Source organism: Sinohyriopsis cumingii, chromosome 3 (genome assembly GCF_028554795.1).
Source record: "Sinohyriopsis cumingii isolate HCF-2022 chromosome 3, ASM2855479v2, whole genome shotgun sequence".
Classification (NCBI taxonomy): Eukaryota; Metazoa; Mollusca; class Bivalvia; order Unionida; family Unionidae; genus Sinohyriopsis; species Sinohyriopsis cumingii.
The window spans coordinates 126,348,667-126,637,024 of NC_142963.1; the positions used below are offsets into that span (position 1 = coordinate 126,348,667).

Sequence of the window (288,358 nt, forward strand, 5' to 3'; positions counted from 1 at the left end):
AGGGTCTATGTAAATTTAACATGGGGAAAACTAGCCCGGCACTATAGGGTCTATGTAATTTAACATGGGGAATACAGGACCGGCACTATAGGGTCTATGTAAATTTAACATTAACACCCCCTGGGCCTGTACAGGTTCTATGTAAATTTAACATGGACACAAAACCCTGGGACTGTATAGGGTCTATGTAAAATTGAAACAGGGAGGGTCTCTATTTTTTCTTTTTAAAAAAAATAAAAAAATAAAATAAAATAAAAATAAAATAAAGGGGTAGGCAATTGAAAGTCTATCTCTTTTCGAGAGATGTGGGTGGCCCTGAAAAGGGCCTTTGGGTTTATGTTAATGTATCCATTAACATAAGGGGCACCGCATTCGTCTTCTTCTTGTCCTTAGGCTGCGTCTCACTGTAGGACCGTAAATCAGGACTCTTTTGAGGCATCCTTGTCTTTCTACGTAGATCCTACGTAAATCCGTCCGGAACATCATTGAAGACACAAGCGTAGAAGATTGCACATCGGTCCACATCTTGAGGCGCCGAGAACAGGTGAATCAATGCAGTGAACTGCGCTTATTTATAGGTAGAGGTAGGATTGAAACGGATTGAGTTTGTTGACCAATCCAAACACGCGTTGCAAAATTCAGTCAGCCCGCATCCAATCCGAAGAGAGCAGTCTGTGACGTCACGTGGTCTATATAGATTCTCTAGCGCCTGTGTGCAGTCAGTCTATGCGACAGTTATTCAACATGACGGAAACTCAGAAAACGATCAACTGGGGTGCACCAGCAGTGGAGACCGCCCAAGGGAACCCGGACTTACTTTCAGAAGAGGTAAATTGGGATTCTGTGGATTTTCTTACCTCGCAAGAATTTGTTCCGGAACCTTCGTCACCTTTATTACCGCAAGTGGAGAATTTTAGACAGAGACAGAAAGAAGAATTGGAGAAATTTATACAGCGGCAAAAGGAAGCAGAACAAGCTTTTCTCCTACAGCAACAGCAACAAGAAGAAGAGGTAAGAAAAAAAACAACAAGAAAAGGCAGCAAAGAAACAAGAGGGTGAAAGTCAAATTGTCAGGGTACTGTTGGACATTTTAGCGGAGTTAAGAGGTCTGAAACAAATGTATCAGACTTCTTTATCACGACCGAAGAGAATACGACCTTCCCGAGCTAAACACGCCAACCCTGTGACTAAGCCTACCGTACCACCCTTAGTGATTTCAACCAAATCATCATCATCAGAAGTAGGCCTCGGCCGTGGCAAAGGCTTAAGACAGTTAAAGTTGATTACTTAAACTCAACCCTACACCAAAAAAGGTCCTTTTCAGGGCCACCCACGTCTCTCGAAAAGAGATACACTTTCAATTGCCAACATCCATTAAAACTCAAAAAAACAACCCATTTTACCCCTATAGTACATGTGTATGAGTGTGTGTGTGAGTGTACGTTCTTATTTTAAAATCAAAACCCAAAGACACTTACCTTTTATAATTAATTTATTCTTTTATCAATATTTACAATCCAATTCACAATTCACAACAGAGCACTTTAAAAAGTTCATAGACTTCTTCTGTCTCATTGTTTACTCTCTCTGTTCTTTCAATTTCTTCACCGTCACAGTCTTTTCCTCTTCTTCCTCCTCACTTTCTTCCCTTCTTCTTTTTTTCTCCTGTTTCTTTTTCTTCACCTGTCTGCTTTCCTCCTCCTCTTCTTCCTCTTCGTCTTCTTTCTCTAAAGAATCCCTCTCTTCTTCTGACTCCTCTTGTTTCTTTTTTGGACAATCTGGAGACCAATGTCCTTTTTCTTGACAATGATAACAGGTATCTTGACTTTTGTCTCTTTTAACCCCTTTTTTTTTCTTTTTTGACGGTCTGGACACTCTGAAGACCAATGCCCTTTCTTCTGACAGATATAGCAAGTATCTTCACTTTTATCTCGAATGGAAGGAGAGTAGTCCGTCGGCTGATCTGAAGACAATTTTCTAATGACCCCTCGCAAAGCTCTGATGAAACGTTCGATTTGGCTAGTCTCTTCCATCGTTGTGCTCGGTTAGAGAGTGAAATCAATAGTGAAAAGACAAGACACATACCCTTTTATATACGCTGGTCTGCCATGACTATAAAGTAGCCCGTGGTGTTTAAACTTTAGTCATTTGACATTTTGCTTTCAAGATGAAACGATCCAATTCATTTGAGAAGAAAGAAGAAAGTAAGAGGCAGAAACGCGATCTATCGCTTCTTACCAGAGCTGAAGTCTTGGCACAAATTCATGCCAGTGATTTTGAAGAGGACATGAGTGAACCAGAATCCAAACCCTCTAAACAAAGTTCGCCACCCTTAGTCAACCCTGAAAAATAATATTTCATTCGAGAGACGGAAAAGCGCTCCTCTAGAAAATTTAGAACCACGGCTTACAAATACGGTGAAGTTTAAAGATTTCTAGTCCGAAGTACCCTTAGAGAAAGCAGAAGGGTTCATCACCGGGGTGTGGGATTCTTTGCTCACCACACTCAAGCGACAATGTCAACCCAAAGAAGACGATCGCTTGAGACTCTCCATACAACACGACGGTTTGAAATCCCGTTTGGATCGAGTTTAGCACCCCTGCAGAATTGACTGCTTCCAAAGTCATGGACAAGATTCAACACGTGCAACAATATAATGACCAGTTTGACATCACCGATGGAAAAGCCACACTCGACATGACCCACGTCTCTCCTCCTCAAGGGACCGGACAACGCAATAAGGTGTTATTGGTGAACGACCTTCGCAGCACCAAAAAGAGTCTCGTCCAAATTCACAATTCTCAAGACCAGATGTGTTTAGCCCGAGCTATCGTGGTGGGACGAACCTATGCTAACAAGAACGACACGACAGAATGGAAAAGAGCCTGGGAGACTGTTCGACAATCGGACCGAGCCAAACAACGAAGTGAAGCAGAACTCCTGTTACGACAAGCTGGCCTGTCCAAAGACACACTCTGCGGCATTCCTGAAATGCAAAAATTGCAAATGTCCTAGCTCCATTCTATACCTTGAAAGTGCACCCTCAAGAAGTGCGCGGGCCTCTGTTGTTTCGAGGGAAAGACTTTAAGGATGGAAAATACATTCACCTTTATCATCACGATGACCATTTCGATACCATTACCAGTATCACTGGATTTCTGGGATACAGTTATTACTGTGAGAAATGTGACTATGGCTATAAAAATCGAAAGCAACAGACATTGCGGATCGAAATGCTCAGGATGTTTGGCCTCTCCGCCCTGTCTGAGCGAAGGGCAAGAACCATTGCATTGTCCTGCTTGTCTGCGCGCGTTTGTCAGCCCTGCCTGTTACCAACAACATCTGAAGACGCAAGGTTCACAGCAGAAATGTGCTTGTCAACTCCTGAGATTGTGCCCTACTAGTGGACAAGGCATACGTATCACTAATGCCAAGGCACACGTATGTTCAGGAAAGAAAAAATGTCACATTTGTCACCACATCGTGGACTTGGAACACCAATGCTACGTGCAAAAATACCAACCCCAACCAGAGAAAGAGGATGGACACAAGAAGAAAGGCAATTTCATTTTTTTCGATTTCGAATGCATGCAAGAGACCGGCATTCACATTCCTAATTTCTGCGTGGCTCATCGAGCGTGCGAGAAGTGCATTCAAGAACCTATCTTCAGTCATTGCCCTCAATGCAGCAAGATTCCCGGAGGGCGTGAAAAAATCTTTCGGGGACCTAACACGCTAGCCGATTTCGCCCAATGGGTCTTAGACCCCATCGACAAGACGTGGAGCCAAGAGGACATCGAACGTTACGGAGATTGTCATCGTCATGCCACAGTGATGGCTCACAATTTCTCCGGATACGATGGACAGTTTCTTTTGAGATACTATACGGAACAAGGCACCGAACGTCCTAAAGTCACTTTGAACGAAGCCAAAATCATTTTCATACAAGTGGGACAAGTGCAGTTTAAAGATTCGATGAGTTACTTAGCCATGCCTTTCAGTCGAATGCCTAAAACATTTGGAATGACAGAAATAGCTAAAGGGTACTTTCCACACTTTTTCAATACGGAAGCCAATCAACACGCCGTTCTACCCCATTTACCTGAGGCTCACTATTACGACCCTGACAACATGCGTACTGAACAACGAGAAGCTTTCTACGCTTGGTACCAGGCTCACGCCTCGGACCCTTTCGACTTTCAGGAAGAAATGTTAAAGTATTGTCGTTCCGACGTGGACATTTTGCGACGTTGCTGTGGAAAATTTCGAGAACTGTTCATGGAACACGGAGGGGTCGATCCTTTGAAAGAAGCTTGCACCATTGCCAAAGCATGTTCCTTAGTGTACCGGCAACGATTCATGCCTGAAAACACCGTAGCTGTCATCAGTCCTCAAACGACCCACTATGTCAAACGTCAATACTCGGTCAAAGCCCTACGCTGGTTACATTACTTGTGCGACAAGGAAGACAAATGGATTCAGCATGCCCGCAACTGAGCGGGCGAAAAGACCATTGGAACGCATTCGGTCGATGGCTGGGACTTAGAAAACCCCAAGATCGTGTACGAGTTTAACGGTTGCTTATTTCACGGATGTCCTGTCTGTTACCCTGACCGTGGCACTAAAAATCAGTTTTTACAAGGAACCATGGAAGACTTGTACCAGGCCACTTGTCAGCGACGCCTAAAGTTAGAACAGGAAGGATACCAAGTGGTGGAAATGTGGGAATACGAGTACGATCACCGTTTGAAAACCGATCCCGAATTTAAACGCCTCGTGGAAAGTTACCAGTTCATGGACCCGCTGAACCCGAGGGATAGTTTGTACGGAGGAAGGACCAATGCCACCTGTTTGCTGTACCAAGCCGACGAAGAGAAAGGAGAAGAAATCAAATACTTGGACGTGTGTTCGCTGTATCCCTACGTATGCAAATATTGTCGCTTTCCTGCAGGGCACCCACAATTGTTCACCGAACACATCGACCTGAAAAACATTCGACAATACGAAGGCTTGTTCAAGTGCAAAGTTTTGCCTCCCAAGGACTTGTACCATCCCGTCTTACCTCACCATTGCCAAGGCAAACTGATGTTTCCTTTGTGCCGTGCTTGTGCGGAAACGTGCAACTAAGATCAACCTTGTCAGCACACCCAGGAAGAACAGGCTTTGACGGGAACCTGGGTCAGCGTAGAATTGTTCAAAGCTTTGGATGTGGGATACCAACTGTTAGAAGTGTACGAAATTTGTCACTTTCCCAAGACACAACAATACCACAAGGGTGACCCCACTCAGAAAGGCATTTTCGCCGACTACGTGGATGCCTTTTTGAAAGTGAAGCAAGAAGCCAGTGGCTATCCTTCCTGGTGTCACACTCCTGAAGACCAAATAAAATTCAAAGAGAAATACCGGGAACAAGAAGGCATCACTTCAGATCACATCGAGAAAAACGAAGGCAGGCGATCGTTTGCCAAAGTGATGTTAAATTGCTTGTGGGGTAAAATGGCACAACGACCGTGCTTACCTAAGACGGAGTATTTGACAGAACCTTCCCGCTACTTCCAGATGATTCACGACAAAACCAAATTCATCAAACACGTGGACGTCGTTCGTGAGAATTTGATCTTGGTCAATTACGAAGAAGATCTGGACTTTGTACAAGACGACCCCTTTTGAAATGTCATCATTTCGGCTTACGTGACAGCCCATGCTCGCTTAAAATTGTACGAAGCTTTAGAACTGTTAGGGGAACGTGTCCTGTACTTTGACACGGACAGTTGCATTTACATCCATCACCCGAGTCAACATTACCCTGACATCGAAGGAGACCGTTTAGGAGCCTGGACAGACGAGCACCCCGACGACAAGATTCTAAGTTTCGCCAGTGGCGGTCCAAAAAATAACGGTTACGAATACCGGGACAAACAAGGAGAAGTGCACACGACGTGTAAAGTGAAAGGATTGACTCTGAATTATCGTACCAGTCGAGTGGTGAACTTTGGCGTATTGAAAGAAGCTTTGCAGTCTAGAGAAGATGAACACTTTAAAGTGACCACCTATCAACCCAACAAGATTGTACGTTCACTCACTCACCACATCGTCAGTAGACCCTTAGAAAAAGTCTATCAAATCGTGTACCAGAAGCGAGTGCGACTTCCCAATCATTTTACCTTACCGTATGGACACGTCGGTATTGGTCTGTATATAAAAAGGAACCCTAGGCAAGATCGATAGTTCATTGTGACTACCAAGACCAAGCGAACAAGATGAATACTTTCAGAGAAACACAAAACAAGTTCACACAGGCACAATTCAAGTGTGGGACTTCTGAAGTGGAATGCGATTGTGAGCCTTGCGATGGGAACGATGCTGTGCGCTGTGACCTTAGCGATGCCGTAAAGCATCATGGGTACTTTGTTCTCACTACCCCTATCATGGAAAGTGATGCTGTGCGTGCCAAACCTGAAGGATGTGAAAGCGATGCCGCTCGTCCTCTTGGACACTTTACTGGGTTTCATTTTAAAGGTGGATGTTCACCTTCACGTCTACCCCACTACGGATGTCATCCAGCCCTGAGCAAACTCCTGTCCATGTCACCCAACCCTCATCGAAACGAACCTGTGAAAGACGAATATTCGTTTCCTGTGCGTTTGTCGGAATACTGCGACTTTGAAAATCGTCTTCAATCGTTCAAAGGAAAATGGCCTAAGTATCTGGGAGGACCGACCCCTGAAGAATTAGCCAGAGCCGGATTGTTCTACTTGGGCGAAGGAGATAAAGTCAAGTGCTTCAGTTGCGGTGTGTCACTTCATCACTGGGAACCGCAAGATTCGGCCTACGTAGAACATGCTCGATGGTCACCGAATTGTCATTACCTACCCTTAGTGGGACCGAGACACTGAAGTAACTTACCATAATCTGTTTATGGATACTTTACAAGAGAACATTCGTGCTTTGCCTGTGGAGTTGAGAGAACGCATTTACCGAGAGCTGGTCAAAATACAAGTCAAACGTAAAGAACAGTTGCATCCGTTACGTCACCAGTGTTTGAACCACTGGTACCTGAATGCTATACAAGGACTGATTGAGTTAAAAGTGTTCCATTGGACAGACATTGATCAACGACCCCCTGGTTATAAAAAGAATTGGTTTGGTATGGATGATTCTATCTACTACATTGTAAACGTACTGGATCCAATTCCAGAGGAAGAGTTAACGAATTACCAACATCTTTTACGCAATGTCAACTTAGCGAAAGAGGAAACTTCTGAACGAATTTTAATGTGTAGATTAGTGATGAAACGATTTAGATTCGACAATGAATTAAAACCATGTATGTGCAAACGGTACATTTCTTGTGTCAGACAAAAGAGGATTTAGTATGACCTATTCATGGATACTTTACAAAAGAACATTCGTGCTTTGCCTGTGGAGTTGAGAGAACGCATTTGCCGAGAGCTGGTCAAAATACAAGTCAAACGTAAAGAACAGTTGCATCCGTTACGTCACCAGATCTTTAACCACTGGTACCTGAATGGCATAAGAGAACTGATTCGTCAGAAATTGTTTCAGTGGTCAGACCTTGTTCAATACTTCCAGGGCCCCGATGATCCACGTGTTGATCATTTTGGTTACTTCGAGATTCACCTAGTGCAACGCATAGAGGAAGACAAGTTAAAGGATTGCCAACATATTTTACGTGGAATCTACTATGCGGAAGAGGAAACTTCTAAACAAACTCTGACGTCTAGGTTACAGTATGCAAGATTTAGATTCCCTACTGGAGAACGAAGATCTCTGGCTAGAAAGTACGTGTATTGTTTCCGAAACAAAGAGACTATAAAAACAGGCTGCCATGCCACGACTTATGTCACATGTAATTGAACAGATTCCGTGGAAGGAACTCAATGACCATATTCGAACCGTGGATCATTACCATTGATTATTACAAGAACTGTATCCGTTCAATTTGGGTCGACATGTGGTGTGTGTCTTAGTGACTTGTTTTCTGGGATTTCGTTTACCAGCCGATTCCTTGTGGACTCTTTACGAACAGTACTTACCACCCAATGGCCTTAAATGGTCACGAAAGACTACTTTTGCTCAAAGCCTTGCGTTTTCATCTGGATACTTCTCGACCTCTACGGGAAAAAAAAGATTCCTCAACTTTTAGCTACCGAAGACGTGTATGACGATGTGTGTGTAGCTTGTGACTTACACCCCCATTGGACAGATGTCCGTGACTGGAAAAAAGGGGGTTTTGAGGCTTGGACCCAAGAAGTTGCCCAGTATACACGAGAGTTGTTCAAGGAAAAAAGTTACTTTTCAACCTGTGTTAGTGACAGTGCCAGAAGAACCCGTCACCCAGGACAGGACTGTCGTGGACAGGCCTGAAAGACCCTTTCGGGAGGACACTTGTGTGACCTTACCCCCAATAGAACTGGTCAGAACATTACCCAAAACATGTTGTACAGACACTTGTGTTTATTCCACGTTGATGGTTATCATGTGCCTTTTATCGTTGTACTTAAGCCTTTGGCTTTTATGTATTTTTGTCTTTCGTGTTCATGTTTAAAACATTCAATAAACGTGTCCTGAAAAAAGTATATAAACTCTCGTCTTCTCTGTTTTCGTTTCACAAGTGACATTCCTAACACTATGGCTACCTCTGCTGTCTCTGCTCCCTTTTCCTCTACTGTCAAAGTCATCGACGAACACTTAGATCGTGCCAGTTGGGAGGCTTTGTATCTTCGCCATCCCTTTAACATGCTCATTGCTGGACCTAGCGGTTCAGGCAAAACCGAATTCGTCAAACGCTTGATCGAACATAAACATCAATTGATCGATCGACCACATCAGCGCATCGTGTGGTGTTACAAAGAGTGGCAATACAGCCTCTTGCGAGAAAGTCAAGGCGATTCCATCGTGTTTGTGGAAGGCATTCATAAAGAAGACGACGGCATCGTCTCTGACTCCCGTCAAACCCATTTGGTCATTTTCGACGACATGTTAGGAGAAGACGAAGAAGAAATTAAACTGTGGTTCACGCGCAAAGGGCATCATCGTAATGCCAGTGTCGTTTACATCACCCAAAATTTGTTTCAACAAAGTAAAGCCCATCGCACCATCAGCCTCAATGCACATTACGTGGTCTTGTTTAAAAGCTCTCGAGATAAATCGCAAGTGCAAGTCTTAGCCAAACAGTTAGGGACGCCTTGGCTGACTTAGGCGTACGACGATGCCACTCAAACTCCACACGCCTATTTACTCGTCGATTTGAAACCTACGACCCCCGATGATTTGCGATTTCGTACCCACTTGTTTCACCACTGGTGCCAAGACGGAGGGCTTGTCCTGTACACGTCTCCGTCCTCGACTTAATTTCATTCCACAAAAAAGTCTATAAAAACATCAGACACTTTTCGTCTGTCTCACACAACGTCAACATGACGTCCCTTCAGTCGCATCTTCCCGTCAAATTGATTCGTGCCTTGTATGGCATCAGTCGAGAAAAAAATCCACAAATACGGGCTCGTGTCTTAGAAGCTAGTCTCAAAGAAGTCTTACGATGGTTCACGGTGACAGCACGTCAATTACTCCAAGGGATCATTCAGATTCCTCATCAAACCAAACGCTTTTTTGATCGAAACAAAGTCGATTTGACCCAACTGGCCGATCCCCGCATCGACACTCAAACCAAAAAACAAATCGTTTTGAAACCTGGAGGGAGCGGTACTCTAGAAGGGGTCATCATTCGCTCTCTCTTAAGATGGGATCCTAATGCCCCCAAAGTTCTCCCCAAGAAAAAAGTCAAACGAAGCTCCAAGAAGAAGAAAAAGTCCAGGTCCCCAAGAAGAACTTCTCCAGTGGCGGGACCCTCCTCTTACCAGACACCACCCCGGAAAAAGAAAAGAAGCCCCCAGAAAAAGAAACAGAGAAAAAGTCCCCAGAAAAAGAAAAGTCCACAGAAGAAAACTAGTCGCAAGAGAGGCACTTCGGCCAGGACGCAACCTTACACTCGCAAACCACGACCTGCCACGGCGGTGCCTCAAGTTCATCCACTTCTCCGTTGATGACACCAAGAACTGAAGAGTACTTGGAGACGTTGATCACACGAAGAACTTCTCCGTTGATGACCCCAAGAACTTCCCCAGTGGCAGGACCCTCCAATTTAGTGGCAGTGGCTGCTGTTCACAAAGTACCTTCTCCCAAAATCAAAGTCCAAGAGAGATCGGGCATGTTACAAAGTTTACTGGATTTGTCCAAGCAAGAACTGGCTCGATTTAGTCCGTTGCGTACCCCTGCACGACGTGTCATGCCTGTCCTGAAGTTGATACGACGTAAAGGCAATCAGTATAAAAAAGGTGTGTGACCAAGTAGGGGTATCAGTGTTTTTGGTGCTCCTGAAGATGTCACCCTCCAGAAAACATCCCTGTTCTAAACAACCCAAAGGAAAGAAAAGGAAAGGACTGCCTCCGCGTTTAGTCAAACATGGGGACATGTTATCTGTCCTGTCCAAAGCTTCTCCGCCCCTACGAAAAAAACTCATTCAAAGAGCCTCCAAAGAGGTCATCGATACCGTGTGCGAATGTTGTTTGAACGTCTTGAAAGGTACGATCCCTTTGTCCAAACACCAAAAACAATGCTTAGGCAAACATCGTCACGTTCTTCGCCAAATGGTTCAAAAGAAAATCCCCCTTCGTGAAAAGAAGATGTTGGTCCAACGTGGAGGAATTTTACCCCTCTTGTTAGGCCCATTGGTGAAAGGAGTCTTGGGAACCATGTTGGGAGGACTGTTGGGAGCAAGATAAAAAGGCCCTCTGAAGTCCCAAAATCTCAGAATCGACCCTTGACAACCCCATGGAAGGACGAAAACTAGCTTTAGTGCCTTACAAACGATGGATGGAATACCATCGTTGGCAAGAACAACGCACCCCGCATTTACCTCTCAATCCCAATTTGAGCGAAATGTCCCAGTTGCAACACGAATTGCAGTCCTTGATGGATCGCCAAGATTTGTCCGAAACAGAAAAATCGCAAAAGTACGGTCAACTCTTGCAACGACTGCAACTCTTTCACCAGAAAGCTTTAGACGGAACAACTCTACCCACTCTGAAAGATTTTAAGACCTTGATGAAAAGTCCAGCACCATCACCGGTACCATCACCACCACTACTAGTGACTAAGACAGAAAAAGAAGAAGAAGAAGAAGAAGTGTTTCAAACTCCACCAGAAAAAGTACGCAAGTTAACAACACCACCTACCTCCAGAGTTGGATGGATTAAAAAGATGATGACCACCCCTTCTTCATCACAAGAGAAAAAGAAAGTGAAGACAGAAGTGAAGACAGAAGTTAAACAAGAACCGATATCCCCCGCTCAGACATCCTCCTCTTCAACACCTATTGCCGGCCGCACACGCAAAGCATTGCAATCCAAGAAAGTACCCCAAGAGAAAAAGAGTAGCATCTTCCAAGAGTGGGTGCCTTATTAACACACAAACCAAAATGGAAAAAGTCTTAGCCAGCATTTATTACGATCCCTCCCATCCTGCAGGTTACGCAGGAGTTCAAAAATTGTATCGTGCTGCCAAAACGCAACTGAAAAGTCTCCGTTTACCTCAAGTACAACGATGGTTACAAGAACAAGCTACCTACACTTTACACAAACCATTCGACGCAAGTTTTCCAGAAGTCGCACCCGAGTGGAAGGCATCGATCATCAATGGCAAGCCGATTTAGCCGATGTCTCTCATTTGGCCAGCTACAATCGTGGCTACAAATATTTGTTTTGTGTCATCGACGTCTTTTCCAAATTTGCCTGGGTCGTACCCTTGACTTCCAAATCGAGCAGCGAGTTATTGTGAGCCCTGCAACGAGTGTTGAAAGAAAGCGGTCGTCACCCTCTTCGATGGCAAACGGACAAAGGTACCGAATTTCTGAACCAAGCTTTCCAAAAAGAATTAAGAAAACGTGACATTCATTTTTTTACCACCGAGAATCCTGAAACCAAAGCCAGCATCGTGGAACGTTTTCAACGCACTTTGAAAGAACGCATGTGGAAATATTTTAAGCATCACCACACTCTGAAGTACATCGACATCTTACCGCACCTGGTGCAAGCGTACAACCAATCTTACCATCGAAGCATCGGACGTGCCCCGCAAGAAGTGACTCCCGAAAACGAAGTGTTGGTGTTTGAGCACCTGTTTGGTACATCCCCGACGAGGGCTGCCCCCAAGAAAAGTGGAGAGTTGGCCGTAGGAGATTGGGTGCGCATTGGCAAAACCAAACGCACTTTCGACAAAGGTTACTTACCTAACTGGACGACCGAATTGTTTCGCGTCACTGGACGAGTGCATGGTCGTCATCCTGCCGTCTATAAATTGGAAGACATGAACGGAGAAGTGCTCAAAGGAACGTTTTATTTGCCCGAGTTACAACGTGTCACCAAAAAAGAAGACGACGTGTACGACATCGAAAGCATTCTCGAACGCAGAACCCGTAAAGTGGGCAAACGACGTGTCAAAGAAGTCAAAGTACGTTGGAAAGGATATCCACCCAGTTCTGATTCTTGGATCGACGCTTCGCAAGTCATCGACTATAAAAAGAAGTGACCATCATGCCCTTTCACACAGATGCAGCTACGTCGACCACTCCTTCACCTAGTTCTTCTCTGCAAGATTTACAAAAACAACCCTTGTGGGTGTGGTGTGGAGAACGTGTGCCTAAAACGCAAATTGTCTTTTTCTGCCAAATCTTCGTGGTGTATTGTGTCATCGGGGCAGCCATTGCCAATTTGAGTTTTCAACAAGGAGACAAACAATTGTGGACCATTTTATTGAGCAGTTGCATCGGTTACCTGCTTCCCAATCCCTCCCTTAAATTCTCCTCGAACGGGAACAACGGGAACCTTGTGTCCAGTGCCAGTGCCAGTCACCACTCCAATAACAACAACAACAACCCTATTTTGGGCGGAGACACGCCTCTGACGTCCAGTAACCCCTCGGACAGCCATAGAACTCTGGAATTATGAGTCACCAAAACCAATTTTACTTAACCTTACCCAGTGACAGTTCCATGGAGGTGTTTCCCAAGAACACGTTGTGCTGTTACACAACCAAATTACCTCAGGCCATCCCCTTAGATCACGAAGCCCATTGGGAAGTGGCTTTAGTGGAAATCATTCATCCGACCCAAGTCCTCAATGTCCTTCCCAATCAAAATTCTTTTGATGTGGAAGTTTATGACGAGGAAATGCAACAGTACTTGGATACCCATGGCAAATATAACATAAAAACCCCTGGCACACAAAATCAAAAGTACACCATCTATCACTTGTTCATTCCCCCAGGCTACTATTTTAGTGGTCAACATTTGGTCAGCACTATAGCCTCCAGGTTTAATGTCGTGTTTCTGAAAGCTTTGGAAAGTGTCAAAAAAAGTGTCACCCTGGAATACCACAAAGCAGCTCGTCGCTTCTTGATGAAATTTGACGGGAGTAAAATCGTGTCCATTTTATTTTGTCCTGAATTGTTTGACATGTTGGGCGGAGACATGGACATGAGAATGGCCATGATCAAGAAAAACGAATTACCAATCATTTACGACAACGAGTCTTTTAGCAAGTTATTTCGTGACCCAGTAGAACTGAACCAAGGACTGAATTTGATGTTTGTGTACTCTGATGTGGTGGAGTACAACGTGGTGGGACACACCTCTGTGCCGTTATTACGTGTCATTCCTTTCAAAGTGGATTCTGCCATGAACGCTGACGAGGAAGGTGGAAACACTTACCACGTTCACCGCGAATTTGTACATCTTTACTATTTGCCTGTCAGTAAGTCTTATTTGGAGACGGTCAACATTGCTATAAAAGGAGATCTGGGACAAAATATTCCATTCACCAAAGGAAAAGTCATGGTGAAACTCCATTTTCGAAAACGGTTCTCTCACGACTCGTAAGTCATGTATCCAGTGTACCGAGGGGTTGATTGACAGCGAGGACACGGTTTAGGAGGTATGTTAAAATCGGCCTTTCGTTCGGTGGCTCCGGTGTTGAAACCGATGGTGACACGAGGATTGCACGCCTTGAAAGATGCGGCACTGACGCAAGGCAAAGAATTTCTCCAAAATGTCATCATCGACAAACAAAACCCCAAAAAAGCCTTCATGAGGGCAGGCAAAAATGTCTTGCTGAAAACGGGTAAAGACCTTTTAAGCCGACGAGAAACACCTATAAATGCCCTGCACTCTACCGAGTCAGGCATTCAGCAAGGACAAGGCAGAAAGAGACGACGAAGAAAACACCCTTTCACCAGACTTCAAACTTCTAAGCTAGAAAGGCAAAGAAAAGAAGAACCGTTCGAGTCTTAGACATTTTCGATTATTGAGAAAGAGAAAAATGATGCACCGAGAATCTTGCGCTTGTTCCAAGTCGGAACTGGATCTGTTTGCCATGCCCCCCACCATGATGACCATGCAAGAATCCCAGTGGGTGGAATTTCATCCCGTCTCCTCTTTGACAGCCTCAGCTCCCATCGAGTTTGAAATCAAAGGACAGCCCGAAGATTACATCGATCTGAATAGCAGTAACTTGTGCCTGAAAGTCAAAGTTGTCGATGAGGACAATTCGCCCCTAGATGGTGATGAGGTAATAGCTCCCGTCAACAATTTCATGCATTCCTTGTTCAGTGGAGTGGACTTGTACTTGAATAACAAACTAGTCAGTAGCAGCATGAATACATACCCTTATCGAGCGTACCTGTAAAATCTCTTGACGTACGGAATAGACGCCAAGAACACTCATCTCAATGCCTGTGTGGTATGGGAAGCTGACGATGCAGGCCAGTTTGAAGATTTCGAAATTAATGCAAGCAAAGTACACAATGCGGGATTTGTAGAACGAAGAGACAAAATCAAAGACGGACAGAGTTTAGAACTGATGGATCGTTTGCATTTGGACATGTGGTTGCAAGAGAAATATTTGCTGAATGGGGTGAATGTTCGCTTGAGACTAAATCGTAGCAGTGCCGCTTTCCATTTGATAGTTACTACTGCTTGCAAAACTGTCATCGAGGAAGCCAGGCTCTACGTACGACGCGTGGAAGTGTTACCTAAAGTGGGAAACGACATCAGTCAGACGTTGAGAAGAACGACCGCTAAGTATCCGATACGAGGCGTGGAAGTGAAAACCTTCACCATTCCTACAGGGCAACGATCCATGATCGAAGATCATCTGTTCCAAGGACAGTTACCCAAACGTTTGATCCTTGGTATCGTCGAGAATGCAGCCTTCAACGGAGCTTTGGCTAAAAATCCTTTCCACTTTGAACACTTTAATGTGTCCAAGATCGAAGTCAGTCGCGATGGCAAGACCTTGTGTACCCGTCATTTTGAACCTAACTTTGACAAGAAGAATTGCTTGAGATCGTACTTGTCCCTATACGAAGCCACGGGACAATTAGGAACCAACACCAGTCACGGTATTTTGTACGACGTTTATGCAGGAGGCTATGCTTTGTGGGCTTTTGATTTCACTCCAGACCAAGGCAGCGACGAGGGACATTTCCACCCTATAAAATCCAGCCAGATTCGTGTGGAAATTCAGTTTACTACAAATCTACCAGAGACGGTGAACGTCATCCTGTATGCAGAATTTAACAATACGATAGAAATCAACAGTTTGAGAGAAGTCATTCTAGATTATTAGAAGCCATGGAAGACTGTTATCCCTCTTTACCCAGTGGAGAAACTTTGGAGATGGAATGTGAGGAGACCGTGGAAGAAGAATAAGAAGAAGAATCCCAAGACGAAGAAGTTATCATGATGAAGTCTAGATGGCCAGAACAAGAAGCCCTTTTAGTCTCCTGTTTTGCTACATTCCTGACAGATGTAATGAAAGAATTGATCAAGGAAGAGTGCTATGGATGTCAGAATGATCATCCCAGTCAAATTCAACACAACAAATGTCTGATGTTGAGTCAAGAAGAAAAATTGGACGAATATCTGGACAAAGCTTCGGGTGTCATCGAGATAGAATTCGTGTTGAACGAGTGGTATAAAGGCTTGGATAAACATTCTTCTCCTCCATTAACGTCTCTGGAGCGCCGTCGCATCGAATCTCTCTTGGACCAGAATAAGAAGTCGGAGCCAAACACCTTTTACTTGTCAGACATTTTCAAGCAAAAAGTCAGGATCTAATTGATCACTTATCATTACCTGTGAAGAAAAAAAAAACCACAAATCAATGGATACCTGGGAACTTTATTATCTTTTGAACCACAGTTCGCACACGGCTTCTTGGAATCCTGTCGTCTGTGCTAAAGATGAACTCCCTCATTGCAAACCTCAAGACCATCTAGCTTATGTGATCAACACGGACGACAGTCATCTCCCAGGAACCCACTGGGTAGCCGTCTACTTTCCTCAAGAAGGATGTGTGGAATATTTCGATTCGTCCGGATTGCCTCCTTTGGAAGACGATATCATTGACTTTATGAGAAGAAATGCTCAGACCACCCGATTCAATAATGTGAAATTACAAGGCACAGATTCCTTGGTGTGTGGACAATATTGTGTGTATTTTCTGCATCATCGCAGCCTGGGCTATTCCTTAGAACATTTAGTGACTCATTTTGATCCTCGTTCTTCTTCTAGAAACGATGTGAAAGTAGATCGATGGTTTTGTGACCATTATGCTTATCTTTTGTCTCAAGCTAGGAAACGTAGTGTCCATCAATGACCTAATGACTTCCATCAGTGGAAATCACAATTTCATTCATAAGGTTGTCAGCCTTGTCCAAAATAATGTGTTAGTTGAGAAAAAATGTTTGTGATTTGAAAAAATGTTTATTGTTATATTGTTGGATTATTGTTAAAAAATGTTAGAGTTGTTTGTTAGTGTTAAGTGATTTTGAATAAAAACAATGTTGTGTTTTGAAAAAAGAAATGCCTTTGCGGTTTGTTTGGCTATAGGAATCTTGAGTCATTCTCTTTGACTTCTTACTATCCCTCTCATGACACTCATTAAACGTTGCGGCTCAAAAACCATGGAGGGATGTTTTCCTTCACGTCCGCGCTTTGACTTTAAAGCCGGGGTAGTTTACAGTCTAACCATCCATTGTCGACTCATCCTCCTACGAAGATGTGCTCCAAACTAGCTAAGCTAAACGAAGCCTACGTGAATTTGCATAGGGTCAGACACAGTCTGATACCGAAGCCAGAAGAGACTGAGAATGTGAGAATGTTAAAAGTCACTGAAGACCTGATAGAAGAGCTCTTCAGAGAAGAAGTGAACAGGGAGAAAGAAGAATGGACAGAGAAGTACAGACTTCATAAACAGCAGAGAGAGCAGCAACAGCAGCAGCAGCAGCAGCAGGAACCTGAACCTGACAGAGGCTTTGTCGATTGTCGTATCGACACCAAAGAGTTCTTCTTCTCTTTCCGTAGAAGCAGACCTATCGTCAGAAAGTCTATCATCAGAGGACGTCGCATTCTTAGAAACTAAAAGATCGCCCTAGCTTCAACTTCACACAAGCAAAAAAAAAAACAGCCCTTTTCAGGGCTACCCAATTTCTGGTGTAATTGTATGTGTTTGTGTGGATAGTAGATAATGATCATATTTTTTTTTTTTTTTGCTGTTTGACGTGCGTGGAGAGTAGATTTGGGGTTTGATTTGATTGCTTTGCGTATATGAATAGTATATTGAAGTGATTAATGAAAATTTTTAAATTAGTAATGGGTAGTAAAAAAGTGAGTGTTTCTGTTAGGTCCGCGCGTTGTTTGGTTATGATCTAGGTAATATAACTTTTGTCTTAGGGGGATGTTTTCCATCACGTCCGCGTTTTTAGTATAAATTGAAACACGCTTGGCAGTCTAGCTACCTTTGTTGATTGATCAAGAGAATGAACACGAGACTAGCAAAACTGCTTGAACTTCATGTACACCTGGAATATGCCAGGCGTATAGTGAATGAGATTGCTGCAGAGGCCATAGTAGAAGAGGGAAGAATGAAGAGGAGGAGAGAAGAAACAAAGAAGAGGAGGAGAGAAGAAACAAAGAAGAGAAAGAAAAGGAGAGAGGAAATTTCAGAATCCCAGAGACAGAAAATTGGGATTCTGAAGCCACTTATCACGCCTCTGCTCTCCCCCAAAAAGAGTGAAAAGAGACTGGGGAAGAAGATGTGTGTGTGGTGCCAGGCGTGGAAGGTGCCATCATTAACCAGGTGCCATGGAGTTCAAAAACAAACAGCCCTTTTCAGGGCTACCCAAACATTTAGAAAAGAAATAGTAATAGATTTGCCAATGTGTGTGTGTGTGTGTATGTAGAGTAGTGTGAATATAAACACTGACTCTTTTTTCCTAGTGTGAGTGTATGAGTTTATGTATATGATTGTGTGTTTATAAGGGCTCACGTACGTTTGTGTGGATAGTAGATTATTGGGTTTTGTAAGAGCTTAAGTTGGTTAGTGTGGATAGTAGATTTGGGGGTTTGTTTATTGCTGCTTCACTTATGTGGATAGTAGATAATATGAAATGAGAAAAGTAGGGGATGTTTTCCTTCATGTCCGTACGTTTTAAGTGATGATCTAGGTAATATAACTTTTGGGCTTTAGGGGGATGTTTTCCATCACGTCCGCGCTCTTCGTATAAGAACCCACAGTATTCGATGTTCAAACCATTCTACAGAGAATAAAAAAGAAGACGGCTTCAAACCAACTTGATAAAATGAAAACATTGCAAGACGTCCTGGACAATTTGGGTATGATGGAGCAAATGTTAGTTAGGCTAAACGAGGATCACTATTCTTATAGTCCCCGTCGAGTGAAGATGGAGATCAACAATTTAAGAAACGTAAAGGAAATGATAAGTTATCTGATGAAAGAAATAAGGGAGGAGAAGGAGGATGAAGAGGAAAGGATAAGGATGAGAGTATGGAACGAAAAAATTGAAAAGGAAGAAGAAAATGAGAAGAGGAAGAAAGAAGAGGAGGAGAAGAAGAAAGAAGAGAAAAAGAAGGAAGAAAAGAAAGAAAAGAAGAGAAAGAGTGTAGGACAGAAAATAAGAAGCTGGTGGAGAAATACAAGAAATTAAAAGAAGAAGAAGAAGAAGAAGTAGAAACCCAAAGGCCCTTTTCAGGGCCACCCACATCTCTCGAAAAGAGATAGACTTTCAATTGCCTACCCCCTTTTTTCTATTTTTATTTCATTTTTATTTTATTTTATTTTTTTATTTTTTTAAAAAAACAAAAAATAGAGACCCTCCCTGTTTCAATTTGCATAGACCCTATACAGTCCCAGGGCTTTTTGTCCAAGTTAAATTTACATAGACCCTGTACAGGCCCAGGGGGTGTTAATGTTAAATTTACATAGACCCTATAGTGCCGGTCCTGTATTCCCCATGTTAAATTACATAGACCCTATAGTGCCGGGCTAGTTTTCCCCATGTTAAATTTACATAGACCCTATAGTACCGGGACCCTGTTTTTAATGGTAAGTCCAATAGACCCTAAACCGCCCCACTTCACTACTTACGATGTCTTACTGGCTAAATAACGGCATTGTGTAGCGTATTAGTTATGAAGTTGATTAAACAATGGATTAAGGGGCTGTATTAATCAGACAAAAAGAGCGTGGAACGGAAAAAACCCAGACTTTATCTTGATAAAAAAGAACTATTACCTGTACTATCTGAACATGTTAAGGAGTCTGCCAAGAAAGACAAAATATCAACAAAATGGATAAGCAACAATATTAATGTGTGGTGGTCAAACGACAGAAGGGTCCTTCGATCGACAAGGGAAATTTAACGTGGGGTGACGTCATAGCGCTTGGGAGAAAATGGGAACAGTTTTAGAAGTGGCTGACCTCAATGGGGTGTTGACTTAGTAAAAGTGTTCGAGTTGACCATACTACGCTCAACTCTAGGTAGGTATGGAAAATCCTATGTTAAATGAACCCTTAATTTTAACACGGGAATAACACTTGAACGACAAGGGGAATTTAACATGGGAATGACACTTGAGGGTCAAAAGGTTTATAGAGCCAAACGGAATGAGTATTGGGTAAGGGCTTCCAGTCTGAATTGAAAACATAAGCATATACACAGACACAAAGACACACAGACAAATCACAGGGACAGAAACAGATTCCTGACCCCTAGTTCGTTCACCAGCTCCTCGGTTTGTCTATGAGCTTTACCTTCTTCTCTCTATCCTCAGGCATCCAGTCTGGATGCCCCATCTTCCTAAACGTTTCCTGGACCTTGTTCCAGTCGATATTTAAACTTTCAAAATCCCTTCATTTTGTATGTTCTCTTCTCCTTTGTTCTGTTTTGGTTGATTAACCTTAATCTTTCCTATTTCCTCTTCTATCACTGCTTTAATGAGACCAGTGGCTCTTTCTAACGCAGCCACTTCTCTTCTCACTCGGCTTAGAGTATACTATTGAGCCTCAACTTGTTCCAGCAGTTGGTCTAAGTCGACCATAGCATCTACTTCTGACTGACGATGAATGGTACGACTGTCTGTCTGTGACTTGAACAAATGTCGTGTTAGCCCGTTCGGCCATGTACGACAGAACAATATTTGCACGGCAAATTTCGTAATTTCTTGTCGGGTGAAAAGCAACTGGTGCTACCACCCGACACATTATAGCACTCAAAACAGTGTAACTTAGTTGTCGCTAAGTGGAAATAGAGCCACACACCTGACGACATCCTGGTCACTAGAATTTCGTACCTCGGGGACATCAGGATTGCGAGCGGAAAAGGCTTTTATTACAGTTGATTGTAGCAAACATTTTCCTGATGCGGGCTGGAAGGTCCAACTGGCAACGCACGCGGTCCTTCAACTCACCGGAATCTATCATAACTGCTACAGTAACATTGATGTTTCGTCGTCGTAATCTATACCTTCTAAAGAACATGACAGTTCGAAGCGTTCTATTACTATGTTGCAATTTTCGACTGCTAGGACGACTGGACAATCAGCATATGTTTCTTCTATGCGTACGATATAGTTAGCAGCTTTCTTCCGCTGTGAGTGTTTCTTTCGCATTTTAATTCCCCTTCACACCTCCCGATGACCTACAATGAACTGCCTCGCTCTCTTGTTATTTGAGAAGATGTCACTAACACCCATTTTACATGCCTGGTCCCTTGTCTATTTGACTAATTCGTCTTATGTAAATTCTACTTGATTGTGGAGGGAGTTACAGCTCTTTGTGTGGGTAATTTTCTCTCTACCACCGCTTGTTGTTGCTACTTTTCCGGCTTGTTTCTGTTTTCTTCTTTCTTCTTCTCCTCCTTCCTCTCGTGTCTTGTCTCTTGTTGTGTGTTACTCATCGGATGTACTTTTTGTTGCGGGTTCTTCTCAAAGTACAGATATACTTGGTGGAGGAGTCGGAGTTGCAGGTCTACGTGGTGGTGGCGGGTCTAGTACGCTGAGTATCTGCTTGATATTGGTTGAGGTTGCTCCAATTTTGTAGGTTGTTTCTCCCTCTGTTGATTCTGCGCTTTTCCTCCCTGACACGGACTTCTGTGTCCTTGTATTACTTTCTCTTCCTATATCTGGAAAAGAGTCGTCTTCTTTTCCTGGGCTCTTAAGCTCCAACCCGTGGAGACTGAAAGACCTAGGCTCGTCAGTGCGGTCAAGGCGCAAGAGCAAAATATCTCCGTCGCTAGCGTCATACCTTATAGTATTGTGTTGCTTCATCCTATGTTCGCTGCCCACAGAGAGAACTGACATTACGACGGAGAGAGAGAGAGAGAGAGAGAGAGAGAGAGAGAGAGTATTGCCCCAGAAGCAGCAAGGAATTCTCTGTTTCACAAACACACAGATTAAATGTCTTATTAAAAAAAAAAAAAAAAAAAAAAAAAATTCTATTCAACTCCTAAAGGTATCTGTTCCCTATTTAAGATACTTCAAAAAGTGTGGCCAGTAGTCACAAGAACTGTTACGTTTGTTTTGTAATTTTGTTTCAAACACGTGAAACTCAAAAAAAATGTAGAACGATTTTTCTCCTTCAATAGGTAAATATAAATCTTGAGTTGTGTTTGGGCATAAAAGATATTTTACCTTTGTTTATGAGTGTCCCCATCTCATAATTAAAACAGTTAGCATTAGATTTACCTTTTTCCGAAGAAGAAAATAACAGTACACTAAAACAGACCTTCTGCTTTACAGAATAATTTGAGTAGAACCCACTCTACTCCGCACTTTCATTGTAGAGCCAATAATGCTTTGTCCTATTTTTGGCACTACATGTTAAATCCTAAATTTGAGAGTAGGTATAAAGCAAATAATACTGCAGTCAGAGGACAATAAATACATCACTACTCTTTTACAAAATTGATAAAGGACAACAATTGCCCCATACCAGTTCTCACATAGATTGTATCGCTGTCTTCAGAAACTCAAGATAAACTCATGATACTTTCAGTATATGCCTAACCGGCGAACACGTCGATAATTTAAGATTGTCATCTTCGTCGTAGGAGTACCATCAGTCCTCGACTAGTAGAGCAAGAGGAAGCGCTAATCCTTGATAGAGACTTCAGTGCAATAATGGGCTTAGATATATGTGTTGAGAGTGGAGACTTATGGTCCATGCGAAGAGAACGACTTTGTTACTCATCTGGAAACTAAAATATCCAACAACACAAACTGGAGTAATAACCCCAGAAGAACAAACCTAAGAGAGAGAACTTCACTACAACAGAAGGATGACCGAGGCGCCACTCCACTGATTCCTCCAATGACTTCATCTCCAACTTCTGAGACCTACACTTACTCCCACAAATTAAATTGCTGCAGTTGGAAAACAAACCCCATTGCTACAAAGTCTACGTATTAACATGCGAGTGGTGTGGCAAGGGTGTGAGTCATTGTTAGGGACGTCAAAGGAGACAGCAGAGGTGAACAAGAGACAGGCAAAGAAACAGAAATATCCTCCAACAATAGCAACATCAACAACAACAACACTATCATAATCACCATTAACAACAACTATAATATCAGGAGCCAATGCAACGAGAACAAGACAACATGAAAATCAGACGCAGTGACCTTCACAAGCGTCGGCTGCAGCAAGATCAACGACAACATCAACAACTGCCTCTACTGTCACAACTATTACCGCAAAGACAGGACTACAGAAAAAGTGGTCCAAGGGAGTTCTACCTACTCCACCAGATAAAACATGTCTGCAAACACGGCAAAAACATTAACATACTGTCCACCAAAGAGCCGACCTGGCTAATTTCATCTTTGACCAGTTCGAAGAGGCGAACGGAGACTGAGCAAAGCTAACCATCAAACTTTTCGATGATAAATATTTCCATTGGGTTGTCATAATCCGAAGTCCACGCGTGTGCATTATGATCAACGATCTTTATCGAATCTCCTTTTGATGTGTATTTTAGTTCGTACAAAATCTCTCCGGTTAATGTCTTCACCCTTATTGGAAATTTTAATTTCTTTTCCAGCTCAGCAACGTCTCTGATCATAGTTCCATTTTCGAGGACACACTCGGCCCACTCATTAATTTTTTTTTTGCGTTTCAGATACGTTAAACCATTTCCACGTATCGCATTTGTGAAATGTTCTGTAACTCGCTCAGCTACACAATTTCAGCGATAAATTTTCATTGGTTGAAAATTATCAACGCTAGGATTATCATTCAGCGGATATGACATAAATAAATGTCGTCACAGCATATGCTCGCTCATAATATGGTTTGTGTGTGCCAGTCAGTATCTACAGCGTGATTCTCGAACAGGATCGTTTTTGTCACGGATAATTCAGGGTAATTCGGCTGCGTCTACCGCTACGATACATTTTATTCTAAAATAGTATCTTTGTTTGTTGAGATAATTAATAATTGTCCTTGCTTGCTTGTCGTTCATTGTACCATCAATATGGGTTTATCGTCATGCCTAATTCTGAATGTTGACTACACATGAGCCGCGCCATCAATACGAAACTCTCTCTCTCTCTCTCTCTCTCTCTCTCTCTCTCTCTCTCTCTCTCTCTCTCTCTCTCTCTCTCCTTCACGGATACGGTTGATTATAGCATTATTCGTCAAATCTACATCAACAAGACCTCGCCTCGGAAGTCAGGGTTTATTCTGTCAATATAGAAGTTAGCTTGACAAGGCTTGATTGCAGATAATCTCGTAAATTCTTCCATGTTATAATTAAGTATTGCCTTCGGGGCTATCCTTCTGAATTGACCCTGAACAGCATCACCGAGTCCATCTCCGTACGAAACTTTACAAGTTGGTAATCAATTTGGTAATCATGAATTCATCACCCTGACCATTATAGGTCCACGTTGAGCATTTTGTATGATCGTCTTATTTTCTTGTCACTGATCTAATTGTATACCTTCAATCACTGCGGTAATCATCAACGATTTCATCGATGAGAGACCGATAAACATTAATGTCCATGATACCGCCTGTAAATAATCTCTGACAAACATCATTAATGATTTCTGGGGAATTATAACCAGCTCGTTTTCCGCCAATCAGAATTTCTAGTCTATCAACATTAGCAAGGACGTTGGGGCATGAGGTAATAAAGCCACTTCCTGGAGTAGCAGTACCACTTCCAGTTGCTTCTTCCTCCTCCTCTCTTGAGGCTTTATCTGCTTTTTTCTTCCCTGCTCTTAAGGTTGATTTCCTTTCTGCTTTTGCTTTTTCAAGTTGATAATTCATTACTTCGTGTCTTCGTTCCATTTCTTGCCTTGATAGTTTAATATACTCGTCTACTACCTGGTTAAAAATATTAAAATGATTAACATCTTCCTCAGATTTGACCAGCGGAGTATTAACAGCGACGCGATACACATCCCTAACCCAATCGGCAGATTTCAGAGTTTTAACCTATTTGGGTTTTACATACATATCTCTGTCACGATATTCATACGCGGCAATATCAAGTAATTGGTATTGCTTCTTGATAGCGGCAATACCTTCAGACGTAAATTTATCCATAATGTTAATTCTAACTTTTGGCAGTGGCGATGGCTCATCTTCAGGTTGTGGTTGAGGAGGTTGCCCGGGTGGCGGTCGAGTTGCTTGAAGACGACCAGCAAGATCAACAGGCAATCTCCCAAGAGCTTTTGTGCTGTCTTAATTGCTGTAACAATTTCTTGGTTGGTTTGACGATTGGTTTAAATAAGTGTTCTATACCTTCTGCAAATTCCACCTGAGGCTCCTGACGCGCTTGTAGTTGTTTGTTGACAGAATCACGGACGAGGAGATATTTCTTAATTGCATCTAGTCGCTGCCGAGCTAGTTTAGCTGTGGGAGATTCCCTGGTTAGGTAGAATAACTCATTATTATATCAATAATAATGCTTTAATTACGCCACATGACCTGTCACTTTTTTACGCCACCAGCAGCGGGGGAGGTGGAGTGACGACGCATAAAAATTTGACACAAAAACGTCAACATAAAAATAAGAATGATTCTAACCCGATTAGAAGTCTCGGTCGGTTAGAGGTCTCGGTTTAGAATTATTGACGCTTGTTTGTTCATTTTCTTAGGAAGCTTTATTTTCATAAATGGACTTCTCTAAAAAGCGGTCTGTTCACCCCCCCCCCCCCGCTGATTTGCCAGTATGAGCAGAAATGAAAATCAGACAGCTGAGTTTGAGGCACGTCGGAACAGGAAGGAAACTGAATTCCACCAGGCATTCATAGATAGAAGTAACCTCTCAAGCCCATTTAATACAGACTTCACCATTCATAAGCAACTTAGCCAAAAAATCTACATCCTCAGTTAAATATTCATTGGGATATGTGATATCGAAGAATCTCCCAGAAAAATTTTGAGCTAGAAATTTTTTAACAGGCCGAAGAATCCAAGTCAGAGTGGGCGACCAATTATCAGAAATACACGAGCTTGAAAATGGCACTCCACAGGGCAGTGTATTGAGCCCAACACTCTTTAAGATAATTATTAATGACATGGAACAGTCCTTAGGCCGATGACACCTAGACCTGCCACAGTTCGCAGACGACAGTGGAATTAGGAAAGCGGGCGACCCTTCCACTGAAAATGTGGTGGGCGGAATGCAGGCAATTCCGGATGGGATAGGAAAATGGGCTGACACATGGAGATTCAAATTAGCTCCAGGTAAAACTACCGGAGTATCGGAGTATTGTTTACCCCCCACCAACCGCCCCCCCCACCGCCCCAACAAAAGTAGGATAAAACCACCATAATTGGTCTTAAGTAATTTACTAACGAAATTTGAGAAAACAACAAAATCCATGTGAGTGATACTTAATGAGCAACGTACGTGGGGCAAACATATAGCTGACCTAGTGTGATGTGAAAAGGACCTTAATCTCTCGAGGAATCTTAAAGGAACCGATGGGGGGGGGGCCAAGACACACTTCTCACTCTATATAGGACATAAATTCTCTCCAAGATAAACTATGGCTGCTAGGCATATTCTTCGGCCAATCCTACGCCATTAAAATCTCTGGATCAAATCCAATATCAAACTCTTTGTACCGGTTCTCTCAGGAATACCTCAGGGGAAGAACTAAAGATAATAGCAGGAGAGGTACTACATAGGCTAAGGCTGTGCTGTCCAACCTGCGGCCCGCGAACTGATTTGAAATGGTCCGCCAGAGCTCGGGCAGCTATATAGTCGTTGCTTTTCAGTTTTCTGCTGCGGCCCTCTGATTCAAGAAAAAAAAATTTCAGTGATGCCCATGGTGTCAAAAAGGTTGGACAGCACTGGGCTAAGGCGAGAAGAAGCTCTACTTAGGTATGCGGCTAGGATCTCTATCATCGAACTGTCGCATCCTACCGGAGTTGTCATAGAGAGATGCAAAAAGCCATTGAGAAACAAATTAACCAAAACTTTACCAGGCGAAATTAAATCCATAAATTACAAAAAGAGATAAATATAAAGGATCTACAGGCAGAAATGATCAAAAATCCTGATTTTGCGTCATGGATCAGCAAAGCCCCAAAAATAAATTTTACGGCATTAGACTACGGATCAAGAAAAAAGGATCTATCACTTTATATAAGTCTAAAATTCTCTCTGAAATAGAAAACATCCACCAGGGTTATACGGAAATCTTTACAGATGGCTCGAAACTAAAAAAAAAACTCGGGGCGAACTAATATAACTGTGGTGATCCCGAGGAAGAACATCGCGATGGGAGTAGTTAAGGGGGGCACTTTACGGACAATGGGAATTAGCATTACAGACCCCCCTGGGTTAGATTACGGACAATGGAAATTTAACATGGCGAAAAATCGTGGGTCAGATTACGGACAAGGGGAATTAACATGGCGATAAATCGTGGGTCACTCTACGGACAAGGGGAATTTAACATGGCGATAAATCGTGGGTCACTCTACGGACAAGGGGAATTTAACATGGGGAATAGTTTGGGCTTGTTTAGGGACAAGGGGAATGGAACATGGGATGTTTTTCTTTTTTTTAAAAAAAAATTTTTAAAAAAGGGGTAGGCAATTCAAAGACTATCTCTTTTCGAGAAATATGGCTGGCCCTGAAAAGGGCCTTTGGTTTATGTTAATATGCCCTTAACATAAAGGGCATTTGCGACATCTTCTTGTCCTCAAACTTCGTCTTACAGCAGGGCCGTACATCAGAGTCCTCTTGAGGCAACCTTGTCTCTCTATATAGACTCTTCTTATCCACAGGCTGCTGCTGGTCCTGTGGACAACGGTCCACTTGGATCGGACATACATGAGCATGTCCGTCCTGAACATCATTGTTGACACAAGGGTTGAAGATTCAACGTCGGTCCACATGTTGAGGCTCCTACAATAGGTGAATCGATGCAGTGAACTACGCTTATTTATAGGGACAGAAAGGATTGAAACGGATTGAGTTCATTCACCAATCCGAACACGCGTTACAGAATTCAGTCAGCCCGCATCCAATCCGAAGAGAGCAGTCTGTGACGTCACGTAGTCTATATAGATTCGCTAGCGCTTGTGTGCAGTCAATCTATGCGACAGTGATTCAACATGACGGAAACTCAGAAAACGATCCAATGGGGTGCACCAGCAGGGGAGACCGCCCAAGGGAACCCGGACTTACTTTCAGAAGAGGTGAATTGGGATTTTGTCGATTTTCTCTCCTCGCAAGAATTTGTTCCGGAACCTTCGTTACCTTCTTCATTACCGCAAGTGGAGAATTTTAGACAGAGACAGAAAGAAGAATTGGAGAAATTTATGCAACGACAAAAGGAAGCGGAACAGGCTTTTCTCTTACAGCAACAGCAACAAGAAGAAGAGGTAAGAAAAAAACAACAGCAAGAAGAAGTAGCAGCAAAGAAACAAGAGGGTGAAAATCAAACGGTCACGGTACTGTTGGACATTTTAGCGGAGTTAAGAAGTCTGAAACAAATGTATCAGACTTCTTTATCACGACCGAAGAGAATACGACCTTCCCGAGCTAAACACGTCAACCCTGTGACTAAGCCTACCGTACCACCCTTAGTGATTTCAACCCAATCATTATCATCATTACGCAGTCCAGAAGTAGGCCTTGGCCGTGGCAAAGGCTTAAGGCAGTTAAAATTGATTGCTTAAACTCACCCCTGCACCATAAAGAAAAAAGGCCCTTTTCAGGGCCACCCACATTTCTCGAAAAGAAATACAATTTCAATTTGCCAATAACTCACAAATAAACCCCACCCATTTTACCCTTATAGTACGTGTCTGTGTATGAGTACGTGAGTGTAGCTTCTTATTTTAAAATCAAAACTCAAAGACTCTTACCTTATATCATTCATTTATTCTTTTCTTCATTTTTTACAATCCAATTCACAATTCACAACTCAACACTTTAATAAAAAGTTCATTGATTTCTTCTTTTCTCCTTGTTTAGTCTCTCTGTTTTTTGAATTTCTTCACCGTCACACTCTTTTCCTCTTCTTCCTCCTCGCTTTCTTCCCTTCTTCTTTTTTTCTCCTGTTTCTTTTTCTTCACCTGTCTTCTTTCTTCCTCAGAAGAATCCCTCTCTTCCTCTGAAGAATTCCTCTCTTCTTCTGAAGAATCCTTCTTTTCTTCTGACTCCTCTTGTTTCTTTTTTGGGCAATCTGGAGACCAATGTCCTTTTTCTTTACAATAATAACAGGTATCTTGACTTTTGTCTTTTTTAGTCCCTGTTTTTGTTCTTTTTTCACGGTCTGGACACTCTGAAGACCAATGCCCTTTCTTCTGACAGATATAGCAAGTATCTTGACTTTTATCTCTAAAGGAAGGAGAGTAGTCCGTAGGCTGGTCTGAAGAGAATTTTCTAATGACCTCTCGCAAAGCTCTGACGAAACGTTCCATCTGGTTAGTCTCTTCCATCGTTGTGCTCGGCTTGAGAGTGAAATGAATAGTGAAAGGATAAGACACACACCCTTTTATATACGCTGGTCTGCTATGACTATAAAGTAGCTTATGGTGTTTGAACTTGAGTCATTTGACTTTTTGCTTTCAAGATGAAACGATCCCATTCATTCGAGAAGAAAGAAGAAAGAAGTAAGAGGCAGAAACGTGATCTATCGCCTCGTACCAGGGCTGAAATCTTGGCACAAATTCATGCCAGTGATTTTGAAGAGGACATGAGTGAACCAGAATTTGAAACCTCTAAACCAAGTTTACCACCCTTAGTCAACCCTGATAAATACTATTCCATTCGAGAGACGGAAAAGCGCTCCTCTAGAAAATTTAGAACCACGGCTTACAAATACACGGTGAAGTTTAAAGATTTCAAGTCCGAAGTGCCGTTAGAGAAAGCAGAAGGGTTCATCACCGGAGTGTGGGATTCTCTGCTCACTGCACTTAAGCGACAATGTCAACCCAAAGAAGACGATCGCTTGAGACTTTCCATACAACACGACGGTTTGAAATCCCCTGTTTGGATCGAGTTTAGTACCCCTGCAGAATTGACTGCTTCCAAAGTCATGGACAAGATTCAACACGTACAACAATCTAATGATCAGTTTGACATCACCGATGGTAAAGCCACACTGGACATGACCCACGTCTCTCCTCCTCAAGGGACAGGACGCAAAAAGATGTTATTGGTGGACGACCTTCGCAACACCAAAAAGAGTCTCGTCCGAATTGACAACCCTCATGACCAGATGTGCTTAGCCCGTGCCATCGTGGTGGGACGAACCTATGCCAACAAGAACGACACGGTAGAATGGAAAAGAACCTGGGACACTATTCAACGTTCCGACCGAGCCAAACAACGAAATGAAGCAGAACTCCTGTTACAACAAGCCGGACTGCCCAAAGACACACCCTGCGGCATTCCTGAGATGCAAAAATTGCAAGATGTCCTAGCTCCACGATACACCTTGAAAGTGCACCCTCAAGAAGTGCGCGGACCTCTATTGTTTCGAGGGCAAGACTTTAAGGACGGAAAATACATTCATGTCTATTATCACGATGACCATTTCGATACCATTACCACTATCACTGGATTCCTGGGATACAGTTATTACTGTGAGAAATGTGACCATGGTTATAACAATCGAGAGCAACACAAGCATTGCGGATCGAAATGCACAGGATGTTTGGCCTCTTCACCCTGTCTGAGCGAAGAACCAGTGCCTTGTTCAACTTGTCTGCGCACGTTTGTCAGCCCTACCTGTTACCAACAACATTTGAAGACGCAAGGTTCACAGAAGAAATGCGCTTGTCAACTGCTGAGATTGTGCACTACGTGTGAACAAGTCATACGTACCAATAATACCAAGGCACACGTATGTTCAGGAAAGAAAAAATGTCACATTTGTCACCACATCGTGGACTTGGAACACCAATGTTACGTGCAAAAATACCAACCCCCACCAGAGAAAGAGGACGGTCACAAGAAGAAAGGCAATTTCATCTTTTTCGATTTCGAATGCATGCAAGAGACCGGCATTCACATTCCTAATTTCTGCGTGGCTCATCGAGCGTGCGAGAAGTGCATTCAAGAACCTATCTTCAGTCATTGCCCTCACTGCAGCAAGATTCCCGGAGGACGTGAAAAAATCTTTCGGGGGCCAAACACGTTAGCCGATTTTGCCCAATGGGTCTTAGACCCCGTCGACAAGACGTGGAGCCAAGAGGATATCGAACGTTACGGAGATTGTCATCGTCATGCCACGGTGATGGCTCACAATTTCTCCGGATACGATGGACAGTTTCTTTTGAGGTACTATACGGAACAAGGCACCGAGCGTCCTAAAGTGACTTTGAACGGAGCCAAAATCATTTTCATGCAAGTGGGACAAGTACAGTTTAAAGATTCGATGAGTTACTTGGCCATGCCTTTGAGTCGAATGCCTAAAACGTTTGGAATGACAGAAATGGCTAAAGGGTACTTTCCACACTTTTTCAATACGGAAGCCAATCAACACGCCGTTCTACCCCATTTACCTGAGGCTCACTATTACGACCCCGACAACATGCGTACCGAACAACGAGAAGCTTTCTACGCTTGGTACCAGGCTCACGCCTCGGACCCTTTCGACTTTCAGGAAGAAATGCTAAAGTATTGTCGTTCCGACGTGGACATTTTACGGCGTTGCTGTGGAAAATTTCGAGAACTGTTCATGGAACACGGAGGGGTCGATCCTTTGAAAGAAGCTTGCACCATTGCCAAAGCGTGTTCCTTAGTGTACCGCCAACGATTCATGCCTGAAAACACCCTGGCTGTCATCAGCCCTCAAACGACCCACTTTGTCAAACGTCAATACTCGGTCAAAGCCTTACGCTGGTTACATTACTTGTGTGACAAGGAAGACAAGTGGATTCAGCATGCTCGCAATGGAGGGGGCGAAAAGACCATCGGAACGTATTCGGTCGATGGCTGGGACTTAGAAAACCCCAAGATTGTGTACGAGTTTAACGGTTGCTTATTTCACGGATGTCCCGTCTGTTACCCTGACCGTGGCACTAAAAATCAGGTTTTGCAACGAACCATGGAAGACTTGTACCAGGACACTTGTCAGCGGCGCCTAAAGTTAGAACAGCAAGGATACCAAGTGGTGGAAATGTGGGAACACGAATACGATCACCGTTTGAAAACCGATCCCGAGTTTAAACGCCTCGTGGAAAGTTACCAGTTCATGGACCCGCTGAACCCGAGGGATAGTTTGTACGGAGGAAGGACCAATGCCACCTGTTTGCTGTACCAAGCCGACGAAGAGAAAGGAGAAGAAATCAAATACTTGGACGTGTGTTCGCTGTATCCCTACGTGTGCAAATATTGTCGCTTTCCTGTAGGGCACCCGCAATTGCTGACGGAACACATCGACCTGAAAAACATTCGACAATACGAAGGCTTGATCAAGTGCAAAGTTTTGCCTCCCACGAACCTATACCATCCCGTCTTACCTCACCATTGTCAAGGCAAACTGATGTTTCCCTTGTGCCGTACTTGTGCCGAAACGTGCAACCAAGACCAACCTTGTCAGCACAGCCAGAAAGAACGGGCCTTGACGGGAACCTGGGTCAGCGTAGAATTGTTCAAAGCTCTGGACATGGGATACCAACTGTTAGAAGTATACGAAATTTGCCACTTTCCCAAGACACAACATTACCACAAGGGTGACCCTACTCAGAAAGGCATTTTCGCCGACTACGTGGATGCCTTTTTGAAACTGAAGCAAGAAGCCAGCGGCTATCCTTCCTGGTGTCACACTCCCGAAGACCAAATACAATTCAAAGAGAAATACTATGAACAAGAAGGCATCTCTTTAGACCATATCGAGAAAAACGAAGGCAGGCGATCGTTTGCCAAAGTGATGTTAAATTGCTTGTGGGGTAAAATGGCACAACGACCGTGTTTACCCAAGACGGAATATTTGACAGAACCTTCCCGCTACTTTCAGATGATTCACGACAAAACCAAATTCATGAAACACGTGGACGTCGTTCGCGAGGATTTGATCTTAGTCAATTACGAAGAAGATCTGGACTTTGTACAAGACGACCCCTTTGGAAATGTCATCATTGCGGCTTACGTGACAGCCCATGCTCGCTTAAAATTGTACGAAGCTTTAGAACTGTTAGAAGAACGCGTCCTGTACTTTGACACGGACAGTTGCATTTACATCCATCACCCGATTCAACATCACCCTGACATCGAAGGAGACCGTTTAGGAGCCTGGACAGACGAGCATCCCGACGACAAGATTCTAAGTTTCGTCAGTGGCGGTCCCAAAAATTACGGCTACGAATACCGGGACAAACAAGGAGAAGTGCACACGACGTGCAAAGTGAAAGGACTGACTCTGAATCATCGTACCAGTCGAGTGGTCAACTTTGGGGTATTGAAAGAAGCCTTGCAATCGGAAGAGGATGGAAACTTTAAAGTGACCACTTACCAACCGAACAAGATTGTACGTTTACCCACTCACCACATCGTCAGTCGACCCTTGGAAAAAGTTTATCAAATCGTGTACCAGAAGCGAGTGCGACTTCCCAATCATTTCACCTTACCGTACGGTCACGTCGGTATTGGTCTGTATATTAAAAGGAACCCTAGGCAAGATCGATAGTTCATTGGGACTACCAAGACCGAGCGAACAAGATGAATACTTTGAAAGAGACATCGTTCCAGTTTGGGGATTGTAAAAAAGTTGTATCTTCCTCTAGTGTGACTAATACTGGATGGATAAGACCCAGGCATTGCGACGGAAAATGTCCAGAAGGAAACTGCGATTGTCCATGTGGTTACCATTGTAATTGCGTAACGGAGTTTGCAGACGAGTGCGATTGTGAGCCTTGCGATGGATACGATGCTGTACGTTGTGACCTGAGCGATGCCGTAAAGCATCATGGGAACTTTGTTCTCACTGCCCCTGTCATGGAAAGTGATGCTGTGCGTGTCAAACCTGAGGGATGCGAAAGTGATGCCGCTCGTCCTCTTAGACATTTTACCGGGTTTAAAGGGGAATGTTCACCTTCACGTCTACCCCCCTACGGATGTCATCCAGCCTTGAGAAAACTCCTACCCATGTCACTCAACCCTCATCGAAACGAACCTGTGAAAAACGAATATTCGTTTCCTGTGCGTTTGTCGGAATACTGCGACTTTGAAAATCGTCTTCAATCGTTCAAAGGAAAATGGCCAAAGTATCTGGGAGGACCGACCCCCGAAGAATTAGCCAGAGCCGGATTTTTCTACTTGGGCGAAGGAGATAAAGTCAGGTGCTTCAGTTGCGATGTGACACTTCACCACTGGGAACCGCAAGATTCGGCCTACGTAGAACATGCTCGATGGTCACCGAATTGTCATTACTTACCCTTAGTGGGACCGAGACATTGAAGTAACTTCTTACCATAATAATAATCTGTTCATGGATACTTTACAAGAGAACATTCGTGCTTTGCCTGTGGAGTTGAGAGAACGCATTTACCGAGAGCTGGTCAAAATACAAGTGAAACGTAAAGAACAATTGCATCCGTTACCTCACCGGTGTTTGAACCACTGGTACCTGAAGGCTATACAAGGATTGATTCAATTGAAAGTGTTCCATCGGACAGACATTGATCAACGATCCACTAGTTTTAAAAAGGATTGGTTTGGTATGGACGATTCTACCTACATCATTGTAAACGTACTGCATCGAATTCCAGAGGAAGAGTTAACGAATTACCAACATCTTGAACACAATGTCAACTTAGTGAAAGAGGAAACTTCTGAACGAATTGTAATGTGTAGATTAGTGACTCAACGATTTAAATTCGACACTGAAGTGAAACCATGTTTGTGCAAAGAGTACATTTCTTGTGTCAGACCAAAGAGGATTTAGTATGACCTATTCATGGATACTTTGCTAGAGAACATTCGTGCTTTGCCTGTGGAGTTGAGAAAACGCATTTACCGAGAGCTGGTGAAAATACAAGTGAAACGTAAAGAACAATTGCATCCGTTACGTCACCAGATCTTTAACCACTGGTACCTGAATGGTATAAGAGAACTGATTCGTCAGAAATTGTTTCAGTGGTCAGACCTTGTTCAACACTTTGAGTTAGTGAATGATCGAAATGTTCATTATTTTGGTTACTTCGAGATTCACCTACAGCAATACATTGAGGAAGACAAGTTAAAGGATTATCAACATATTTTACGTGGAATCTACTTAGAGGAAGAGGAAACTTCTAAACGAACTCTGAAGTTTCGGTTACAGTATGCAAGATTTAGATTCCCTACTGGAGAACGAAGATCTCTGGCTAGAAAGTACGTGTATTGTTTCCGAAACAAAGAGACTATAAAAACAGGCTGCCATGCCACGACTTATGTCACATGTCATCCAACAGATTCCGTGGAAGGAACTCAATGACCATATTCAAACCGTGGATCATTACCATCGATTATTACAAGAACTGTATCCATTCAATTTGGGACGACAAGTGGTGTGTGTCTTAGTGACTTGTTTTTTGGGATTTCGTTTACCAGCCGATTCTTTGTGGACTCTTTACGATCAGTACTTACCACCTCCATGGCCTTAAATGGTCACGAAAAACTCCTTTTGCTCAAAGCCTTGCGTTTTCATCTGGATACTTCTCGACCTCTACGGGAAAAAAAGATTCGTCAACTTTTAGCTACCCAAGACGTGTATGACGATGTGTGTGTAGCTTGTGACTTACATCCCCATTGGACAGATGTCCGTGCCTGGGAAGAATGGGATTTTGAGGCTTGGACCCAAGAAGTGGCCCAGTATGCACGAGAGTTGTTCAAGGAAAAAAGTTACTTTTCAACCCGTGTTAGTGACGGTGCCAGAAGAACCCGTCACCCAGGACAGGACTGTCGTGGACAGACCTGAAAGACCCTTTCGGGAGGACACTTGTGTGACCTTACCCCCTGTTGAACTGGTTAGAACATTACCCAAAAGATGTGATTGTTGTACAGACACTTGTGTTTATTCCACGTTCATCGTTATCATGTGCCTTTTATCCTTGTACTTAAGCCTTTGGCTTTTATGTATTTTTGTCTTTCGTATTCATGTTTGATAAAAAAACATTCAATAAACGTGTTCTAAAAAAGTATATAAACTCTTGTCTTGTTCGTTTTCGTGTCACAAGTGACATTTCTCACACCATGGCTACCTCTACTGTCTCTGCTCCCTCTTCCTCTACTGTCAAAGTCATCGACGAACACTTAGATCGTGCCAGTTGGGAGGCTTTGTATCTTCGCCATCCCTTTAACATGCTCATTGCTGGACCTAGCGGTTCAGGCAAAACCGAATTCGTCAAACGTTTGATCGAACATAAACATCATTTGATCGATCGGCCACCTCAGCGGATCGTGTGGTGTTACAAAGAGTGGCAATCGGCGTACAGCCTCTTGCGAGAAAGTCAAGGCGATTCCATCGTGTTTGTGGAAGGCATTCCTAAAGAAGACGACGGCATCGTCTCTGACTCCCGTCAAACCCATTTGGTCATTTTCGACGACATGTTAGGAGAAGACGAAGAAGAAATTAAATTGTGGTTCACGCGCAAAGGGCATCACCGTAATGCCAGTGTCATTTACATCACCCAAAATTTGTTTCAACAAAGTAAAGCCCATCGCACCATCAGTCTCAATGCGCATTACGTGGTCTTGTTTAAAAGCCCTCGAGATAAATCGCAAGTACAAGTCTTAGCCAAACAGTTAGGAACGCCTTGGCTGACTCAGGCGTACGACGATGCCACTCAAACGCCACACGCCTATTTACTCGTCGATTTGAAACCTACGACCCCCGAGGATTTGCGATTTCGTACCCACTTGTTTCACCACTGGTGCCAAGACGGAGGGCCTGTCCTGTACACGTCTCCGTCCTCGACTTCATTTCACTCCCCATCAAAAAATCTATAAAAACCTCAGACCCTTTTTCGTCTGTCTCACACAGTGTGAACATGACGTCCCTTCAGTCGCATCTTCCCGTCAAATTGATTCGTGCCTTGTATGGCATCAGTCGAGAAAAAGATCCACAAACACGAGCCCGTGTCTTAGAAGCTAGTCTCAAAGAAGTCTTACGATGGTTCACGGTGACGGCACGTCAATTACTCCAAGGAATCATTCAGATTCCTCATCAAACCAAACGCTTTTTCGATCGAAACAAAGTCGCTTTGGTCCAACTGGCCGATCCCCGCATTGACACTCAAACCAAAAAACAAATCATTTTGAAACCTGGAGGGAGCGGTACTCTAGGAGGGGTCATCATTCGCTCACTCTTAAGATGGGATCCTAATGCCCCCAAAGTTATCCCCAAGACAAAAGTCCAACGAAGCCCTAAGAAGAAAAAGAAAAAGACCAGGTCCCCAAGAAGAATAACTTCTCCAGTGGCAGGACCCTCCTCTTACCAGACACCACCATCCCGGAAAAAGAAAAGAAGCCCCCAGAAAAAGAAACAGAGAAAAAGTCCCCAGAAAAAGAAAAGTCCACAGAAGAAAACTAGTCGCAAGAGAGGCACTTCGGCCAGGACGCAACCTTACACTCGCAAACCACGACCTGCCACGGCAGTGACTGCGTCTCCGGCATCCTCACGTTCATCCACTTCTCCGTTGATGACACCCAGAACTGAAGAGTACTTGGAGACGTTGATCACACCAAGAACATCTCCGTTGATGACCCCCAAAAGAACTTCCCCAGTGGCAGGACCCTCCAATTTAGTGGCAGTGGCTGCTGCTCACAAAGTACCTTCTCCCAAAATCAAAGTCCAAGAAAGATCGGGCATGTTACAAAGTTTACTGGATTTGTCCAAGCAAGAACTGGCTCGATTTAGTCCGTTGCGTACCCCTGCACGACGTGTCATGCCTGTCCTCAAACTGATAAAACGTAAAGACAATCAGTGGCGACGCGTTCCAGTATAAAAAGAGCCTGTGACCAAGTCGGGGTATCAGTGAACTTGTAAAAAAGATGTCACCTCCAAGAAGCCACAAAAGAAAGAGACAAAGGCAGACGCGTCATCCGACAAAGCGCTTAGCCAAGCATCGACATTACCCTAAGAAAAGACACAGTCGTTCCAAGAAAAAGAGGCGTCAACAAAGGGGAGGATTCCTTGGTGATTTTGGGAAAAACATTGTCACCTTTATGACAAAGCGATAGTCCCAAAAAAAAAGATAAAAGGGTGTGCGTTAAGTCATCGACGTTAGTGTCTGTTCGGTGAATGTCCCGGAACCCACAAGCAAAAATGTCACCCTCCAGAAAACCCCAAGGAAAGAAAAGAAAAGGACTGCCACCACGTTTAGCTAAACATGGGGACATGTTATCTGTCCTGTCCAAAGCTTCTTCACCCCTACGAAAAAAACTCATTCAAACGGCCTCCAAAGAGGTCATCGATACCGTGTGCGAATGTTGTTTGAACGTTTTGAAAGGCACGATCCCTTTGTCCAAACACCAGAAACAATGCTTAGGCAAACATCGTCACGTTCTTCGCCAAATGGTTCGAAAGAAAATTCCCATTCGTCAAAAAAAGAAGATGTTGGTCCAACGTGGAGGCATTTTACCTCTCTTGTTAGGCCCCATACTGAAAGGAGTCTTGGGAACCATGTTGGGAGGACTGGTGGGAGCAAGATAAAAAGGCCCTCGGAAGTCCCAAGATCTCAGAATCGACCCCTGACAACCCATGGAAGGACGAAAACTAGCTTTAGTGCCTTACAAACGATGGATGGAATACCATCGGTGGCAAGAACAACGCACCCCGCATTTACCTCCCAATCCCAATTTGAGCGAGATGTCCCAGTTACAACACGAATTGCAATCCTTGATGGATCGCCAAGATTTGTCCGAAACAGAAAAATTGCAAAAGTACGGTCAACTCTTGCAACGACTGCAACTCTTTCACCAGAAAGCTTTAGACGAAACAGCTTTACCCACTCTGAAAGATTTTAAGACCTTGATGAAAAGTCCAGCACCATCATCATCATTACCACCACCACTACCATCCCCAAGGGTCACCAGAGATGCTACCCCACAAAGACCTGAGGAAGAAGAGATGCGCGAAGTGTTTCAAACACCGTCAGCAGCTCCCATTTCGAGTAAGATTGCAGCATCCTTGTTGACCCCGTCCCCCACACCCCAACGAGAAGAAATGAAAGCTTGGGTTAAAAAGATGATGTCCACACCTCCTTCGACAGAAGTGAAAAAGAAAGAAGGGAAACCAGAAGTGAAAAAAGAAAAGAAAACCAAAGCCATTCCATTGCCACCTCCACCACCACCACTACCTTCGACTTCTACTCCCGTAGCCCATCGGACACGTAAATCTGTTTCCAAACCACCCTTTCGTCCCACCCAAAGTAGCATCACCGAAGAGTGGGTGACTTATTAACACACCAACACAAAATAAAAAAATGGAAAAAGTCTTAGCCAGCATTTACTACGATCCCTCGCATCCTGCAGGTTACGCAGGAGTTCAAAAATTGTATCGTGCTGCCAAAACGCGACTGAAAAGTCTCCGTTTACCTCAAGTGCAACGATGGTTACAAGAACAAGCTACCTACACTTTACACAAACCCATTCGACGCAAGTTTGCCAGAAGTCGCACCCGAGTGGAAGGCATCGATCATCAATGGCAAGCCGATTTAGCCGATGTCTCTCATTTGGCCAGCTACAATCGTGGTTACAAATATTTGTTTTGTGTCATCGACGTCTTTTCCAAATTTGCCTGGGTCGTGCCTTTGACTTCCAAATCCAGCAGCGAGTTAGTGCGAGCCCTGCAACGGGTGTTGAAACAAAGCGGTCGTCGCCCTCTTCGATGGCAAACGGACAAAGGCACCGAATTTCTGAACCAAGCTTTCCAAAAAGAATTAAAGAAACGTGACATTCATTTTTTTACCACCGAGAATCCCGAAACCAAAGCCAGCATCGTGGAACGTTTTCAACGCACTTTGAAAGAACGCATGTGGAAATATTTTACGCATCACCACACTCTGAAGTACATCGACATCTTACCGCACCTGGTGCAAGCGTACAACCAATCTTACCATCGAAGCATCGGACGTGCCCCGCAAGACGTGACTCCCGACAACGAAGTGCTGGTGTTCGAGCGTCTGTTCGGTACGTCCCCAACGAGGGCTGTCCCCAAGAAAAGTGGAGAGTTGACCGTAGGAGATTGGGTGCGCATTGGCAAAACCAAACGCACTTTCGACAAAGGTTACTTACCTAACTGGACGACCGAATTGTTTCGCGTCACTGGACGAGTGCATGGCCGTCATCCTGCCGTCTATAAATTGGAAGACATGAACGGATAAGTACTCAAAGGAACGTTTTATTTGCCCGAGTTACAACGTGTCACCAAAAAAGAAGACGACGTGTACGACATCGAAAGCATTCTCGAACGCAGAACCCGTAAAGTGGGCAAACGACGTGTCAAAGAAGTCAAAGTACGTTGGAAAGGATATCCACCCAGTTTCGATTCTTGGATCGACGCTTCGCAAGTCATCGACTATAAAAAGAAGAAGTGACCATCATGCCCTTTCACACAGCAGACGCAGCTACGTCGACCAGTCCTTCTTCCCCTAGTTCTTCTGTGCAAGATTTACAAAAACAACCCTTGTGGGTGTGGTGTGGAGAACGTGTGCCTAAAACGCAAATCGTCTTTTTCTGCCAAATCTTCATAGTGTATTGTGTCATCGGGGCAGCCATCGCCAATTTGAGTTTGCAACAAGGAGACAAACAATTGTGGACCATTTTATTGAGCAGTTGCATCGGTTACCTGCTTCCCAATCCCTCCCTGAAATTCTCCTCGAACGGGAACGTTGTGTCCAGTGCCAGTGCCAGTCACCACTCCAACAACAACCACAACCAGAACCCCATTTTGGGCGGAGACACACCTCTGACATCCAGTAATATCCCCTCGGACAGCCACAGAACTCTGGAATTATGAGTCACCAAAACCAATTTTACTTAACCTTACCCAGTGACAGTTCCATGGAGGTGTTTCCCCACAACACTTTGTGCTGTTACACGGCCAAATTACCTCAAGCCATCCCCTTAGATCACGAAGCCCATTGGGAAGTGGCTTTGGTGGAAATCATTCACCCGACCCAAGTCCTCAATGTCCTTCCCAATCAAAATTATTTTAAGGTGGAAATTCATGACAAACAATTGCAAGATGAGTTGGATAAGATTGGCACATCTACCAATAAAACCTATGATCAAATCACTAAAACGACCACCTACAACTTGTCCATTCTCCCAGGCTATTATTTCAGTGGTCATCATTTGGTCAGCGCCATAGCCTCCAGGTTTAATGGCGTGTTCCATAAAGCTTTGAGTAATGTCCAAAAAAGTGTCACCCTGGAATACCACAAAATAGCTCGTCGCTTTCTGATGAAATTTTCTGAGGGGTCCAAAAAATTCATGTCTTTCTTATTTTGTCCTGAATTGTTTGACATATTGGGCGGTGACACGGAGATGAGAATGGTCATGATGAAGAAAAACGAATTGCCAGTCATTTCCGACAACGATATTTTTGCCAGGTATTTTCGTTTCCCGGTAGAACTGAACCAAGGACTGAATTTGATCTTTGTGTATTCCGATGTGGTGGAATACAACGTGGTGGGACACACCTCCGTACCGTTACTGCGTGTCATTCCTTTCAAAGTGGATTCTGCCACGAACGCTGACGAGGAAGGTGGAAACACTTACCACGTCCACCGCGAATTTGTCCATCCTCACTATTTGCCGGTCAGCAAGTCGTATTTGGACACGGTCAACATTACTATAAAAGGAGATTTGGGACAAAATATTCCATTCACCAAAGGAAAAGTCACGGTGAAACTCCATTTTCGAAAACGGTTCTCTCACGACTCGTAAGCAAGTCATGTATCCAGTGTACCAAGGGGTGGCTCGACAGCGAGGACACGGTTTAGGAGACATGTTAAAATCGGCCTTTCGTTCGGTGGCCCCAGTGTTGAAACCGATGGTGACACGCGGATTGCACGCCTTGAAAGATGCGGCACTGACGCAAGGCAAAGAATTTCTCCAAAATGTCATCATCGACAAACAAAACCCTAAAGAAGCCTTCATGAGGGCTGGCAAAAATGTCTTGCTGCAAACGGGCAAAGACATTTTAGGCCGACGAGAGACACCTATAAATGCCCTGCACGCTACCGAGTCAGGCATTCAGCAAGGACAAGGCAGAAAGAGAGACGAAGAAGAAAACACCCTTTCACCAGACTTCAAGCGAGAAAGGCCAAGAAAAGAAGAACCGTTCGAGACTTAGACGTTTTCGATTATTGAGAAAGAACAGAAAAAATGATGCACCGAGAGTTTTGCTCCTGTTCCAAGACGGAACTGGATCTGTTTGCCATGCCCCCTACCATGATGACCATGCAAGAATCCCAATGGGTGGAATTTAATCCCGTCTCCTCACTGGCCGATTCTGTTCCCATCGAGTTTGACATCAAGGGACAGCCCGAAGATTACATCGATCTGAATAGCAGTTACTTGTACTTGAAAGTCAGAGTTCAAGATAAGGATGGAAATGCTATAGACACTGAGCCAGTAGCTCCCGTCAACAATTTCATGCATTCCTTGTTCAGCTCAGTGGACTTGTACTTGAATAACAAACTAATCAGTAGCAGCATGGATACTTACCCTTATCGTGCCTACCTGGAAAATCTCTTGACGTACGGAATAGATGCCAAGAACACTCATCTCAATGCCTGTGTGGCATGGGAAGCTGACGATGCTCACGAGTTTGAAAATTTCGAAACTATTACAAATGATAAAGATAAAGCATACAATGAGGGATTTACAGAACGAAGAAACAAAATCAAAGATGGACAGAGTTTAGAACTGATGGATCGTTTGCATTTGGACATGTGGTTGCAAGAGAAATATTTGCTGAACGGGGTCAATGTCCGCTTGAGACTGAATCGTAGCAGTGCCTCTTTCCATTTGATGGCTAAGGCTAATGACATCAATCCCAAAAGCACAATCGAAGTGGCCAAACTCTACGTACGACGCGTAGAAGTGTTACCCAAAGTAGGTAACGACATCAGTCAAACGTTGAGCAGAACGACCGCCAAGTATCCCATCCGACGCGTGGAAGTGAAAACGTTCACCATTCCCCGTAACAATCAATCCATAACCGAAGATCATCTGTTCCAAGGACAGTTACCCAAACGTTTGATCCTTGGTATAGTCGAGAATGAAGCCTTCAACGGAGCCTTCGCTAAAAATCCTTTCAACTTTCATCACTTTGACGTGTCCAAGATCGAAGTCAGTCGCGATGGCAAGACCTTGTGTACCCGACCTTTCGAGCCTAAATTTGACCCCGAGAAGAATTACTTGAGATCGTACTTGTCCCTGTACGAAGCCACGGGACAGTTAGGAACCAACGCCAGTCACGGCATTACATACGACGATTATGACGGAGGCTACGCTTTGTGGGCTTTCGATTTCACTCCAGATCAAGGCAGCGACGAGGGGCATTTCCACCCTATAAAATCAAGCCAGATTCATGTGGAACGTCAGTTTAAAAAACCACTGAACGAGACAGTGAACGTCATCCTGTATGCAGAATTTGATAATACCATAGAAATCAACAGTTTGAGAGAAGTCATTCTAGATTATTAGAAAGCCATGGAAGACTGTTATCCCTCTTTACCTAGTGGAGAAACTTTGGAGATGGAATGTAAGGAGACCGTGGAAGGAGAAGAATCTCAAGACAAAGACGAAGAAGTTGTCATGATGAAGTCAAGATGGCCAGAACAAGAAGCCCATTTAGTCTCCTGTTTTGCCAAACACTTGGTCGACAAAATGACGGAATTGATCAAGAAAAATTGCTATGGATGTCAAAACGATCATCCCAGTCAAATTCAACACGATAAATGCCTGATGTTAAGTCAAGAAGAAAAATTGGACGAGTATCTGGACGAAGCTTGGAGCCTCATCTCGAACAAAGACGTGTTGCACCAGTGGTATAAAGACTTGCGTGAACATTCTTGTCCACCATTAACCACTCAAGAGATCCATCGTATCGAAGCTCTCCTGAATCAGAGTGAGGAAACAGAACGAATAACCGTTTATTCGTCAGACATTTTCAAGCAAAAAGTCAGGATCGAATTGACGACTTATTATTACCTGTGAAGAAGAAAACAAACACAAATCAATGGATACCTGGGAACTTTATTACCTTTTGAACCACAGTTCGTATACGGCTTCTTGGAATCCTGTCGTCTGTGCTAAAGATGAACTCCCTCATCGCAAACCTAAAGACCATCAAGCTTACGTGATCAACACGGACGACAGTCATCTCCCAGGAACCCACTGGGTAGCCGTTTACTTTCCTCAAGAAGGATGTGTGGAATATTTCGATTCGTACGGATTGTCCCCTTTGGAAGACGATATCATCGACTTTATGAGAAGAAATGCTCAAACCACCCGATTCAATAACGTGAAATTACAAGGCACAGATTCCTTGGTGTGTGGACAGTACTGTGTGTATTTTCTGCATCATCGCAGCCTGGGCTATTCCTTAGAACATTTAGTGACTCATTTTGATCCTCGTTCTTCTGCTAGAAACGATGTGAAAGTAGATCGATGGTTTTGTGACCATTATGCTTATCTTTTGTCTCAAGCTAGGAAACGTAGTGTCCATCAATGGCCTAATGATTTCCAACAGTGGAAATCACAATTTCATTCACAACGTTGTCAGCCCTGTTTAAAGTAGATGGTTAATTGAGAAAAAAATGTTTGTGATTTGAAAAAATTGTTTGATGTTATAGTGTTGGATTATTGTTAAAAATGTTAGAGTTGTTGTTTAGTGTTAAGTGATTTTTGAATAAAAAATGTTGTGTTTTGAAAAAATGCTTTTGTCTTTTGTTTAGCTATAAGAATGTTGAATTGATGCTCTTTCATTTCTTACTATCCCTCTCATGACACTCATTGAACGTTGCGAATCGAAAACCGTGTGGGGATGTTTTCCTTCACGTCCGCGCTTTCACTTTAAGAACCGGGGTTGTTTCCAGTCTAACCATCCATTGTCGACTCATCCTCCTACGAAGATGTGCTCAAAACTAGCTAAGCTCAACGAAGCCTACGTGAATTTGCATAGGGTCAGACACAGTATGATACCGAAGCCAGAAGAAATAGAGAATGTGAGAATGTTAAAAATCACTGAAGACCTGATAGAAGAGCTCTTCAGAGAAGAAGTGAACAGGGAGAAAGAAGAATGGACAGAGAAGTACAGACTTCAAAAACAGCAACAACAACAACAACAACAACAGCAGCAGCAGCAACCTGAACCTGACAGAGGCTTTGTCGATTGCCGTATCGACACCAAAGAGTTCTTCTTCTCTTTCCGAAGAAGCAGACCTATTGCCAGAAAGTCTATCCTCAGAGGACATCGCATTCTTAGAAACTAAAAAAGAATGCCATAGCAAACAAAAAAAACAGCCCTTTTCAGGGCTACCCAATACTCTAGAAAAGAAATAACTATTAATTTGCCAATGTGTGTAGGTAGAGTAGTGTGAAAATAAACAATAACTCTTTTAAAAAATGTGAGGGTATGTGTTTGTAAGAGCTTAAGTAAGTTGGTGTGGATAGTAGATTAAAATGATGTTTTTTGGTGTTTAAGGTGTATATTTGGAGTTAGATTGAATTGCTTTGAGTATGTGGATAGTTTATTGAAGTGATTTATAAAAAATTTTAAAATAGTGATGGGTAGCATAAAAAGTGAGTGAGTGTTTCTTTTAGGTCCGTGCGTTGTTTTGGGTCATGATCTAGGTAAGATGAATTTTATGTTATATGGGGATGTTTTCCTTCACGTCCGCGCTTTCAGTATAAATTGAAACTCGTTCGGCAGTCCAGCTACCCTTGTTGATTGATCAACACCAAAAAATGAACACGAGACTTGAGAAACTGTTGGAGCTTCATGTGCATCTGGAATATGCCAGGCGCACATTAAATGAACTGGCTGCGGAAGCCATTGTCGAGGAGGGAAGGATAAGAGAGGAGGAAAGAAGAAACAAAGAAGAGGAGGAGAGAAGATATAAAGAAGAAGTAGAAGAAAGAAGATATAAAGAGGAAAGAAGAAACAAAGAAGAGGAGGAGGAAAAGGAGAGAAGAAATTTCAAAATCCCAGAGAGCGAAAATTGGGATTCTGAAGCGACATATCCTGCCTCTGCTCTCTCCCCCCAAAAGGTAAAAAGTAACTGGGGGATAAGATGTGTATGTGGCGCCAGGCCTGGAAGGTGCCACCATTAACCAGGTGTCCATGAAGTTCCAAACAAAACAGCCCTTTTCAGGGCTACCCAATACTCTAGAAAAGAAATAACGATCAATTTGCCAATGTGTGTAGGTAGAGTAGTGTGAAAATAAACACTAACTCTTTATTAATAGTGGAAGTGTATGTGTTTGTATGTTTGTGTTTGTAAGAGATCTGGTATGTTTGTGTGAATAGTAAATTATAGGTTTTTTTATTGTTTCTTAGCGCATGTGGAGAGTATAGTTGTGGTTATATTATATGAAATGAGAAAGTAGGGGGATGTTTTCCTTCACGTCCGCGCTTTCACTATAATAACCCACCACGTTCGTCGTTCGAACCATTCTACGGAATAATAAAAATGAAGATGGTGGTTGCAAGTGACTTGTTCAACAATTTGGTACATATATACAACTGGATAATAGATGGTATCTATGTAGTGGAGAGACTGGAAAAAGAATGGAAGATAGCAGAGTACCTGGACTACGCTAAATGTCTAAACATAGCCAAAGAAGTGATAGCAGGAATGATTGAAGAGGAGGAAAAAAGATTGAGAGGTATAATAAATCCCACCTATGTCAGAGTGGGAAGCCTAAAGGAAGCACTTGACAATGCAAGCAAAGTCAGGTGCTTTCTTGAAAAAATGTCACATGGGACAGAGTGCTCTTATGTGGAGAGAGGCCAGGAAAGACTGAGGAAAGGAGAGGAGTTGATGAGAAAAGTGATGGAGGTAGAAGTCAAGAAGATTAAAGAGAGATGGTATAAAGAAAGAAAAGAAGAAGAAAATAGAAAAAAAGGGATGAATTTGAAAAACTGAACACAAACTGGATGAAAATCCAAGAGAAGTTCAGGGCCATGGGCCACCCGGACTGGCTGCCGGAAACAGAAAAGAAAAAGAAGAAAGGAATGATGGACAAAATAAGAGGATGGTGGAAGAAGTTAAGAAGTTAAAAAGAAGAAGAAAAAAACCCAAAGGCCCTTTTCAGGGCCAGCCATATTTCTCGAAAAGAGATAGTCTTTGAATTGCCTACCCCTTTTTTAAAAAAATTTTTTTAAAAAAAAGAAAAAAATCCCATGTTCCATTCCCCTTGTCCCTAAACAAGCCCAAACTATTCCCCATGTTAAATTCCCCTTGTCCGTAGAGTGACCCACGATTTATCGCCATGTTAAATTCCCCTTGTCCGTAGAGTGACCCACGATTTATCGCCATGTTAATTCCCCTTGTCCATAATCTGACCCACGATTTTTCGCAATGTTAAATTTCCATTGTCCGTAAACTAACCCAGGGGGGTCTGTAATGCTAATTCCCATTGTCCGTAAAGTGCCCCCCTTAACTACTGATGGGGTTGGGAGGGGGGAGACTATCGGATCTTTACTCTATTTACACCGTAGAGTTCTGGGCTGGGTCATAAACCAGGCTCTTAAATGGTTGCATACAACCACAGTATCAAAAGCAGCGATAGTTTTTCCCTCAACTTGCTGCGTTCAGCTGAATTCAGCAACTCGTCTTCAGTACAAAATCTGTTGAAAGAACTGAAAGAACTGAACTTGTCACTTAAAGTATTGGAAAAAAAACACTGTTCATCAAAATTTATGTGGGTACCATCTCATATAAAAATTCCAGGAAATGAAAGGGCAGATCAAGTAGCAAAACAAAATCTAGAACTACCTGACACCAACTCTACACTCAACTAAAGGAACTATATAGCATCATTACAAAGGAAATTAATTGCAAATAGCCACAGGCATGGGGCAACTGCAGCAAAGGCTATATACCATTCAAAAAGAAGTAATTATTAAAATTAGGGCCCCAGTACTTATCAACCAGCAAGACTCCAAAATTATAACAAGACGACGAACTGGAAAACCTCCAGTAGAACTTTTGGAAGATTTCTCCTAAGTACAAGCTCAAACTGTCCCTACTGTCCAGTACCCGAAACGACTGAACATGTAATTAATGCATTTCCATAATACTCAATACAAAGAAGGATGTACCGAAGAAGAAAAATAAAACAGGCCAAACTCAAGGCACCACCATCCTACGTTGAATTCCTAGGACCAAGTAATAAGAACGTAGACAAAACTTACCAAAATGTATTTGTCTACACATAGGACAAAGTTGTTGTTGTTGTTGTTGTAGGGTTTAGCGCCATTTTCAGCACAATATATGCTATACATGGCGGCCAGTATCAATGGTGGAGGAAGAACCCGGGAAAACCCCGGAAATAACCACCGACCCACGAGAAGCTAGTCCAAACCACACTCACACTGGAGCAAAGGTCAGTCCATTTTTTCTGCCTATACCGCCCTCCTCCTAGTAGAAAAAACAAACTGGCTGACTCTCTCTTTTTGGAGCAGTTTCCGAATCTCCTGGACTATGGAGATTCGATAGGTGGCAACCTGATTATTCTTGGAGATTTCAACTTTCACTTTGACTGTCCCGGAAACTCAAATACATCAAAACTCCTAGATTCCATTCATGTTTTCAACCTCAAACAGTCAGTTAACCAACCCACCCATAAACATGGTCACATTTTAGACTGGATTCTTCATAGACCTGATGATATCATTCTACGGTCCTCCCTGGTATCCCATGACCTTGCATCAGATCACCTCTGCATTATATACCATCTTGACGTATCAGTCCCTAACCCTCCACCTTTATCTGCTAATAAGAGAAACATCCGTATGATAAATAGAACTTATTAATGCACGACATCCAAGCTAACCTAACAACCTGCTGACCTCCTACTGCAGAACAACTCGATAACTGTCTGCGTTCATTACTTGACAAACATGCCCCAGCTACCAAGTGCAGAGTATCAATTAAAAAGTGTTCTCCATGGTATAGCAGTGTTAGGGACCAGCTTCGCACTGCTAAAAGAGACCGCCGTAAAGCTGAGAGGCTCTGGCTTTCCACCAGACACACTATTCATAAGCAAATCTATGAAGTCGCTAAGAAGAATGTCACAGATATAGTCCATGCAGCGAAATCAGCCCACTACACTACTAAGATCATGGAAAGTTCCAGCTGCAAAGAGCTCTTCGAGATTACTAACAAGCTAATGTCAAGGAACAAATCAACACCACTTCCATCTACCTTCTCTCCAGTCGACCTTCCGGACATGTTTGCAAATTTTTTCCGTGACAAAGTACAAACCATTAGAGATAAGCTTGACACCACAATTTCAATTGACTCGTCGTCACCGTACAGTTGGGATACAGAATTTGAGCGGCAACCATTAGCAGCATTTGAACCTGTCTCTATGGATTTCGTACGTACAGTCGTGATGAAGAGTGCACCAAAGTCATGTGAACTTGATCCAGTTCCAACATCACTGCTGCTTGAGTGCTTAGATCCAGTATTGCCTTCACTAACTAATGTTATTAATACCTCTCTCTCATCTGGGTAATTCCCATCATTTTTCAAAACTGCCATTGTAAATCCTCTGCTGAAGAAATCAACACTAGACCATAACGATTTAAAGAACTACCGCCCAGTTTCTAATCTCCCATTCATTTCAAAAATCTTAGAAAAGGTTGTTCTATCCCAGCTTCTATCTCATCTAAATTCAAACAGTCTTTTTAGCAATGTACAATCTGCATATCGCCCTTGCCACAGTACTGAAACTACTCTTCTAAAAGTAGTTAATGACATTCTCTCTGCATTGGATAGCGGAAAGATTTGTCTGCAGCATTTGACACAATAGACCATGATATATTACTTCACCGTCTCCAGCATATATTTGGCATTCATGATGCAGCCTTACTGTGGTTCAAGTCCTACTTGGTCAACAGGACAAAAATTGTATCTGCAAATGGAATACACTCCAACCCAGTTGATCTATGTTGTGGTGTTCCACAGGGGTCTGTTCTTGGACCTGTTCTCTTCATTCTGTACACTCAGTCGCTCTCAAGTGTCATAGATCATCATCCAGTGTCTCATCAATTGTACGCTGATGACACGCAAATATACAAGTCTAGCCACCCAACTGAAGTTGATGCTACCATCCAAGGTGTAGAGAGGTGCATTTCTGATTTGAAATCATGGATGACTTGTAACAAGCTGCAGATGAATGATGATTAAACTGAGGCCATTCTGACCACAACACAAAGACTTTCTCATTTACATCCTTTACCTAAAACAATAAATATCAGCAACGCCAACATTAAATTCACACAATCAGTACGAAACCTAGGTGTTACTCTGGACAGTACTCTCACATTGCACCAACATGTCATGAACATATGCAAGGCTGCATATCTTGAGCTGAGACGCATCAGCTCAATTCGCAAATATCTTTCAATTGGTGCCACTAAAACACTTGTGTGTTCATTAGTACTTTCAAGACTGGACTATTGTAACTCAATTCTGTCTGGTTCATCTCACTATCTACTCCAGAAACTTCAAAAAGTTCAAAACACAGCTGCTCGGATCATACTTAGAATACCACGATCAGAGCACACCTCCCCGCTGCTCTGTACCCTACACTGGCTATCCATTCGATCCAGAATCAAACACAAAATTTGTTCTCTGTGCTACATTTCACTGTCGGTCTCGAGTCCAACATACCTATCTGACCTCACCCATGTGTACACACCAGCAAGATAGTTACGCTCCTCTTCTGACAATTGTATACTCATTATTCCAAGCATGAAAACAAAGTCATATGGACAGCGTTCTTTTGCATACCAAGGCCCAGCAACGTGGAATGAATTGCCCACTGAACTTAGACACGAAGACACTGATCACATTCAAGAGGGCTCTCAAAACTCACTTATTTCGACAGCAAGAACAAACTTAAAGACCTAATAATGTTTCCTACCTGAAATATTCTCAGCATGTTTTTTATTTTTTAAAATGTTTTTCTGATTTCATGTTGTTTGTTTTTGTAATAATATTATTATGTTTCTTATCGTATAGGTGTTGTCTAAAGTTGTAAAGCACTTAGAGCTTCTAAAGATTAGGCGCTATACAAAGTCCTCATTATTATTATTATTATTATTATTATTATTATTTCTCACATAACCACATTGGCCGAAACCGGTAAATTACACAAAGAAATAAATAAGAAGGGACCTGGTAGCTACCGATTATGTCGCCATGTGGTCAAATGTGGTGCAGTTATACTGGCGAAATGTTCCTGGAAAGCATACATTGACTGGCATAAGGTGGCGGAGTTCAAATAGTTCCCAGTGTTAGGGGATACTCGTATATTTTATAATGCGTTAACATTTGGCGGTACGGAAACATGATGAAGATAAAACATGCAGATGTGCGGTTGATAAATATTTGACAGTTTGTTTTATTTGTAGTCTTGCATTAATTAGAGTAAAATTTAGGTATAGAATGGACACGTCGGGCTTTCTAATTTACAAATGAAGTTGTATGGAAGTCTTTGGAAAGTCGGGGTAAACTTATGACTTCTAGCGAGAATCGCGCCAGAGTTTGACAACCGCTCGGTCAAGTAAATACCCGTGTGCGTGTAACAGTATTCTATTCAAGGTGTGTGTGTGTGTGTGTGAACACAAAATCATTATCATGTCTTATCCCTATATGTTCATTTGTAATGATTAAGTAATCTGTACAAGTCAATACAATAAATTAGCTAATTCACACAGAATCTGAGTGTATATAATATATGTTTTAATTTTGGGAAATGTTTTAGATGAATATTAGTAGCAAATAAATGTTCTTTTTTATATGTATGTTCGGACTATTTTGTCTTTCAAACCTTTAACAATTCACGTTGCCATTGTCTCTGTAACACAACAGTGTCGGTTATATAAAAGTTTATATACATGCTTTTTTTACATAAATGGTCTCTCGAATGATAAACACGTATCAGGAGATGAACAGTTATCAGCTTGAAACTATAAACTAAAAACATGGAATGTTTTTATGTACCATTTAGCAGTTGGTATTCATCTTTTGCATGTTCAGTATGCAATGACCAACACTTTTGACTGGATCCAAATTTATTTACATAATTTTTATTTGTTATACTGAATTATAAATATCCATGAACATTATTTTTTAATTATCTGCTTTATGAACAATATTTAACGGCTTTTATAAACAATTACAAACGTCCTTTATTTGCAAAATGGAGTCATTTTTGCATATTCCTTTTGTTTCAAACAAAGGTTTATTAACATATATTTTTACATTTCGAATTATAAACATTTATCAACATTGTCCTTTAACATTTATCTGTTTTAAACATTAAAATAAACACCTTGCAGTCGGAAAGTCCTTCTGGTGTACTCGGTATGCCCTAAACAACTATTTGATTAAAATTTAAAGTGTGTCTAAATATTATTTTGTTAAATTTAGATTCCTAAATATTTAAAGACATTGTGTATTGTTGTTGTTGTTTATTTGTGTTGAACTTATCTACTTTAAGTCCTTTGTTTTTAAATAAAAATTCTTGCACGGGTTTTGCAACCAAATTAAAAGCCATTTTGACTAAAAGTCCTTTTCGCATTTTATACCTACCCATTGTTTTGTGATTGATAGAAGCGGTCCAAGGAATGTAAATAATGAATAATGGCATCAATTTGGCAGCAAGTGCTTGCTTTGGACGCCAAATACAACGCTTACAGGACTCCTAACAATCCACAATTCAGTATGACATGTGTCTATACTTAACATTTGTATAGTTTAGACGCGTTCAATATATTTGGCCACTTTTACAACGCCGGTAACCTTCTCGTTATTTTGAGTCGCATACAACGTCAGCATATGGTCGTAGATAAATAAACAGACAAATTGTATTTAGAGTGGGAACCGCAGTTACATAATAAGAAATGTTAGTTCGTTGTAGCTATTTTACTAAGCTAAAAAAATCACTGGAATGTTTGGTGGTGGAAGGGGAACTCTGTGCTAACAATATGACAAGAGAGGAAGCGTGCTAATGTTTGTTCCGCACAGCTTAGTGAATGATATCCGCGTCAGTAGCTCAGTAGACTTTCAGATTAGCGTTATTAAATGTAGCTAGAAGTAATTATAATATTTGCACACCATGCCGTTTGTTTGTACCACCCCCGAATTTCTCTAGTTTTTTTTGTTCAGTTTGTGTTAGAATAGTATTACTTGATATTTAAAATATTGGATGCACATGACACAGTTTTTACTGAAAAGACTATTCTAAAAACCAGAAATGGAGTGAGCAGTTAAACTGCTTGTTTACATCAGGAGCTTTCATTTGTGTTGAAACAGCATTAAATTGACAGTGTTAAGTATCTCTTGGAAACAGGTTAGAAATTATAAATGCATTTTTTATATCCTTGATGCTTTTCTTTTTTAAAATCGGTATGAGTGTATCAACAAACAGAAGGGTCTGTGAATACAATAGTGAAGCTTGGAAGGATAATACATGAGCTTAAGCAACAGCAAATTTGCAACAGACAATAACACTTTTTTCCAGTATATTTGGTAATTAAGTATAGTGACATTTTCTTATTTGTTACAACTGTTTAGTCTACCTTTGAGTGTTTTCATATTAAATTTAACAAATATCTGGCTTCCACGTTTATTTTTGGAAAAATATATTAAACTAGAAATGATTTTTGTCACCATCTGAACAGAGTGGGAAGTGTTACACAGTGTTGTTACACAAAGCAAGGGACCTTTTTATGTGTATCCACATCATACGTTTGTTGATAATAAATAAGTTCCTTGCTGGGATGTGAAATACATGGTAGAAAAAACAAGTTTTTATTGATTCATATATGGTACATACCCAACAAGATCAAATAATGTTAAAGACCATCTTTTAAACTTTGTTTTCACATGGTTAAGTTGCAGTTATATAGAAGATAATTTGCTTGAATGAGTGAATAATGTGTATGTTTCATCAGCTGGTGTTGGACTCAGATGCCATGAGTGAAGATACTTAAGTTTTTCCCCCACAAAATTGAGATATATCCATTATTCACTCATAGCATACAAATTTTATTTTATTTGATGCCTAAATGTATAGGTTTGCAAGATGTACTATATATTAGATTTAAATAGCATATTTCTTACTGGATCCAGAATGATGTCAGTGGTTTACCATTTGTGTTCTGCTTTGTTTTGTGATTATTTGCACAGAAACTATAAACAGTTACATAATACTCTTTCCCAATTCAAAGTTAAAAAGCACAGTAAGAAAATGTTATTTTAAGAAATAATTTATTTCTTCTTGTCATCTTTAATGGGAAGCAACCATATTTACTGCTCAGATATGCAGTCATCTAACAAAAACTTTGAATTTCATGGTTATAATGTTATCTGCACCACTCTCTCGATAACTCGCGCCCTGATGACTCGCAAACCTGCTTATAACGCAGGGTCAGGAGTGGATCTCAATTTTTTTGTACCACAGATACCCCCCCAAATGATCCCTATTTCTTGAACTTGAAGAAAATCGCGGTCAAAATTGGTAACTGAAACGATGATATTTTGTTCATTTTATGGTTGAAAATGGTAGATAGGACCCGAAAATTTTAATCAACATTTTTAAATTAATTTTTAATAAGAAGTCATATAATTGGTTACATTTTCTTTCCAAACGACATTCTCAGCACACCATAATTAAAGATATTCAAGAAATTTCAATCACTGAAAATATCACTTACGCCTAGTGTAGGCTGTACATTAATGTTTAAATGCCAATTAAATAATTTTTATCAAGTGAAATTTGTGTGTTATTTCTATCTTTTAGTTTCTCTTAAGTTTAGTCATCATAAATATGTATTTAAAAGTAAAATGTGTCAATCTACCATAACACCTATGTCCGCAAGTGTTTCTCTGAGAACCTAATTAAGTGCCGAACATGTTTTGATAACTACTTTGCAGAAGTATTTGTTGTGTTGTTGCACTAAATTAAAAGATGGCCTCCTTTGTATTATCACGTTAATTATGTCTTTTGAATCAAATAAAGTAGGTGGAATAAAAGAAAAGTTAAAAGGCATGCAAATCCTACATACTTAAATTCTAGCAGGCCCGGTCATACATCAGGCAAACTCCCTTCAGTTGATCAATTGAACACTTTTATAAATGTTATTGTGTATGTAACTAAATTAAACTACCTTCAGTTAACCGACACATTCATATGTGATCAACAGCAGCAAGGCAACCAAGCAAAACGAATACTTCGTAAAATAAAGAGCTTGGTTTCACATATACAGACCATTATTGGGCAAGTGAGTTTTTTAGAATTGCTGAACTGGTACTAAGATATATCCTCAAGGATGATAAGAAGTTTCACTATTACTTTAAATGAAATCATGACATCAATATTGTACTAATTTATCAATGCAAAAATTGAGTTTCAACATAGACGATTGTCTCATGAAATACATGTTCTTAAAAAAAAAATTTTTAAAAAGGAATCTTGTTTGGCAGTGTATTGACATTTAGTCTAGTTCCATGCTAGCTTTACTCCCAGCTTGGTATTATAGTAACAAATAAACTCCAGGAACCATACTAATCAACAAAACAAAAAGCAGTGACATAATACACAGACGTTTTTGCGAGAAATATCAAGATTGTTTCTCTTGGAAAATATAGTAATTCATAGCCTAGCGTAAAAAATAAACTGTGATTATTGCTAGTTCAGAAAATTGTACCTAACAGATGTTAAATTTACAATCTACTCACAGTACTATCCTACTGCTCAGTTTGGGTACGAGCATCACAAAGTTATAATTTAGACACAAGCAGAACTTGGTACATTGGGTTGAAAATGTTGGAATCAGACAGGCCATGCGCAATTTAGTCATCATAAATTGGAACAAATACATGTGATTCTTTATGTGCCATAAGATGGAGCATGTTATGATATGTCAGACATCTGTCTGTTCAACTGTCTGTTCACTATTTTGTTTTTCCACAGTAACTTGAATTCTCCACCATCAGCCATTTTCAAACTGTATAGATCACTTGCACTTAGGGTAAGGAAGAAGCCTGTTAATTTCAGGATTTAAAGGTCACTGCATGAATGAAGAGAAATTATTTTGGTACATTAACACTAATTCAGCATTATGCACATGGACCAACCTTTGTGGATATCTTGTATTTGTTGTAGAGATGAAGCCAATCAGTTTGGGGATGAACAAGTAAGTGGTCATGGTCACTGAATGAAATAAGAAAACTTGTTTCCATGGCAATAATGTAATGACAGAACTTTGTCATTGGCTTGCACCAGGGGCAAGGAAGAGGCTGAATTTTGGTTCAAAAGTTCAAAAGTCAAAGTCACCAACTGAAAGAAAAAAATCATTTCTACACAAATAACATTAGTTCTGTATTATAGACCTGGACTAAAGTTTGTGGATAGCTTGTGCTTGAGGTACGGAAGAAACCTATTGATTTTAAGGTCAGATGGTCAAAGGTTAAGTCACTGTAATAGAAAGAAAAAATGATTTCTGTACAATAACTTCACTTGTACATAAATGTTGACTAAACTTTATGGATGGCTTGCACTGGAGTGAGGTGTTGGCATCAGGTGACTTTGCTTTCACAATAGCCTTAGGTCACGATGACTCAAAGAAGACAAAATATTTTTTTTCTCATGATAACTTATGGCAGCCTACTCTGACCAATGTATGTTCAGGGCTTGTATGAAAGAGGACAGTTAATCTTGATGTCAAAGGTTAAAGTCATAGTGTCTAAAAATAATGGGTTCTGCAGAATAATGTTTCCTTCAGAGTAAATTCCTTAACCATGCTTTGTGAATGGCTTGCACCTATATAACTTGGGCTTCAGAGGTCAAAAGTGACCATCATGTTAAGTCTTAAAGAGATTAATGATTTCTGGACAGTAAGTTTGTTCAGGACTATATAAATTGTGTAATGGTCAGTGTCACTGAGACTCACATGTCAATAATCTCAAGAGTCAACCATGCCCCACTAGAGTGAGCATGGGAGACTAATCCATCATGGGACAGGTATAAACTTTGGAGTTTGCTGTACTCTTCTTTTTGATCATATTGACATATATGTTTAATTAAGTAATAAATAAGGAATAGATTTATAATATATGCAGTCAGTATTGTAATACTTATTGTAGAAAGGAAATATATAATTGTGAACTACATATAGTTTTTAAAGTTTTTGATCCGTATTTGTGAAGATGGAAGGTTGTAACTGTTTGTGTTTTACTTTTTTTTCAGGAACTTTGTATATTAGACGCCGAAGTCAACTTTTGCGAGAAAAAGCAAAATCAGCTGAGGTTGGTCGTCACTCTCAAATTGTCATGTTTTTCATTAGCATTGAACCTTGCCATGAATGACCAATGTTTAATACAGAAAACAATTTGTCATTTATGGCCAGATTCTTTATGTGCAGATCTTTTTATTATATATGGTAACCACCTCTTTTGCAAGACTGCCTTCTTCAAAGATCATTTTTTTAAATAGAAAAATCTGCAACCTTTTAAAGACATTCTTTACTGTCTTCCTAACAAGTCTAATCAGAACAGCTGCTATGATGATATTGAATCCTTGAGTGTTACCTCATGGATGTTTACCAGACAGAAATACATTGCAGGGTCATATGTCTTTCCCCAAAAATAGCAGATTTCATTATCACTTCATGACATCATATTTTCCAGTGTTTCTTATCTGTGCTAATGTTACACTCCAGAAGATAAACATTAACCTTGTGTAAAAAATGTCACTGGCTGACTGTTATTGTGACTCGTACAAAATTGTAAGAAAAGGAAGGAGCTAACTGTAGAGCATAAATAGGCAGTCACAAGATATCAGAATTCTTGGGCATTAATTATTCCATAATAGCTAAGTTTATTAAGCGGTATCACTCTCTTCACAGCATGTTAAGCAAACACAAGTGTCTGTCAAGCCTGATGGCAGAGAGGAAGCTCATTCACATTGTAAAGATGAATTGCAGGAAGACTTTGATGAACTTCATTTTAATGTTGAAAATCCAATCTAGATGTCAGAGTTAACCATTAAACATTGATTTAAATATTTTGGTCACAAAAGAAGGGTTGTGTAAACAAAACTTGTAACATCTTCAGCAGCCAATATGTTGCCAGTTCAGACAATAGATAAAATTTGAAAGAACATTATTTTCATGGACGAAATGCAGACTGTGCTTGGAAAAGATAATATGATTGATATATGGCATGCTGATGATGAAAACTGGTTGTCAGGATGTCTTGGAGAATATGTTCACCCTAACTCTTCTCGTTATATATTGGGGTTGCATAACGTGTTGATATGTCAGTATTTTGATATCACTGGATGGTAATTTTCATTCCCAAAAATATTTACAAATCCTGGAAGACATCTTGTGGCTGGTAGTAGTAAAGTGCTTTCCAAACCAGTTCTAGACTTTCTAAGATGACATTGCACTATCCCAGCAGTTAAGGTTTATTAGAATTTTATCCCAAGTTCCTTCTCTTATGTTAATGTCTAATGTGACCAGGTGTCTGATTTATGTTCAGTGGTTGGAGTGATCACAAAAACTAAATCTTTGGTTTTACATTTTCATTGGATAGGGTTCAAGTACTTACAAAGATGTTGGGGCGGGGGGTAAAACGTAAATATGTTTACAAATAACTGATACATGACACTTTAGAAACCACTAAAAATCTGGTTAAGCTCAGGAAAAGGGTTGTACAACTCAGATGAAGGCATTAATGGATATTCTTAACTTTTTCACTCCATCATATGTAAAATCCCTATATAGCAGTTGACCCAATAAAATGGGGCAGATTTGGAGAAACAATGGATCCATTACAAAGTTTTGAAATTTTCAGGTAAGTGATCATTAGTATTTATTGGTAATTTAATTGCAGGTATTAATTACAGAAGCAATGTCACAGACAATTTTGGGCCATTTATTGAAAGGCTTCTGACCCTTCCATGTACATACATTACCATTTTTGGATTAATCTTATCTAAGTAACAGGGGGCCCCGAGTGGTCTAAAGCATTCTCCATTATGGATCACTGCCATCTCATCTCTGTCTGCATGGGTTCGAGTCTCGGATTCAGCCAGTGTGGGTATGTGAGAAAGCTTACCAGTAGCTTCTCATGGGTCGGTGGTTCTTTCTGGGGTTTTTCCAGGTTCTTCCTCCACCATTAATACCTGCCGCCATGTATAGCCTATTGTGTGCTGAAAAATGGCGTCAAACCCTACAACAACAACAACAACAACAGTCTAAGTAACAATGGTCCTCAGGACCATATGAGTACCATGCTTTGAAATTACTTGGATTCACCCAGCACCATACATAGCTTAGACCACTCTCTTCATTGTTGAACAAGAAAAGAAACTGAGTGCCCATGTTTATCATATATATTAATAAATAGCATGATGTTGACAGAAGTACAGTACTTCTGAAGATTTTTTTGCATAATCTTTATGGGGATTTTTTTTATTTGCTGTCAAGCCCACATTAGTTTGAAGCAAAATATAGCAAAAACTTTTCCAGTGGTGCATCAAAAGTTGTTAAGTTGGTTAAGTTTGAATAGTAATAACATTCTGTAATACCTAACTCAACAAACCAAAATACTTATCACTATTAAAAACTACATTCCTTTTCCAACAGTAATACTAATAATGATATTGTAAAAACATGAAACAAAGTCAGAAAAACATGTGGCATTTCACTATGTTGTAATACTTTAATGGTATTGTGAATGGAGTTTTGCATGCACAAACATTGTCCAATTAATGTGTGAGGATTTTTTGATGTTAAACATTGAGATGTGAGATGATGTTTGACCTATGAGACTTTGGCATATTTAATCATTTCATTTTTGTCTGTCACTGAAAACATCTACCACGTGTGAATTACTTCTTCCATTCCTGAACGTATGCCACCACCCCCACCATTATTTAGATTGCCATTGGCATCTCTTATAAATGTGCACTATGTTTTATACTAAATGTGAGTATAAATTCTTGCTCAGGTCCTCATAATGTCACGCTGTGGTCATGAGTATTAATGAATTCATCAAGGAATTCATTTAAAGACATCAACAGTTCTACAAGCCCTGGGATATCAATATAAGTTATTGTGCCATATTCAGTTTTATGTTGGACCATGCGTGTGTTATGCTGGAATTTCACATGAATAGTTTAGGAAATGAATTATCTTACCTTCCATGATTTTGGAATATCAATGTCAGAACAATGATGTTAGTCCATAAATTAGAGACTTCAACCATCTGGTGGAGTTTTATTACCGAAACAACAGAGATACAGGATAGTGATGGAATCAAGGTGCCCAGCCAAAGAATCACATTTCTCTTGTCAAACTTTTGTTGAACAATAAGGGAGAACTAATGTTACTCTTCATTATTGTAAGTTCTTGGTCATGTAAAACTTTTGAGCTACAGAAGCTGGTTTCTCACTCACTGATGCCTTAAACGGAATCACTTGTTTGTGTTGTGGTCTTTGTCACAACCCCATGAACCATTGTTTGAAGCTTCTTTTGAGAATATTCCTCTTAAAAATGTTTTCCTGCTCTCTTTTGTGTCTGCAAGATAATGGAGTGAACTTCATGCCTCATCAACAAAAAAAGGTTGTTTACAGTTCGTTGGAAGCTATGAGTCTGTTTTTCTTATTTCTGTTTCTTTTCTTTTTCAGTCAGGTCTTTCTAGTAAACAACCAGCTTCCCTTGGTACCTCCACTCCATATAGAGATCCCCATCCTCTGTGCTGGGGATGCTAAAAATAGACTATTGTGTCCAGTTTCGACTTTACTTTTCTGTTTGGCTTCTTCAGAAGAGAGAAGGAAGAGTAGGAATTGTCTTTTCCTTCCTTTTAAAGTCACTGCTGAGATTTTGGCATCCACACCATCCAGGTTGATTGTCCTTTCAATCAAGAAAGCTTATCAGACCCTTATTGAAAGCTACCTTTCATGAAGATTAAAAGCCAGTGAAGTTTAGGCTGTTGCATCCTCTTGAACCTAGAGGGAGAAGGCTTATTTTCTTTGTGGCCAATAGTTGTGGCACACGTGGTTCAAGCTGATGTCAACTTACAGTATTATGTACTCTTATCTTAATGGCACATAAATTAATTTTATAATAATAATAATAATAATGAGGACTTTGTGTAGCGCCTAGTCTTTAGAAGCTCTAAGCACTTTACAACATTAGACAACACCTATAAGATAAAAAAACATATAATAATATTATTACAATAACAAACACTATGAAATTAGAAAAACATTAAAAAATGAAAAACATGCTGAGAATATTTCAGCTAGGAAATATTATTAGGTCTTTAAGTTTGTTCTTGCAGTCGAAATAAGTGAGTTTTGAGAGCCCTCTTGAATGGGATCACTGTGTCTTTGTGTCTAAGTTCAGTGGGCAATTCATTCCACATTGCTGGGCCTTGGTATGCAAAAAAACGCTGTCCATATGACTGTTTTCATAGTGGGAATAATGAGTATACGATTTTCAGAAGAGGAGCTTAAGTATCTTGCTGGTGTGTACACATGGGTGAGATCGGATAGGTATGTTGGACTAGAGTCCGACAGTGCAACGTAGCACAGAGAACAAATTTTGTGTTTGATTCTGGATCGAATGGATAGCCAGTGTAGGGTACAGAGCAGCGGGGAGGTGTGCTCTGATCGTGGTACTCTAAGTATGATCCGAGCAGCTGTGTTTTGAACTTTTTGAAGTTTCTGGAGTAGATATTGAGATGAACCAGACAGAATTGAGTTACAATAGTCCAGTCTTGAAAGTACTAATGAACACACAAGTGTTTTAGTGGCATCAACTGAAAGATATTTGCGAACTGAGTTGATGTGTTTTATACAAGATTTCACTGGTACATTTAGCAGCAGTTAATGTATTACTGATATTAAATGTAACATTTGTTGATGGGGGGGGGGATAAACTAATTTTAATGATGTAATACCTACCAGTTGCCATTGCCAGATTACCTTCTCACATTTCACTTTGATACCCACAAGTAGTATGTCTCTTACAAAGAAAACAGCTACTGTACATGAGCCACTGATGTTGGGAACAGACTGAATCAGTGTTCTTTCTCATTCTGGAACTTAACATCTAATGGGAAGATAATAGAATATTCTTATGGGGACAAAATAATAGAATATGTGGACAAAGATAATAGAATTTCCTTTTTTGTACAAAGATTAAATTTCCATCCTTGAAAGATTAGCAATGCAGTAGTGACAGGTGAGTATTACATCTTTAAAATTATATTTACCCCTACCCCTTCACTGCAAAAAGCTGCATTTTATTGACCTAATTGTTTTTGCAGTATGATCCAGCAGTCAGAAAAGATTATCTTCATCTTCGAGCCAAGATATTAGCTGACAGATATGGAAGCCCAGCCTTCTCAGATCAAGGGTAAAGATAAAGATTTGCAATACATAAAGGTTCTTGGATGACTGATCATTACAAATGAAATTAATCAAATTAGTCAAATGTTTTATTTGTCTTTTGCAACCCTTAGTAGGCAGAAGATTTTGTTATTTGAGGAGTTTCATTAATTTTGTCAGAATGAGCACATTGTCGAGATTCTATTTATCATATGACAAAAAATTATATTTTCAGTTCTCCACAAAATTTTCTGAATGATTGCTACATTAAGCCAGATGATAAAACATGGTTTGTGACTTCATTCAGATGTTTATAGAGAAGATATTTGCTTGAAATGAGTGAATGACATATGTTTCTCAGGGATAGTCCTGGGCTTCGCCAATGTCGCAAATTGCGATTTTTTTTCCTTATTGGCGACAAAAATGTCCCATCTGGCGATGTTTTGGCAACAGACTTTTTGGTTATTTAATTTGTACATACAATCATGGATTTTGACTGGATAAATTAAAAGGGAGAATGAAAGGAAGCCACAAACTTGACTAAGCAATGCATTGGAATCAATCTGTTACACAAACGATCCTTTGTTCGTATTGACAACCCCATCTTTAGAGTGCATTGTTACATCATAATCTGCTTATGTTGACATCTGGGCTGAGTAATGTATGCTGTGTGATACAGTCAATCATGCTACCGAACTATACCTACAACTGACCGACTTCTGAAGACGCGAATAGAACAGATACAATTAATTGAATGGCTAACCCTTCTATTGTTGTTTTTTTTTTTTTTTTTACATATACCAATACAATAGTTTTGCTGAACCTTCATAGAAAACTAATAACCTTTGAAGTACCGACTATTGCGTATAAATACAAAGCAAATGGAAAAAATCTCAATCACAATTATATCTGTCGCCAGTGCAGCATTTTACTCATTGATCTTTTCCTTTTGCCATCAATCCGTGTTATGGCTGCAGAGACCTAAACTCCGCAACAAGAAATAGCAAAAAAAAAAAAACAGTTTTGCATAATTAATAATAATTATTTATTTCTCAAAATACAGGAGCGAAAGAATCCCTAAAGTGGGTGTGAATTTATGCTTATATATACGGTCCAATATTGCCAGGTGTTGACTCATGTAAGTTTCATTCGTGGGAATGGAGATCCTAGTTTGCTTGTCGAGAAAATTTATACAGCCTTCAGTGATCATTCTTGGGATTTAGGAAGCAATTCACTTCAAGCTTTGTGAAGCTAGCCATAAGGGGGAGAGGGGGGTGGGGGCTGCTGAGAGACTACTGGTGTCACCTGTCAGCACTTTAGACTGTGAACGTGGATTCAGTAAGATGAACCTCATAAAAACTGACATCAGAAATAAACTCTGCATTTCATCTCTTGAGAATTTAATGAGAATCAACATGTACAGATGTGAAAAATTAGACTTTGAAACTGCATTCAACATGTTGGCAGCCCTAAAATCGCGACGGATCTTCATATAACACTTTGTAACATTTTGTTAATGCTTATTGTAATTAGAGTATTAACTAACCCATCTTTTGTAATTTTCATTGCCTCTTACATTAATAGACTAAATTAACACTTCAAAAAATGTACACTACTTGTCCTGGCGACACTTTTTGAAAATTGGCGACAAAATATTGAGGTTGACGATTTTTTTGGCGACATCTTTTTAAAAGCCAGGACCATCCCTGGTTTCTTGAAAATCATATTGATACTTATGCTGAATGGATGGTTGAGTAAAAATGGGTATTTTAGTAAAAGACTTCTTATGATGTTTACTTGGTCCTAAATCAGAAGTTGGTGATCTGACATCCAGAAAGGCCACCACAGCAGCTACCTTGAAAATCTTGGTGTCTCTTCTTGTTTGAAAGGCAAGTCATATTAGCATGGTGTTTTCACCAGAAGTTTAACTGGTCCTAAATGAATTTTTTTTCTGCTCAGGCATCCAATATGGCCACCCAAGCTGGACATCTTGAAAATTTTATTGCTACTACTCCTGGAAGGTCAATTCAACATAAGGTTTTCACTGACATTTTGTTTCTTTGACTGTTTAGTTTGTCCTAATAAAAAAAAAATGGTGCTGATCTAACATCCATTATGGCCACTGCAGTGGCCATCATGGAAATCTTGTTATTGCTACTACTCCAAAAAGTTGTGTCAGCATGGGGTTTTCACCAGAAGGTGTTTGCTTTGTCTTAAATAAAACTTGTGTTGATCTGAAATCCAGTATGGCTACTACTGTAGCCATCTTGAACATTTGATCACTACTACTTTAAGATGGAAAGTCATATCAGCATCGGGTTTTCATCAGAAGACTTCTTATAATGTTTAGTTGTACTTAATAAAAGAGGGTGCTGATCAGACATCCAGTATGGCCAATATGGCAGCCATGTTGAAAATCTTGTTATCACTACTTCTTCTAAATGGGGTTTTTGCCAGAAGACTAGTTATGATATCCAGTTGGTCCTAAATGAAAAGTGCTGGTCTGACCTAAAGTATTGCTACTTCTTTTTGTAGCTACTCCTACTAAATCAATTGTTACATTGGTATTGGGTTCTCAACAGAAGACTTCTTATGGTGTCTTGTTCATTCTGAATAAAAATGACACTGATCAGACATTCAGTATGTCCACCATGGCAGCCATCTTGAAAATCTTGTTATCTCTACTTCTCCTTTATGGTCATATTGACAAAGAATTTTGACCACAGGACTTCTTTTTAATATTTGTTTGTTCCTGAATGAAAATGATGCCAATCTTTCATCCAGTATGACTGCCAGAGTGGCTAATTTAAAAATTGTATTGCCCAACAGTATTAGAGATGATTTCAACACTCAGCATTTGAAAAGAAGAAATGGTCTTATCTTGAATTTAGACAGTAGTGTTGGCCTCTTTGAAGGACTGCTGCTGCTAATGTATCTTGTGTGAATGATTTTACTTATATAATATTTGAAGAAATGATTTGTTAGCATTATTTATTATTATGTTGTTTGTGTGCTAATGAAAGCAAAAGATAATTGGTGTGCAGATGCACAACAATATCCCCACTTCAGTCGGTCTAAGAAGTCCACTTTAAGATCTTTTGTTTAGAGGCTTTGATTAATATTTTTGTTAGACATTTCAAGTAAAGTGTTTTGCTGATTGACACAAAATGGCAGTGAAATAAAACCTAATTTTAGCTGTATTTCAGAATGAATGTTAGTAAATAGTTAAATGGTTTTTTCAGGTTGGAAAAATGTAAATATCATGAGTGTCATCATCTTCCAATAATTGTTTATCCAGATTAATTATTCACACCTTGTTATACATTTTTCAATTACATTGACCTTTGATTAGTATGGTGAGACATTTAGGCAGTTTTGAGTACATAATAAAGGAATTTTTATTTTCAGGAGCATTAAGAGCAGATCCTATAGCTTTGGTACAAGGAGTATTGGAAAGACCAACATGGATGTGCGTACAAATCATGAGGTTTCATTTACTGTGTAGCTAGATATTTTTGCTGGGTGATTTTTTTCCATTAATGGTCAATCAGTCTTAGACAAAAATCCTGTAATGTCTAATGGACTGATGGGCAAAATTAACACACTACACAAATGTGGTGAAATTGGAAGTGGAATGAATGTTGGTGACAAGAAGAAATCCCCACTATACAATACATAAATTGATTCTTGTTTCATGTGTTTCTTAATTTGAGTGAATTTTCTTTAAAATAAAAATCTTCAGAGATTTACAGTAAAGATACACATGATATGTTTGCTGCAAATCTGAAAACAGAATAATTACTAAAACAAAGCAGTATGGTAAACATCCAAATTGAGTCCTTATATATTCATGTATTTTTAGAAATAATGACAAACCATTTGTCACATGACATTCAGCTTAACTTGCACTAATTGGTAGTACGTGCATAATGCTGCTTACGAAAATATAAAATTAAATATTTTAAAACTGATTCTGTATGTTTGAGCTTGTAAAGAATGCCGCATATTTCTTCAGTATGCAGTAATTAAATAAAACTAAGGGAGGGAAGAAATAAATTTATCATGGATTCCTATCGATTCTTTTTTGCCATTAGAATTGCAGACTTCTTCTTCTCCCCTTTTACCATTACTTAAAATGTAAGTAATTTACATTTTGGACAAGGAAGAAACCTATCAATTTTGGGCTGAAAAGGTCAAAAACTGTATCCACACAATAACTTGACTTTGGTATCAGACACTTTAAAGAAACGGTGTAAATAGCTTACATTTGAAATAAGACAGACATTGATTTTGGGGTTAATAGGTCAGAGTTCAAGTTCTCAGTGGGTAATAGATCAAAGTTATTAAGTTTGGATCACCCAGACATATGGCAATGGCATGTTGGGTTGGAGAGCAACAGCTGGACCTTTTGCATTTTTATTACACTTTCATTTAATACTTTTCACATTATTTATTTTTATTGAGTATGCTTTTTTCTTTGTGTGTGTGTGTGTGATAGAGAGGAATTCAAAATTTGTTTATGCAATAACATATATTGGAAAAGTGAAGGAAAAATAGAAAATACTACTGAATTAACTAGTAATGGATAATATTTACTTGTTTCAGTACAAGTGTTGGTGGTAAATAATTTCAATATAGTTTAACTTAACAGTATAAAATAGAGTATGTAAATGTTAATAGAGCCTAAAATAGATTAAGTAAATCTTACTTTTTTATATTAGTATACAATAGAGTATGTAAATTTTAATTTAGTATACAATAGAGTATGTAAATCTTAATGGAGTATAAAATAGAGTATGTAAATCTTAATTTAGTATACAATAGAGTATTTAAACCTTAATGGAGTTTAGAGTATGTAAATATGGAGCAAGTCTTAATATAGTATAAAATGGAGTATGTAAATCTTAAAGAGTATAGAGTATTTGAATTTTGAGTATCAAATAGAGTATGTATATCTTAATAGATTATAAAATGGAGCATGTAAATCTTAATAGAGTATAAATTAAGCATGTAAAGCTTAATAGAGTATAAAATAGAGAATCTATAACTTTACAGAGTATAAAAATAGAGCATGTAAATCTTAATAGAGTATAAAATGGAGCATGTATAAGCTAATCCATTGGTAATTCTACAGTCCTGTTATAGCTTTACTGTAATTATATATTACTAATGAATCTATGTTGAATGAAGAATATCAAATCAACTTCCATCAAGTTATCTCTCACCTGTTACCTATACATAGCCTTGGTAACACAGTTTTTAGAGTGTTGGATTTGTAATACATGAGTTCAGGTTCAGTAATGGCCCAGGCCAGACCAGTCAGCTGCCTCGGTGTGTCATTGGTAGTGGTACTTAGCTCCCATTATATTGGCATGCTACAATCAGTGTGTGTGTGTGATTTGGATTTTTAACATAGCTTTAATAATTTTTCAGTCATATCGCTACGATGTCTGCAGTGTGACAGTTTCTAGTGATGTCTAGCACTGGAGCATCATGCTGCAGACATGTAGCATGATGTCCCACCCAGTCACATTATCCTGACACCAGGCCGACCAGTCCAAACACTAACTTCTTAATGCCGAGCACCAAGCGAGGCAGCTGTTTGAACCATTTTTGTAAGTCTTTGGTATGACTCTGCCGGGGATCAAACCCATGACCTCCCACATCTGAGGCAGACTTTCTAACCACCGGAGCGACAGTAATGTGATATAAGTGCTACTAACCAACACAGAGAAATGAAAATTAAATTTGCAATTACTTGAAAGGTGAGGGGTAGTTCTTAGATTAAAAAGGAAGGATAAAATCCAGATTGTATTATGATATATCTAGCAAATTAATAATAAATTACATTGTCACATAGTCGGTACACTTTGCCTCAAGTGTGTGCAGTTTAATATTTTTGATATTATAACATGTGAACATATCACTTTATGTGATTCTGATTGGTCCAAATAAGCCCATGAAATTATTATGCAGTATTCTGTTGACTGATTGGCTGCAATTGTGGGAAAACTTTTTCAACCCCGCTTACTGGAATGTTTTGTTTTGAATGAACATTTTGGCAGCCATTTATCAACTTGACTTGCAAAAGGATATTGCGGAAAAATTATCTCGGCCATCTGAATATGGACAAGTTACCCCCACGGGTTTGTTATGTCATGTTAAACAATATCAACATAAGAAAAATGGCATAAAGCTACAAGACAAGAATGACAATAAGAAGTAAAACTAAGGGTATTACTCATTTGGTGGGGGTGGGGTATATATGTAACATAGATATAGAATCCACCCTATATACAAGTGTACTTTAAATGTTAACTTACAGAAGTAAATAAACTCACCTCTGTTCACAGAAGAATGCGGACATATATGGGTCTCCCAACTGACAGAACTTTATCCAACCACAGCATATTTATGCAGTATTTTATGGGATGCAAATCTGACTCAAAAAGAAATGTCTTTACATCTTCTGTGCGGTGTATTGTTCCAAATCAAATACTGCAAATATCCGGTCACATATGCATTACAGTAAATATAGGAATCTCTGCATCCATTAATTCCAATTTCACATGAAAATCACAGCAATGATATGCTTAGTTCTGGAAGTGACATTTTAGGGTAAACATGTACTCTCTCCTACTGTGTACGATATCAAACAAAGTGGCATCACATCACATTGATCATTCTGTTTTGAAAAATGATTTTGTCATTATAAAATGTTCTGTTTATGTGGATGGAAGCTTTTTCTTTGATTTATAGTTTGGAAAAAAGTACAATATACTTCTACTAGTTCAGCTTTGTTTGGGACTATATTTTATGCACAACAAATAAAAGGTGCACCCTCTGTCAGAATGAACAAAATTATTCATTCTTCTTTCTATCTAAATAATTTCCACTGAAATAAAAACTATGTGATAAAAAGAATCTCAAATGGGTTGTCATTTAATATTAAATTTATGAAACTCATTGAATAATATCCAGTTTTTTCAATATTAAATCATTACCCATTTGAGATCATCTATGTGTAGATGATTATCGCACTAAGTTATAATATTTATAAACTCTTTATCTATCAATCTATCCACATACCCATCAGAATATTCATCCATCCATCTCTCTATCCATCCATCTGTCACTCAGCTCATTCATTATTTATCTCAAGCATTTGTTCATTCACTCATCAATTCATTTGTATGTTCATTCAGTCAACTTTTTTTTTATCCATGCTGTCAGTCCTGCCTAACCTTCCGTTTATACGAGAGCTATTTAAATATGTTGCATTGAAGTAAATATGTTTATCATGTCAGATACATACTTCACTGACACTCTTTGAAATCAAAGCAGGGTAGACAAACTAAATACATGCAGAAATGTATACTTCCTCTACTGTAAAAGGAACCTCCACAAGGTAGCAGTACAGTGTAAAACTGTTGTGGTATGTACCACTGAATAAAGTACTGTTCTAAACTGATATAAAGGTAATATCTTGCAACTCTAAATTAAATATGTATTCTAAAAAAGTTTTCACTGAACCACTTAAAACCCAGTGATACTTTTTTTAACACCAAGGTATTGATTCCTAATCTTTACATCCTTTCAGACCTCACTTATATTTGCAAAGCCCTGTAAGTTCTATTTTTGGGTTTGCATTATTTTGCAGATTTTCTGCCCAGCTCATCAAGCAGCCTTATAGATTTTGTATTCATGCTTCTAAGAATTCGTTTAATTTAATTACTGCTGCTTCCAGCACCAGCTCTACTGTCATATGCCACAAAATTGTGGCTTAACACATCCACCATATGCAATTGAATAACATGATTGAGTGCACAGTTTGTTTTATTTTCTTTTGTACAGAAGTTTTGGACTTACCTGGACACTGCTTTCAGGATCTAACACCTTTTATATACATATTATGAAAAGAAGACATGTCTTTTTAGATGTTTATGGTCAGCTATCAGTATCTTTATCAGACATGGGGATGGGGGTACCACTGGAAAGTATCATACAGAAAACGAAATCCCTTGTATCAAGGATGACTTGTTGGACACTTTAAATTTGTATCAATAAGATATTTTGATCTTCATGCAATTAGACAGTATATAAATCAATCTGCCAGTTATATCAGACTTGTGTATTCTGCCATTTTCATGCATTTTGTACTGCCTTCCATCGTTGTATCATCTAGGCTTCCATGGATTTTAAATATATTATACTTTTATCCATGGAAATTCAAGCGTGAAGGTTAAAAAGTCAGATTGATTTTCCCAATTATAAGTCCACATTTTCAGCAGCATATTTCTTTGTACAACTTAATTTTTCAATTTAAGTACAACATTCTGTTCAGATGACTGACAATTGAGTTTTTGAAGGTATTTTACAATGGAACTTTAGATCACATCTTAATGCTTGAGTATCAAATCTTTGAGATTTTTAAAATTTTGTACATATCTGAAACAGAGTCTTGATCCACGATCAGCAGTAGATGGTAGAAAATATCACCGTCGTCAAGCCAGTATTGGTAGTCTGAAGCACATTATTGAGGGCCCAATGAAAAGAATCTATGACAGCATAGAGGTCGTGCCCACAAAAGAAGCAGAGGCCAGCAGGTTTGTTGGAGAAAATGGACATATTGTATTATGCAGTATTAATCAGAATATTCCCCCTTCTCTTTAGTTATGTGTCAGTGCAATGGGTTTTGGCTTTCCAAAATGTTAAATATTATTAAGTAGGTTTTCTTTTTCAGGACAAGCCAATTTTTTATAAATATGATGTTTAGGAATATTGGTTGTTGTAACCATATATACTTGCTTATATGTTGAGTCCAACTGCAGAGACCCAGATCTGCCAGAGCATAATGCTTCAGCAGACCTTAGTCTTTGCAGTTTGATAGGAGTGATAGTAGAACAAACAGCATAGACTCTTTTCTGCTGGCATACTGTGCAATGGCAGGTCAGGTCTGTTGTTTGCTGCTGGCATACTTTGCAATGGCAGGTCAGATCTGTTGTTTTCTGCTGGCATACTGTGCAATGGCAGGTCAAGTCTGTTGTTTGCTGCTGGCATACGTTGCAGTGGCAGATCAGGTCTGTTGTTTGCTGATGGCCTGCTGTGCAATGGCAGGTCAGGTCTGTTGTTTGCTGCTGGCATACTGTGCAGTGGCAGGTCAGGTGTTTTTTGCAGCTGGAATCAACTATAAGTGAGTATATACAGTATTTAATGACCTGATTCAGACCATAACGTTTGTTAGGCAAGTTCAGTTAGAATGATACGTTTCATATTCTTTAATTTAACAAACCAGTAATTTTCTGCTGAAAATAATATCTACAGTAAACTGCTTAGTTGCATATTAAGTTAACAAATATTCAATTTCAGAGCTATGGCTGGAGGAAAGAGTATATCTGAGAACTATGCTTTTGCTGGAATGCACCACATTTTTGATCAACATACAGATGCAGGTTGGTTAAAACATCCCTCCATTCCCCTTTTATTTTACCTACAGATTACTACATCATTTATTTGTGCTGTGTATTTTAGAGGATGCATAGTTGAGTATCATGAAGGTAATAAATTTGGGCTGTATCATAAATTTTAAATTATTAAATTATTTCATTGTTTTTCAAATGGTATAACAAATTTAATTGACTACTATATTCAGATTGTCCAGTCCCCTCTGCAATTGAGGCTTCATGCTCTATCATAACCAGATTTAAAAATGGTCATATGGCTAAGCATTCTAATTCTTAATTTTTTATTTATTTATGTATTATTTAGCTAAAATCAGCAGATATATACTTCATTTGTTTTATGATTGCTGTAATATTTCTCTATATTGCTATATATTAACTGAAGAAAATTATTTGTACATATTTTAGTAAATGATGACTTTATGAAAATAAATCTTGACTTTCTCTGCAGTGACATCTGTGAAGTTTGCTAATGATGACAAATCTCGTGTTGCATGTTCCTCCATGGATGGGACCTTATCCATCTGCCAAGTCATACCCCCTCCAGCAACAGTCATTTGTATGCTGAAGGGACACAAGGCAGGAGTGGCTGGTAAATTCCTTCTTCATAGATTCATGCCAATATTCAACAATAATTTATAATTCAAAATTTAGTGAGTCTGAAAAGTAAGCCATCCTTAAAAACAAGTGGCCATTTGACAGAATTTTTTTAAACAAAATAAGGTCAGCATAAAAAACCAAAACTACCTTAATTATTGTATCAAAACCTCATTTCTCTTCAGGTGGAGGTAGTATTGAAAGAGAGAAAAAGGGAAATATTCTTGATGAATAATATATGGGTTAAATAATAAAATCATAAAACAATTGAAAAACAGAAAAAAGATCTCTTTCTAAATGAAAAGATCTGAAATTGTAAGATCCTTTTAAATACTATTAATTTATCATTCATCTCCACCTTGATCTTCTGCTTATACCAACATTCTACAGCTACTAGTACATTTCTCCCACAGACATACTACTATTCCTTTGTAAATAAACCCCTCTCCAATATAGACTGGATTGTTAATTAGCTAGAAATAATACTATGAATGGTTTTCTAAAGAAGCAGATAAAGCAGCATAGAGAAAGGACAAGAAGACTCCATGTAAAATCACAAAGAAGCATAAAGGAGGTTAGGGACATGTTTTAAGTTACTTCAGAAGAGTGCAGGTGAGGACATTGTCTCTAATGAAAGGGAGAAAATAGTGAGCTGGAAGAAACACCTTAAAAGGGTACTGAACAGACCAGACCCACCTGTCACAGCCTTGATTTCAAAAGCCATAGAGGACCTTGATATCAGTATGGAGGACTTCACTGAGACCAAAGTCAGAGAAACCTTCAGAGCCCTCGAAAGTGGGAAAGCTCCTGGTCAGGTATCATTTTCCCAGAAATGCTGTTTCAGAAGAGACAGAAACTTGAAAGACCTCAGAGAAGTATTCCAAAATATTCAAGAAAGTGAAAAAACCTTAGCTTTGTGGGAAACTGGAATCAATGTGAAGTTACCAAAAAAAGGTGACCTTAAGGACAGTAGCAACTTGAGGGAGCGGCATCACCCTGCTATCCCTCACCAAAGTCATCAACAGAATCATTCTCAAGAGGATCACCATCACTGCTAATGACCTCATCAGAAAGGAACAAGCTGGTTTCAGGAAAGGAAAATCATGCATTGAACAGGATGAAATCTTTCAAAACAAGTGTTTCAGGAAGATTCTTGTCATTTTCTGGCAAAACAAAATAAAAACATGAAGATCTTAAAGGACCAAATGAACAACTCATTTTCTAGATTGTGTAGATAGAAGATGGCAGAGGTTTTCATGCTTAATATCACTAGATACCTGCTTGACCCTGGATGGGAGTTGAAAGACGGGTTTGCCCAAAGACACATGGAGGAGATCTATAGAGATCAAGGGATTGTAGCCTGACATAGATCACCATAACACATAGGGCTACAGACTGTCAGCAGTGGCACTTGTTTGTTGAAGCTTTATGTGCCACCTGAGACGCAAAAATGGATGAGAGTGAGAGAATACATGTAGCTTATTATGTTGAATAATACAGTATCTGCTCCAGCAAGTCTTTGAAATGAAGGCAATATCTGTTAAATTAAGAACCAAACTGTGTTATGTAAAAGCTCTTTTAATGGAAAATTTAGTCTCGACATGTAGACACATTCGTTAGAACATGATGTGCAAGAGGCAAAATAAATCAAGTTTAAGGGGCCCCGAGTGGCTGAGTGGTCTAAAGCGCTCTTCGTTACGGATCACTGCAATCTCACCTCTGTCCGCGTGGGTTCGAGTCTCGGATTCAGCTAATGTAGGTATGTGAGAAAGCTTGCCAATAGCTTCTTGTGGGTTGGTGGTTCTTTCCTGGGTTCTTCCTCCACCATTAATACTGGCCGCCATGTATAGCCTATCATGTGCTGAAAAATGGCGTTAAACCCTACAACAACAACAACAAATCAAGTTTAACATTAATTTTTGAACATAATGATAGAACTTTTATTCTACAGCCGTATCTATGAAGATGGCATATAATGTTACTTATGTTCATCTTGTCATGCCATTTTCTGATTAGACTTTATGGAGTTATGGCCTTTGTTTGACTGAGAAATTTGCCAATCCATTGATTTTGTCCTGAATAACTTTTGAAGGACATCATAGATTTTCAAGTAGTCTATTACAGACTTTGGGCACTTATTTGCCTTTTACAGTAATTTTGTTTATAGGGTTTTCTTTCATACAAAAAAGATGAGCATAGAACATTAGCTGTTGTTTTCCCATAAATAGGTACATGATTGATTTATAAATTCACGTGAAAAACTTTTTTAGACCACTATATTGTTTGGTGATTGGATGTTTATGCCAGATGACTGAACAAGCATCTGTTGGTTATTGCTTACCCTAGTAGAGCAGCTGTTGTACACAGGATGCATTGAAGTCAAAACAAAGAATACTTAATAGCTTTATTTGTTGATGTTACAGTGATAATCACTTGAAAGTTTAAAGGAAACCTAACTAAAAATGTATAATACTTACAGCAATTCATGAAATTATTGTGTAATTATGATGGCCATGTCATGACCATCTTGTATCTGAATTAACACTATAATGAAATAGGTTTTATTTTATGTAGCTTTCAATGAAATATGACATTCACTAGGAATAAGAACTCACTTGGTAAGGTGCTGCTTGCCATTAAGGGGAATGTAGTTCAGTTTACACCGCAAAAGCCTTTTTTTCTTCATTTGCATATATTTAATGCAGAAGTTAACTTTGCAATAAATTTTAACCATTTTTTAAGTTGGATATCTTCATTGTTGAATTATAGGAGCAAGTTTGTATCTTTTTATTTTCATTAATCTTAATATACAGTAAACAGCTTTGTGGCGTGCAGATTAAAAAGTATACTTATATCATCATTTTGAATTTATTTAATAATTTATTCATAGACCCCATCAAGTAGTCCCTCATTATAATGCTCTCATAGAAACCATAGAGTATCCTGCCTTATAGTGAAACTGCCTCATAATGAAGTACATGATAAAGTACTCCTTCAGTAGAATTATGTCATGGGAACCATAGAGTATAACACCGTATTGAGTGACTGCCTTATCCCAAAATATATTATACACTTATAGCAGTATCATATTGCCTGTTACTATTACATTGTTTTCACATTTGCTGGTGTTAGTCCCCATTTCAAGTTGAAATCCCTCCTCCTGATAGTAATTGGAGGCCTAGAACAAAACCAAACACAGTCCAAGTCCCTTGCCTCAGTCACTTCCATCATTGGGAATATTGTTGTTCTTATCTTTGAACACAGTGTCGCTGAAACATGTCTCTGGATGGTAGAATATTTTTTGCTATTTCTTGTGACAATTTTTTTCTGCAATCATCTCCATTTCTTTGTTGCATTCTAACTTTTCTCCCATGTCTTTGCATTTTTATAGTTGTGTATCATTTTATTTTTGTGTAGCTTTCTTTTCTTTCAGTCTTTCAGCATACTTCTAGAATTTGTCAAATGTGGCCATAAGAAGGCATAGCAGGACACTCATCCCACCTGCTTTCATCTGCTAAATGCACTCACATGAATATATACTTTCTTTGGCTTGGGACCTGATGAAGCATGGGATCTGGCAGAGTGGCAGGAATAAGGGAGCCTCCTACTCCTCTTCTGTTGTGGACATATTCTAATCCTGGGAGAGATCAATGGCTCTTGAATGTTTATGAATGTTGCCAGAATCAGCAAGCAAATCACATCTTTTTGGTGTAAGGAAAGTGCAGTTACCTTAAACTCACTTATATGGACCTGTACCTAAGTCAATGGGTCAAGTTATTTTAATGAGCTGTGTTCCCTGGATAAGGACTCGCTGAGTAACTTTGGTTTCCTGGCCAGTCATTGACATCAGCTCTGGGCACTGGTTACCAGGTCTATATACTGGTCATTGGTCTCTGTGACCACTCACTGGCAGGGCTACAAATACTGTCACAGGTCACTGGGCACAAGATCTAGGCATAGGATGTATGCACAGGTCACTGGCAAGGCTTACTAGTTCTGATCACTGGGCATCCTTTACCAGTCACCCAACTGGGTACTGGACCTGAATCACATGTAATCTTGTAATGGCAACTGGGCTGATAACCAGTCTTAATCTACCTGTCATAGGGCATCAAACATTAGTACTTGTCCAACCAGACATGTCTCCCTTCTGGGACCATACATCCACAGTCACTGCACATCAGTGGAGACTGCATTCGGATACTGATTGTGACCAGAGAGCAACTTACTTCCTCTTGGGAATAAGACTGAGTTGACACACCCCATTTTCCTATGTTCCCATTAAATTGCTACAGGGCTTGGAAACTCCACTCACCTGGTGGTGAGCCTGGAATGTCTCCTTTTTCCTCCATGGAACCATAGATGAGTTTTCTACAACCCCGTAGTTTTTGTTGGACTGAGCAGACCATAGTTTATCCCGTCACTTCCTCTGGCTTTGCTGTGAAAGGAAAAGGAAGGTTACTGCAACTCTCATGCATCAAGAGGGAATTTTGAATTCCCTTTTCCAAGGAGATAGAAAGAAGAAACAGTTCTGTGTTTCCACATCAGTGCAAACAGAATGTTGAACTCTCCATTCTAGTGAACATTAATGAGTTTGAGGAGTCCCCATTGATACCAGTTTGCTTTATCATCTGAATTTAATGTCCTCATCTCTGTCTCGATCTGCTGGTCAGGTGACAGAAGCTGAAGGAGTTTATACTGCCTTCCTACCATATATCTGATTCCAAAGCTTTCCAGGTCTTCAGATACTAGGATCGGTTTCAGTTTGGAGAAACTTTCAGGGGCAGAGAATAAATCTGATCTTCTGTTGCTTCCCCACTCAGATTTGGTGAAGGGCATAGTGAAGAAGTTAACACATGGCCAAGAGGCACCCAGGCAGTAGATCAGTCAGTTAGGTCAGATTGATATGTTTACCTTTGACTCCTTGTTTCAGTACAAGGTGCATTTGCCTGCTTGGCCACGCTAGCCTTATGCCCAAAATGTGAAAGTGTCACAGGTGGAGATATCAGTGGGAACTTGGACCCCACATCTCTGTAAAGTTTCTTGAAGCTATATAGCTTACAACCTTTCGAGTTACCCACTTAGACTAGTTTCAGATTTCATCATATTTTAAAGCAAAAAGATTTTCTCAGTATCCACATCAAGCGCTTTAGAGCAGCTCTTTCAAATGCCCACAAGTTTTCTGTGAGCTCCACCATAGGACTAGACCCTCATCTTTTAGAACTGATGAAGTTCTTTGAGTTTCATAGACCAGTCTTTAGTTCTTTTTAATGCCTATGTGACATTATGTTCTTTCATCATTATCAAAACTGCCTTATAAATCCTTGAATGAGGAACTTACCTTCAAACCCATGTTTCTTCTCTTTCTTGTGTCATTGAGGTGAAGACCAGAAATATGTGCCTTATCTATGGAAAATGATTGCTTGTGATTCAATAGAAACTACTAGTTTTTGCCAACCTGGATTTCTAGCCAAGAATCAGCTACCTTCATTAGCCTCAGAACCAGTTGAAATTCCTGGTCACAGTCACATCTGTGCCAAAGAAGATCAAGATAGACTCCTCTGCCTGGTTAGAAGTTTGTTTCTATGTGACTAAATGAAAAGAGAAAAGAAATAGATGGAAGTGTCATTCTATCCAACTAGAAGGTTCCTCTTATATTTCAGCATCTAATATCTCACTGTGAATTATTTTTTCAAATAGTTTGTAAATCTCTCTCTGGGAAATCTTTCCTTCATGTGAATTAAAGTCCATGTTTTTAGGGCTATTGTTGCATATTTTGGGCCTTGGTTATTATTCACGGAAATCAAAAAGCTGTATTCTGGCAATCCATATCAGTCCAGCAAGTTGTTAAGCCATCTTCCACAGACTATGTTCATTCAGACAGCTAGTCACTGGGCCATCTGTGCTGGAAAAAGTCAAGTAACAACCAGTAATGGGGAGTAAAAAAAAAAGATTTGGCAGGAAAAGCTAATTTAGTTATGTTATACTTACCCATTATTATTAAAAATTTCCATCCTAGTTTGCTCAGATGTCCTTTCGGTCTAGTTCCAAGTCAAAGAGGGATGATATTCCTAATGACTGAAGTGAGGAAATTCGCTGTTGTGTGGGCACTAGTGCCAGGAAAAGTGAAAGCATTGAAATAATAGCAGTGAAGTGTTACATTATTACTATTAATTTTACCCAAACTACTATAATTTACTGTGACTTAATGAATGATGTCCTTATCCACCTTGTTATGTGAACTTCTTATAATGAATGGCCTTATAACAGGAACTGTGTTATAATGAATGGCCTTATAACAGGAACTGTGTTATAATGAATGGTCTAATGACAGGAATTCTGTTATAATGAATGGCCTTATAACAGGAACTGTGTTATAATTAATGGTCTAATAACATTAATTCTGATATAATGAAGGGTCTTATAACAGGAATTGTGTTGTAATGAAAGGTCTCATTGTAATGGAGTGCTGTATATGGAAATTTTGGAAAATTTTAATGTCTTTTAATTCTTTTCAACATGCTTTTTCCATTGCAGCTAGCATATAAACACAACTATTGTGTCAGAAATGAAATAATACCATTTTATGTGTAATATACATCATATTAAAAAATCATAAGATTAGACAGAAAATTGACCTTATTCAGTATACTGTATATACTCGTATAAACCCGTTCACCCCCCACCCACCCCGCCCCAACTGAATAAGTATGAAAACTAAAGAGTGATTGACCCACGTATAAGCTGACCCATAAATCTGAGACGACATCACAAGATGCATATGGTAAGTTCTAACTGCATTTATTTAGGCAAACTTACATTAGCAAAAATTACCCGTATAACTCTCTTGGGTGTTGGCGTGTATGATTATTACATAGAAATGGTATAAATTTGTTTGAAAAGTCAAGAAATGTATTTAATTATGTTTTCTTATTGTTTTTGCCTAATTCAGAATTGTATAACTTTATCACATAACGACAAGAACTGAGCATTCGCGGTTGCTGTAACACTACCTCCCCCTTTTGACTTGATTATTGTTTGTTTATGTGTTATTGCATTAGACTTTTTATATCAGTGCACCAGTAATTACGTTTCTATTTTGCCTTGAATTGTAACTAACTCATTAAAATATTATCCCAGTATGACAACAATGAACAACAATAAGGTTTGATTCAATGCTTGCAATTAGGCTAGTGATCATATTTACATAATGGCACAACTGCATGTACATTATAGGCTTGGATGCACTGAACGAAGTACATTCTGCTGAATGAAGTACATTCCTTGGATTAGAATCATGGGCACCACGGCGCTAAACTTTAATGATAAATCCAAAATACAATAATGAAGTTTCAGAAATAATGCTTCAAAAATTATGCTAATATCATAAAAGCTGAGTTGTAGATTGTTTTGATATAAGCGACTTTACACCCTGTTTTACAAAACGTTGGTAATCTTGCTAATATTAAGGAGTGAAAGGCAATTACACATCAAAGTACTTGTATAGTTGCAGGTCAAAATTTCCTCTTAACACAAGCCAGTTTCAGGGTTTTAATGATTAACTGGCCTGTATTGCTTTAGGAAAACAAAAGACAGATCCACCAATTGCAAACAAAGGAGACATCAAAACATCCAGCTTTCCATTGTTTGGAAAATTATGATTTTGTTCAGCCAAAACACAAAAGTAAAAAAGATTGATGATGATCTTGGTTGATCTATATTCAGAATTTTAGCCTTTATTATTACCATTCTTTCATGAATATGTAACAGTTATGCTGGTTGTGCCTTGCACAGTTGAACACTTGTACCTTTTCATATAGATGACCTCAGTTTGTAACTTCACTCATATCATTGAAAAAGAGTAACTTGTGAGCGCATGGATCAACATAAACAAAACAGCTATTACCGACTAGCTGAAGTGTTATCTGGAAGAATGGGATATGGTCGAAAAAATGAATAAAGCAAAATCTGCATCTAATCTGTTTGGGAATAAACAAAAGGTTAAAGTGACACTATGCACAATTTGCACTATGTAAGTACTGTAGATTATAGTACAGCCTGGTCTTCGGGTAAACTTTAACTGGCCCGTGAATTGTGAAGTCTTTTTTTTACCTTCATTTAAATAATAACAAAAGCAATCATAGTAGTTTATTACTGTTCAGTAAGTTTTGTGACACTGAGAATGTATTTTTTATCACATGCATAGAGGTCTTAGGACATGGAAAAAATATTTTTTTGTGTCGCAAGATTTACAGCCATTATGGTAGTCAAGAAAAAAATCTTAAAATCTTTCAAGTTTAGACCTTGGCCTGCAGATAAGCCAAGCACCCTTCTTCCAGGCATTTCATTTTTCCTGAATTATTTGGCTTATATGCGAGTATATACAGTAGCCCTTTTATGGAGTTATGGCCCCTTTTTCACTTTGAACTTTCCTCTTTAATTGCTTAATACTGGTGGGGACATTCATGTTGTATGGACTCATGTCTAGTCTTTTTCAGATTTTGTCTGGTCATTATCCAGTGACCTAATACTGTCTGTATCCTATGATGGCACAGCAAGGCTATGGAATGTGGCAGCAGGGAGCTGTATGCGAGTCCTTGAGGATGACATGGGGGGTGAACTGCTGTCCTGTCTCTTCCATCCCTTAAATAATAACATGTTTGTTGTATCCTTTGAATCTGGAATTACCAAAGAAGTCAGTATTTTTGCATCTCTATTGTTTTAGTTTACTAGACTCTCGACAACAAATATAATGGTCCAGATGAGGTATATTTTTGGCAGACACTCTGTGTCCTCACCAGACTCTTCACAGCAAGCGGTTTGTCAGTCTGTATGTCTTTTATCAGGTTTGTGCATTCTGAGGGCATCCAGTGATACACATTTTCGCAATAAAGTGGAATCACAAACTGCCCATCTTTGTCATTCCTCAGTCTTTGACCCAGAAACCTGGATTTTGGACTTTCACTCCTAAGTCAACAACAAGTACCAAAGATAATACAGAAAATATGGGGTCAGAACTCCAAAGTGATTGATACCCTCTCCCTCAGGTGGGACAAGTCCTGGGTGAATAGTATCTCATCTAGTGATAAACATCCCTAAGGGAAAAAGTCCCAACCTACGCAGCCATGGTCACTAGTGTTTCAATCCTGTCCAGACAAGCTTTTCTTTCATACTTAGGTCCAGTCAAAAGAGACATGTGTCGAAAGAATTTTAAACCTTCTATCATAGAGAGAATTTCATGAGATAGAGGGCCATCCACTTTCAAGGCTTGCAAATGAAAGTGGTGGGTTGTCAAGGTCTGATTGCAACATCACTAGCATTGTAACTTTGAGTACCTAAGTATTGCAACTGGCTAAATTTTTTCTCTGGCTTTTTAAGGAGAAAATGTTAATTCCTATTACAAAGAATCACTACTGCTGCATGACCTCCGATATATTCAGGCATCGCAATAGAGTGGATATCATGCACAATAAGGGTCTGTCAGACCTACTATCCAATTTTGACCTGTGTTTCTGAAATATACTCTGTCCTAGGTTCTGACATGAGTCAACTCTCATTGGTATTAGCCTTTAGCCAGGACCTTGCTGCAGCTGGTATTATACAAAATTTGTTTTCTGATAATCCTAGCTTTGGCATGCAGGGTGAGTTGCATACTGAAATTATCCAGTTCAGATTGGGTGGTTTTGTGGTTTTAATGACACAACCAGGCTTTGTAACTTAGAATAGGTTGTGGTAAACATGCAAACAAATTGATTGATTTGTCATGGGAGGCAGTGATAAAAGCCGCAGTATGTGTCTCTCAAGCACTACTTCAGATGCATGTAGAAAGGTCATTGGGATCTGACATCTTTTACATGGAATGCCAGGAAAGATGATGTAAACCCTCTGACCCTAGCATTGTTGTGTAAGTGGATAATATACTTTGTGTACTCAGAGATCTCCAAGAATCAGATATGCCTCATGAGGATCTCAGCTCATGAGATCAGAGTGATATCTGTAAGCCTCGTGTTTGGATATAATGTTTCAATCCAAGAGACAAAAGAATATATTGGTTGGCATGAACAGTGAACCTTCTCATTTTTGTATTTGCATGATCTAGTGACAAGAATATAATCTGGTGGGTCCAGTGGCTGATGCAAAGAAGACCACCAGCCCAGTTTGACATAGCACAATCTCCTTACATGTGTTTGTGCAGCACTTGTGCTAGATTCACCTTGATTTCTTCAATCAATAAGGAATTGTAGCTCTTTATCTGGGTACTGTCGTTGTCAGTTACATGACCATCAGTTGTGCTGCCCTAATATTAGGAGAACAGTTTATCCTTCTTATTGGGAATCCAGCCATTCTTTTTTTGCGTTTGTGTATGATTGTGTTGTCCATTGCGGAACAATGATGCAAGATAGTTCTTTATCCTGACTTATGAACTATTTGACCATCTGACGCATGCATAGTATGTACAAAGTTGTAAACATGTAAAAATATAGTATTCCAGATGTATTGAATATTGTTATTTCTTAGTTTCTTTTATTGTTTTTAACATAATAATATCCTTGACTTCATCTTAGACTGGGAACAATAAGGCCACTGTACACGTTATGAACATGTCAACCGGAAAAGGCTACAAGGTAAATAATATGTCCTGGGTCACATGATCTGTATATCAAATCCTAGTTTCAAATATTTCTTTATCACTCTGTTTATTTGATGTAGTCCTACAAATGTTTTCCCTTTTTTATTATATGTGTGAAATAATTTTGTAATTATCTTGACTGTCACAGAAATTTCCATCAGTGATATGCAGCAGTATTTGTCTCAATGTATCACCAGTATTTTAATGATGTTTGTAGCCATATTATTTGTCTGGTGGCCTTGTGTCTAGTTCTGAAGAAAGCCAAATATGAAACAAACAAAATAAAACCCCAGATGTAACAAAATTACAAATTAAATTTAAAGTCGGCAGATTTAATTATTTTTGAAAAAGAAAACTTAATTTTGCTGGTCATTTTTTGTGTCAAGGGTGGAAGCAGTAAAGTGCTAGGACAAGTGCTCTCCCTTGCATTTGACCCCACAGGGAGGATATTGTGGGCAGGAGATGATAAAGGGTCCATCCATTCCTTCAATGTTGATGTTACAACTGGTCGTCTTGTCAAAACCAGACGGTAAGATAGATTGCATAATTCAATTATGATTGATAGTGGTATTTATTTTCACTAATTTTAACAAGTGCCACTGTCTTCGGCAGAGTGTCAGTTACATTAAAGCCTCTCTTGAAAAACAAGTTTTGGAAGACTGCCTGTCATATAAGACCTGGGCATTACATGCAGAACTTCTAACTGGCATAGTTTACATTTTGCAAAGTGATTTTAAATGTGTCTTAAACTTATGACCAAACAGCTCTTTTGTGCTTAAGGTACAAAAATAATCATCAACATACATCTAGTTCACATTGCACATTTTCATATATGCTTATGTAAAGTTTTATTTATAAATTATGACAGTTAATATCTCACTATATGCAAAGGGTGTATTCATTCTGTTTAGTTACAGCAGACAGGATCAATAATTTTTTTTACATGCTTTGCTAGTTGACTCAAACTATCTACAGTTATGTCAGGATGGTTTGATTTCACTTATGATGGCTTCACTGCCAAGAACAGGCTCCTGTTCATAGCAGTCAGTCTTTTGTGGTGAAAACTCTTTCCATGTTGGACCATTTATGTCGGGGTTGTCCCCAAAATGAAGCCAGTGGAAAGAGGGAGATCTCATCTCTTTTTACCTTTGAAAGAAGGAGAGGTTGATATCTTGGACTCTGTGTTGTGTCGTCCTGGATAAGATGGATTATTCACTCTTCATACAGAGAATTAATCCAAGATCAAATGAAGTTTTTATGCATTTCAGCTCCTAAGGTTAGGGCAGTCACCACTAGCATTGAATTCGAGCACAACTCTTCCATAACTGATTTTATACAAGCTGTGAGATGGAGGTCAGAGAGGACTTCATCTTCTTTTACTTCCAAGATCTTTATTCTCAAAGGGCTTAGTTTGACCTGGTGGGGTTGCAACTCCAGCTTAGTTATATTAGTTATATCAAAGGATTTAAGCAGCCTCACATACTTTAGAGGGCCGGAGATGAGCCTTCTGTTGGGTAAGGGGGTGTAACTCCTTCCACCTCTGACCTACTCTAGGTTATTTTGATTGAGTAACATATTTTTAAAAAAGAAACCAGTTTTAAGATTAAAGTGTTTCTTGAATTATGCTTACCCAGTCATAATATGGATACACCCTCCTATCCTCACCTCCATTACATCCCAGTAGTAGAATGTGCGTTCTGCTCCAGTGGTAACTGAAGTATAAACAGGATTTGGTGCCAGTCCTTCTGTTCAAGGGGAGATCACTCATGTCTGACTGCCACTTATGTGGGCAGACAATTTTTAACTTTTTCATTGCTTAAATTTAACTTGGGAAGGCTGGGTTTGTGAGGTAGTGGTTGCACTCCTAAGTTATTGTGATAGATTTAGCTTGGTTTGGTACTTTATGATGCAGCAAAACAATCAGATTATTTTAATGAGAAGGCAGGTAGGAATAAAGTGCTTTTCCAAGCATTACCATGTTAGCTGATCCAGGTGGTCCGATGGTAGGAATTGAACCCAGACCCTTTCAGTCATAAGTCTGGCATACTAACCACTTAGCCACCAGGGCTCCAATAATGATAGGATAAGTATTATCAAGAAACATTTTGCTCCCAAATTTGGTATTTCTGCAAACTAGTGAGGTTTTCATATTGAGAAAAAAAGGCAATTAATGACCTGTTTGTTTTAAGTATGTTGTGAAAAAATGTCATGAAAATTGAAAGGGAAAGTGTGGATTTATAAGGATCTGAAATTGTATGCTGTGTATAGTTAAAGTTGTCACCCACTTTTGTCTCATCACCAGACACTACAGTAAGAATTCAATAATGAAACATTCACACCTTGGTAAGTGGTGAACTTCAAAAATATACCATTCCACATCTTCCATGCTTAGCCAAATGTTGAATGTAGCTGAATTTAAATGATTTGTTGTAGAACTGGAAGCAAACAAAAGAAAAAACTTTAAAATCAGGTGGTTAACTTATGAAGTGTTGTCACTTAGGTGCATATTGTGTATGTTTTTCTTAGTACATATAAACTGACACAATACATGTATGGTATATACTCCCTTATAAGTTGATTTGACTATAAGTTGACTGTCCCCCATTTTTTTAGGCTACAAAAACACAATTTCTCTTTGAGCCTCCTATAAGTCTTGGTGTATTTTGCAAGTCAGATCCATCTGAAGGGTTGACTTGTTGTCAGAGAGTCAGAGTTGCATTTTGGAAAAGAAACAAGCAGAGATAAATAGATTAGATTAGATAAATAGATTTGGTAGATAGATAAGAAAGGAAACCCACAGAACCAATGTCAAATACAGTTATATTATTAAGTGGAACATTCATAAATGACAACTTAAAATTTGTTCTAATTGAATACATTAAAATCCTTATTGCTTGATATTTTATATCTATTTGTATGATAAATACATGAATTCAGTTATAGGTCACATGCTGGTATAAGCATAATTTAGAATTATCCAAATCACATTCTCCAATAATATTTTAATTCCAGGCCTGTTACAAATAAGCAATGAATGTTATGTCCCTATATTTTAAATTCACAGTATCCTATAAATGTCTGGTGTCACCTGGGAACTCATCCTCAGTGTCTGATAAAGTTCTGAAATCTTCCATCATTGTGGTCTAGTCATTGTAATTAAGGTCTGACTCCATTTCCTTTGCTTCACTGTCATATGCAGATGCTTATGTACAGACTTAGCTTGGTCTCTCCTTTACACTTTGATTATATGGTCTGTGGAATCTATTAAAGGTTGCGACTGAACATGTGTCAGTTGTGTGGCAGATTCATAGGAAGTTTAAATAAGCACTCTCTGTTACTTGCCACTGAGCAAGTATAAAACCCATGGTTTGATCAAAAGATTGTCATATGGGAAAATAAAGTGTGTGCTGCCTTTACAAACTAAAAGGTATTAAGGTCAGACATTCACAGGAAGATGTAGAATCTACTTGGCACTGAACAATACATGTACTAAATTTGCAGCCCCATTAAAAGGATTGTCAACTTCAAAATAAGTGAGTGCTGCCTTCCCAAGCCAAGGGCTTATCAGGTCATGTGCACTGGCAGAAAATGGGGGAAATATTATGGGAATTTTTTAAAATTTAACTTTTGGAAAAGAAAAAAATATAACTTTTTCACAACTTATTGCACCAAATGCAGCGGTTGTACAGTAAGACAGATATTAATACCAATACAGGTTGTCAGGACTTGCATGAAAATGGAAACAATATACTTGCTAGTAAATACCCATGGTAAAAAATATTGACAGACACCAGTATGTGGTGAGTGGTATTTAATTTACCCATAATAGTTTTCAATCCAGATTACTGGAGATAACAAGTTACTGTAATAAATACCATCGTGAAATGAATAAACACAGTACATATCATATACAGGGGCCCTGAGTGGCCAACTGGTCTAAAGCGCTTATCACTGCCATCTCACCTCTGCCTGCTCGGGTTCGAGTCTTGGATTTGGCCAATGGGGGTATGTGAGAAAGTTTGCCAGCAGCTTCTTGTGGGTCGGTGGTTGTTTCCAGGGTCTTCCTCCACCATTTATACTGGCTGTCATGTATAGCCTATCTTGTGCTGAAAAATGGCATTAAACCCTACCACAACAACATATTATATACACATTTCTGAATGGAAATAGTGGCATTGAAATGTAAAAATATTTGAATTTACAGTATGTTTTGTGTACTTTTAACATCTCAAGTTTCCACCATTACCCATAGATTATTGATTTTTTTGTATGTCACACTTATAAGATAACCCCTATTCTGCATGATTCAAATTTTCTGTAAAAAGGGTCTACCTATAAGTTAGTATATACAGTACTGTATACAGGATCTTTTTTATGTGTGGCTAAGTTTTAGTACTATTTTTGTGTAAGTCGTTTGGTAAAAGATTGATACATAAACTACTGTGTGCATCATAATCATTTACACATGTTATATGCGAATCCTTTAGGCCTGGACCACCTGTTTGAGTCTGGTTGTCATCTTTACATGTGTATTCAGCATCTAACACTTTCAAAACTTTCTGACAGCCATTATATTATTGTCATTACTCATTCTTGTTGAGCATGTCTGCTGTGGTGTTTTGGCAGAAATGACTTTTCAGACAATATTGGTACATGCTGTCTTCATCATTGTGCAGGCGCTTACAAGAAACTTGCAGGAAATAATAGCAACATTGATGGACCTCCATTTTGATGTAAACAATTGCAATTTCTACAGTTATTTCATGTCAGGAGTTAGGTGTTGGAAAGACTGTTTTGAAATTCAGGTCTTCCTGCAGGAGGTAGGTGTTGGAAAGTCTATTTTGATCAGTGAAATTCAGATCTTCTGTCAGTGCAAGTTCTCTGAAGTATTTTTATTGGCAAATATTTTCTACTGGAAGTTCACCAGGTAGAAGAACCATAAACCAGGAGCAAATTTGCTGCTTGCTTCAGATTTGTATTTTGAATCCTGGATAGTAGTAAATATAATGAATCTATTTATTAAGGTTTTTTATTATAATTATCCAATCTTTATTGGTTGGTGTGCGTGTCAGATTTTCCCCAAAATAAATGAAGCATTGTTATGGCTTTGTATTTTACATAAATTGATTAACCCAAAGCTAATATAGAATTAGTTTGGATTGCACTTTGTGTACGTATATTTTGGCTATAACTGTTTTTAATTCTTTCAGTCAGAAATTTACAGAAAATACCAATGTTGATATCTGGTTTATTAATAATGTATATTAATAACTGCATTAGACATATGTAATTAATATTGAGATCAAAATAAATATTTCCAGGACAACCATCTGTGAGGGTCATCCTGTGACATGTATTTCATCAAGAATATGGATAAGTCGAGAGGCTCGTGATCCCTCTGTATTGGTCAATTGTTCCATCAATTCTCTCTGCCTTTTTAGGTAAGTTCCTTAACAGAATGCTAATATTTTAAGTACGATTACCAGATTACTAACAGACATGGGATCCTCTTATTTAGTTTTAATTTTGTCCTTACTACAGCTGCACAGTACTTGAAGATAGTATTAGTTCAGTATCTCCAGCTGATCCATATTTTTTTAGTGATCACTGTTACAGTTGTGTGTGTATGTGTGTGTGTATGCATGTGTATGTGTGTGTGTGTGTATGTGTGTGTCTGTGTGTGTGTAAACGTGTGTGTGATTTTAGTATCTTACAACACATCAACACATGAAAGGTTATATTGTGCTGATGCAGTTGCAGTAAAATGCTTTGCCAAAAGACACACTATGGCAGCTGACCTGGCCTGGTTTGGGCAGAATATAGACTCACACCCTTCCTGGTCATGAAAGCAGCACTCTAACCACTCAGCCACACTGGATTGTTCTTGCGTATATGTGTCAAATTACTACTTATTCACTGCTGATGAACATAAATGACACCACACAAAAGAGTCAAATGTCATTTGCTATCTTAAGATCATCTGGAGGAACAATGCTTTAATTATCCCTTCATCACATTAAGTTCGTTTGTTTCTTAATTTCTCCATCTGTTCATTGCCCTCTCAATATTGTCACCCCCTGTTTCTCTGACATTATTTGACCTTCACTTTTTAAAATTAGTATGTGGATGCCACTCAAGAGAGTAACCCAATGTGCCAAAACTGGTTCATTGTGTCCTAATTCGTGCATGTAAGTGACTTTTGTATTGTCAGTGTATAGTCATTACACCCTCAGTATCTTGTACTCTGTTTCATCTACACTCATGAAAATTGGTACGTAGATACACCTGGAAAAAAGTAATTATATCATACCAGGCCAGTGGGACCATTCCAGTGGCCTAAGTGGTTAGAGTGTCCACCTCGAATGTGATAGGCTGTGGGCTTGAACCCCAGCTGAGTCATACCAAAGACTTACAAAAATGGTACCAGCAGCTGCTTCACTTGGCACTCAGCCTTAAGAGGTTAGTGTTAGGACTGGTTTAGTGACTTATTTTCAATTGTTTGTTGCACCATCAGTATCTTGAAATATAATTTACATAGTAAACACTCACAAAAATGGGTATGCAGATATATATGCATGAAAGTAACTTGACCATACCAAACTAGATATTCATGTTTGAGTGACTTTGGTAGTTTCATCTTTCTCTTTATGAGATCATCAATTTTTTAGTCTCTATTTCACCAACACATAAAAACTGATGTAAGATTGCATCTCTGAGAAAGTAACTTAACCATACTCAAACTAGGTCAGTGTGACCTAATATTCATTTTTAATGACTTGAATTTTCATCAGTTCATTTGCTTTATATTAATATCTTGGACTGAGTTTTGCCATGTAACTTAACCGTGCTTGTACAGGTTCAGTATGACCCTACATTCACAATTGAGCGACTTTCATTTTTTAGCTCCTTGTTAAATCTATAATATCTTAGACATTATTTCACTTGCACTTATGAAAATTGTAATGTGAATGTAGCTGTCACTAAAAGGGATCACTTATTGGGTGATGATGTTAAATAAGAGTTAAGGCTGTCCCAGGTTTGAACAGTGGTACTTATTAAACAATTGATGCTGATTGCATCCTCATCTCTCTGAGTATTCTGTATTTTCCTAATGAATTCTGATGTGCCATTCAAACATGGAGGAAGATACTAAAATTAGGAAACCTTGAAACATTTGTTTTTATAACATATGCAGTCAACAGAAATGTAATAAATTGCTATAGAAATTATCTCACCAACCCAGATTTCTTTGCCAACTGCTTTTTATTTGGCAGTTAGACAAATGCTAGTGAGATGAGTGACCTCGTGTCCTCTTAGGCCATTTGTTAGAAGATTTGTGTTATTGTACCAATTTTATTTCAGTAATGTTTATACCATAATAAACTCTTCTCAGATTAATATCTCATGAACCATTTGAGATATCTTCATGAAACTCGTTACACCTATGTATCTTGACAAATGTTTGTGTCTCATATAAAATTCAGCTTTGTTGGTTAGTAATTATAACTATCTCTCCATGTTTGAAAATTGTATTTACACTTTATGTCGCTGTTTGAGATACCATTTTACACTTTGTATGCTCTTGTATCAAAACTAGACAATGTGTCTTGTAAAATAATGGGCTCATTTCAGCATTTTAAGTTGTCCCCATTTTTAAAAAAAATTGTTTCTCCATCACTCCATTGCACCATTGACAGGTAATATCTTCAGAACTGTAGAAGATATCTTCCTGAAAGTTTATGTATCTTGACATGCGTATGTCACACATAAAAAATGGGCCTTGTCAGATTATTACATTTATTGCTGGGAGTCCACATATGCACTTACTAATGATAGCTGTAGTTAGCTTAAATCGTTATGTTAGCCAAGATTTATTTTAGAACTGTTTTATTTTATGAATACTTTATGATTAGTTGATTTGAGGATGTGATACAAGAAATACCAGTAAATATTTTTTTCAGGTACCGTGCAACATTAGTTTCACAACTGTACATTGTTATGAAATTGCAGTAATAATGCATAATTGAATTTTAAACATATATTGTACAGATTAAGGATCAAATAAACACATATAATAATGAATATAAGTTTTAAAGTGTTATTTTTTATAGGATGGCCAGATGCACAGAAATAGGTCAAAATTAGCAGCTCATAAAAAAACTGTATATACTGTATTGTTGTAGTAGTTTGCTCTTGAAGCTGTAATCGTGTCATATCCTGAATCGCTAACAGGTACTAATTCATTTTCTTCAGAATATGCACAGAAGATGGTGGTTTGCAGTTGAAGAGAACATTCCATATCAAGCAGAAATCATACAACATCAAGAGTGCTTTCTGTCCCCTGATGTCCTTTCGACAGGGGGCATGTGTCAGTAAGTGCATGCTTTTGTGACAGGAAATTGTAAAGGACATCAGCTCAGAGAGCTTAGGTGGTAGAGTACCTGTCTAAGAGTTAGGGCTGTCCCAGGTTTGAACCCTGATCTGACTTCAGATTTTCTTATCTATCATTGGTGACAGCAGTAGGATCATGCAGTAGATGCCTGTCATACTCCTAAAGGGTTTGAGTTTCTACATCATTGGTCACAAACATTGGAATATGAGAATTAATACTCCACAAACAGCAGGGAGTATTTTTTAGGAACAGGTTTAGGGAATCAGTTCAGAAACCTCTCATGGTAGCATGCTTGCATGTCTAGATTTTTAATGGCCCCTGGTTCAGAAAGTATGGGTTTTACCTAACACAATATATCATTGTGTCCATGTTTCCTGAATCTTAGTATCTACTTTTTGTATTGTATCTGTACTTCTTTGAAAATGATTCAGAATCTTTGTAGAAAGGTTCATTCTTTGTCTTTATATGCTGTAAAATCTTAAATATTTGTGTTAGATTTAATTTTTCTTTTCATGGGTAAGGGATTTTCACAGTAAATCCACCCTGAAAAAATAATATTGCTGAATAACAGTAAGGTGAACTTGAAATGTTATCCCCTCATTCAAATCTTTTGACCCTCCTCAAGCACAAAATATCATCTCTGTGGTAATTTCTCACTTTACAACAGATTGATACTTTTCTCATTCTATTCCTTCAGTATTTGAATAATAACAATGATAATACTACTACTAAATTTATTGAAAGAATGTGACATGATTAGTTGCATCAAACTATGACCATCTGTTATATTATGCATGCATTTTACATAGCTGCCCACACTGTAATAGTATAAATAATAATAATATAATAATAATGACTTTATTTAAACCGGTGGTCCCAGGCACCAAACACTACTACTTACAAAAACAAACTCTTATATGCCTTTGTGTATGCATAGTGTTGATGTTTCCTTGCGAGTTTATAATCTTAATGTACATTCCATACTTATATTACAGCCTTCATTATTCATTATAACCTCTTCTTTTAGAAATGTATAATTTTGATTACTAAATTTAGGAGCCTAAAACACAGGTACCCAAAAAAAGCTTTGGCAGGCGCCTGCGGGCTCCACATTGGGGACCATGGATTTAAAGAATGTGGCAGACTTAGTTGCATTGAATGATTTCTTGGCGTCCCTCTGTTATTTACATTTTTTCTTACATACATACATTTTACATAGCTGGACACACAGAGAAGAAGGTGCATAGTTCTTTATTCTTTCTTAAGAAAGACACATAAATGACAAAACAATTCAAAAGTTTATGCTGTAAAAAGAAAACTCAGAAATAAAACCAAAACAAAACAACCCATTATTAATAAACCAAATTTACATATAGACATAATAAACAGAAACTTTCATAAGAATATGCACCAAATAGGATATATACTGTATAGAAATAATGAGACAACAAAATGGAAGATTTGAGAATGGATACTTTTAAGTTGTATTTATCAAGTCAAACAGGTTCCACTTTTATCCATTCTATTAGGTCCTAAATTAAAAACTAAAGCTTTTCCTGAAGAGTTGATTATGTGGTTTTGGAATGGAAAGATGGTTACCTGAAATTGATCATTAATTGAGAGCATTTCATTGTTCTGTAGAATGAAATAGTTATATTGTTTGAAACTTTGTACACAAGTTTAACTTTTCTCAAAAATATTTGTTTACTTAGTGTTAACATTTTAATACAATTCATTGAATTTAGGATGGATTCATTATTATCTGGGATAAGTCTGCAAGCTCTTTATGCAAGTGGAATAATTTGCAAATATTCTTCATGGAAATGACTCCTCAAATAACATCAGAGTAGTTTAGTATGGATCAATATCACTTTTGTAACCAATGTTTGGTGGTTGTTGTTGTGGGGTTTAACGCCATTTTTCAGCACATGATAGGCTATACATGGCAGCCAGTATTAATAGTGGAGGAAGAACCCGGGGAAAACCCCGGAAAGAACCACCGACCCACAAGAAGCTACTGGCAGGCTTTCTCACATACCCACATTGGCTGAATCCGAGACTTGAACTGGTGCAGAAAGAGGTGAGATGGCAGTGATCTGTAATGGAAAGCACTTTAGACCACTCGGCCACTCGGGGCCCCCAATGTTTAGTTGATAGATATGGCCATGTCTTGCTTGATAACAACAGACATGAATGACTTTACTATGTTCATTATATTGCAAATTGCTGGCAACCATCACCCCAAGAATTTTGTCATCAGTAACTGTTTGTAGGCAGATTTCATTCATACTGAGATTCAGATTGTTATTTTCCAGTTTTGCCTTCTTTTGTTGGATAGTAATCATTAATACTTTAGTCTTGTCAATTTTCGTCATTTTCCTCCATAGTCCTTAAACTGCAGATATAAGTGAAGGCTATCTGAAAGGACAATTCTAGGTCTGATTTTAGCCATTTGAAGCCGGAGAGTGGTGTTATCTGCACCAAGGTCATCAGATGAAATAAAGTTGCCTATTTTCAGAGGCAGACCGTTTGTAAAAATGAGAAAGAGGAGTGGACCCAGAATTAACCATTGTGGTACTCCATATGTAGTTAGTTCTTCTTTTGAAAAACAGCCATTTATTTTGACCAATTGTTTTCTCTTTGTTAAATAGGATGTAGACCAGTCAGTTGTGAAATTGTCACATTTATAAATGTTCAATTTATTGATGAAAATATCCTGATCAACAAGGTCAGAAACTTTTCTAAGATCATTTAATGTGGATCCAACACAGTTTTCTTGATCTAAGGCAGAAATTCATCTGTCTGTAATGGAGACCAAGACTTTGTCACTGGAATGGTTTTCTCTGAACCCTGATTGGTTTTGGTGAATTAAGTTATAGGTTGATAGGTGAATCACAAGATTGTCTTGAACATGTTTTTTTTCTAGCAGTTTGGGCAGAACTGGTAAGAAAGATATGGGTCTCTAGTTATTAAAATCTTCTTTGCTGTATGACTTATGAATGGGAGTAACTTTAGCCAATTTCCATGACTGGGGAAACACTGAAATATATATGATTAAAGTAAATATCTAAACTGTGCATTCAGACATATTTGCAGCAGGCCTTAGAAGATATAGTCCAATATTATAGAGACCTTTTGCCTTCATTGTTTCAGTAGTTTGCAAGAAATTTAGAACTTTTTCATTTGATATTGCAACAGCTGAACATTTTTGTGTCAGCTGGAACTTTTTCTGAATTGAGATTTCTTAGCTTGATGTGATTGAAATTTATAATGGGTTCCTTTAAAATCAAAGGCTGTACTGATAAAAATTGTATTAAATGTATTTACTATTTCAACGTACATATGTTTAAGCCAATTTGCTATAACAACAGTGTTTTGGACTGAAAAACCTAGCAAGATTCTTAATAACTATAAGTTAATTTGTGATTCACTTCCTTTATCTGAGATAATGGTAAATGTTGAAATGGAAACTACATCCTTTGAAGGTTCAGATTTGTGGTTGGAAGTATCAGAATTAACTGATGATTCTCTTATGTCCAACCCACAAAAAGATAGGTGACTGTTTAAGTAAATTTGATTGCTAGTTGTCCTCTTGATTAAAGTAGGTATAGTGTATGAATTATATTGATGCACAGGCAGTATATGTGAAGAGTGTGTCATTTGTGAACTTCAGAAATGTCAGATTAAAGTTTTCGTAATTATCTTGCCCTCCTTGTGTTATTTTCACAGAGTCTGAATTATTGTTTTAGCTGTTATGACTCATTGGTCACAAACTAAGTAACTGAAAGAAGCAAAACCAACAATTTTTGCAAAACTGAACAAGGAATTTAATTAAAGAATGTAATTTATCAAAGATATAGATGAAAATAATAGATGAACTTACAGTATTATGATATGAATCCAAAATAATCCTGATAAAGTTCATTGAAAGTCTTAAATGAATGAAACGATCTGTGAAAATGTCAAAGCCGGAAATGTACTCGTCTGCTAAGAATCATGATGCTGTCAAGATGGCAGCATCCAGAACTCCTTCAAATAATTCACAACAGTTAAAACATGATATTATAGTCCAAATAATGAGCACTTTCTATTTCCACAGAACATTCAAAACAAATATTTTTCCTCTCATATAAGTAAAACATAAAACATATCTGCTGACTTAAAAAAGGAACACAAGAAATGAGAATGAAATCAAACTCTGAATGAATCTGATTGCTTGGTTCTCTTTTTATACCTAATATTACAACTCTTATTTTACAATATACTCCACAAGACAGATCACACTTGTGTTGCATCAAACTTGCCTATTCATGTGACCTAATCCAACCAATGAGAAGTTACTGAATTATTCTAGAAACATTGAAACCCCATCAGCCATTGAGAAATGAATCCAAATGCACCATTATGATTATTATTAATAATTGTCAACACATACATAAGCATCTGTGTAATATTATGCTATTAACAGACTCAGATCATGTAGGCAAAATTTAAATAAAGTTATTCTGTATAATTTATATCTATTAATAAAAATGATAAAAATTAGATAAAAATCATTATCAGACCAAACAAATATCAATATACATAACAAAACAGAAACAGATACAAAATTATAACCAAAATATAAACACTGAGCACCAGTATTTTGTTTGCACCATGCATCATGCTTTTTGTTTCTTTCCAGTTTCCGGAAGTGAGGACATGTGTGTGTATTTTTTTGACATCACAAAGGAGAAGAAAGCCTGTGTCAACAAACTTTTAGGTCATTCTGCCCCTGTTTTAGATGTGTCCTTCAACTGTGATGAAAGTCTGCTTGCCTCCTGTGATGCCCAGGGCATGGTTATCATATGGAAAAGAGAGGGAAAGCAAGGAGCTTTGTGATTTAGGTTGACAGTCTATTGTATTATATGCATGACATGAGATAATTATCAAGAACAATAAGCAGAATATATGATGAGAGACCCACTGGAAACCCTTCAAAATACTACTCATTTATGAGAGAGAGAGATAGTAAGGGTGGTCCAGTGTTTAATACTTTTTGAGACACCTGGGTAAATTCTTGAAGTTTTGTGTTATGTTTTCTGGTCTTTTATGGTCCTGTAAGGCTCTCTACCTTTTCATATATGGATGAAATCAGTTTTTAAGTGGCAATATCTGTTTTCCTCTTTTTACAATAACAGAGGTACATTGTTCCCTTTCACATGAAACAATGTGTAGAAAGTATGGGTTTCTGTGCCATTCTTGCAACTAGGCATGTTTACCTGAAATGAATGGAAGACAAGGTGTTAATGATGACAGAGTTTCCATGATACCCAAGACATATCATTTGTGAGGAATAATGAAAGCAGAGTTGAATAGTGCAATAGTGTTTTATGTTACCTCCCATGTTTTTCTTCACATAAGTTTTATTTTAAATATGTCATAAGTCGACACTTTACTGCACTTCAGAGTGGCAGAATCATCAAATGTCCATAAACTATTTTGGGGAAGTTTTCATTCATTCTTGTCACTTGATATAAATGATTTTAAGTTGTAAAGGCACAGAGAAACAGTATCTGACAGAAAAAATAGGAGATATTGAAATTCAGAATGTTGAATTATTTTTTTTGATCTTATCATAATTGAAAAAGCTCATAAGACAATCTTGACAGATAATTAAAACTTTGCAAATCCATGAAGGAACAACAAAGAATACCTTCATGACAAAGATACTGGTGTTATTATGCAGTATTTTTGTCTTGACTTTGAATAGTAAGGCATGGGTATTACGCCTATGATACTTGTAACATTGTCTGGAGCCATCAACAGTGTTAAAGTTTTGGAATGTTATATTCTACATCAGTCATGTATCTAAGTGAAACTTTAATATAATGTGTCTGAAGTTTGTAACCAGGCCTGCTTAAGCAGGGAACTGTGTCACCTTTGCAGAGTTAACAGGTGATACACCAAGTTCTGCAGAACTCTTGTTCAAAGTGTTGAAGTGCATTGGTCACATATGTTAAGTTTTGTAACATGAAAGATTTTGTTCAGTTTATCCTGCTTTTGACATGATATTGTTTTTTTTGAAATTTTGATACTATTTTTGTTGTTGGTTTGGAATGACTTTCCTTTAATTTTTCAATTCTTTTTGATACTATCACTGTGACAGAATATTAATTTAATATCAGTTATGCTTAGGTGTTGGATAAAACACTTTCTTTAATAGCAGTAATACATTATCTGCTATTATTATATTGCTATTTCTTTTCCAAGTACTAGCCTCCAGGTCCTGGTGGAAATTTCTTCTTATGGTAACTGGATGCCTATAACAAAAACAATGAAGTCCCATTCTGATGCTTTAGTCACTGCTGTCATTCAAAATATTATCCTTCTATTCCTTAAACTTTGTATGATGATAATATATAATTCTGAGAGGTCAATGTCTTTTGTCACCAGAAAATCACCAACTTGCCAATCCCAGTTGAGATGCATGGCACTTGTGAGTATAAGGAAGTCACCAACTTGCTGATCCTGGGAGGAATCATAAGCAATTCCTGCTGTAATGAAGTGACTTTTATGTTGATGTGAGGAAAATCAACATCACTCCTGGTATAAATAAGTCCTCAACATGCCAGTCACTTATTGATATAAGAACGGATTGGAAAAATTCCCCTAGTGTAAGAAGTCATGAACTAGTCAGCCCTGGGAGGTATCAGAAGTACTGCCCAATGTAAGGAAGTCACTGTTAAGCAAATCTCAGGAGGGATCAGTGGTACCTCTGTGTGCAAGGAAGTTGCCAACACACCAATACCAGGATCAAAGGGTACTTCCTGGTATAAGTATCAGACGAGTTAATTCCAGGATTGATCGGTGATACCTCGCTGTTTAAAGAAGTGATCAATTAGCTGATCCCAGAAGAGATAAATGGCACACATTGATGTAAGGAAGTCACCAACTTGCTGATTCTGGGTTGGATCAGAGGCCCCTTCTGGTATAAGAAGTTGCCTTCTTTGAAGGTGACAATCCTAGGGGGAATCGTTGTTCCCAGTAAAAGTAAGTTGCCAACCTTCTGATTCCAGGAGGGAAAAAAGGCACATCCCTGCGTTAGGAAGTTTCTTTGTGAAACATGTTATCCAATAATAATACCTTAGGAGAACTACTACTAATTCACAAATTTAGCTCTCCCAGTTAAAGCGTTTTTGCTAAAAGAGCTAGAAGTTATCTGCCCACCTAGATGGCATCAGAGTAATCTCCCCTTGATATAGGGATTGGCAGCAAAAACCATGAACTCTCTGATTCTTTGTTAAGGCATTCCATGAGTTTTGTCAGCAGCAGACCTTAAGACTCTTCACCAGCTCCATCTCAGGCAACTGGAGAGATGTCAGCCTCAGCTCGTGCAAGCAGAGATGATGATGCCTGCCCTCAGGTTGCTTCACATCTTGATCTCACTATGTCACAGGAAATCTCATTGATCAGAGCCTCCATTGAAGAAGTTTCTGCCTTTTTACCCCCAGAGTTCTGCCCTCCTCCTACCTAACAATCACCTGGAACTCCAGCATCTGTTGATTTTATAATGAGAAAGGAAGAATCCAACTTCAAATTACTTCCATAGTCGGGCAGAATCACAGACATTTTGAACTGTTTACATAATCAATTACAGGACCTCAGCATCAACCATCTCTTTTTCTCACAAAGTCTCCTTCCATCAACTTTTTGTCAGTGGTTGTACTCTTGTCATACACCAGTTTTTCATTTAGAAACCCAACAGTTGACCGGAACATCACTGCTTTGAGGATGACAAAACCATACTCTATTTGCATGGATCGAACATCTTTCAATGACACTCAACAATTGGTCTGCAATGTGCCAGCTGTGGGCTCTATGTTGGACTTGGTATCAATGGCTATCTTCCAACAGGTGGAACAGACCACATCATCTCTTACTCTGAATTCCACAGTACATGCGTGGGAGTTAGTCTTCAGGATGGCCTGGGTCCTGAACAGAGCTGCTCGACATACTTTAGCCAGTGCCATGACAGCAGCTGCAAATTTACAGTTGGCATTACAGAATACATTACTGCCCACCTCCTCCTTCATTAAGGATCATCCTAAGGTCAAGCTATCGTTTAATATACTTTCTAACAGCCAGATCAATGAAGTACACAAACAAGGAGACAGATGTTCCTGCTCCTCATTTGCTAAACCAAAACAGGGACATTTAGAAAAACAAACAAAAGGGACCAAGGACTCGACTCAAACACAACCTCCTATTCTCACATCGAAAACCATGGTTCTTGTGAACCAAAGTGGACAAAAGACAGAGAAGTAGCGATCACTTATGCTAGAGTTTCTCTACATGATACCCTCTATCTCAAAAAATGACATCATCTCCACACTGTCCTTCACACAGATCCTGCTAAGAGGAAGGCTTCAGTTCTTTGCTGAAAAATGGGACAAAATCATTGGGCTCAACAAGTGGTTTCCAAAGGACTCTGCATCATTTTTAAAACACATCCTTCTCTGTCCAGAGTCTCATCAGCTACAATCATTCCAACAGAACCATTCAAAGCACCACCTTGCAGCAAGAAATAAACAACCTTCTTCAGAAAGGGTGGTAGAAATCATTCAAAACATGAATTCCTCAGGACTTTATTCCAGACTTTTCTTGGTCCTAAAGGCAAATGGCACTCTGCACCATGTCATCATCCTAAGCATCCTCAATCAATTCATTCATACTGCTTGGTTCTCGATGGAAACACCACAGTGCATTTTGAATGGCACTTAAGAGGGAGACTTTGCAATCAGCATGGACTTAAAAGACATGCATCTTCATGTCCCTATTCACAAGGCTTCTTCCTGCATTTCACCTACAACATCGTTTATCAATTACAAACATTCCCATCTATACTCAACATCATTTCCTGGGTCTTCTTGTCTGACAAACTGTGTTATGGCTCATATTCAGACGACTACCAGTGTGGTGACTTCAAGTTACCTGGATGACATACTGTAAAAGTGTCAGGTGAGTTATACATTAAAACACGAAATGATAACCCTTGCCACACTGCTTAAAATTTGGGTTACCTCATCAACAAGGAAAATCCAAGCTAGTGCCATCTCACCAATTTGTTCATCTAGGTATGGATTCAACACACAGGCAATCATGGTATATCTCTCTCAGGAATGGGCATTGAAAATCGGGACTATGGTGGCTTTGTTACTCTCAAGGGATTCTCTCATCACAAGAACACCTTCACCTTCTAGGCTTGTTCAATGCAGCAGTGGACCTCACCATCCTAGGTCGTCCATTATAGATGATTCTCTTATCCCAATGGAGACTTAAAGTTTGTCCACTGGACCAACCTTTCCTAATTTGCACAAATATAATTCTGCAAGTTCAATTGCCAGAGATAACAGTCAGTACGGATGCAAGTACAGATGGCTGCGGGGCACACCTACTATTGTCTTTCTGGGAAGCAAGTGGAGTATAGTCTCCCCAGGACCGGCATCTTCATGTCAATATTCATGAAATGAAGGCCATTTTGAAATCCTTTCACTGGTGGCATAAATTTTTAACTGGAAAGGGTGTCCTCATTATATCTACAGTAGTGACTTATCTCAAATGGCAAGGTGGAACCAAATCCCCAGACCTTTGCATACTGGTGTGGAAATTTCTAAAGTGGTGTTGTCAGCAACAATTCCATGTCCAAGTTCATCATATTCTTGGATGCCTAAATATAACAGCAGATTCTTTGTCCCTAACACTCAGATATGCACCTGATTGGACCAACCATTGTTGGTAATTGGAGCTGTTTGCAACAAGGTGGAATACCAATCTCCCAACCTTTGTCTCACCAGTCCCAGATCCTAAAGCCAAGGCATTCAATGTGCTTTCCATTGATTGGAATGGTCTGGGTGCATACTCCTACCCTCCAACACCTCTGATTCTAGAAGTGATACAGAAAGTAAGAGAAGCGAAGTTTTAGCCTCATTCTCACTGCACCACTCAGTTTGTAGAAATTGTGGATCAACGACCTCCTCGACCTTGCAAAAGAAAGTCCCCAGAAAATTACAAAATTTCCGTCATCTACTCAAACAACCACGATGGCAGTTGTTTCACTCGAATCCATATTCAACAGGCCCTCAGAAATAAACACTTCTCTCAATCAGTCATGGAGACACTTGCTCAAGCAAGAAGGCCCTCCACTCTGAAAGTGTAAGAAGGTGAATAGATAATTTTTACACAGTGGTATACACAAAAACATGTTTTCCCACTACAGGCATCTATACCTGAAATAGCCAAATTCCTCTGACTCTTAGACAAAATAAAGTAACAAGCACAATCAAAGATTACTGCTCCATGATCACTGACAACTTTGTCATCATGGAAGAGAGGACATTGGCCAAAACAAAGATTGATCTGACCTCTTCTCCATCTTTGATTATTCATGGCCAAAAACATTGGCTCTGTGCCCAAAATGGAACTGATCATGGGTACTAACCTGGTTGACCAAAACACAGTTTGAACTGCTTTCAAAGGCGTTTTTGCCTCGGCTTCCATACAAGACCTACTTCCTTATCACATTTGGCATAATCAGCAAAATACATGCCCTATCAGGGACCCAGATTACATGCAGTTCCAATATGATGGGTCAGGTTCTCTTGTGACAGTTCCCTCTTTCATCGCCAAGAACAAGCTTCCATCTATGGGCAACCAGACATTTGTACTGAAATCATTGTCTACTCTGGACACCCCTACTCAAGGCCACCTACAGAATCCAGTACTCATCTTGAAGTGGTATCTTATAAAGATAGAACCATTGTATTGAGAGAGTTTACACCTATTTTAACTTCTCAAACAGGGACAGGATATTATAACAGCACAGACCTTTTTATCCTGGATTAAGTATGTTATTTGCTCTGTACATCGAAAAATAACTCCAGTCGTTACACATCTTGACTCATGAGGTTAGAGCATTTGCCACAAGCATCCCTTTGAATGGAACTGTTCTATGATATTATCCATGCTATAAGATGGAGATTTGAGTTCACATTCTCTAGTTTTTACCCATAGTTGTGGTGCAGCAGGCCACCTCCTTAGGTCATTCCACAGCTTCATGGGACACAGCCTCACATATTCTGCAGGATTTGCAAGAGGAACAATTCCCTTTCTGAAGCATCTGCATACCTTAAGGGAATAGAGATATTTATAGAAGAGACAACAAAATTATAATAAAATATGTTTCTTCATGCATACTTACCCAATCATAATAAACATACACCCTCCCAGCTTCCCCCCAGTTACATCCATATAGAGGCATGCCTTATGCTCCAGTAGTAACTGAGATATTCATGGGTTTTGCCGCCAATCATTATATTAAGGGGAGATCACTCTACCACCTAGGTGGGCAGATAACTTATAGCACTTTTAGCTTAAAAGTTGTATCTGTGAGAGCTTGATTTGTGAGGTAGTAGTAGTTCTCCTAAGGTATTATGATTGGGATAGTGATCACAAAGAAATATATTATACTAGAAAAAATTAGTTTCCCAGGAGGAAATAATGGCCCTTTCTGGCACACAAAAAAGCTTTTAGCATGCCAATTCTGTGAGGGTTTATGGCCAGTTTAGGGTTTTAAGATTTCACGGACACCCCAGAGCAAATTCTGCCTATCCATTGTATTGTAAGTATGGTCTTTGTATTTCTCTCAATTGTCGAAGACCACTCCAGTGACATAAGTGGTTATTGTATCTACCTTGGATGCAGTAGGTCACAGGTTTGAACCCCAGCCAAGTCATACCAGAGACTTATAAAAATGGTACTAGCAGCTATCTTGCTTGGTGCTCAACATAAAGAGGTTAGTGTTAGGACTGGTTGGCCTGGTGTCATGATATTGTGACTGGGTGGAAAATTATGCTACATGTGTGCGGCATGATTTGTCATTGCTGGACATCACTATAAACTGCCACACTGCAGACATCATAGCTATATGACTGAAAACTTGTTAAAGCTATGTTAAAATGCTAATCTTATATACACACTTGTCTGAGGGGTCTTCTTCATTGATCGAGTCTGGTTCACAGAATAGGATCTCATGATGATGTTTGCTGCTTGAATATCATTGACTAGTCACTGTGTAAAGGCACCAAGCACTGGCCACCATTCATCAGACAATGAGCAGATTTAGATACCAGTCACCAGTCATCTGTCACTAGTCACCAGGTCTAAGCACTGAGCACGAGTCTCTGGGCAGGACAAATACATAGTCACAGGGTGTTCATTTTTCACAAGTATCAGACTTCATCGTTCCCCAGCTGGAACCAGGGAAAATGTACCAAGTTGATACTCCCTCCATATGGGGTTTGGGGACCTCCACCACCAGGTGGTGTGTCTGGAATGTCTTATTTTATCCCCATAGCACCATGAATGAGTTTCACATGTGTCCATTGGTCAGCAGATATTGGCAGGTCATAGGTGCTTTTCATTCCCACCTTTGGCTTTGTTACAAGGTGACCCATTATTCTCCTTCTGCATAAAGAGGGTATTGCCAAATCCACTTCCCCAAGGAGAGATAATGAAACAGATTGTTCTGTTTTTCTCTGCCAGTGGAGACAGGATGATGAACTATCAATTCTTGTGAACTCCACTGAGTTCAAGGAGGCCCTAAGTACCTCAATGCCTTTTCTTGATCTATGGCCCACATCTTCATCCTACACTGGCTGGCGATGGAAGATGAAGTTTGAACATTAAACAAGGTTTCAGCTACCTTTGTCTGCCCCTGGATCTGTTTCTTAAATATTCAGGGTCTTCAGATATGAATATTCTCTCCAGTTCAGAGATGCTTGGACACAGAAGCTGGTTGAAAGCCTGGACAACCAGACAGCAGAGGGGTTGGTCAGTCCCCTTTTCAACCCTGAAGCCACTTGTTTCCACCTCCCTCCCTGTTCTGATTGTTTAGTCTTGGCACAAGTGAAAGGACAATATTGCAAATGATGGAAATGACTAAGTCATCTGACTGAGATGGAGGTGGTGTTTTTTTTTTCTGGAGGAGGGATTTTTTACTTTAGACTGTGTACAAGCACCAGGAAAAGAGACAGAAGTGTAATAATAGCAGGTAAGTAGTACACAATTAAAACTTTTAGTTTTATCCCCCCAAAACTATTTATTATATACTTTTTAGAACTAAATTTATGTTATTTTTCATGTACAGTTATGTAGTATAAAAGTCATGATTATTTTTTTGTTGTAAAATTATTAATACATATAAGTTGATTTTATTATTGAAATCTTCTAGTTTTTCATACTTGTGAAATTTAAAATTACTAGATTAATGTATTTTAGAATTAAAGTATACATGCCAATATTGTACAAAATGGCAGAAATAAAGTTGATGTTTTCTGAAAATGTATTACTTATTTATCACCTGTTGTAGTGAACTGAGCTTTGTTTTAGCACAAATATAACTTTGAGTCAGTGTTGGCTTGGAATTTCAGTCACAAAACAGGATTTATTTAAGTTTAAACACTGGCAACAAAAATGATCTGTGGACAGAGAGTGCTTTTTAATAAAGTTCTCAAATGGCATTGATTTTTCACTATATTCAGTTGATTAAATGCTTTTTTACAAAATGGGTCCAAATAAATCCAACAATTTATATTTTCTTTTGATTATTAAAGTTACACATTGAATTCTTCTTAGTTAAGAATAGATATGGCACATGTGTGGCTTAGTCTTAGAAGGTAAGAACAGATAAGAAGATTGTAAATACAGTAAATATATTGATGAAGAAAGCATGCAGACATAAATTGAATTTTACATCATAAAGAATTATGAAGTTACTTGGCTATATTTCCTAATTTATTCAAAATCTAGAAAGCCAATTCTGAAATATCCAGTATCATAAATAAAACTGAATATGGTACATAGAATATAGTACATATTTATCTTAAGAATCCATGAATAATTGAAGAAAATAAATTGTTGCAACATGGATTTCTTTCTGATTGGGAACAAAGGGAATGTACATATAATGAATGCTCCCTGTAAGAAAACTATTCTCCCTTCAGTACACATTTATTTATTATTGTAATAATAGTAAGGACATGATGGAAGTATCAATTTTAAATTTGCACTGTCCAAAATATAGATAATACTGCCTGAAATGCTTGGTTTTCCCAGACATGTCTGAGGTTTTGACTGGCACATGTTCCGAGCTTCAATCATGAGATATTCTAAAATATTATATTAAAATGTCTTTGATTGTTTATCAGTGAAACTGTCAAATAAATATCTTGAACTAAAGTTCAGAGTTCACTATGTCTAGTTGACATTGTTTCCTTCTTGAATAATCAATAAAGATATTGCCAACTAAACTTAGTTAAAATGTGAGTAGGTCTAGTTTACACATTGTTTCTATGTCAGACACTATAGGTGTTACTGACTAAGCTTGTTACAGTATAATTGCCTGAAGGCTATACAGCTCACAGTTAGCTGGTTAAATAGGGGTAGAAAAGGGCAACTTAATTCTTTAGTGAACATGATTGCCATAAGTTTCAAAGAGTGACTTCACTGCAATGATGTTTGTTATTCTAATGGTTTGTTGAGTTTTTGTAATTGATGAGACATAAATAAGTATCAGTCCTAGTTTTACTGTTTGAAAGAGCACTACTCACCGTGTCAAAGCATATGCAGAATAATGATGGAAACTACAAGCTAAGAAATCTAGACCATTTAATAGGAGACAGCTATTTAGCTTCTGTGCTATGTTTTGTGAACTATGTTAAAATCATCAACAAAATCAGCTTTGTATCACATGAATGAACAAACTTTAATAAATCAGCAATTAGTGGAACATGTATGTAATAACAATATAAGATCACTGAAAGCCAAAATTACTGCTATGGATCACTAGTTGATCTTGTTAGATAAAGCACCCATAACTCATTATAAATACCTACACAAACAGAGACATTATGACAAATGTACTTGAACATACCATCATACAAATTCTTGTTTTTACTGCAATTTGCCATTTATTACTATGAAGTAAGATGTTGATGGATTTTTGACATTGCTGATAGGTGAGCACCTCGGAGATAGACCCCACTTGGGGCTCCTCTACAGTGAAGTGTTTTGTCACATGATAATGATTTGCCAGCTAGAGCAGTGTGTACAGATTATTCATGCAAGTGTAAGTGATAGATTCCTGAACCATGAGATTTTTATGCATTCACCATGTTTTAGTCTAATACTTTTCCTGAAACTGTTAGTGTCTTGTCTCATGTTTGTAAAGATCACAAACCTATTATTTGGTGCTACCTACTGGTGAAACCTCTGAAGGGGTTGAAGCAGTTATCTGATAAACATATATTTTATTGCAAAGAGTAGATTCATGTGTGCCTATGAAGTACATCAAAATGTCTGGTTTTACTCAAGGAAAATATAAGGATCCTTAACTCTATGGGAACATCATTGCCTGACACTATGGAATAAAATATATCAGTAAATAGTTTTTAGCACATTTGTCTACAACCATGGTGAATACTCAGTATCATGGAACATTTTATTTCAATTTACTATATTGAAGACATACCTTTCTCATAGCTACTAGTCAACATGGGTCTTCATGGTGAACACTATCCCTGCCAGTCATAATGCATCTGCTACAAAATGGCATATGACCACTGTTAATACCATTGGGACCCACTGGTCTTGTGCTGCAGCTGATGAAAAACTTTTGGTCATAGCGGAGTAAGGGAAACACCTGAGAGGTGTGGATGATACTTGGCAAAAGCTTAGTAATGAAAAATGTATTATAACAAGCAAATTGTGTCATTGTCACCCCACCCTACCACCAAAATACTACATTTTAATATCAGCAAAACCATACCTGTTGCTATTGAATTTGTCAGTTTAGTGGGAGGGTGATGATCCCACAACTGGCGAATAAACAACAAAATGCAAGCAATGCTCATCCTCATTTATGAGCAGGAATCTGCTGCTTAACAGAATCTGCCTGAGCTACTTTCTAATAGACAATTTGACCCTGCAAGAACATAACTTCGCTTTGTTTTTGCTAACAATTGAAGGTTAGAGGAGGAGAAAGTAATCTTAGAGTGCCACAAGGTACTTTTCATCACATCCTGCAAAACTAACTCATAATTCCCACTGAACCTTATACAGAGCTGCTCTACGATATGTCCTGAAGCTCACTCCTTCATCTTGCAAATGCTAAGGTGAGCAAGAACATTTCTCAAAGTAAGTTTCACCCAAAGACTCAAAGGAGGACAGGTATTAAGAGATCACAAAATGCAAGAGACCTAGATGGAATGATGCACTTGACAAGTTTGAATGAAAACATTTTCCTTGACAGAGATCCTTTGAGATAGCCAAGCCTGAAGGAGGAGAATCTGTGGGTTGTTGTGAAAGAGATAACACCTGTGCTGTAATATGAGATCCCTCCTTTAAGAAGATCGAGATCCTCTGAACCGTGATCCCAGGGATGTTAGATAGGTGATCAAAATGAGCCGAGCAGTGGATTATATGACTTTTTGTTGCACTTGTGAGATCATCCTGAAAGGGGAAAAGGTACAAGGGAACAGACTGTACTACTTAAGGCTGCAAGCATCTGCCACCCTCTGGTGGGGAGCTGGAGAAACATAAAAGGGGTGCTTGGTATTTACCTTGGTGGCAAACAACAAAGGACTTCCCCAAAGTCAGAACAATGGGTGTGCTACAGATTGGAGAAGTGACTATTCCTTGAGAACTACGTTCTCTTCCCTTGACAGATGAACTACCAAAATATTATTTTTGACAGGAATATGGCAAACCCAGAGCATAATAATTTCTTCTGAATTATCCCAGCAATGGCAGTTCCAAAACTCCTTGCAGAGAGAAGGTGCATATGTGACTTCTTGTCTCCAGAGGTTTGTCAACACTGATGTGTTGTTAGAGGAGACCCTCACACAGCAAACTCTTCTTTAGTGGACATAACCCTGATGAGCTAAAGAATACTGCCCTCATTTCCAGTTTATTGATATGGAGGGCAGATTCCCAAGAACCCTGAAGTATAAGTCCTTCTGGCTGTAGATAAGCACCCACTCAGAATCTGAACAGATATATGAGTGGGGTCTTTGGGGTGCACGGGGGATCCAGCTAGAAACTGTCAGGAACAGGATCTTGTCTACTCTCTTGTGTGGGACACTAACTAATCCTCTGCTCATGAGGAAATTCATCACCATGTAGATTAAATCTTGAGATAGAGTGAGCTCCAATTTCCCTAAATTTGTCAGAAGGTCCAGCCTGGTCATTATGGACCAACACTGACACAATTCTAGTCAGAGGGACTATAAACAGCCATTAAAATATTGGAAGATTGGGATACATAGTGACCGAGACTAATCTCATTACCTTACTGACTGCTCCAGTGGCCTAGTGGTTAGAGCATCTGCCTCAGATGCAGGTTCAAACCCCAGCCAAGTCATACCAACAACTTTTAAAAATGGTACTAACAGCTGCCTCACTTGGCATTCATCATTAAGAGGTTAGTGTTAGGACTGGTCAGCCTGGTGTCAGAATAATGATATGGGTGGGACATGATGCTACATGTCTGTGGCATGATGCCTGTGCTAGACATCACTATAAACTGCCACACTGCAGACATCATAGTGATATGACTGATTTTTTTTAATTTAAAGCTACATTAAAAATCCAAATCACACACAGCCATGACCCTACTAAATGCTCCAGGCATGGAAGCTAGGTTGAATGGAAGAGTTCTAAATTGCAAGACCTGATAATTCAAGCAAACCATGAGATACTTTCTGTGTGGAGGAAGGATGGGTACGTATCCTGTAGATCGATGGAGACAGCTCGATTATTAGGTCTCATGGATTCCTGACTGAAGCCAGGGTCTTCATCTTGAATGGTTTATCCAGTGGAAGTCTGTTCAGCGAGGAAAGATTGATAATTAGACAAAACTTTTGATTTCTTGCTAGCCTCGCAAATCTGGAATAGAGGCCTGGAAATTGATAGTGTAACACACTCTCTCATTCACCTTCTGAAGAACGGAGTGAGCCTCTTCCATTAAGTGCACCAGATAGAAAGGACCCAGTCACTTACTATTATGCCAAGATCATGCCTCTGAGAAAAGGTTTAGCCTGGTGCCAAGAGGAGCCAACAGAAGTGCACTCTGCATGAGAGGGAGTCCATGAACTTCCTACATAGGTCTTTAGAACCAGAACTGGGGTTGTTACTTTAACTGAGGCTGAGCAGTTTTAGAGTTTAACAGATGAATCCTGAAGACTTCAAGGATGATTTCGCTTCTGTGCCGACTTCAATGAGCCAGAATGGAATACAAGTGTCCTTGGCCAAGTCTTACCAAAGACTTATAAAAATGGATCTAGCAGCTGCCTCACGTGGCTTTCAGCATAAATCGGTTAGTATTAGAGCTGGTCAGCCTGGTGTCAGGATATTGTGACTGAGTGGGATGTGATGCTTCATGTCTGTGGTACAATGCCCCAATGCTTGACATCACAATTAACTTCCACACCGCTGACATCGTAGTGATATGCCTAAAATTGTTAAAGCTATGTGAAAAATCCAAATAACACAGAGCAGAAACAGATCTGCCACTTAATGCCTCAGTACCACAAATAGCTAACTTCCTTCTAGGATTCTTGGAAGAATACAAAACCAGCCCTTATTTTCAAGGCTACCATTCAATATCTAAGATACAGTTTGGTCTCATGGATGAGAGGATAGACCAGAACAAACACTTATCTGATACTTTTTATAAATTTTGTCTTATCTTGGCCAAATGTATTTGCCCTTTGTCCAAAATAAAATATTCTGTAGGTTGTGATGTGGTTGAATAAGACAGCCTCTAAACCATTGTCCATATCCTCCATGGCTCATCTCTGGTACAGGACCTGCTTCTTATTCACTTTATCAGGCAGAATCATTGACTTACATGCACTTTCTGCCGTTCTGCAATTTCTTTCATGATGGCCCCTGCTTTCATTGCCAAGAAATTAAAACCGCTGTGATATTTTAGACCCTTTATCCTACATGCATTCTGCAGGACCCCCTCAGAGTTATAATTTCATACTGAGCTAATCACAATGGGGACAGCCTACTTGTTCTTAACACTCGTAAAGGGAAAGGACAATACTCTGGCCGTTATCATAGATCTGATGGGCTATCCATGCAGCAGAAAAGGAACTAACTCAAGACCAGATGAATTTCTTATGCATATCAGCTCACATGGTAACGGCAGTCGCTGCTAGCATAGTATCTGAGCACAACTGCTCCAAAGCTGACATCCAAGTCATGGATTGGAAGTCAGCAATGATATTCTCAAGGTCTTATTTAAGGACCTAAATCAGTTGCACATCAGGCTGCCTTGCCTTCCCAGGGCATTCAGCAGCTTTGTAACTATGCTGAATTTCTGGGAGATTAAAAATTGTTCTCTAAACTTTGTTCGTGAATAGGATCATGTTGCATCCCTGGTCCGTATCTGATGCAACTTGAAGCTGCTTCACATGCATTAGATCAGAAATGGAGCCAGCTAATGGGTGTGAGGATGTAACTCTTTCTGCCTTTTACCAATTCTGCTGGAATATTATGGTCCTGTAACATATTTGAAGACCCCAAAGTTTAAATAAAATATTTCTTCAATTAGACCAAATCATGATATGGATACACCCTCCCAAACCCTCTCTGGAAAAGCATGTGCATCTGCTTTAAGCAGTAACTGATGATTGATGTTATTGGGTACTATGTTCTCTATCCAAAGGGAGACCATTCTCATTAAACTTCTGTCAAGGTAAGCAGATAACCTTTTTGTATTTTTTAAGCTAAACAAGTCCAGAGATGTGACGATAATTTCTAGCTTTGGCGGGCTGGATTTGTGAGGCAGGATATGTATTCATAATGTTTAATAATAAGGTAAGTATTATTAAAAAAGTACACAATTCTTAAATCTTTGTTTCTTCATTCCATCCTCACAGTCACTAAAAAAGCACTTAAAACCAAATTTCCATTCCAACCAAAATACCAAACAGTACAACTGCCTTCATGACAAAATCAAAAATGTTATTACCTTGGGAACCAAACTTTTGATATGTGATTTTTGGGGGTTTAATGCCAAATTTAGCATATGGTAGCTCGTACAAGGCAGCCAGTATATTTGGTGGGGGAAGTGCCCAGGATTCAACCATGAACCATGGGAAATGTACGCACATGGCTACATTGGTCTAGTCAAGACTTGAACCCATGCAAATGAACATATACGATATTTACCCTGGTACAGTGAGATATTAGAATAAATTTCAGGCAAAGATCCATTTAACTTGGTTTGGTGTTCTATGGCAAAGCACAAACTGGTTTTTTAGTGCTTGAGGCACTTGGAGAAAAGTGCCATGCCTTGCTCAATGTCATATGGGACCTGGTCAACCCATCTGGCTGTTAACAAGCCTGATAAGAAACCCAGTCAAAAACACTGTACAAGGATATCTGTATGAATACAATACAGCAATAAACATACATGTATATTTATTAAAACTTCAACTTTATTTAGCACAACTAAGCACATCATATTCAATATTTTTTACTTTATATTTTATAATTTATTTAGCTCAAGATCTTCCATTGGCTAAGAAAATACAAACAACTTGGCATTTTGTTTTAAATGTTTTATTAAGGTTCCCCACAATGATTACTGCAGTTTACCCACAATACATAGTGTCAAGATTTGCCATGTGACCTGCACATCTGAAATAATGCAAAAACTATTTCAATATGTGACAGCACATGAAGAAGAAGCCTAGATCTAAATCTGACAGTTAAACATCTCATAAATCTGTATATATAGAAACTCAACAATATGAAGCTTTGTCAGTCAAAAGTAAAATGGTGAAATGCTAATTCTCCCATCAGATTCAAAATTACTATTATACACCAGTATGGACTAAATAATGACTATACCAACAACAATTTTTCTGGATTTCACATTTCAAATGGCATGAATGCCATTTTGTTCCTGTGCATAAAGTTTCACCATACATATAATAAGAATCAGATTATTAGGTCTAATACCATATTGTTCCATTTCTAACATGCAACCATCTGCAACCAGTACAAAGCCAGATCTTCTGTGAAAGAATGTCAGCAGATCAGCAGCTTTACAGTTCAATCAAATCTCAATGTTTATGGACAGGCAGATCTGCAACCATACTATTCTTTCAGGATTTCAAGTGATCTAATATCAATGTTGATGAGCAGTCAAAGCTTCATCCATATTGTTCCCTCATGATTTCGAATGATCCAATATCAGTGTTTATGGGCAAGTAGATCTGGTCCTATACTGTTGTTTATAGAGCAAGCAGATCTGTATCTATAATGGTCCTGCCATTCTGATTTCATGTGATCAACAAATTAATATTTATGGGCAGGCAGACCTTGGCCCTCTAGTCAGGATTTGAAGTAATCGGCAGATCAATATCTTTGGATGGACAGATCTGGGGGTATGCTGTTTGCTCTTAGCTGTGTCTTATGCCAGATAAATACAGTCAGTACATTTTGAAATATATCAAATTTATATTGAATAAAATCAAAAATAATGTATCAAGTCAATGAATTTCTCAAATAAATTTTCTGAAACACAAAAAGAAGCAGCATTCATTAAGCTTGTTTGTTTGGTAGTTCATATAACCAAAGCAAAACCCAAGTCAATTAAATTCTGATTATTTGAAATTGTCATTTAACACAATATAATCTATTCCATTTATTAATGAAACATTTAACTAAATTTGAGTGTATCATATTGTCAGCTACACTAATGGACTTTGGGAAAACTTTACGGTCTTACTTTGTAAGATAAAAAGTGACATTTGACAGAAAAGCTAAAGGCTCATTAAAGCCTGATATCATTCACATAGCCGCATCACTTGCTCAATTTAAAAGCTATCTATGCCAGGATGCTTTGTATCAAATTTGGTCAAATTATATTGAGCGGTTTTTCTATTTCTAATAGAGGCCTTATTTGATGGCAGTTCTGCACCATCTTAACAAATCTGAATGAGCTTCATGCCAGGATGCTTTCTGTTGAATTCAGTAAACTTCTGTTGTGCAGTTTCTAAGGAGCAGACTTAGTTTCTTCTACTTCTAGCAATGGTGGCCATATTTTACTGCAGATCAGCATCATCTGTATAAACTTTAAAGCCATTTCTGTCAGGACTCTGTCATATTTGGTCAAATTATGCTGAGGGTTTTTTTCAAGAAGATGCCAATTAGAAGGTTTTTCTGTTTTCAGAAATGGAAGATAAATTGGATGGTGGATCAGCATCAATGGTAAAAATGTGAAAGCGCATCATGCCAGGATGTTTTTCTTTGAATTTTGGAAGTTAAATGTTTGTCCATTTTTAGTAACAGTGGCCGTGTTTAGTGGTTGCTTCTGTCAAATTCTGTCGAGTGGTTCTTGAGAAATTGGTTTTCTATTTTTAGTTATGACAGCCACAGTTGATAATGTATCATTATCATTTGAACAAATTTGAAACAGCATCTTGAGATTATGTTTTATGTTAAATTTGGGCAAATTCTGTTGAGCAGTATTTGTAAGACATTTATACCTTTTGTATTTTTATTAATGATGGCCATATTTGGTTGCGGCTCTTCATCAGTGAAATAAATCAGAAAAATTTCATGTCAAGATACTTTGTCATGTTTGCTCAAAGAACCATACCATACGTTCAATGCATTATGGGTAAGTGAGCCAATAAAGCTGTCATGGAAATAACAACAATAATGTGCAATTTAACCTGTTAGAGTACTTGATAAGAACATAATAAGAAACACACTTGGTTATTTAACAAAAATAACCTCTTTCATCCATAATCACAACAAGGCTTGTTGTCAGATGGCATCATGAATAGTTACTAGAGCTACATCTAGAAATGTATATCTGCAAATGGTTTGAAATTGGTAAAAGAGAGAACTTTTTACGTGAGCTTCATTAATTTTGTACCATTCTTTTCCTTGTTAATGCTGACAGAGTGTATTTGATTGATAGTTTAAGGCTTTTGCAATGTAACGTTTTGGCACTCAGAAAGAGTGGCCGTAAGTTGGTATAATCCTGTGGGCATGACTACCCTTGTTAAACATGTGCTACCGTCATCTGTGGGCATGACTACCCTTGTTAAACATGTGCTACCATCATCTGTGGGCATGACTACCCTTGTTAAACATGTGCTACCATCATCTGTGGGCATGACTACCCTTGTTAGACATGTGCTACTATCATCTGTGTTATGATTTTGATGTCATTTTTTCTGTATAGCCCATTTCATGCAGACTTCGGTGAACTTCGTAATTTGCTCGGAATTTTTATCACGTGGCGGGTGGTCAGCTGACCATAATAGGTGGTGGGCAAAATATGGCTAATGCTTCAGCATCAGCATCAACTTCTGTAACTACTTCCTTCAACATCGTTTATCAAGTTGAAAAATGCATATTCAACAGTGATGCTGCTGCAGATATTGACGAAATTTAATATTGGAACCATCCTGTTTTATTTTCTGGAAACCAGGGTGGATTTCAAACCCATACAAGAGAGTAGCTTTGAGCTGTTTACATCTGGACATGTACATGTAAGTAAGGAAATGGTGTCGAAGTAAACAAATTTAATCCTGACAATCAAAAAGCAAGTTGTTCAAACTATTTCTGTGCATCCGAAATGTCACTATAATAAAATGCGTTTCATATGAGTTTTTTCGATTTGTTTTTGAAAGTCTTTGGATAATTTACATAATTTACATATAAATTTTAATCATTTAATTAATTTTATTTCTGAAATATTTCTAAACAACAATGGACGCCATTTTGTTATGTACATGTGCCCACCAGCGTTTGATTGGCTGGAGTATAAAGTAACTCGGGAGGTTATTCGGATAATTAGGGAGCAACTCGGTTAAATTCGGTATGAAATGGGCTATTAACAAGATAAAAGGTCATTTGAGAGAAGGGAAACTTTTATAAACTAAAATAATAACTGAAGACAAATTACTAAGATATATACTGACTGAAAGTTAACTTGGAGGTTAAGCATGTGCACCTCTACAAGGAAAAACAATTTGGCAACATGGTGATAGCTTTAACATTACGATGACCTTGACCCTTTGAGGGTTAGCTGAATGCATACTTTCTGCTTTAACATGGGTGGGGAGACATAAATTATTTAAGCTTCAAGGAAACCATTCGAAAAGGAACTTTGTTATGAGAGTCATCTGTATTAAGACCTTTGTTCAAGGCAGCACCAGGTACCATTGATGATGCCATCTGATCGAAACTTTAGCAGTATCTTCACAATGTATCACATAAATTTGAGTACATGTAAATTCTTAAGTTTGGATAGATTTAATTTAGGACGGTACCAATTTTATTTTTGGATACTCTACCCAGCTTAGGTCAATATGAGTATTCCAGCATGCACTGTTGCCATGAACCAATGTCATATAACATGACAATAAATCATATGAAATGCTAATGTTTTTATTGCAACCTCCCTTGAAAAATGTTTTTCTACTGCACTGCCTAACAGGGTAGATGAGAACAAGACAGAAGGCAAAAAGAGAGTAGTATTTGTGAATTACACAAATCCAATTCTAAATGGCATAAACCTACATCTTTAGTCACACAATGTACTGGTTTATCAAGGTCCACAATGTTTGGTTTAATAATTAGTACAATTAAAACAATCAAGCACAGAGCTTGATCTATCTGCACAAGATAAAACAACAGATCTGGATCAATACTCTTCAAATCTCAATGCAAATTTTACACCAGCAAATAATGTACATAAATCTAATTTACAAATGATACACACATCTGCAACATGCTCAACCTTCTGGACAAAATGCACATAATTTAGGAAGAATTCTTAAATAATTTCACATAAGACATAACTTAACACAATGCAACTACAAAGTTCTTCCAATATTTACCTGACACAACCATAAGAAAAAAACTATTCTGAGAATGCTCCACCCACTCATTAGCATAACTACTCCTATACAGGATACATTTTCTTATTTGGAAGTGATACTTGTTAAGTCAAAACAGGACTTTTAAGTTTAAGGTGTAATCTCAATGAAAACTGTGCAAAAACTTGTACTTGTCCAACAATCTCAACAATGTCAGTCAGATAACAAACTTGTACTTGTCCAACCAGCTAACCAATACCAGTCAAACCATATAGATAACAAACTTGTATTTGTCCAACCAGCTAAACAATGCTAGTCCAAACACCATTACATCATACTTTCACACAACTACCGTAGCTGGTTATCAGATTTGTCAGTGGTTTGCCAGAATTTCCACTATGTAATATTCAACTGACAGATTCCAGCTGCAACTTCTAGGTCAGTTGGCCTGACTGTTAGGATAAATGAATAAAGTTCAATTGCCAGCATTTGGATTTTACTTCCATTTATTTCAATGTTTACATGAGGGGACTATACTTAACACACTGCATATTAAAAGTAAGGAAAGTTTCAAGAATTTCAAGGTTTCAATGATTTTTTAAAATAATAAATGTATCAAGCAGATGGTACAGTGTGTGATTTAACTAATTTGTTAAATTCTGTCACGTTAACCACTCAAACAATCCTTAAGATCATACAAGTAATTTTCATTACAAATGCAGTGCTAAAATTTATCTACAATGACATGTTTGAGATACATTTAACTGATTAATAGTTCTGAAAGTTGAAGGCCCCACTTAGTGCTGTGAGCAGCCCTACAATAAATCAGGAACTGCAAGAGTTCTGTGGATTGTGATGTCTAGCCACAAATTATAAAATGATATATCACCACTCCATCTAAAATGCAAAATCCATGACACAAGATTATAACACAAAACACACACACACTTAAAACTAACAGTTATCACCACCAGAACAGTGACAACTAAAACTCTCTCCATTTGCTAAAGCAGGAAAGAAAATAAACACAATGGTTTTCTGCTTTGCAAAATGTACACAATGCTCTCCCTCATTTTAATGTGATAGCTGGGATCTATAATTGCTGACCTCACAGTACAGCAATACTGATAAGAGTCCCTCAGAGGGACTAACGCTCTACTGGCTAAATAGAATTTCTAGGAATTCAAGATAAGACCAATGCATCCTTTTAACTGCCAATTGTTTAAACCATCTTTGATCTCCTTCAGTGATAATAAGGTTTTCAAATTAGCTGCTTTGGTGGACAAATGGATATCAACTCAGCACCATTTTAATTTTGGACCATCAAGCCATTACAAGAAATCTTCTGGCTGAAACCTCATGTTGATATGACATCCAATCTTGGACAAGCAATTGTATGATTTGCAAGATGGATGCATTGTTAGCCAACTAGACTTGATAATAAGCCTTTTTGTGAAAACAAACTATCTAGAAAATGTAGTAGTAAGATTTTCAAGATGTCCATTTTGGCAGTCATATTAGAAGTATGATCAGCACCATTTCCATTTTCAGACCAACAAGACATCATTAGAAGTCTTTCAGCAAAAATCCCATGCTGATATGACCTTGCATCCAGCAAACACATAGGTAAAAACATTTTCAAGATGGTCATTGTATATACTGTATATACAGAAATTATAAGAAATTGTTTAGTAAACATCCCACTGGTGACCATACTGAACATAAGATTAACTCCAATTTCATTTTGGAAAAATATACACCATAGGAATGCTTCTGGTGAAAAGATGTGATATCATAAGAAGTCTTTTGGTGAAAACCCCATGTTAATATGACCATCAGGGGAAGTAGCAATAAAATTTATTTCAAGATTTCTGCTGAGGTGGCCGTATTGGATGACAGACTGGCACCATTTCCATCTATGACTAAACATTACAAGAAGTCTTCTGAAGAAAACCCCACATCAATATGACTTTTCATTCAGGAAGAGTAATGATAACAAAATTTTTAAGATGGCCACTGCAACAGCCATAGTGAAAATCAGATTGGCCCCATTTTCATTTAAAACCAAGTAGAAATAATAAAGAAGTCTTGTAGTGAAAATCTAATGTTGATATGACCATCCATTCATGAGCAGTAAACAGGATTTTCATGATAGCCACTCCAGTAGACATAATGGAACTTTGAGCTGCACCATTTTCATTTAGGATAAACTAGACCATGGGAGGAATGTGTAAAGTTTCATGGCAATCCTCCAGGTAGTTTAGGAGAATCAGTGAAAACGAACTTGTGTTAAAGGATGAAAAGACAATGGACAACATACAACGGATGGACCACATACAACATACCATCGCATAAGCTCTTGTCTATAAGGTGGCGCTCACCAGATAATATGTACTTTTGAGAGAGTGACGTATGTAAGGTGAAGTAGTTCGCATTTAAAACATGCACAGTGGAGAGAATGTTGGCATATCTCTATGCTACATTAATGTAATGTAGATGATATTTCTTTTGGATATTGTACTTTTGGAAATTTTACATGATTTAAGTACACTGCTAACTAAAATGACTGCTCCCTTGTGTTAAAAAATCAGTCTGAATTAGTCTAAAGTGCACTATACACAGCAGCTATTAAAATAGGGAAAATGAATTTTGCCAGACTAGACAATACCAGCTTCTGAAAGTGCAATGAATGAATTACCAAATATATAAAATGTAAAAAAAGTTATTGGCTCTTTTTTATACAATTGACCTCTGAAGTTCAGGAAGTGAAAATGACCAAGTAGAGCTAGCACTTTTTTGAAAGGTGCACATTTGAAGTAAGGCCAAGCTGTATACTCTATAACCCATAGTACACCCATCAATCATACACCAAAATAAAGGGAATTAAAGGTTCTTTGCATTATACCTAAGATATACAAGGTCTTTTTCAAACAGCCAGTGTAACCAGTGAGGAGAGCCGGGGAAATTCTTTTTCTTTAAAATCCTAACCCTATGCAAAATGCGAAACTGTATAGCGCCACCTAACCAGTAGAGCAAAAATCATGATTGTAAGTACGAGGGGTATGGTGGGGGGGGGGGGGGGTACAGAAGAAGGAAACCTTCAGTCAGATGTATAGTAATAATCTTGTATTTGGACCCAAATGCCATCACAATTTTGTGTAGTAATCATTTTAGTTTAGGTAAATTAATTATATATTTTCATTTCTTGACAATATTTGTCCAATAATAATGTTTTAAAAACGGAAATAAAGATATAATACTAAGCTTCATGTTGATTCTTATTTCAATCCATACTGTCATACATTTTTATAGATAGTTAAGATGTTTAATTTTAGTCATACAGTCCATAGCGGTACTGCATTATGTCCTGATTTGCATTATATTCAAGGCTATAACGAGGGAGAGCTGTATTTTTTTTCTAATGATTCAATCAGTAAAGTTTTATTAAAATGAGTACAGTGACCTATATACACATACACGAATAAATACAAATGTTTTTGACCACAAGAAAAAGGACTAATAACAATGTTTTATTGACCATTTCATAAATTACAGTAAGATAAATATAGATATAATCTGTTTAACAGAAAATAAAAACAGAGCCATTTAAAAAATGTCATTACATTGAACTGGAAATTATTTCCCAAAATAAATTGATAACTATTATCAATATCCCAGGATAAGGTACACTTATAGCAATTAAATTTTTAAAAAAACACGCACACACAGTTATCATGTTAACTGTTCCTTACAATCCCTCATGACTAATTTGCAGAGTATAATCCAAACACAACTGCAAAAAGTACAGTCACAAATCTACTGCCACAGAATGCTCTGGCAGATCACATTCTATACTTGTAATGACAGGCTGGACAAACATCATCTGGCACACTATGCAATGGCAGATCTGTGTCTATGCTTGTAATGACAGGCTGGACAAACATCATCTGGCACACAATGCAATGGCAGATCTGTGTCTATACTTGTAATGATAAGTAGGACAGGCACCTGCTAGTAGACTATGCAGTGGCAGATTTGGGTCAATATAATGAAAGGTAATGCAAGCACCTGCTGGTGCTCTATGCAATGGCAGATCTGGGTCTATGCTAATAATGACAGATAGGACAGATGTCTGCTGGTGCACTATGCCATGTCAGGTTTGGGTCTATGTTTGAAATGAAAGCATATGGCAAACACCTGCTGGTGCACTGTGCACTGGCAGATCTGGCTCTGTGCTTGTAATAAGTAGCATACACTGATGCATTACGTACGCTGATGCATTATGTAATGGCAGATCTGTCTATGCTTGTAATGACAGAACATCATTTGGTACACAAAGTGATGGTAGATCTGTTTGTAATGATAGGACAAACACCTTCTAGTGCACAGTGCAATGGTAATTCTGAGTCTATGGCTGTAATGACAGATAGGACAAACACCATTTGGTGCACTATGTTGTAGCAGATTTGGGTCTATGCATTTGTAATGACAGAATATACATCTGTTGGTGCATTATGCAAAGACAGATTTGGGGTTTTGCTATTTACAGTTGGGTATAGATTATACTCATATAGTCCACATTCCAACAGTTTTATTTTCAATTGAGCATTTCTTTACCTAACAAAGTGAGTGTGAAGTTGTTAATATACCAAACATTTACTCATAAGTTTACAATGATGAATTGATATCCACAGAAAATTAAACTAATGCTTCAGCATGCTAAGAATTATTATTCCACTGCCAAACTGTCAGCTATTCTCTATTCTGAAGAGAAATTACAATGAAAATGATTTTTTTTAATTTGCAATGTTTGTGCTTTTGCAAGAATTAAGAAAGAGACATTTATATTCATATCTAAAATTGTACATATAATTTATTTTTGTAATTTGTAGTTACCATGATCTTCACACAAACTGGTTTCACATAAATAAAATAAAGCTCACAATAATAAAACCAATCAAAAGCTGAAACATTATTATGAAAGGCTTGTTCTTTCTGATCTGCATGACTACCTTTTCTTTTCATTCATTTACTTAAGAATGTCACAGACTAAAAAGAGAGAACTTTCCCCCCGTTTTCTCTGTTTCATACATACAGCCTTTGCTAACCATTAAAAAGTATATTCTAGTGATTTATCAAGGAATGCAGTTTTCATACCTACAAACCACCTCCTTACTGCAGTCCGTTAATAAGCCTGATATTTATAGATATTGCTTATAACTAAGTTAAATATAAATTGCACCAGATGGTATGTTTGTCTGATCTCACTTATTTCCTGCCTAAGATCCTGATGTATAGAATTATGGATTCCATACAATAATATTGGACCACATGGATTTACTTCAACATATAGTCAATTTCAGGCTGGTGTCATTTGGCCAAGAGATGATCAATCTGAAAGTAAAGTAGGATACAATTTACCATTACCAGTACCTATTCAAGCCGTCATACAATTTACCATTACCAGTACCTATTCAAGCCGTCATACAATTTACCATTACCAGTACCTATTCAAGCCGTCATACAATTTACCATTACCAGTACCTATTCAAGCCGTCATACAATTTACCATTACCAGTACCTATTCAAGCCGTCATACAATTTACCATTACCAGTACCTATTCTAGCTGTCATACAATTTACCATTACCAGTACCTATTCAAGCTGTCATATGAAACTTAGCAGGTCAAAATCCTAAATTGTATTTTAGAGACGAAGAGTGAAAAATGCAAAATATGGTTGTTTGCAACATTTGTGGTACATGTATACAGCCACCTGTGATATTGCCATTAACTAGAAATGTGTTTATAGAACAGTACATGAAAGCTGATATGAATATAAAAACTGAACTGTGTTAAAATTGTATGTATAAACCTATTAACTGACAAGGGTAACATTATATGTTCCTACCATATGGACATAAAAATACTCTTCCATGACATATCTTTTATTCCAGTCTCCCTTGACCTTCTTCCACTATCAAAGAAGAAACCAATGATCTCCTAGCTTGATAATTCCCTTATTATCAGAATGGAAGAGATGAAAGATGTGGGAGATTACTTGGCTGTGGAAAATTCAAATATATTATCTCACCCACAATTAAAATGAGTAGAATTTCAAGGACTGAAGAAAGTCTAGTGCGTACTTTGTTATTCAAATGTAGTATTTGCAATGTAATTTAATAAAGAATATTATGTTCTGTTGGAAGACTTCCTAATTTATCCATTTATTCAGGATTAAAAAATATAAAGCAAACCAACTTTTACTTGAATAGCTTTGCATGTGGTTTCTTATGTGTCAGCAAAATAGAAACTGACTTAGCAGATTTTTCTCCCAAGAACATGTATTCCAAATGCTCCTAATATTAGTTGTACCATAATTAAGAACATGTACTCCAACACCTTACTAATACTACTTGTGTAGAACATGTACTTATTTTAACATTTACTCTACTCCAAGATGGTAGTAATAGTATTTCTACCATTCATAACATGTACTCCAAGATGCTAGTATTATTATTTCGACCATTCATAATGACATGTATTCCAAGATGCTAGTAATATTATTTCTACCATTCATAACATGTACTCCAAGATGCTAGTATTATTATTTCGACCATTCATAATGATATGTACTCCAAGATGCTAGTAATATTACTTGTACCATTTATAACAAAAAGTACTCCAAGATGCTAGTAATATTACTTGTACCATTCATAAGAACATGTACTCCAAGATGCTGGTAATATTACTTCTGCCAATCATAAGAACATGTACTCCAAGATGCTAGTAATATTATTTCTACCATTCATAACATGTACTCCAAGATGCTGGTAATATTATTTCTACCATTCATAACATGTACTCCAAGATGCTAGTAATATTATTTCTACCATTCATAACATGTATTCCAAGATGCTGGTAATATTATTTCTACCATTCATAACATGTACTCCAAGATGCTAGTAATATTACTTGTACCATTCATAACAACATGTACTCCAAGATGCTAGTAATATTATTTCTACCATTCATAACATGTACTCCAAGATGCTAGTAACAGTATTTCTACCATTCATAACATGTACTCCAAGATGCTAGTAATATTATTTCTACCATTCATAACATGTACTCCAAGATGCTAGTAATAGTATATCTACCATTCATAACATGTACTCCAAGATGCTACTAACATTACTTGTACCATTCATAACATGTATTCCAAGATGCTGGTAATATTATTTCCAGCATTCATAAGAACATGTACTCCAAGATGCTAGTAATATTACTTGTACCATTCATAACAACAAGTACTCCAAGATGCTAGTAATATTACTTGTACCATTCATAACAACATGTACTCCAAGATGCTAGTATATTATTTGTACCATTAATAACAAAATGTACTCCAAGATGCTAGTAATATTACTTGTACCATTTATATGAAATTCTAACATTTTAATATCTAAGAACAAACCATTCTTCCAAATTTAAAGTCATCTACACAATAATAAGTAACTTTCAAAAATTTATGCCTTCATTTTATCATTATAAAAAAAGGATTTATTTTATCATATATCGCTGATGTATACCTGTGATTTATACATTTCCTTGATGTCATGTAAATCCATTCTAAGCTCATTTGCCTCCTCCACCTTCTCTCCATACATTAACAGCAGAGCTTCATTCTTTTTATTCTGCTCCTGTAAAATTGACAAGAGATGTTCCTTTTATATTTAAAAAGAAACAAAAAAAGAATTAAGCAAAACAATATTTCCTGCCTGCATAAAACAGAGACTAATGCTCTAATGGGTGAAAAGAATTTCCAGAAATTCAAGACAATGCTATTTCTTCCATTTTATCTGCTATTTGTTCAAGCCATCTCTAACATTTTTTTTAGCAATAACATGATTTTTTTTCAAATTAGCTGCTGTGGTGGACATATTGGCTGTAAGATTTATGCCATTTTCATTTAGGATTAAGTATACATCATTTAAACTCTTTCGGGTGAAAACCAACTGCCAATATTACCATCCATTCATGAAAAGATACAGCACGATTTTCAAGACAGCCATTGTGGCAGTCATATTGGTTGTACGATTCCGTGCAAGTATTGGCCTCATCAGCCACCTGCGCATACAAAGAACAGAACCTGCCCCTCCTACTCTCGATGACTAGAGTGGTCCTTGTTGACTCCATGGATGAACAACATGATTGGCTTCATTTCATTGAGGACCAACTAGATATTATAATAAGTCTATTGTTGAAAACCCCATGTTGATATAGCCATCCATTTCAACAGAATGGAGATAACAATATTGTCAAGATGGAAGCCATGGAGGCTATATGGGGATCAGTGGGTGTCATTTTCATATGACCAAGTAGCTAGAGACCAGAAGACTGGATGTCAAAGCAGCACCATTTTTATTTGGAATCAACTAGATCACAGTATGAATGTATGTGTAAAATTTAATGGCAAATGTCCTCCTATGTGCATACATATAGACAGGCAAACAGTGTCATTTTTTCATACTGGCATCTTCTTAAAGCTGGAGTATTATGGAAAACCTTTACTTCCATAAAGATCTTACAAAAAGATGGACTGTTAATGAAATATTTTGTTTTAAAATAATCCACTGTCATAACTATGTTTCACGCTGTGTGGCATTTGTCCCATGGAAAAATGACAACCATTAGGGGGAAAAATCTGAAATAAAGCCAAAAGAATTTCTTCATTCTGGAATTGACTTTAAAAATGTGCATCATACCTTAAATTTTGCAGTAAGTTCAGGTAGTTCCTCAACCTGCTCCTTCAACTTCTCATTCTCATTACTGAGGTTCACCAGCTCACGAGCCATAGATTCACGTGTCCTCTCCAACTGCTGGATCTCACTCTGAAATAAAAACCTGTTTACTGAGATCGCTCATGGATCTAACAGAACACATGCTTCAATCAGCAAGTGATCTTATAACTGGGTTAACATGCACTGATGTGCACTGTTACTGAAATTACTGAACATGACCTTTATATATGGGTGAAAGCTATCATGAAGTGGGTCATATCCATAGTAAGTTTAACTGTATATAGATGAATGTTCATTATATATAAAGATACCATTTTTTACACCAATGGACAGAGCTATACAAACCTGCTGTAATGGTCTATATAGCATACATCTGTGTATAAAGGTCATGTATAGCAAGTTCAGTTTATATTATAAACATAAAACATTTACCTGTATATAAAGGTCATCTGCTCAATGAGACCAATTTCTGTCACTCCCATGGCTGTCCTTAATAGACAGGTTTGACAGAAACAAATTTTGCCCAGGGTTCAATATTATCTCATCCTAGGGAAGATAAGTTCTAGCCATGTATGATTTCATTCACATGACACCACTGTTGCACGTTTTAGAGTGCAAACTAATAAGAATACCTAAGTATAAAACTATCTGAAAATCCAGATGGAAATATTGATAAAATGTTGTTGTTGTTGTTGTTGTTGGGTTTAACATCATTTTTCAGCACACGATAGGCTATACATGGCGGCCAGTATTAATGGTGGAGGAAGAACCCGGGAAATCCCCGGAAAGAACCACCGACCCTCGAGAAGCTACTGGCAAGCTTTCTCACATATCCACATTGGCCGAATCCGAGACTCGAACCTACGCAGACAGAGGTGAGATGGCAGTGATCCGTAACGGAGAGCGCATTAGACCACTCGGCCACTCGGGGCCCCTTGATAAAATGTAAAAAGTCCAATCCAAATGGAGACATTGATAAAAAGTTCTAGATGGATATACTGATAAAATGATGTAAAACAAAAAGTACAATCCGGATGGAGATACTGACAAAATGTAAAACAAAGTCTAATCCAGATGGTGATATTGATAAAATATTGTATAAAACGAACTCCAATCCAGATGGAGATATTGATAAAATTTTGGAAAAAAGTCAAATGGAGATAATGATAAAATGTTCAAAAAATGTCCAATCTAGATGGAGATATTGATAAAATATTGTTCAAAAAGTCCATTCAAGTTGGAGATACTGATAAAAAGTTTTAAAAAAGTCCAATCCAGACGGAAATATTGATAAAAACCTGTAATAAAAATGTCCAATCCAGACGGAAATATTGATAAAATGCTGTAATAAAAAAGTCCAATCCAGACGGAAATACTGATAAAATGTAAAAATGATAAAAATATTATCAATACTAAATCTCTACTTGTCTTTAATTGGTCAAACAGTGATGATGGAGCTAATAAGCATAATTCATCATGTCTCAATGAGTGGCACAATGCTACCACCTCTTGTACACTCTTAGCTGGTACTAGTGAAAACTGTTTAAGGTGCTGGCTAACCAAAGAAGAAATTCATTCAAAATGAGATAGTGTAACTTCTAGGTGATAGGCATGCAGGTCCTCTCTATCCCATGACCAAAGAATGTTGACCTTGAGTGACAGATGCATGTGATCAAGTTGATTCTGTATCAAGAGGGTACTGAGGCATTAAACTGGGCTTGATGTGCACAGGGTACTTGTGTCACTGAAAAGGTATTTATGGGAGTGCTAGTGTTCTGATGTCAGAATGGCATACAAGGAACTTTCCTCATTGAGCCCATTTGTGATGGAACAGGGCCATCTTATCATCCATAAAGTTGTAAATTTCATTATGGTGGGACAGATTATGTGATATGTGATTCACAAAACTGGTTCCTACTTACATCATTAGAAACAAAATTTGAGCTGGACTGGTATACTCACTATCTGACAAGAATCTAGCAGGAAGAAAAAACTGACCACTGTACGTTTGAAGCATCTGGCTTATCGGTACCACAAAAATTATTCTGGACTAGTTGAGGTGGTGAAGACAGAGCTGGTTCTAAAGGCACAGCTGAAAGGGATTTCCTGATTCATGTATTGGCTGGTAAACCCTCTGCTTGCAAAACTCATCCACAGGAATTTATTGAAAAAGGTGGAGTCAGCATCAAATACCAACGTCCTTGTCTCTCAAAATGCATTTCTCTGCTTTCCCTTGTTTCGACTGTCCACCCAGTACTGTATCTCTCTGACTCTCCATGCACGCAGTGCATATTTGACATTTCCAGAGTGGCAACCCCCACATGCTAAGCATGTATTTATTGTCTACAATTTGCAGGTGTTAACACAAATTGCATTTAGTCCTACCCATATTGCAGACTTTGTAAATACAAATACAATATATTCTATTTATCTAGGTGTAGCTAATTATGCAGTGGATGTTACTTCCCTAATGCACTATATCATCAAAATGTGCCTGTAAGTAAGGTCTCAAACGACAACCTATAAAGTTACCGAAGCATTGCTTTACAAAAAGTGGACACTAATGACTATACACAATCTACAGAAAACTTATCAATATGTATCCTCGCATCAGCAGAATTTTACACTGTAGACATGCATGCATCATCTGTTTAATCTTAGGATGCTGCAAAACAACTAGTTTACTATAGACAAACAATTACCTGCACAACAAAACAAGTCTATATTTTTGTTGCAAAATATAGAAATGTAGAGCACACATTACTAAATACATGTACTAGTGACCTGTGCAGGTAACTACAAAAGGACACCTAATATGTATGTCTTATGACAAAAGAAATAATAGTATCAGATTACCAAAAAAAAAGAAAAAAAGGAAAAACCTGGGTTTGCCATGGGAGAAAATAAAATGTAAAACTAAAGTCCACACAAGTTAAATACTGTAAGGGCTATTCTAGTAAAACATACATGGGATTCAGGGAAGGCACTTTCATTGTGGAATAGTCATCCATAAATGCATTTTAGAATTTTGTATCATTTTCATATGAACTGAGTAATTAGAGTACCCTAGCATATAGTTTTAAAAAGCCGCCTTCCTGGTACCATTTATGTTTATAGAGACCAGCCCTAAATAAACAGAGCCAACAAGTACATTACTGAATATAAACAGGTACACCATGTACCTTCAGGTCTGCATAGCAAACACCATTGGAAAAAAAAACACACAGCTCATAAACTACCCGTAGTCACAAGCTGAGTGCAGTAATACTGTATCTTTACAATTTTTAATTTTGACGGTTTATGAACCTCACATTATTCTTTTAGGACTATACCTGCAACTGAATTATCTCCCCTTCCTTCAATTTTAGCTGGGACTGAAGGTTTTCCAAAAGATTGGCAGCCCCATTCTGCCTGAGGGTTTCATACAAACTTTGCCTGGAGGTTGGCGTTGTTACTAGGAAACTTCTGTCGATATCATCCTGTGAAAATGAATTCAACAAAAAAGAATAATCAAATAAGAATGTTGATTTGTCTTTTGATAAAAACTACTTAAATCTCCAGGCATGAACAGGGTATCATTATTCAAATGTTAAGAATGTCTCACAGTTGGTAATCCATACTGACACTGCTGCATACATACGAGTCTACTTCCTATAGTTGTACTGATGCCTTTTTCTGTACTGAAATAAATCCAGGCATAATCAGGAAAATGAATAGGTCCAACCATATCCTGTTAAATGTAATTAGACATATATGTTTTATTAAGGACAATGTACCCCCCCAGTTTAACCAACTTCAGCATTCCCTGGCTACAATTAACTCTACAACCAATGGAAATGGCTGTCAAGATTTTGAAAAATGCAAAGACTTGACTGTGCCAAGATTTATTTGGTGAGGAAAAAGGCATCAGAGTAAATAATATGACAAAAGCAATTAGACACTTAGCTTTGCAACAGTGTCAATTATTGCTGCCAGCTATGCGAGTAGTTTTTGCAACTTTTATGACATTGATTATTAAAAGAAGAAATGCCAGGAGCCTGCTTATATCACTTAGACTAATGCTACATACCAGCAGAATACTATAATGAAAGCTGTTTTGAAAAATTCCATCTTTGGCTTTGGTAGAATGTAAATTTTGCATCTGACAACCTTAAATTTGAAGTGCTGTCAGCATCTCTTTGGTGAAATATATTGCTTAGGTGGACATGAATGGCTTTTCTGGACACCTTATATATAAATTTGACCTTTCTAAAGAATATTCTTTCATGTATTGACAAAATTATTATATAATTCATTGTGTTCTGAACATAGTCTATATGGTAAATAGAATTAAATGGCATGCCCTCTTTAGGAGTCTTAAATGTTTTGTTTATAATTAGAGGCATTACATTTTAGTCCAAATATGACTGAAAAGAACTGGTATAAAAGATGACCCTATACTGAAAAGGAATGAATGTTCCATTTAAGAAGGACCTTTTTTTGAAACATGTTTAATGTGAATCAACCAGGTAAGATTGTTATCTACATACATGAACTTTATCATGAGAGTTCATATTAGAGTCAACAAAGAATCTGGAGTTTGCCATTATCTAGTCTTGCTCTTTTCTGTTTTGTTGTAACCAGTAGGTTGTTTCTCTGTATTTATAATCATACTGTTTTCCTTGTTCTATGTTTCAAGTCTGTTAAGAGCATCTTATAAGCTATTTTCAAGCTCAGTTTTGGTTTTACTTTACTCTGACAGTATAGTGTTGTCTGCAAGGAGGTCAGTGGAAGAAACTGAATTGTTTATCTTAAGGAATAAGTGGTTAATAAATTAAATGAATAACTGGGCTCCAAAGATAGAGCATTATGGTACTCCACAATTATTAAAGATAAAGCCTTATGGTACTCCACAATTATTAAAGATAGAGCCTTATGGTAATCCACAATTAGTATAGATAGAGCCTTATGGTAATCCACAATTATTAAAGATAGAACCTAATGGTACTCCACAATTATTAAAGACAGAGCCTTATGATACTCCACAATTATTAAAGATAGAGCCTATTGGTAATCCACAATTATTAAAGATAGAGCCTTATGGTACTCCACAATTAATAATTTTACTTCCAGAAAAGTGATCATTTAGAGATACTTTTGCATTCTACCATCAAAGTAAGAATTAAAACAATCTCTGGAGTTTTCATTACGATGATAGGTTTTCAGTTTTAAAATCAGCCATAATAGTGATAGTCAATTTACCTTTATCTAATGCTTGTAGCCACTGATCAATCATAGATAAGAGTGCAGTTTCTCATGAAGGACTTTGTTGAAAGACAGGCTGACTATCAAGAGTGTGATTATATGAGTTCAAGAAGTTTGTAAAAGAATCTTGTACTAATGTCAATTTTACTTCTATCTTAAAAGTGTGAACTGGCATGGTTTGTTTTGTTATGAATTTAACCTAGCTGAATCAACATTCACAGCTCTGTCTAGTACCCCAAAATCTAGGGTGCCTATTTTCATCTTGGGATTTTCCTTCAGGCCCTGGTTTGTCCTTCAGCTGCATAATGATAAAAGTTGAAGTAGATCAGTAACCCAGTGTTTGCAATGTAGTTTTATCTATTAGGACAAAGAAAAGCTAAATGAAACTTAGAAATCTTAAAACAGTTAAAAACTGTAACATCACCAAATGGATCTCACCCTTACATTAATCCTTCAGATAGTCTATGTGTGTATGTTTGTGTATATCCTTTGAAACTTACTATATCCTGTTTCTACAAGTTTGCTCAAAAGCAGAGCCTTCTGAAACAAAGAACCATTAAAGAAATGCCATAGTACACTTGTCCTTTCTAGTGACAAACATGAGCCAGTCTAATTGTAAGGAACATATTCATGCTCTCACCTGTGATATAGCCATGAAAGAGGTTGCAGCTTCACTAAAGCTGCTAACACTGTCATGTCTTGAGATGGAAATTGGCGATGGTGTACCTCGAGACTGTGTTCGCTGTAGCTCTCGTTCCTGGAATGTGTATCAAAACTTATTACCAATTTGCATTTATTCTATCAAAGAAAGCTGCTATAACAACTTCTAACAACTTTTCTCCAAGTCAACATCTATAAAATCTAAGATACTCAATCTCCTGAGTTTTGTGCTGCTACTCAGACAAATGCAAACTTACCATATCAATCACTTCTCATTTTGCCCATTTCAAGAAGTTTAACATATACCATTACTATGTCCTATTTCTGTCTATAATTTGATAACAATTTCGATTTTCTCTGATATCAAGATTACAGGTTTTGCAGTTGTTAATTTGTTCCCTATGAAAGCTGATGCATCACTGTCCTTGATCCTGATTAATAATTTGAAGGTAAACATATGTCACACTGACTCAGCTTGTATACTACCTGCAAGAAATCTAAACATCATTAACATCTCCAACTGTGAGTGAATGAAGGAAAGGGGTGTAGATGGCTTACAAGGGGCAAACCTACCATGTCTCTTATCTGCTCTTGACACATGGTTACTTTCTTCTTCTCCTGTTCAACTTTGGTCTTCTCCATGTCCAACTGTGTCTCCAGAAATACCTACAAACAAAGGAGAAAATGAACAGTGTAATCAACGATTATATAGCTCACCTCTATTAAGCTTTAAGTATTCACCACTAGCCACAGTAAACATTAACTATCATACAAAAAATAAATTCTTATTTTTATCTTTACCTTTTAAGAACTTCTGTTTAAATTGGCACATATATCCAGGTTAGTGCTGTTAAATAGAGCTTAAAAGATGTAAACCAATAAAAATGAACATTCTTTTTGATGATGTGAAAGTAGTGGTACTACAATTAGTTGATAAAGACTTGTGATAATTTTTATATACTTGTTCTTATAATCTTGTTCAGAAGATAATATCATTGCCCACTCCGAGAAGCCTGGTTTTACTGATCTGAATAGCCTTGGCATGACAGTCAGTATTCTAACCATAGTTCATGCATCAATAATTACCTTGATGAGCCACTAGATCTGGGGTCTCACATGAAAAGATTCAAATTATTCCTATAGTCATGATGCACAGTTAACCTGTTAAGAGTAATCAAATACAGTGTACAATGTATAGTCATTAATACAAAAGGTTCACATGTGAAGCAATATAGTTATTCCATCTTCAGGCTGCACTGGTAAGAAATGGCCTTCTTTGTAGGCTAGAATGTATACAACATGGAACAGTCTAGGTGGTCATGTGTGCTAAACACAAATATTTAACCATTGTTTGAATAGCATAAATTATATAGGCCACGCTGACCTTCTTTGGTTGTATGAGCTTAGTACTAACAGAGATGCATCCAAAATATCAAGTATCATGAGTGGAACATAAATGGCACCCAATAAATGAACTTTAAAAACATTTCGAAACAGTCATTCAAGCATCAAATACAGGTCACATACACCTTTTTGCAACAGTGGTGTAATACCTACAATGATACATGCCCTCATCAAGTTTTTATATTCTTGATAGAACAGATTGTTTATAGCATGCCAAAAGTGCATGGTCATGAGCTAAATACAACAAACTTAACAAAAATCAATAAAAGATGAAATACAGGTCATAATGACCTTGTTTTGTTGCAAGGATGTGGTATTAACAATGATGCATATCATCATCATTTTTAAAATTCTAGCAAGAACTGAGACAGAAATGATCAAAAAATCCAACCCATATGGGTCAAAATGATCTACTAATGAAATGAAAAAGTAGTGCTCATCAGGATGCATCCCTTACGTTTGTGACTGTAGAGAGGAAAGTCTGCAAACATAATGCAAAAACCCAAAAGGTCACTAATTAAATGCATAACTAACTTAAGTCAGTAAAAATGTAAAGTGCAGGGAATAGTGATCGTATCTGATTGTTTTTTTTACATATGTAAAGTATTGCAGTCAATGGTAACCATGGAGCCACCACCCCCATACAGACCAGCAAGTACATACAAAAATAATCAATTTACAGTGAATTGATTTATTATTATTATGTTAACATTAATCTTTTTGCAAGAAAATAATATCTTTGTCAGTAATTTAATTCTTGGATTAAGACTTTTTTTGTTGCCACAGAAAAATCATTGTTCTTTGGTTCTTTAAATCTGTGAGTTGTTTAAAAAAGTGGTAACCCATGAAAAATATTAAATTCATCATGTATTATCTCACCTTTTCTCTTTTGACCTCATTCAAATCTTGAAGCAGTTGCTGTTTTGAGGACTGACTTTGTGCGATCTCCCTAAAAAGGCAGAAAGGTTGGAGTCAAAATAAATGAAAATATGTTAAGGACCTGGATGAAAATGTACTCCATGCCATTAAATACTAGAGTCCCTCAATGGAAATGATTCATTACATAATAATAGATTTTTATGAATCCAAGAACAGATTTTTGATATTCTGGAGTGATAACAAGATTTTCAAGATAGTTGTAAAGGTGGCCACATCTGTTGCCAGACTGGCACCATTTTAATTTTGGACCAACTAGATATAGCACTATCCATTTATCTCAACATCCTTGAGCCTGAGGTAATATTGTTCATATAAGCAGATGTTGAGATAAGTATTGGGGTACTGGGATGGGCTCTAAGAAAAATAATCCAATTTCACATATGACAACTTAATTTTGTGTTACCTTTGTATTTACAATCTATAATGTGTTAAGTACTGTACATGCATATGAAAAATTCTTCAATTTGAGCATAGTTCACATGTTAGAAACTTCATTTATAAGTCACATAAGATTAGAAAATACAAATAAACACATATATAAAAAATGGCAGTCCTCATTTTATCTATATCCAATTGTCAACAAACATATGTCACAATCCAATTCACAGTGATATTCATTGTTGCCACTAGTATGTGGCTGTATAGTTGTTGCTGACATGCTACATGTATATGTACTTAAACTGGCCTAGATTTTGATATGCCTGAGACAACAAATGCAATCATCTTGCTCCGGCTACAAAGGGGGCCCCGAGTGGCCAAGTGGTCTAAAGCGCTCTCCATCACGGATTACTGTCATCTCACCTCTGTCTGCGTGGGTTTGAGTCTCGGGCTCGGCCAATGTGGATATGTGAGAAAGCTTGCCGGTAGCTTCTCATGGGTCGGTGGTTCTTTCCGGGGGTTTTCCCGGGTTCTTCCTCCACCATTAATACTGGCCGCCATGTATAGCCTATCTTGTGCTGAAAAGTGTTAAACCCTATAACAACAGCAACAACAACAGGCTACCACGAGGAAGAGGCTTATTCATAGGGGGCAATGAAAACCTGTCAACACATGAACCTTTTCTCATCAACAACTTTGAGAGATGTCCCACTTTTAATTTCCTTGATGACCAGATATCTAGTTTCAATAGATTGTAAATTTAATTTGTGTTTTATACGGTCATTGGTTGTCATTGTAAACATAAAGTTATTTTTTCTGGCAGATAAAGGGAACTTTTACAGCAGAATAAATATGTTCCAGTCACTTTAGAGAATGCAACACTTGACTACATTCCATTGCTTTTATTCAAGTTTAGTTGTATTATTATCAACAATTTTTTTATTGATAAATGTAAAAAATTGTCAAACAACCTCAGGCCTAATTAACTTATAATGCACATTGTAGCGGGAGTTGTTAAGAATTCTGAAGTATGATTGTTCCTGTGAGATATAAGGGACTTTCATAAAATGATATGGGCAGCTAGTATTCCGTACATTCATAACATGCAACAGAAAAAAAAGTAGTGGAGATGGCCAACCTGGTTACTGGGGTTATGATCATACTAATGGAACAGCAGCCAGAAAACAGTTGGATGACTTACTTGTTTTTGGCATCTTCTAATACTTCAATTCTAGCTTTTGCCATTTCTAAATCCACTGTCAGCTGAGATTTCTCCTGGCGTAAGAGACTGTTTTGTGACTCTAGAGCTGTGACCCTTGACTTCATATCCAATACTTGCTCTGTCATGCTTCGCTCTTTCTCCGTTGCTACAGCAAGCTGGTTCTGTGCCTCAGCTGCAAAAGCAACAATATGTCAAAACTTTCTTTAGTATTAGTGATATGTTGCAGTGTGTCATCACTTACAAGACCTTACAAATAGTCTACACCCTAATTAAACACTAAGTGAGTGGCAGAAACTAACCTTTATAAACATCTAAAGATAATATTTTGGAAGCTTGTTTACTGTCCGACTCAAACGTTATACTGTCTGCCAAATATTTTACAATACTATGTATTTCTGAGACCTAACAACTGCTATATGATACATATAAAAATTAGCATTTTTTTAAATCATAAGAAAAGCATAAAAAAATGATGTATGGGTAAGATCCTATGCTAAATATTTGTGAAAGAGAAAAGGTAAAAAAGTTGCAAAGAATATGGTAACTAATAAATGGATAACGTTAAAACAGAAGAAAAACAGTGAACTGGAATGGAAAACCACATTTTCTGTTGCAGCATATAATGAAACATATAAATATTTTATTATCTGTATTTATTAACATCTTCTCTTAAATAACATAATTCATCAGCTATATTATCTGGGTGAAGAAAGAATGTCAGGCATGGAGTAAAAACTTTCAGAAGCCTTGGTGCTAGTGTACTGAAAATGTGATAAAGTTGACATTTAGTTACCACCAAATGACACTCTAATATACAATTACTACAACAATAAAAAAAAAATAGTAATAAAATATTAATTAAATATTATGTCTGACCTGCACTACACTTCTCTATTACACCTCAGACTCTGTAATATGTATCATCAAATGCTAAATACTGCATCCCCTATCAGACTCTTCTGCCATCATGGATTGCACAGAGAGGTCAACTTCATGCAAGGGAGGTAATCCATCTAACAACACTATATTACGGACATTTCTTTTCAGTTCTTTGCAAATAACAAATACTCACGATCTTGTAAAGACATTCTTTCATGATTGGCAGTTGATTGAATACTATTTCAGTGAATAATTAACAATCTTAAGAAAAGGTTTTACTTTGTTTTACAACCTTTTCTATTTAATACATTTAAAAAAATGACATGTTTATTTTATTCAGCCTACCTCATAACATTTCCCACTTCCCATGTCCTAATCAAACTGAAGAAACAATTATACAGCGATTTGTTAGCAATTTTATTAGAGTGATATCTGCCATAGCAGATGCCTCCATATAATAGCTGCCTGCATACTGAGGACAACAATCACCAGCCCATATTCTTAATTTATTGTCACTATATTTATATTTATATGAAAATAACAAGAATATAATTATTTCCAGTAATATAATGAGCATATGACACAATTTACAAATCATGTGACATAATTTGTAACTAAATTGTGTCACTAACATGTCACATAATTTGTAACTAAATTGTGTCACTAACATGTCACATAATTTGTAACTAAATTGTGTCACTAACATGTCACATAATTTGTAACTAAATTGTGTCACTAACATGTCACATGATTTACTAATCATAGCCTTCTTATGCCAAACTTTCAGAAATATATAATGTGTAACAAAGTTAACATTCATGGCCTGAAAAATGCTTGGAGTCACTAGCAACTTGTCCCAAGTATGTAACCTATAAATCATGTATTAAGCAAAATCGGTATAGAGATAACATCATGAACATCTACCACTTACACAGCCTATCTGTTAGGTTTTTCTCTACTCTCTCCCATGTTGATGATTGGGCAGAGTAAGTTGACTGTAGATTTTCTATCTGTCTCAACAGTGGTCTGGTGGCTGGAAAAAAAGTTGCTTCTTAATCAGAGAGAAATGAAAATTCATATAAAAATGTTTGCTATCCAAACCATTTTTATTCAGCTCCTAATTAAGGTAGATTGGTATTTTTTAATGGAATAAACAAGAAGTCCTCAGCGATAGCCCAACTCTATTAACATTAAAAAAAAATCTAATAAGGAAAACAACCATTTTGATTACTACCTACGCTTGAGAAAATTACACTAACTAGCTCAAAATATCTGGGTTTAATTAAAAATGTTGTCCATACCAAATGTAACACTTTGGGTAAGTTCCTGATTCCTGGCTTCATCTTCCTGTAGATGCTGGATGAAAACAAAAGTATTCAGAATGAGATTTTAAGCATAGGAAGTTGTGACCTTTGTAAACTATCTACAACCCAGTCTATGTATTTTTCTCACACTAAGTTCAAATTGATCTATAAAAATACATTTATTGTTATTATTTCACACCAAAAATAAGTATGTATGTGTATATTTATTTAGTAACATTTTATGGTACCTCAGTAGAATTGAGGCTATATGGTGCCACTAAATATAAAGTTAAAAAAATGTAAAATAAATTGCCAAAAAATTTAGGACGATAAATATAAAGATGAAGAAAAGAGAAGATAAATTATAAAGCATAAATATTTTTAAAAAATTTCATTTGTCAAATGCATTTAAAATAAATACACCAAAATACACACCAAAATTAAACCTAAATTCTGATCACAATTTGTTGGACTCACCTCTTTGAAGAACAAATATAACAAAAATTCTATCACAATAACAAAAATTAACAAACACTTTTGTAAATGCTCAAGTACTCTAAAATTTATCAAATTTAAAAATCATTTCAAAATCAACCCAGTGAATATACAGTATATTTACCTACTATTAAAATGGATGTAAAGAAACAAAAGCACTTAAGGCAACTAGTTTTACCTTTTATATTTTTGCTGTAATATTTTATAAAATTGAAGTAAAACTTCATGATTTAATTTTTATGTGTTATTTTTTATTAAGTTAAGGATGATGGGAAAATGTATGCCAAATCATGTTAATGTTTATATACTGGGTTTTACAGAAGGAACTGATGTGTAAAACCTAGTAATAACAAACACTGCCAAATAATATACAGTGTATGATACAGGACTGATCAAATCTCACAGCCCAATACCCAGGGCTTCGAAGTCATACGAGTAAAATTTTCTAAGGCACTAGTCCAGGACAAGTGCTTTTTCTCCTATTATAAAACACGAGCAAAGCACTAACTTTTGCACTTTTATCTGACCATTAATGATCTCTGGGCATCTCATATGACTGAATCTACCTCCATTTATTTATTTACAACCTGTGCTATAATTGGTCAATGATAACTGTCACATCTGTGCAAATTCTACTACTGCCCGACTGCATACTGAGCTAAGCGACCAAATTATCAGCCAATCAAAACATTTCAAACAAATCTGGCATGATTACTTACCAGTGCTTTAAGCGACCTTGTTATATTATTTACTCAACAGATACTCATGAGCATATCACCCTTGGAGTTCAATCCTCTGAATCAATGCAAACAATGAATCTAATGAAAGGAACTTTATCAAAATAAGTGTCCGTTTTCCTTTATGAACTGATTAAATGACAGTAATGAGTCTTGAAGGTTTGTAATTGATTATACTGAGGATCAACTTCAATGTGCAGTACTGTGTTTGAAGCCAAACAATTACACTAAAGGAGCAGTACTGTTTGAAACCAAACAATTACACTCAAGGAGCAGTACTGTGTTTGAAGCCAAACAATTATACTAAAGGAGCAGTACTGTTTGAAGCAAAACAATTACACTTAAGGAGCAGTACTGTGTTTGAAGCCAAACAATTACACTAAAGGAGCAGTACTGTTTGAAGCCAAACAATTACACTAAAGGAGCAGTACTGTGTTTGAAACCAAACAATTACACTAAAGAAGCAGTACTGTGTCTGAAGCCAAACAATTACACTAAAGGAGCAGTACTGTTTGAAGCCAAACAATTACACTAAAGGAGCAGTACTGTGTTTGAAGCCAAACAATTACACTAAAGGAGCAGTCTGTATTTGAATTTAAATTACAAAATGTATCTTAATATCGCTTTAGTAGAAGTAGCCTTCAAATGAGGTTATCTTTTCTATCTGGAAAAAAATGACTTTACTAACTTATTTTCAAAAAGAAATTCACAAGGAATATTCAGTGGAGGAAAATTCACATAAAAGTGGAAGGATAAATGTAAAGAAGCCACTGGGTCTGAGATAACTATGCCTCCAAAGAGACATAAGCCTGGTTCTGTGGCAGCAAAATAGTCAGATATGACACAATTAAGAGACAAAGAAATTTTCAGCCACATTGGGTTAACAATTATCCATGGTTTGAATTTATTCACTCTGAAGGAAAGATGTTTTACAGCTTTTACAGTTACTGCAAATACATTTGTCAAAGGATCTCACAAATTCAGGATTTAATGAAGTGACTCTTGTGACACTTTTGGACCTCAGAGTATATGCATTACAAAAAACAGCATGTGAAGAAAATAACTAAAGTAAAGTTAGAGTCATACTCTACTAAGAAAAGTCATTTCTAATACGAATTAAATGAAAAACAAATAAAATGTGAGTTTTTGTTTTTTAACACAACCTATGTCCTATCCAAATATGGAAAAAACACTTTTTGATATGGAAATGCTGTGTGCACTCCAGGAGAAGAAGAGTTATAAACTTGGTGCTAATTATAAGAATTAACTCAGGACAAGTGACTTTGTTCTGTAAATTGATTTTTGAGAGAAGAAGTTTGGGACGGTCTGAATTTCAGTAAATTCCTTCCATTCTTGCTAATGAAAGCAGTAATGCTACCATATCAGAGCAAGAAATAATGTACATAAGACACCTTGACAGTAACAAAAACTAAAAAAGGAAGCCCTTGGAAGAACTAAATATACTGTGCATTATTTCTTTTGTTTTTAATATTGATTAAAAGACAAACATTTCATCGAACCAATGCAAGAGACTGAAATATCATGACATGTGGCAAATGGGAATGTTCCTAAACCACCTGTCCTGGACAAGTGAATGAGAAAAAATTTGATCAGCCCTGCAACATTTATCGTGGTCGTGGTGTGATAAGTTTCAATAATTACATGCTGTAGATCAGTGATTTCTTGACAAACATTTCATCAAACCAATGCAAGAGATTGAAATATTATGACGTGGCAGATGGGAATGTTCCTCAACCACCTGTCCTGGACAAGTGAATGGGAAAAAATTTGATCAGCCCTGCAACATTTATCGTGGTCATGGTGTGATAAGTTTCAATAATTACATGCTGTAGATCAGTGATTTCTTGTCGGAGCATATCCTCTCTCCTGCTATGTTCCTTTTCTGTGCGAGCAATGCTCATGCGCAAGTCCTCAATCTACAAAGATACAATAATCTCTGTAATGAAAAATCAAACTGATGTACCACCCATTTTTTGTACCATATCCAATTTTCTTTGCAAACATGTTTCATTTTTCTTGTAACAGTCTTTCAAAAAATAATAAAGAACATATTGCAGTTTGCCCTCAAGTGGTAAAAAGAACTTGTTTTACTTGGCAGCAATACTATAAATTGACTATTTTTCACTGAAGATCGAATTTTATGAATTGTATGGATGCTACAAACCATTAATTTAATAATCCATTACATAATTATCATTCTGTGGAAATAACAGGACTTCTTCTACAATCCAAAAGTTTACCTGCAAACAAAACCATCAAAAAACATGAATTAACAGTAATTTCCAAGTATAACAGCTTGTGCATTATTTCTACATATAAAAACTTGTACAATACACATACATAGACACACACACACACACACATTTCAGTAGTTTTCATCCAATGTAACTTCAAAACTAGTACATAAAGGTCATCTAGAAAGACACATAGCTTATTGAAACTTAAAGGTTCAATCCAAACTACATAGACCCAGATTAACTGTAGCATAATTCAACAACATATTTGGGTCTATGCAGTTATTATGTGTAATCAGTAGAACAAAAACCACAGACCCTGATCTGCAGGATCATTATGCAATGGTAGATCTGGGTTTTTATTGTATTTGGTCCACCCTGATCAGCTGGTTCATTTTACAATGGTAGATTTGGGATTTTGTTGTTTGTAGTCCAATAGTATAAGCAAATAAATGCAAGTGCCCCTATGCACAAATGCTTCATCCTAGGAGGTAGATTGAAGGTTGAAACTATTGTATTCCTCTACAGACACTCCAATGATGACCCAAAGTTAGAAACTGTTGTACACCTATAAAGACACTACAATCATAGCCCAATTGTTAGAAACTGTTGTACACCTACACAGACACTCCAATGATAGCCCAATTGTTAGAAATTGTTGTACACCTATAAAGACACTACAATCATAGCCCAATTGTTAGAAACTGTTGTACACCTATAAAGACACTACAATCATAGCCCAATTGTTAGAAACTGTTGTACACCTACACAGACACTCCAATGATAGCCCAATTGTTAGAAATTGTTGTACACCTATAAAGACACTCCAATGATAGCCCAATTGTTAGAAACTGTTGTACACCTACACAGACACTCCAATGATAGCCCAATTGTTAGAAATTGTTGTACACCTATAAAGACACTACAATCATAGCCCAATTGTTAGAAACTGTTGTACACCTTTAAAGACACTCCAATGATAGCCCAATTGTTAGAAACTGTTGTACACCTATAAAGACACTACAATGATAGCCCAATTGTTAGAAACTGTTGTACACCTACACAGACACTCCAATGATAGCCCAATTGTTAGAAACTGTTGTACACCTACACAGACACTCCAATGATAGCCCAATTGTTAGAAACTGTTGTACACCTATAAAGACACTACAATGATAGCCCAATTGTTAGAAACTGTTGTACACCTACACAGACACTCCAATGATAGCCCAATTGTTAGAAACTGTTGTACACCTATAAAGATACTTCAACGATAGCCAAATTTTTACAAACTATTTGTACACCTACACAAACACCCCAATCATAGTCCCAAGTTTGAAAATGTATACTGCTAGCCCAATCATAGCCAAATTTGAAACAGTTGTATACCCCTACAGACGCTCCAGTGATAGCCTATGGTTTTAAACTGTTGTACACCTAAACAGATGATCCAATGATAGTACACTTGTTAGAAACTGTTGTACACCTATACAAACACTCCAATGAAAGCCCAAATTTTAAACTTTACACCTCTAACATAATCTTAGCCAAAAGTTTGAAGTGACTTTCTTAATAAATATAGGGGTAATCTGTATTACATTATCTTGAAACACAGGATAACATGCAAATTCAGTGTTCCCCCCCACACACACACACAGTGGTGAGGTCACAAAAGTTCACAATAATGAAACCTGACTGTGACCTTTTAGACAGAGCTGTTACTAGGCACATATGGACATGTGGTATGTGACACATATTCTAGTGATGATGTCAGGGCATGCCAAGTTTTATCCTTTAACCTGAAAGGACTTTAACGATAACATGTGGAAAGGAAAGTGCTAACAAAATGTTATCAAATACCAATGGTCCAATAGAGACAATTCAAACACTTGTTTAGTAATAACCAATGAGTACATGCATGTTTTAACACTTTTACATTTTTTTTGCTGTGAAATTTTTCAAAGTATTTTATGGAATCATTCCTAATGAAACCTTGTTCAAAACAGTAAAAAATGTAAGTAAGAAGTTGTAGACTTCTTACTCAAAGAAAGGTACAGACAGTATCCTAGAATTAATGTGCCCTTCCTTATTGACAAAACATCTTACTACAAACGGATACTGCTTAAGTCCAAGTCATTACTTACCTCTGTGGCAACAGAAAAGGTTTTGCATTTTATATCGTAACAATGTTTTCCTTCTTTCTTCAAGAAAGTTTGTTTACAATTGCTAAAAATTTACTGCTTGCACAGCTGTATTTAGTGGCTATTTTTTAATCAGGGAATATTTTGACAAGCAACTTGTTTGCATGGTCTGCCACACTTATTTGTAGATTATGCTCCACAATAAATTCACTAAAGATAGTTTCCACATTCATGATGGCAACATCTAAGTCAGAAAATTCCTTTTGGGCTCAAAGAACTATGAAAATTTCTTGTTTCTTGTCAAAACACGTTTTTTACAATCAGCCTTTTCTTCGTATGTGGGGCCTCGAGTGACCTAAAGTGCTCACTGTTCTGGATCACTGCCATCTCACCTCTGTCTGCGTGTGTTTGAATCTAAGGCTCGGCTAATGTGGGTATGTAATAAAGCTTGCCAGTAGCTTCTCGTTTGTCTGTGGTTCTTCCTGGGGTTTTCCAGAGTTCTTCCTCCACCGTTTATACTGGCCACCATGTACAGTCTATCTTGTGCTGAAAATGGCATTAAACCCTAGAACAACCACAATAACAGTTCTCCATATGCAATGATGAAACACTGACTACATGTATTACAAATAAGGCAAAGGTTTCACTTTTTGCCGATCTCTTAATAAAAGGGAAAAGTTGAGTGTATTCTGGTTTGAACTTCTGTGCCCATTGTTTTTGTGTAATCATTCTTGGTAGCTCATCATCAGAGTTAGTTTCATGAGTATTTATTTTCCTGGCTAGTTGGCTACACTAATACTGGCAGATGGATCATCCTCGGTCTTTTCCATTATGTCAAGAAACAAATGCCTTTATTGTCAAGTCAAGAATGAAAGCTCAGATGTAATTCATTACCATCAAGCTCTATATTCTGAACAACTTTCATTTTATCATGGTATAATATGACAGCAGAAGGACAAGGTCATAATCAGAACAATCTCGGTCTTTATTGTTTTAACACATGTGGTGTACTCCACCAGGGGCAAATCACCTAACACATCAAATTGATGTATTTAAACAATGTCTTCTGAGGTTATTTCATGACATCACGGAAGTGGCTGAATGATGTTCCAATATCAATACCAGATCTGAACGAAAACAACTAATTCCAGAATCATAGGGAAAGAATAAAATTTTAATGGCAAAAGTTACCCCTGAATGAGATTTACACCAATATCATAAGGGTAGGCAATTCTGAAGGTGTGACAGATGGTCAAATGTACAAACCATATTGAAAACCACCCCACTCCTCACAATTTTACAAATATTTTGCCAGTATTTATCAAGGATTTCTTTGATAATAAGACTACAACCTACAAATTGACAAATGTTTTAGGATGATCCCTGGTCTTGAGAGAAATATGGTACTGGTATGTATGAACAGACAAGGGCAGCACAATACATCCTACCACTGTCATGATGGGGTATAAAAAAGCTGAATAATCTAATCAAGAATCAAACCTGCATGATAAGGGACTCTTTTTCAAGTGCAGATTGTTGCTGCTGTTTTTCCATGGCAAATTTTAACTCCTCGCGAACCTGTATCTCAGTGCTAAGGGCAGTTTCTTGAAGCTTGCTGTCCTGGACGGCATTTGACTTGTGAAGCTCTGCAATCTCTCTGAAGTTTTTAAATGTAAAAAGCATGTGTAGTTCATTATTTTCATCCCAATTCATTTTACTGTAGGCCACAACAATAGAGTCTATTCAATGTGTGCTGTTAGGATAAGAAAATGAAAGCAAAAGGGAATAAAATTTGTGTAAGAAAAAGGGTTTCTAAAGACTCGGGTGTAAAATCTGGATTATCAAGGTTTCAGTTTACCTATCCAATGAAATTAATATTACAGTTGTATCCATGGTACAAAAAGCAATCAATATCAGTCAGTCAATACTAAAGCTGTAATGTTACACTGATATGCATCAGGAATATCAATATCATTATGCCAATAATAAAATAATGTACTCCCATCTCCCAAAATATGATAAACAAGATAGAACCAAAAAAGTGCTGATACATGTCATTAAATAATATGAAATTTTTCATACTTCCAACAAGATTAAATGATGAATGAATCAATGTTTTTTGTTTTGTATCAAATACTTGATCAATATGTACCATGTTTTGACGATACAATAAATTCAAATTATTGGAGAGGAATGCTAAATTAGTAATGAATTATGATGAGAAAACCAGTTACATTATTGCAATGATTATACAGAAATAGCACAAGGTAGGTATCACAATATATTACGGAAATATGTTTAATATTATGATCTCTGTATCATGAGCTATATTGTCAAATTATGTGTTACACAGCCCAACACAGCATAGATGCTATATTGTCAAATTATGTGTTACACAGCCCAACACAGCATAGAAGCTTTATTGTCAAATTATGTGTTACACAGCCCAACGCAGCATAGATGCTATATTGTCAAATTATATGTGTTACACAGCCCAACACAGCATAGAAGCTTTATTGTCAAATTATGTTACACAGCCCAACACAGCACAGAAGCTATATTGTCAAATTAAATGTGTTGCACAGCCCAACACAGCATAGAAGCTTGCACCTGAAACTGATCAAATTCACATATGACTCTATCTGATCCAGTGATATCACAGAATAATCTAACAAAGATTTCAATTTGAAACAATTCTTTGTAAATGAGAACAATCAACATAAGTTAAAGAAGTATCTAGTATTTGTCGCTATGACGTACATTTATGTTCACTTCACTGATACGATTGCATCCAAAAACAAGTGAATTCGGTGAATTTATTTCCCCTGCCAAACATGTATTATCAATTTATTTCAAACAGCATAAAACTTACAGAATGGAATAGAAAGTGCAATGAACAGACAGATGAGCAAATGAACTAACATACTGACAGATAGGCAAAATAAGGCAGGGACAACAAACTTTACCTGTCTACAGTGTGTTGAGTTTAATGGAAGCATGAGTAAACCAATATAAATCAAGGAATGGTTTCTGATAGAAAATGTACAAGTTAAAATTAAGAGAACTAGCCATACTAGAACATGTACATGTTTTGTTAAAATGGATTCAAACTAAGTTAACATGAACATTTTTCATCATTTATGTATGTTTTTGTTCTGCTTTTACCATGCATGAGGGCTTATGTAATGTAGAATATTTATAAGGCACATTATAAATATATGTATAGATAAGAAATTAAAATGAAAAATAACAACAAAAATACAAAGTTATCATGCACAAAAGCAACCATAAATAAGTTCAAACTACTAAAACTCTGACAGGATTCTGTCATTAACGACACATCATTGAAAAATATTTGAAAATTGTATGCCTTTATAGATGTGAGCCATGCATTAAAAATATATAGGAATTGTTCCAATTCAACTTTCAGATATAACGACTGACCAAGCTAATCTTCTACTCATTTAATTTCCTATAGAAAATGGGAAAGCTACAAGGTGGGGCTTAATGTGGATACTGTAGCAGTAAATTATCTTCAGGGTTTGTTGGGTAGGGTACAGCTGACAGAGTATAAGGGGAAGCTAGCAAGCCAGAAAACACATGTCCATTCAAACTAAAATCTGGTAATTGTGGATGCATTTTAAATATTCAGTGGCAAAATCATGAGTCTCAATGGATGAATGTTTGATATGCAAACACTTGGTTTAATGACATCTGTGAACATTTTACAGACAGATTTAAATTATACTCACTGCGAGTACCAGTTTACCTGTACGAGTTATCCAATGCAACTTGTAGACTGCGCACCTTCTCCTCAGCATCATCCAAATCACTCTGGTGGATAAAAATATAATTTACTTTCAGTTAATGTAGGGTTTTGTAATAGTATACAATAACTGACTGTTGAAGAGGCAAAGATAGAAAGATTTATCAACCCCAGGAAAGTGTTATTTACTCAGGCTTAATATCAACCAAAATCAAAAGTAAAAAATTGTTTGTTTGATATGACATCTAATTTCCTTATTTTTCTTTTGTTTTAGCAGGATTAAAAGAGCATTTAGAGATGTCTGACCTACAAATCAACTCCACAGTTGGAGTTTTGCAGGCAGGCTTCTGAGTTCATTACACAAAGTGTTCATATAAACTATTTAAAATTAAAGCATACAGACAAAAGGACAGTCAAAATATATAGGTAGACAGAATCATTTTTCACACACAGTGGTGCATTTGAAGCTTGTTTGCATGCTCTGAATAGAACACTGGTGGTTATGCCTTGGGTGAGCCATGGAATCCTCTATCATCCTTGTGTGCACACTTGTTTTAGCAGAATCATCATGCACTTTTACAGATCAAAACACAAAGACATAATAAATTACTGCTGTAATTCTTGAAGGTTTTTGAATGATTTTTTTTCAAAGTACAAAAAAATTTATGTGTACAAAAACATAATAACTGTAACAATTTTTGGGTAGAAATCATGTATGAAAAAGTAAGGAACCTGAAATAAACTATATCATGGAAACCCACACCCTGCTGGAAATCAACCGTTGAGATCTTGATCATCTGTGCAACATCAACAGGTGGCAAATGAACAGATTGAGATGGGTCAAAAATTCCATACCTAGACGGACAATATATTGGAGGGCGTAAAATCTGTTTCTCCCAATTGTCTAGAAAGCACAGATGACTGAATAGAAAGAAGACTTTGGTGCCCTTCACTCAAGATGAAGTTACCATGTATGTTCTTTTTATTTTTTTAGCAAAGTCTACGAAATTTCTCAGCTGCATAATTTTCAAGGGCTCAATGTCCTGGCTTTCTAGACATATCAGTTCTTTCTTGAATGCAAATATGGCTTTGGAAACAGAAGGGGGTCTTTCTGGTGGGTCTTCCTGGTTAATGTCATTAGCAGATCCTACTTCCTGTTGATCGAGATCTAAATTTTCTCGTTTGGCTCTTAGGAAGAACTGGAAAATATCAGCTTCATTCTTATATTCAACAGTGGCGCAGTCCACATCAGTTTTGATCCAGTGCTGAACATTATCAAATGACTTAAAATGTTCCTGTAGCACAGCTTTAGCCTCCTCAATATCTCCCTCTGTGAATATCTTAAAATCACAATCCTATTGACAAAGTATGCTTTCTTTTTCTTGGATGTCCCCATTGCAATATTAAATGTCTTAATTCACTTGTAAATACTGAAAAGACCAAACTCACTTTTAAATCTGATTTCACGAGAAAGTGACACTTATTTGTCTGAATATACAATATTTGTACTGTAGCTACATTATGCAAATGAACATCTATCCTTCTGGGCTGCACTGCAACTGATTAAAGAAAGGGAAGCAAGTTCAAACAACATGCTGTTGCTAATCCATTCTGTGATCTGTTTCCATCCAGGTGTTAATAAACAATGGTCGACATAAAGCTGGTCTTCTGTATAATCACTGAGCTATGTTTACAAAATCAAGTCACTGATCTGCTGGGATGGCGTTAGTATTAAAGGCAAATTCAAGTGTCGTGTATATTTTACCAAAATGCGTTAGCTGATATCAACCAATGACAATTATGGTTCAACAGCCTGTTAGGAAAACAATATCGTATCTTGCCTGAATACAACAGTGGCTAATTAGAGTTAAACTGTGACTTTAAAAACACATTCTGGTAATGTCCAAATCAAATACAGTATGTTTTAGCTGATAGATATTGAAGAAATTATTTTTTTATATTATTATAAATTTTATAATTTTGATTTTAGGGTCCAGAATACTATAAATTCAACTGGAAGCAAAATGAATATAAAAAGTGTCACAGTTAATCACTATTAATAGTAAGAAATAATGATTTAATTGTTACCATTTTTTAAAAATATCTTTAATAATATACAAGTACAACCATTTTTAACTTACTTTTTGCCTTGACACCTCTTTTTCTAGTTTCTGCAGAGCTATGTTCAACTGATGGATCGCTTCTGAAATGTGCAAGAAGATAACATTAAAGACTCCAGAACATTGTTTTATACCCACACCTGGTCATCAAGCTTAGGAATGAAGTGATACACACCTGTTCATTACCAAATCTCCTTAACCACTGGGTAGACATAAACATAAGTTGGTCCATATAGTCCTATTACACATATGGCAAACATATGCAGTGACAGATTCATTTTTGACTCCATCCCCTGGGACACCTGAGAGAGTTCCAAGGTGAAATGTACAAAACTGTCAATTACAGTAACAAGCAACATTTGTTCACCAGGCTTTGTCATGCAGGAAGACATATAATATATATATGTTGTAGATTTTGGAGTGTAATCCTTTGTAAAAACAACCCCAAGCCTAATTAGGAAACGGGGTGTGGGAGTTGGCTGGAGCTGGATTTATATACAACAAGCACTTTAAATTGTATCCCCTACCTACCATGGTGAGGTAATCAAAATAAATAATGATAAAAATCTGACTAAAAGACAGAGCTGTACAGTAAGTGAGATGGCATAAAAAGTAACAACATTTCATTGCCCTATATTAAAGAACTTAAGAGGAAGTGTGAAGAAAAGGTTTACCATCTATTTTAATCCTCAACTAAGGTTGCAACAATGTACTATTCACTGGTAGACCACGATATAAAGTGACCATTATCGTATGAGTACTGTAATAATGGTAAATAAGGTTTCTCCTTCAACTACATTTATGCGTCCTGAACTGATCTGTCTTCTGTTAGGCTTAGCGTCTTATAAATCGTTTAGGTTTACTGACTACGAACTCACGAAAAACTCAGGAGGAATGAGCTCAATTTTGGAATCATTTTTAATTCAAAATGAAATTAGGGACCAATAAAATTGACAAAACTGCCCGAGTATGTAATTTCTGTAAAAACCAAAATTAAAACTGCATATATAAAAAATTTTGCACCACATTTACAGCATCACCATCCATCACATTTCATGAACAGTACGTTACAAAAAATCCACAAACTCCATCCCCAGAACAACCATGAAAAATTTATTGCCCAAGGTTCTAGTGAAAGCTTACCAAACATTTAAACCAGCAACCTACAATTACAGGTATGCTCAGTGCACAGAGTAAATACAAACTTTTATTGTCACAAGCCAAATATCAGGCATTTCATTATTCAAGACTTATATCCTAACAGTGTTGTGTCAAACAATTGCTTTACAACCTGGTGTTAAGTGCTTGAACCACAATAAACTATATAATCTAGACAGGTCTTTTCTGAGTGAGTTGACCCAAACCTATACTTAGGCAAAAAGTATGTAAATTCCAGCATGTCCCTTTCTTCATATTTATGAAAACAGAAGACAGTTGTCAGAGAGATACATTTGTTTATTGTTATTATTGTTCCTTCTCATAGTCAAAGACCCTTTTGATCAGGTAGAATAAACTTTTCTTAGCATCTTGTTTCCTGCTGCCATAAGTTTGCATTCATTTTGATGCGTTTATTATTTTTTAAATCAAAGATGTGACTTATTGCATCCAAAAGTTTCTGTTCAGTTATTATTACTTGCAATGAAACTGCTCTTAAGTTAAGCAAACAACATGCAAAATTAACATTTTGAAAAATAAAAGCTACACATGACCAATATGTATTGCAATACAGACATGTCGTACTACAATACAATTTTACCTGGCAATACTCACTCCTATTGGTAGAACTGACCTTAAAGATATAACTTTTTATGAGATGCCATCAAACTGTACCTCCAAGAGCTTTTATAATTTAAGGCAGAACCAAAAGAAAATCTTAAAATACTGACATGTGACCATGACCTGGAGGATAAGACCTCAAATGTGCAATGCAACAAATCTTATAGTGACAATAAATATCTATACCAATCCTATTCATTTATCTTAAACAGCTGTTAAGCTAAAAAACCAAGAGCAAATGTGGCAAAAATATTGGCTTCTGACCTTGACTCTGAATATAGAATTTCATTTGATGTACATGGCATACAATTTCATGATGATATATAATTATACAATGTTTCATCCCTTCATCTCAAATGGCTCTAGAATTATAGAGTAGAAAAGAAAGTGTAATAGAAAAATTCAATATATAACACCATGCCACTGACACTGATAATAAGTTGCCCAATGTGGTACACAATGCACATGCTGATGATAACATGTATAACATGCCGCACCTCTTACACTCAAACATCTCTAAAGTTATAGAGTGGAAAAGAAAGTGTGATGGAAAACATAAAACACTTAGCCCTGACCTTGACTATAGGATCCCCCAGTGTGGTACATGACATACTTTTTGGCAAGGATGTACATGTATACAAAGCTTAATCCCTTAATCTAAAACAAAAAAGTGTGATGAAAATTGTAAAATTTGGAGCCATGACCTTGACCTTGTAGTTCCCATGATGTTTCATCTCTAAGTTTCATATAGCTATTAAATTATAGAGTGGAAAGGAAAGTGTCATAAAAATGTAAAACATTGAGCCAAGACCTTGACCTTTACAACCTGGCTACCAATCTGATATGCAACACACTTTCAAGTGATGCTGAAACAGTATACCAAGTTTCACCCCTTTATCTCAAACTGCTTTAAAATTGTAGAGTAAATGGGACAGAGTGATGGAAACAAAATACTGAGTCATGACCTTGACTCTGAAGATATGACTGCCAAAACTGTACAGAGAACAAATTTTAGTGATAAAGTATAAGTATACCAAGTTTTACCCCATAATTTCAAACAGTTTTAAAGTTACAGTGGGGAACAAACCTGTCGTGAATGGGCAGACAGACAGAAACATGGAGACTATGTCCCACTCTATTCTTTGAAAAGGCTGGAGATATTAAAAAATGTGGATATACATGGAAGTAGTTCAGTTCTAAAGTTGGTTTAGTCAGTAACCTCAGATACAGCAAAGAAATAGCTATGTTCCTATCTGTCATTCAGTTTCCAAATCAGTATGTGAATCTTGAACTGATCCATTTGTTAGGTACATCGATATTTTTTGTAACTCCTGGTATGTGGTTTTATCTAAAAAAATTAAATTTTAATCATGGCTGTAAATAAAATAGAATATCTTAAGTCAGATTTTGCCTATGTGACCTGAGTCTGTTAAGAGCGAAAATTACACAGGATCTATAAATAAATTTTTATGTATGTGTTGACAATTATTAGCAATCATCTTAGTAATAAGGCTTAATGGCACCTTTGGATTAATTTCTCATTGGCTGATGTGGGTTTTGACATTTCTAGAAGAATCTAGTAACTTCCCACTGGTTGAGCTGGGTCACATGAACAGGCAAATTTGAGGCAAAATGAGTAGTAAGATCTGCCACATGGGGTATAATGTGGTCTCCTTATACAGCCACCCCTTCTGCACCAGGAAAGTGGTCTTATAAGATGGATGGCCTTTCCAGAGGGGGACTATATTTGTGAGATGTATATTTGCATTTTGTAGGAAAACTACATACAACTTAAAGCAATTAATATGTTCATTTAAAAATAGCATTAATTATTAAAATGTTATTCTTGCCTCAAGAGTTATTTCAAGTAACATAAATTAATAGTTCCTATTCTTAGGCATGAAATATGAGTGGGATATTGTTGGCACGTGCAATACAAAACCATTGAAAAATGTTATTTAAATCTTGGTACATAAACGTTATTTAAATCTTGGTATATACATTGTTTCATATATAAAATTATTCTCTCTCAATTTACTCCATTTTCCCACTGCTAGAGAATATTCTCCTCATCTTTTATGATCTTATTTATTTGAGTCTTCCCAACATAAAATCTTTCAGCAAGTGAACTCTTCCCATTGTCTTCAAGTCAAATAACTTAAACTTTTTCTTCTAAAGTATTATTTCTTCATTTACATGATGACATGTTAAACTTTTGTAATGATTTATTCCTATGTTGCTAACTGTACAGTACTGCAATTTAATTTTGCAGACAAAACTTTTGTACATGAAAAATCTTCTTATAAAGGAAGTGACACATGTACTGTCATGTGATTTTTCGGTCTTTGTCTGGTACCCTGTTTTGCTCAAAGTTGATTGTTTCTGTGTGAATGTGTTAATCCGTAAAATCTAACTTTAGCCTATCTGACCATGCTATGATTTTTACAATTATGTCAGTCGTAATCGTCAATCTAAAATATAAAATCCACTGTGTAAAGCCCAAATCTCTATCAAAACATTGCTGACTCCATTTCTATCTGACCATGTTATGATCTTGACAATTACGTCTGGTTGTAATCGTCATTTTAAAAAAAAATGTTATGCAAAGCCCAAAGCTCTATCAAAATATTGCTGACCCTATTTCCTGCAAACGTCGGCATTTATGATATAATAATAACCTTAGTGGTTTGTGTAGTTTAACCAAAACTTCTTTCAGTAACAAAAACCTGATATCCAGAAACCGACATCGGGAAAGATAATAGGATTACTTACCTTACCATAATTAAATACTGGTTTTGGACATATATTAATAATAAAATGTGGCTGCTTGTGAGGGGTAAATTTTACATTTCTGCACTAATATGTTGGCTGCTGATCATGTTAGAGGAGTGGCCTTTCTTGAGGGGTACTTTTGAACACAAACTCATCAGTGCCAAGGGATTCTAGCTGTAAACAGTGGGTGGCCACTAGTCAGGGAGGCTGTTAATGAGAGGGACCACTGTATTGTGAAATTTAGTCAAAACAGAACGTGCATATATAAGGCAAGAATTGAGCAATCAGATTCATTCCGTTTTTGGAGTCATCCTTGTGTTGCTGTTTTAAGTCTGCAAATGTGTTTTATGATGTACTTGGACATTATTCGAGACCAAAAACATTTGTTTAGACTGTTCAGTGGAAATAGAAAATGCTCAATATTAGGACTATAATATTATTCTTTAACTGTTGTGAAATATTGATTCAAAGGAGTTCTGGATGAAGCCATCTTGACAAATCACGATTCTTGCAGGACCAGTAAATTTCCGGCTTTTAAATTTATACAGAACTTTCATTTATTTAGGACTTTTGCAGAACTTTATCAGGATTATTCTGGATTCACTTCATAATAATACACATTCCCCTAGGGGCCCCGAGTGGCCGAGTGGTCTAATGCGCTCTCCGTTACAGATCACTGCCATCTCACCTCTGTCTGCGTAGGTTCGAGTCTCGGATTCGACCAATGTGGGTATGTGAGAAAGCTTGCCAGTAGCTTCTCGAGGGTCGGTGGTTCTTTGCGGGGTTTTCCTGGGTTCTTCCTCCACCATTAATACTGGCCGCCATGTATAGCCTATCGTGTGCTGAAAAATGGCGTTAAACCCAACAACAACAACAACAACACATTCCTCTCACATTTTCATTTATAAGTTTGGTAATTAAATTCTTTAAGTTTTACAAAGCCTGTTGGTTTTGCTTCTTCCTGTTACTTAGTTTATAACCACAGAGTCATAACTCATCAAAAACCTTTTCTCTGGACATCTTCTTGTACGTAACAATTGCAACAGAATTGCAAACACTCTTTATACCTGTTTGTTTCTCCTCCAAGTCTTCCTTGGACTTTAAAACTTTATACAGGTGTTCTAGTTCTTCCTTTTGAGACTCTAACTTCTTCCTATCAAGAAAAAAAACAATGCTTAATGTCAAACTTGTGACAAGTATCAGTTCCAGTAAGATTTACCTCCCCTGAAAAAAATGACTACAAGTATATTCATGTAGATACCAATTTTTGTGGGTTTCACTGGTATTTTAATTCAAGGCAATGTCTCTAACAGGGAAGGGGGTAAAACTGTCTTCACTGTTTATTGGTCTTTAAACTCGTGGCTTGCAGCAACAACAAAATCTACAAATACTGTTATCCCCATGAATAAATGTAATTGTCACAATATGTGTCTGCTGTCTTTTGCATCAACCTTTCTTTGTATTATTTTTATTTAAAAAACAGCAATTGATTACTTTTGTAGAGTTCAGCTTTAAAAAAAAAAATTTATCTCACAAATACTATTGGCTAAAAACACAGAAAAATCTATTTCAAAGGCATAAAAACAGCTGGAAATCTTTCATAAAAACATTTCTCTCTTGCATGTGGTATAAATAAAATAATAACGAAAGCCTAAATTATTACAGTTCTTTCAATGGCATCACAAATGGTATTTGTTATTGCATCCAAAAATATTCAGCCAATGTGGGCATGTGAGAAAGCTTGCCAGTAGCTTCTCGTGGGTTGGTGGTTCTTTCCGGGGTTTTCCGGGTTCTTCCTCCACCATTAATACTGGCCGCCATGTATAGCCTATCGTGCTGAAAAATGGCGTTAAACCCCACAACAACAACAACAACAGCATCCAAAAATGTATTAAGTTAAACTGCCAGAAAAATGGATAAAGTGAATTATTTTACACGGACTATAACCGATTCGTATGGATCTTTTCCCTGACACCGTGAACAATGTGCATCTGGTTCACCCTTGAATGTTCAAGACTCGTGTAATGTAAATCTTTGGCACCAAAGAGGAGAGGCCAAAAGTTGGTATGAGCTGAAAGTGGTCATCACCTTTGAAAAATCACATGCTGTTGTTACCAGCTTGTAATTTGCAATCATCATTTGTTTCTAACTGTGAAAAGTTCCTCTGGGAAAAAGGAGAGCTTTTTGTAAAAGAATTCCTTAAATTGACAGTGATCAGAAATAGATATAAAGGAAAAACATCAGACATGGTGTCAGTTAATACATAAAAAGTGCCTTCAATTTTACAGGATGAGTTGAATGCATACTGTTTGCATTAATGGATAAAGAATGATATGGAATTAATAATGCCTTTATTTATCCCTTTCTCTCACTGTTTGCAACAATACAATGTTTTATTCAGCACAAGATATTACTTACAATGTCATTTGAAAACAACACTTGGACTGTCACATTCAGACAGGTAAATTACATTATTTTGTGACACCATGCTGCAGATTCCCCAACTCTTTCAAACAATTTCTCCCATTTTATTCTGTATCTTTGTATCTATGTATTTCAGACACAGATTTTCAATAGAAAAGTCTAGGTGTTCCAAATGCCATCCATCATGACAGCATGTTTTAGATTCCACCACAGAGCTAATCACTAAATATTACAATATTTAAGTAGCTAATTAAGACTGAACTATTTCAATACTGCTGTAAATGACTGACTACTTACTAATCTTCATAGAATTTTTTTAATATAAAAGTAGTTCTTTTATTTAAAAATCATACCATTTTAAAAGAGGGAAATTTCAGCTGATAGACAAAATATTATGAAAATTAAATGAAAACTACTGAAATTACAATGATTTGAATTTGTGCATGTTACAGAGTGAAAACTAGTTAGATGCCTAACAATCAGTAAATGACACTACCTCAGGATAAGATGACCCAGGTAACTAAAGTTTTAACATATAACGATGCATGCAGTTAGACTAGGCTTTTCTAATGTAAAATCACTGACAGACATCTGAAGGTTTTTATTTTGTTTTTGTTTGTCCTAACAGAACTTTTAACATATTATTAACTATATCATGCTCAGGAAATGGGAGCTAAAAGCCTTTCTCAATGACACAACATGGCAGCCATACCATGCTGGTCTGGGCCGGTATCAAAATCATGACCATTTAATCACAAGTCAGATGATCTACCAACTGAGCTACCACACCTCACAAAAAGCTGATCATTCATATATATATATATATATATATATATATATATATATATATATATATATATATATATATATATATATATACACACACATACATACATACATACACACACACACATATGCATAATTTAAAAATGGCTCAGCTTAATAATCAATCTGTTTCAGTAAATTCACGCATTCACACTGTTGCCCTAAGGATCCTTTCCAGTCACTGTACTTTAGACATTACTTTCCCCCCAAAATGTCAACATCTTCTTTAAAACTGACATGAAAAAAATAAAGATTATTTTGTGTTATACAAATTATGCTTACTTTTGACTAGACAGGACAGATTCATTTTCTTTCTCCTTTGTCCTCAGTTTCTTAATAATAGTGCTGTTCTGTAGCTGTTGCTTTGATAGCTTTTCACCTGTCAGTAAGAAGCAAACAACATGAATCACTGCACAAAATACTGTCAAATATGTATGAAAGGTGTTCCTTCTATTATATACAGTTTTATTATACTGTATCACCTTCTTAAATAAATACCATTATCACTGTTATTATTATCAGCAGTTGCTTTACTGAATGCAGCCATATTTTCAGACAAAGAAAAATGCTAGACATCAACAGTCAACTGTAGCCACTGTATAAAAGCTATTATAATTAGCATCATAGCTTTTGCACATACTATGTGCTCAATTCCAATCAATGTCATAAAACTGCAATACAGTGGACTGAAAATAATATCAAAAGCAAGTTTCCAGACAAATTCATCGAAATGTTTAAATGTACCAACATTAAGGTTGAAAACACACAATTTTAAATTTGGATTTAGCACTAACTGTAGTTCCTGGCACTGAAAACAAACAACAATACAGTGCTATAAATAAATTACTTTTAAAGTAATATATCATATGTAGTTATTCAATTTCAGGTATTATGTTACTATTTGAATAGAGATAAAATAACTTTTAAGACATCAGGGGATAATTAAAACACTAAAGTTGTATGTATTCACAAGGATAATATAGAATGCTATGTCTACAGGTCCACAAAGTCTGGGGATACAATTTCAAAGAAACAAAACAAAATACTGACAGATTTTGAACTTTATTAGAGTAATATTATTTTAATACAATCAATATCAAGCACTCAAGTAATCAGTGAGTATTAATAAATCCTGCATATTCCTCATGACTAGTATTTATCAAAAGACTGGTTCATTGTCTTTACTGCTATACAACTGGGAAAAAAGCAGCAGTGTGCCAGTCTATGATCACACATCTCAATCCATATAGACACATAATGAGACAGGGCAACTATGTATTGATATTTCAGGAACTACTGGTAGTAAAAGTTAAGTTCCACTTCCAAGACATTTTACTTTCATCAAGCATGGTAATAATAAGCCACATCGTATTTATATTCATCCTGGCCAACATGAACATTGACAAGTGGAAAATTCAAGCAAGTCGAGTCATCTTGAGGCCAAGTTCTTAATACAAACATACACATAACGGACAAGCAAGAAAAGAATAAACTTCAGGCAGATTTTCAGTTTTTTTCCTAAAGTATAAAAGCAAACAAGATGATGAAAAGTGCACCAAAGTACAAGTCAAGATTTAGGCTACAAATTGTGGGAATCTTGCAATCCTGCGATAAAGATGCAAAACTGAGATTGATCCTAAAATGGTCATTTGATTTGCTGTTGCTATTTATGAACATTACTCCACATGATGCATGTATCCATTAAGTTCATGACTGAACTTGCAGCAATTCCAGACAAACCGACTTTTAGAAACAACTATGTGCTTTTGTTTTCAATAATACTGATCTGATCATAATACATTAGAACATCTACTACCCTGCAAGTCAGTCCTCTCAGCAAAAAGAGTTCTTAACCATGTCTTTTAGTGTTTTAACAATAATAGTGCTACAACATCTACTTGCAGAGACAGAAGTCAGACAAGACTTGTATCCTTTTTGATAGAGGGACTCGTACTAAAACCAGTTATTTGTCAGTTACCATTAAAGTGGAAGTGGGATATAACTGCAGAAAGTGTTTAGGATGAAGTGCCTGCATTATGATTTAACAAGCATTATCAGACTAATGCTCTCATGTTTGAAAAGAATTTCCAGGAATTCAAGATAAGACCATTTGTTCTTTTTAACCACTGAGTACTGAAAACAGCTATGATATTCTTGAGTGACAAGATTTTCAGATCAACCACTGAGGCATCCATATTTGATGAAAGATCAGTACCATTTTCATTAAGGACAAACTTGACACAAACTATCTCTATCTCTAATTGCACTGATTGTTTTAATAGGTGGTTTTGTAAAGACTTTGAACAGAAGACCCTGGCAGAACTGCATCTGCTATGCACTGGAGATAGAAGAGGTTTTGGATTTTAAAGTCTGTAAATCCCAATTACTTTTTTATTAATTTTATTGTGAACCATTTGTATTAATTTTTGAGTCATTCTGAACACTGTGTGTTCATTTTGATTAGGACAGCAATGTTTGCTCATCTGACCTTCAATCCAGAACCAAACACAAAATAACTGTAACGCACAATAACAGCAGATTAATAACCCAATTAATTATAGCAATTCTTTTTTAAACATAAAAAGCATTTCTTACCAGCAATTCACTTATTAACTTATTCTAGATAAAGATCAGTATCAAAATTTCCAAATTTGTCAATAGAAGAATTCTGAAAAATATAACTGCAGCACATTTAAATGCATACTCTCTAATGATTGAAGTCATTTTTTGAGTTAGCAAAAAACTACAAGTTACATCAACTGAAAGTTGCAATGCATAATTTCTCCCTCTCTCATTTTTGCAGATAATGTTACCACTGTACAGTTTGCACAAGGAAAAGATATGAAATTAACACCAACCATGGCTGGGTTGGCACTGGAGTTTCTTCCATTTGTTTGTTTAGTTTGTTCACTTGCGGCTTAAATACAGGGGTGGGTGGGTTTGCCATTAAAACCCACTATGGCTGCAATAAAATCTGTAATGTAGTTCCACTAGATTTAGGGGATGTATAACCTCTATATCCAGCAGAAGACTACTTTCATCTGACTCTCCTTGAATGGAGCAGACAATCTTTTAGCATGATTGTTATTAAACTAAGCCAAGAGGGCCTCTTGATCTAGGAATGGTGGGTTTGCAAGCAACAAGTGTGTTACAGATATATTACGATCAGGTGATTTGCACATATTACAGGTCTACATTCATAATGATGGTCCACCATCTTGTTCTGCACTAATACTGAAATGAGAGAGAGGGAAAAAATACCCCACAAAGGCATAAAACAGCTTCTAAAGTCTGACTATACATACCTGTTTGTTTGTAACCCCTAATGATTTCAATAATGAAAATGTTTAATATGATAAAAAGTGCACAGAACTGAGTCAACTGAATCAATGATTTATAATTTAAAACCTGACTGTGACCAGAATGGCACTAATACTGGCATCCCCTGTACCTTTCATGCTTAACGGACTTTCCATACTAACACGGCACGATATTGCGTACAATATGGGCTAGTTTATTTCCATCAGAGAACATGATGTAGTTCATCCTATTCAGTAACTGCCAGATAATTCCGTAAATTACCATTACGTTGAGAGTTTGGAATTATATCCCTCTGCACACATGAACAAAGAAATTAAACCACTTGTTAAATCCATGTGAAAGGTAAATTTGTTGTTGTCATTCATTTCCTTTGCTTGATTCGACACTGTCCATATCGAAAGCAGATCACATATGAATGTACATCTGTAATCATGCACACCCCCTTTGCTTGAAATGGACTTGTCCAGGAAATGCAAATGGATCTCGGGCATGTCCGTCTATTATACTGAAAATGTCCGTTAAGCGTGAAACGCGCAGACGATCATGGTGTTAGGGACACTCTACTCACAATCAGTTTAGAAATTATAAATCAATGAATGAATTGAATAAGTTCCTTGTGCTTTTTATCATATTAAATATTTCCATTATTGAAATCAGTAAGGGGGGGGGTACAAACAAACGGTTATGTATAGTCAGACTATAGTAGTCTTGCCTATGCAGCTCATTCAAGATTAAATTATTATAATTAATTCCTGTTATAAATATGCTACTACCTTCCTGCATTAGTTCTGCTATCTGCAGGTCTTTCTCTGCAAGCTGTTGGGCAGCACTTGCGTCCTGAGCTCTGAAATTATACAAACTTCTACATACAATGGAATCATAAATAAGAAATGTTTCTGCATGATCTAATTTGGGTTGGCAAATGCAGATCGCATATATGTGAATTACTCTTTCAGCCAATTAATGAAAAAGTGCCTATTAAACCAATGTTTTCTTTTCTCCAAATCCCAAACTTTCAAAACAACTGAGCTAAATGACATGAAAGAGTATCATTGATAATATAAAGCAAAGTAGGATGATATGTGGAACACTGAAGTTTACAGTGTACAAAAATTTGCACACAGCATTCCATACACAAATACTATTCTTGCATCTCCAATAATGATTGCTGCAGCTGATGCATCTAATATGAAATAAACTAAGACAAACCTGTACAGTAAAGTTTTATTGGGTCCAAAAACATTTTTCAACATTTTACGGATGTGGCCAATAAAAAGAAGTTCAGTTAGTATTATATTGGCAATGAATGGAACCATAATATATTTGTCATACAGATTTAATGTGTTAAAGATTACCTTTTTTGAAGTTCTTCTTGAGCCTGTTGAACCTGGCTTTTAAACATTTCTTTTTCCTGTGAATGAAACCATAAAATTTGCAAACATTACCAGACATCTGCTTCCTTTTTTGTGAAGGTGCTCATCTGAGTTTACATTTAGCACTGGACACATCAGAATGGACCATCCATTATTGGTGGACACATCAGAACTGACCATCCATTATTAGTGGACACATCAGAACTGACTGTCCATTATCAGTGGACACATCAGACTGACATTATTAGTTAAATCTTGCAGTCTCAAATACAAGTCTCACTATACTACATCATAAGCATGTGGAATACTTTGGATTTTATGGCAGTGACTCATGTCTCAGTCAGTTGCAATAACTGGCTATGTGTTGAAAAAAATCATTGCAGCTCCGACAAGAAAACCAGCCATGACAGATAGCTACAACTTCTGTATCTTTAAAGCAATATTTTTTGTGTGCAAAGCACTACTCAAAGTATGATAGCCTGTCAAAGGGACTGATGTTCTACTGGCTAAAATTAATTTCTAGGAATCCATGATAGGACTGTACCATTGTTTTAACTAATGAATGTTGAAACCATCTCTGATAATCTTAACTCATTAACCCTTGGTGCCACATTTACATGTCAGGCGGTAGTAGCATACTGCTGAGTGTCAAGGTGATGTATGATACACTAAAGTGGGTGGTGTTATAGAAAGATAGACAGATGTAGCTCTACAATTCTACCAAATAATCTGGACGTTCTAGTTGCACTATAAAATACAGAGGGAAAACTTAAATTTTTGGACTTGATAATTTCCACCCAAAATTCGCCTGTGGTCTGAATCCAATTTTGTGTCCAGATTTTAGACTTTTTGGCCTCAGATCTAAGGCAGACTGGTCTCAAATGCACACAGACAAGTGAACCTTTGCAAAAAAAGTAGGATAAGATGGGCATTTGGAATAAAGAGTGGTCTTGATAAGAAAATGATGGGTCCATTAAGCCAGAAAAAGAAAGAACTCCAACATTTACCCTTCTGCTCATGCGCAAGCAAAATATCCAATGAAAAATGATGTTTCTAACAGAATTAGGCATTAGGTTAATGGGAAATCTCCTGGAAGTCGATGTATTTGGATGATTTTGAAATAGCCCCAAAAATGTTTCCTAATTGCATTTCAGGCAAAAATGACAAAAACCTCCATGGGTTAATGAGTTAAGCAGTAACAAGATTTTCAAATTAGCTAATATGACTATTTTACTAAGTAATCAACAAGATTCTCATTTATGACCAATTAAGATCATTACAAGTCTTTTCATGAACATCTCTCATATCAATATCACATCCATTCATGAGTGGCAATAAGATTTTCAAGCTGGCTGCCATGGCAACCATACTGGCTGTAAGATTGTGAACATTTTCATTTAGGAACAACTAAATATAATATCAAGTCTTTTAGTGAAAACCCTGTGTCAATATTAAGTTCTATTTAGAAGAAGCAGCAATAAGAACATTTTCAAAATAGTTGCCACAGAACATTTGGAACATTGGATATCAGATCAACACCATTTTTATTTAGGACCAAAAAGCCATCCTAAGAAGTCTTTTTTATCAAAAGCTCATGCTGATATGACATTCTATTAAGTAGGTGTCAATAACTAGATTTTCAAGAAAACAACCATGGCAGCCATATCATTTGTCTTATAGTCATCATTTTGATTTATAATTTATTATAATTAATAATAAGTTTTTTAGTGAAAATTCCATGCTGATATGACTATCCATTCTGAAGAAGTATTCAAAAAAAGAATTTTTAAATGGCTGATATGTTGGCCATGTTGCATGTCCAAAAGGCACCATTTTCATTGGGTCCAACTAGACCTTGCAATGAATTTGTCTCTGCTTGGATTGGTATTTTAAGATGTGTCTGGCTCATCATGACTGGTTGATAATAACACTGAAAACTTTAGTAAAAACTAATTTTTCCTGTTTGTAACTGAAAAAATTCAGACAATATTTTATTGATGGAATTTTAGTCCTTTTACAGACCTGACTTTGGACTACACATTACTAATGTTACCATTTAATTCATTATATGAAAAATTTAAAATACATGTTTTAAACTCACATGTATATCAATGCCATAGGACATATGATTGTCTCCAAACTTAAATTTGAATCAAGGATGGGTTTCTAATGAGAACTATGGGTTTGATCATGAGCATTTCAAAATTTTAAGTTATTAAGTTTTTAAAATCATGATATTTCCATGGGTCTGGGTCAATAGGCCTGTTTGAGGTTTGCCTCAATGGTGACCTGTGTGATGTTTGCCTCACTGGTGGCCTGTGTGAGGTTTGCCTCATTGAAGACATGTGTGAGGTTTGCCTCATTGGAGGCCTGTTTTCTGACATCTTCCATCTGACCATTAAAAAGACAGCAGGAAGAAAATGGCTGTGACCTTAGAATGATTTGTGATGTTTCAAGAAAGTGGACATGGACAGAAAAGTATCTATTTCCAAAAGAAGAAAATTAATAGATGCAACTTAGACACTGCTTTGTTAAGCACATACTCCATACAAGAGAATGACTATTGACCAGTAATGTTCTCAACTGAACGAAACAGGCTTAGATCACACTGCTGAGGATAAGGTGAGCATGGATTCTATTGCCACAACATTTCAAAGCAGTTGTTAGGTGTCATGGAAGGATTTCCAACCAAAGCATACAGAGGAAGATTTTAACATATCCATGCCCACAAATTCTCTGCCAATAGCCAGATCAGTGTACAAAACTGGCATCAGCTGAAAAAGGAGTTGAAATCTGATGAGTTACAGATGTGGAAAAAAGGTCTGTTGACACTTGGGTTTTGATGCTGCCTCCCAAAACAATGTGTATCAGAAATTTCAACCAGACTGCTTTAATGGTTCAATTCTTTTAACCAAAAGAATCATGGATGCAGGAACTTTACAAGTAGCCAATGATGAATTAAGCAGAACAGACAAAACATTGGTTGCAAAAATCAGAAATCCTCTTTGATTGATGTGCTGAATCTTCCCTGACACTGTCAGATCAACAAAGGAAGATGCTGTTTGTGAGCATGAATCTTCAGACACAAAAGAGAGGGTTGATGGAGACTACACTGAGTTGTTTCTGACCCCAAAAGTAAAGCCATTAAGACTGGTTCTATTTGTAGCAACGAAGGCAATGATGGGGCTTGGACTGTGAAAAGCTTCTGATTTAGGCAGCATGAACAGAATATTTCTGGTATGATCATCCTTCAGTGTTTGCTTAACTCTCTCATCATTTGTTGAGCAAAGACCATACCCAAATGTCATCAGACAAGCATAATTACACATTACAATCATGGCCCAAAATTGCACCCAATACAATCTTACAGGTTTCATGACTGTCTTTAAGTGGCTTAAACATTTGGTAATCCACACTTAAACCTGTCCATTGTGCTGACATCAGTAAACAGAAGAGCAAAACAATGACATACACAGCTGAAATTAGTAAACTGTCAGGTTGGACGCACTATAAACCACACACAAAAACAAATTAAATTTGCCTATGAAAATAACATGCAAAACCTTAAAACGTGTAATAACAGAACAATTACCTGACAGAATTCATAAAAAAATCATAAAAAGTCAAATAGCTGAGTACTGAGTTGACTTTAAAGTACTACTGACATGCTTACTGTCATTTAAGTTTGACAAGTGAAGAGCACAAATATTTATCTATGATGAAGTCTGAGTGAGAATAGACAGAAATACAGCTTGAGAATACCTCCCTGATATGAGAAGAATTGCTCAACTAATGAAAAGGAACATGTGAGTTTGGTATTTGCCAGGCCTCATGTTACCTAGCATGATTCGAAGTACAACTACTAACTAACAAACTGACGGGATTTGGCATTAACTCCTCTATCAAAGGAGAGATCTTGTTTGATGCCAATCTTCTCATAGACGTACTTCTAATGTAGCATGATCAAATAACGTATCTGAAGATAAAAGGGCTTGAAGAGTGTTAACAAGCTTTATCAATCAGAGGAAAGATCACCTCATTAATGTGTATGGATCTTGCTGAACAAATCGAAGATCTTGGAATCATAATTAAATCAGACTTGTGATCTCCATATCTGTAACACACTCTGCCAATCAGTTGCAAGATCACTCCACCTGCTCTAATCAGAACTCATTCAAAGTTCTGTGTTGGAAGTTCTATCAAAATCAGAGTAGAGCAATGGCCTCCAGAGTAATAACAAGCAAATGCTGACAGAAAATGGATGGAAGAAAGACAGTCAATACCATTAAGCTAACAAGCAAAAATCTCAATGAAAACAAACTGAAAAAACCAGAACACAAGCTTTCCTACCCTAATTGCACCCTGAAGTCTTTTCTCCATCTCTGCCATCCTCTGAGTGAACTCTGTGGTAACCCCATTAATATCGGCCATCTCTGCCTCTCTGACTTCTTCCAAATGCTGAAGCTGACTGCAAGACAAAGTATTGTTAAGTTAGAAGAAAGTTTTGTTATAGGGTTGACTTTAAACAGATTTTTCCATTTGCCAGCAGGGCCAGCTCACATGAAAATCAACTAGGCCTGCTGAAAATCAACAGGACCTCTCAATCAAATTAAGATAATAATTTTGGAAAATTTCAGTGGCCCTATTGGCCTGAGCAGTCAGTATTATCTGACTTTCTGAAAACCCACATGGTTTCTGAAAAATGACATTTTTATCGGTAGATACATTCATGGATTGAGGAGAGAATATCTACTGTTTCCACTGAAAAAAACAATGTTCATGATTTTTTTTTAAATTCACAGTTTTTAGGAATGACAAAAACCACAAAAAAAACTTTTTCATTGCTCACTAATAAATTCTGAAAAAGGCATAACTACCATTACCTTTTAAGGATATTATTGGTCTCCATCAGGTCCATGTTTTCCTTGCTAAGCTGTACCAGTTTTGATTCTCTCACTTCTACAATCTTTGCCATCTCAGCCAACTTCTGTACAGTAAACAAACCCAGAAATATTTACAACATTAAAATCATAATGTTTTAAAATAATGAAACATTTCGAAGTTAAGTAAATTCAGAATTCTATGACTAACATTGTGCCGAAAAATGATTGTCAATGTTTTAACAGTCTCTTCATGAGTAATATTTTGGCATGTATGTATTAGTCTTTACTGGCACTTCTGCACAGTAATGGATATATGGTGCCAATGAAAAAGTTCTAACAACGTAAAAATTAAGAATTGCACAAAACCTAGGAAGCTAAACCCTTCCAAATCAAAGTAAACATGAAGTACAAGATAAAAGATAAATGGGAAAGCTGTTTAAATTCTATATAATTGTATTAAAAAATAAAAATAGATGGTCAAAATTTGTTATATTAGGAAAGCTAATTTTCTTGCTACATTTGTTAAAATGTGACTGATATTACAAACGTTTACAAGATAAATCAAGAGTACTGCCATAACCAAAATCAAGGATTAGGTTCCCTGTGATTTCATCTTTTGTGTGTTATGTTTCCAAGAGTAATAAATAAAAAGGAGTAAAAAAAAATATTTTCATAAATCAAAAATTGTCCTTTCTTTTTATATTTTTGATGAAAGTAAATACTGAGTGACCATTTACAATGGGCAAATGTACAGTCTTTACTGGTGATCTTCTCTGCTTTCCAATAACTTATAAGATTTTCTCCGCTTTCCAATGACTTATAAAGCCTCTAAACAAAAAGATTTTAGCAGATTTTTTCTCTAACTTTGCACGTTAAGAATATAGAGTACAAGGCATAAGTACATACTTAATTAAAGTAAGAAAATTAGGTTGTGAAAACCTTTAACTTCTTCCCACTTACCAACTGCAAAACCTGTGAAACATTTTCTATGAACATGGCATCATGATGCTATATCCCAAATCTGACGGATGGATAAAATGGTAGTGAAATAAAAGGAAGGTAAAACAATGAGCCAAATATAGGCATGACATTGCTCACTTACATTACATAACTTAACATTTGATCATTTTTCTAAGCAGGAAGAACATAACCCTAAGTTAACCATCACAACCTTTGCATCATGTAGATTTTACCCATTTTAGTGTAGTCTGATAAAGCATATTTCCAAAGATAATGCATGTTTATTATGCACAGTCTCTCATCATAATCTATTTATTCCAAGATCCTGATAATATATAGTGTATGCATTATGGAATACAGAAAATACACATTCCCATGCTGAACTTAATCCATCCATGATTCCATCCAAGGATCCAGTGGTTGTGGTGGATTGTCTGGATCATAGATAAATGTTTTACTGCCCCAATTACAAAGTTGCTGTAACACTATTTGGTAATAGTGAATGCCTACAGTTGCATGGAACTTACCTGTTGGACAAGCAACAATAACCAGTATAGAATGCTCTTTTGAAGATGTACATTTAATCCATGTAATACATCCATTTAATATTCAAAGAGTCACCCACTAAATCACATGCATATTGTGACAGATTAAAAAATAAATTTCCATGAAAAGAGTCCTGGGACTAGTTGCTTCACAAAATGTACAAAGTTTAATTACGGTAATTTTAATGAGAGATTATGCTTTCAAACAAAAAGAAAAAGAAAACACACCCATGTATTAGTGGGTTTCAATTGTTATTAAATGAAAGAAATGCTGTGATTTAGTGTTTCAGTCACTTTTAAATTGTATGCGTAACATGTTCCCACAAAAAGAAATATACACAGCAGTATCAAAAATACAACCACTACTAGTCCAGCCTGGTTAGTACTTTAGTACTTCTGACATATATATATATATATATAGACACACACACACATACACATACATATATACATACATACACACATGTATAATGTCCCTGCAACACATTTTCTTAGGAACTAGACAGAGGGTAGGCTGAGAGATGTGTTGGTTTTGTCAGTTTAATGCCCTATTTCAGCACATACAGGTGATACATGCAGCCAGTATATTTGTGGAGGAAGAGCCCAAGACCCATCAATGTGATGTGATGTGATTTGATTTTTAATGTAGCTTTAACAATTTTTCAGTCATATCACCACGATGTCTGCAGTGTGACAGTTTTATAGTGATGTCTAGCACTGGGGCATCATGCCACAGACATGTAGCATGATGTCTCACCCAGTCACATTATCCTGACACCAGGCCGACCAGTCCTAACACTAACCTCTTAATGCTGAGTACCAAGCAAGGCAGCTGTTAGTACCATTTTCATAAGTCTCTGGTATGACTCGGCCAGGGTTCGAACCCACGACCTCCCGCATCCGAGGCAGACACTCTAACCACTAGGCCACCGGAGTGGTCCAAGACCCATCAAAGGCTACTAGTAAGCTTTACACGTACCAACAGGCTGAGCCAAGACATGAACCGATGTGATATCAGGGATCTGCAAAGGCAATGGCGTTAGACCATTCAGCCAACTGGAGACTCCAGGCTTGCAACAAATACTGATTTTTCAAGAAAAGAATGAAGTTTAGACATTAACCAAAGCCATTACACTTTTTGTTGCTGTTGCTGTTGTTGTAGGGTTTAATGCTATTTTTCAGCACAAGATAGGCTATACATGGTGGCCAGTATAAATGGTGGAGGAAGGACCCGGAAAAACCCCAGAAAGAACCACCGATCCATGAGAAGCTACTGGCAAGCTTTGTCACATACCCACACTGGCCGAGCCCGAGACTCAAACCCACACAGACAGAGGTGAGATGGTAATTATCCATGATGGTGAACACTTTAGACCATTCAGGGCCCCACACTTTTTGTAAATATAAATTAAATGGTCTCTAAATGAGAAAATAATTTAGTTTTTCATATAATGCAAGAACCAATCTTACAAATAAGAACTAAACATCAATGTGTTTCTCATTCCAAATTTGCTTTCCACAAAGTAACATCTTTTTAGTTTTAAGGTGGATGGTTTTATGACAACATTTTCATTCAACAATGCAACACTGAGAAGTAGCTGGTAGGAAATGTCCTGTCTGACCATTGCTGACTCAAAGCATAAAACTAAAGTAACAGGTAAAGTGGCTAACTACAAAGTAAGAATGTCACACCTTGGACAGTGCCTAATGATGCATGTAGACTAAAGAAAGTTGTTGTTGTTGTTGTTGTAGGGTTTAACACCATTTTTCAGCACACGATAGGCTATACATGGCGGCCAGTATTAATGGTGGAGGAAGAACCAGGGAAAACCCCGGAAAGAACCATCGATCCTCAAGAAGCTACTGGCAAGCTTTCTCACATACCCACATTGGCCGAATCCGAGACTCGAACCTATGCAAACAGAGGTGAGATGGCAGTGATCCGTAACGGAGAGCGCTTTAGACCTCTCAGCCACTTGGGGCCCCCTTTTTTGTAGCACAGCCATTATCTTTTATCATGCACCTTTATGAAATATTTATTGCAAAACGATATCAAAGTTACTGCTTAGTGCAGAACAGTATGTAAATTTCCACATAACTATAGTGACTGCTCCAGTGGACTCACGGTTAGAGCATCTGCCTCAGATGCGGGAGATCATGGGTTCGTTCCCCAGCCGAGTCATACCAAAGACTTACAAAAATGGTACTAACAGCTGCCTCACTTGGCGTTCAGCATTAAGAGGTTAGTGTTAGGACTGGTCGACCTGGTGTCAGGATAATGTGACTGGGTGGGACATCATGCTACATGTCTGTGACATGATGCCCCAGTGCTAGGCATCACTATAAACTGTCACACTGCAGACATCGTAGCGATATAACTGAAAAACTGTTAAAGCTATGTTAAAAATCCAAATCACACACACACCACACACACACACACATAACTATATGCTAACAGGTACATGTATATACAGTCAATCAACAGGATTGTAGTCTGTAGTTTGGCAGATTTCTGATGTATGATCCATCATGGATAGAGCTGGGAAGATATCCAAGAAATTTAAAAAATCAATTTTTTTTATCTTATAGGTCTTGGTCTGTATGTATCCCTAGCTAGGCCACTGATAAATGCTACAAATGTTACCATTAAATTGTTTTTGCAGGTAAAGGTAAGAAACAGACACCTGCCATGAGTTTATTCCATCAGGGTTTCTTCCATCTGTTTAGTGTGTTGACTAGTGGAGAAAATATAATAAAACTTGCAAGGAGTGCCATAAAATACTGGCTCCAATAAAATCTGTTATGGACTTTCACTAGACTGGGCTATAAAATCCAACAAACAAGTGGACATCATCTATCTGTAGTGGACTCTTACCCAATCCCTTATGATATGTCCACATCTACCGGATTGAGTAGGCAATCCCTATACTATGATGTGTGTATTGTAAATCTACCAGCAATTAACAGTCATAAAAAAAACTGGACGAAAAATATTGTCTCTTTAGATCGAATGATGTAGGCAAGCTCAGTCATGAAGAAGAAAGTGAAATTTGCTTGAAAATATATTTTTTTATATTATAGAGTTTTGCATAAAATAATGTATCTTGATGGAAGGGGGATCCTGATGATCTTATGTTTTCAGTGATATCAATAATGGAAATAAAAACGAATGCAAAATCATCAAGTTCATTGATACTGACCTTGAACTTCTGCAATATGTGTAACAGTAATTTGAATGAAATTAATATCTCCTAATTTGTCTGGTTAAAAAAATCTATTTAAAATGCTAATTTTAGGAGGTACAAACACTAAATAAAAAAGGCTTTACAAAAGAATCCTGGGAAAAATTAATTTCTTTCAGGAGAGAGAACAATAAGGGAAATAAGCAAACTTGAGCCTTTATAATAATACACAAACAAAACGTTAACAATAAATAAATATCAATTTACATATAAGATGAGGATTTATTGTGGTGTGGGTAAAATGCTGGGCAGAAGATACTGTAGGCCTTCTTTATGATTTTGCATGTGTACTAAAAATGTTACAAATCATATATAAATTATGGACTTAACAAAATTTAGGAAGGTAACTCACTTTTATTAGATGTTTAATATATCTCAGCATGTCTTGTATTCATGCTGAATATAATGAAATGTAAAATTTTGTCAATTTCTGTTCATTATTTGAGAAATTATGTAAAGCAATTGTGCAAAATAAAAGGTCTTCATGATAGAATGCTTCATGTCAAATTTTGTCCAATTTTATTGTGCAGTTTTGTAATAAGACTCTAAGTTTATTTATTTTTCATTCTTAGTACTGTAGCTCAAACTGACAACAGCTTGGCATCATCTGTATAAAACTGAAAGGCCTTCATCCCATGCTGGTTTCTTTCAAATCTGGTCAAAGTCTGTTACTGAGAAGTCATTAAATTTAATTTTTAATATTTAGCAAATGCAGCCAAATTTAATGGCACATCAGCATATTTTGTACAGAACTAAAACACCTTCAAGCCAGGTTGCTTACTGTGTAATCTGGTCAAAGTTTCTTCAGCCGTTTTGAGAAGAAGTCTTTCAAACATTTTTCTTTTTTAAGTAATGGTGGCCATATCTGATAATGAATAAACATCATCTGTAAAAATGTGCAAGGATTTAATGCTGGAAGGCTTTCTGCCAAATTTGGTTAAATCTTATTCAGTTGTTGTTGTTGTAGGGATTAACACCATTTTTCAGCACATGATAGGCTATACAAGGCGGCCAGTATTAATGGTGGAGGAAGAACCCGAGAAAACCCCTCGGAAAGAACCACCGACCCACGTGAAGCTACTGGCAGGCTTTCTCACATACCCACATTGGCCAAATCTAAGACTCGAACCCACGCAGACAGAGGTGAGATGGCAGTGATCAGTAACGGAGAGTGCTTTAGACCACTAGGGGCCCCTCTTATTCAGTGGTTTTTAGGGACAAGTTGTTGAAAAGTTTTTCTATTTTTAATTATGGTGGCCATATTTGATGGTGAACTAGCATCATTTTGGACAAATTGTTTGATATAACAGGACCATACCATACGCTCCCTTTGTCCTGTGGCCAGTTGAGCTAAAAGAGAATGTGTCCCAGCAGTTTTGTTAGCTACTTTCCAAAAGACCACAGGAATTATCACAAATTCTGCTTTACTTGCTAAATTTTCTAATGTGAGAGGTGGGAAGCATTACTAGTTTGTTTTTCTGCGATGCACGCCACCACCATCAGCCAGAGATAATTCTGCCCAAGCAATTTCAGAGACAAATGGGATCAACATGGAATGCAATACTGTAAATCACAGTATTTTCAGCTTGCAGTGAATTTAGTCAAATGACACAACATTTTCATGAATGAATGTATACTAATTGTATGAAATGGTAATGTCAATTCCATATTCAGGGGTATTATTTTCTCACTTTTGTTGGCACTAATATCCTTAGTAATGTCTTATATGAGTAAAGGGATTTCTATCATTTTCTCAGATATGTTACTTTGTTTGCTGCTTTTAAATTAGTGTCCTGTAGCAATCATGAAATTTATACAAATTTAAACCCAAAGAAATAAGATTTCACAATATTCAGAATTAATTGCCATGAAAAATTGTTTTGGAAATCTGTTATCCATGTTAAATTTACAAATGTTGCAAAATCATTGAAATTTTGTGACTTACAGTACAAAACCAAGCGTATGGAGGAAAGGCATATAAAAGTGTTGTACTCCCTGTCCCATGTAGGACTTTTAAGGGATAACAAATATCTTACATATTAAAAATTACCTTTTACATGGATTTATAAGTGATTAAACAATCAACTAATAAATGTGTTTAATTTTAACAGTCATTTTTTACTTTTACCATTTTTAACTGCTGGGTCTTAGAAAAGAATGTCATATTCTGAGTACTCTGGGATAATAAAATGAGCTCTTCTAAATAACAAGAACAACAACAGCAACAAAAACAACAACAATAATAATAATAATAATAATAATGTCATATTCTGTGTACTCTAGGATAATAAAATGAGCTCTTCTAAATAACAAGAACAACAACAGCAACAAAAACAAAAACAATAATAATAATAATAATAATAAAAGAATGTCATATTTTTGTGTACTCTGGGATAATAAAATAAGCTCTTCTAACTAATAACAAGTACAACAACACCAACAATAATAATAATAATAATAATAATAATCATAATAATAAAAATAATGACTTTATTTAAAGATAGCAACACAACTGGCTGAAGAAAACTAATCAACCCTCAGGCCTTCATACAAAGGAACATATTTATATAAATGTATAAACAGACACATATACAGTATATAGCAGCTTCCTTTCCTTTCTCTTCTTCACACACTCATTTATAGGTGTGAAACCATAAAGTCAATATACATGTAAAATGTAGTTAGTGCTAAATGATGGGTAATATATATAATTATGCCCAGAGGCATCCATGAATACAAATACAGTTGTTCTTACTCTCATTTTAATTACATCTCTGAAGCTACTGGATATACTGAGTTTGGAAGAAGGAAACATAAAGGGCATAAAACTAAACATAATTTCGTACTAGAAACTTCTTTCTGATAATTCCTTATTTGGTTTTGGAATTTTATATTTGTTTAGTAGACACGGACCACAGGTGCACACTGTTGTGAGATAGCTTATGTTTGATTGTAATATAAAGAAACACTGATACTCAATATCTGATGATTATTAACTTGGCTTCTCTCAAATGCATTCAGTCTTTAATAGGTAATATTTTGAACCTGTCAGCTAAGTTTTTTTCTGTTTTCTGTTTGACCTCATATTAGCATGAATGCTCTTTTGAAGAAGTGCAAGTTTTGAATTACCTCATACTGTATTATAGTAATCAAAGTAGCAATGCATGTAAGTGTTAGTATGATAAAATAGTTTCATGTGCCTTTCTAGGAGAAAATGTCTTATCCTACTGAAAAGCCATGAATGAATAAGCTTTTTTTTTACTGATATATTTTATGTATTTATTCCATCATAGATTATTAGCTACAAAAGCACCAAAAACTCTATCATGGCAGACCATTTGCAAATTTATCTCCTTCCACATACTTTCATAGTTCATCTCATTCATCACTTTCAAGATTTGTTCTTTTTTTTCTTGCTGTGTTAAGATAACTAATATTTTAGTTTTACCAGTATTAACTACTATGACACTGAATGTGCACCAGTTGTTCAGTTTGACTATACAAGAAATTTCAAATTCAAGATTTGCGTTTGGGATATCTAATGTTGTGTCACCTGCATAGAGATCTGTTGATGAAACTGAATCCCTCAATAACACTGGAAGGTCATTAATAAATAATATTAACAGTAATAGACCTAGAATTGAGACTTGTGGGACTCCATATCTAATTGCTCCAGGTTTTGACAGAATATAATTTTTATAAACATGGTGTGCTCTCTTATTTAAGTATGCAGTAAACCGTTGAGCTATGCATCATGACATTGGCAAATTTTCAGTTTGCTAAAAAGGATATCATGATCCACCATGTCAAAAGCTTTCCTGAAATCTACAAGTGCAGATCCTATTATTCTAGCTTGATCAAGAGCTTAAAGCCATTTATCAGAGATCATGGCAGTCTCACATGAATGATTCTGTCTAAAGCCTGATTGGTTAAGTTGCAACAGTGAGTGTCTGGTTAAATAGGACAAGAACAGTTGTGGACTTGTTTTTCAATCAATTATAACAAAATTTGGTAATACTGAAATTGGTCAGAACTTATCTGCATCATCCTTAGAAGCTGATTTTTGAATAGGTATTACTTTTGCAGTTTTCCATATTTTGGGGACAAATGAGGCTGCAATACTTGAATTATGAATGCTATGCTTTCTGAGGCCAATATTTATACGAGTTGTGGATCAATCCGATCTCTGTAGCTTTATTAGTATCAAGTTCAGTGAGACATATTTGAACAAAGTTCTTTGATACACCCATGGGGCTTTGCTGGTGCAGAACCTTTTCAATTAATCCAAGAAGTTTTCTATCAATGGTTCCTTTACCTTTGTGATAATATCGATATAAAACTTATTGAAAACAATTGCAGTATTCATGCCATCAGTGACAACAGTGTCATTTACCAGATATGAGTGAATTTTATTGGTTTGAATTTTGTGTTCCCCCCAATAAGATCACTGAAAACTTTCTAAATACAATTTGAGTTGCTCTATGTGTTTTCAAACATTGATAATATGTTTTCCAGCTTGTTTTTCCCCAAAACTTTATACTGTGTATGGTTTCTCACAGCCTTGAATTGGACTCATCGAATCTAAGCTTTCAGTTTTAAGCCAAGGTTGGATTTCATACTTCACCTGACGTACTTTGTTAGTCCACACCCCCAAAGTTTCATCTACATCATAAAATTTTGGGATTATATTCCATGGAACTTTGTTAAGTTCATCAAGAAACTGTTCTTCATTAAAGGTTTTGAATGATCTATGTCATAATTGTATCAAAAAGTTCATATCAAGAGCAATTTATTAATATTATGACCAAGAAACGTTTCAGTGTGTTTGTTACATGTTAAGGCTAGAATAGACAGCAACACAAGAAAGAGTGAAAACAACAAGCTTTGAAAAATTTAACAAATTATTTATTTTCCTGGACAAATACTGTAAAAATGAAGAAAAAAAAAGAACTTATGGTATTAAGAATCAAATCCAAAAATAATCCAAGAATAATCCACTAATAAAATTTTAGAAGTCCTAATAAAATGTTCTAATGATTTCAAGTTCAAGTCCCGAAGAAGAATCTAAGATGGAAGTCGATGATATTTGCTGTATCCTGCATACAGTTCCTTGCAGAAACACAAGAAATAACAAGAAACACAAGAAATAAACTCCAGTTTTGGAAATTTGAATACAATTTTAAAGAAATGTCTTTGTTCAAGAATTCTGCATGAGCACTCAAAATATTTCCAGAGAAACAAATTGATCTTTTAGAATCCAAATAATTTGAATAAACATTAAAATGTAATTCCCAAAATGACACAACAAAAGAAACACCTTTACGTCCCAGTGTTTAGAAGCCCAACTGAGATTATTTCTCTAAAACAATGGTTTAAAGCTTGAATATTGCACAAAACAAATGCCCGGATAAGGGTCACGTGATCATGTTTACATCACATACTTTCAGCATGGCCCTGACAAGAACCAATCATTTTACCCTGAGAATAAAATGTTTAAAAAGTTGTTTACTTCACTATAAACTATTTACAAGCCTAGGGTCATGTATTCAACACAGCCTTAATCTCAGCCTATTATTCCCACAATAAAAATAAATATATAAAAAAAACTTGTTCAGTGATTGTTACTAATTTTGAATTAAGGTCGAGAAAAAGTATAAAGTTTCTAGTAAACAGAACTATATTATTTTGACATAACGAAATTTTTTAAAAATTTTTTAAAACTTTCAAACAATTAAATCAGATATAAATTAAATCAAATATACATAACAGTCCCTCACTTCTTTAATGAAATATAATCCTTGCATAAACCTTTGCATTTATTTCTAAAAATATTTTCTTTCATAAATTCAGCAAAGAAGTAACATTTATGCATTATTTTAGCAACAACAATCCTGCGACCACAGAGTTTTTACATGAACTTCAATTCTGGAATCTAACTTTTTTTACTTGAAATTTCTTTTAGCAAAATAATTTATATTGGCCATGTGTATAATTTATTATACAGATATTTTTTAATATATTCATATTATGGTGTATGTTCATACAGTATTTATACTGTTAAAATAGTGTTCATACTGTTAAAATGGTGTTCATACTGTTGAAATACTGTGTTCATATTTGAATACTATAAGATTTTGATATAAACATAAGGCTCATTTTCTAAATTAGTTTAGTCATATGCACCCCTGTTTTTTTTAAAAATGCACTTATTGACAGAAATGAATCACACAAAGATTACCTATTGAGCTTTCAAATATTCTTGCTGATAACAAGATTATCTATTAAGCTTTCAATATTTTTGCTGATAACAAGATTATCTATTAAGCTTTCAATATTTCTGCCAATAACAAGATTATCTATTAAGCTTTCAATATTTTTACTATTAACAAGATCTATTAAGTTTTAACATTTTTGCTGTTAACAAGATTATCTATTAAGCTTAATTTTTTGCTTATTAAGAAGATTTTGTATTTACATACAAATGGAAAAAACATCAAGGAAATGGCAAAAAAGAGTGATTCGGAAAACATTTCTTCTGTTCAACAACTAACAGGGTGCAAAATAATAGAGTAAATGTCATGTTATATAAAAATTGTTTTGCGTACTTTTGATAGAAAATTTGGGGAAGGCATGTGTGTGTGTGTGTTTCACATATGCTTGTACTTTGTGCTTATTTTCATAGATGCAATTATTATCCAAACTTTATGGTAACTGTGACCAAATTTAACCTCAATACAATGTACTTAAATATGTATATGGCATACTAAGGCCATACTTATCATTTGACACACTCTACACTAATATGTGATGCTGCATATATAATATAACTACCACCTTTTAAAACTGTATGAATTTGCTTCTTTGATATTTCAGCCAGCATGATAATACAAAGTCCTAAATAGGTAAGATAAAAATACAAATTTAATTTGCAAACAATATTCAACACTGATATAGCGGAACAAACAAAGCTGATATGTTAAGTTCTTGCACAATATGCAGATATGTATGAGCTAGCCATGAATGACAAACTTTTTTATCTTCATCAACTCCAGGTATATTCTGTCAGGCTCATGAATTATTCAGAAGCTGTGGTAGCTCAGGGGGAAGAGTGTCAGACTAATAATCCAAGGATCACAGGTTTGATACCAGCCCAAGTAAGTTACTCAGTGTCTACTAGGGAAAGGCACTTAGTTCCAATTTCCTCAACATAGTACTGAGACAAATGTCTTACATGGGTACGTGGGAAAGCCTGCCAGTAGTTTCTCATGGGTCGGTGGTTCTTCCCTGGGTTTTTCAGGGTTCTTCCTCCACCATTTTTATAGGCCGCCATGTATAGCCTATCTTGTGCTGAGAAATGGCGTTAAACCCTAGAACAACAACAACAAATGTCTTAAAACTGCCACTGAATGCAAGGAAGCAACCAATATTATGAATTATTTTTTAAACTATTCAAGTGATTTGATATGATCAGGTAAACACTTCTCAGAAAATTAAAAATTGCCTTGTTACTACTTGGAGCTGCTATAATGAGATAAGGGAAAAGAACAGCCAATCAGGCTTGTTCCTCCAAAGATACTATGGTTATGTAATATTACCATCTCTGTGTATCCCGACAACCACATTTTATTATCTCTTTAAATAAAGAGCATGTTTGCTATGAACGATCTGATTGGCTAATCAGTTTTATAAATTGTCTTATGATTAATTAGGTAAACTAAGGCTTTGTTGGACAATGTTCCATGTGTAAGTAACATAGAGAACCAGAGTTTGTCAGTTCTGTATTGACGAGATTCAGAAAGAACATAAAAGTGGTTTATAATAAACTCCGTTAAAAGAGCTACCCAGTTACTGGTATACTGTGCTGCATAACTCTTATTTACTCATAAACCTGAACAGGTGCAAATTTAATGTGAGAATCACTATATGAAAGGAAGTAGTTTTAGCGTTCTTAAGTTTTAGCGACAGTGGCCATAATTAATGGCAGATCAGCAGCATCTGAAAATTCATCATGCAAGAGAGCTTGGTGTCAAAGTTTGTTTGAATTCGGTCTTATGACGGTAGAGAAGAAATTGCTTCAAACAAAAATTCTGTAATGGTGGCCATATCTCAGGATATATGTGTATCATTTCTAACCAGAGTGCAATCAACAATTTCACAGCTCACCTCCACAAAGCTTTTAGGTGACTTCAGCTGCCTGTATACATTATCATCCAAAAAATAAATTCAGACTAAAGAACTCTTGACAACAAAGAGTTAACCCCTTTTCTAATTAATCTACATTTAGACTATACCATTTGATCATCACTGTATAACCAGTATTGTGCTGATATACTGTAAACCATATATATATATATATATATATATACACACACACACACAAACACACAGGGATTTGCACATTTTTCTAAAAGGCCAGGCAAGCTGACTGGAAAAGTGAAAACTGAGCTTTCCAAAAAAATGGTCAGGTAGAAAATGGCTTCAAAATGGCTAAATTTTTAAGAGACAGAGAGAAATGAGAGGGAAAAAAAATGTAAATGACCAAAAAACAGAGCTGCATTAATTTAATATTAACAATGTTTTCAAACATAACATTATTCTTTATCTTTACAATTAAAGTTCAAATGATCATGCAGATTTAATTAAGCATCCAGAAGGAAAACAAGGTAAAATTGAAATTGTCAATGATTTCGCTGTCATGTATCCGGGGTGTGGGGTGTGCTATGTCTGCTCACATATCTACCTCCACTTAACACATTAACTCCTAGCAACAACTTTATGGGGCAGGAGGTAGTAGCAAACTGGTATGAACTGCAAACAGACAGATGAGCCTTTGCAAAAAGTAGGATAAGATAGGCATTTGGAATAAAGAGTGGTCTCCATACCAAAATAATGGCTCCGTTTAGCAAAAAAAAATAATCCAACTTTTACCCTTCTGCTCATGCGCGAGTCAAATAGGCAATGAAAAACGATGTTTCTAACACAACTAGGCAGTATGTTATTGAAAGATGACTGGGAATTTGGTGTTCTCGAGTCTATTCAGAAATAGTTTTCAAAATGTGTTTCCGACTTGATTTTCAGTTTGGGGATATTTCCTGAAGTGGCTACAGAACATTAATTCATTTGCTGAGTCATGTTCTAGCCATGGTTACTCATTAATTCACAATGACTGAAACTTTCTTGCAATTTAGTAGTATCATTAGAGCTAAAAACTTCATCAACTTTCTTTTTCTTGCATAAATAAGACAGCAGACTTATTTCATCATCTACATCAAGAATAGTGAAAGCTCAACTCTTTGTAATGATTACTGAGAACACTTATTTTTATCCATTTAATTGCTTACCAAGCAGTATTTACTTATCAGTCTCGTGTTAATTACTTCATAAACAACAGATCATAAACAACACGTGTGGGTGTTACATTTTTGGTTCATCAATCAAGCTTTATATGAAATCCCGGCATTTAATCATTAGTGACAAGTGCCTTTTATTTCACACACACCTGTCAGTGAAATCTGATAAGTTATACTATTAACAATTAATGCCTTACTCACCTAAAGATGGCGAAATGCATCAAAATGATCTTTACACTTGGCCAGCTAATACACTGTCTGAGGCTAGGTTAGGGACCTGAATGTCAGCTAATCATGGTGATGTACAGATATAATTAAAATGAAACTGGTCCGTTTCAATAGTTACTTGAAAAATTTAAGCATGCCTGAGCCGAATTTGAGCCTGTACTAGGAATCGGGCAAGTTGATTTGTAAATCCCTGTGTGCATGGATGTGTATATATATATATATATATATATATATATATATATATATATATATATACACACACACACATATATATATATATATATATATATATATATATATATATATATATATATAATTTTTTAAAATAAATATATATATATATATATAATTTTTTAAAATAAAAATATATATATATACACACACTAGGGGTGAAACGATTCATCGATACATTGATACTTTTGCTGAAACAATACACATATCGATACAAGAGCTGGAGAATCAATACAAAACAATACTTACTGTATACGTTATTTTAGTCTTCACCAGTCAAGAATAATTATTATTAGTTACTTTGTTATTCTGAAATATTATAATCCATCTGAAACAGCAATGACAGTCACAGGCACTCATGTTTATTAATAAAAACGAAAAAGATTATTTGAGAATACCCACTCACTGTCTACAAGGTAACACAAAGTGACATGGTTCATAATCTGTTTCCCCCCCACCATTTTATGCTAATTATCTTAACCCAGAAGTATGTTCAGCATATACTGTACATTCCAAATGCGTTCCCCATGTTTAATGAAGTACTTTACTCCTCATTTAATAACCACTTTCACATGAAGTTTCTAATTTGAATTTTATCTTGACTCCTTTGGTCGATTTGAAAGCTACTCTACCGATGTGTTGCAAGCTGAAAAGTGTTACACTGAATTCTCATTTGTTGTTATTGCTTGTTCTGCTCCAGGTTAAATCATAACAACCAATCAGAAATCAATGTAGCTTATTCTCTGCATGACAAACAGGAAGTATTGGCAGAGCAACTGAGAGTCTTTGCGGGAAAGTCACTAGATATGTCACGCATTTAAGGGGAGATGCTGTCAGGGTGTGCCATTATATGAATCATGCAAAATTTGTATGAATTTGCATGCTTGGAGAACAGTGAAATGCGAAAACTCCTGAAAATCCCACATATGAAAATGTGCTAAGCAAAGAATACAATTTTTATTTAACTGTTCTTGTGGAGACATCTGTTTTTCAAATAGCAAATGTTCCACATCTGGGTTCTCAAGTCGACATGAATGGTTGTGAACCTAAATCTGATTAGAACAACGTGCCCAGGAATAAAAATTACGGCATAGTTTGAACCATTCATGAAGAAAGTTTTACATTTGAGTGTTTAAAATACAGGCTATCTAGAAAACCCAAAATGTCAGAATCCCAGCATGGTTCATTACGATTTTGTTGGTATTCAACCTTATACCCATGCCTGGATTTGTTCTAGATGAGATTTTCTTTGCACAAGGAAAATGCATTATTTCTTCTGTTTTGAAGATAACATCATAATGTCTTCCAAGTGTAACTGAGACACGAAATTGGTAATAATATGTTTTCAAATCATTCATGTTGTACAAAAAAAGGGAGTTAAATTTATCCAAAATTAAATGACCTAAAAATCTGGATAAAACTCACTGCAACCAACAGGTAGTCTATTTGAAAGTATTGTAAATTTCTTCTCATCAGTGAGAATTGCATATAAATATATGATAACTATATGTCTATATATAGTCTGCATACTGGAAATAAAACCAAGAATGTCAACATACATAAAAGGGCACCACCTACCTTCCAAAGATGGAAAGATCATCAAGTTCATATGTGTATCGATAAGTATCATATCAGAGGCTGTGTATCATGAATTGTATTGATACACAGCACAGGTGTATCATTTCACCCCTAATACACACACACACACAGACACTCAAATTATATAAAAGAAAAATGAAAAATAAACAGTAAAAGAATCAGATTTTTTTCTATTATATAGAAGCAGAGGTACTATAATGAGGTCATAAAAACAGGAGTATCATTTTTTAAAATAAAAAAATCATTGTTTCTTAAATCGACTTTAGATGATATTATCACTGTCTACCTCTGGAAGACAGATTGTACTACATGAAAGTCACAGACTTTTTAGCATCCCTGAGTGACAGCCAGCAGTGTCAATATCAGTAGTTATCTTGATAAGCCACTATATATGAGGTATCACATGACAAGTATGCAGCCAATGTGACAGATATATTGGATAAGATCTGGGCCATTTTCATTAGGGCAAACAAGACACCATCAGAAGACTTCTGGTGAAAACCCAATATTCATATGATTCATTCAGGAGAATTAATGACAAGATTTTCCAATCAGCATCATTTTCATTCAGGACCATCTAGATATAATAATTAGCCTTCAGGTGAAAACTCCATCTTAATATAGCTTTGCTTTAGGAGAAGTTGCATTAACAACATTCTCAAGATGGCTGCCATGGTGGCCATACTGGAGGTCAGATCAGCACCTTTTTCATCTAGTATTGGATGTCAGATGAAGACCAATTTCATTTACAATGTAGTATCAACTAGATATCATAAGAAGACTTCTGCTGAAAGCCCAATGTTGATATGACTTTCCATCCAAGAGGCTTAGCTGTAAGACTTTTGAAATGACCACTGTGGTGGCCATACTGGCTATTAATTGGCACAATTTTTATTTCAGATGAACTGGCATCATATGAAGTTTTCCTGTGAAAATCCCATGTGAAAGGTTTTGTCCCTCTATGTCATACACTGCTAATTTTATTGTGTGGAAACTAAATTAGTTCCTTCAGTCACAGTGACCTTGACTTTTGAACTTTTGACCCCAAAATCAGTTAGATTCTTCCTAAAGCAACATGCAAGCCATTCACAAAGTTTAATAACAGCTGATAGTGTGAAACTCAGGTTACTGTGTGACCTTGACCTTTTACCTTTGCCCAAAATTGATAGACTTCTTTAACCAGAGTGCAGGCAATTCAAAATGTCTGGTAACTGTAAAAGGTGGAAAACTCAAGTTATTGTGCAGAAACAATTTTTTTTCTTTCAGTTACAGTGGCTTAAATCTTTGAGCTTTTGACCTAAAAACTGATATACTTTTATCTTAAACCAAATTCAAGCAATCAAGCAATTCACAATTTTTTGTTGCAGATGGTGGAGAACACAATCCTTTCAGTCACACTGACCGTGATCTTTGAGTTTCTTACTCCAAAATTAATTTGTATCATCCTCAGCCAATGTGCAAGCCATCCATAATGTTTGACAACTTCACATGATAGAGAACTTGAGTTACTATGCAGAAAATAAATTGGTAACAGGCTGATGAACAATATAAGATACTCCACCATAAGGTGGGGTATCAAAAGGAAAAATTAACCCAACTGTTCATTTATTTCTTTTCATGATTATTTACAACCTACTCAAGCAAATCGTTTTCTTCCCAGTTACCCTAATCTCAAATAATACAGAATGCATTGGGCTGTCTATTTTTGAATGGTTGTAATGGATGACATATTAATATTATTATTATTATTATTATTATTATTATTATTGCTGCATAACAGTCTCAAGTCCAAATCAAACAAGTGATTAAAAAATTACAGATTTTACAATAACAAAAATATACTGCAAATCAAATTTTTATTAACCTTGACTGTCCTCGTTTGTTGTTAATGACATCAATTTTCATTATATATATATATATATATATATATATATATATATATACATATATACATATATATATATATATATATATATATATATATATATATATATATATATATATATATATATATAACTGTGTGTTTGATAACTGAGAACATAAAACAGCAATTGTGTAATAATTAAGGCAAAAAGCAAATGAAAAGAAGATGATCCCAAACATAAAAAGAGTGCCCACATTTCCAACCTTGAAGTAATTTTGAGATTCATCATTAGTTGGATCAGAATCCGCATTGCTCAATCCACTTTCATCCTGGAAGAACAAACATGCAATACACAGCTAAACACAGAAAGCTCTAGATTTTATACTACTGTATTTCTCTGATGATAAGGCCATGCTAAATGATAAGCCTGTTACCAGCTATTAGAAAATATGTTAACAAAGTTTTGACCTAAAAATGTTTTGGCTAATGTTTAGCCCATACCACAATTTGCATTCCATTGATGAGGCTGTGACTTGTGGGCTTACCATGGGAGATATGAAATGTACATGGTCCATGGTCTCATCATATTTCAAAGGCTGGAACCTGTGGATTTATCATAGGATATGTCCTGTATATGGTCCATGGTCTAAAGATGGACCACATTTACTAGACTGGGCCCTCTAGGAGTATCATGGGAGATGTACTGTACATGGCCCATGGAATCATCACATTTATTAGGCTGGGTCCTGTGGGCATATCATGGGAGATGTACTGTACATGGCACATGGAATCATCACATTTACTAGGCAGGGCCCTCTGGGAGTATCATGGGAGATGTACCGTACATGGCCCATGGAATCATCACATTTACTAGGCTGGGCCCTGTGGGCATATCATGGGGGAAGTACTGCACATGGTCCATGGATTCATCACATTTACTAGACTGGGCCCTGTGGGTATATCATGGGGGAAGTACTGTACATTGTCCATGGAATCATCACATTTACTAGGTTGGGCCTTGTTGGAGTATCATGGGAAATGTACTGTACATATTTTGGACTAAGAGCTAAAAGAATTGTTACAAAGTTTCTCTATTTGGGTCTTTCATCCATATTTCATGGCACATCATTATTTTTCCAATATATTAAAGGCCTCTATGCTAATATGTGATGTGTAAAAACTGCAAGTTTTGCTCATTTGTATATTTTTCAAACAAATGTGTAAATGTTCTCCTAATTGTACTAAATGCAGTCAGATTTGCTGGCAGAACACCATATAAATCTGAAAGGCATTCAAGCTTGCATACTTTCTGTCATATCAAGTCAAAGTCTGTTAAGTTGTGTTTCAGAAGCTGATATTTTTTTGGGGGGGGTTTCTTCTTCATTTTGATTAACAGCTGATTGATGGCAACATGGCATAATTTGTATATACTTATAAGCCCTTTATCCTTTTTGTATAAAAAAAACAAAATCTACAAAGACGTTTTTACCAATAGTGGCCATATCTAATGGTAAATTGGCATCATTTACACAAATCTTAAAGCCCTTATTACCAGTATGCTTTCTGGCAAATCAATTTCTGATGTGCAGTTTCTGTTCGTAATGGCAGCCATATTTGATGCTGGATTGGCAATAACTGTATCAGCCTGAAAGCCCTTTCTGCCAAGATATTTTCAGTGAAATCATCAATTTGATCAATTTCTGTTCAGTATTTCTAGAAAAAAAATCATCTGAATGTTCTTCTATATTAAGTAATGGTGGCCATAATCTGAAAATCTAAATAGGGTCAAATTATGTTAAGTATTTTTGGGTGAAAGTGATTTAAAGATTCTTTCTACTTTTAGTAATGGTAACTCTATTTGATTGTGGACTGCCATCATTTGAACAAATTGAAAAGACTTCTATGTCAGAATGCTTTCTGTCAAAGTTCTGTTGAGACATGTTTTAGAAGAAGGCCCATACCTTAAACTCACTTGGCAAAATGGCAATGGTGAGTTAATAATCAATGTAAGAGTTTACACCAAGACATGGAAATACTACCACATTCTCAGGGTTTTATTAAATATGTATGTGTTCTATTCAGCAAAATCACACAGAAGGTACAACATAACCCCTTCACTGGGATTTCCTTGTCTCTCAATGTGAAACCCCAAACTGATTTTTTTATTCTCCAAACTTTCTGCAAAGGAGACAAAATCATCTTAAATTTTTCTATGAAGCTAAAAGCTGCAGATTTATAAGAACCACATTAACTATAATTAGAATGACAATGGATACGTAGAAGCATCATGCAGCAATGACTAACTCGTGCAAAAGTTCCAGAATATGTCTTAATATGTAAGATGAACATGCAAGCTCTTTTCAGATTTTTTCAAAAGTATGCAAATTAACATGTACTAGTTCTAAAATCAGGAATTATTTGCACCGGCCATATCATTCAGTCAAATATACAACATGTCCAGCTTTCTGATAAAATTTATTAGAGATACTTCCTTTCTTTATTTATATGTACATAATCAAAAGCAAAAACCTTAAAAACTGTTATAACATCTTAAATAACTGCTACTGCTGTAACTGTATAGAACAAAATGGCATGGAAGGAATTATGCATACATAACTTGACATGTCACACTAAAAACAAGTTTCTTTATTTCTGAAACCCCCGACATCTGCCATGTTTTTAAAAACACATTTTTTAATAATGTTCACCAAAAAAAACAAAGGTGACCACCTCATTGTATGCCCTTTACATGGAACATGTATAAACAGTAAACAGTACTACTTTGTGCTCATGTAAAATTATCCTCGAGGCAGTTTATACATTTAATTGTAATAGAGGCATATGAAAGGTTAGATGGTCAGGTATAAACAACACCATTTCACATATTACTTAATGTGTGTGTGTGTGATTTGGATTTTTAACATAGCTTTAACAATTTGTTCAGTCATATCACTACGATGTCTGCAATGTGGCAGCTTATAGTGATGTCTAGCACTGGGGCATCATGCCAACCAGTCACATTATCCTGACACCAGGTCAACCAGTCCTAACACTAACCTCTTAATGCTGAGCACCAAGTGAGGCAGCTGCAAGTACCATTTTTATAAGTCTTTGGTATGACTCAGCCAGGGATTGAACCCATGACCTCCCACATCCGAGGCGGACACTCTAACCTCTAGGCCACCAGAGCGGTACATATTACTTATTTAGCTGACAATAACTAGGGTGATTTGTAAAGTCCTTTGAAGACTGTGATGTGGGAACCCATTTAGCTCATTTGCACAGGGAAAGTTCACAAAGTGGAAGAACCCAATTCAGTTTAAGATAGTTAAATCAAAGCTATGCATGTTCAAAAATAACAGTTATTACACATCACTACCTTGAATGAGAATGTTTACGCCATCTTTATTACAGATTACTTTCAAGTTCATGAACAGTGGCAACATTTCTTTAAAGCTAGATTTTACTCCTCAACTAAAGCAAAACATGATAATTTTGGTAGTCAGAGTGATTCATTCTTGAAGGCATAATGTCAAAATCCAGATATGATTTAGGAAACAATGAGCCATCAGCGAAGCAAGCAAACTTCAATAAAACTAAATTTCAGAAATCCTGGTTGTCTGAATTTGACTTTGTAAAGTACAGCAACAAGGGAGTGCATTTCATTCATTACTCAAAATACTGCAAACATATTATTGACATTAGCCATTCTTGAGTGTACAACATCTGTCAACATGGCAGTACATAACATTTGGACAAGCCAGGACATGCTAGATTTGTTTAATGTCAGTGTGGTGATTATGTGAATGTTTTGTACATATATGGATGTGTGAGCTGGTGATATTTGACAATGCTACGTCTACCAAACTTCTTTTTGTTTGTAAGTGTAAATGCGTTAAAATCAACAGTAATTACTGCTATCTTTCATATACAACTGTACTGTAATGCACATTGTTATATTCTCCTTAAGAGGGCCTCAAAGGAGAACAGTCCTTGAATAAATGAGTCGCCCTCTATATATAAAGTATTATTATTATTATTATTTTTATTATTATTATTATTACTGCAAAATGCTTTAAAGAAAACATGTTACAATATTTTCTTTAATACAGACTGAATTTCTTGTCATTTTCTAAAAGCTTATAAGAGGGTCATGTGCACTGCTCCCCCCCTCGAACTTCAAATCACTTTTTAAGTCTAAAAAAAGAAGAAATAACAACACTGTCTGGGATTATGGCAGGTACGTTCATAAAGTGAATACCGTATAAACTCACTTATAGGAAACTGACAATTGCACAGACCCAGATCTACCATCATATAATTCACTGGCAGATCAGGGTCTGTGCAGTTTGTTAGGAGTAATCAATAGAACAAACAACATAGACCTTGATCTGCAGATGCATTATGCAACAGCAGATCAGGATCTTTTTTGTTTGCATTTCACTTGATTACAATCAAGTAAATATGGTAAGTGGAAAAACAGGCAGAAACAAAAACAGTGTCAAAATGTAAAAATCTGATCATCAAATATAGTTCAAAACAATCATAATCATAATTTCCTCCATGTATGAAATGTGTACTTACTTTAAGCAGCCTTTGAGGATGCAGGGGATTATCATCCTCTTCATCAAGGGCAGGTAACTCTGTCATCCTTTGCCCTGAAAAATGGAATATGGTTCAATCTAATCACATCAACATGAAGATCATTGTGGCTGTGGAACTTTCAATTGTACTGATTTCACCAATTACAAAACAAAATATATGTTCAAATGAAAAATGGTACTATGTACTTTAAGTTGTCATATTCTGGTCTTCGTAAATATCGTCTGACTCCCATTTCTTAGCCTCACTGTCATATGCAGATGCTTATTCAGAGGGTGAGCTTGAGCTTTGTAAGTAATACTTTGATCATACAGCTTGTGAAATCTTTTAATGATTGCAACTGAGCACATGTTAGTTGTGTGGCAAGATGAAATAACCGCCTTTTGTTATTTGCCATTGTACCACGCTCGCGGTACAATCAAAGGGTTGTCATGTGGGAAAATGAGCTATGGGATTATGGTCAATTACTTAATGGAAGAGTCAGACCACTGCTTGGTACTGAAAAAGTACAGTTATTCGCAGCTCAGTCAAAAGGGATTGTCAACTTGATAATAAAGTGAGTGCTGCATTAATAACCACTGGCAGAAAACTTGTCTAAAGTAAATGGGTACCCTATGGTTCATTTTAATACCTGGGTTATTATTAATGAGTAGGTACCCAAGTACCCAGATACCCATTGGCATCTTTATTGACAAGTCTGATATGTCAGGTTTCTAATAATATTTCAGGAAGAGAGAGAGTGTCTGTGTGTGTGTGTGATTTGGATTTTTAATGTAGCTTTAACAATTTTTCAGTCATATCGCTACGATGTCTGCAGTATGGCAGCTTATAGCGATGTCTAGCACTGGGGCATCATGCCACCCAGCCACATTATCCAGACACCAGGCCAACCAGTCCTGACACTAACCTCTTAATGCTCAGTGCCAAGTGAGGCAGCTGTTAGTACCATTTTTATAAGTCTTTGGTATGACCTGGCCGGGGATTGAACCCACGACCTCCCGCATCTGAGGCAGACGCTCTAACAACTAGGCCACCAGCGCGGTCTCAGGAAGAGAGAGTCTTTGCTCCAAATATCTCTTTTGAATGTCGTGGCTTGAGGTACCTTATCTGAAAAAGTAACACCAGTAAACAGTAACAGCCTAAGCAAATGCTGTGCTCACAGGGGGCCCCATGCATTTACATGGGGGGGGGGTATGTGATCACAGCATTTGGAAATAAACTGTCAAACAAGTTTTATATGATACTGAACTTAAAATTTTCTTCCATCACTTTAAAATTACTTTCTCTCTATAGATATATTTTTTAAAATTAATAACGCGCATGGCCCCTTTTAGTGTGGGCCTGGACCAAATTAGCCCAATTAGCCATGCTAGTGAACACCATTTATGTACTGTGTAGCATAAGATATCAGTATTGACGGCAGAAGCTTGCATGGTGGATTTCAGCAATCATGAATAGTGTCCCTGTAAACTGCCCAAAAAGGGGAATAGAAACTAACAAACCAAGAAACCATTTGGTTTCATTATTCTTAATACTGTTTGTCCTATCAAAATATCTAAAAGAGTGAATGTACAAAGATGTCTGTATGATGCACAAGCCGCCAAGTGAATTTCACCCAAATGATTATCTGCACATGATTGCTTAAGATCACACGTTATAAAGATAACTCTGTTCTTATATACATGTAACTTCTTAAGACCTAAGAAATTAAGGGTTTGTTCTCTTTGGTTAAAAGCATGCCGGAAGAAAAACCAATGTGTATGAGGGAAACTTCAAGGAAAGTTTACAAACTGGTGAAAGCACTTTAAGTATCTTAGCACAATATAAACATCTGAGGTGACCACATTCCTGGGTAAGTTAAATCTCTAGTATGTCAGTTGCCAAGTACTACATTAGGACACCTTAAGGCCTGCCACTCATGTTATTTGTGAGAAAAAGGTCCATAACTGGGGATGTGAGGAGAATGAAGATATTGATCATTGTCCCCTAAACTTTTTGCATTTGAATACCAGGAGACCTATTATGGTCTGAAATGTTTAACCCAATTTCTGGATTTACATTCAGCACTATAATACATTTCTTGGATGCATGAACTGCACCTGGCAAATGTACAATCACTGGGGCTGACAGACCGGTGACAACACTGACTAAAATGCATTGAAGAGGTACATCTTTGATGTTTTCTGCAAAGAGACCTTCTAATTCATCCCCCAGTAGCATCCAATTGAGTGGGTAATCATCATTGTTGGGGGAGGGATCCCCCATCACCAATATGAACTTGGGACTTCTGAGATGATACAGTTCTAATGACAATGTCCAACGTCTGGGTAATGAACCATACCTAACTTCAGGTCATGAACCACATCAACACAGACATAGCTGCAAACAAGGGCTCCAATAACATGCTCAACTTTGTGGTCATGAACCATCTCCAATACCGTGCCTGACCTTGGCAACACTATATATAGCTGCAGTGTTTATTACAAGAACAAAACCTTTTGTTCATTTGTAACCCTGCCATGATCAGCCCAAGTTTTGTTGCAAAAAATCAATTTGCAACAGGAGTCAGGTTTTTATGTGTGCATGCAGCACATCATTCCTAGTCCAGTTATCATTTACACAAGTCTTGAAATGTGACTGGACACCCTGAACTAATGAAAAAACCATAAAAACTTTTGTTAGCTAAAACTATGAACTGACCATTACTTTGAACTTGCATAATGACCTGTCACATGAACTATGTTGTTGTTGTATGGTTTAATACCATTTTTCAGCACACAATAGGCTATACATGGCGGCCAGTATTAATGGTGGAGGAAGAACCCGGAAAGAACCACTGACCCACGAGAAGCTATCGGCAAGCTTTCTCACATACCCACATTGGCCAAATCCAAGACTTGAACCCACACAGACTGAGGTGAGGTGGCAGTGATCCATAATAGTGAGTGCTTTAGACCATTCGGCTACTCAGGGCCCCCTCCCACATGAACTGTGCATCACTTCGTGGAGTCTTTGAGGGTACTACAAGTTCAATGAAAATTCCATTAAAACTTAAACAGCCTTGCACAAAGTTTACTCACTGCTCTCGTCAATGCTAAAGAGAACAAGAAAACAGTCTGGAGAATAAAGTTCTGAAAAGAAGCTTCACCAATAGGTTCACAGGAGATTTTAGAAACCAAAAGACTCATAAACCATTCCATTTAGGCATTAGTGAGCAAGACGCCAGCCTTTGCTTCTTGATATATCTGATCAGGTCTACATGTTCACACCAATGGCTAGGTCCTTCTGTGTATGTGTGTGTGTGTGTGTGTGTGTGTGTGTGTGTGTGATAGAGATTTGGATTTTTAACATAGCTTCAACCATTTTTCAGTCATACTGCTACGATGTCTGCAGTGTGGCAGTCTATAGTGATGTCTAGCACTGGGGCATCATACAGCAAACACACAGCATGATGTCCCACCCAGTCACATTATCCAGACACCAGGCTGACCAGTCCTAACACTAACCTCTTAATGCTGAGCACATAGTGAGGCAGCTGTTAGTACCATTTTTCTAAGTCCCTGGTTTGATTTGGCCAGGGTTCAAACTTGTGACCTCTCACATCTGAGATGGATGCTCTAACCACTAAGCCACTAGCTAGATCCTTCTAAAATTTTAGTGTATTGGGTCAGGGCTGCACTGTAGCCCTTGAAAAAAGAAGCCAAGCATTGTCTCTCTTCAGAAAAGGAAGAGAATATATTATCCATTGCACTGATTTCTGAGTTGCTGATGTCAAGAGCAGATTCCTCCCTAGACCACTGAATAATTAGCACTTTCAGCTCCTGATGAGCATCCAACCCAGAATCTGATGTGTCTGCAAACATATATGAGTCGGGTTTTGGGTGCATGTCAAGATGATGTAAGTACATAAATGTGATTGTATCATTCCTATTTTCTACCGATCTTTATCAACCAGAATTTGTATAGTATGTAAAACATGTCTGTGATGAATCCTAACAGAATTTGCCAAAAAGGTCAAATCTTCGTATAATTAAAAGCATTTCTGTGTCTTGTAGGCAAAAGAATGTTTCCTGTTAGCCAGCTACCCCTGATTCTCACTGATGACCCTAGCACCCCACCCCCATTGTAATATTTTTTAAAAAAAATCACATTATATATAAGGTGTATAAAAAAATACCTGCCTACCCTATTTTAAAAGCAGTGCAATGGGAAACACAGATGGGGCCTTGTTGACGTAGTATATTTTGTGTAGTGTTTGGAACGACATACTCAGGGTATGATAACTATGGCATCATTATTTTAATTCCCAAATATAACAAGAAATTTTGAACTGATGTGATTGCAATCAAAATGTAACTGTAAACTGATCAGATTCATTTGGTTCACTCTTCTAGAATTTGTAAACAAAACAACAAAACAAACATTTTATGATTTTGTCTGAAAATATTTTGTTAAATTTATTACTGAGTCAGTTTTAAAATAAACCAGCATATTACTCTAGAAAAGTATACCTAAGCAGAAAAATAAATATCATACTACATGGATAAAATAAACACACAACTTTATTAATTTAACCCAAGAGCATAATGATTACTGACACTAGATATCTACTACATATTTAACAAAATAAAGCAATGAATGAGTCACTACTATGCCTAAAATGGTTTTACATATATATCTACATACAGTAATTATGGACATATATTACGGATATTATTTAATCCAAACAAAGCAGCACTCCCACTCACTTTTGAATCTGGGGTTAGATGCATCCCCTACAGGTCAAAAGTTAGGATAAATCAATACAGTGCATATCAAAGGATTCAGTGGTCTGAACATAAAATTGATACTAAACAACAGTGTAAGATACATGTGTCAATTAACATGTAATATTTATTTCTGACTAGGGCACAGTGGTCTAGAGAACTTGCCATTTACCAATCACTGCCATCTCACCTCTGTCAATATGTAGATTCAAGTCTTGGCCAGTGTGGGTATGTAAGAAAGCTTGCCATTTGCTTCCAGTGAGATGATGGTTCTTCCTGGCTTTTCCCAGGTTCTTCCTCTACCAGCTAAAACTGGCAATTGTGAATAGCCTATCATGTGCCTGAAAAATGACATTAAACCCACAACAACAACAACAACGTCCTCTATGACAGAAAATATATTCCTTAACAGTTACTTAAGATCAAATATTTTTGCTTTATTCCTGACCTTGACCATAATGATAATATGTCAAATCTGGCACTTGAGCCACACCATGAAGCATTCCTATCAAGAATAACCCACATATCCCATTTATCTATACTTGTTTTGAACCATAGTTTCAAAATTTATTTTGGTCATGACCTCAAGGTCAGACCCATCTTGTATATTTTGGTCATGACATCAATGTCAAACCCATCATATATATATTTTGGTTGGGACCTCAATGTCAGACCCATCATCTATGTTTTGGTCTTGAACTCAATGTTAGACTCATCATGTATATTTTGTTCTTGACCTCAATGTCAACCCCATCATGGATAATTTTGCTCTTGACCTTGTGGGGCCCTGAGTGGCCAAGTAATTTAAAGTGCTCACTGTTACAGATCATTGCCATCTGGCCTCTGCCTGCGTGGGTTTGAGTGTCGGGTTCGGCCAATGTTGGTATGTGAGATGGCTTGCCAGTAGTTTCTTGTGGGTGGCCGGTCGGTGGTTCTTTCTGAGGTTTTTCCCAGGTTCTTCCTCCACCATTTATACTGGCCGCCATGTATAGCCTATCTTGTGCTGAAAAATGGCATTAAACCCTACAACAACAACAACAACAACAACAACTCTTGACTTCAGTGTCAACCCCATTATGTTTATTTGGGTCTTAGCCCAAATATCATACCCATCATGCATACTGTGGTCTTGACCTCAGTGTCAGACCTATCATATGTATAATTTGATCTTGAACTCAATGTAAGACCCATTATGTATAGTTTGGTCTTGCCCTCAGTGTCAACCACATCATATGTATAATTTTATCTTGATCTCAATGTCAGACCCATCATATGTATATTTTGGTCTTGATCTCAATGTAAGACCCATCATGTATATTTTGGTCTTGACCTCAATGTGAGCCCTGTCACATGTATAATTTGATCTTGATCTCAATGTCAGACTCATCATATGTATAATTTGATCTTGATCTTAATGTCAGACCCATTCTATGTATAATTTAATCTTGATCTCAATGTCAGTCCCATCATATGTATAATTTGATCTTGATCTCAATGTCAGACCCTTCATATGTATATTTTGTTCTTGATCTCAATATCAAACCCATCATGTATATTTTGGTCTTGACCTCAATGTCAGACCCTTCATATGTATATTTTGTTCTTGATCTCAATATCAAACCCATCATGTATATTTTGGTCTTGACCTCAATATCAGACCCTTCATATGTATATTTTGTTCTTGATCTCAATATCAAACCCATCATGTATATTTTGGTCTTGAACTCAATGGCAGACCCTTCATATGTATACAGTTTTACTTCTACATTTATGTACCATAGATTATTATCTTATTAAATAAGTTCTGTAAAGCACAATACACATACATGAAATAACAAGTCATCATGCCCATTAACATAACATGACAACTCTGTGCTGTAAAGTACAAAGTCATTTGATCATTTTCACTCATTTGTGTAATATCCACTTAAGTACACCCACTACAAAGTGAAATGTAAGCGAAGCCAGGCCTGAGCTGCACTGTACTGCTAGTAAAGTGACTTAACTGATTTACAACCCATAATGTTACCAATTGCTGTTGGTGCTTAGGGATTCAGAGATAAACTGCAAAATGGCCATGTAGAATCTACTCTTAAATCGGAGTTGAATGAAAGTTATATAAGTGAGAGAAGCAAAGCTAAGACTGGAAATTTCATAGACATTGTTTCTAATAACTACACTCAATGGCACCCTTTACCAGCACTAGCGAAAAATAGTACAATTTATCCATAGACCAACATATTAATGAATAAGCAATAATCACTTTATAATGAAATATTGACAGCAGAGTATCTTGGTGACCAACTGCCTGGTACATATTTTAGTGAGACAAACAGCTGGTTGATTAAATCATTTCTCTGCATATACATTATGCACTGGTAGATATGGGTCTGTGCAGTGTGTAGTTGGACACGACCTATATTGAGTGTATATGGTACATGACCATTGATTCCTGTACATGCAAGCACACTATAAACTTTAGAAACATATCTGCAGAGAAGATTTTATACATAAATAAGTACTTGGGCAAAAATGGACTAGATGTTTGAAGCTAACTTGTTTGGTATAATTTTAATGAATTAACAATTTTCGTCATGGGTTTTTGGTCTGTTTCTTTACAGGAAATTATAGATATGCTGCTTTCCTGGACCCCTGTGGCATACCGTGCAGACTGGTCCCAAATTTTTGTCCAAATAAAGCCATAATAATGCTAATAAATCTTTCAACACTTGCCACATAGATGAAGAGGAAAAAGGTGTTGTTCCCAACAGGGTACCAGTTTAGTGAAATTTCACCAAAAATGGAAAGTGTCAAATATAATTACAATTAGTGGAGGGAGGGGAGCATTGCCTCATTTTTTATGTGTTTCAATGTTGCAAGCATAAGTTTTACTGCACTTACTTTGATATTCCTCCGATACTCTGTCTCCAAAGTCCTCCTTTCCATACTCTGCCAATTCATGGTCCCTTCCAGGGCTCATCTGCCCCCCTGAACCATCTTTGCTATTTGTACTAGTGCTTGAAAAGCTATCAGCCCGCCTGTGTGAATGCGTGGGACTGTCTCTTACACCCCGAGATATTGCAATCCGTAATGGTATTGGATCAACAGGGCTAGTCTGTCTGTTTTCTCCATTCGGAGTTGGAATGGAAATTATTTCAATGTCAGAAGATGTGGTAGTGTCTATCTCATCACTGGACTCATGATTACTGTGGATGCTTCGTGAAAATTCTGATTTCTCCGTGTAATTGGAATGCGTATCACTGTTATTATCATTATGCTTGGAATTGTCATCTGCAGAATCTTCTAACATCACAAAAGAACTGCTTGGAGATATTTCAGTGTTATTATTTTCAATATTCTTATTCTGATCACTTTTCACCTCAGAACCTGTCTGAGCAAATTCTGCAACTTCACTTTTTGGAATGTCCATATCCTTTTCCTGAGTTTCACTTCTTTTGGATTCCTCTAAATATGTCTCATCATGAAATAACTCCCTTTCCAACAAGCTCTCCTGTTCTACCAATGTCTCCTCTGATGTTTGGGTTTCCATACTAATGTCAAGTTTACACATGTCTAAATCACTGCCCTGTGAAGGACTCTTTTTATCACCTGACCCCAAGGAAAATAACCCAACCTCTGGTAAAATTACCTCCCCTGAGTGACCTGCTTGACCAATGGCATCTGGATATGCCATAATGTCAATATTATTAGTACTCTCAACCTCTCTTATTATATCTTTTTCATTGTCATCTGCATTATCTACTTCATCTCCCTCAACATTATCCATGTTTTCATCAAATGCTGTTTCACTTAAACTTGATTTTTGTGGAATTTGTAATTTGCTTTCAGATCCGACTATTGTTGCATCTGAACTTTCATTCTTTAACTTTTCCTGTATTAGTGAATAAGTTAATGAATCTCCTTTTTGGGCAGAAATTTCACTTTTTGTCTCAAAAAATGGCATGTCATTTTCCATTTCACTCAAATCTTCCTTGCTTACAATCTCAACTGAACTAAACATTCCAGTATCAAATGCTGTACATAAATTAAACTGCTCTTTATCAGTCAGACTGTCACCCTTACTTGATTCAGACAATTCTGCAACAGAATCACTGGAGTCAGGTTCATATCTGTATGAAGAATCTTCTACCGAAGGTCCCTTAAGTTTTGAATATGACATGTTTGACCCTTCCATTTCATCACCACCAAGTTGCTTGACATTTTCTTGTGACTCATCTCTAACTGTAGTTTCTGATCCAGAAATCAAATTATCTGCTCCTTCAATCTCCTTTACTTTCCTATCATCAACCTGTTTAGAAAAAATACTGTCTTTGTAATCTGAACCTTTTGCCACATTATCTCCTTTCTGTGCTACATTTTCTACACTCTTCTCTGATACAATATATTCTAAGCTACTAGTGGTAGCTATAGCTTGATCCCCATCAGTCGAAAAGGATGAATTTTTGTTCATAACTTCGTCTACACTTTCTTCATCCCCTACCTTCTTTTGTGGACAAGCCTGAGAGGATGCAGTATCACCAGTACCTTGAGATATATTACTGTCTGAATTTTTAGCAACATCACTAATATTTAATACCTCAGATTTTTCTTCAACCTCACAAGTCTTTGATGCACTCTGACATTGTTCACTCCTTTTTAACGTTTTTTCTTCCAATGAACCTGAAAATAAGGTTGTGTCCTTCAATTCAGTTGCAGATGTTTTCTTTTTTTCAAACGTTCCCTGCCCTTGATTACCCTTGGGTGAGCCCTTTGATTTCCCTGCCTCTTCCCCTCCCCAGGGGAATGCCCAGGAAGACCCTGTACCACCCTCAGCTGCTTCATCACCTCTGGATCCAAGCCAGGTGTTCCAGAAATCACCACTACTTGATTCAGTGGAAGTTTTCGAAGATTTTGAGCTTTTTGTATCAGGAACTGAAACGAAAAAAAAAACATACTGATAGATATATTTAAAAGAAAAAACTCTTCCTTGGCCTAAATTTGATTCAGCAAACAGCAAAACTCATGATTAAGTACATCTGCCACTATACTGCCTGGATGAAAGCACTTCATGATAGGAGTATTTTTTATATTATTATCATTATGACAGTAATTGCAGAGACTTTTTATCCAGAATACCTGAAAAATGAAATACTATATTGAAAAGAAAATTCAGGAATTTAAAACAACAATGTCTCTAAGGGATTGATGCTCTACCATCCAAACAATGAACTTCCAGGAATTAAGGATAGAACAAATTCTTCCTTATATTTTGCCAAGTGTTGAAATCATCTCTGATATTTTTGAGTGATAATTTTTTTCAAATAAGCCACTATGGCGCCCATATCAGATGTAAGATTGGCATCATTTTTGTTCTGGACAAACCTGAGAGAACTAGTAGACTTTTGGTGAAAAACCAATGTTGATATGACCATTAATTCAGGAGAACTTGAGGTCAGATTTTCAATATGTTCATTGTGTCACCTTCACTTGAGGTCAGATAAGCAACATTTTCATGCAGGACACCAAAAGATATCTTCTTGTCAAACCACCAGGTTGATATAAATCCCATTCACCAGGAGTTGCCATAACAAGGTATTCAATATGGCTGCCATGGTGGCCATAGTGAATGTCAGACTGGCACCATTTTCCTTTAGTACAAACTATGATATTATAAGAAGACTTCTGGTGAAAACTCAATGTTAGTATGACTTTCCTTCAAGGTGGAATAGCAGTTAAGATTTACAAAATGGCCACCAGTGACCATACTGGATATCAGACTGGCACGTTTTTTTAATTAAAGATGAACTAGTCACCATAATAAGTCCATTAAAACCCAATGCTGATATGACTTCTGTTCAAGAGCAGTAGAAATAACAAGATTCCCATCCATTCAGGTAGAAGAGTTATAACAAGATTTATAAGTTGGCCACTATGCTACCGATATTGAATGTCATTTCAGGGGTTTATCAACAACCTTCTATTCAAGGGGGACGAGATTTTCAAAAATATTTGCACGTAAGCCATACTGGTCATTAGATCAGCAAAATTGCATTCAGGACCAAGTAGACATCAGAAACAGTCTTTCAGAGAAAGTTCCATGTTACTATGACCATCCATTCTGGCAGAGTAGCTATAACAAGACATTCAAGATGGCTACTGCAGTCTGCCAGAGTAGCTATAACAATATTTTCAGGATGGATACTGTGGTGGCAATATTAGATGTTCAAGAGAAACCACTTTCATTTAGAGCCAACTTAGACATCATAAAAAGTCTTCTAGTAAAACCTACATGTTGATATGACTTTCTTTCAGGAGGTGTAGCAAAAATAAGATCCTAAAGATGGCTAAAAGATGGCTACCATGGCAGCCATACCACATGTCAGATTGAAATCATAAGAAGTCTTTATTGAAAACCCCATGCTGATATGACCATATATTCAGAAGGAGCAGCTATAAAATGATTTCCAAGATAGCTGCTGTGCCAGCCATACTGGATGTCTGAGCAGCACCATTTTCATAACAGGATGAACAAGACAATGGGATGAATGTGTATGTAAAACTTCATGGAAACCCTCCAAGTAGTTTAGAAAGAGAAGCAATAATAAACTTATGCTAACAGACAGATGGATGAATATAACAACAACACATCACATAAGCTCTTCTGGTCTATAACAAGTGGAACTAAAAATCACCAAATGTAGGAGTGTCAACTAAGAAAATAAACTGTCAGCTGCTTTTGCTACCACCAGCTTCAACTGTTTCTAATTTACTTTTCTTAACCTTTCACCTTTCTTATCTAATCTGATACAGTCCAAAATTATTAATAATAACCACTCAAAAGACAAGTAGCTGAAATTGTCATTATGTGTGTGTGTGATCCAGGACTTGTGTCATGTACCAATGTGCGTGTTTGTCACGAGTGAGTGATCAATCGCGGTGCATGATTCCCATGCTTCATGAGTATTAAAATCAATTCCCCATATAAACTAACAAAAACTTCTTGCATTCCTACTCTAGTTCTTGTGACGGACAACACCTCGAGCAGTATGAGTTGTGAAGATGATGAGCACTTGTCTTTCACGCAAATGAAAGACCAGGGATTAAATATAATTTGGAAAAATTATACTCCTCGAATCTGGTATGTTATCAGTTATATTTTTCTGTGATAAAATTATAAATGTCAGTGGGTGGGTTGTATACTGTGTATTGTATTTGTGTCAGTTATATTCTGTATTGTATTTGTCTTATATTCTAAGTATGAATTTTGTATTGTTTTGGGTTTATTTCGTACCATTTCATCTCATAATAAATCCCACAATTGACAAGCAAGTGTTATCATTTCAACCCAAAATAAAAGATAGCTCACGTATGTATGACTTAATAATTAAACAGATATCATTACAATAAGAAACAAGGGAAAAGAATATCGCAAAATTTACAAGAACTTTTTAAAATCTATTTTAACTATATTAGAAAGTTTTAAAAAGCTGTATCCTTAACAGGCACAGACCTAGTGCACAAAGATCATTTTCTTATGGACAGTCCAAAGGCATCAGCTTTAAAAATTTACTCACATGGAATTAAATTCCATATTTGTTTTATCCCATAATTATTGACTTGAATATCAATAGTACCCTTGCCACACAGAATCAAATTCCATATTTTATTTTACTCTTTAAGTACAGTCTTGAATGCTGATAGTTCCCTTGCCTGGCAATCTTCATACCATGTTCAACTGTAATTTTTTAAATTTTAAGTCCAAGAACTATATTTCCTACAGTTTTATTAAATTATTTCCATCATCAGTATTTTCATTTTTGAAAGCAATAGCGTAAAGTTTCATTAATGTCAAAATACAGTGGACCCTTAAGAATTTAAAGACGATAGAAACATACCCATGCTGTATTAATGATTTCTGAGGCCAGTAAATAACTGATCCAAACTGATCCAAATAATGATAATTTATGTTAGGATTGTAAAACATGGTCATGGATGCCCTGATAAGTCAGTTATCCCCTTAACTAGCTTAATTGTGACATAGTCAGTATATATATATATATATATATATATATATATATATATATATATATATATATATATATATATATATATTCCATTTTGTGCTTTTCTACTACTTCTTTCAGTTCCCACTTCTCCCTACTCTGTCCAAAAGGAAAGGTCACTATTATCCCCATTTTCCTAGGTCACATAATTGCTTTGCACATGAAATTATGGCTTTGTGTACAGGTGTACAGACAATATGCCTATCAATGAGGGCTCCAGCAGTGGGCTAGATATTAATCAGGTAGGAGAAAGGGAAGTACAGGACACTTGTAGCATAATTTTGGACATGCTCGAGAACAAATCAGGTGTATAATATACCAGGCCATCCATTAACGTATGCTCAGGGAACATCATAATGAATTTCTGGGATTCAGTTTCTCTCAAAACCTTGTCTGTTATCAAGAAAAGCTGTTTTATAAACATAAAGGAAGAAAACATGCCTAAATAGTCTACACAGCAATAATTGCCAATTTTAAACCCAACACTGATTGGATGCTATAGTTTCCTGTACTTCCCTTTCTCCTACCTGGTTAATATCTAGCCCACTGCTGAAGCCCTCATTGATAGACATTGTCTATACACCTGACCATTGGAAATCAGCCAGTGACAGTTGCTATAACCAATGACATATATAACACATCTCTGCAATAACTTACTCAAGAAAGAGTTAATGGTCAATCAGTTATCAAAACACATGCCTGTGAATGTGCAAGAGTTTATTTGTCAGCGCAACTGAAATTGACTCCAGCTATTAGATGACTTGATGCCTACATTTTGTCTTCAGGTAAAACATAACATCGGAAATAATCGGCTAATGGTGAGGTGAACATCTCAGCAGTTACAGTCATGCAAAATGTACATCTAAAAATTCACAGGGCAAAGTAGTTTTTGATTTCTTAACAGAAGAAGGCAAGTTTTCATTTTCTAGGCAAATTAGTTACCCAGTTTGTCTGGTAGCATGACCCTTGATGTGCTGTCAATAGAACAGTGTGCCACCAGCAGATTATATCAATATGAATCGCTTGGAAAAACTGCACATTGATACATGCATATTTAAAGCCTGCAGATGTCATATTTAGTGCTTATTGTTTTTTTCTAAAGTACACAATGATGAATAGCAAAATTCGTGCCTACTTGTGCACTGTTACACTTTGGTTGAACTGTCTAGCAGTTTGGGTTGAGAACAGGCTCACTCAAGAAGCAACACTGCTTGCACATAAAATGGTAAGTTGCAGGTTATTGTGCAAAAACAATGCAATTACATAAGTCCAATCATATTGGACAATGCTATGTTGTTGAATTCTAGAAGCGCTGTAAAGTCAATGCTGATTGTTTTAAAAATAAGGGAAAAAGAAGCAGCAAAGCAAATACTATTTATCCAATGCCTAACATTCTTACACGTATGTAGACAAATAATAAAACCATCATTTGCAATCCTAACACTGGACTGTTGTTATGATGGTAGAATTACTTTAAGAAACCCCTCTTTCTAAAAACAGATTCACTCACATAATGGCTGTTTCAATTCAGCTGGAGAGAAGGTTTTAGTTCAGTCATATACCAACTGTAATGCTTCAGTTTGTTATCTATGAATAGTTACAGTAATGCTGTATCGGCAACAAAGAAATTGAGATGAACAATATGGTGTGAAAACACATGCGCATTTGCTCTCGGATTTCTCCCTGTTCTGTCTAAAAGAAGAAGTCACTTTTCCCTAAAATTTCATTCTATCTTGATCCCTGCACATTGTACAATGTAGCAAGAGTCATGCGTACTGTATATAAATAGAATCTGCATACCCAATGAAGTAATAATAATATTATTATAATGAACTATGGATACAAGCATTTTCAGAAGGTCTCAACAGGTTCATTTTAAATGAATTTTACTGCATATATGATATTAAACAATCTGTACCTGTGGCTGATGTGGACTGTGAGCTACTGCTCTCATCATTTTCTTTGATGTCTAAAACTTTATCAATTTTCTTTTGTGCAGTCTTAAGTGCCTGACTGGCAAGATTTGTGAAGCTACTTGTGTCCCACCAACTCATCTTCCATTTAAAAATTACACCTGAAAAGAAAGGCACTATGTTAAATGTAACTATCTTACACATTAATCTTAGAAACTGCATATGTGTATTTCATATAGGTCTTCTGATTCTGTTTCACAAGTTTCCTTCATTATTAAATGCAGAAAATCAGTCTAGAAATCTCACAAGTTCTTTTGTCAACTTCTTAATATGGACATGTTACAGGTCATTTAGATCTTTCATGTATGACAGAAGAGTAAATTCAATGTTTACTCAAATTCATCAAAAACCTTCATTTTCTTATTCACTCAACAACTGAAACAATGCTAAAACATTAAAATTTGATAACAAATATGTGAAACTTTACTCATGTGACATTATGCTTTAACATAATGGGGTGAAAAAGGAAAAAGAAATCCTGTACACACAATACAAATATGTAGGAAGATGAGATAGAACTAGGATTGGTTAACTGTGATCTTCCATGTAGGTAGAAAAAAAATAATATAGTTACATGTACATTTAATTTCTTTTGTGAATGCTAAAATGATGTACTGCACAAGTTTAGATATGACAGGGTTCTAAGATTTCATCAGAGAATAGAAGATTTCTCCACATGGGTGTTTTCTGCTAACAATTCCTGGTATGAATCTGTTTCTAAGATATGCACATAAAGGGCATTGTAAAACAAAGTGACATTCATCTTCTATTTGACTCTTATCACATACTATACATACACATTGATTAATACATTTTATGGTACTTTTTCTTTTCAGTTTTATACAACCACTGATTTACCTATCCACCTACATAATGAAAGCATACTAATTAACTAGGTTCAAGCAGCTGTAAACAACTGAGTGGGATGACACAAAAATTTGTCCGAGCTGGGGAAAAGGCACCAAATAGTGTATGTTACAAAAATGGAACATCAAGACCTGCAACAAAATGGGCATGCAGCAGTGCATTTTTTAAATGTAAGTAGGGGAAACACTATTACCACCAAGAGGTAAATCAAGTACTTCTAGAATAATGTAGAATTAGCATTACTAAAACCTATTACTTCCAGTGGGAATAGTTGACAGAGTCCTGGTATTGAGATTCTAAAGGTTCATTCTAAATATTTTTATATTTGTACAAATTTAATAATTTTCATGTAAATTTTTAGCAATACTCTTTAATTGGAGAAATCTAGACAGGGACCAGTACTTATATTAATAACCCTATCTCTTTTGTTAATGTGTTGAATGTTTTTGATTCTTTAAATGGCATTTATTCACATTATTTGGTTCCTTACACATCTATATTCCACAAACAAATAGCACATATGGTAAAATCAATGTTAAAGAATGTGGACATTTTTTGATGAGATCAACCTAAAGGTATGTAGAGTCAAATTTTAAAGAATGATACCCATTACTGAAATAATCAGTGTTGAATGCCTATATATCCTGCTTGGCTTTTACTATATATTGTGTTGATTAAATTCAACATGCTCTATTCCCAGTTTAGTACATGGCCACCAATGTAAAAGTCAATGTCAATCAATAATTATTGTCTAGAAGCTTCCTGATGACAGTTAAGGTGTAGTGCATTTATTGATCAGGACTGAACAGACTTTTGTTAAACAAAATTATAGTATTCACATACCCTCTGATTTGTTTGTATCTTCATACCAATTTTAAAACATAAAGCATCATGAATTTAAAAAAATGAAAAAAATAGGTCATTTCAGTCACTGATTTTTAATTTCTAATTTATCTGTCTCCAAGGGTCCCTAACATTGTCAAATTATTGGTATTTCGATGCAAAAGGAAGCTCCTGATGTTAATAAGCAAACAGACTGATTGCTATTTCTGGTTTCTAGAATAGTCTATATCAGTAAAAACTGTGTCATCTGCGTCTAATATCTGCAATGTCTAGTTCTGATATTTCTAAGGCAAAGTGAACAAATAGGATCAACTCTTGTATATATATTTTCAAAGACATAAAAATCCAAAAGTTACGTAATTTTTTAAATTTTCAAAGACAACTAACTACATCACATCTGTTGCTTGATAACAGACTGGCCCAAGCAAATATGGCAACCATATTGCTAAATAAACTCCATTTTGATTTGAAACGCCAACAAGTTTAGCGTTTGGGACCCCTGGCGACAATCAGGTTAGAACTTATATGTCAATGAATGAAATAGTCTATAGTACATGTCACATGGGTCATGTATGCACATTTACTCATTGTAAATTAAATATAAATTTTAAGTTTCTTTAACCAAAGTCTAATCAATCCTGATTATTTAATGCTCTGCACCATAACTGTCACCAAGAAACTTATAGACGAAAATTATCTTTCGCTATGGACTTTTACAATGGTTACCATGTACTAAACTTAAGTCAAAATATAGAGCGCATCAAGTGGAATCATCACAATCAAGGGTAGTACAAATTTGTTTATCAACATGTGTAGCTTTCACTGTGACATCACAGTGCATGACATTCAATCCGGATTAAACTGGATCACACCTTTAGGTTCATTTCATCAAAATATGCCCACATACTTTAATATTGACTCTGTCATATGCTCCTCACGGGGCGTCTAAATAACAACCTTCCAAAGGAAGATGGATGCATATGAATCCAAATGAAGCGAACACTTGCCACTTAAAGGTATGTAGAATCATATTCTAAAAAATAACACCCTTTACTGAAACAGTCGGTGTTGAATGCCTACATGATCCATGACCAACGAGTAGGTATCTGCCTTTTTCTATCAGAAAAAAGAAAAGAAAAGCGGAGACCTACTTGTTGGTCTAACTTGACCCGTGTCACGTGTGACTTGTACTATAGTTTTGTGCCTTTTTTATATCCCTGATGTCTTCCATTTTAAAATCAGTAGGCGGGTACAAACAAACGGGATGGTGTGATAATATTATAGTATTACATTTTAAAACATCATGCATCATTCATTCAACAAAAGAAATAATCAGTCGAAACATTTATAATGTGTCAACTGTTTTGACATGTCATCAAATTTATGTGATGGAACTTACACACTTAACTTTGAAAAACGTCACAACTTGGGTTAATAAACTGAAGCTATTAAAATAAACATAATATTAGGCCCATACATCTGCATTTACAATACTTTATATTGCGTAGTGCCTCAATACTGCCTATTTCTTGTTGAATATTGACCTACCTTACACAGGAGGCATCCATATTTGTTTCGTGACGTATACTACTGACAATTTTCTCTTTAACAAACGAAAGAGAACGAACACAGCCTTAAACAGAGATTATTGAATGTATAATTTCTATGCGAACCGCTAAACCGTCCTGCCCCAGTGGCGCAATCGGTTAGCGCGCCGTACTTATAGACAGTACTTCCCTGTGTATGTCACAGATAGAGATATGCGGAGGCTGTGAGTTCGATCCTCACCTGGGGCAGATATTTTTAAAATTAGCTTTTTTTGTGGCAATTTCATTATCTATGTTCACCACATCCTCAGCAAAACGGTAACAATATGTTACGAAAAATCAACGTCAGTATTTACTGCCTTCAAAACGTATTTAGCGAAAAAAGTCAGCCTGAGAATAAGCATTTTCCGTAGAGTCGTAAACAGAGCATTGTCCTAAAAAAGCAGAATTTTTGTACAATCTATCCTGACAATTATTTCACTGCACAAAGAGATATAGACCTAATTTAGATAGTATAATTTCTAAATAATTAACACAAGCCGCATATATAAAAAATACATAAAATTAAATAGAAATGTTATACACGAGAGAGAGAGAGAGAGAGAGAGAGAGAGAGAGAACATAATTCCTTGACATCAAAAGTTTTATCATATATTTGCTAACAGATCTGGACTACATGTAGCTTCTTATGTAAAGAGGAACATTTTATTAAATCTCAAGTCTTTAGAAATCTGAATTCCTGCTCATCCAACAAAATTCGCAATTTGCGGGAACATTTCATAAGGGGCAAGGTAGATAAAGCTGATCATTGCATACAGCTTTGAAGAGATTTCATCTTGAAGTTTTGAGCGTCTTTTTTGTTGTCGTATTCTTCTTAAAAATACAATAAATTTAAGGCTAATATAGTATTCGGTTACCATCCCATTTGTTTGCACCCGCACCCCCATTTGAGAAACGAAAATCATCAAGGATATATATTAAAAAATGCCCAAAAATAAATAGTTATTTCATTCATCAATTTTTAACCTCTAACTTGATCTTTCTCCAAAAGATTTTTTAACACTGTCATCTAGTGAAAACGTTTGAGACCAAACGGGGAGTTTCTTTACTATTACGGGCTCGTGTTTTCATGGGCGAGTCTTATTTTTTTTTTTTTTTTTTTTGCCAGACAACAGACATGATGCACAGGTGCTCGACGCGAGCGAGATGTTGAGAAAAAATAATAATAATAATCTAAAGGAAAAATCATACTGTGACAAAACTACCTTAGATTACTCCCATGACCCGTTCTGACACAGGACTCTCTCTATCATAATATATAATAGAGCTTATATATTATGATAGAGAGGGTCCTATGTCAGAACGGGTCATGGGGGTAATCTAAACTAGTTTTGTCACTCTGTATGATTTTTTTCCTTTAGATTATTGTGTTGTTGTTTTTTTTTTCAACATCTCGCTCGCGTCGAGCACCTGTGACATGATGTAGTTCGTCTTCGTTGATAAACTGTGAATTAGGAGATTAATCCCTTTTAACACATGTATATATGAGTCACAACTATTTATTTGTTCATGTTTATTTTCAGATATATAAAACTGGACGTTGCAAATATTGAGTGAAGGCGACACATTTTTTTTTTTTTTTTTTTTTTTTACAAAATATTTTTTAATTCAATATAGACTTTCTGGAAATCGGAAAAGGACAGGGAGCTTTTGTCTGGTTGTTCACATGGACAGCTTCCATTTGTTTTGATTTGCGAGCATATCGACAACGTTCTTTTGCGTACTGGAGCCCAGCTTCGTGGAACGAATTGCCATATATCTTAGACACAGGGACAATATGATCTCATTCAAAAGTGCTCTTAACACTTACCTACTTCGACTGCAAGAACAGACGTCAAAATTTAATATGCAAGAACAACGCGCTGAATGGAATGCTACCTTCTAATTAGCCAACTGAAAATAAGTTATAAATAAATACAGGACGTCATTTTCTTTTAACCAATGAGATGACAGTATTCCATTCTCACTTGAATAATAAGCGGGCGCGATCAGGGCCATGTCGAGCGGTAGCGTGGGAAAATGATTTGGCATTCCTTAAAGGTATGATATTAAGTCAAACTTTTTATAGAGTTACACAGTCGAATGCCTGAGCTAACTATCGGCACCAAATTTATTAAGCTACGCAAAGCGTAGTTTGAAATGTCAGCTTTTATTCTTAAATAGGTCGCGCGAGCAAGGAGATAAGTGTTCTCCCTTGTAGTTATTATATAGTACATGTATGACAGGTCAATTGTAAGCAACGATACGAGCCCCTGTGCCCTAATTTGGCTCAGAGTGATTCTTAACGTAATTCCATTATCAAAGATTCGCTTAATAGGCAGACCGTTTGAAAGCCGTCGTGCGATTGGACGTGCAGTTTTCAAGTGAATGAACAATATATAAAAAAGTGAATACCATGTAGTATTCAGTAATTGGTACAGCTGGATACCACGAAATGTTTTGTACCATGGTATTTCTGAAAATACCGCGATACGTAATGAGGTATACTGCAATTCTATTAGGGAACAACACTTTAATGTTCTGGCGCAGGGGACAGATATTTAAAAAAAAAAAAAAAAAAAAAACAAACAAAAAAACAAACGATATGTTGATAGTTCTAAAAATATGTTGTTCTACTTTATCTCTTTTTAGCAAAATAACAACACAATACATCCTAGTCCGAGTTTCCTCTAACCCTTGCCACCCTTTTTTTGACATTTGGACATATATGCTGGGGAGTAGGGTCAGAGTCAATTCCCTATCGAAAAGTTGGAATTCGCCCACACCATTTGGTGTCGGCCATGGGTAAGCCACTTACTACGGTGAAAGTTCGTTAAAGTTTGCTAGGCCGACTAGTAAGGGTCAGAGAAAACTCTAAACACATCCATGAAATAATTGGAAAAATAAACATCTTCTGATGAAAGAAAGTAAACAAACAAACAAAAAATGGTCAGTACCTCACAGTATATGAGTTTGTTATGTGTATGTGTAACTAATTTTGGGACGGTTATGTTTACACGATAGCTGGAACCTAGGCCGATAAATCAGCCCTTCACCCATGAACGGCGTTTGGGGGTAGCGAGTGGGGTGACCGCCACAGGCCACACTCTTGAGGGGGCCCCGCGCTCCAGGCCTAAGGTCGTCCGTATGAGTTTGTCAAGCTATATTCCCCAGTAAATTGAGATAATAATGAAGAAAAAAAAAATTCGTGCGTCAAATCGCGAAAGTTGATCTAGTCTAGATCGATGTTTGCAGTAGCATACCAATCGAGATACCGATACTCTGGACCCGCGCGGTCATGGTCGGCCCTAGGCCCTGCGTACTCCTAGCGCCGCCTCTGCCTTCACCCGTGATGATGTTGATTTTCGTCCATCAGTATCAACACAGATGGGGGGGGGGGGGGTATTTTATCGGACAAGCTGACACCCTGTGAAAGAAATTGTGCTCAAAATTATATCTCTGATACTTCAAAGCTTGTACAAAAGTAGGAAGTTTTGACGCTAAAACCTACAATTTACTAGCTATACTAAGCATGGAAACTTTTAATGGGATCCCAACACCCAGACAATATATTTATTAGAGATGTAGAAAAAAAGCACAATTGCTCCAAAAACTACAAAATATTTAGTGGATTTCAGAAATTACATACAAATCAATTTAAAAAAAAAAAGCTTATCTTTTGAACCTCTTCTAATGATGATTCGCAGTCTTACAAAAGAAGGCATGTACCTGACACATTAGCATACGTTAGTAAACTAAAAATATATAATTGTTAACTCTATAACTTTTTTTATATTTAGAAATTGGATTTGCCACATCTCATATACCGATCACGCTGGCGTACGTGGCAGGTCAGGTGTCACACAGGTGATTGTAAATATAATTGTATTTGTAGTATACAAACATAATTTGTGACAAATACGACTATTTTGTTAAATAATAATAATAATAATAATAATAATAATTATTATTATTATTATTAATTTATGATGGAAGTTAACACGTTGGTAATATTATTCATTTTGTAACAAGATTACTCAAGAATACCCGTACATTCCGACGTGCCCGTAGAGTTAAAGAGTGCCGCGTTAAACTGGTAATACTGCACACCTATAATAACTAGATACTCCGACTGAGAATGTGTGTAGAGGTGCGTGCAAAATGCTTTCAGAGGATGAACATTGACGTACTTTTTATTTACGAAAAAAGAACTTTGTTGTACAGCGCACTAATGAGACGTTTTCAAATATCCCTCGTAAGTTATCAATGTGAATAAACTTACTTATATTATTTATAATATTTTACATCTGATAGTAAATTATGTGCATAAATTGTAGCATATGTGTCAATTGCAAAAATCTCATAAGATTTATTGGTTTGTTTTAAATGGATTTTATACAGCTTGGTATCAGTTAAATGTCTAGCAGTTATTTCCTTGTATGTAACGCTTACAACGCTATTTTCCACGTTCTCTTTGCACATTTAGCATTTGTAATTCAGACCAAAAATCTTGATCAATTTTTAAAAATCAAATTGTTAAAGTTGTTTTTGATCCATTTAAACAGTGGAACATGGCGAAAGGTGTCATCCTTTATATCAGTTGAACCAAAAATGATATCTCTGATACTTCACTTGATAACTAATTCAACGCGTGATTTGAAACCCAATAACAAACACTTGGCAGTGGTACAGGTCCATTGGATCCGTACGGGATGCAATAAGACGCTCCCGCCCCCACGGGTCTCCCAACTATGGGTAAAATGGTGTGATGATAGCACAGCATTGCTAAGCGGAAGGCTTCCTCGATGAAGTCAACGGCCAGGGCGGAATGGCTCCAAGATGAGCTCAACGACCCTGTGCTCAGGGCCAGGGCGTACCACATTATATCAGAGGATTTCGGTTGTGGTCATCTACTCTATAGAAAGATTGTCTTCGCCAGACTGTATCTTACCCCTGACACACCACATGAAGACAACTAATAATTCTTGCATACCGGATCAGTTGCAGCCCGGGTCACCAATGACCGCGCCTTCCACTGCACACCAGGACGGAGGTGACGAGTATGCTACTGGTGACCCCACTACCAAGATCCATGGGAGAGACAACATCATCATCAGCAGCAGAGAGGGTGAGCAGACTCTAATTGGTTCACTCGTATTTCGCCAAAATAAGCCTTCCTGGAAAATCGCAAAAAAACCCACACAAAAAACGCGATATCCAGCGTAAGACAGCCCTATCAACGACGAATTGACTTACCCATCCTATCGCTGATGAGTTTTTCTAATCGCGATACATCGAAGGAAAATATGCGATTGTGTCGGTGCCAATTTGGAGGCAGCACCCTCTCTGCTGCTATAAATTAAATCATCATTATATCAATAATGGCAAATATCGGAGAAGCACATTCCGCTAGATTAGCTAGAGAGCGACCAGAGGCAATCAAAAAAAATTCTTCCTGTTCGTGATTCTGTAAGACAAAAACTTCAAGAACGTCAAGAAGCAAAAGTTGAATTTGCTACGGGTACAGAACAGTTATTTAAACCCATCACAGCGGTTACTGAAAAAGCTATTTGGGGAGATATTAAGGATGAGGAGGAGTGGAAGAAGGGTATTCTTCCAGTATTAAAACAAACCGCCGAGCAGACTGAAAAAATATCAGCGGGAACTGAAAAAATAGCAGCGAGAACTAAAAAAACAAAAAAGATTTTACGAGATCTTCCAACTGATATAGCTGCAGCTCAACCTCTACCCGTCGATGAAGAAATACTTGAAGGCATCAGCAAAATTCGTACTGAAGTCGCCGAATTGAAAAGGGAGGAGCCTGTGCCTAAACCCAAACCAGTAAAGGAAGAAGTTGAACTGATTGAAAATTTAACGAAGGTGTTATTAAGCAACTTAAAGAAATAAATGAAGAAGATTTACCCGCTTCAACATTAGCAAATCTAGATAAAAATAACAAAATTTTAAAACTAAAATATGCTACCGTAAGCAATGACAAATTTATAAGATGGATATATCGCGTGTATTACGACAAAAAAAAAAAACAAGCCAGAAATGATGATCCAAATTTTGCAAGATTTGTGAACGAAATACAAAGACTTTATAAAGAATACACATCACAACCTAAACGGCCACCACCACCTCCCTATTCGCCGCCTGAGCAAGAGTCTTATTAACTTCCTCCATCTCTGCAACAAATAGAACGACAAAAATCTCAACCCGAAGCTCAACCCAAGCTCAAAATACCACCACAACCTGCAGTGATGTTTACCGATAAAGTTCTTGATACTTTTGATAACTGGGATAAATTAATCAATATTGCTGTGTATCATTATGATTCTAGAAAAAAAACTTCTAGAAAAAAAAAATTATGAAACCTGAATACGTTGAAAAAGTAAGACCTGAAACTTGGCCTGCTGTAATATATTTTGCCTCCATGGGATCGCGTGTTAATCCAGAAGATCCCGGGTACATAAAATTTAAACAAAAGGTAGACAGAGCAAGGCAACAACAATCTCAAAGAGAAGAATTTTTAAAAGTACCCGGTGCTACTGGTAGTGGTTTGGGAAGTGGTCTTATTGCCTGTCCTAGCAACATCCTCAATGACGTGCAACGGTTAGAAGTTCTCATAGGAGGAAAACGAGCTGGAAATAACTCACCAGAAATAATTAATGAAGCAGCTGATATCTGTCGACGATTATTTCAAGGCGGTATCATGGACATTAATGTTTATCGGAAAATCATTGGTGAAATCGTTGATGACTATTAACTAGCTGTTATCGCGATTAGATAAATGAATAACAAATCAGATGATTATACACAATGCTCATCGTGGACCGTAGCGGTTAGGGTGATAAACTCTCGATTACCAACCTATAAAGCAACATACGGAGATGAATTCAGTGATGTTGTTCATGGTTTATTCAGAAGGATAGCTCCCAAAGCAGTACCGATCGCAAAACAATTATCAATGAAAGTTATTGACGTTGTTCGTGATAAAGCTCCTGGTGCTATTGGTAATGTTGCAAGTAAAGCGTTCTTGGCAATCAAGGACAGACTAACACGATTAATACGCAGACCGCCACAGCCAGTCAAATTACCAAGCACTGAAGTGATGCCTGCAAATGTCAGTAAAGTAATAAATCAAGCCGCAAATCAAAAACTAGCAGCGCTGATAAATCAAGGAGCTGAACAAATAAATACAAGTGTGATATCAGGAAGTGGTCTTCGTTTTAGAAGATAACAAATTATAGTAAAATGTTTAAACGTACATCTGACCCAGCGTTTGACATGGATGCACCAGTACTCAAGGATGAGTCCGTGCGTGATTATCAATATTATTCTTATGAAGCAGTATCGCCAAATCAACGTGGACGAATTGAATTACGAGTTCAGGATACAAGTAGATATTTCTTGCCCGCTGAAGCATTTACTGAAGTCACAGGTGAACTTGTAACAAACGTCGTCGCTAATACACCATACGGAGCCAATATCAGAGTTGGATTTGTTAATAATGGTATCATGGCGTTATTCAAAAGTGCTATATATATGATTGATGGAAAAGAAATTGAGACAATCCAAGATAATGTTGACATTGCTACAACGATTATAGGCCTAGCAAGATATTCAGATGATTATACTAGATCAGCTGGTCCGACTATGATATTCGCCAAGGATAATTCTGAACATCCCGATAGGAGACCTGATATTTCAAGACGATCAAGAAACTTTGCCGACAACGCTGACGCTGATGTATGGCAGGTGGTTCATAGAAATCTAGATTACAACTTAGGATTTAGAACACGTCAGTTAATGTTAAAAGGTGATCGTAGAAGATTTTCATGTGCAATTCCACTGTCCCACATCTTTAGATTTTGCAGAAATGTCAGAAAGGTTATTTTTGGAGCAAACATACAATTGTTCTTCATCGAAAAGAAGATAATGATGCTATCTGGCGAGAAAATGGCGCTGCTGATGGTAAAGTAATATTATTTAAACTCTCATTGTGGATGCCGGTAATGACTCCATCACTCGCTGAAGAACAGCGGCTACTTTCTTTTATGGATCAAGTCGGTAAATCAATATTATCATGGTTAACAACAACTACCGATAGTAATCAAAATCCTGTCGATGGTGTATTTGCTTGGCATATATCATCACAGCAGGGTGTTTCTGAACCAAGACATATCTTTGTTGCTCTTCAAAATATTGCACGATTGAACAATCAAGAAGGAAATCCAATGGTATTTGATAAACTTGGTGTCTCTGGGGTATCTTTAAGGATAAACGGACATCAAGAACCATCCGAGGATATATTATTGAATTTTGAAGAAAATTATGTGTCACGTGCATATCATCGTTTGATGAAATTTATTGGACGTGATCAGAATATTGATACTGGTTTACAAATATCGCAGTTAGATTTTACATCGTTGTATCCGATTTATTACTTTTCGCTGGAACATCTTGATTTAGTTAAGCAATCTGTCGTTGATATACGTTTTCGAGCTAGCGTAAATTCAGGCGGTGTTAATTACAGAGCAATTGCTCTTATACTCAGCGATAAAACAATGCTACTTGAAGGTGTTGGCGGACGAATGAGAGTCGTTGATGCCCCAGTGGAAAACATGTAGACAATTAGACCAACCGCGTTAATTATAAAAATGTCATATAGTCACGATAATGTCACTCTGACTACGGGTCAGGCGAAAAAATTACAATAAAAAAACCCGAGCGCAACCGGGGCAACGATAACATTGAAGCGAGATCAAATTCCTAACGGTGGCCCAAACAAGTTATCGTTGACTAAAACTCAACTAAGACATTTCAATAAAGCGCATCAAGCAAAAACCGGAGTTCAACTTGATTTCGCTCCAAAAGCCATCAGCGACATGATTAAAACCGGTGGTATATTTCCACTTCTCGCAGCAATACTAGCGCTGATAGCTGCTGCTGCCCCAGCTGTCGCAAAAGCAGATGCGTTATGTGCTGTTGGAACCGCTGCTGGAATGGCATTAAAGAAAGCAACTGGAAAAGGAATTTTACACAAGAAAAGCTTTAAAAGAAAGATCATCACGGACACAAAAACCAACAAGACGTCCAAAAAGGTCCAATATGCCTCAGCCGGTTCGTCTAAAATTACCAGTGGAACAATACGGGGCGGGTCTAAGACTTCCAGGAACTCCGCCTCAATATGCGGCCGCGAAGTAATTAATGTTATTATATGCTCATTTTTTTCCTCGTTAACTTTACATTGTCAGAATCGTTCAATATTCCCCGATACTGAACGCGCGCGACAATACACATATAGCATTCACGTGAATAAAGGAACTACTTTCTATTGTAAACAATGACGCAGACTCCAGCACTTTTGATTTGTAAACAAATCATATACACTCGCTTAAGAGGCTCTTTACGTTGTGGTTGTTTAAATTTGTTTCTGAATGAACTAAAACATGTGGACTGCAACAAACAAAAAAACCCAGCTGTTTTGCCACATTCCGCGTTGATGCAATGTTACGGATTTAGGCTAGCTACATTACATAAATGACGAAGATTAGGTCCTTACAAATAACACACAAGTGACAAGGCATATACTGTTTTCTTTAGCTGGAGATAAGAATGGCAAAATAAAATATACTTACAGTTTTACGTCCTGAATTTCATCAAAATGTATTTTCTTAATTCTGCAAATCCGAATTACATGAGCCATGTCATCGGTTTTCAATCTGGATTACACATTTCGAAATAATGCTGTAATTTCGATGATAAGTGCAATTGCAACATCCTTACTGCACTCAAAATGAAATAAGCATTAAATTCCATAGCGTCTTTTTGATAATTGCAATTGAAAGACTTTATATTTTTCCCACATTATGATTTCAAACATTCAATGACAGAAACAGAAAGACATTTGCAGACGTAAACACGCTGTCCCGCGCCACTTCAATCCGATGTATTTCATGTATAATTTGCACAGATGAATCCAGTCCAAAATCACAAACTTTCGTCGAATCGAAACAAAATACCAAAATATATTCATTCCAAATCAAATGGAACAGTTGTTGCAATGCGCATTCATTCACAATATGACTGCAAATTTCAATTTTAACTAGACACGCCATTTTCTTTCGAAAGTTATGTCGAGCGCGCGACTAAGTTCAAATTTATCTGGGAGGAGTTATGTGCGCATTAATAATGATGTCATTGTGTTAAGACAAATCTGCGCTTGTGTATTTAGTTTGGAATACGGCATTCATTCATTTACGTCGTTTCTTGTAGTGTATTTTGTTTATATAATTAAACCTTAGGTAGAATTTAAAAAATGAGCATATACTAAAAAGGTTACTGCATTTGTATGGGAAAATATGAACTCGTTTTGTCGGAAGGATATACTGCACTCACATCCATTCCATCCGAAAACTCGTTCATATTTTCCCATACAAATGCAGTAACCTATAACTGTTGACGCGTTGTCGAAATCAACCAAACCACCTCACAAAGTCGTGCACGACTATACCGCGGAACGATTTAGCATTTTAAAGAATCCCTAAAGAATAATGGTTGATATTTACGGAAGATCTCTTAGCACGAGTAACTGTAAAGAAACGCGACGACATAGATTTATCAAAATATGCGACTAAGGATGAAATTGATAATCTCTTAACCATCTCCGGAATAGACCCAGATGAGGTTGCATTTTTTTCAAGACCGATATGGCAAGATAAAAACCAGCGATATCAAATGGTATGACATAGTTCGCAGGGTTCTTGGAGCTAACCCGGGTAACATCCCTGTGTTCACTGACAGCGGAAAAATCTGAGACTCAAGTATGTCAGTTGCCGGCATCAAAGATGAAATTGCAAAAAATGTTGCTAATCGCTTAAAAAATACCGGTGACACAATGACAGGTGAACTCAACATGAACGGAAATAAAATAGTGGTTTTAAGAGATCCAACATTCTACGAAGATGCCGCAACAAAAAAATGTTGACGTTAACTACAGCACCGTTGACGGTAAATTATCCACGTTGCCGGCCGAGTATGACGTTCACGTAAACGCGTTTACAAATCTCCGTAGAAACTTTAGAAAAATTAATGAAACCGCAGATGAATTCTTTGGTACCCCGCTCACCGTTGACGTAAAACTCTCTGATATCAAAATTAACATTAACACGATCAAGAAAACACTTGAAGATGTCGTAAGTGGAATTCCTGAGATTGTTAACAAAATTAGTCTGATTAAAATCCCACCCGGAGTTACTCCCGGGCATATTAACAACATAGTATACACAGTATCATCTGGATTCGCAACATGGTCAAAACAGAATAATACTGTCAAACATACCGCAACAGTTACTGGTGTGTATAGGCTGTCTGTGTTTAGTGCTGCAAAGTTCGAGATATTCACAACATATCCCTAGCGACATTCTACCGACACGTTTTCCGGGGTTGTGTCTATCATATTAAATAGCGGAACCGAAGAAACATATTAACTAGAAGCAGCTGATAAAAAATTAACCGCAACATCTTACTGGTGGTGTCTAGAATTTGTAGCTGAAACACCTGAATTGGTTACTGCGTAAAATAATAATGGCATTTACGAAGTCAACGACGAAGTCAATGACAGCGTCAACGACAACATTAGATGCACAACAATATAGACACGATCAAGTGAGCGAATGGCAGTCAGAGTTAAAAAAATATCAACGAGTACACGTTGAAAGTAAAAAAAATACCGGCGGCGTGTAATCGCGCTCTGGATGCGTTAGTTTCTTCGGTATCTGCGGTAGTTGCATCCTCCGGGATAGTATTATCAGCGTTGACACCAGTAACAACTGCAATCGCGGTAACAATATGCGTTTCATCATCGGCTGCGTTCGCTGGTGTTTTTAATATAATCGCGAAAAAGATATCCACGTGCACGAGCACACAATTGCACGATTATGTGACACGATTAAACACAGCCACGAACGCGTATTCGAAATTATCGTCCCTGATATCATCAAGCTTCTACGACACAGCCATAACAGATTCCGAATTCGCGATGATGACAAACACATACAAACAAGTCCACGTTTTGAAGGAAAAGAATATAAATATTGACAGAATTACTTCAGCAAATAGCCGCAAATATAAGTCGGGTAAGGACCACAATGATAACAGTGTGCTCAACCAAGCCTGAGTTGAATATTAATTTTCCAACTGCGATTCCGGTAATCGAGATAGCGCTGGCACAGTTGCGAGTATATCACAGTTGGCCCAATATCAGATCAAAATCATTTGGTGGATTACCAGCGAACAATTCGTTTGTGTTTGCAAATAAAAATAAACAAGATGGTACACCCGACTGGAACGTTGTTGGAATACCAACCGGGAGCTATCAAATCGAAGAAATCAATGAGGAATTACAACGTCGAATAAAAAATATCTCCGGGAGGGAATCCAAAATAGCAATAACAGCTCAAGAACCAACGCTGTCATCTGTAATCGATATAAACTTTCCCGACTACGCCGTGGATATATATCAGAGTTCGATCAGAACAGTGTTAGGATGGCCTGAAATTCCACCGCTGGAGAAACCGATACCACCAGAACCCAAAAAGTCTGACTATGTCACGGACAAACAATCATACCACGATGTTACCCTGTCATACAAACAACAATTACTTGATATAAAAAATGCAACTTTGGGTACTAATTTTACCTTCTATATTAAAGACAATATCTGGTGAGGGGTTATTTATGAACAACCCCTTCAGAGAAGGAACTAAATCTATTGTTGTTCCCCTACGTCAAATTATTGAATATTTTAAAATCATTAATCAAGAACATAAAACACAACTACGGCAAAGTTTCCAAGAACATCTCTTTGATATAACAAGTTCACGCAGCGAAATCATCACGCGAACTGAAATATTAAATCAACTCCTATTCGACATGGAATATTTTCACCAGCGAGTAATCCAGGCAGCAAATGATTACACTGAAAATATATATAATCGCTATAAAGAAAGATTTTTAACTGCATATTCGATAAAGGAAGCTGATCTACCAAATTTTGAATTTTCCGGGTATAACGCAGACGAACTAAAAAAATTCACCACCAAAATCATTGATGAGCTCTTTCCTGATATACTTACACGGTACAAAGAAACATTACCACCGGCAATTATTCTCCGGCACAATAATGATCAAAAAGGGCAAGGACGACATGTATCTCCGGAAATCGTAAATATAACTACTGTGGTCGCGATCAATTTTGTGTGTGATGTAATTGATAACAACTACAGCACGGGCACAACAATGTCAAATCAAGCCCAGCAAGGATTCATTCTTTATTCGTTCACGCCAAAAGACCCAACTGGATTTTTGATTGTGCAAGAGCCGATCAATCCGGTCTATCTACGATGTCATAATCGTCTGTTATCAAGAATAAATTTCAAACTAACAGACCAATCGGGCCACTTGCTGTATTTTGAGAATTGAAACGGTAAATATTAATTTCCTTGCGAAATCGTAAAGATTTTCAGGGATTTTCATCGTAAAAAATAGCACCAAAAAAGAAAATAATTCTCCATTCCCGTTGATGAAATCAAGGATAAGTGAACAAATACTTTTCAGATTTCAGTAAAATGTTGTTTCTTTTTACTGAAATCAGGCTGATTTCTCAACGTTGAAGATATTTATGTGGTCAAAACCATGCAAATCCAACAATTTCCATTGGAAAAAAAACAAAACAAACAAAAACAAAAAAAAATACTGAAGTTTGTTTATTACTGAAAATCTGACATACTATTTTCACTTTCATTTCCACGTACTTGATAAAATCCTTGAAATCAACGAGTTTATCTTCGTTTTCACGATCTGACATAATTTTTCTTTGTTGCCTCACACGAGAATTAATTATTTTCTTTGCTTCATATTCGTGAGATAATTCGGAGCTAATTTTTTCGATAGCACGAGAGAGAGAGTGACAAATTCTCTTATCCGCCTTTCTTCTACTAGTGATTTATAAATCTATATTGAGACGATAAAATCCTTCGTGTTTAGCCTCCTAAAATCAGAAATAATTTTTTTTTCAGGATTTATTTCATCGGATATATTTATACCGTCATATTCTAATTTGTTTATAGCAGAAACTACATATTTTCGTAATTCATTATTATTATTATTATATATATATATATATATATATATATATATATATATATATATATATATATATATATATATATATATATACCGAATGTTATATATTTAAAAGAAAAATGCTTTAGACCAAAAATAAACAGTAGCTATGATGAGCGGTTATCATTCATGGGTTTCTCACTGGCCTGTGTGTCTTTGATAGGGTGACTTTTGTCTTTGTTTGAGACTTTTTTGTCTTTGTTTGAGACCTTCCTTCTTGCACACTATGACCGTTTCTTTTTGGCCACATTCTTTCTGAATGTTTTCTCTGTGGAATACCCATGTGACCTAGAGCTTATATATCCACGCTACTGTTTATTTTGGGAGCGAAATACATTCGTTTACACTCCCCCCAAGATCAAATCCCGGAGTAGTGCAAAAGACGCACTCACGACGTGATGTGATGAGAGATGTACAAGGGCTTGCTGGTACCCCCAGTATATAGAAAAACCCTATTAATCGGTACCTCCGACAATATGCCTTTTACGAGATTCGAACCACTGACCCCCAGAGCGAGAATCAGCCGCGCTAACACTGCGCCATGGCTCTAATCTACTGGTATATGATTTAAAAATTATTATGTAGTTACCTTCATGGGAAGTGTAATACAGACACTTCTGATTAAAATTACCAATTTCTGCACTGATAAAATAACATTAGTCCATACCTCCGACTGTTTCATCAAATAACCGAAAAAATATTTTGTATATTTCTGCAACGGATCTAAAAATAATTCACTGTTGTGCAATGTGTAACTGTAGTTATTTTTTCTGTTTGTAAGTTAGAAACCATAAATATCCTTAATTACGACGTAGATAGTTAATTAATTAATTACGACTACAACTACGGAGAAAGCTTCGTTGCAGAATTATCTCCCTTGTTTCATGTCTAAAAAGAAGTAGTATGTAAATAGGAATTTCTGACCAAAAAAATAAATAAATAGTAAATACTACACGGTTATCACTTTTAATGATATTTGAAATTAATTTTTCGGTTATATTTCTTAGAGAATGCGGATTTATATATATTTTCTGCGACTTTTCATACTGAATGTCAAAATATTTGCCAGCGGAATCCATTGATTGAAATATTCTCTCTTCGGCAGTCTCTAAATTTATGGATACAACTGCTTTGGCGCTCTTATCATTATAGCCAGTATTACCAGACTTACAATTCTTGCTTTGCGTGACAGCTCTCATAATAAAGAATTATCGGTTTTTATTTTGTTGATGTGATCGATCACAAGACCGTCTTTGATCTCTCCAAAGAAGCATTCGAATACAAACCTGTGATTGTGATGCTTCTTTCTCCCAGTGGCAAATCTAAGATAACCAGAATTATTAACTATACCAACTGGTTTTTTCGACCTACAATTTCTAACTACACCATCACGAGACGCTTCATAATTCTTAATGATAGGTTGTCTGACAAATTATTTTTGCTCCATTATATATAATGTATTTGTCTAAATCATAATTTGTCTGAGAACTTATTTAAATAATCATCTTCACGCTTTATAACTCTTTCAATGTCATTATTTTTTTTTATCATAATATCTTTCATGTTCCCTGCATCGGTTACCGCCACACTGCACACATAGCCATGTTTGTCCCCGGACTCCGACACCACATCGCAGACATGGTATTGGTCCTATGCTTCCATTAGGAACGCACTGCAAATGTCCGCAGAATTCTTTTATACAGGATTTGTTACAAGGAGTCAATGAACCCACCAAAAGCCATTTACATTTATTTCTTGTTTGAGACATTATATATATAATATTTTTTATTTAAATGTTTGTCTTAATTATATATAGATGAGTTTGATAGATTATCTGCAATCAAGCCCAGGAAAGCTTCTAGATTCGATCTTGACTGACTAACCACTTACTCGCGGAGATGAGCTCTAACTGATCTGATTGATATTATCAGGGATGCCAAAAAAGAATTTCATGATGATGGAGCATCTCACGTGTGGTCTACATTCAAAATTGTACGCGATGACTCTGTCAAAGACTCTGTCATTGATGCTACAATGAACGATACACGAGCAAAAGCGATTATCGATTACCTTAATCAGAAATATCTTCTCAGAATAAAGTTTATTGTGCAAGCAGATTCCCATACGTGGATTATATGTGACAAACGTGATCCTGTCCTTGTTAATGGAAAAACTGCTGTGTTAAGTAAAGATTCCAAACCAGGAATGTTAGCTGAGATTGACAGACCATATTACGCTCGATCGTATCCTGTGTCCGCCGTTATTTATGGAATTTATCAACTAAATGATAGACCTAACAGTAATGATCTTGCCCCGATGAGATTTTCATCATTGAATTGTGTAGCCGAGCGAGTAATGGAATATTTTATAAATACGAAGCGTGGAAACGGTTTAACTGATGTGCGACCTGAAAAAATAGCGAAGTGGGCAGAGCAGGTCAAAGATACAGGAGCGTCAATAAACGATGTCGCTGAGTTAACAAGTAAATTAAAATTTACAGTGGTAGTAAAAACATTAACCGGAGAGGTTTTATATGACTCGCCGAATAAATCGAGAGGAACACCAATTAAAATTATTGATCATAACGCTCATGCTTAAACCTATACGGTAACAATATTTCCACGAGATCGTGTCGTGAGATTTTACTCCCCATAATATATGTTTGATTTTATTAAACAGATAAGTAAGAACGATCCCGTGTCAGTGTGGTTGTTTAAGAGTTCCGAAGATGAAGAATACGATTAATTTGTAAGACCTATAGGCGATTTATATGGTAAAGAATCTCTCCAACTCGCAATGAGAAAACTGGCGGAAAGATATTCAGAAAATACTGAGCAGTTATTAACTAATTGCTTTACAGTTCCGTCAGTTGCCGCCCACGTTGCGAGAGAGAGAAATTCATGGAGACCAACACGCGCTGAGTTCCTCGAAGATGTTCAGTTAACTTGTATTGAATATGGACATGGAGGTTTGTGGAATACCGGGTATAACCATAAAGATGTCATTTCGGTGGATATGGTCGCGTGTTATCCGGGATGTTTTCTCTGGTTGGGTGAGTGTGCTGGATATTTTACGCAGTTTGGACATCCTACAAACGAGATGACACGAGTGGCGATTAATGGTCCATTACCCGAATTTGACCTGACAGGATTCGCATGTGTAGTGTCGTTTGAATTCGCTAAGAATCTTCATCCGTGTTGTTGTTTGGTTTGGTAGACACTTCTCGGAGCGACGCTGGGCACCAATAGTGTTATTACGATGTATACTTGACAGTAACGTATTAATATCGATGACGGTCAGTGAAGCAATTATATCATATCGGACGCAGACCTCGGTTTGGTTACCAACACCGGAGCGTATCAGTGTAGACGAGGTCATCGAAGAATATAAGCGGGAATATCCAAATACTCCTGTTGATGTCATCGTCGATAATGCTCCTAATATTCTCAGGATTAAACTTAGGAACAGTGAAAAAACCGCAAAAGATCTCGGTAGAAAAATAATTGGTAAATTTACTCAGGGTGGTGCATATGATCATAAACGGCATCACGTACGATATATTATGGATGATGTTGAATTAGATTTTATAATTGCTGATGCCGTTGCGAGAAATATATTTTGTAATCGGGAAGACGCTTACTTGTCTGACGGAACACGGTTGGGCACAATTGTTAGTTACACTGATGGAGAATCTCCTCAGTATACACATCTAAGATCTTCAATGCTGTCTTATGTTTCTATAAATTTATTATCGATGATAAATAGATTTCCTGACACTGCAGTTAGAATTGCAACGGATTCATTTTACTTGAATAAAAAATATTCAGAATTACTGGCTCGTTTCACAAGCACTAATGAATCATGGGGTTCGTGGAGAATAAAAAAAGGAAATGTTATATTGCTATTGGCGATCTGCGGATGTTGCGGTTAAAGATAGTTATCGCAGCGATCAGATATCAGAATTATCGTCGGAGCTATCCGTGTATGATCCAGTATCCAGACACAAAACGGTTTATTTGAACGGAATGGGAGGTTCTGGTTAGACAACTCGGGTAATCGAATTATTTCGACAGAAACGCGATGATTTGATTGTGCTAACACCAACACACAGACTCTCCAGGGAGATGAAACAACGAGGAGTCAATTCAGTTTTTTCAAATATAGCGGTGGCACATGGACTCCAGATCGAATGGGAGAGAAATATATTCCAAAGATCGTCATCTGGGATGAAGTGTGCACAGTGTCGTTGGAAATATTAAAAACGTTTCTCGATTGGTAGTTATTGAAATATACAGCTGTGATAATGTGCGGCGATCACGGTCAACCACCTCCATTTGTTGGGCCATCTCCACACGATTGGTTGAAGAATTTTGTTGATTATTACTCGAAGATAACTGATGATCACAGATCTCTTGATGCAAAATTAAAGGAATTTAATAAATTAATCAGACTAACAAAATTCAATGTGAAATAGCGTGTAAAATAATTTCAGAAACTTCTTTGAACGAATTTCTACAAACGTGGAGACCAAACGATTTAATAGTCGCAAGTAGATAGTCAGAGACACACTTCAACAGCGGATGTTTCAGTTACATAAAGAAAAATTTCCAACATTGCCAGTGCCGCTGTGTTATCGACCAGCTGCTACGCGACGGCAGAATATTGACGTTGATATACCAGAACAGACAGAATCAAGGAAACAGAATCTCGTATTAAATGATATTGTCGCAGTTGATGTCAGTGTTGTTGAGGATGCTCTACACGCTGACCAATCTCCGTGGACTCTAGGATACGCAATGACGGTTCACTCATCTCAAGGATTAACTATTACTGATACAGTTGTTTGGATTGTTGATGATCGTATGGAATGGTCGAACTTAGTTTATCTTGCAGTGTCTCGAGTTAGAAAAATATCTCAACTGCGTAGAATCGTCATTGTCTCGTCAGAAACCATTAATGATGATATTGACAAGGATATAATAAGAAAAAAATTGGCTGGTTATAAACAAAGTGACAAAAAAAAACGCGACTTTGATCTCGACGTTGAATTTATTAACGCGCTGAAACAACGGCAGAATAGTCACTGTGCGAGCTGTAATTGTATAATGTTATGGCAGTACTCGAGTAATAATCCAAGACAATTTACCGTAGATAGAAAAGATAACAGCCGCGGTCATACACGAGAAAATACGATGTTGACCTGTCCTGAATGTAATCGACGTAGGGGTGCTAGTTAAGTGATCCCGGTGGTAATTGTGTCTTCGGGAATTACTTGTAATTGTTGACGTGTAAATCCACGTTGAGGAGCAGTTGAATCCAGTCTGTAGAATGCTGGTCTACCAGTAGATCTTGTTATGTTAGATATCGTGTGTGTCGTGGTGCTGCAAATAGGATCAGTCGCTCTTTTTACCACCTTCAGGTTCACCGGGCTTATATAAATATCATACAGTTTCATTGCCCAATACTGGCTGTGTTGAAAAATCACGTCGTTGTACGGGTATATGTTCATTTTTTTGTGACTACGCTAATGGGATTCATGTTGGTTGTTCGAGTAATCTCATTATTTAACGCGGTTATCACATTTGGTAATCTTGCAACCCATTCACGAGATCTCTTGTCTTGAATGAATTCCTTCGCGTATTGATATCCAATTAACCGCTCAGCAAGTGTTGGATTAAATCGTTCAACAACTGCCTGATCACGATGAATTTCAGTATGCCCTCGTCTGATCTTGACATTATGTCGCTTCATCAGCGATGATACTGCACCCTGAAATTCTTTGCCAGGATCAACTTGTAACAGATATGGCCATTGCAAGGGTCCACGTTGATAAATTCTTTTAAACGCAAAAGCTAATTCAGTGGCTGTCTTTGTTGATAACGGCTCTGCTTCTATATATATACTTGCAACATCAACGACAGTTAACGCGTATTTGTATGTACGCGATTGACGTCTACCAATTTTAATAATATCGTGTGGTAAAAAGAAAACATCAGCCTGATGAACTTCATTAGGAACGCTGACATCAAAATGTGCAAAGTGAATTTGCTTAGGTGGTGGTAGGTAAATTTGCCATATTGCCTGTCGGGATAACCATTTTTTAGCAGTAACACGTGTGACTTTTGCTGCTTCAGCGAGTTTACTAATCGCTGAGTTACCTTTCCAATATCCTTTTGGGGAATAATAAATCGATTCCATTTATAATTAGTTAACAGCGCTTAGCGCTAATTCACCTTTCATCGCGGATCTTACTAACCAATTAGCCAATGATTCCTTGAAGGATTTATTCGTAATGGAAATTAGCGCGTGAATTAATTTTACATCTGCTATATGGCTATGCTATAGATCTTTACTTTTATAACCTACATCATGAGCATGACACGCTGGGTTCCAGGACCACAGTAATTATGTCCTGGAAGATGTTTTTCTCCTTGGTATTTAGCCCACGGAGCTCCCGGTAATTTTGTTAATTTTGCTGCAATATCACCTCCTCGTTTTGTTTCTAAAACACGACTGCACTGACTTGTCAGCGGGAATAAATTTTAAAAAAAATTGTACCGCATCGTTCACACTTACCTGTAACCGCTGGTCTGTTATTGTTTGTTTTAACGGTTGTTAGATCACCTGTTGGGGTACGTGTCCTGCATTTCACACAATATAAATCCATATTCTTTTTATATACCATGAATGTAATTGATTTTTCTGCAACACGAAACACGAACCAGTCAAGCATCATGCTGCACCTCGAAATTCTGTTCGTATGATTATTATAGGACCATCTGGAAGTGGTAAAACACAACTGCTACTTAATTTGATAATGAGATGGTTTAGTTGCGATAAGTTGTATTTGGTAGCTCCGTCTGTAGATGACCAGCGGTGCTATGATGTACTAAAGGATTTTAATGAAAATGCAAAATCGTTAAATGAAAACGACGATGATGTTATCGAGTTTATCACTGATATCGATGAAACGCCGAGTGTTGATGATATTGATGGGTTTATTAACAATTTAGTCGTGTACGATGATGTAAATTAATGCTTGATCAACAATCAAATCCAGCTAGGATATTTTCTAGAGGCAGGCACAAAAACACCGATGTGATTTATGTAACCCAGCGATATACACAAATTCCTAATGTGATCAGGGATAATTGTAATATTCTTGCTGTGTTTAACGGAGTTGACACTCACACGTTACGAAATATTCATCAGACCTGGTGTAGCGGTGATATGGACATAATTAAGTTTAGAAATTTATTTGGTCAGGCTCAGTTATTCCCGCATGGATTTATAACAATAAACTTACCCGATCCTCGAGTCGGTCTTGATACGATTTTTGGATAATAGCAGCAGAGAGGGTTCTGCCTTCAAATTGGCACAGACACAATCGCATATTTTGCTTCGATGAATCGCGATTAGAAAAACTTATCAGCGATAGGATGGGTAAGTCAATTCGTCGTTGACAGGGCTGTCTTACGCTGGATATCTCGTTTTTGCGCTTTTTATGCGATTTTCCAGGAAGGCTTATTTTGGCGAAATACGAGTGAACCAATTAGAGTCTGTTCACCCTCTCTGCTGCTTCATCGGTACATGGAACATTAGAACACTGAGGGCTGTGGGAAAGTTGAAAGAACTTATAAATGAGTTGAAGATGTACAACTGGAAACCTACTGGTCTCTGCAAAGTGCGCTGTAAAAACTTTGGCGAAATAACAACAGATGAATGGCGTTGGATTTCTTATTCACAAGGGCATTGTGAACAGCATTATGGGTTGCTGCCCATTCTCAAGCAGGCTTATTACCATCCGCCTGAGGGCGACACCCTTCAGCATCACAAGCATACAGACCTATGAACCCACATCTAACTATGATGACAACGAACTGGATACTTTTTTTTATAAACAACTGCAAGACGTCATTGACAACTCACGCAAGAAGGACATTATGTTTGTACAAGGAGAATGGAATGCAAAGGTGGGAGTTGATTCACAGACAAAATGGCGAAGCACTTGTGGACCCTTCTGCAACGCAGAAACAAATGAAAGAAGACCCAGGCTCTTGTTGTTTGCCACCTACAAGAATATTGTGCTGGTCAATATGTTCAGCCGTCACAAAGCGTCTAGAAGATGGACTTGGCAGAGTCCAGATGGACAACATCGCTACCAGATTGGCTACATCTTGGTGGAAAAACGATTCTGAGCAGGATTGAATATCGCCAGAACACGAAGTTTTCCAGGAGCATATATTGGAAGTGACTACGATTTATTAATGACAACGTTTTTCCTCCACCGGAAAATGATCAAAAAACCTAACCAACCAAAAATCAGATTTGACCTTGAAAAATTGAACGATCCAAAAGTCGCAGAAGCCTTCCAAGCAATGATAGGTGGTAGATTTACATCTTTGATAACTCAGGAAGCAGCAGGGAAGTTGAACAGACCAGTGCGTCCAGCCAAAATAAAGCTTCCTACGAGAACTTTCTCCGTAGAAGCCTCAGAATTCAAAAATAAAGCCTTCTACGGGAGCTAATTTTCATGCATTTCAGACCAAGTGCATCGGTTGGTCGCGCCGGTGTGTTAGTAAATATAGCGTTAAGGACAGGAAAAATAAAATTTAGGGAATAATTTTTTGCAACTTGGGGCTGCTTTTTCATGAATAAATTTGATCGAGACCAATTCGATACCGACTGCGTGGATCATGAAGATTTATCGTAATAAAACCGTGCGGCGTTGCCTGAGAGCGACTGAACAAATTTTTTAATTTATTTATATCCATGTCGCCGTTACACCAGGTCTGATGAATATTTCTCAGCGTGTGCGTGTCTACGCCATTGAACACCGATAAAATATTGCAATTATCTCTAATCACCTTGGGAATCTGCGTATATCTCTGTGTTACGTAAATAACATCGGTGTTTTTGTGTCTGCCACGCGAGAATATTCTAGCCGGGTTGGTCTGCTTGTCCAGCATAACATCGTCGAAAACAACAAGATTATTAACATCGCCATCCAAATTCTCCACGGATGGAGCTTTATTGATGTCTGTGATGAATTCGATTGTGCCTTCGTCGGTGTTGTCACTGAATTCTTTTAACACCTGATAACAGCGTTGATCGTCAACGGATGGTGCAACCAAGTACAATTTGTCCCATTTTAGCCATCGCATGATCAAATTTAGTAACAACTGCGTCTTTCCAGATCCAGATGGGCCGATGATTATCATTCTGATCGAATTCGGTAATGCCGCGTGATGTTTTATTTGCTCGCGTCGCTTCGTGGCGGAAAAATCAATTACATTCATGTTACTAGAATACATGGATCTATATTGTGTTAAGTGCCGCACGCACACAGCCACGATAAATCCAACCGAAATCGTCACACGCAACAACAGGAACGCAATTGCAGGGGAATGCGAAGTTTGTAAGACACGCAAGTTCAGATTTGTAAAAAAAAAACTAGAAGAACCGGAGGAGACATTGCCGCCTCCATGAAAAATCTACCTGGGCTGCCCTGGGCGAAATATCCCGGAGAAAAGCATCTGCCAGGGTACAATTATTGTGGACCCGGAACGAGGCTCGATATCAGACTCGACCATAATAACCAACCATTTCAGGGTGAAGATCCGGTAAACGCCATCGATAGCGCTTGTTACTACCACGATCTCGCATATCGCAGCGGGGATTTGCAACAAAGGCATCTCGCTGATATCAGGCTAATTCACGCACTAAACGCGATTCCTGACAAAAGTTTCAAAGAAAAATTGGCAACTTGGTTGATAAAAGGCGCGATGAAAGGTAAATTAGTATTCGGTGCTGGTAAATAATATGGAACAAATATATTATTCTCCGCGAGGATTCTGGCGAGGAAAATCAGCGATTGCCAAACTCGCTAAAGCCGCTAAATTAAAACAATCCACCGCTGAATCGTGGTTATCGAAACAGGCAATTTGGCAAATATACCTTCCTCCGCCTAAAAAAATACCATACGCGAGTTTCACTGTCAGTGTCCCTAATGAGGTTCATCAAGCGGATCTTATGTTTCTTCCTCACGATACCGTCGACGGAGTCACATATAAATATGTCCTGACAGTCGTTGATATCGCTAGCAGGTACAAAGAAGCCGAGCCATTATCGAATAAAACAGCAACGGAGATCGCTAAGGCGTTTTACGAAATTTATTCCCGATCCCCGTTGACATGGCCGAATCTTCTCCAGGTTGATCCAGGTCGAGAATTTCTTGGCGCGGTTACTTCATTGATGAAAAAAAAATAATGTGAAAATCCGACGCGGTATCGTAGGTGTTCATCACAATCAAGCTATCGTCGAAAGATTCAATAAAACTCTCGCAGAACGATTATTCGGATACCAATACGCGCGTGAATTTATTCAGGATAATCGATCTCACGATTGGGTATCAAGATTGCCTCATGTGATTAACGCGCTAAATAACGAAGTAACTCGAACAATAGCAATGAAACCCGCAATTGCAATTACAAAATCGAATATACCCCTAAAGCGAGATTCCACAATTCAGCCTGTACTAGGTAGCGTCACAGTCAGATATTTATATAAAGAAGGCGAGGCTGAAGGAGGCAGAAAAAGAGCAACCGACCCAACCTGGAGCGTTACAACACACAAAATATCCGCCGTAACAAGATCGTCAGGAAGACCAGCGATTTATATCCTAGATTCGTTAGCGCCTCAACGCGGATTTACCAAAGAAGAATTACAAATAGTACCAGAAGATACTCAACTACCGCCAGCGTCACTTATGTGATTTACTCGAATTCGTCCTAGCTGGGATAATTTTCTTACTCTCGACACGGCTAAATATACCAAATTTGACCAGGAAATTCTATCATCGACGATCCAAACTTGACCATCTACGGTTAATCCTTGTGACGAGTGTATCGTTGTTGCGTAGCCTAATTTCCACGGTGATTTTTCTGCATTTATCGCGTCATTAACAAGACTAATATCAACGAAGATAATATCATTTAGGACCAAAATCTTTTCCTTTCCACATGGCAAAATAATATTAATATTTTGTCGTCGAGTATTAGCGGGCCTGTAGCATAACGGTACCTGCAGTGTTGGAAATTTCTCACAATGCAGCTTGAACAACATTTCCTGAATAATATCACGAACAATTTTCCTACTAGCAACGATCAAATGATCAGGACGCCACAAATTTAGAAAATCGCTCATCGGAGTTTCGTCGATTATTTTCCTCATAACGTCACATTGAATCTTATTCGGTTGTAATCGAATCAATTTTTTAAATTCGGTCAACAAAATATCCGTCGATCTATAATCAGCGTCGATTTCCTCATAATAGTCAACGAAGTTTCTGAGCCATTCGTGAGGCGATTCGCCATCAATAGGATTAGGTTGGCCGTGATCCCCGCACATTATCACGGCGGTATTTTTCCCTTCCAACCAAGCTAGAAACGATTTTAAAATATCTAAATTCACCGTGCAAATTTCATCAAATATTATAATCTTGTTGACATATTTGTCTCCCATTCGCACCGAGTCCCATGATCCACCGCTGTACTTGAAATAACTGTGATACGTGCAAGAACCAACGCCACGTTGTTTTATTTCTCGCGCTAATCTGTGAGTCGGAGTCAATACAATCATATCGGAGTTCGCAAATAAGTTTATTGCTCGCGTTGTTTTACCGCTACCACCAGGTCCATTTAGGTAAACGAATTTACTGCGTGAAATTGGGTCAAATGCAGATGCGGCTGTCGAAGATTCCAGAATCGAAGATTCTCCAAATTTACCTCGATGAAATTCATCGCGATCTTCAACATCAGCGTCTTCGCAATAATCTAGAATATCCTCGTTTTTTATTCTCCACGTCCCCCAGGAGCTACCATCGGTGATTAAATTTTCCAGCCTACATTGGTATTTTTTATCGATATAAAATGAATCCGTCGCGACTCTTACCGCGATATCAGAAAATTTATTTATCATCGACAGCAAATTTATACTTACATAAGCGAGCATCGACGACCGTAAATGCGTATACTGTGCTGATTCTCCGTCAAGGTAGCTAATCACGGTACCTAACTTTGCTCCATCAATAATAATATTCTCCCTATTACAAAATACTCCTCGTGATACCGTATCGGCGATTATAAAATCCATCTCGGCGTCGTTGATAAATAATCTAGCGTGTCGATGTTTGTGGTCAACGGATCCACCTTGAGTAAATTTACCGATTATTTTTCTTCCGATATCTTTCGCGTTATCACAGTCCGTCGGTAACCACACATTAGTTTGTTTTCTGTAAGATATAATCGCCTCGCTCGCTATCAACGATACTAACATCGACGAATCCAGCATATATCTTAACAACACCGTAGGAACCCAACGATGCTGAGAGAAATGCCTGCCGAACCAAATATAGCAAATTTTGTGTAAATTTTCAGCAAACTCGAACGAAGTAACACAAGCGAATCCGGTCACGACAAAATCAGGCAACGGCCCGTTAATCGCTACTCTTGTCATCTCGCTGGTAGGATGGCCGAATTTAGCAAAATAATCTGCACAATCGCCGTATCCAAGGAAACTTCCAGGATAACACGCGCTCATGTCAACGGAGATCATATCTTCGAAATCGTACCTGGTATTCCACAGTCCGCCATGGCCGTACTCGATACAGCTAAGTTGAATATCAGCGAGGAATTCGTTCCTCGTAGGCTTCCACGAGTTTTTCTCTCTAGCGGCATGAGCGGCCACAGACGGAATTGTAAAGCAATTTGTTAATAATTGATCGGGATTCGACGAATATTTTACCGCAAGTTTTCTCATCGACTCGTGTAATATTTCATCCCTGTAAATATCACCGCATGGCAAAATAAATTGATCGCATTTTTCTTCACTCGAGAATAACCATATCGATATTGGATCAGATGCGCTTAATTTTTTGATAAATCTAAACATGGCATCGGAATTATTATTCTCCGTAGAATTCTCCGCAGATTTATTATCTGTGGGATAAAATTTGACAATACGATCCCGTGGAAATATCATTACCGATTGCGACCACGCATGTGAATTGTGATCGACAATCTCGATTGGTGCTCCTCGAGATCTATACGGCGACGAGTATAATATTTCTCCCGATAACGTTTTCACCGTAATAGGAAATTTAAGTTTTTTGCTCAGCGCAGCTACATCGTCCACCGATGCACCATCAGCGACAGTCTTCGCCCACGTGTTAATTTTATTCAACCTCAACTGGGTCAGACCAGATCCACGTCGAGCGTTTTTCATGTGCTCGATTACGCGCTCAGCCACGCAATTTATCATCGGTGATTCTTTCATCGCGGGTAGATTTTTCACATCCGGATTATTATTCATCCGATAAATTCCATAAACAACAGCGCTTGCTGGGTAAGATCTAGCATAATAAGGACCGTCGATTCCAAGTAACAATCCAGGCTTAGAATTTTTATCAAGAACAACGTTTTTCTTGCCACCACGCACTGGATCTCGTTTATCGCGAATAATCCAAGTATCATCGGGCATTTGTGCGATAAATTTTATTCCAAAGATAAATCGCTCTTCGTGGCGCTTGGTTTTTATATGCTCGATTATTTTCTTAGCTCGTTCCAGGTTCATCGTGGCATCAACAGAGTTCGTTTTCCAAGTCGACCAAGTGTGAATCGCTCCATCGTCGAAGAACTCTTTCTTGGCTCGATCAACCTCAGGAATAATATATTCTGCCTCATCAAGATCAAATACATCCATGATTATATTTTAGACAAATGTTTAAATTATAATGAATCAATGCAAGTGGATATTAATCGGCTCAACAAAATTCTGTGACAAATCCTGCAGAGGCGATTATTGCGGCGCTCACATACACGCTATTCGACGTGGCAGTAAAGGACCACAGCGATGTTTAGTTTGTCAAGTTGGCAGGCGAGGAAAAACTCGATTGTGTTTAGCCTGCGGAGGAAAGAATTATCGAGAATTACGGCGATATTACGAAAAAAGATCCTCGTCGGTGATAACATGTGAAGAAGATTATATTAATCGATTCAAGGCAAATAACGATTTAGACATATAATTATTATATAATGAACTTGAAATCAGTAATTCCTGAAACAACAATGACACACGAGTTTAAATCTCATCCTACGATCGAGGGATATGAATCGTCACCCGATGGTATCGTTAGAAATATTAGAACGAAGAAACGTGTTGGTAATTTTAATAAATTTGGCTATCTCAGATTTACTGTCAACAAAAAAAAAGGAAGACACATGAATTATCTTAGCCACAGGTTTGTATACGAGTGTTTTCACGGACCAATAAAAATCGGTCTTGTTATCGATCACATTGACAGAAATAAAGCTAATAATAAATTATTTAATCTTCGAGCGGTAACTCAGAGTGAAAACTCTAAAGGTAACGGCTGCAGATATCGATCAGCTAAAGAAGTAAAATCAGTAAATCAAGAAACAAATGAGGAAATCGTATTCACATCGATAAACGCCGCTGCAAGATACTTCGGTATTCATCCGAATTCCGTGCAATGTGTGGCAGAAAAAATAAGCAACGCAACATTCTCCTACAAAATTAGCGCGTGGATCGGGTTTTATTATATTCCAATAATATCCGACTCGGTAAGTGAAATCGAAGATTTTTAAAAATTAATTAAATATTACAAAATATAATATAAAATGAACGAGAAGAATATAAATAACATCATCGAGGCCATCGAGGATTTAAAAAATAAAAATGTAAATTTATCCTCAGATTTGGACACAGGTAAGATCCGGTCCGAATTTGAGACGATCATCCAGGGGAAGCTCGAATATAGGTACACGCTACCGTCAGAATATAAATTTATAAAGAAAATCCAGATTGCGATGTACCAATCGCTTGCGACTGTCAGCGATGATCAAATCGAGAATTTTGTTAAATTATCGACGCTGGTAGAAAAAGTTAGATCGAGTTTATCTGATGAATACGAATCGAGAAAAATTACTAGCTCGCGCGTCAGGCAGCTAAAAAAGCTGGTCGATGAAAGTAAAATTAGCGTCAAAGATTCTTAAGATTCTTAAAAATTTCTATCAACAAAAAAAAAACAAAATTTCAAGAATCTCCGATCTAATTTTTATTATTTTTTTATTTATTTTACTGAAATTGTGCAATTTTCTTATTTCTGACTACCATTTACCCCAACAGATTTACGAAATTATATAAATTACTCAATTTGACGGGTATTTACCCCAGCAGATTCACGAAATTATATAAATTACACAATTTGACGGGTATTTACCCCATCAAAAACATAAAATTACACAAATTTCTTAATTTCAAGAATCTCCGATTCTAATTTTTATTCATTTTTTTTATTATTTACTAAATTAATTTATTTACTGAAATTGTACAATTTTCTTAATTTTGACGGGTATTTACCCCATCAAAAACATAAAATTATATAAATTACTCAATTTGACGGGTATTTACCCCAGCAGATTTACGAAATTATATAAATTACTCAATTTGACGGGTATTTACCCCATCAAAATTAAGAAATTTTACTAATTTTGAAAAATTTCCTGGTTTTTATTTATTTTTTTTGGCCATTTTTTCTGCGGGGTAGAACTTGAAGAATCTTAGATTATTTCACGATCTCACCAGCAAGTTGATACTTAGTGTTTCCCCGCGTATATCAAGCAAATTTCCATTCTGGTCCGTCAGTTTGAAATTTATCTTCGATAATAATCGATTGTGACATCGCAGATAAAACGGATTTACTGGCTCTTTTATTATCAAAAAACCCGGAGATGCGCTAGGTGAAAACGAATATAAGATAAATCCCTGCTGTGCCTGCTCTGACACAGACGAATCTACGTTGTAGCTACCTTCGACGACATCCGCGTGAAGATAAATCGCGATAACTTCCGTTATGTTAACGATACCTGGCGAGATATGCCGCCCTTGCCCGGCAGGATCATTATTGTGTTTGAGAATCGATTCTGATTGTATTTTTTTAGTCCACGCGGCATGTAATTTAGGAAATAAATCATCGATGGTATCAACGACGGATTTTCTCATTTCATCAACATCATAATCAGGAAATTTGAAATTTGGTAGCGTTTCCTCGGTTAATCCAAATACTCTCATGAATTTTTGTTTTTCTCCTGAAGTTTTGATCAACTCGAATTTGCTAATAGGAAGAACATAATCGGCAATTGATATATCGTCGATTATCGCCCGAATGAACATACCATGATAATATTCAACATCATTCGCGAGTTGATTTAAAATCTTCACGCGTCCGATAATTTCGCTACATGAACCTGATTTATTTAAGATGCATTCATGAAAGGATTCCCGTAATAAATTTAATTGTAATTTATGTTCTTGAATAAATTCGTCGAGGGTTTTTCTTACCAAGATACCGTCTACGGGGAATATTGTCCTGTTAATATTGGTAGCGTCGAAGATTTTCACGCCGGGGGGAATTTTAGGAAGAGGCAACCACGAGAGAATTCTTTCGTCCCTAAAAGTAAAAGCGAACACCACCAGGTTAAATTTGTGGTTATTCATGAGGTTGATGGCGCTGTGGATCAGAGGCTTGTGTTTGATATCTCCGTACCATCCTTCGTCGGTGGTAAAATCTGATTTTTTTGGCTCCGGTAGCTCTGGAGGAGCTTCTTCGTGCCAACCTGGAATAATAAAATCTGGTTTTTCTGGTTTTGCCAGAGGTGCGATTTCGGGCCAACCTAGAACTGTCCTAATCGATGATTGGTAAATATCAACGATATATGGCGATTTTACCTCGATTATCGATGACAACGTTGGTTCATGTGCTAATATTTTTATTCCTGGTGTGGCATCGCCGGTTATATTCGATATTCTACTGGTTATTTCCTTATCGATTTGCTCAATTTCGTAACTGCCTGTTGGTATGCCAACGACGATCCAATCGGGAGTTCCATCGGGACGGTTTTTATTGGCAAAAACAAGCGAATTATTCGATGATAATCTACCAAATGATTTCGACCTAACATTGGGCCAGCTGTTATAGACGCGTAACTGTGACAGCGCAATTTCCTTGATGCTAATTGGTATTGGAAAGTCGATACTAAATTCTGGCCTGGTTGAGCTTGCCGATATCAGTGTCGTTATCGGCGGTGTCGTGTTTGTCACGATTTGAGTTAGTTCGGACATTATTGATATTCATTTGTTCAATCTCGGAGTAGATATTTACCATCACAGAAAATTCTAGATCGGATATAACGCCGTCGTTGAGACTCTCAGAAAGCAACGACGATAATTTCGAATACGCCTCGTTGACCTGGGATAGTTTACTCGTGTATAGAGACAATTTTTCATTTGTGCATGAGGATATTTTTTTCGCGATGATATTGAGAACACCAGCGATTGTTGTTGTCGACGAGATTATTATCGTTGCTACGATCGGCGCGATTGTTGTTACCGCGGATAAGATTATACCTGCGCCGGCAATTATTGTACTTACCGCGTACACAGCAACATCGATGGCAACTAATCTGCGCTGATATTTTTTTATTTTTATCTGATACTCGTCGAGTAGCTTTTTAACGAATCCTGCCATAAACGCGCCTGATTGTAACGGTAATCCGATGCGGTCATTTATTTGTTAGTTTATCTCAACAATTATCCAGTCGGTTTGACGTTACCTATCTCAACAATTGTAGTTGGTCTGGATTGATCATTTGCAAATGGTTCGGGTTGACCAACTGTGGTCCATACCGATAAATATTCGAAAATTACAAAATAATTCACTGGTCCTGTGACGGATCTATCTGGTGGTTCTAGAATGAATATTTTGTTGCTATCTTCACTTAGCGAAATAATAAAAAAATCCAGGGTAAAATTCATGGATTTTATCGCCACGTTCTATTATTATATTGAATTTTATCTCGGAGATTACATATATTCGATATATACCAGTAATTGGCACTTCAAAAATAAAATCATAATGCACGGGTGTCCAAGTAAGATTCTGTGTCCTAAACACAAATGGTACATGGCAAGGGAGATTTTTTGTTACCACCTGATCTGGCACGTAAAAACGCGCCAATTTTGGAAGATTCAATGGCGATATTTTTGTGTTAATATCGCTAATTTTTGTAGTTGCGTCGAGAAGTTTCGCGTTAAAATCTCGAATTTCTCCGTCGTACACCGATGTATCGACTTTTTGAAGCACCAATCCATGCACTATGTTAAGATCCTTGTCGATGTTGTCGATACCCTCGCTGATTCTTTTTATTTCTTTGTTGATATCGTCGTGCGATGTTTTATCGCTTTTCTGACTCATTACAGTATTTATTTTGGTAATATCGGCGAGAATCTTAGTAATATCCTCGTTGATTTTTTTTGTTTTCTCGCTAAGATCGTCGTGTGATGCCTGATCGCTTTTCTGACTCATTACAGTATTTATTTTGGTAATATCGGCGAGAATTTTAGTAATATCCTCGTTGATTTTTATTACTTTATCGCTAAGATCGCCGTGTGTAGCGGAGGAAGTATCGCTGGATGTTTTTATATCATCCTCAAATTTTTTGCTAAGTTTACCTAAGGTATCGTCGAGTTTTTTAAGATCTCTATTTAGCCCGTTTAATCTTTTTGTCAATCTTTCTTGAAGATCATCGTGTAATGTTTTATCGGCCTTCAGAAGCAACGTTGCTGATAGCTCGTTGTCCTTTTTTTCCACATCCGCGATATTAGCCTTCAGGGGTAACTTCGCTATAATATCGGCGATATCAGCGATGGATTTTGATACCGAATCTGACAGGCTAGTAAATTGATTAATGCGATCGTTATATTCGTCTCGCTTGATTATATCTGTTATTTTCACGTTGCTTGTTTGTAATCTTCCTTCGCGGCTCTGAAAAACAGCAACTTCGCCAGGATCTACCTCTGACAGCGATAGAAGATTATTAATATCATCCCTGGTTGCGAATTTTGATAGATCGACGTCAGTCACTTCTGCTTCCTTCTTCCTGTAGATAAATCTACCGTAAATATCAACCATGATATTTATCTACGGCGTATTTAAATACGATCTTGTGATACGGATCGGATGATTTTGAAATTGCGTCGAGGACATCAATTGATTCAGGACCGCATATCGGTGGATCCATTAACGTCTGCGTCGGAAGTGTCGAATACCAAATTGGAATATTTAACTTTGACACGTAATTGATAAATTCGTTTGGTGGCGCTAGTCCATACGAGTCAAAATAAACAACTTCGCGAGGATTAATCGCGTAGGCGACCCAATGTGTGCCAGGGCCGGTATTTGAATCGAGATTTATTATTCCTGTCTCGGTGGGGTTTGGTTTTTCTGGTAGTTGATCCCGCATAAATACGCCTCTGAAAAATTTTATTTTTTTATTTTTTGCTTCACTGAGTAAATCTAAATTTGAGGCTGGTAGGCTAAATTCAGACCGGATCCGTACGGGGGTCGTCTTAGGTAGAGGCCGGATCCGTACATGGGAGGTCGTCCCAATCTTAGGCCGTTTCCCTTTTTTTTACCGTATCGCCCTCCCATTACTTTATGCGCTAATTTAGCACCTGCGGCTCCAACCGCACCTAACCCTAACGCTTTTGCACCTGCTATTAACGCGGGAATAGCAGCTAGCAGAGGGAAAATTCCACCTGTTTTGACCATATCTCTGATGGCGCCTATACTAAGATTCACATGAACGCCGGAATTCGCTGATTTTGCTTTGATGAATCGTTCACGTTGATTTTTAGTTAGCGACAGTTTGTTAGGACCGCCCTGAATTTGATCATTTTTCAGGGTTAATTTCGTACCGCATCGCTTTGCTGTTGCTGTTTGGAGTTTTTTCATCTGACCCGGGGTCAGAGTTACGCTGACGTGTTCGTATGGCATATTAATAATCGTTTAATCTAAATTTAGAAATCTTAAAAATCTTAAAAATCTTCGATTTTCATTTTAAAGTTACATTTTCTCGACAGGAGCGTCAATGACTCATTCTGCCACTAATTCCCTCCAAGATCATTGTTCTATCGCTGAGAATCACCGCGATTGCTTTATATAAATTATTTCCCGTGCGAATTCTGGCTTTGAAATGGATATCGACGACGGATTGTTTTACCAAATCGAGATGCTCCAGGGAAAAATAGTAGATCGGATAAAATTTATTAAAATCCAGCTGCGATATTTGCAATCCGGTATCGATATTTTGATCGCGACCCATGAAACTAAGCAAGCGATGATACGCGCGAGCTGTCGAATAATTTTCAAAATTAATTGATATTTCCTCGGATGGTTCTTGTTGGCCATTTACTCTTAGAGACACATTTGTTGCGTGGATACTATCAAATATCATGTGGCTGTACAATTGATGATACCTTCTTGTGTGCAAAAAAGCGATAAAGATATGCCTAGGTGCAGAGGTACCTTGCTGCGATGCAATATGCCAGGTAAAATCACCATCAATATCGGTATTTGTAGAATCTGTTGTTGTTGTCAGCCATGACATGACAGATTTGCCGCCTTGGTTCATGAATGATAATAATTTTTCTTCTTCGATTATTGACGGGGTTATTGCTGGCATCCACAAAGTAAATTTAAGCAATTTTACCTGGCCGGCATTTCCCGCATCGAGGGCATTTATCACGCCGGTAGCGTAATCGATATTACCTTATCGCCAGATAGCATCGTCGCTATTTCCTTTTCTGACAAACGTAACTGTGTGTTTTGCTCCGTAGATGGTTTTCCTGAAATGCCTGCAAAATCCGAATATATGGGATAACGAAATAGCACAAGAGAATCTTCTGCGACCTCCTTCTAGCATGGCTATTCGCGAGGCAAATCCGAGATTATAATCAGGATTAATATTAATAATCATGTCTTCGACATTTATGGCAGCAACAGGAGCGGCGCGATCGGTGGGTTGTCTAACGATAAACTGCCTATTATCGGGACGATCAAAATTATCTTTGGCGAACATCATGCTAGGGCCAGCTGATCTAGTAAAATCATCCGAGTATCTGGCTAGGCCTATTATCGTCGTTGCTAAGTCAACATCATTAGTAATTGACTCAATTTCTCTTCCGTCGATCATGTAAGTAGCATTCTTGAATAATGCCATAATGCCGTTGTTAACAAATCCAACTCTAAAATTTGCTCCATAAGCGGTATTATCTGCTTTAATAACTTCCCCAACAACTTCGATATATGCCTCAGATGGAAGAAAATATCTTGTCGTATCGTGAACTTGAATTTCCAAACGATTAGGTGTATTTGGTTCAACTGCGTCGTATGAAAAATACTGGAAATCACGCACGGATGTGTCTCTACCTACAGGCTCGTCCATGTCGAACACTTCGTTTGACACTTGTGCGAACATTTATTATTAAGAATTATCGTCTAAAACGAAGACCGCTACCCGAAATAAAACTTGTATTTGCAACTTCCTCTACTAGATCATTTATTTTTTTATTTGCTGCGTCGTTTATAACTTTACTGACATCAGCGGGCATTTCGCTGGTGCTAGGTAATTTGACAGGCTGCTTTTTTTTGCGCATTAAGTTTGATATTTTGCTTTTGACAACATTGAAGCCTTTACTGGCCAAATTACCAATACCAGAGATGACAGTCTCGCCAATCTTTCCTATTGCTTTTGATGCAATTTGCTTAGCTGCGGGTCCGATTTTAGGGACTACTCGTGTGACGAGGCTTCCAACAATATCACCTAATCCGTTGCCGTGAATATATTTATATACGGGCAATCGAGAGTTAACTATGCGGACCTGTCTAGGTCTGCGTTGATGTTTGTGAACAATCATGTTATTTTAATTGTGTTGTTTTAATCGATGAGTTCGTCAACGAGCTCTTTGTAAATGTGAGAATCAATGACACCGCCGCGAAATAATCGCTGGCAAATATCTGAGGCCTCGTTGATTATTTCAGAAGAATTGTTTCCGGCTCGTTTTCCTCCGATTAATATTTCGAGGCGAGATACATCGTTGACGACACTGTCAGGGCAAACGGTATATCCGCTTCCTATTTTAGTATCTTGTGGTGGTGGCGTACCTGGTCTAGGATAAGGATCCCCTGGTACCCCGCTAGGATGTTGTGGAAACGATCTTCTTCTTCCAAGTGTTTCTTGATATTCATCGAGCTCCTTTTTAAAATTTGAATATCCGATATCGAATAAATCCATCGGTTTTCCCAAACTACCAAAATAAATTAACTGCGGCCATGTTCCTGGTCCAAATGAATCAATAAATTTTTCTTTCACGAATAATTTTTTATTTTCTGGAGTAAAATTCGCAGCAATTTGTAATCTTGTAAAATCGTCTTCGAGCATATCGATATTGTCTTTCCTCAAATAATAATCAGCAGGTTTTTTATAATCAACTTTTTCTCTTAAACGAGATGCAATTTCTTCCTCGGATAATGCTCGAACTCTCTCGTCCGCAGGTGGTTCAAATTCGATTGGAGGATATATTGGTTTCCGGTCGCTCTTATCTTTTTTCTTTGGTTTTTTCTTTTTTTCCTGAGGTCGACTTCTTTCTTTTGGTCTGGCCCCTAATTCCTGTGGTTGAAATTCTTCTTTCAATTCCTGTGGTCGAAATTCAAACTCCTGTGGTTGAATATCTTCTTCTTGTGGTTGAATATCTTCTTCCTGTGGTTGAATATCTTCTTTTAATTTTGCTTTTCTTTTCCGTGAAGATTTATAATCATACGTTTCCTTTGCGGCTGTTAAAAATCTTCTGTAATATGGATCCGTTTCTCTCGCCTGTGATTTTCCCGTGTAAACTTTATATAACATATTATACCAGTTTTTACGGTTTGCGTATCTTCTTTTTCCTTCATCAGTCAGATATTCTCCTCGACCATCAAAATAATCTTCCGCAAATTGACCAAATTGATCTATATTACTATACAACGTCGAGAGCGGCTGTGATATTATTCCCCATCCCGCCTCGGTGAAATTTCCTCTTAAATCCTCGAGATGGAACGCTTTTCTTCCTATAGGTGGTTTTCTTCCTCCAGGTTTTCCTTTACTTATTTTAAAACCAATTGCAGGGGTTCCTCCTCCTGGTTGTTGCCCGTGTTGTTGTGCTAGTATTGCTAATCGTTCCGGTAATACTCGTGAGTGTTCCTCGATTCCTCTCAACACGGGAAGAATTCCACGTTTCCTGATATCCGGATCTTTTATGTCACCAAAAAAGACTCGCTCGGTTGTTTCGGTAACTGGCTTTAACCATTTTGACGATATCTCGGTAATTCCATATTGCGTATCTTCGTGCTCACGAACTTTTTCCTTGAATAATTTTTTTACTGGAATAAGTTTCTTTAGTGCCGCTAATTGTTCTCGCGCTAATCTAGCAGAATGAGGCTCTCCAACTGTGCTAGTTTTCGAACTCATATTATTTTCAAGTATATTATTTTAATGCGACGTAAAATTGGCCAAAGTAGCCCAACGTTGCAACAAAAAAATTAACACAAAAACTTATTCCCGGTAATTTATTTTTCCTGTCTCGAACGCTATATTTACTAACACACCGGCGCGACCACCCGATGCACTCGGTCTGAAATGCATGAAAATTAGCTCCCGTAGAAGGCTTTATTTTTTAATTCTGAGGCTTCTACGGAGAAAGTTCTCGTAGGAAGCTTTATTTTGGCTGGAAACGCTGGTCTGTTCAACTTCCCTGCTGCTCTCTGGACAGTCAATACACCGACCTAGAGTTCTTAACAACCTGAACACAGCTGTGACTAGCACAGTTAGCGATATCATTGGCAAATACTTGGAACAAGCAAACCTTGGGTCACAACAGGTGTCCTTGAACTATGCGACAAAAGAAGAGAACCGATAAAGGGAAAAAGATATCATGAAGGAGCTAGAAAATACAGAGAGATAAACAACATGATTAGGGAAAGCATGAAAAGGCGAAGGAATCCTAGACAGAAAGACAGTGCTGCAAAATCGAAGACAGTCAGATTAGAAATGACAACAAAACGGCATATCAATTGGTTAAAGATCTCACAACCCATAAACAACGGAAAACTACCACCATTCAAGACAAATCAGGCAAATGCCTCACAGAAAATCAAGAGATCCTCAAGCGATGTACAGAATACTGCTCAGAATTGTACAATCAATAGACCCAAGAAGATCGAGCCGTACTAAATTTCCTTCAGGCAGAAAAAATTGACGACAACCCCATTCTTCGTGAGGAAGTAGAAATTGCAGTTAGGTCACTAAAAAAAGGAAAGTCAGCCGGTGTTGACAACATACCAGCAGAGCTCATTCAAAAAGGAGGAGAAGAGATAGTCACAGTCCTAACAACAAACTACAACAAGATATGGCACACAGGAGAATGGCCCACCACATGGACTCAATCATTGGTCATCGTGCTCCCAAAGAAAGGAAACCCACATTTATGCAAAAACTACAGAACCGTCATTCTGATCAGTCACCCGAGCAAAGTCATACTGAAGATAATTTTCAACAGACTAAAGCCTCAAGCAGAGAAAATTATTGCTGAAGATCAGGCAGGCTTCCGAGCAGGACGGAGCACTACAAAACAAATCTTCAGTCTCCGACTCTTTTGCGAGAAATACCTTCAGCATCAGCATAATCTATAACACATCTTTATAGGTTTCAAAAGGGCCTTTAATAGGGTATGGATGCGGCCTTATGGGCATCTGTGAGGAAGTACAGGTGCAGGTTGTTCAGCACAGCAGTTGGAGTCAGACAGTGGTGTAAACTGTCACATTTTCCTGGAAAGGATCATGAAGGATGCGTTGCATGACCACAAGGACACTGTCAGCATCGGAGGAAGAACAATCACCAACCTTCGCTTCGCAGATGATATTGATGGTTTAGCATGAGATAATAAAGAACTGGCTGCAGAGGCGTAGCTGGGGGGGGGGGGGGGGGCAGGGGGTACATATGTCCCCGAGCGCCAAGATACAGGGGCGCCAAAATGAGGCTTACAACGTTACATTATAATAAGTAAACAAGGGTAATATTCAAAAATGTGATTAAACGGGGAGGGGGCTGGGGCGCCAATTTTATAGTTCGTCCCCGGGCGCACAATATCATAGCTACGCCTCTGACTGGCTGAGTTGGTTGAGCGCCTCTACACAAATTCCACAGCATACGGCATGGAGATCAGCGCCAATAAAAAATAAATCTGGTGACAAACAACACCAATGGCATCAGTGCAGAAAGAAAGGTCAGTGGACAGAAGCTGGAAAGAGTCACAAGCTTCAAGTACTTGGGATTAATTATCACAGGTGTGGGCTCCAGATCAGAACTATTTTTCAGGATTGCCCAGACAACAGAAGCAATACCAATGTTGAAGCCAGTATGGACAGATACCAACATTGTTTTTGATCCCAAAACAAGGGTGATGTGCTCGATTGTCATATCCATCTTTCTGTATGCTTGTGAAAGATGGACGCTCACATCAGATGTACAAAGAAGGATTCAAACCTTCGAAATGAGATGCTACCGCAAGATCGTGGGCATCTCATATATTGACCATCTAACCAATGAAGAAGTCCACAACTGGATCCAACGAGCCATCGGATCCTATGAAGACTTCTTGACCATTTTAAAAAAGCGCAAACTGAAGTGGTACGGCCATGTCTCAAAATCATCTGTACTGGCAAAAACAATCTTGCAGGGCACTTTGCGAAGGTGCAGAAGAAGAGGCAGACAAAAAAAAAAGAGGTGTGAAGATAATATTAAGGAGTGGACAGGCATGGGATTTGGAGATTCCCAAATGGCAGTAGAGAACAGGGAAAGACGAAGCGAATTGGTTGTAAAGTCAGCTGTGGTTCCCCAACGACTTCTTGGATTAAGGGATTGATGATGATGATGATGATGATGATGATGATGAACGAACACTTCAGCATATAAATATAAGAGTAACTGAGCGCTTCAGAAAAAGGCATTATAGACACATTTTTTAAAAAAATGAAAGCTTCAATTCTATAAAATAAGCGTTAATTTTCAGACAGAAAATAAAACGCTGAATTATATTGAATTTGGAAAACCTGATCTTTAGATTTCCGTACTGAGCAGATCCAATATAAACACACACACACGGACACACACACACTCCCCTCTCTATCTCTATCAGACAACGGCTAATGATTACAATGTCTGTTTCTAATCGCAGATTTTAATATATTTTTTTTTCTTCTAAGGTATGACACTCGTTGTAAAGTAGCTCCCGGTAGCTGACAATGGGAGTGTGTGTGTCAATCTTCTATTGCTCAAAGCGGTTGACTGAATATCGAAAGCGGGAGGGTGTAACTCTTTAAGACCCGAAGCGGTTGACTGGATAAATAAAAAGTGACTGGGTGTAAACTTTAAAGATTCGAAGATCTGTGGGAGGATTCCTTCAGTCTTCTTGCTATTAACATTCTTTATGGGATTAGTTTTCGGTGTACATATTATGCCGTCGTTTCACAAAAAGTGGTCTCCATCGAAGAAAAAGAAAGATCATATCTGTATTTGGTAGTTCCACGATCAAGTCTCACGCGAATCAAGGATACTCGACCTCTCAACTTGAATGAAAAAAGTTGCAAGATAGTCGCGCCGACAGTAAGCAGCAATAACGGCAGATCCTAGTAGTGGTAGTAGTAGTAGTATTAGTAGTAGTAGCAACAGCAATAGCTGTTGGCGTTGTTGATAGCAACGCGAGAAATATTAGTCGAAGTATTCTTTAAGACGAGCGATATCCATGTCGGAGTCTTAAAGCGAAATAACCGTTTAAATTTTTTTGTTTGGCCCGACAAAGTGACTTCCCTTGGACTTAAACATCAAAAGCTAAAACTGAAACAAAACTATTAAAACAAAGGGAATGCAAGAGGAACTAATATGTGAAAGGAAAGAAGTTAAATTTGTAAACTGTCTATTGTGGGATCACTTTCCGTGATAGGAGCACGTACACAACGGGTACATTTGTATTTCCTGGCTTAGCTACAATAACTACAAAATGTACAGACATAATCATCCGTATATTTTTTTTTTTTTAAGAATGTAAATAATAATAATAATAATAATAATAATAATAATAATAACGTGTGTGTGTGAGAGAGAGAGAGTTTATTAAGCATGAGCATTGACTGTTTTAAGCCTACACAAAAAGAAAGCAGTTAAGTTTCAACTTGTAAACTGCCTATTTTGTGATCACATTCCACGATGGGAACATGTACACAACGAGTACATTTGCATTTCCTGGCTTAACTACAATAGCTGTTAAATGTACAAACATAATCATCCATACATTTTTTTTAAAAAATAATAATAATTGAGAGAGAGAGAGAGAGAGAGAGAGAGAGCTCTTTTAAGCATAAACATTTAAACGTTGGCTGTTTTAATTCTACACAAAGTTTGATTTTGTATAAAATGGAGTTAGCCAAGTTTCATAAGGAATTATACTACACTGGATTTAGGTTCATGACAAATATGAACGTGGATAAAAAAAAATATATTCCATGAAAGTAGTTATAAACCGTTTGTTTCATCTGCTTGTTTACTGTTGTTGTTTGTTATCCCAGGAGATTATTGTATCGAGGGCACGACCCAAGTGTTTTGATCGCCAAGCGTGCACCAAACAATATAACTGGTGAAAATGATAAAACATTTATAACCGTAAAACTGATTGGTCTTTAGAAGAAAACAAGGCAATCCAGACGTTTATTGTCAATCACTTAGACGAATTAATCATACAAATCGGCATTTTTCCTTCTTCTTGACGGCGTACGGTGCTCTAAGCGCGAAACATTCTGACGATCTCGGCTATTTCTGCGAATGAAATATTGCCTCGCAGGTATGATCAGGAGTATTGACGGAGAGCTTTCGAATGAGCGCGAAAAAGAGAAGACATTTATAACTGTAAAATTGATTGGTGTTTAAGAATAAAATCAAGATTGATTGGTTGGGATCACGCAGGCGTATCTTTGATGTGATTGAATACCCCGAGGAACAATATACATCATGGCCAGGTGAACGAACTACCGAGCAAGTAGTTAGCAATGTACTGTTCATAAAATGGATCACATTGTTGGCTCATTTAATTTGTTTCTGTTGTGGATTACTGTTATTCGATGGATATAGTTATACAGTCAAGACTGTGTGCGCATATATTTTGTAAAAAAATATAAGTTTTTATTAAGGTATTGACCAGAAGGTGTTCTATCAATCATTATTCAGTGTATACAGTAGGCTAGAGGTTTCTATTTAAGTCCGGCAAACTTTTCACGTGGGCAGTTTGTGGTGTATTCTCGTTAACATAAATGGGAAAGGACCAGGATTTGTTGCAGACTGTTAGAAATCAGGATGCAGGATACTTAAACAAGCTTCTTCAGAAGTTTTTGAAGCCAGGGAAAAATAGTAAGTCACTTATACGGAGCACTTTGCCATATTTTTGTCTCATGCAAATGGGACATATACCGAACTCCGGGATCTGGAGACGGGTGATTTAGTTGTTATTGTTGACAGTGATGAAATTGGTTTACTCTGTCTGGAGAAATTCCTTTTATAAATATTCTTCGTGTCTTGTACGACTAGGTTCAAGAGTATTATATAGTAGCTCAGGGATCAGCAATCTTGATTTAGTTGTCATTGTTGACAGTGATGAAATTTGTTTTACTCCGGAGAAATCACTATTGTAAATAGGCTGTGTGGCTTGTACGGCTGTGTTCAAGAGAATTATTTAACAGTGTCCCGCAGGTTTTAAAATAGTCCGTAGAACATTACCGTTTAACTTAATCATTTTTTGTTGTTGTTTACTTTGAGTTTTTATTACATTACCATATCAGTTTGTCAACAAACAAACAAAAAATAATAACAAAGAAGCGAAATTATTACTTGTAGATTAATCATTTTTTGTTGGACATTCAGTGTTAAAAGGCAAAATATAAATGTTTGTGTTGTGCTATAGATTAAATGTAAACCTATACTACATTATATGTTTGTAACTTTTTGAAAATTTATTTTGAGATTTTAGCTCACTTTGACCACACACCTTTTTATATTAATTTTTGGTTTTGTTACAGGTTGTAAATTTGTTTTCATTACTTTCTTGTTATATCACATATTAAATGTTAAAAATGTTAGTATCATGCTTCTTGGCAGTTTGTATAAAAAGCAAATGTCTTAATGCATCATTTTTGTCAGTTTTAATTAATTAGTTATATGTTCCAATGGCATACTTGGAGGTTTCAATCCATATTTTAGTAGTATCCTATATAATCAACTTGTACCGACATTCTACAGAGTAACTCTCTTTACAAATCACATTTAATGATTTAAATTAAAACAGGAGCAATGAATCTTAAGATTTCTGCAATATCCCTTTCAGTATTACAGCACACAATAAATCATGTCAAGTTTACTTATTGGAGTTGTTACAAATATCTAATTTCTGTCAAAATTTAAGTTATGCATGTTGATCAATGTCTTTACACTAACAGAGGAGTATGGTACTTTGGATTCTTTCATTGAACTAAGACACACATCCCAAAATCAGGCATTATGCAAGAAGATAAGACCAAGCTGGGGTTCTACTACATGTACTTTCCTAAATCTGGAGGTCTAGAACTTTTTGGATATCATTTTTGGAAAGTCCCTGCCTTATATATTGTAAGCCCCAAAATGTGTTATCATCGTTTTAATTTTCTTTGTTGTGAACATATTAGTACAATGTCTGTTGTATTCAGGGGGCAATGGAATGAGGTATAGATCTTAGAGATTAGTAGATCATTCATTTTCTATATAGATTGTGCAGTGAAGAGAGAGAAGGAAAGGTTATGGCATGTCCAGAGATTTAGCATGTCTAGGATTTCACATAAATTCCTTTTTAGCCAGAAGGTATAGGTACATTCATTACTTGACAGAGAAATGTTGAATTGTTTCTTGTTTTTCCCACAAAATTCTGATGGGTGATAACTAAAACTGTACTAACTATGGAACAGTTTAAATTATGAAATCTACTACTCTCAGGCTAATGGACTATCACTAATTTCAAGTCCTGTTTAATCCTGAAAATTATGTGGGTGTGGGGGTGGAGTTTCAGACTTAGTTTAAGTTGACTTGAGAAAGAACAATGATTACATTATTTATCCTTTATCTTGAAGTATCTGATGTTTCATGCTGCGTTTACTTGACAAATACATGATATGCTTCTTTAGTTGGGATAGATACATACAAATCAATGGATATTATCACTTAGAAATGGATAAAAGCAAAACAATTGCATCTATTACTTAGTGTTAGATCAGAGTTTCTGAATATTTAGCGTGAGTGTGATTTAGATTTTTAATTTAGCTTTAACAAGGTTTCAGTCATATTGCTATGATGTCTGCATTGTGACAGTTTATAGTGATATCTAGCACTGGGGCATCATGCCGCACACACTGTGAGGCCGACCAGTCCTAACACTAACCTCTTAATGCTGAGCGCCAAGCAAGGCAGCTGTTAGTACCATTTTTGTAAGTCTTTGGTATGACTCGGCCATGGTTTGAAACAGCAACCTCCTGCATCAGAGGCAGATGCTCTAACCAATAGGCCACCGAGCGGTCAAATATTTAGTAATTTTACAAGTATTGTGATGTAACCATGCATCTTCCAAGAGCACAAAATATTTACTACATAGCCAGTACAGTGCACTACTTTAAGCCAGTACAGTGCACTACTTTATATTGTAATCTCATTTCTTATTTGATGTTGAGACCTTAGCAGATACAGTATTACTCAGCTTCTTCCGTTTTTTCTTCTTCTCCAAATACAAGTATTTGGCTTTGTGTGTTTAACACCATTTTTCAGCACATAATAGGTTATATATGGTGGTCAGTATGTTTGATGGAGGAAGAACCCTGCAAAAACTACTAACCCACAGGAAGCTACTGGCAAGCTTTCTCATATATCCACATTGGCTGAGCTTTGACTTAAACCCATGGCAGACAGAGATGAGCTGTCAGTGATTTGTGAAGGGACTTGCCATAGACCACTTGGCTACCTGGGGACCCAATGATTGACAGCAAAATACAAAACTGAATGGTCATTTGCATTAGTGTTATATAATCACCTTGGACATACATCTACCAAGATGTAAACTGAAAAATAATTCTGTTAAAAATGTCATTGTTTAGTTCCTCTTTTGAACTTGGGGAGAATACATCTTACTACATGATCTTCTTTTAAAATTAACCATCTTTGAGAAAAGTGATAACCTGAACAAGGCATTTAAAATATAATCACCATCTAGGTTGACACATTCTACTCAAGTGAAGATTAAAGTGGTTCGTTGTTTAAACTATTTGTATTTAACAAACAACTTGTCAACATAAAGAAAATCAACAACATTAGCTTGTTTAATCTTACTTGCACAGGGAGACCACTCCTGTGGCCTAAGTGGTTAAAGCATATGCCTTATATGTGGGAGGTCTTGGGTTCAAACCCTGGTAGAGTCATACCAAAGATATATAAAAATGGTACTAGTGGCTGCTTCATTTGACGCTCAGCATTAAGAGGTTACTGTTAGGAATGGTCACCCTGGTGTCAGGATAATGTGACTGGGTGGGACATGATGCTGCATGTCTGTGGCGTGATGCCTCAATGCTGGACATCACTATAAAACTGCCACACTGCAGACATTGTAACGATATGACAGAAGAATTCTTAAAAATCCAAATCACACTACTTGCACTGGGCTTTTATGGTATATTTACAATGCAGATGGAAGTGTGTCACACAAGTAATTAATGATGTTAACAGCTATTGATGTGTGTTGTTAATTAAGAGGAAAATGAGTTTTATACTTAAGTATGCATTTTATTCATTTGGGCACATATGTCACATCATAGGAAGTCACTGGGATGTCCACCCATTCACTTTATTTGAGGAGTTTTGGGTGTATAGAATCTTAGGATGTCCATTGGTTGAATCCAAATAAGGGTTGGTTTGATTCAGTGAAAGTTTATTATATTCTAATCCTTGTGAATCTGAATAAATACTTTTAAAATATTGCTGAAAATGTTAATTATTTCTTTAAAAGCTGCCACATGTAAGCATTTTACAAAATTTTTCATTTTATCATATTTTATTATTTGCAGTGTACTGAGAAAACATTTTTGTTAAATATCTAACAAAATATGTGATTTCTTGTTAAAACTTATAAATTTCATGATGTTGATATTAACTTTTGTGCACTAACCATCATTTTCAACAATAAAGTGATCATTGTATTCAAGTTTCATTCAACAAAGAGGTAATATTTTTTATATTTTCATTATTAAAAAATAGGATCCTTACCTGACACTACATAATAAGAAGGTTTGTGAGATATGATGGCATGAGTTATTGAGGGAGCGGCATAAATGTATTCATAGCCTTTATGTTTGAGTATAGAAATTATTGAGATTCCAGCCCTATAATTTTATTTATGCACTTAAAGAGCATGACATAACAAAATTTATACTTGCAACTGACACTGATGAAGTTAATGAATGGTTTAGACCAGGATTTATGGGTTGGAAACCATTAAGATCCTCGCCTCATAACCATGTCTACATGTACAGTGTATATTTACTAAACATGAACTAATTCGTACATGCTGCCAATGTTGACACACAGTTTACCCCACCAATGGATCATAGTTGAAAACTATATAGTTCCCCAGTCTATAACATTATATACACTTACTGGGCATGAAAAGACTAAGTTAAGTATGGAATTTATGTTTTTTATGGGATTCATCCTAATGGGCTATCGCAATGTTTCATTGGGCAAGGCACTTGACTTATTTAATGTCTTGACATCAGACTTGCACTCCAGAGGTTGTATGTCAGTTGTCTGTGTGTCCATGGGAAAGGCACTTGGCTCCCATTTCCAGACCAGACTGTCCTTGTATCACAGTGGACTCAGTGTCATAACTTGAAAACTGTACAGATCTCCACCCTATGACCATGTACCATGCATTCCTGGGGTAATGTTAATCTGGTATTAGGGCAAAATAGTTACTTTTGTTTATGTCCTGTTATCCCAGTGTCATAACATGGAAAACTTGGAGTCAGCCCACATGTCATAACAAGAAAACTGTTAAGATCTCCACTTTATAATCACATATGACATATACCATTGGTAATGTTAATGGGGCAGTTTGGGCAAAATAGTGACCCTTGTCTAATTCATGAGATTTCATGTCATCATACTATGGAAGTAAAGTTGACTTCATCATGTTGAGATTTGTTACCTCCCTGTTTCCTAAATGAATCTCATTGGTACTGTACCCAAAATAGTTAATCTTCCTTTAAATTTCGTTATAAAATTCATATGTTTGGAGTACAAGGGCAGAAACATGGATTAATATTGACATTTTATATGATTTTACTGCTAGACATTCAAATGTTAAACCTGCAGAAAGTGAGTCAAGTCCCAAGATTTTTAAACCCCAAAACTAAAAGCCACATGCTTAAATAAGTTTTGAAATCATCCAGTATTTCACCTGAAATCAGGATAAGATGGTTTGTCTCAAATAAGTATTTGTCACCTACTTTTTGGAAATCGGTGCCTAATTTTTTAAGGCATTGATCAACATGCATAACTTAATGAAGTTATCAAGCAGCTTTTCTGAGTTGACATAGAACATTGCAGTGTTTTCAGAATGAGTATTTGGATCATTTTAATGCTATTTAACTTGCAGAGCTATTAGGCAAAAAAATATATGTGTTTCCTATTGCACTTCTTTTAACATTAGGGTTGGTAGGTAGGGTTATTTTTGAACATTATATATATTATAATGATTAGTATATTTAATATACTAAGCACTGCAAATACTAGGCTAAACCAGTTCAGTTAGATGCATAAACCAATTTTATTTTGTTTTTTGTTGGGTATGGGGAATGCCTGGGGTTGGCAACAAAAAATGGGCAGTTGGCTGACTGGAAAAAATTTTTTTTTGTGTGGCCTTAAGTCAGCAGTTGTTGATGAACTTATATGGTCATTACAAAATTTGACCCCTTGTTCACTTTGCCTGGTTTCCCATCCCAATATATCCATGAGGAAGAATTCACTTTGCCCAAAGGTTTTACTAGCGTGTGACGCCTATTAGGACTGATAAAAGTCCATAGCCTGACGTCTTAGACAATTTATTTTTGAAATCTGACACTTTTGCAAGGTGCTAGTCTGGGACAAGTGCTTATTTCCTATTTTAAAACAAGATGGGTAAGTGCTAAATTTTGTGCTTTAATCACATTATCTACCCTTTGTCCTTCATGTCCTCTGGGTGTACTGAATGCAGGAATCTTACCTATATCCATTTATTCAATGACATTCTATATCACATCTACGATATATGTACTGTTAAGTGGTCATTGATAACTGTTGCTTGTGCAGGGATTCTAATTACCACTGGACTGCATATTGGGTTAAGCTGCAGCTAAATCATCAATCAATCAAAACACTTCAAACAGACCAAAGCCAGTACAATTAGTTGGCACTGTTTGAGTCTTGTTTTATTTTTTAGTTGCCCAAGTCTGCATAAAATTATGCATTATATTAAGCTTTTGGAGCTTGAAAATTGCAACAGCTGTGTTCTCTTAATGTAAATTTTGTTGTTGTTAGAATTCTCTTTTATTGGAACTGTTTCAACAAAGCGCATCAATTGTGTAATGTTTGAGATATCAAAATTATATTGATTGTAATGAGATTAGATGAAGCTGCATAGGTTAAATCTTGGCAGATTTGTGAGGAATATGAACTCCCATGTTAATCATCATAAATTGTGATTTAGTCTGATTTTTTTCTGTCTCGTGTACAGATAAACTTTAGTTTTTGAGTGGTTATCATGTGTACCTTTTCAGTGGCAACTTACACAATATCTTTGATGCCAGCTGCAAGGCAGCAGATGGTTCTTGTGAGGCTGACCAACATAAATCAATAGTTATCTAGTTACGATAAGTAAAACAACTTTTGAGAGATTTGGTGAATTCATCATGGAATAGGACATTCCTATGGGCCCGAAAAAAAGAGAATTTAATGGAATATTATTAGCTTTATGCACATGGTATCTTAATTTTGGAAGGAAAAATTCAGTGATGACCTAAGAAACAATGCAACATTTACTTGGCATGAGGCTGTTGAGGATCATTTATTTGCCATTCAGGTACATCAGGCTAATTTGTTAAAGAAAATATGATGTATTGCTTAAAAATGAATTGACAGCCATGATTGTTTCTTTGTCCAGCATCTTAGAGAGTTTATTGATTTGAAATGGAGTTAAGCTAATTACTGGTAAATAAATTACATGTAATAGAGGAAAGAAAATGTAATAATTGAGGAAAGAAGATGTAATCTCTCTTTTGATTCCTTCAAGCCGCATCACACAAAAATAAAGAATGGCAAGGTAAAGGCATTGTGAATGACAGTTATCACCTGCCTTAAATTTTCTTTTGTTTATTATACTACTACTATTTAACAATGATGATCGCTAGCATTCTGATGATAGTATATATATTGATGACACAAGAATACATACATAATGTTCTGAATTATTGCATGGAAACAAAGTATTGTTTTTGCAACTCATGCTTTGCAGGCTGGGACTGCAACTTTTTCCAAGGAGGGAGTCCTGGACTGCAATTTTCAAAATCCCATGGAGAACTCTGATTTAGTTATTATTATACCTACATTAGTGCTGGTCTTCTTTATGAACCAAATAAATGTTAATTGTTACGTTTTTAATTGATTCCATGAAAGATCAGCTGTCCATGTGCAGTTTTGAGTGTGTATCTAAATAATTAAGGAGTTATCAAATTTTTTGTATAACTGTATGTTATAATCAGTTGAATGGGGCCCTGTCATCTCACCTCTCTCTGCGTTGGTTTCGAGTCTTGGGTTCGGCATATGTGGGTATGTGAGAAAGCTTGCCAGAAGCTTCTTTTGGGTCGTTGGTTCTTTCCAGGGTTTTCTCAGCTTCTTCCTCCACCATTAATACTGGCCGCCATGTATAGCCTATCTTGTGCTGAAAAATGGCATTAAACCCTTACAACAACAACATAATCAGTTGAAAAGTAGCTGCCATCTTTGTGTGGGGAGTACATAGCAGTGCTAGAAAAGTGTGGAAATCCATGGTTTTCCCTGGGCAACCAATTTTGAAAAACTGGTTGCCCAGTAAATTATTGCAGTTGCCCCCAATATTGTTTTAATGAACATTATTCAGCTACTTTCGACATATACACCTATAGTTATTCCATATTGCTTGCAGTATTTGAAACTCAACAGTATACATGCTAACAGAAAGTGTCACACACATTCACAGACTTATTTAATCTATTTGAGATAAGTGAATAAAAGGTATTTTATTTCCTTTTCATGATGGAATCTTTTTTGGCCAATCCTGACCAGAAACTTTTCCATATTTTATGCTTATCTGAGCTAACCTCATTATGGTTCACATTACTGATAATCTGATAATATTGATCCTGTGTTTGAACTGTGGGATTATTAAAAAATTGTTAGCTATTACCCCACATAGCCAATATAACTGGCAGCAGTAACTGTGATTGGTTTGATTACGTAGACTTCCCATATTCCTTTAGCTAAAGTTAGCCAGAAGAAACATCTGTCACAGCAAATACCCAGTGAGAAAGCATAAAAGCATCTTTGGCAGTCATTGTTTCAAGTTAACAATGAAAGAAACAACTACCATATGTTGGTGTGTTGACAAAAGTGAACATTCTCAAGTCATGCTTCTTCAGAATTCCTTAAATTTTTTCCATTTTTTAAAATATTTTGACATGATACCTTTTTGATAGTGATTTTTGGTTCATCAAATGGACTTTCACATTTGGCTTTCCCAGGCTTCTTGGCATTGGATTTTTCTACCCTTGCTAATGATTTTTTCAAACATTATATGTCAACTTATTATTACATGTATTATTATTATTATTTTTGTAAATTGGTGTTAGTATTATTGTTATTTTTAAAAACAATAAAAATTACAACAACAGTTCCAGATGAATAAGACTTATTTTGATTATGTGTTTAAAGTGACTTTTATGGAATTTAATGGTCCATTATTGGAGGACAATTACCATGCACTTTCTAGATCCATTGGAAAACACTTATGAACATTTCAGGAACTGTCTTGATGCTAGACCAGATATCAGACATGAACATGACCATAGTTCACATCCTAGTTATGAAACATGTCTGTCTGTCTCTCTCAATATATAATTTACTTAATTTAGTGCTAATCTCATGGCCTGTTGATCCATTGTTGTATAATGTTGTATCATCTGTAAACATATTGGTGGTGGATAGCTCAGTGTGATATGGTAAATTATTGATTTACAGCAGAAAGAGTAATGGTCCAAGAACTGATCCGTTTGGAACACCTGACTTTATCATTTTCTTATCTGAAAGTTTGTTTAAAATAGCAACTTGTTGTCTGCCTTGAAGATAGGATCAAAACCATGATAAGCTTTCATGGTTAACTTGATGTATGCTAATGTTTTCTAGCAGGATTTTGTGACTTGCCAGGTCAAAAGCCTTTGTAAGGTCAAGAAACACTGTATATATACAAGGTTGCCTTGATCTGTTGCTGTTAACCAGTCATCCACCATTCTAGTTAGTGTAGTCTGGCATAAATATCCTTCACAGAAGCCTGATTGTTGTGAATTTGCAAATTAATTGATTGTAGGTAGTTTCTAAATTCATTACAAACAAGTCTTTCTAATATTTTTATAAGTGATGATAAAATTGATATTATATGGAGAAATAAATGTGTTTGAAAAATGTCATTTGAAGAGAATAATACATTGTACATGCTATGGATTGAAAGGCATACGTCTCATTCACTATAGGCAAGTGACTGACATTCTGGACAGGTAATTTGTTTTGAAACTACTTATCCAGAACAAGTGATGAAATAAATATCTTATCAGCTTTGTACACAGTCCATCAAAAGACAAATGGACATACTCAACTGAGATTTGCCCCATGGCAGTTCCTACCCACAGGAAGCTGCATGTACTAAACAGACATAAGCATCAGGGTGCATATCACCACAAGCAAGGGGATGCATGTTTTACAAACACAGAATTCTACTTATACATGTCTCACATTCCATGAAGACAATTGCAAATCAGAAATTGGTTGTGTCAGGAAGATAGGAACACACCCAGGTCATTGAATTTGTTGATATTGGTCATTAGTATGTTACAATGATTAGATACATGTAATTACATTACACTGTGATCCCTTCCATGCATTTTAATTGGCTGATATCTCATGTGCAAGGGAAGATTATGGTCATTAGATGCATGTACCTTTTGCTGTGTAATTGGTGTTTTGATTGTGACATTTTTCATTTGTACCATTTGGCATTGTTCTTGATTTGTGAATATGCTTGCTCTTTATTTGATCACTGTACCAAGTCATGTATTTTGTTTCTACCATTGCAGTTAAAGAAGGTGAGTTAATGCATTTTTATGCATGTATATTAGATTTGATGTGGTATATATCATACAGGTACGTGGATTTTGATACTTTGTCATTTTCATTGTGAGAAAGCTTGCCAGTGGCTTCTTGTGGGTCGGTGGTTCTTCCCTGGGTTTTTTCGGGTTCTTCCTCCACCATTAATACTGGCCGCCATGCATAGCCTATCATGTGCTGAAAAATGGCGTTAAACCCTACAACAACAACAACAACATTTTCATTGTGTATCATACAGTGTGACATTATATTTTATCACCATAACAGTATGTACTGATTTATCGTTACAGTTGTAATCTGTACATGGGGGCAGGAGTCATTCCAAAATATTATGGTTCTGAAGATTGACTTTGAAAGAATCTGCACAATTTGTCCATGTTTGGTTTGCTAATAGAAAGATTTTTTTTATATATTTAGGGGTGAATTTATGTACTATATTTTGGGGGGTTTATGTTTTGACGGGCTCCTTGATCCTGATCAATCATTCCTGGTTGCTCTTAGATTATTGTAATGGAAGTGTTTTCTTTACATTTTAATTGTGCCACAGACATAACTTTTTGGCTTTCATTTCAGTACATGAGGTGAAAGTTACAAGACTGAAAGCAGCATTCTGTAAATTATGAAGATGCCATCATGATTGTGATTTCTTTGATTGTAAATCTTCCATAGTCAAGATAATAAATTGTGCAGCGATTTTTAAAATGCCTATCAACCATAATATCTATGACTGAATTTCCATTTGTTTTGGTTGCAGTGCACAAGTCATACAGAAATCATGAAATTAAGTCTGAAGTTTCCACAGTTTTAGCCTGTACATCTCCATTTTGATGACCTATTCATGTATTGTTCTGTGAATGCTCACCTATAAGTTGAGTCCAACTGCAAACAAAATGGAACCTGATCTGCTGTAGCATAATGTGCCTGCAGATTAGGATCTGTGTTGCTTGTTCTACTGATTACTCCTAACAAACTGCAGAGACCCAGATCTAATGACGCATTATGTGACAGCAGATCTGGGTCCATGCAGTTTGTGGTTCAACTTGCCTTATAAGCGAGTATATATATACATGTATGTATGTATGTATGTGTGTGTGTATATATATATATATATATATATATATATATATATATATATATATACACACACACACACTGTGTGTCTATATATATATATATATATATATATATATATATATATATATATATATATATATATATATATATATATATATATACCTTAGTAGAGATTCCAGGTTTTTCTCTACAATTAAGGTGTTTCTTTGTACTGTGTATTAAAAGAAAATGTTTTTTTGCATTGCACAGCAGTTTTAATTACAGATAACATAAGTCATGCAGAAGTTTCCGATAGTAATCAGTTTCAAGATATATGACAATATGTAATTATAACATCTATTTTGTGCAGGTCTGTTTCAATTTTCCATGGAGCTGTGTGCATGTCAGCATAATAAGGCCTGGTCATGGAGCCGGGTGCATGTCAGGCTTAATTAGGCCTGGTCAGTGAGCCATGGAGCCGCGTGCATGTCAGGCATAATTAGGCCAGGTCAGTGAGCCATGGAGCCGCATGCATGTCAGGCTTAATTAGGCCTGGTCAGTGAGCCATGGAGCCATGTGCATGTCAGGCTTAATTAGGCCTGGTCAGAGTTCCAGTAGTGACATGAAGAGCAAGAACATGTAATAATTGCATATAAGTCACATCCAATTGCAAAGTGCAAAGACCCAGATCTACCAGCCCATAATGTGCTAGCATATCAGGGCCTGTGCAGAGTATCAGGTATAATGATCTTCATGTACTGTAAATACACTATTAAGTCAAATCAAACTGCAAACAACAAAGATCCTGATCTGCCATGGCATAATACACCTTGCAGATCAGCATCTTTGCTGTTTGTTTACTGATTACTTCTTACATTTGAATCCTGGTCTTGATTGAACTAAAAGTCATAGACTTTGATTCTAAATATTTAGTATGAGAGATGAAAATTAAATGAAACTTCTACTTTGAATCTGGAAATTGAAGTGGCTGAAAATTGGACTTGATTGTTACAAGTTTTGCTAAATCATGAGCCAGAGTTAGGCATCCTGAAGCACTTTTGGACTCCCTACCAAAAACTGTTAGAACTCACAAATGCATTATAGCATACCGTAATTGTTTCAACATGATTTAAGGATAGAGACTTGTAGAAGAACTGAACTTTTGCCATTTTTTTAATGGGGAGGTAAAACATTTCGGGAGGGGCTTCAATAACATTGTGTTCATTGTCAGAGTTTTAAAATTTTCATATATTTATGTCCATTGTATGCATTAGCATAGCAGTGTATGCACACAGGCACATGAGTATTGCTAGAAAAATAAAAATGCCTTGTTTGAAAGACATAGGAGGGTTCCCCAAACCCCATCCATGCCATCATACTTAAGGTACATACATCAGAAAAATGCCATACTTCAGATTTACATACATGTATCTGTGAAAGGTGGGATTGGCCTGGATTGGTTACTGTGCTGTATCCGTTGGCAAGACACTTTGTTTTCCATGGCATAATGTAACCTTCACTGTGTTGCTGTGCCAAAAAGTTCAAACCAAACCAGTCTAGGGCAGCAGATGGCCCAAACTAAAACGAGTTTTAAAAATTTCTTGGTGGCACTAAAGACCATTCAAAATCAATGTAAATGTATACAAAATGAATGAAGCGTCTTTTGTTGCCTTTGGAAACATCCCAAATTCAGTATTTAAACTCAATAAGAAAAATTGCAGCAGCTGCTTTCCTGGATGTTTGATCAGTTTGACGTCCACAGGGATCCCTCAAAGTCAGTTGTAAGCTAAGTTTGAGGCAGGTTCACCAAATCAGTACAGACTGTGTTTCCATATTTCAACAACATTTATTGCAGCTCCCGACAGGTGGTGAACTTACCCTAGTGTAAGCTCATAACTATATATGGTATAACAGCTATATGTAGACCATTAGGTGAATGGTTCAAAAGCAACAGGGTGAATTGTATACTTACGCTTGTATTGCAATATTGGGATGCAGGGAACTTCTTTTATACCATTAAATCATACTTGACTCTATCCTGTCTGGGAAAAGTCAGGGACAGAAATAAGGACCCAGTAGTATGGTTGGAAATTAGTCTTATACAACTGGCTTAACTTCCTTGTAAACTTCTCATTTTACCATACCTTAATATTTCATGCTGGCATAAGGTCTTAATTTGTTTTGATCTTTTCAAGTTCTCATTTTTTTAAATTGAAGATTTGCATGTAATTTCAAAATTAACACATTACATATATGAGCAGCATTTCCTGTATATAGTACCATATATATTCCCTTATAAGTACAGTAAAATTGCAAACAACGATGCTAAAGTCTGCTATGGCATAATGCACCTTACAGATCTGGGTCTGTTTTATTTGTTCTATGGATTACTTCTAAATAATTACACAGACACAGATCTGCTGGTGCATTATTTGGTGACAGATCTGGGTCTGTGCAGTTGGACTTGTCTTATATGCAAGTACTTATAGTGCTTTGTTTTGTTTCTTTTTTTGGAAGAATCTATTAATGGCCCCACTATGATAATGGTAGGGGACATTGTCTTATTGCTCTCTATGTTCCCATGCCTATCTCAGATATGCTATAACATGACACCATAAAAGCTAATCAGTGCAGAGCTGTACATGTCATCATTGTCACAAGTAGACATATTATCTATATTCACTTATAAGACAGACAAACTGCACAGACCCAGACCTGCCTTCACATAATGCATTGGCATATTTGGGTCAATATTGTTTGTAAAGAGTAATCAGTAGCACAAACAACATAGACCCTGATCTGCAGACACATTAAGCTACGGCAGATCTGAAGCTTTGTTGTTTGCAGTTTGAATTGACCTATAAGCAAGGATATGTGGTAGGTTAATTTCAGGTAAGTATGGCAGTTAATTTCTTTTACATGTTTCACTTTAAGTGTAAAAGAATACAAAACAAAAACCTCATCAGACATTTTTGATAAAAGTTTGTTAGCGCAACAAAGCATATAAAACGTGAGGTAGATCTATTAAACTTTGTTGGTATATTTTTATTTTTAGATGACCTAATTACATTTTTAAAGAATTTTAAATTTTCTTTTCAGATGCACATTTTTCAACCATTTGGATGTAAACTTTTTGCAAAAAGACTTTCTAAACAAAAGCTTTCTTAGTATATTTAGCAAAAACTACATTGGGTAGGCAAATGAAATTTGCTATGAATATATAAATAAATTGATTATATTTTTGTCTCAGTGTTGTGCATATGTTTAAAAGGGCAGGGGACAATGTGACCTCTATCTTCCATATTAGGAGGACACACAAAGAAAACAAGATGTGAAAAAACAGCAAAAGTGGTTGTTAAATGATTAGTAAAGTACCTAAATCTTACATGGAGAAGAAGTGGAGGTGGGGATTTCAAATCATGTGAGTTTTTCACCTAACTTTTGGAAAGCAAGTGGATGTTGTCAAAAATTGTATTTTTTGCTGACATAAATAAATGCATGTGACTGCTACAGCTATTTCAGATGAAGTTTCAATTTAAAAATAAAAGAGGCAAAACTACTACATGTAATAATTATTCATGTCTGATCATGATAAAAGTAGCTTATATAAGTTAAGTATAATTTTGTATTGATTCTTCACTTTTTATCGATATGAGTATCGGCACGGAAAAAATATTGATGCATTGATATATCAATTATTTGCTTCATTCTTTCAAATATGTTGTTTTAAAATGGATGCTAATTGCTGTCTTTGAATTTTTATCTCATTCACCAATCTTGGACATTGCTAGTGTCAGTGTAAAAGTTAATGAACACGCACTATATAAAAGAAGAGTGTATTAGGTATATTTTTCATTTTTTGGTGAACATAGGACAAAAATTTGTGGGAAATCAACAACCTCATGCTGATGTTGTAATTTTTAAACATTTTTGTTTAATTTTTGGGACTAAGAGTATGCAGTTGGGACAAGTGTGTTTTGCAAACACTTATCTATCATTACTTTCTGGAGGAGAATTTATACAGCTCTAATTACAACACCCATCGATACAAATTTATGCAATTCCAGGTATGACTGAACTGCTATGGACCACATGGCCAAAATTAAACCATTGTGATTGAATTGGTCTGTCACATGTTTAACTATATCGGTAAAAAAGAAATAACATGAAGCTTAGTATTAAATCTTTATTTACTTTTTAAAACATTAATTGATAAAATTAATTGTACAAATAACATGAAGTAAAAAATATATATAACATAAACTAAAATTGTTACCACAAGTTTGACTGGCATTCTGTTTATATCCGTTCTCAGATACATAACATTACACATAAATAACATCAGGGAATTTTCTGTCATTCTAGCTGCACCATGGTTCATTACATATGTGTTTGGAGCAATTTCAGACCACAGCTAAAACATTGTTACTGTATGTGAACATTTTACTGGCAATTTGGTTTATTATGCCACCACCACCCATCCCACAGTCGTATATTATTTGGTCATTCTTGCGTGCGGAATTATGTATACTATGGTTCAGTACATACTGCAGTCTTGGTCCCCAACTTCAGCATCATTATGAGTCCAACCATTGCTATTACAATTATATGGTCTTAAACTAATCAATAGAAAACAGCAAAATCCAACAAGTTTTGAAAACTTCAACAAATAATTTATTTCCCTAGAATACAAAGTGAAAAATTAAAAGAACTTTAGTAGTGTGAATTATATCTCAAATAGTCCAAAATGTTTTATCACCAGTCATAGTGAATTAAATTCCAATTAAATTTCAGTCGTATTCCAAATGAAATCCAAAGCTGAAGGCGTTGATGTGCGTGTACTAATGTACCAATGACCTGAAGTGTGATCACAAAAATATAATCCAAGATATCCTTGTTTGAATTCACTTGAATTCCAAGTTAATGTCTGTCCAAGAATATTACTGAACACTTTGTAATTCCAGAGAATAATAATTGGAGTAATTCCAGCCCAAATGAAATACTGAACACAACAAGACTGCTTCAGATGTTATCATAGGAATGAATAATTTCTCAAGCTAACAAGATTATATAGAAAAGTAAGATGCAAAATAAGAACCTAAAAGTTCATTTCCAGACATTGCAAGCTATAATTAGACGAGGTCTGTTATTAAAATTATAATAAAAAACATGGTAAACATAATATTTTTGATTCAGACCAACATAATGATCTTAATATTAAACCCACACTCTATAAAAATATTACCTATGTATTATTTGCTTTCAAAATAAAAAAAAAACATCAGTATGTAGTCAGGAACACAGTGAACGTCATTTGGACAAGGTTAAGTACAAAATACAATTATCCATAGCAATATATATATATATATATATATATATATATATATATATATATATATATATATATATATATATATATATATATATGTATGTAATGAATGAATGGAGAGATGCACCTAGAAGTTCATCATTTTCATCATAAGGAGGGATTTCCCCCTTGTCACAAAATTAAGGAGAGAGAAGGAAATAGCTATAGTTCACTATTTACATAAGACTAAAATATCCGTCTTGCTTTCTTGCTCCACTCTGTAAGATCCCTATTGAAATCAAATTCTTTGAAAGATTTTGCTTCTAGTTCTATAAGCATTAATCTGTTGATTGTTCTGAGCTTATTATCTTCCTTATATGTGTATGAATATTGTTCTGTAGTGAGAATCCCCTTCCAGTCTGCTGTCTGAACATAGCTGCAGTAGCTTAGCTAGCTGGAACAAGTTTGAAATTGTAAATTATGATTATGTACAATTTTCCACAGCTGTGACACAACATTGATCTGCTGTTGCTAGAACAATAAACAGCTTTACTTTTAGATTATTATTTATTAGATTTATTACAACCTTTTTGTGTGGGATATATGGTTTTGTCGCACATGATCCCACAGGTCTAAATTGTGATGAGAAAAGAAACAAAAAGTGTGAACTACTTTTTAATTGTCTGTATTTTAATTTGGCTGACAGCATGTTCTACATTTAATTTGAAATACCTGTGAAATGGAGGGGGGGATTGTTTTGGTTTGGCATAGAAAAAGAGAGATGGTTGGCTGATTAGAAACAATTTGTGTGTGCCTTATTTAGATCAAATTCCTACCTTTATTGTTTCTATTTCTTTTAAGATATGAAATGCCTTTAATCATTAAGAATGTAATTGCTATGCTTAAATTTGTCTTAGTTTAAAGCTTGCTGTATGAGCGATTTAATTATTTAAGAAAGGTGTATGGTTTTCTGGTTACATGTTTTCAGACTTCTTGTGTATTGTTGTAGCACCAGATATTACATGGTTGTTCTTCACTACTGATACCTACGTCAGTTAAGTAAAACATGGTCAGTCTTTGATGATGTAGACCAGGGGTGTCAAACATGTGGCCAGCTATACTCATTAGTCCAGCTTGCAGATTAGGTCTTTGTCATTGGTTGTTGTTATGGGGTTAAGGCCTTTTTTCAGCACAAGATAGGCTATATATGGTAGTCAGTATAACTAGTGGAGGAAGAACCTGGAAACCCCTCATGTAATCTGCTGGCAAGCTTTCTCATGGACCTACATTGGCCAAGCCCAAGACTTGAACCCATGCAGACAGTGGTGAGATGGAAGTGATCTGTAACCTGGAGAGCCACTGAAGACCCATCTTACTAGTGTAATTTGTATGCTTATCATAGTTCATGACAAGTATGGTCCCAGTGAAGTACATTTATATCAAATCTGGCCTGCCATAGCAAATGAGTTGGTCACTTTTGCTGTAGACCTTATCCACTTTTGCACATAGTGAGCTCAGATACTGAACAGTCCAAGGTACTGAAGAACAAAGGGACATAATGAATAGCCAATGCCTGGGTTGTCATCCTTGAAACTGCTTGTAAAGGCTCTTCAGATCTTTTTACCAGTACTTGGTATGGTTATAGATAAGTTATGGAACTGCAGTTTTATTTCACATTCTAGGTTCCATGACTAACATTCATGTGCATAAAATATTATGAAACATTATTAGTCAGTCGAGTTTATCATTTAGAATCTTTATACTTTGTGTTCAGTCTGCAGCACTTTTCCTGGATAATAGTTCACTTCAGTTTATGGCAGTCCATCAGATAATGATAAAAAAATAATCTACTCCTGTTTAACAGTCATTTTGAATTACTCATACCATATATACTTGCTAATAAGTCAAGTCAACCCTCAGACAAGGTTCCTGATCTGCTATCACCTGAAGACCTCATGGTCTGTCTTGTTTGTTCAACTGATTACTCCTAACAAACTGCACAGACCCATATCTGGCAGCGCATTATGCAATGGCATATCCAATGCCTGTACAGTTTGAAGTTGGAGTGGTCTTATAAACAATATATAGAGTATCTCAAAACAAACTGAAACCTGAAGCTGTAGGATTTATAACATATGGTAGATCCTCAGTGAACTGACTCATCCTAACTTAACAGGACAGAATAATGTTGCAGGGTAGCTGCTTAGTCTTTAGCATTATCATCAATCTGTAAGACAAAACGTAGTTTGCTTTCCAGTTTCACAGAATCATTTTGCTTTTGCAGTGAAATTACTTACAAGATGACATCTGAATGAGTGCTAAGTTAGAAATAGGTCAATAAGTCAATATTTCAGGATGCAGCAACTTCAGGGAATTTAATGGATAATATGATTACCTCATTGACAAGATGAGCTTCAGTGATTAAATTTTGAATGGAAGCTACATCACCCTTTACTCATTATCATCTGGTAATGTAGCAATCTGAGGGGTTACTGTTTAATTCCAGCACACTCTTTGCCTTGCTGCATGATTTATCTCTCTAGCCCAGCTGTTACGCATTAAAGAAGAGCCTTATGCATGGAGCAGTGAATGTTGTTTCGGCTTTTTTATTTTCTCAGATGATGTTTATTCCATAGTTATCTAAAAAAAAATCCACATTTCTTAGTGATCCCAGGCTCTTTCAGTCATGATATATTCTCATTGTTAATATTATTATTATTGTAATGTTACACCTAGTCAGGAAGCTGCAACATTGAAAGCAAACACTGCAGTAATGTTGCAATGTTTCTGAGTTTATTTGTTTTGAGATTTAGAAGTATGTCCCCCAGATTGAGTCATATGTGAACAATGGTAAATAACCAATGCAGTTATCCATTTTCCAGTAAATGTATTTTGAAAGTCCTCTAATCAGTGGAATAATGGCATTTGAAAAAATCCATTATTTCTCACATTCAAAGAACATTTTCATGCCAGCTGAGTTTCAATGTTATCCTGAACACTCTCGCAGAAGGGGTTCAGTAATCACTTGTGTGCAACTGTTGGTAATGTATGTGTGAAAAAGAAAAAGATCCATTTAAAGAAATTCAGAAAACACGTATAAGCATATGGAAGCAGTTTTATTCCAGAGCTGATAAATGGACAGGGGGCATTTTGAAAATATACTGGCAATAAGAGTTTTGGCAAAAAATAAAGGTATGCACAGTCTTCTTGGATTTTCCTGATTTTGCTGTAGTCTTTTTTTACAGATCTGAGAATGTCTCGTGTACATCCTGGAATAGATCACAGGGAATAAATTGTTAAATTTTGGTATTGTTTATAGTATGTAGCCATAATGAAAAAGTACTTTGAGTTTTTCAGTGTAATTATGTTATTAGCACATGAACCCCTTGAGATTTGAAATTCAAGCAGGAAACACATTTTGAAAGCTATTTATGAATACATTATGAAAAAAAAAAAAACTTCCAGTGATCTTCCAATAACATACTGCCTAGTTATGTTAGAAACATTGTTTATCACTGGCTATTTGGCTCTCGCATGAGCAGAAGGGTAAAGGTTGGAGTTCTTTTTTTTTAGTTTAACGGACCCATTATTTTCGTATCAAGACCACTCTTTATTCCATATGCCCATCTTATCCTACTTTTTGCAAAGGTTCATCTGTCTGTTTGCAGTTCATACCAGTTTGCCTTAGATCTGAGACCAAAAAGTCTAAAATCCGGATACAAAATCTGATTCCAACCACGGGCGAATTTTGGGTATAAAAAAATTGAGCCCAAAAATGAGGCTTTTCCATCTGTATTTTGTAGTGCAACTTGAAATTCCTGATTATTTGGTATCATTGTAGAGCTACATCTGTCTACCTTTCTATAATACCAACCACTTTAGTGTATCGTACATGACCTTGATGCTACGGAGCGCGGCTGTAGGCTACTACCTCCTGTCACTTAAACTCGTCACATGGGGTTAATGTGTTAATGAGCCATCTGCCACTTCGGCTTTTGTCACTTTAAATTAAAACCAAAACTAGAACAGCTTCTGAGAAGGTTGAAATTGGACTATTTATTGGAGGGTATCAATTTTGGGTGCCACACTATGATCCTCCTGGTTGGGCATAATGTGGTTACTGTATCCATCTGTTCACAGACTTAAGTATTCTGTTTAAAATCCATTTTCAGCACTGTTGTGGGGTATCCAGGTTCCATGAACATATTTCAGGTATTTTTCTTGTTTTAGTGGTTGCAAGCACAATAAGACTTAAAAATGTTTATTATTTGTGCATCTAACTTATCTTCAAGATTTTCTAAATAATCACTTTGTAACAAGTTAAACATATAAAATAACTATTGCAAATTTGGCATCATTGCAAATTTTAAATAGAAGACTTAAAATGACCTGTTTCATGACAAAAGTGAGTTATCTTGAGATTGACTGATTCAGTTAGAAGACATTAAATGACCTGCTTCATGACAAAAGTGAGTTACATCTTGAGATTGACTGATTCAGTTAGAAGACTTAAAATGACCAGCTTCTTGACAAAAGTAGGTTAAGTCTTGAGATTGATTCAATTAGAAGACTTAAAATGACCTGCTTTATTATAAAACTGAGATGGCCTCTAGATTTACTGGTGTACACAGCTTGTGAAGACTCCAGCTGAAGATTTGTTTCAGTGAAGACTGCAGCTGAAGATTTGTTTCACTGCGCAGGTTTATAGAGTATGACCTTTACATCTCTGAAAAAACAGGGAAATCCAATTTAAAGTCAAAATAGTATGATGTTGAGTGTCAGCTGTTTGGTAGATGAAAACCATTATGATGTAGCTGCATAACAGATGTGGTTTCAAGACTCCTTAATTTAAATCCAGGAGCTTCCTTTAAGTCCCTGTGGACTTTTGACTATGAATAGAAATATTCGCAGATCTTTTACATTATTACTAATTGTAACAGACTTGAAACACATTTTGCAAAACATGCAGATCTTTGCTGGATTGTACTTTCTGACAAGATAATATGCAAGTTTGATAATTTTGGTGTACTAATCCGGAGTCCCCCCCCCCGTTATCACAGTTTTATTTGTGTGATGTGATACTGTACTTTTTCGCATTGACATTACCAGATATAACAGAATGCAGACAAATATTTTGCAGCAGCTTTTTACAGTAATGTTTAGATATAGCTTGACCAGGGGTGGGGATGTGTGCAAAATTCTAAAACCTTGAACACATGTACAGATCCTTGGTTTAAAGTCCATGTCAAAAGGAAATTCTAAAACCTTGAACATGTGTACAAATCCATGGTTTAAAGTCCATGTGAAACGGAAATTCTAAAACCTTGAACATGTGTACAAATCCATGGTTTAAAGTCCATGTCAAACGGAAATTCTAAAACCTTCAACATGTGTACAAATCCATGGTTTAAAGTCCATGTGAAACGGAAATTCTAAAACCTTGAACATGTGTACAAATCCATGGTTTAAAGTCCATGTCAAACGGAAATTCTAAAACCTTCAACATGTGTACAAATCCATGGTTTAAAGTCCATGTCAAACAGTGTAGTAGTTGTTCAACAATTGGCATACATACATAGATAGGCATGTAATATCACATAATTTCCACCTTTTCTTTGAAAAATGGAGGGAAAATTTAAAATAAGAGTGATATTAATGCATTTCTCCCGAATGCAGTATGTCTTTCAGCATGGACAGCAGAAGTTATGATGCCCACGATATTTTATACATAATAAACCAACGTTGATTGCATAGTTATTTTAATAACGATGTGATAATGAGAAACATATGCTAGTAAGATGAATGCTCAACCTTATTTTTTTTTATCCATATATAGTAGTATACATTGTAAAATGTTGGCAGTGTCCCTCTCTTTCAGGTGAGAGTCCCTGTCTGTAGCAAAGTCCCTGCTTCCTTGACCTTTTGTTTCACGTTTCTGAAATCAGTTTTCAAATATTGTCTACCTTGTTGTAAACACTGTTTTGTGGGTTTTTATGTGTGATAAATTTGTGTACCATATGTACTCATAACTTGAGTCACTCTACAAACAACAGAGATTCAGATCTGTCATAGCATAATGGACTGACTGATCTGGGTCTGCACAGTTTGCAGTTGGACTTGACTTACAAGTAAGTGTGTAAAGTGTGTTGCTGTCCCAGACTTCCATATTCAAAATCCTGCAGAGAGATCTTTCCTTATGGTATTATCTTTTTAAATACTCTGGATAAAAGGATATCGTTGCAGAGATTGTGTGTGCTGTATCTCGTTTCTTCACCATTCTATTAATTGATCATATCTTGCCGACAGATAAAGTACCCCCTAATGCATGTTATATCTGTACATAACCCTCAGTTGCATCCAGTTTATAATGCATTTACCTGATTTGGTCCCTCTTATCAGAGTCTGCAGGTGCAGTTTAGTGTGAATGAGTGTGAAATATCAGAGATGAGTTTTACTGGGTTAAAAACTGTTGTCATGTAATCAAGAACTTCATCATATATGTATTCATCATGTATGTATTCATCATGTATGTATTCATCATACATGTATTCATCGTGTATGTATTCATCATGTATGTATTCATCATGTATGTATTCACCATACATGTATTCATCATATATGTATTCATCATGTATGTATTTATCATATATGTATTCATCATGTATGTATTCATCATACATGTATTCATATATGTATTCATCATGTATGTATTCATCATATATGTATTCATCATGTATGTATTCATCATATATGTATTCATCATATATGTATTGAAGAATGTTCTTTTGTCTGAGGTTTAATTACAAACTTTTTGATAATGTGCACAAGTCACATAATCTTATGAAATCTCAGCATACACTTCAAATGTTAAATAAAAGTTCTGAGTTTTTAAAAAGCAATATAAAAATGATTGATTTTGAGAACTTTCACATAAATTGCTTGAAAAAGTTTGTGATGTCTGTTTTCATTGTACATTCTAATACATATATGTAAATCTGGTGTTGTCAGTCTTGACTGGTATTGGTATATATCCACAATTTGTGGATAATACATGTACTTGATATTGGTCCATCTATCTGTCTGTACAGTTGTCAGTTGGTTTTCAGTCTTTTAACCCAAGCTCTATGTACACTGATTAGTTTGTCAAATCATAATAAACATATTTGGAATGCTGCTTCACATGAATGAGTAGATGACCAGACAAGGTTTTTAGGTCTGGGATGCAGCTCAGTATTGGGTGGATATTCAGAAGTACTGTATGTACTCACTTATCGGTTGAATCCAGCTGCAAACTGTACAGACCCAGATCTGCTTTCACGTAATTCACTGGCAGATCTGGGTCTTTGCAGATTGTTAGGAGTAATCAGTATTACAAACTACATAGACCCTGATCTACAAGTGCATTATGGGACAGCAGATCAGGGTATCTGTTGTTTGCAGTTGGATCGCATCTGAGTATACTGTGGTATAAAAAAGATGTAGACATATTTGCGGTGGCTTCCGTTTCTGTTGTAGCCTCGGCCTCTTTGGAGGTGGAGGTATATACAGAGGTCTCGCTATGATTTTAAAACTAGGAGGCCAGGACTCCTATTTTGGTAAAAATAGGAGTCCCACCATCAAAAGTTGGAGTCCCTTCTTTCCTACAGAATCAAGACAGACATGAGTGCATCTATTTTTAGATGGAGAGGTTTTCTTAATGTAATCACTCACTTTACTATAGCTTCATTGACAGGATTGCAAATTGATGGTTTATTTTTTGTCTACGTCCTTGTAATAATTTTAGGCAATGGTTAAATAGTACCTGATTTGCTATTTTTTTCACCATAAAATTTGCAAATATGTGTCAAGTCGGAAAACACCTTAAACCTTGAAGTGCATCTTGCGAATTCCACAACACAGCATTGTTCTATACGTTTCTGACCTACATAATTTGCAGTTTAAAGTTAAATCTTTAATAAAATAATGCCTTGGCTTTGTTTTCAATTATTTGTATATTTTTCTGAAAATGTTTGCCCGATGATTTATGAAAACAGACAATCTAATAAACTGGTACATCCCAGACTTAGCGAAGTCCGCCATTACTTGCCGTTAGGCCTACTGGTTCACTTACATTTTCAGACTAATTTTGTGACGAAATAATGTACAAGAGGCAGTTAGTATATATCCAGATCACCGATTCTGATCTTAAAACACATGTTTGTTTTTTTATTATCAAAGGATATCATGCAGGAAATTGATAGTTGCTACCTTACTCGGAAAACGGTTAATGGTCAATCAGCTATCAAAACATATGCTTGTGAATGGGCAAGAGTTTGTTTGTCAACGTAATTGATATTAAAACTAGGCCTAGCTACTGATCTATTGATGAATACATTTTGCTACAACACTAGAAATAACCGGGCTAAGGCGAGGGGCATTTAAAAAAAAGTATGGTCAGTCAAAATACCTTTTAAATAGCTCTTGTTCATCCATCAGAATGATACTGAATTTTGTCAATCCAAGTAAGGACTTATTGCAAACACTAAGCTAGGTATCACACACTTTCTTACATGTAGCTAGTGTCCTATCTGAACTATCAATTCTAGCATCTTTAGCACTCTTCTGAATCTTGTTACAGTCTTCGTAAGTTTGCAATTTAACCCCAAAATACTTATCCAAATTTACGAAAGGCATTTTGTCCAAGTCTCAACATGTCTTGATTCTCGTGCACTAATTATTCCGATACATTCGGAAATTAACACAATAACAAAAGCTAAAGTTGTTTATTTGATGTACTTTTATAAATGACCACATGCACATCTCTGGGTCTTTCTGACTCTGAATTCAATCACTCTAAATATCATTAAATTTTCCCACCCGGCCGCCTGTTAGAGCCTTTGAACTTGCCGCACAGCTATTGCATTATGTTCTTTTAGATGTACTCTTATAATGGCAACATGTATGTTAATAAGGGGTCTTTCAGTCACTGAATTCTGTCATTGTAAATATCAGCACAGCTAATTGATCATCACATTTTCCCACAAAGCAGGTGGCTGAAGCAGGACTGTCTTTGAATTTTGTCACACACCTATTACATGCGTACAGAGGACTCCCGCCTCAGTGATTTTCTGCGTCCCAGATAAAAAATTGGCTTCCAGATACGCGTAATTAAGCATTTCCGAGATCTCTGTATATAGTAATCCTCGTATCCATGCATCTTTCTGGCAAACAGTCTTATTAGTCTCACATTTTTTTGATGGATTGACATAAAACTTGGTAAATATTATCCACATCATCTAAAGAAGAGCACGTCAAAATTTTTTTGCTCCTGCATTGTATGTTAGAGTTATTGCCCTTTTGTTCTTAAATGTAGGATTTGATACAAGCTTGTTAACATGTTCAAGTTTTTGATGGTTTGCTATGAAAATTGGTAAATATATGAAGATTGTCATTTCACCAAATCACTTTGATCTTGTAATTTATGTTAGATTATTGCCTGTTTTCGTCTTGTGACTTAATGCAGTGTTTGATGGATTTCATTAATCCTGTAGTTTTTGATGGACTGCCATGAAACATGGGAAATGTTGTTACCATCATCTAAATATGCACATTTCAACAAATTGCTTTGGTTGTGAACATTCTGCAGGTGTCATTTCTGATCAAATTGGGGTTGAAAATCTCTAAAAAAATCTATTTCCACTGTTAGGTGAATACTGAAAATGTTTACTTGCCCAGTAGATCTTGGTACCACACAAAATGTGCTGCAGTTTTTTCAGACAGTACCATGATACTTACCATGGTATGCAGCAATCATATTAGGGACCAACAGATTAATTTTTGGAGGCAAGGACCTTTCACTTTAAAAAAGAATATGTGTTCTTTGCTGGAAAAAACATCCTGCTCTGATATATCACAATAGCACTATATTACTTTATATTCATTATATTATTTGAAAAAATTATTTTGAGATAAAAGAAAATAAAACATTTGTAAAGAAAATTTTAGACACACTCCGGATAATTAAATGGTCAGTACCTCATGGTACATGAATTTCCAATGGGTATGTTGATTGTTACACTGTTTAAGTTGTAATCTAAAAACAATTGTAACTAAAAATGTGGGATGATACAGCTGACATCCAGTAAAAGACTTCTGACTTTAGAGAGAGGCCTGTTTTACCAGCTACACTATTGATATAATAAATAGTGAGGGAAACTTTGATAGGGAAGCTAACATCCAGGCAAGACACATATAAAAGAATAGTAATACTGATGATGATGATGGTGATAATAGTAATAATGATGATGATAATGATAATGCATTAATCAAATTTTGTAATTACTAAACCACTTAACCATTTAAGTGAAAAGCCTTATAAGAAAGGGGTTAATTTAACTGGAAGTCTTTATGGTATTTGGTTGGTCTTAAATACAAAATTTGCCATTCTGATATCCAATATGGCCACCATAGTGGGCATTTTGAAAATCTTGTTACCCCTCCTAGATGGAAAGATGTATCAATATTGGGTTTCATCATTCGACTCTTTTATTATGTCTAGTTGGTACAAAATGAAAATTATACTAATTTGACATCCATTATGGCCACCATGGCAGCTTTCTTGAAAATCTTGTTTTAAATATCCCTCCTAAATGGAAGGTCATATCAATGTGGGATTTTCACCAAGGACTGATTATGTTATCTAGTTGCACCTGATTGAAAATGCTGCTGATCTAACCTCAAATATGGATGCCACAATGAACATATTGAAAATCATGTCATAATTCTTCTGCATTTGTTGTCCTAGCAACATCGAGTTTTCACCAACATTGAGTTTTCTTCAGAAGGTCTTCTAATGGTGTCTGGTTTGTCCTACATGAAAATGGTGTTGATCTTTAATATGTCTGTCACAGTGGCTATTTTTGAAATCTTATTGCTCAAAAATATCAATGTCACCACTAAGGAGTTAAAAAGAAAAAAAAAATGTTTGTCTTGAATTCCTGGAAATTCTTTTTGGAAAGTAGAGCAACAGTTATTTTGGAGGACTCTTGTTTGTTCAAGACCTTCAGTTGCAAATTGGAAGAGAGAATTATGTCCTTGGCATATAAGTACTTCATAATTTCTATTAGTTTCCCTCCACACCCACCTCGCCAACTATTGTTTATACTCGTTTATTAGTGGTGTCAAACAGCAAAGATCCTGAACTGCCATACAATAATGCAGTGCAGATTAGGTTATCTGTTGTTTGTTCTGTTGATTACTCTTAACAAACTGCATAAACCCAGATCTTCTGGCACATGATGTGATGGCAGATCTGGATGTTTGTATTTAGACTTGTCTTATAAGGGAGTGTATATGGTACATTTTAAACTTATAACTTCAGTTCTACCATTGATGAACATTTATAATAAATATTAAGTAGAAAAACAATTATTGATTTTTGTTTTCAAAGACAAAATGTTAGTGTAATTAGTCTCCTGTGAGACTGTTGAAGCATACAGTGCTTGAGTAATAATGATCTGATTGACTAATTTTATATGGGTGTTTTTGTCGGTCTGTTTTCCAGAATCCTAAAAGTTATAAATTTAGGTTTGTGTCCAGTAAGTAATAACTGACTTAGTTTTGTGTACTTGCAGTAAGTAATAATAAATTACCAGTAGTCCTCACTAAATCTCTGTGACATTGGACTTGTTCTTTTTGCACCAACATTAGTTAGGTCATTGGACTTGTGTGCATATTGATAACCAACACAAGCAATGGAATAGGCTTTAAGTATTAAAATGGATTTATTTATTTTTAGAAATAGGTGTTTTGACAAATTCTTCCATAGGACATTTGACATTTAGACATATTTTGTTCCCCTATATATTAAGATGGGATAACAAAGGGCATATTCATATTCAAAAAGCAGGACAGTGTAAAGACAAATATGGATGGTGTCAATTATTTATAACAATAAACTATGTTTAATTCAGAAAAGATCATGAAAAGTCTCACTGATTCATTTCATTTTCAAAATTTAAAACATTTCATTTGTAAGCTGTGATACAGTTAAACCTGTTTTGAAAGACCACTGCTTTCAAAAACCACCTGTCTAAAGAGGCCAACTACTTATTGTTCACACTATTCTGTTATATACAGAAATGGCTGCCAATGAGAGAGACTACGTCTAGAGAGGCTGTTTTCTTGGTAGAAAAGGTTGTCTCCTGAAACTGGTTCTTCTTTTATACATATAATGCAAAAGTCGATTGCATGTTCTCTTTTATGATAATAATAAAAGTAACACATTTTTCCTGTATTTAGTTTTATTTTATAAAATCAATATCAGAATAAGACAAAGGTGATGATACTGGGGATACTATTTGTTATAGTGATTCAAATTCTTTAAAACGGAAAAATTGTTGAGCAAGTCAAAAGGTCTGCTGGGCTAATACATGTAGTGTATACAGAAAAATCACTAACCTGTTGTGCTTGAGCATGATAATTATTTTTGCTGTCCACTGAAGATTACCAAGCTTCATTCTTTTATCTCGTACAGTTTTAAAGTTAAAGAGCAGAAAGTATGGTGTGATGAATTTACAGGCTGATGGATAGATGGATGGAGACAGATAGAAACATGGATACTATCTTTCCAACTTTTTTGCAGAAAGGCAAGGGAAATTTTGTTTTTGGTCTTTTTGGCTTGTATGAAAATCTCAGACTTCATACCCAACTCATATTTTGAACATAATGTTCTCAGTGCCTTTAACTCATTACCCCCTGGAGTTTTTGTCTTTTTCGCTTGAAATATGAGTAGGAAAAATGTTTTGGGGACTATTTCTGAATACATCCTAATACATCAACTTCCAAGAGATTTCCTGTTAACCTAATAACCAGTTCTGTTAGAAACATTGCTTTTTCATGGGCTAATTTGCTCGCGCATGAGCAAAAGTGTAAAAGTTGGAGTTCTTTTTTCTTTTCTTTTTTTGCTTTAATGGACCTGTTATTTTAGTATCGAGACCACTCTTTATTCCAAATGCCCATCTTACCCTACATTTTGCAAAGGTGCATCTTTCTATATGCAGTTCAGGCTGGTCTGCCTTAGATCTGAGGCCAAAAAGTCTAAAATCTGAATAAAAAATCTGATTCTGACCGCAGGCAAATTTTGGGCATAAAAAAATTGAGTCCAAATAGTTAGGTTTTCCCTCTGTATTTTGTAGTGCAACTAGAACATCAAGATTATTTGGCTTCATTATAGAGCTTCATCTGTCTACCTTTCTATAATACCAACCACTTTAGTGCACCAGACATGACCTTGACACTACAGAGCTCGGCAGTAGGCTACTACCTCCTGACGTGTAAACGCAGCGCCAGAGGTTAATGAGTTAAAGTAGAATTTTCTCCTGTAATGTTGAGTGCACCTACCAAGTCAGTCTGTATATAGGCAGACTTGTATTTATTGCTTATGGAAGATGGCCACCAATTTTCAGGCCATGTCAGAGCATAACTTCTGAATAATCTCAAAGATGACATTAAGGAATAATAAAAAAAGTATTTGCTCCCATAAGTAATTTCAGCATCTAGTAAGTGCCAGTCAAGTCCAACCAGAGGTATATGTTGAATTGCCTTTTGCCATGCATCAGCTTGCCTGTATGAGGAAGCTATTAGTAGGGTGAATATTTCCTAGACAAAGTTTAAATTGCTTTTTGCCATCTTCATTGGTTGGTTCTTTTTATAGGCACTTTAAACACATTATGGACTTTGTCTTCAGGAGGAAATGGGAGCTATGGGGCACACCAAGGCAGCCAACCTGGGCTGGGCTGGCCTGATATTGAATATGCAATTCTTGTATTAGGAGTCCAGTGCTGTAGCAACAGAGCTACCAGTTTCCTCTTATTGCTGTGTATCATTTTACGTTTCTGTCGAAGTCTTAAGATGAGTCAAGTAAATATTGTCTTCAGAAGCATTGTCTTCACTGTTGTGTGCAAGATACTATTATGTTTGACTGATGGGCTTTCTTTGGAATTGGAGATCATCTTTGGGAGTATATGTAATTTTTTTTCTTGAGACTTTGTTGGTTTTATAACATGTAAAGTGAATCATAGGGCGTTGAAAATTAACTCGTCCATTATTCTAGGTCCTAATAAGTTGATATGGGTGAACACCATTTTTCTACATAATTCTCTTGTTTTTAAAGACCATTTCTGATAAACATCTTGCCTGACTGTTGGCATCCCCCTCAATGTTTCCCTGCTTATTTTATCAATAATGTAACTAGTAAATTGCAGGCTTCATGGTCAACACTTCTTATTTTTATAAACAAACTCTCAAATATCAGCATAGTGTCTTTGACTGGGTGTTAGCTAATCAACCCATTTTGTATACAGTTCTTAGATTACAACTTGCATAAGAATTAACATAGACACAGTGCATTCATCAACTATAGGTACTGACCATTAATTGTGGGGGTGGGGAGTTGGAGAGTGAAATGATTTTCTTTGAGCTATTTAAATTATAATTTAATTTCTGAGAATATATGGATATAATATGGTGTTATGTTACTATAAATCAGAGTAAGATGTTTTTTCCATCTATAGACTGACAGAAATTTTAAAATAATGTCAGGCACCTTACCTGGAACAGCAGATTGCTGGTCTCTAAAATACATGTAATTGCGGTATACCATGGTGTGTATAGTGGTATGTTCAGAAATACAGCAGTATAGCATTTTTAGTTGTACCCTGCTCTGTTGTTTGGTTTACAAGTGAGTATATATGGTATTTTTCCATAGATCATTGGCACAGTGTAATTGGACTGTTTTTATTGTAATACTTCATGCTGATTGGTATCAAATTAAACTTTTGTTAAACATTAATTCAGAATCAAGCAGTTGCATGGACAGATGGAATTGTGAAGGATTTGGTTAGCGGTTAGGTTATATGGGGGATAGATGAGCAAATTTTTAAACCACACCTGATGATGTAAATAAATTGATTAAACCAGGATGTGGGCCATACATTGTACATACACTGTACCTGAGGCACATGTATGGACTCTTTGCACCCAATGGGACTTTAACCATGGACTTCAGATGGGGCAACCCCCCCTCCCCATCCCTTTAAACCTTGGATCTGGAGTGTTGGTGTAAATTAAACTTAATGTAATTGGTCTTGGTTAATGTTTATGATAGTGTTGGCTTACATCAGTGGTCTCTTTACTGTAGAAATTATTGGTCTGTTAAGTGAGAGTTGTCATAAGCCAGTGGTAAACCTACCTGCCTTTTTCACCTGATTAGCAAGGGACATTATGAATCATATGTGATGTAATTAATAGACCTGACTTCGAATGCCATCATCAGCAGGTCTGGAGTTCTTCTGTGGTAATTTGATTGTAATGCAAGCACAGGTTTATTAAAAGTTAAGTTGATCACAGTTAAGTTCTCCTGGTACAAAGCTTACAAGGTCCAATTTTGTACCCATATAATATTTCGTTTTAGGCACATGAACACATGTTGACCGTAATAACAGCATAAAAAAATTGCCTCATTTTACCATACTTTTCATATGATAAACTGAGGGTTTCTTTCCAATAAATGTTTGAAAAGTGGTACAATCAGTGGACACAACATCCAACTATTAAACTGTTGCTAAAATGTGCTTATTTCCAAAAATGGGCTTATCTGACAAATATATTACATGCAACTTATGCCATTGACTGCAGCATGTACATGTACTGTGTTTCATTGAATGCTGCATGCATTGTGTATCATTAACATGCACTGTATGTCATTGAATGCTGCATGCATTGTGTACCATTAACATGCATTTTATGTCATTGAATGCTGCATGCATTGTGTACCATTGACATGCATTGTATGTCATTGAATGCTGTATGCATTGTGTACCATTGACATGCATTGTATGTCATTGAATGCTGCATGCATTGTGTACCATTGACATGCACTGTATGTCATTGAATGCTGCATGCATTGTGTACCATTGACATGCATTGTATGTCATTGAATGCTGCATGCATTGTGTACCATTGACATGCATTGTATGTCATTGAATGCTGCATGCATTGTGTACCATTGACATGCATTGTATGCCATTGAATGCTGCATGCATTGTGTACCATTGACATGCATTGTATGCCATTGAATGCTGCATGCATTGTGTACCATTGACATTCACTGTATGTCATTGAATGCTGCATGCATTGTGTACCATTGACATGCATTGTATGTCATTGAATGCTGCATGCATTGTGTACCATTGACATGCTCTGTATGTCATTGAATGCTGCATGCATTGTGTACCATTAACATGAAGTGTATGTCATTGAATGCTGCATGAATTGTGTACCATTGACATGCATTGTATGTCATTGAATGCTGCATGCATCGTGTACTATTAACATGCATTGTACGTTATTGACTGCATCATTCACTGTATGCCATTTGAAAGCATCATGTACTGTTTGCCATTGAAAGCAGCATGCACTGTATGCCACTGAAAGCATCATGATGTTATAGATGGACAGGGACTGGGGAACAGCTTGGCGTTAACAAAACAATAACTAATGTTTAGCTATTATTATTATTAATTATTATTATTATTATTATTATTATTATTATATCTAATGGAGTTGGTATTATAGATGTAGGACACGCTTAATCAAAGCAACATAAGGATAAGTAAATGCCTGTAATTTAGGTTGTATTGTGTGATGGATGAATTTATTGTTGCTTTTGTCATTCCTAGCAGTGAACATGTCCTTTGATGATAGCTGGTTTATTAGTCATTAATATATACATGCATGTGTATATTACTTCATGAAAAGGACCAGCTGTTAATTGACATTTACAGTCTGTCTGTCAAATCTGATGTTGTCTAATGTGGAAATTACATACAAGTACCATGCAGAATGCATAAAGACCCAGAATAAGTTTGTACTGTAGTGATAAAATCACCTGAGCAGCTCATGTCTTAATTTTGAAATAATAATAATGATAATAATACATGTAATAAATAATAATAATTGAAACATTTGGTATTTTAAGGGGGGAATCTCATAAGTAATAATGATATTGAGGACTGTAAAACCTTCTTGTTAGGTCATTACCTGTGGGAATACAGGCCTATAATAATTAATGGTTGCTATTGATGCTGTTGGTGTGAAATCTCTTTTGTGCAAGCCAGTGTTGAAAGTTTTGTACAAGCTCCTGTAACTCTGAAAAGAAATGCTAGACATAGTGTTTCATGAAATCCTTGCTCAATGTAAAGTGTGGACAAATTTTCATATGTATAGGTTCAAACAGCTGCCAAATGCAGTAATACTCACCTTTGACTTAAACTTGAGACCCCGTGGCCATAATGCTAACTTTTATTAAAGAAAGAAACTTGTTATTGTCGTTGAAGACTGTTTTTGTTGTTGTACATTGTTCCATGGAAAGATTAAATGCATTGAGCCATGTATCACATGCTGTATTCAAAATAGCTTGGTTTGGTTTGGTATTTTACAGCACAGTATGTGGTCTAAGGTTGACATTGCCCGGGGTGGGAGTGGGAGACAAGCGCCCCAATCCTCCAAAATGCCCCATACGACCTGCGTCTCTTACTGCCTCTGTCAACTAAAATCCAGCTCCTGGCCTTCGCGAGTGGCTTAGATTTGAAGCCCGGCAGACCATGTTTTCTACTAACAGGAGAAGGGGTGAAGGCGGCCCACTGGCGCCTTAAAACCAGTTGCTTCGGGTAGATGGGACTCGTAAACCTTGGATGGTAGCTCATCTAGGAGAAGGAAAACTCCGATTCCAAACCTCTGCTGCCTTGTGGCTATACCCACTCATGGGAAAGGCTAAGGGAGTAAACCCCGACAGAAAATCTGGAGATGGAGTCCCTAAGGCGGTATGACATTGACTTCAACGTCATCTCGGCAACTCCTGCGACGCCGTTGGTGCCAAGCTGTATCGGCATTCATTGTTCCCTTGGGCACACCATCTGCATGGAGAGGGGGGATCTGCTGCATGGGCAACAGCTGATTCTCCATACCACCCTGCCCAGGCTTCATAGCTCCACTGGAGAGGACACTCCAGCGTCGTCGTACGGCGTCGGCACGACACGAGCAGTAGCAGTTTACTGGTTCTAAGCCAAAGCTCGATTGGCGTAGAGCTTGGCGCCAGGGGTTACTTCTGATGGTGGGAGAGATCATCAGGTCTCACTGGACAGCTACCGCCCGCCTCAAGCTGGGCAGCCCCCAGTCAGTAAGGTGCTGCCTGCCATGGCCTGCCTGCTTCACTGGGTGCGTGGAGCTTAGAGAACCATCTCGACAAGTGGGCCACAAAACTCTGCACCAGGAAAGACTAAAAGAAGAAATAAAAAGACTCCAACTCTTCGTTTTGCAACCTGGAACATCAGGACCATGTGTCCTGGATTGACCACTGACCTACAGCAGATCGACGATGCACGGAAGACTGCTGTCATTGACAGAGAACTCTCCCGACTGAACATCGACATTGCCTGCCTCCAGGAGACCCGACTGGCTGACAGCGGCACCATCAGGGAAGCCAATTACACATTCTTTTGGCAGGGGAAGCCCTTGGATGAACCTAGGCAGCATGGTGTAGGCTTTGCCGTCAAGAACACGCTAATCGCCTTCATTGAACCTCCATCATCAGGTACTGAGAGAATCCTTGCCCTCCGGCTGTCAACATCCTTAGGCCCGGTCAACATCTTCAGTGTGTATGCCCCAACCCTCTACTCCACCTACGAGGAGAAAGACAAGATTTATGAGGCTCTGGATCAGGCAATATCCAGTATCCCCAACAATGAAAGCCTTTACTTACTAGGAGACTTCAGTGCTAGAGTGGGAGCTGACCATGAAGCCTGGTCCACCTGTCTCGGCTTTTACGGAAGGGGCAAGATCAACGAGAATGGTCAGCGACTGCTGGAGATGTGCTGCTCCCACAGCCTATGTGTGACCAACACTTTCTTTAAATGCAAGGAGATCCACCAGGTGTCGTGGAGACACCCACGTTCACGCCACTGGCACCAGCTAGACCTCGTCATCACCAGGCGCGCAGAACTGGCCAGTGTCCTCCTTACCCGCAGCTACCACAGTGCCGATTGTGACACGGACCATTCCCTCGTGGCCAGCAAGGTGCGAATATTACCCAAGAAGCTGCACCATGCCAAGAAGAAGGGTCACCCACGTATCAACACCTGCTGTGCAAGCAACCCAGAGAAAACACAGCAGTTCATCAGCAAACTGAAGGAAGCCCTCACCAAAGTGACACCTGATGACACCATTGATTCCAAGTGGTCCCATATCCATGACTCTGTGTACAATTCAGCCATCACAGCTTACGGGAAGAGGGAGCGAAAGAATGTCGACTGGTATGAGGCAAACTGGGAGGAGATGGAGCCCGTGACTGAGGCAAAGAGGAAAGCCCTCCTGGCATACAAGGCTGCACCTAGCCCCAGAACACTACAAGCCCTCAGGATTGCAAGGAATAACGCCCAGAAGACCGCCCGCCGCTGTGCCAACACCTACTGGCTGAACCTTTGCAACAGTATACAGACAGCTGCTGACACCGGGGATACAAGAGGAATGTATGAGGGTATCAAAAAGGTGACAGGCCCCCCCAGCTACAAGACCACCCCCCTCAAGTCCAAGACGGGCGAAGTCATCACAGACCAGGGGAAACAACTGCAGCGATGGGTTGAGCACTATCTCGAGCTATATGCAACCCAAAACAATGTCACTGGAACTGCCCTGGACGCCATTCCAGACCTGCCTGTCATGGAGGAGCTAGACACACAGCCCACCCTGGAAGAGCTCGGAAAAGCCATCGATTGTCTTGCCTATGGCCTATGGGAAGGCTCCTGGAAGTGACGGCATTCTGCCTGAAGTCCTCAAGAGCGGAAAACCAGCACTGCTCCAGCCCCTACACACACTCCTCTGCCTTTGCTGGGAACAGGGATACATCCCACAGGACATGCGTGACGCCAACATCGTCACTTTGTACAAAAACAAAGGAGACCGTAGCGACTGCAACAACTATCGGGGCATCTCCCTCCTCAGCATCGTCGGAAAGGCCTTCGCCCGTGTTGCCTTGGCGCGTTTGCAGATCCTAGCCTCTCGCGTCTACCCAGAATCCCATTGTGGATTTCGAGCCGGCAGGTCAACTGTAGACATGATCTTCTCACTACGTCAGCTGCAGGAGAAGTGTTGCGAGCAGTGGATGCCCCTCTACATTGCCTTCATAGACCTGACAAAGGCGTTTGACATGGTTAGACGGAGTGGACTCTTCAGACTCCTGCAGAAGATTGGCTGCCCCCCACGTCTGCTTGCTGTCATTATGTCGTTCCACGAGAACATGCACAGCACAGTGTGCTTCAATGGCGCAACATCTGAAGCATTCCCAGTCATTAACGGAGTCAAACAAGGCTGTGTCCTTGCACCGACGCTCTTTGCCATCTTCTTCTCCATGCTTCTCCAGTACGCATTCAAGGACTGCAGCGAGGGGTGTACATCCATACCAGGGCTGACGGCAAGCTGTTCAACATTGCCCGTCTCCGTGCTAAGACTAAAGTCACAGAGGTACTCATCCGTGAATTGCTCTTTGCCGACGATGCAGCCTTGACATCACACACGGAAGATGGACTAAAGCAGCTGGTATGCTGCCTCTCCCATGCATGTAAGGAATTTGGACTGACCATCAGTTTGAAGAAAACGAATGTCATGGCACAGGACACAGACTCCCCTCCCTCTGTCTCCATCGATGGGTACAATTTGGAAGTTGTCGAGAACTTCACATACCTCGGGTCTAACATCTCCAGCTCACTCTCCATTGATTCTGAGGTGGGCAGCAGGATTGCCAAGGCAGCAGCAGTGATGGCCAGACTTAACCAGAGGGTCTGGAACAACCCCAACCTCACAGAGAAGACCAAACTGCGTGTCTACCAAGTGTGCGTGCTCAGCTCACTTATCTACAGCAGCAAAACATGGACCACCTATGCAAGACACGAGAGGAAACTCAACAGCTTCCACCTGAGATGTCTGCGGCGCATTCTGCACATCCAGTGGCAGGACAAAGTACCCAACACAGAGGTTCTAGAACGCGCCAACATGAACAGCATGTTCTCCATACTCAGCGAGAGGCGCCTTCGCTGGCTCAGCCATGTCAAGAGAATGGACCCAGGTCGCATTCCCAAGGACCTGTTATATGGGGAGTTAGCAGAGGGTGCACGACCAACTGGACGACCACATCTGTGCTACAAAGATGTTTGCAAGAAGGATATGAAGACAGCAAACATCAATGTCAACGACTGGGAGAGCTGTGCAAACAACCGTTCCAGCTGGCATCAAGCTGTCAGGCAGGGAGTTCAAAACGCAGAGGAAAAGAGAAGAATAAAGCAAGCTGAAAAGAGAGCTAAAAAGAAGGATAAGCAAAAGCGTACTTTGGAGCTATGCCATCGTCTCTCGTAGATGGACGGATGCCAAGCAAGCAACCAAGCAAGTGCCAAGTTGCCACTGGAGTGAAGTGCCTTGCTCAAGGAGCATTAAGGTAGCTGACCCATGCTGGTCATATAGTAGGATTCAAATCCATACCCATTTGGTTGGAAGTGGAATACACTAACCACTGAGCCACCATGACACCTTAATGGATGTTATGCCAAGGTACCTATGTACTGAAAAATTTATTTTATGCATTGCAGTTATCACTTGATAGCTGTCTACAAGCACTGGTTAGGTGGAAGGAGCAGGACCAAAAAGTTCTTATCCAAGTCATAAATAAGTTGACCTACTTCAGTATGTTCATGGAAATGATGAACATGGCTGAGATTGTTTAAAATTTTGTTTGATTTTGAATTGAGCATAATGGTCAGCATTTGAGATGGAGTGTAATTGTGAACTTTTGGAATGGACTGTAATGGTCAAGTTTTGAAATGGAGTGTAATAGTCGACTTTTGAAATGGAATGGAATTGTAAACTTTTGGAATGGACTGTAATGGTCAAGTTTTGAAATGGACTGTAATGGTCAACTTTTAGATAAAGATCTAGTTGTGTATTGATCTGCCATTGAAGTTCTTGTTATTATTGACCAGGGAAAATTAGGCTCCTGTGTGCACCGTAGTGGACTTTTAGTTTTTGTGATTTTAAATTAGCTGACTGTGTTTATATCATATTAAATATTCCCAGATGTAAGAAAATACCGAGTAACTTTTTGACATTTGTATCTTAAATTATTTTAGCATTGTGTAGCAGCATCTAATCTATGTGCTAAGGGGAATTAGTCACAAGAGAGGGTTTTTCTTTTCCACATTTAATTTAACCCTGATGATTTTTGTTCTGCATGC

General features: G+C 37.2%; 4 protein-coding genes and 1 non-coding gene across 6 annotated transcripts in view; 4 read left to right on the plus strand and 1 right to left on the minus strand.

Annotated features, from left to right (window-relative positions):
• Window positions 1-52,703: 52,703 nt before the first annotated feature.
• LOC149803799 (WD repeat-containing protein 13-like) lies at window positions 52,704-105,135 on the plus strand. Its single transcript, XM_089953608.1, has 13 exons — window positions 52,704-52,818; window positions 57,349-57,407; window positions 62,442-62,530; window positions 65,911-65,971; window positions 70,960-71,108; window positions 71,872-71,954; window positions 72,415-72,555; window positions 81,059-81,225; window positions 83,126-83,185; window positions 83,577-83,719; window positions 88,512-88,631; window positions 91,444-91,562; window positions 96,267-105,135. The coding sequence occupies exons 1-13, from the start codon at window positions 52,740-52,742 to the stop codon at window positions 96,461-96,463; spliced, it is 1,467 nt and encodes a 488-aa protein (XP_089809734.1). The 5' UTR covers window positions 52,704-52,739; the 3' UTR covers window positions 96,464-105,135.
• A 7,101-nt stretch (window positions 105,136-112,236) lies between these two features.
• On the minus strand, window positions 112,237-206,974 carry LOC149803800 (uncharacterized). Its single transcript, XM_089953610.1, has 24 exons — window positions 206,938-206,974; window positions 203,625-203,780; window positions 196,545-198,575; window positions 188,860-188,933; window positions 166,257-166,360; window positions 165,724-165,841; window positions 161,356-161,411; window positions 160,774-160,844; window positions 156,962-157,058; window positions 154,498-154,583; window positions 148,904-148,965; window positions 146,766-146,830; window positions 144,497-144,653; window positions 140,445-140,537; window positions 137,366-137,420; window positions 136,996-137,097; window positions 135,165-135,357; window positions 133,526-133,595; window positions 131,816-131,908; window positions 131,223-131,339; window positions 128,671-128,817; window positions 125,303-125,428; window positions 124,127-124,237; window positions 112,237-121,929 (listed from the first exon to the last, which is right to left on the minus strand). The coding sequence occupies exons 2-24, from the start codon at window positions 203,758-203,760 to the stop codon at window positions 121,906-121,908; spliced, it is 4,188 nt and encodes a 1,395-aa protein (XP_089809736.1). The 5' UTR covers window positions 203,761-203,780; window positions 206,938-206,974; the 3' UTR covers window positions 112,237-121,905.
• Window positions 206,975-207,076: 102 nt separating this feature from the next.
• Trnai-uau (transfer RNA isoleucine (anticodon UAU)) lies at window positions 207,077-207,185 on the plus strand. Its single transcript has 2 exons — window positions 207,077-207,114; window positions 207,150-207,185. It is a non-coding gene; the product is annotated as a tRNA-Ile (tRNA).
• Window positions 207,186-228,883: 21,698 nt separating this feature from the next.
• On the plus strand, window positions 228,884-229,363 carry LOC149803802 (protein CFDP2-like). Its single transcript, XM_089953990.1, has one exon. The coding sequence runs from the start codon at window positions 228,884-228,886 to the stop codon at window positions 229,361-229,363; it is 480 nt and encodes a 159-aa protein (XP_089810116.1).
• A 19,834-nt stretch (window positions 229,364-249,197) lies between these two features.
• Window positions 249,198-288,358, plus strand: part of LOC149803803 (uncharacterized) — a 363,874-nt gene continuing 324,713 nt past the window's right edge. For both annotated transcript variants that reach the window (XM_089953611.1, XM_089953612.1), the window contains exon 1: window positions 249,198-249,577. In XM_089953611.1, coding sequence (XP_089809737.1) covers window positions 249,481-249,577 — 97 coding nt within the window. In that variant the 5' untranslated portion in view covers window positions 249,198-249,480. The remainder of the gene's footprint in view (window positions 249,578-288,358) is intronic.

Excerpts from the sequence above, each read along its gene's own strand:
- LOC149803799 (XM_089953608.1), top strand. The coding sequence starts at position 52,740 with ATGGCATCAATTTGGCAGCAAGTGCTTGCTTTGGACGCCAAATACAAC. Across the intron at positions 57,408-62,441 it reads AAAAAGCAAAATCAGCTGAG|TATGATCCAGCAGTCAGAAA; the intron begins GTTGGTCGTCAC and ends TTGTTTTTGCAG. Across the intron at positions 91,563-96,266 it reads TCGACAGGGGGCATGTGTCA|TTTCCGGAAGTGAGGACATG; the intron begins GTAAGTGCATGC and ends GTTTCTTTCCAG.
- LOC149803800 (XM_089953610.1), bottom strand. The coding sequence starts at position 203,760 with ATGAGTTGGTGGGACACAAGTAGCTTCACAAATCTTGCCAGTCAGGCA. Across the intron at positions 166,361-188,859 it reads ATCCTCAAAGGCTGCTTAAA|AAGTTGGCTGAGATGGCAAA; the intron begins GTAAGTACACAT and ends TTTACTGTACAG. Across the intron at positions 121,930-124,126 it reads AGGAAATGTATAAATCACAG|ATTGATCATCTCTTGGCCAA; the intron begins GTATACATCAGC and ends CTTTACTTTCAG.
- LOC149803802 (XM_089953990.1), top strand. The coding sequence starts at position 228,884 with ATGAATGGCGTTGGATTTCTTATTCACAAGGGCATTGTGAACAGCATT.